Raw genomic sequence first — 288358 nt, 5'->3', positions numbered from 1 at the left:
TGGTGTCACATGAACAAAAAATTCCAGCAATTATAGGAGGCTTATTCAAACTTAATTGGGAAAGGGGCACCTGGGTGGCTCAGTCTGTCGAGCGTCCGACTTCGGCTCAGGTCATGATCTTGCAGTCTGTGAGTTCGAGCCTGGCATCGGGCTCTGTGCTGACAGCTCAGAGCCTGGAGCCTGCTTCGGATTCTGTGTCTCCCTCTCTCTCTGCCCCTTCCCCGTTCACGCTCTGTTTCTGTCTCTCAAAAATAAACGTTAAATATAACTAATAAGAATTTTTTAAAAACTTGATTGGGAACTACTATGCACCTCCAACATTCATGTAAAGTGAGCTCCAGCATGGCAGTCAGGAAGCCTGGCTTCTAGTCCATCTTCTAGTCTAGGTAGTTTTGTGACCTTGGGCAAGTCACCTGACACAAAGTTTCCTTGTGTACATAACAACAACAAAAAACAATTATAGCACTCATGGAGTCTTCTGTATAAAATAAAAGCAAATTTGAAATGGTTGGGAAAGTTCAAAATTCTACATGACTTTATAGGTTTCCCAATTAAGCTATCAAAATCCTTGGGCCATGAAAATGCCTATGGAAACCAGTTGTAACAAACAACGAATATGGCCTCTGTTTCAATTTGCTTTGTTTTTATTGTTCATTATGTCAATTTTCAAGCATACACAACACTAGAATAGTAGAATGGACCCCCCTGATCAGTTACCCGACTTTAATGAACATCAACTCTGCCTTGCTTTTTTTGATATAGCCTCCCAATATTTCATTCTTCTGTGGATTTTAAAGCCAAATCTAAGGCATATGATCATGGTCCATTTTTATGATGACAAAAAGAATGAGGGAATCTTATTTGATGTTCTCAAATCCTGAGGAAAAAGTTTATTTTCAAATCTGGCCAAGTCGAGGCTGGTGTTGACTTCACTTGGTCTTTCTGCTTTTAAAACGTCTCTGAAAATCAATCTCCAATCTAAATGCGTAACACATCACTTCCTCACTCCAGGCCAAGGGCTAGTGAATTGCAATCATCTACGGAAGACAAGCAAGTGGGGGGTTCCAGCTACTCTATGCAGAGGGCAGCACACTCATTTCTATAATCACAGTATTCATAACATCAAATGTTTAGCTGCTTTAGTATATTAAACCAGTCAGCCTTGAGGGTAATTCTGCCCAGAGATTCAACTATTCTTGACGAAGTGAGTGAAGGCAAGAAGACTAATTAAAATGAGCTCCTTCAAGAAATGTTTTAAAAAGAAATAAAGACAAGCTGCCTTGCCCGCTCAATAAAGAAGGCAGCAACCAATTTCTCCATAAACCTGAGTACTTGCGGGGCATCTGGGGGGTTCAGTCGGTTAAGCATCCAACTTCAGCTCAGGTCATGATCTCGCAGTTCACGAGTTTGAGGCCCGCGACGGGCTCTGTGCTGACAGCTTGGAGCCTGGAGCCTGCTTCGGATTCTGTGTCTCCCTCTCTCTCTGACCCTCCCCCGTTCATGCTCTGTCTCTCTCTGTCTCAAAAATAAATGAAACATTAAAAAAAAAAAAAACCTGAGTACTTGCAACGTTTCCCATGTGTCCAGTTTACAAAGCTCAGCGCCACTCACGACCCACAGCCGAATGACATACGTGGGGCTGGCATTCAGGAACCCATTTGTACAAGTGAGGAAGTGAGGCCTCCAGCGGTCACCTAGGTAGAGGTGACAAAGCTAGAGACCAGAGCCCAAGTCTCTTGTTTCTCATGTCAGGGCTGGTTCCCTGTGCAAACAAGTTCACCAAAAAACAACGAATTTCTTCACCTCCTATTTCCAATCTCCGGGGATTTAACAAAGCACCTGTACTTTGTAGCAGCTTAGGAAGTATTTCTTGCCTATGTGACAAATAATGGGGAAGAAAGAATAAATACAGGCAGAAAGAAAAAGGAGAAATTAGATAAACAAAGGAAGAAGAAATAATATTAATAACCTTAGCAAATAAAGTGGGGCGCCTGGGTGGCTCAGTCGGTGAAGCATCCGACTCCGGCTCAGGTCACGATCTCGCGGTTCGTGGGTTCGAGCCCCGCATCGGGCTCTGTGCTGACAGCTCGGAGCCTGGAGCCTGCTTCGGATTCTGGGTCTCCCTCTCTCTCCGCCCCTCCCTTGCTTGTGCTCTGTCTCTCTCTAAAATAAACATTTAAAAAACTTTAAAAAAGCAGCTTAGCAAATAAAGCATAATCTAGGAAAAAAACGGAAACGTGGAGAAAAACCTGTTAAACCACAATGAAGAGTCAGATGTCAGAAACAAAAGATTTAAATGCCATATACGAAGGAGCTGACAGCAGTGGATATGACAAGCCCAACTACTACCATTTCAATTGACTAGGCTGGTGCGGTAAGCCTATTAACCCTCTGAGGTAGGGAAGTAATATTATTGTCCCCATTTAACGGGTGAAGAAAGTGGGGCTCAGAGAGGTTAAGCCAGCCCAACTCAATTTTCATTTTTTATACTTTCTATACTTCGCAAATTTCCTACAACGAGCACGTCTTACCTTTATTTTTTAATCCTGTAGCATTCATCATGTATAGAAATAATTTTGTCATTACATCATTAAGTACAGTTAATTACTATTTCTATTCATCATTTGTATGTCACCTCAATTAGACTGTTAAGAGCCTGTGTCTAAGGGAGTGTCATGTTTTAATGCATATTATAGCTGCTCGATGAATACTTCTGGAATGAATGGACAATGGAGAGGAAAACGTGGGAGTGTGGAGGAAAACAAGCACCACAAAAAAAAAAAGGGGGGGATGGGGTTTAGAGAGGTGATGAAAGAGAGAGATGAGGAAGGGAAAAACAGGAACAGAAACATAACGATCAGGAACAGGTGATGGACGTGGGACACAGGTAGAAAGATGAACGCATAACATAAAGCAGGGCACACGGGAAACAAAGCTTGCCTCACGGAACCCTGTTTTCGTGAAACTGTAAACTAAAATTAACGCGAAAGTGCACTGACAAAGAGAAGCCAGTTACGGGCGAGAAAGGAGATTTTTAAGATACAGTACTTAAAAAAAATTTTAAATAGAAAAATTGTTGCAAAGTACCTTACGAGAGGGAGAAGTACTAAAATTGCTTTTCTGGCAAAGCCTGTCCCTTCATCCAACAATTATCCTAAGATACTTGAGACCTCATCTCCATAAATTCAATAGGCAATTGGGGCCACTTTCTCTTTTTGAGGCCAGATGCAGAAACAGAAATTACAGTCATTTCCTATATTGCAGAAATTAGCTGGCCAGTTGAAAGCCACCTGCACGCATAATTCACCTCATCAGAGGTTGGCATCTAGAAGGCTCAAGGCCCTGTCCTCTCTGCCACGTACTTCACCCACGCAGAAACTCAGCTCAGATAACCGGCGGTGAAGTTTTGGTTTGCAGTCCGCCCCTGTTCCCAGGGGGTGATCCCCTTGCGGTTCCTGATCTCTCGGGAACTAAGAAGAACAATTTGTTCTCATTGTAATACATACACATAGTTAAAACAATCCTGAGGCGCGGCTGATAGCAACCAGCTCCACCATCCCACATCACCCTCGCAAGACGCAACACTGTTCCACGGTCCTAAGTGTCTCTTCTGGCTTATATATTATCTACATGGTCTGCCTGAACAGCTGTGTATTTAACAACTGTAGATGCTATCGGTTGACTTTCTTCTACAATAGTTAAGAATTTAGCTGCTTTTTTTTTTTTCGATGTTTATTTCGAAAGAGAGAAAGAGCGCACGCGGGATAGGGGCAGAGAGAGAGAGAGAGAGAGAGAGAGAGAGAGAGAATCCCAAGTAGGCTCCGAGTTGTTAGCGCGGAGCCCAATGCAGGGTTCGAACTCACGAACCATGAGATCGTGACCTGAGCCGAGATCAAGAGTTGGAAGCTTTACCAACTGAGACACCCGGGCGCCCCAAGAATTGAGATTTCTTATACTTTCCCCACACAACACCACATCCTTCACTTCCCTCAATCTATCACAATTCTTGTTTAAATGACTAGCCAAGTTTATATGATTATGACTATGTAATTACTGGTCACTGCTAAGCAAAGTAGTATTTTTTTAATTTATTCTAAGGGGGGAGGGGCAGAAAGAAAGGGAGAGAGAATCCCAAGCAGGCTCTGTTCTGTCAGCACAGAGCCAGACTTGGGGCTCAAACTCATGAACCTGAGCCAAAATCAAGAGTCAGATGCTCAACCAACTGAGCCACCCAGGCGCCCCAGCAAAGCAGTATATTATTGTTAGTCTTTTAATTCTTTCCCCAAAGTTAATAACCACTTCAGTATCTCATTGTTTGAGATTTCTGCATTTCTAATGCTATGTTTATCCAAGTGTTCTAACAGTTCTTGAAAATACCTACCAATGATTTTTCCAAACAGTCCAACCCATCTAAACTCTGCTGGTTCCCTATTCCCTGTGAAGATTGCCCTCTCACAGCTTTCTGTTCTCTGGCTACAAACTAGGCCAGCGATCTTATGGCCTGGAACTCCGGGGCCTTTTCCTCACCACTCTCTGGAGTTGGGTTCTTGGTTTCCTAGATCGTATACTGTCTTCCTTTTTCTCGGTTTATCTCTCGTCACAGTGGAGGACAACCTCCCATAGCTTCCAGAGAAAGTGTTCACAGGAGGAATTTTTCAAGACCTTATATATTCTACTCTACTATTTAACATGAGTATAATTGGATTTTATATAATTTTACCATGAGAATCATATTCCATTAAAAAGTTAGACATTCATGGTCAATTGATTTTCATCAAAGGTGCCAAGACCCTTAAATGTGAAAAGAGTTGTGTTTTCAACAAGTGCTAGGACCAAGGGCATATGCACAAGCAGAATAATAAACTTGGACACTTAACTCATACCATACACATAAACTCAAAATGAATCAAAGACCTAAATATAAGAGCTAAAACTATTAAACTCTTAGGAGAAAAAATAGGTATGAATCTCCATGACCTTGGGTTAGGCAATGGTTTCATTTGCCCACACAACCAAAAACCAAATAGTTCCATGAAGTAAATGGAACTTCATGAAAATTTTAAGAAGTTTTTAAAAGTTTTTTTTTTTAAGTTTATTCATTTACTTTGAGAGAGAGCTGGCGTAGGGGTAGAGAGAAAGAAAGAGAGAATCACAAGCAGGCTCCACACTGCCAGCACAGAGCCTGATGTGGGGCTTGAACTCATGAATCATGAGATCATGACTTCAGCTGAAATCTAGAGTCTAATGCTAAACCGACTGAGCCACCCAGGCACCCCAAAAACTCTAGTGTTTTTAAGGACACTATCAACAAAGTGAAAGATAACACATAGAATGGGAGAAAATATTTGCAAATGTACCTAGAAAACATAAAGAATGCTTACAATTCAATCATGAAAAGACAAATTACCCAATTAAAAATGGGTAAATGATTTGAATAGACATTTCTCCAAAGAAGATACACAAATGGCCAATAAGCAGATGACGAAAAGCTCAACATCATTAGCTATCAGGGAAATCAAATCAAAACTACAATGAGATATTGCTTCACACCCACTAGGATGGCTATACCCCCCTAAATAAATAAATAAATAAATATAATAGTAATATAATAATAATAGCAAGTGTTGGCAAAGATGCATTAGAAACTAGAGTCTTCAGGGTGCCTGGGTGGCTCAGCCGGTTTATCATCCCACTTCAGCTCAGGTCATGATCTCATAGTCCATGAGTCTGAGCCCTGCATCAGGTTCTGTGCTGACGGCTTGGAGCCCTGAGCCTGCTTCAGATTCTGTGTCTCCCCCTCTTTCTGCCCTTCCCCCGCTCACACTCTGTCTCTCTCTCTCTCAAAATAATAAATAAACATTAAAAAATTTAAAAAACAGACTTCAAGATGTATTACAAAGCTGCAATCATCAAGACGGTATGGTACTGGCACAAAAACAGACAGATCAATGGAAGAGGATAGAGAACCCAGAAATGGACCCACATATGGCCAACTGATCTTTGACAAAGCAGGAAAGAACATCCAATGGAATAAGAAGTCTCTTCAGCAAATGGTGCTGGGAAAAATGGACAGCGACAATCAGAAAAATGAACCTCGACCACTTTCTTACACTATACAGAAAAATAAACTCAAAATGGATGAAAGACCTAAACATAAGACAGGAAGCCATCAAAATCCTCGAGGAGAAAGCAGGCAAAAACCTCTTTGACCTTGGCCGCAGCAACTTCTTACTCAACATGTCTCCAGAAGCGAGGGAAACAAAAGCAAAAATGAACTTTTGGGACCTCATCAAAATAAAAACCTTCTGCACAGCAAAGGAAACAATCATCAAAACTAAAAGGCAACCGACAGAATGGGAGAAGATATTTGCAAACGACATATCAGATAAAGCATTAGTATCCAAAATCTATAAAGAACTTACCAAACTCAAAACCCAAAAAACAATCCCGTGAAGAAATGGGCAAAAGACATGAATAGACACTTCTCCAAAAGACATCCAGATGGCTAACAGACACATGAAAAAATGCTCAACATCACTCATCATCAAGGAAATACAAATCAAAACCACATCGAGACACCACCTCACACCCGTCAGAATGGCTAACATTCACAACTCAGGCAACAACAGATGTTGGCGAGGATGCGGAGAAAGACGATCTCTTTTGCACTGCTGGTGGGAATGCAAGCTGGTGCAACCACTCTGGAAAACAGTATGGAGGTTCCTCAAAAAACTAAAAATAGAACTACCCTACGACCCAGCAATTGCACTACTAGGCATTCATCTAAGGGATACAGGTGTGCTGTTTCGAAGGGACACATGTACCCCCATGTTTATAGCAGCACTATTGATAATAGCCGAAGTATGGAAAGAGCCCAAATGTCCATTGATGGATGAATGGATAAAGAATAGATATATATATGATTATGGAGTATTACTTGGCAAACAAAAAGAATGAAATCTTGCCATGTGCAACTCCATGGATGGAAATAGAGGGTATTGTGTTATGCTAAATTAGTCTGTCAGAGAAAGACAAATATCATATGACTTCACTCATATGAGGAATTTAAGATACAAAACAGATGAACAGAAGGGAAGGGAAGCAAAAATAATATAAAAACAGAGAGGGGGACAAAACCTAAGAGACTCTTAACTATAGAGAACAAACAGGATTGCTGGAGGGGTTGTGGGGGGGCGGATGGGCTAAATGGGTCAGGGGCATTAAGGAATTTCTTTAAAAAAGAAATTAGAGTCCTCATACACTGCTGGTGGGAAGGAAAAATGGTACAGCTGCTGTGGAAAACAGCTGGGCATTTCTTGAATAAGTTAAAGCAGAATTACCCTATGACCCAGCAATTCTAATCCTAGGTATGTACCCAAGAGAATTAAAACATATGTCAACGCAAAAACATATACATTACTGTTCAAACAACACTATTCATAAGAGCCAACAAGTGGAAACAACCCAAATATCCACAAACTAATAAGTGGACAAATAAAGTAGGGCATATCCATACACTGGTATGTTATTCAGTCATAAAAAGGAATGAAGTAGTGGGGCTCCCGGGGGACTCAGTCAGTTAGGCCTGTGACTCTCAATTTCGGCTCAAGTCATGATCTCACAGTTCAGGAGTTCGAGCCTCGCATCGGGCTCTGTGCTGACGGCATAGAGCCTGCTTGCGATTCCCTGTCTTCGTCTCTCTCTGCCCCTCCCCCACTCACGCTCTCTTTCTCAAAAATAAATAAACATTTTTAAAAATGAAATTACAATTTAAAAAAGGAACAAAGTACCAGTACATGCTACAATGTGGATGAACCTACAAAACATTATGCTGAGAGAAAGAAGCCAGACAAAAAAGGTCACGGATCATGTGATGCCGTTTACAGGAAACGTTCAGAATAAGCAAATCGGTACAGGCAGAAAGCAGTTAGTGTTTGCCAGGGGCCGGAGGGAGGGGGACAGGGAAAATGGGAGTAACTGCTAAAGAGTGGACTTTGTTTTGGGGGTGATAAAAATGTTCTGGAAGCAAACGGTTGTGATGTTTGCACATCTCCGTGAACATGCTAAAAATCGTTGACTGGTGCAACTTTAAATGGGTAAATTTTACGGCATGCGAGTTATAGGTCATCGAAACTGTCTCCGGAAATGTAATACAATATGATACGGTACAGTACAGTGCAACGTAATACAGTGCAGTGCAGTACAATGCAACACGGCAAGTACAATATAATGCAATACGGCACAGGACGATACAGGGCAATACAACACAGTGCAGCACAATGCGATGCAATATGGTACGGTGTACGATACGTTGCAGTACAGTGTGCTACAATACAATACGGTATAGTGCGGTACAACACAAAACAAAACAATACAGTATAATACGACACAACACAGCACAGCACAGTACAATACAGCACAGTACGGTGCAGCACACTACAATGCGATAGAGTATAGTACAGTGCGGTGCGATACAGTATAGTGCAATAAATACAGTATAACACAAAGCAGTGTAGCAGTGCAGCACAGTACAACACCATACAGTACAGTGCAGTACGATACAGTGCAACACAATGCGGTGCAGTCCAATATGATACAGCACACTATAATACAATACGGTATAGCACAGTACAGTATGGTGCAGCACAACACAATACAGTTCCGTACAATACAATACAAAACAATACGGTATAATACGACACAACAGCACGGCACAGTATAATACAATAATACAGCATAGCGCGGTGCAGTATAGTACAATACGATACAATACAGTGCGGTGCAATACAATACACCACAATGCGGTATAATACAACACGGCACGGTACAATACAATATAATACGATACAATACAGCACAATACAGTGCAGTGCAATGTGATACGATACAATACAGTATACCACAGTGCAGTACAGCACAACAGAATGCAATGTGGTACGGTGCAGTATAGTACAGTGCAATACAATGTGACACAATACGCTACAGTATAGCACACTACAATACAGGACAGCACGGCACAATACAATACAGTGCGGTACAGTACGGTGCAGTATAGTGCAGTGCGCTACCGTACGGTGCAATGCAGTACAATACAACACAGTACAGTACAATACAATGCAACATAGTATAGTGCACTACGATACAATACAATATAGTACAGCACAGTACAGCACGATGCGGTATGGGACAGTAAATATAATACAGCGCAACACAATACAATATGGTACGGTACAGCACGGTACAATATAATACAGTGCAGTGCAGTGCAGGACAGTGTGATGCAATACAGTGTGGTACGATGCAATGCGATACAATATAGTACAGTACAGTGTAATACAATACAGTGCAGTGCAACAGAGTGTGGTGTGGTACAATCCAGTACAGTACAATACAATACGATACAACACAACATGGGCACATATGGTTAAATGTGATGATTCAACTACACTTCTCCTCTCCCCTTCCTCCCCCAAATGCCATAAACATGAAACTAAGAGGTTAAAAAAGACATTAACTATCTACCCTTCAAAAAGAGATCAGAAAACCACTGGGACCATTTGAGTTTTCACTGAAAGACAGAGGAAAGACTAACCTGAAGGGTTAGATTTGAAGGGATAAAATTCAAAATTAAAAAAAAAAATTAAAGCTGTTTCTGTAATTACAAATACACATACACACACAGATGGATAAACAGAATAGGAGAGGAAATGGCCAAAGAGAAGGTTTAAGAAAAATTGTGAAGACAAGGGCACCTGGGTGGCTCAGTCAGTTAAGCGTCCCACTCTTGATTTCGGGTCACGATCTCACAGTCCATGAGATGGAGTCCCACGGCCGAGCCGGGTATTGAGCCCCACATCGAGCCCTGCATCGGGCTCCACGCTGACAGCTCAGAACCTGCTTGGGATTCTCTCTCTCCCTTTCTCTCTGCCCCTCCCGTATGCTCGCGCACTGCTCCCTCTCTCGCAAAATAAACAAATAAACTTAAAAAAACTGTAAAGGTAGACTTTGGCCGGAGGAGAGGTACCTGACCTGGGGGCATGGAGGGCACTACAGCTGGAGCATCTGCAGAGGGGTCAAAGCAGAAGGTAAACTGTTCACCCTGTAGGATGTGAAGAGACTCAGGATATGGAGGCATGGAATACAGTGGAAAACAAGGATGAAGCACAGGGTTCAAACTAGTAAAGGACATTTAAGTGTCAGAATACAAATAGTGGAACCTGTAGGTCCCTTTCCCCAACTTCACAGCCTGGCCACACTATCCTTAGCCAATCTCCGCATCCAAGAAACCTGAAATTGATTTTCCGGTGACAAACAAGAAAAGCCACAGACTTGGTGTGCCTGGGTGGCTCAGTGGGTTGAGCATCTGGCTCTTGATTTCAGGTTCAGGTCATGATCTCATGGTTCCTGAGAGCAAGCCCCGAATCGGGCTCTTCACTGACAGCACGGAGCCACCTTGGGTTTTTCTGTCTCCCTCTCTCTCTCTGTCCTTCCCCTGTGCATGCTCTTTCTCTCTCAAAAATAAATAAATAAACATTTTTAAAAACCAATACCAATTTATTCTGGAAGAAAGAGAAAGAGAAAAAGAGAGGGGGGGGGAGGGAGGGAGGAAAGGAGGAAGGAAGGAAGGAAGGAAGGAAGGAAGGAAGGAAGGAAGAAAAGCAAAGCCAAGGAACAGACTTGAATAACAGCCCAAAGAAAGCTGGATCCCAGGCTTCAAAATGGAGGAAGGTGGGTAGGTGGACTAATTAGGACACACGGTCTCCTTTTTTCCCATTCTTCTCCCAGAATATCAGCACCCAGATATTTCTCCATCCCACCTTCTACCCCTAGGTGAGAGATTAGAAGTCTCTGGGAAAAAAGGAATGGGTCCAGATTAAAGATCCCAAGATCCTAACATTTGAAGCTCATATATAAGCTCATGGCCATCAGACATCTGAAGAAAAGTCCTAATGCTAGAGAGAGACCACCACAAACAGTAGAATCAAAGGGATTCTGAGGACCCAGACAATGAAGGCAGCAGAAGAAAACTTTAAAACATTACAACTGATAGCCTCATTAGAGATAAGAGAAGGTATTCTACTCATACCAAAAGTTTAGGATACTATATAGAAAAAGAATATTCTAGGACAAGAAAGTCTCTTAAAAATTAAAAATATGATAGCTGAAATAGAAGAGTTGGAAGACAAAGCTAGAAAACTTCCCCAGAAGGTAAAAAACAAAAAGATAGGAAGGAAGGAAAAACATACCAAAGAGATGGAAAATAAGAGGAAGAGATTATAAGAAGTTTAGGGGATCTTTCCAGGTTGAACATGGAACTAACAGAATAATAATAGCAAATGTTGTGCTGATTACTGCCAGAGGTGCTTTATATGGACTAACTCATTTAATCCTCTCAACAGCCCTATGAGGTGGATGATATTATTATCCACATTTTACTGATTTGGTGGGTGGGGGGTGCAGGGGGACACAGAAAGGCTAAGCAACTTGTACAAGGTGACATAGCTAGTTCGTACGTGGTAAATTCAGGATCCAAAACCTAGGCAGCCTGGCTTCAAAAACATTGCACTTGAACATTAATCATACTACCGCTCAGAGAAGTTCTCAAAAGAAAGGGTAGAGAAAATAAAAGGGAGGAAATCATCAAAGAAATCACGGAGAGCATTCCCCATAATTGAAAGATCTCATTCTCCATATTAAAAGGACCCACCAAGTGCTGTCCATCACAAAGAATGAATGAAAAAACACGTGAAGGCACATGAATGTGGAATTTCAGAACCTTGAAGATAAAGAGATAATTCCAAAAACTTGCAAAGAAAAAGCAAGTCGCTTTCAAACGGATCGAAATGAGAATGTATTGACAGTAAGCAATGACTAATTTTTTATTGCAATTTCATTCAGCTATAATTCACATGGTGTAAAATTCACCTATTTAAAGTATACAATTCAGTTATGTTTTTAATATATTCACAGTGTTGTGCAATACTCACAACCATCCACTGAGAACATTATTGTAACGCTCAAAATAAATCTGGTACCTTTCAGCCATTACTCTCCAATACCCCTATCCCCGCCAGCCCTTGGCAACCTTCAATTTACTTTCTGCCTCTACTGATCTGCGTACTATGGATATTTCATATATAAGGGAGTTATTCAACATGGGGCCTTTGGTGAATGGCTTCTTTTACTTAGCATAGTATTTTCAAGGTTCATCCACATCATTCCCTCTTATGACTAATATTCCATTGTATAGATTTATCACATTTATTTATCTGTTCTTTAGTTAGTAGACATTTGTGCTGTTTCCACTTTTTGGCTGTTATGAACATTTTTGTACCCTATACTACTTTTACAATCTAAAAAAAGTTTCTTAAAGTAAGAATTACAGAGGAAAAATTACATTAGAAACATTACTTCAGCATCCACTCATGATGAATAACGTGAAACATTCCCGTGGTTCCAAAAAACCAGAGCCGCATAAAAAGATACATTGTGACGTGTGTCACTCTCTTCCATCCTTAACACCTCATTTCCATCCCATTTCTTTCCACTCTGTTCCCACATAACCCTCCAGGTGACCAATCTCCTTCGTTTCTGGTCTATTCTTCCTGTTTTCCTTTTTTATAAATGAACACAAACATGTATTTTCTTATATCCTCTTTATAATATAAGGGTAGCATATAATAGATATTCTATTGAACTTTCTTTTCACTTAATAATATATCTTTGAGGGGAGCCTAGGTGGCTCAGTTGGTTAAGCGTCTGACTCTTGATTTCGACTCAGGTCACGATCTCACAGTTGGTGAGACTGAGCCCCACGTTGGGCTCTGTGTTGACAGCGCAAAGCCTGCTTAGGACTGTCTCCCTCTCTCTGCCCCTCCCCAGCTCGCATTCTCTCTCTCTCTCTCTCTCTCTCTCTCTCTCTCTGTCTCAAAATAAATAAACATTTAAAAATAATAATATATATTTGAGGGGCACCTCGTGGCTCAGTCAGTTAAGCATCTAACTCTTGATCTCCACTCAGGTTATGGTCTCATGGTTCGTGGGCTTGAGCCCTGTGTTGGGCTCTGTGTTGACAGCATGGAGCCTGCTTGGGATTCTCTCTTTCTCCATCTCTCTCTGCCCCTCCCCTGCTCATGTCTTTGATATCAATTCATAGCAGTTCACACAGAACTTCTTCATTGTTTTTTACAGGCACATAGTATTCCACTTTGTGGATATAACTAGTTTATTCAACCACTCTTTATTTGCAAGAATATTCTTTTCATATGTTTATTAGTCATCTGTATTACTTCTTGAGTAACATATCTGTTCGTCTCTTTTGCCCATTTTATGACTGAATTCTTTTTCCATTGAGTTTTGAAAGTTCTTTATGTATTCTAGTATTAAGACCCGTGTTGATACGTGTTTTGCAAATATTTTCTCACAGTTTGTAACTTTCCTTTTATCCTCATAACAGGATTTTATGCAGTGCCAATGTTTTTTAATTTTTATGCAGTCCAAGTTATTAATGTTTTATTTTACAGAATGTTCTTTTGGTGTTATGTCTAAGACTCTTCACGTAGCCCCATTTTCCAAAGACACTCTTCTATGTTTTCTGTAAAAATGTTTATAGTTTTATGTTTACATTCATTTATTCTTTTTAAGATTTTTTAACATTTATTCATTTTTGAGAGACAGAAAAGAGACAGAGCATGAGTGGGGGAGGGGAAGAAAGGGAGACACAGAATCCGAAGCAGGCTCCGGGCTCTGAGCTATTGGCACAGAGCCCGACGCGGGGCTCGAACTCACAGACTGCGAGATGATGACCTGAGCTGAATGAAGTTGGACACTTAACTGACTGAGCCACCCAGGCGCCTGCCTATGTTTACATTTAAACACACGATCCATTTTGAATTAGATTTTGTATATGGTGTGAGCTTCATATGGAGGCTCATGTCTTATTCCCTATGGTTGCCCAACAGTGCCCGTGCCATTTGATGAAATGAATGTCCTTCCTTCATTGAATTGATTTTGGTCCTTTATCAAAAATCAATTAGACTAGACAATGATTTATTTGATATGGCACCAAAACTGCAACAAAGAAAAGAAAAATACATAAGTTGGACTTCATCGAGATTAAAAATTTTGTGCTTCAAAGGACTCCATCAAGAAAGTAAAAAGTTCACAGAATGGAAGAAAATATTTGAAGACCATATACCTGATAAGGGAGATAAGGGACTTGTATCCAGAGCATACAAAGAACTCAGTAAGAAAAAGACAACCCAAGTGAAAAATGAGCAAAGGATTTGAGTAGACCTTTCTCCAAAGAAGATATACAAATGGGGGTGCCTGGGTGGCTCAGTCAGTTGAGCGCGGGACTTCAGCTCAGGTCATGATCTCACGGTTCGTGGGTTCGATCCCGCGTCGGGCTCTGTGCTGACAGCTCTGAGCCTGGAGCCTGCTTTGGATTCTGTGTCTCCTTCTCTCTCTGTTCCTCCCCCACTCATACTCTGTTTCTCTCTGTCTCTCAAAAATAAATAAACATAAAAAAAATTTTTTAAAGAAGATATACAAATGACCAATAAGCACATTAAAAAAAAAAAAACCCTCAATTTCATTAGTCATTAGGGAAATGGAAATGAAAACCCCGATGAGAGAACAGTTAATACCTCCTAGAATGCCTATAACCAAAAAGATGTTGCCTTTCTGGTTCTCCAGGGACCCAGCTGGGGAAGAAAGCGTAGACTCCTCCACCGGGGCTCGAGGAGCTGAGAACCATCCTCACCCTTGCAGGGAAGGAAGCTTCCGAAAGCTGTACACCACCAGAATGTACAGCATCAACTGAGGATGCGCTGGGGGCCAGGAAAGAGTGCCTCCAACACAAGAGCTAGACGGTGCGCATGGGGGAAGGGCGGAGAGACAGAGACACAGGGAGAGAGAATCCCAAGCGGGCTCCACGCTGTCAGCCCGGAGCCCAATACGGGGCTCCATCTCACAACTCTGAGATCAGGAATCCAACGCTTAGCTGGCCAAGCCACCCAGGGGCCCCTACGTTTTAAATAAACATACTAAGCCAGGGTCTTTTTTTTCATAGCTCTCCCTATTCACCTACATAAAGGTCACTGTGCTTGTCATGTGTCTTCAGAATGGACTCTAGACCATGTACTTAAAACCTTCTTAACTATTTTAAATTCATAAAATACAGCCCATCGCTAAATATTCATCACGAATTCACTCGGCTATGTATGAAAACCACCCATCTATTTGTTACAATACTTGGGGGTCTCCGCCTGATTCCAGAAGGTATTTGGAAACGCTAAATATGAATTCCAATAATTTGGTCTGACTGGGATGGGCAGCTGAACAGAAAAATGACCTACAGACTTGTGTGGACCTCTTTTCTTCCAAGGTGCTTAAAAAATTACAACCCCTAATAAGAGCAATTTCAGCATTCCATTCTCGAAAGGCTAAGGGACAACATTACATTTGAAAAGAGAACTGTGTTAAAGCTATGTTTGAATAGCAAATACAAGTGACCCTGGACAGCTGACCACTCCCGCCCCGTCAAAAATCAATGTATGATCTTTGACTCCACAGCAGCTTTAACTACAAATCCCCTACTGTTGACCGGAAGCCTTACCCGTAACATTAGCAGTTGAGTGACACATATTTTGTACGTTTTATGCGTTATACACTGTATTATCACAATAAAGTAAGCTATTCAAAATTAAAAAAAAAAGATGGACAATAACAAGTGTTGGCGAGGATGTGGAGAAACAAACACTCATACACTGCCGTTGGAAAGATAAATGCTATATAGGTGCTTTGGAAAACAGTTTGACAGTTCCTCAAAAAAGTCAGAGTTCCCATATGATGCAAGAATTCCACTCCTATACATATACCCTAGAGAATTCAAAATATAGGTGTCCACACAAAAACTTGCACACAAATGCACATAGCAGCATCGTCCATAATAGCCCCAAGTGGAAACAATGCAAATGCCCATCAACTGATAAAGGGATAAACAAAATGGAATACAGTGGAGTATTATTCAGCCATAAAAAGGAATGAAGTACTAATACAGGCTACAACATGGGTGAGCCTTGAAAACCTAATGCAAAGTGAAAGAAGCTAGACACAGAAGACACATACTGTAGGATTCCATTTATATGAAATGTCCAGAAGAAGCAAATCCCTAGAGACAGAATATAAATTAACCATTGCCAGAATCTGGGTGATGGGGGAAGGAGGGTATGAAGAGTAACTGCTAATGAGTACCAGGATTTCTTTGTAAGGTGATGAAAATGTTCTGGAATTAGATCATGGTAATGGTTGCACAACTCTGTAAATATACTAAAAACCACTGAATTTTAATTTTTTAAATTGACATCCAAATTAGTTAGCATCTAGTTCAACAATGATTTCAGGAGTAGATTCCTTAATGCCCCTGACCCATTTAGCCCACCCCCCTCCCACAACCCCTTCAGTAACCTTACGTTACTCTTATGTTTTGTCCCCCTCCCTGTTTTTATATTATTTTTGCTTCCCTTCCCTTATATGTTCATCTGTTCTGTGTCTTAAAGTCCCCATATGAGTGAAGTCATATGATATTTGTCTCTCTCTGACTGACTTATTTCACTTAGCATAATACCCTCTAGTTCTATCCACGTAGTTGCAAATGACAAAATTTCATTCTTTTTGATTGCCGAGTAATACTCCATTGTGTGTATGTATATGTGTGTGTGTATATATATGTGTGTGTATCTACACATATACATATACATACACACCACATCTTCTTTATCCATTCATCGATCAATGGACATTTGGGCTCTTTCCATACTTTGGCTATCGTCGATAGTGCTGCTATAAACATGGGAGTGCATGCGTCCCTTCGAAACAGCACACCTGTATCCCGTGGAGAAATGCCTAGTAGGGCAATTGCTGGGTCGTAGGGTAGTTCTATTTTTAGTTTTTTGAGGAACCTCCATACTGTTTTCCAGAGTGGCTGCACCAGCTTGCTCTCCCACCAACAATGCAAAAGGGATCCTCTTTCTCCGCATCCTCGCCAACATCTGTTGTTGCCCGAGTTGTGAATGTTAGCCATTCTGACAGGTGTAAGGTGGTATCTCATTGTAGTTTTGATTTGTATTTCCCTGATGACGAGTGGTGTTGGGCATTTTTTCATGTGTCAGTTGGCCATATGGATGTCTTCTTTGGAGAAGTGTCTATTCATGTCTTTTGCCCATTTCTTCACTGGATTATTTGTTGTCTGGGTGTTGAGTTTGATAAGTTCTTTTACAGATTTTGGATACTAACGCTTTATCTGGTATGTCGTTTGCAACTATCTTCTCCCATTCTGTTGGTTGCCTTTTAGTTTTGATGATTGTTTCCTTCGCTGTGCAGAAGGTTTTTATTTTGATGAGGTCCCAGTAGTTCATTTTTGCTTTTGTTTCCCTTGCCTCTGGAGGCGTGTTGAGTAAGAAGTTGCTGCGGCCGAGGTCAAAGAGGTTTTTGCCTGCTTTCTCCTTGAGGATTTTGATGGCTTCCTGTCTTACAGTTGAGGTCTTTCATCCATTTTGAGTTTATTTTTGTGTATGGTGTAAGAAAGTGGTCCAGGTTCATTCTTCTGCGTGTCGCTGTCCAGTTTTCCCAGCACCACTTGCTGAAGAGACTTTCTTTATTCCATTGGATATTCCTCCCTGCTTTGTCAAAGATTAGTTGGCCATATGTTTGTGGGTCCATTTCTGGGTTCTCTATTCTGTTCCCTTGATCTAAGTGTCTGTTCTTGTGCCAGTACCATACTATCTTGATGATTACAGCTTTGTAGTATAGCTTGAAGTCTGGGATTGTGATGCCTCCTGCTTTGAAAAAACACTGAATTTTAAATAAACATAAAAAATCTATTGGGAATATTTCTGTCGCACAATTTCTGGGATTTTCTATTCTATTACATTGACCTATGTATCTATTCCTAAGTCAATACCACACTGTCTTGCTTACTGTACCTATATAGTGCATCTTAAAAATAGGAATAGTGGGGGCGCCTGGGTGGCTCACTGGGTTAAGCATCTGACTTCAGCTCAGGTCATTATCTTGCAGTCCGTAAGTTTGAGCCCTGCATCAGTCTGTGCTGACAGCTCAGAGCCTGGAACCTGATTCAGATTCTGTGTCCTCCTCCCACTCTCTGCCCCTGTCCCCCTCACATTCTGTCTCTCTCTCAAAAATAAATATTAAAAATTTTTTTAAAAATAGGAATAGTGAATCCTCCCACTTTATTTTTTAGCCACTCTACTTCTCTTCCCTTTTCATAAAGTTTTAAAACTAAGCTTGATTATTTTTCAACAACATACAAAATATATTGTTGGGGTTTTGATAGGAATTACATTATACCTATGGATCAATTTGAGAGGAATTGATATTTCTACTATGTTGAGTCTTCTAATCCATGAACACATTATATCTCTCCATTTATTTAGTTGATTTTTTCATTTGTGTTTTAAAATTTTCAGCATATACCATACAGAATCTGTAATTGTTTTATTAGATTTATATCTAACTGTTCCAATATTTTGTAATGATCGAAAATGGTCTATATTTTGAATTTTTGTTTCCACAAGTTCTTTGCTGTATATAGGAATATGATCGACTTGTGTGTTTTGATCTTGTACACTGTGACCTTGCTGAACTCGCTCAATAATTCTATAAACTTTCTTTAAAAATCTTGGGGCGCCTGGGTGGCGCAGTCGGTTAAGCGTCCGACTTCAGCCAGGTCACGATCTCGCGGTCCGTGAGTTCGAGCCCCGCGTCAGGCTCTGGGCTAATGGCTCGGAGCCTGGAGCCTGTTTCCGATTCTGTGTCTCCCTCTCTCTCTGCCCCTCCCCCGTTCATGCTCTGTCTCTCTCTGTCCCAAAAATAAATTAAAAACGTTGAAAAAAAAATTAAAAAAAAAAATCTTCACTTGTTAGAAAGTGTATGTATTTATTTACTTAAGTAATCTCTACACCTAACGCGTGGCTCAAACTCATGGCCCCGGGATCAAGAGTCTCATGCTCTTCTGAGCCAGCCAGGTGCCCCTTCAAACTTTTTATAGATTCCTTTTTTATACAGATTATCAATCATGTAATCTAAAAACAGGGATAGTTTTATTTATTCCTTTCCAATATATATGCTTTTTATTTCCTTTTCTTGCCTTACTGAGCTGGCTAGGACTTCTGCTACTATGATGAATAAAAGCAGGGGAAGCAGACATCCTTGTCTTGTTCCTGATCTTGGGGAACTTTTGGTATTAAGTATCATAACTGCAAAATTTTTATAGATACTCCTTTATCAAGTTGAGAAAGTTCTTCTCTAATTTTCTAGGTTTTTTTATTCGTGAATGGGTGTCACATTTTGTCACGTGCATCTTCTGCAACAATTGATATGATCATGCGATTTTTCTCCTTTAGCCTGTCATAGGGAATTGCTTTGATTTTCCAATATTGACCCAGACTTGCATTCCTGGAATAAACCCCACTTCATCATGATGCATAATTCTTTTTTTATGTAAGAATTGCAGGGACGTCTGGGTGGTTCAGTCAGTTAAGCGTCCGACTTTGGCTCAGGTCATGATCTCGTGGTTTGAGCCCCATGTCAGGCTCTGTGCTGACAGCTCAGAGCCTGGAGACTGCTTCAGATCTGTGTCTCTTGTCTCTCTCTGCCCTCCCCTACTCGTGCTCTGTCTCTCTCTTTCTCTCAAGAATAAGTAAACATTAAAATAATATTTTTTTTAAGAATTGCAAAGATTTGTTGAGAAAATTTGCGTGTAAGATCATGAAATATACTGGTCTGTGTTTTTCCCTTTTTTGTACTGCCTTTGTCTGGTTTTGTTATTAGGGTAATATTGGCTTCACACAATGAGTTGGTGGATGTACTGTCCTCTGCTATTTTCTGAAAAAGACTGTGCAGAATTAATACTAATTTTTCTCAAGTGTTTGGGAGAATTCTCCAGTGAAATGATTAGGGTCAGATTTCTTTATGAAAGCTTTTAAATTACAAATTCAATTTTTAAAATAATTATAGGACTATTCATATTTTCTCTTTTGTATTGTGTGAGTTTAGGTAGCTTGTGTTTCTCAAGGAATTGGTCTGTTTCATCCATGTTTTTGAATTTATGTCGGTAGAGATGTTCGTAGTATTGCATTACTGTTCTTTAAGGCTGAAGGAGCGCTCGCTTCGGCAGCACATATACTAAAACTGGAATGATGCAGAGAAGATTAGCACGGCCCCTGTGCAAGGATGATACACAAATTCGTGAAGCTTCCATATTTATGTTAAGGGATAACAATATATTTGCTTTCATTACCATTATTTTATTTTTTTTCAACAACCGGTAAAATCAAATTTAATGCGTAATAAAATGATTTCATATGTTTTAAAAAAATTTTTAAAAATAAAGGCTGAAGGATCTGCAGTAATATCCCCTGTTTAATATCTGATATTGGTCATTTGTATCTTCTCTCTTTTTGTCTTTTTCAGTCTTGCTAGAGAGGATTGTCAATTTTATTGATAATTTCAAAGAACTAACTTTTTGTTTCATCGATGTTCTCTATTTTCTATTTTCAATTTCATTTCTTTCTGCTCTTTATTATTTCATTTCTTCTACTTGGGTTTATTTTATTCTTTCGTTTATTTGAGGTGGTCACTTAGATTGATTCGAGGTCCTTCCTCTTTCTGTTTTAAGCATTTAGTGCTATAAATTTTTCTCTCTTGGCAACAACTCTGTAGAGATATGCTAATCTTTTTATTGGTGTTCATCTGTTATACTGTGGTTTTTTTTCTGAGATTCCTACTTTAATGGCGCCCTCTTCTGTCAGCATAACAAAGTCCAGATACTTAATAAATTTGCGCTTCTGTTTGTGATACGAGAGAGTTCATGTGCTCTGATTTTGTGGTTCCCTGTCATCATGTTAGCTCTAAATTTTGCCCTTTGTCTTTCCCCCTTCACCACTCAATTGACAAAGAGTTCTCTGTCGCTTTTCACCTTTTTTTCTTTTCCAGAACCTATGTGTTCCAAGGACGTCCCCTTCAATCACATATGCTTGTTTCTTTCCTGTATTTATGCTCTGTTCCACCTAACCACTTGAAAACCTATAGGGTGAACTTGGTCTTTCTGGTGGTGGTTTTCATACAACTTTAGGCTTTTTTAGCTATCTTCCCTCTTCTTTTTTCCCCTCAGGTTTTCTCAACCAGCCTTGCTCACCACAAAACCTTGTAAGAGGGCAGGTGGAAGGGTGAGAAAACAACACACTGGGATTTGGTGTTCTCTCTCCTCTTACTACAGTTATGTTGAGGCTGAGATATTCTTTTTCTTCAAGTTATGGTGAGGGTATGGTTTGGGTAGTTTCATTTTTTTCTTCTTGTTGGTCTATATTGCTTTCGGATGAAATGGTGAAATACCGGGACATAGGCGGCTGCCATTGGTGTCTGTCACCCAGAAGTTCTCCATCATACGGAACTCTAATAATAGCTAGGTGTTCTTTGTGGTGACTATAAGTGTTTCTCAGTAGAAAGATATTTTAACCTGTGTAAAACTTGACAGCATACTAGGGAAGATGTGGGAAATAATGTCTAATTTCCCCAGGGCTAAAGTAATGTTTCTCTCTTTTATCCCGTTTTCAATCTCAGTGCTTTGTTTGGAATACAAATGCCTCCCATCTTTTCCCAACTACCGGAACCAAAGATGATTGGGAACCAAATATGAAACGCCAAGGTTCTAATACGTGATCATTTCCATTTTTATCTCTGGAATAGCAGGAATTCCAAGAGTAAACTGCAGTAGAGCCTGTCATCCTAGTTGAGAGTGTTTAGCCAGGTTAGAAGAGAGAAAATATCCAAGAGCTTGTTCAAAGATTCTTCTGTCTAGATCCCAATCTCTCATATTCCATGATTGCCTTTGGGGAGACCTTACTCGCTAAAGCTGTGACCGATAAAGCTAGATTTCCTTGTGATACCTGTTTTTAAGACACCATGCTTTCAAAATAAATGTTCGTAAATAACATTTCTAATTAAGGTTTAGTAGCCAAGTTCTCTCACGCGCCTTTTCCAGAAAGTATGACGTTGGAATCAATACAGCAGAGCGGTTGGGGCATGTGATTCTCAGAGCCAGAATGCCTGGATGAATATCCAAGTTCGGCCATTTTATACACGTGGTCACCAAATTACTAAACACCTTGGTACCTCCTGTTTTCTCACCTAGAAAATGAAGGTAGTAGCAGTACCTACATCACGGTGTAGTTGGGGGGATTGAATGAGTTAATACATATAAGGCACGTAAAACACTGCACAACATAGAAGCTCATGTAAGTGCAAAAGTTAGTATATAACTTAGTTCTGCCAATATTTTGAATGGCCACATTAATCTTCTGTCATTGCATAAAAACTGGTCACAGTATCATAGCTGAAAACAACACCCACATATTATCTCGGCATTTCTGTAGGTCAGGGGTACGGGCACTGCTCATCTGGGTCCCCTGCCTCAGAGTTCCACACGAGGCTACCATGAAAGTGCTCACCTGAGCTTGGGTTCCCTTCTGACGGATGACCGGGAAAGGATTTGCTCCAAATTCGTGACTGTTAGCAAGATTAACTTCTCTGTCATTGTCCGTGGGACCGAGGGCCTAATGTGTAGCTAGGCTGTCGGCCACAGGTCATCCTAAGCTCCTTACTACATGGGACTCCTCAAACGTGGCAACTGGCTTCATCAAAGCCATCAAGGTAGAGAGTTGGCCAGAAAGACAGAGGTCACGGTCTCTGGTAACCTAATCACACAAGTGATCTCTCATCACCTGTGTCATTTTCTCTTCGTTAGAAGGAAATCACTGAAGCCAGCTCACACAGAAGGGGGAGTGCATACCTGGACACGGGGATCACCTCGAGGCCATCTTAGAGCCTGTCGAGCACACATCTTAAAAAGAAAGTGCGGTACTTTTTTTAAAGGTTTTATTTTTAAGTAATCTCTACACCCGACATGGGGCTCGAACTCACAAGCCCGAGATCAGGAGCCACATGCTCCACTCACCAGCCAGGCAGGTGCCCCAAAAAGCAAGTGTGGCATAGTAGAGATGTTTCAGAACACCGATTCTGTAGTTGGCTTACCCAGATTTAAGTGCTGAGTGACCTTGGGCAGGTTACTTAATTAATCCCTGTGAGTCTCTCTTTCCTCATCTTTAACATGAAGTAATAATAGTACTCAGGAGATACTTTGGGAAGGATGAAATATGAGTATCTATATCTTCCTTTGAATTTATTGAGTGCTTAATAAATATCGTTAATGTTATTCCAAAGCTAACAGAATAGGTATTTGGTTTAACCAGCTAGTGTATTCTACACATTACTGCTAAACAGGTGATCAGATAGGACTTGAGGAAAATTAACAAAAACAAAAGATCAGACAAAATTGTTACTCTCCCCTGTTAATTATGATAATTTTGAAAACTGTCACCTCTGGGGGCGCCTGGGTGGCTCAGTCGGTTAAGCGTCCGATTTCGGCTCAGGTCATGATCTCGCGATCCGTGAGTTCAAGCCCCGCGTCAGGCTCTGTGCTGACAGCTCAGAGCCTGGAGCCTGTTTCAGATTCTGTGTCTCCCTCTCTTTCTGACCCTCCCCCGTTCATGCTCTGTCTCTCTCTGTCTCAAAAATAAATAAAAACGTTAAAAAAAAAAAAAAAAGAAAAGAAAACTGTCACCTCTGTATAGACCCTCCACTAGGTTATGCTTTATTTTAAAGGTGCTTCTATGCTCAGAACCAGATGAATAATAACGATTAGAACTCAACACCACACATCAGCTATATCTCAACTCCAATCCAGCCAAAGCATCTGTGACATAAGTATAAATTAAGACTTTTAATTACATTATTAGTACATTTTCTTTAATTAAGTAGATACACTTCAATATGCCATTATTAAGATCGTTCTATGGACCAATCCCTTTGCTGGACCCTTGAGGACACAGTTCCAAACATCAAGGAGTTCAGAGTCTCTTTGGAGAGAAAGAGAGGGGCATCTGGGGGGGCTCAGTCAGTTGAGTGTCTGACTTCAGCTCAGGTCATGATCTCGCGGTTCGTGGGTTCGAGCTCAACATCAGGCTCTGTGCTGACAGCTCGGACCCTGGAGCCTGCTTCAGATTCTGTCTGTCTGTCTCTCTCTCTGTCCCTCCCTTGTTCACACTCTGTCTCTCTCTGTCTCTCTCTCTCTGCCCCTCCCTTGTTCACACTCTGTCTCTCTCTCTCTCTGCCCCTCCCTTGTTCACGCTCTGTCTCTCTCTCTCAAAAATAAACATTTAAAACAAAGTTTAAAAAAAAAAGAAAGATAAACATGGGATAATAATTCAGTGTGATGCACACCGTGGCAGAGGTCGGCATAAGGTAATATGAGGACACGGAGGAAGAAGATTAACCTAAATCAGGTGAGTCAGGAAATGCTTCCTCAACAAGGTGATACCTGACCTGAGGCTTAAAGCGTGAGTAAGTAAGGATCATCTCAGCAGGGGATACAAGAGGCGAAACAGAAATATCCTTGCTCTCAGTTTCACAGTCCAGCGGGGGAGACGAAGTCACAAAAAGCTAGTAACACGGCCTGTGATGAAATGTTGCACGAGCACGGGAAAAGCCCATTCTGACCAGGACGAAGGGTGGCCACAGAAGGGTTCGTAGAGGAGGAGAGAGCTGAGCAGACTTTAAGGATGGAAAACTGTACTGGTGTTTGATCTTCTCCAAGGTTTCTCTATTGATACTTCCGGCATTGAGGGAAATATTCCAGGTTGGGACCATTTTATTGTTTTGTTAAGCACTCTTCTTTATCCACATGTGATTAAAGAAACAACTAAAGGAAATTAGAACATTAGGACTATGTAACTGCATTACACCGTGGCTGCCTCCCGACTTTAGCATTATCTTGTCAAGGCATGTCCATACATTGACTAAATAATGGTGGTATTCATATTAATAATAATAGCCTAACATTTGTATAATGCGTTCCAATTTAGAAACCACATTTTATAGAAATTACATTTACAAATGAATTATATTTCGGACATAGAGAAAAATACAAAAAATAATATAGACACCTATAATCACACCGCCTGATTAAGCGCATGTTACTGTTTTACCTTATTTGCTTTGGCTGTCTCTAAGAAATAGTGTAAAACAGACACATAAATCAGTGGAATAGAATAGAGAGCCAGAAAAAACCCAACCATACATAGTCAATTAATCTATGACAAAGGAGCCAAGAATGTATACAATGGGGGAAAGGCGGTCTCTTCAATGAATGGTGTTGGGAATACTGGACTATACATGCAAAAGAATGAAATCGGACCACTATTTTTACTGTGTAAAAACATAAATTCAAAATAGATTAAAGACTTGGACGTAAGACCTGGAACTATAAAGCTCCCAGAAGCAAACAAAGGCAGCGAGCTCTCTGACATCAGTCTCCGCAATATTTTTTGGACCAGGCTCCTCAGGCAAGGGTGACAAAGCTAAAATAAATGGGATTACATTAAACTTGAAAGCTTTTGCACAGCAAAAGAAACCATCGATGAAATGAACACACAACCTACTGAATGGGAGAAGATATTTGCAAACCATGCATTCAATAGCAGGTTAATATCTGGAGCGCCTGGGTGGTGCAGTCTGTTGAGTGTCCGACTCTTGATTTCGGCTCAGGTCGTGATCTCACAGTCACGAGACTGAGTCCCACGCCAGGCTCCACGCGGAGTGTGGAACCTGCTTGTGATTCTCTCTCTCCCTCTTCCTCTGCCCCTCCTCCCCCTTTCTCTCTCTCAAAAAAATAAAGTAAAATACATGAAGAACTTACACAACTTCACATCAAAAGAACAAGCCAGTTCAAAAATGGGCAGAGGACCTGAATAGACATTCTTCCAAAGAAGACACAGAGATGGCCACCAGGCACCTGAAAAGATGCTCCATACCACGACTTACCAGGGAACTCCAAACCAAAACCACAACGAGCTATCACCTCACACCTGTCAGATTGGCTCTTAGCAAAAATACAAAAAATGACGAGGGTTGGCGAGGCTGTGGAGAAAAGGAGACCCTCCCACACTGCTGGGGGGAATGTAAATTGATGCAGCCACTATGGAGAACAGTATGGCGCTCCCTCGACAAACTAAAAACAGAACTACAATGTGATCCAGCAATTTCACTTCTGGGTCTTCACCTGAGGAAAACAAAACCACCGATCTGAAGAGATGTATGGCCCCCTATGTTCACTGCAGCATCATTTACAATAGCCGAGATACGGAAGCAACCTCAATGTCTATCCACAGGCGAATGGATAAAGAAGACGTACACACGATGCAATATTCCTCAGCCCATAATAAAGACTGAAGTCCTGCCATTTGTGATAACACGGATGTGGACCTAGAGAATATTATGCCAAGTCAATAAGTCAAAGGAAGACAAATATTGCATGACTTCACCGAGATATGGAACTTATAAACAAAGCAAATGAACAAAACAGAAACAGACTCATAGACACAGGAAACACACTGTCGATTGCCAGAGTGAGGAGGGGGTTGGGGTGAGCAAAATAAGTGAAGGGCATTAAGGGGTACAAACTTCCAGATATAAAATAAGCAAATCATGGGAATGTAATGTACAGCACAGAGAACACAGCTGATTCTTGAATAACGAGGGTTTGAACTGCACGGGCCCACTTACACATAGATTTTTTTTGTTTCAATAAGTACACTGAAAAATTTGGGGGGCATTTGTGACAATTTGAAAAAACTTGCAGAAAATTTTAAAGAAAAGGTATGTCAGAGGGGAGGTCTGTGGGGGGATGAGTGAAAAAGATAAAGGGGACTAAGAGGACACTTATCTTGGAGGGGGGAGCCAAGACGGCAGAACAGCATGGAAGTTTTTGTGTGTCTCGCCTCCATGAAATACAGCCAGACCAACACTAAACCATCCTGCACACCTAGAAAACTGATCTGATGATTAACGCAACAATCGCACAACCTAAACCACAGGATTCAGGAGGTACGTGGGGTGGAGAGGTGAATTTGGGGAGCAAGAAGGCGCGGCGGGCGGAGAGAGGACGGAGACTGGGGAGGGGGGGAGAATACGGGAAAAGCACCCCTCCCCAAAAGCAGCTGGAGAGAAAGTGGCAAATTGGAAACAGCCGCAGGGACCGAGCTAAAAAGGGAGAAAGGAGAGGGTTTAAATCCCATCGAGACTTAAACAAGGGGAGCGCAAAGGCTGCAACTCCGCAGCTCCCTACCTGGCGGTGCTCTGCTGGGAAGGGCCACACGGAGAAAAGCGGTGCCACCGCCGGAAGGACATTTGGTAGAGACTGCTGAGGCCACCCGGTCCCGGCAGACCCCGCAAAACGGCCACATTCGCTGGTGCTGGAACAGGGTCGTTGAGGGGGACGCCTGGTGCCAGGTGTGCGTTGGGATTTCCCATCATCCCCGAGACGCCGCTGCTGCGCCGTCTCGCGGACTTTTTCTGGGGTGGGCTGGCACCTGGCCGCAGTCTCGGGGCTCCGGCAGCGGCGGGGTCCCGCCCGCGTTCCTGGGTGCAGCGGGCATCCGGCCGTCGCTCGGTGAGACCCTCCCGCAGAGGGGCGGGGCGGGTCAAGGCCGCAGTCCTTCGGAAGCAAGGGGCGGGGAAAACAGCCGCATCTGAGACAGGACTCGGGAGAGAGGTGCCGCCTGGGGCTCGGTCACGGACAGCGAAGAAGCGGGAAGTGGACGAAAGCTGAAGACAGAGGACGGGTGCGCGACCGCCGATCGGAGAGAAAAGTTCCCACGCTACAGACTGGGGAGCCGGAGGACGCCGTTTTCCCCGCTCCCGCGCACGCGCATAGGCACCTACGAGCGCGGCAGCGATCCACCCCAGTAGGCTAGCAGCGCCATCTAGTGGAGGACGGAGCCGTTACACTAAGCTCAGCCCAACGGGGCCAAACTCTGCAAGAACAGAAGTCTCACCGCCTGCTTAGTATATGGACTGTAAAGTGCTTCATAGCCTGACTTCTAGGGGAAAACGAAGTAATTTCAGTCCTATTTCAATCTGATAGCAGGTCCATCTATTCAATTTTCTTTCTTTTTTTTTTCTTTTTCTCTTTTACTCTTTTTTTCTTTCTTTCACTTTTTTTTTCTTTTTTCTCTTTTTCTCTTCTTTTCTTTTTCTTGAATACAAAAAGAGAAAAAATTCATTTTTACTTTCAATTTTTATTAAAAATATTTCTTTAAAAAATATTTAATTTTTTTACTATATTTTTTACTTTTGTGTAAATTTTCTCAAATTCTATCTTACTTCCATCATTTTATTTTAGTGTACTTCAGTGTATTCACCTTTTCAAATTTTCAAACGATTTCCTTTTTTCTTTTTTCTCTTTGTCGTTTTTCTTGAATGCAGAAAAAGAAAAACTTCGTTTTTACTTTCAATTTTATTAAAAATATTTTTCTTGAATTTTTTACTGTATTTTTTGCTTTTATGTAAATTTTTTCAAGTTTCTATTTAACTTCCATCATTTTATTTGAGTCTACTACAGTGTATTCACTTTTTAAAATTTTCAAACAATTTCTTTTTTTCTCTTTTTTCTCTTTTTCGTTTCTTTTTCTTGAAAACAGAAAGAGAAAAAATTCATATTTGTTTTTAATTTTTATTAAAAATATTTTTCTTTAATTTTTTCTACTATATTCTTTACTTTTGTGTAAATTTTTTTAAATTCCATTTTACTCCCATCATCTCATTTTAGTCTACTTCAGTGTACTCATTTTTTCAAATTCTCAAACGATTTCCTTCACCCCCCCCCTTTTTTTTCTCTAATCTGTCCAGCCACTTTCAACACCCAGACCAAAACACACCTAGGATTTAGCATCATTTATTAGATGTGTGTGTGTATTTAATTTTTTAATTTTAATATTTTTTTAATTTTAATTTTTCTACCTCATTAATTCCTTTTCTCCATTCAAAATGACAAAACGAAGGAATTCACCCCAAAAGAAAGAGCACGGAGAAACGACAGCCAGGGATTTAACCAACACAGATATAAGCAAGATGTCTGAACCAGAATTTAGAATCATGATAATAAGAATACTAGCTGGAGTCAAAAATAGATTAGAATCCCTTTCTCCAGAGATAAAAGAAGGAAAAAATAGCCAAAATGAAATTAAAAATGCTATAACTGAGCTGCAATCACGGATGGATGCAGCGGTGGCAAGGTTGGATGAGGCAGAACAGAGAATCACCGATATAGAGAACAAACGTATAGAGAATAACAAAGCAGAAAAAAAGAGGGAGATGAAGGCAAAAGAGCACGATTTAAGAATTAGAGAAATCAGTGACTCATTAAAAAGGAACAACATGAGAATCATAGGGGTCCCAGAAGAGGAAGAGAGAGAAATAGGGGTTGAAGGGTTATGTGAGCAAATCATAGCAGAAAACTTTCCTAACCTGGGGAAAGACACAGACATCAAAATCCAGGAAGCAAAGAGGACCCCCATTAGATTCAACAAAAACCAACCATCAACAAGGCATATCAGAGTCAAATTCACAAAAATGAAAGCAGCAAGGGAAAAAAAGTCCCTAACCTACAAGGGAAGACAGATCAGGTTTGCAGCAGACCGATCCACAGAAATTTGGCAGGCCAGAAAGGAGTGGCAGGATATATTCAATGTGCTGAATCAGGAAAACACGCAGCCAAGAATTCTTTATCCAGCAAGGTTGTCATTCAAAATAGAATGACAGATAAAAAATTTCTCAGACAAAAAAAAATTAAAGGAATTTGTGACCACTAAACTAGTCCTGCAAGAAATTTTAAGGGGGACTCTCTGAGGGGAGAAAAGATGGTAAAAAAATATATATATACAATTTTATAGAGAGAGAATTTTATAAATTCTATATATATATAAATATAGAGAGAATTTTATAAATTCTATATATATATAAATATAGAGAGAATTTTATAAATTCTATATATATATAAATATAGAGAGAATTTTATAAATTCTATATATATATAAATATAGAGAGAATTTTATAAATTCTATATATATATAAATATAGAGAGAATTTTATAAATTCTATATATATATAAATATAGAGAGAATTTTATAAATTCTATATATATATATAAATATAGAGAGAATTTTATATATTCCAGGAACTCCAACTCTACAAGCCACATAATGGCAATAAATTCATATCTTTCAGTACTCACTCTAAACGTCAATGGACTCAATGCTCCAATCAAAAGACATAGGGTAACAGAATGGATAAGAAAACAAGATCCATCTATATGCTGTTTACAAGAGACCCACTTTAGACCTAAAGACACCTTCAGATTGAAAATAAGGGGATGAAGAACCACCTATCATGCTAATGGTCAACAAAAGACAGCCAGAGTAGCCATACTTATATCACACAATCTAGACTTTAATATAAAGACTGTATCAACAGATGCAGAAGGGCATTATATCATAATCAAGGGGTCTATCCACCAAGAAGACCTAACAATTGTAAACATTTATGCGCCAAATGTGGCAGCACCCAAATATATAAACCAATTAATCACAAACATAAACTCATCGATAGTAATACCATAATAGTAGGAGATTTTAACACCCCACTCACAGCAATGGACAGATCATCTAATCAAAAAATCAACAAGGAAACAATTGCTTTTGAATGACACAGTGGACCAGATGGACTTAACAGATATATTCAGAACATTTCGTCCGAAAGCAGCAGAATATACATTCTTCTCCACTGCACATGGAACATTCTCCAGAATAGACCACATACTGGGACACAAATCAGCCCTCAGCAAGTACAAAAAGATCGAGATCATATCGTGCATAGTTTCAGGCCACAGTGCTATGAAACTCGAAATCAACCACAAGAAAAAAATTGGAAAGGTAACAAATACTTGGAGACTGAGGAACATCCTACTAAAGAATGAATGGGCTACCCAAGAAGTTAAAGAGGAAATTAAAAAGCACACGGAAGCCAATGAAAATGATAACACCACAACCCAAAACCTCTGGGATTCAGCAAAGGCGGTCATAAGAGGAAAGTATATAGCAATCCAGGCCTTCCTAAAGAAGGAAGAAAGATCTCAGATACACAACATAACCTTATGCCTTAAGGAGCTGGAAAAAGAACAGCAAATAAAACCCAAAACCAGCAGAAGACAGGAAGTATAAAGATTAGAGCAGAAATTAATGCTATCGAAACCATAAAAACAGTAGAACAGATTAATGAAACCGGAAGCTGGTTCTCTGAAAGAATTAACAAAATTGATAAACCACTAGCCAGTTTGATCAAAAAGAAAAAGGAAAGGACCCAAATAAATAAAATCAAGAATGAAAGAGGAGAGATCACAACCAACACAGCAGAAATAAAAACAATAATAAGAGAATATTATGAGCAATTATATGCCAATAAAATGGGCAAGCTGGAAGAAATGGACAAATTCCTAGAAACATATACACTATCAAAACTGAAACAGGAAGAAATAGAAAATTTGAACAGACCCACAACCAGTAAGGAAATCGAAATAGTAATCAAAAATCTGCCAAAAAACAAGAGTCCAGGGCCAGATGGCTTTCCAGGGGAATTCTACCAAACATTTAAAGAAGAGATAATATCTATTCTTTGAAGATGTTCCAAAAAATAGAAATGGAAGGAAAACTTCCAAACTCTTTCTGTGAAGCCAGCATTACCTTGATTCCAAAACCAGACAGAGACCCTACTAAAAAGGAGAACTATAGACCAATTTCCCTGATGAACATGATACAAAAATCCTCAACAAGATATTAGCCAACAGGATCCAACAATACATTACAAAAATCATTCACCACGACCAAGTGGGATTTATACCTGGGATGCAGGGCTGGTTCAATATCCGTAAAACAATTAATGTGATTCATCACATCAATAAAACAAAGGACAAGAACCATATGATCCTCTCAATAGATACAGAGAAAGCATTTGACAAAATACAGCATCCTTTCTTGATAAAAACTCAAGAAGGTAGGGATAGAAGGAGCATACCTCGAGATCATAAAAGCCATATATGAATGACCCAACGCTAATACCATATTCAATGGGGAAAAACTGAGAGCTTTCCCCCTAAGGTCAGGAACAAGACAGGGATGTCCACTCTCGCCACTGTTATTCAACATAGTATTGGAAGTCTTAGCCTCTGCAATCAGACAACACAAAGAAATAAAAGGCATCTAAATCGGCCAGGAAGAGGTCAAACTTTCACTCTTCACAGATGACATGATACTCTATGTGGAAAACCCAAAAGATTCCACCAAAAAACTGCTAGAACTGATTCTTGAATTCAGCAAAGTTGCAGGATATAAAATCAATGCACAGAAATCAGTTGCATTCCTATACACCAACAATAAAGCGACAGAAAGAGAAATCAAGGAATCGATCCCATTTACAGTTGCACCAAAAACCATAAAATACCTAAAAATAAATCTAACCAAAGAGGTGAAAAATCTACACACTGAAAACTATAGAAAGCTTATGAAAGAAATTGAGGAAGACACAAAAAAATGGAAAAAGATTCCATGCTCCTGGACAGGAAGAACAAATATTGTTAAAATGTTGATACTACCCAAAGCAATCTACATATTCAATGCAATCCCTATCAAAATAACACCAGCATTCTTCACAGAGCTAGAACAAATAATCCTAAAATGTGTATGGAACCAGAAAAGCCCCTGAATAGCCAAAGCAATCTGGAAAAAAAAAAAACCCAAGCAGAAGGCATCACATCATAATCCCAGACTTCAAGCTATACCACAAAGCTGTAATCATCAAGACAGTATGGTACTGGCACAAGAACAGACACTCAGATCAAGGGAACAGAATAGAGAACCCAGAAATGGACCCACAAACATATGGCCAACTAATCTTTGACAAAGCAGGGAAGACTATCCAATGGAATAAAGAAAGTCTCTTCAGCAAGTGGTGCTGGGAAAACTGGACAGCAACATGCAGAATGAACCCGGACCACTTTCTTACACCATACACCAAAATAAACTCAAAATGGATGAAAGACCTCAATGTAAGACAGGAAGCCATCAAAATCCTCAAGGAGAAAGCAGGCAAAAACCTCTTTGACCTCGGCCGCAGCAACTTCTTACTCAACACGTCTCCAGAGGCAAGGGAAACAAAAGCAAAAATGAACTACTGGGACCTCATCAAAATAAAAAGCTTCTGCACAGCAAAGGAAACAATCAGCAAAACTAAAAGGCAACCAACAGAATGGGAGAAGATAGTTGCAAATGACATATCAGATAAAGGGTTAGTATCCAAAATCTATAAAGAACTTATCAAACTCAACACCCAGACAACAAATAATCCAGTGAAGACATGGGCAAAAGACATGAATAGACACTTCTCCAAAGAAGACATCCAGATGGCCAACCGAGACATGAAAAAATGCTCCACATCACTCATCACCAGGGAAATACAAATCAAAACCACAATGAGATGCCACCTTACACCTGTCAGAATGGCTAACATTCACAACTCGGGCAACAACAGATGTTGGCGAGGATGCGGAGAAAGAGGATCTCTTTTGCATTGTTGGTGGGAATGCAAGCTGGTGCGGCCACTCTGGAAAACAGCATGGAGGTTCCTCAAAAAACTAAAAATAGAACTACCCTACGACCCAGCAATTGCACTACTAGGCATTCATCTAAGGGATACAGGTGTGCTGTTTCGAAGGGACACATGCACCCCCATGTTTCTAGCAGCACTGTCAACAATAGCCAAAGTATGGAAAGAGCCCAAATGTCCATCGATGGATGCATGGATAAATAAGATGTGGTATGTATATATATATATACATGTATATATATATATATATATATGTATATATATATATACTCACACACACACACACATACACACAATGGAGTATTACCCGGCAATCAAAAAGAATGAAATCTTGCCATTTTCAACTACATGGATGGAACTGGAGGGTATTATGCTAGGTGAAATTAGTCAGAGAAAGACAATAATCGTATGACTTCACTCATGTGAGGACTTTAAGAGACAAAACAGATGAACATAAGGGAAGGGAAACAAAAATAATATAAAAACAGGGAGGGGGACAAAACAGAAGAGATTCATAAATATGGAGAACAAACAGAGGGTTGCTGGAGGGGTTGTGGACGGGGGGATGGGCTAAGTGGGTAAGGGGCACTAAGGAATCTACTCCTGAAATCATTGTTGCACTAGATGCTAGCTAATTTGGATGTAAATTTTTAAAAATTAAAAATAAAATTAAAAAAAAAAAGACAAGGAACAACGAGTGTTGGGGAGGATGTGGAGAAAAAGGAACCCTCAGTCATGCACTGTTGGTGAGACTACAAAGTGGTACAGCCACTGTGGAAAACAGTATAAAGTTTTCTCCAAAAATTAAAAACTATGATCCAATAATTCCACTATTGGGTATTTACCCAGGGAAAATGAAAATATTAATTTGAAGATACCTGCACCCCTGGTTTATTTTTTTTTTACACTAGCCAAGTTTACATTTACACTAGCCATTTTTACACTAGCCAAGACATGGAAGCCACCCAAGTGTCCATCAATAGACGAATGGATAAAGAAAATGTGGTGTATATACACAATGGAATATTACACAGCCATAAAAAAGGATGCGATCATGCCACTTGAGACAACGTGGCTGAACATGGAGAGCATTATGCTAAGTGAAATAAGTGAGACTGAGAAAGACAAATGCCATATGCTTCCACTCATAATGGAATCTAAAAAATAAATGAATAAACCCACAAAAAGCAGAATCAGAGCCGTCAAACAGAACAAACTGATGATTGCCAGAGGGGAGGGGGGTGAGGGATGGGCAAAATGGGTGAAGAGGAGAAGATACAGGCCTCCAGTTACGGAATGAGTAAGTCGCAGGAACACAAAGCAGAGCACAAGGAGGACAGTCAACGATACTGTAATAGCAAATGTAATGGCACAGATTCTGGGTCTCCCTCTCTCTCTATCCCTCCCCCGCTTGTGCTCTCTATCTCTCAAAAATAAACAAACTTAAAAAATAATATTTACTTAATATCAAAGTAGTTCCCCACAATTACTTATTAATTACAAGGGGGAAACAGTAACTTGACCGTGGAGGAGCCTGGTGGTTACCACCTGTCTTAGTCCATTTGGGCTACTATAACAAAATACCATAAACTGGGTAGCTCACAAACAATAAACACTTATTTCTCACCGTTCTGGAGGCTGAGAAGTCTAAGTTCATGGCTCTGGCCGACTGGGTGTCTGGCGCGGGCCTGCTTCCTCCTAGATGGCCTTCTCACCGTAAACCCCCAGGGCAGAAAGGGCACGGGAGCTCTCTACGGCTTCTTTTACAAGGGCACTAATCCCAATCATGATGGCTCTACCCTCGTTACCTAATCACATCCCAAAGACCCTCCCTCCCGATACCATTACCTCAGGGGATAGGATTTCAACATATGGACTTGGGGGAGACACAGTCAGACCAGTAACACTACCTAAACCAAGAAATCAAGGCTGACAGAAGCAATATTGACACAAACTGACATCATGTACCTCTTGATATGACTTGTGTTATTCTTGCTGATGGAACCATTTGGAAATAGCAGAAAATGCAAATTTAGAGACAAAATGACAGGGCCATATTCTTCAAATATTCTGAAGTCCAAAAACAAAGGCAAAGAGAACCTGAGGAACTGTTCCAGACTAAAGGAGATTAAGGAGGCATGTCAACCGAATGCAATGTGTATCCTAGATTGGATCCAGGACCCAGAAAAAAGAAACTCTGAAGAACACTATTTGGGCAATTGAATTTGAATATAAACTGTAATTTAGATAATAGTATTTTTTTCAATGGTACATTTTCTGGTTTTGATAATCATACTGTGATTATGTATGGAATGTCCTTGTTCTTAGGAAATACAACCTGAAGTATTTAGGAGTAAATAAACATGATGTCCTCATTACTCTCAAATGGTTCATGGGAGAGAGACAGAACGATAAAGTAAATGTGCCTCACAGACTGCCTACATGAGGGAGCATCTCTGACCAAGCAGCGTACCTGGTCAACCAGTTTGTGTAGATGATGACGTGGCCTCAGGTGAAAATATGTATAGATTAAATTGGGCAGTGGTCAATGGGTAGCCATGTGTCAGGGACCTGGAAGGAAAAGGACTGGAAGATCAGGAATAAGTGGTTCTGTACCGAGGCACGTGGATGGATATACGGGGATGAGTACAAATGGGCAGCACAGAAGTGGCACTGAACAACTGAGTAGACAAGATAACCACCAGTGAACATTGGCCAGCCATTGTCACCACCCACTCCAGAACTTCCAAGATGGACATATGAATGGGATGGTCATAGTGGCAAAGACAGAAGGTATATATGAGCCCAGCAGCATGAACTCCTACTTAAGAAGTCCAATCTAGTATGGAACACCCAACTTATTTGCCATACAGACCAACGCTGTATGGCACAATTTCTTGAAGAGACCTAATGGCCACTTGGTGGCAAGTTGACTGTATTGGGCCCTCTCATCTTAGAAGGGCCAACAGTCCATCCTCACAGGGATAGGTACTTATGCAGACATGAGTTTGCCTTTCCTACTTGTGAAACTTCAGCCAGCACCACTATCTGTAGGCTTACGGAATTCCTGATCCACAGGCCTGATATCTACACGGCACAGCATCTGACCAGACTACCCCCTTATAGCAAAGGATGTGAAGGAATGGACCAATGACCATGGGATCCACCGGTCACTGACATACCATACCAGGCAGAGGTAGCCAGAACAGCCTTCTAAAGATGCAGCTGAAGTGTCAGCTTAGAAGAAACACTCTGAAAAGAGAGAGCAAACCTTGGTATAGTGTATTTGTTAAATCACAGACCTCTCTATGGTGCTTTACCCCAATATTAAAGATACGTGAATCCAGGAACCTAGAGTTGGAAGCAGAGTGGTCTCAATTACCTTTACTCCTAATGACCCGCTGAGGGACTTACGCTTTCTGGCCCCTCAACTCGGGGCTCTGTAAGGCTGGAGGCCCTGTTTTCCAAAGCGGGTACACTCTTTCCCAGGGACAGAGCAAGGTTCCCAGTGAAATACAAGTCAGTGCTGACTCCAGAGCACTTTGCATTCCTTGTGCCCAGGGACCAGAAAGTGAGAGGAAGAGTCACAATCCTGGCAAGGGTAATGGATCCCAGTGTTCTGGAGGAGGCAGGGTGGTTTTTACAAATGGTGGCAGGGAAGAATTACATGTGTATCCCAGGTGATCCACATGGGCACCTCCTATTACTCCCTTGCCCCATTGTAACTGTGGATGGAGAAATACAGAAATCCTAGAGAAAGTCTCATACCACTGAAGAACAAAGGTCTGGGAGCCAACCAGGTAAGGACCAAGAGCCTCAGATGAAACAACAGAGGGCCAGGTAAATTTAGAACGAGTAGTGCATGAGGGAGAGGATGAGTGCCAACTGTGTCCCGAAGACCAACTGATTGCAGTTGCAGTCCACCCCACTAACTACCTTCTTCTGAGCTCTCTCTCAGAAAGCAATGTCCATGGGAACGATGCAGAAGCTTCTCCACAAACCTGTGTGGAGACGTTTATCTGTGTGACCCCGAAGGTTGGGTCGTGGTGGCCATAAGAATATACCTCGCAGACCTCCTGCTACAGGGAACCTAATAAACCCAACTACTCAGCTGCTACGCTCTTAAATCTATGGGAGGTTGTTGCACCAAGGCCACGTCCCCTACTGGCCACTACCCAACAATGACTTATGGGAATGAGGGAGCAGAACTCCTTTGTCAACTGACTTTGGCTCAAAGACTCCCTGAAGGCAAGGAATTTCTCAGACCAGACAGCAACTCAAGCTTTTCTCCTTGTCTCCTTCATTCGGAGTCAGAATTGCATGGCAGTCCGATGACACTCTCAGACTCTCCAAGGTCCCTCCTTATTTCCTTTCATGCAGGCATTTCCCTTAATAAAATTCTTGCACATTTAATCCTTCATTGGCATCTGCTTTTCAGAGGATCTGGACTAACACGAGGGAGAATGTACGTAACTGGTAAGTCTTGGAAAAGGGTACATAGGAGTTCTTTTACTGTTATTGCAACCCTTCTCTAAGTTTGAAATTATATCAAAACAGAAAGTTAAAAACAACTGACCCCGTGTGTTTAAAGGCACTTAGAAGTTTTTAAAAGTCAATCAAATATGGACCCGTTGTTTGCTCATAGATGAGAAAAGTTCAAACATGACTACAATACTCATACCATAGAAACACATTTTGTCATTTTCCCCACCTGAATTTTAGAATTTGACTTCCGAGTACCCACCTTTATGTTACCGTCCTTAAATGAAAGGTTTCTATCTACCTTCTTCCTGCAGTTAAACCCATATGAGTTTCCCAGTGTCAGCACTGGGGCTGAAAGCCCGCACCCTCTTTCATACTACTGACAAAGAAGGCAGCTTTTACTCGGAATTTATCTAGCCACATGCCCAGACCCATAGCCCTCTTCTTTCTTCTGTGAGCAAATGCTTGCTGATGTTGACACACTGGTCCCCTTTCCCCTCTCTGCTGGTCGGTTCCTGCAGTGTTATCATTTCCAGTGGATATGTGCAATAAACAGAGGGCCCTATCGGCTGTTTCCTCCCACGAGGATATTTGCCTATTGTCAGCGCTGCCCTGGGATGGCTGTGTTGGCGGTAAGAAAGATGGGGTATTTGGGGGCACCAGGGTGGCTCAGTCGGTTAAGCGACTGACTCTTGATCTCAGCTCAGGTCACGATGTCACGGTTCGTGGGACTGACCCTGCATCGGGCTCTGTGCTGACAGCTCAGAGCCTGCTTGGGATTCTCTCTCTCTCTCTCTGTCTCTCTCTCTCTCTCTCTCTCAAATAAATAAATAAATAAACTTTTAAAAAAGAAAGATGGGGTTTATATTCCTGCTCCAACTCAAATAAAGAAAAAGTCTCACAGAGACAGTCTTTAAATTTATATGGACCTTTTACGGGCACCTGGCTGGCTCAGTTGGTAGACCATGTGAGTCTTGATGTTGGGATTGTAAGTTTGAGCCTCATGTTGGGTGTAGATATTACTTAAAAATAAAATCTTTAGGGGCGCCTGGGTGGCTCAGTCAGTTAAGCGTCCAACTCTTGATTTCGGCTCCGGTCATGATTTCACGGTTCATGGGATTGAGCTCCGTGGTGGGATTGAGCCCCGTGTAGGGCTCTGTGCTGACGGCTCAGAGCCTGCTTGGGATTCTCTCTCTCTGCACCCCCTCCACTCATGCTCTCTCTCTCAAAATAAATAAATATTTTTTTTAAATAAATAAATAAAAATAAAATATTTAAACATAAATAAAATAAAACCTTCAGTTCTTTGACTAATCATTAAACACGTGTACAGAAAAAGGGTCTGAGGGTCCCCTGGAGAGAAAAAGAGACCTCGGAGACCATCTTGCCCACTCTCTTCATTTTACCTACGGAGAAAGCGAGACACATTATGGGGATATCACTTGACCACGGGGGCAGAGCTGGGATTAAAATCCAGGTCCCCAGATTTCTCAAACTAGTCCTCATTCAAACTGCTTCATAATGTCTCCCTGCTGGCAACTTGTAAAACTTTAATTTGCAACAACAGTATCATCGTATCCTTATTAATGAAAGTAGGATGTACGTACATACGTACAAACAAACGTAGTTACTGACAAAAATGTTCTGCACTGAAAGAAAACTCAGAAAGCACGGGGGAAACAGAAACCCTAATGTCACTGTTCTATCTAACACAGCGTCTTGGTTTATGGTTTACAAGTGGCATCATTTCAACTACCACAAGTATTTTACTGGCACATTCCCCATTCTTACGCTCTCTTTCTCTTAAAGATTTTATTTTTAAGTAATTTTTACACCCAACGTGGGGCTCGAACTCATGACCCCGAGAGCAAGAGTCACATGCTCCACCGACGGAGCCAGCCAGGCAACCACACAGTCTCTTTTTCTTAAAGTAGTTCATTCTGTCTGCCTTCATTACCAGTTTAAGCCCACACCGTCAGACGTTTTGAACATACCTGCATTGTAACTCATTATATTTTTTAATGGATCATTTAAAATCCATGCCTTCACGGTGTAAGCAAACTTCAAAGTTTGGTGAAGACAGATACGGAAGGACATATATTATTAAAACGCAGTTATAAAAGACCACAGGTCCACATCCTAACCCTTTAGACAACGATGTTCATCTACTTTCTCGCTATTGAAAGTGAGACTTCGGACCCAGCTGTTATCATCGCTGGAAGGATAGATTTTGTTCTGATGCTTTGAGGATTCAATTTAAGACTTCGGAAATATATGTCATTCAGATAGGGATGAAATCATTTTCTTTTCCTCAAATGTATTTATTTTTCAATTTTAAAATCAGCTCCCAGTTTAAGCAAACTCAAATCAAAAGCTGAACTTGCACAGCAGTACATGTGAACGGTCTGAGTTGCAAAGCATGACATTTTTACGTGGTACGTGAGAGCTGTGTGTGAAAGTCAACCTCAACTGGAGGAAAACTGCGACTTGTTTTAGAAGCAAACCGTATTCAGAAGGAAAAGAAACTTTAGACAGAAGCCTCCGCACCTTTGTCTCCACAAAGCTGGAAGGAACCTGAGGAGACCACAGAGTGAGGCCGCCTCTTGGCCTCCCCACCGAGGCTCCCGTTCTAATCCCCACTAAGGCACCTGTTTTGTCACACGGGCTCCAGTCGATAATGAAAACATGTCAGGCACTTGACACGCGATGAGAAAGAGCTTTCTGGACAAGAAAGCCTTCCGGGTGCCCCTTACACCACACAGTTTTGGTCCTTCCCACTTTCTTTGCTGTTACCCATCGACGAATTTCTGTGTTTGTTTGAGCTTCGAGACTTGCTGAGCATGGTCAGGATTTGGAAAGGCACTTTGAGATGTCTGACACAATTTATAAGTTACCTGGAATCATTCACAGGCCGTTCTACACTATTTCAAAATAGCTATTTCAGTAAGACTTGTGTAAAGCTTCAAGGTCATCTCAAATTGCATTAGGCTGTGCTTAGGAAACCAGGCAGCAGCAATCAACTTGCAGTGTTTTTCATTGCCTGACAATTCAGCTTTGGTTGTTTGTTTATTGATTTGTAGGTAGGGTAACTGGCCGTTGTTGAGCATGAAATTAAAAACATGTTACAAAGCAATCAGGCCTATTTCACTCGTTAGCACTATGTCTGACCTTCCGATCCACATTCCTAATAAAAAAAAAGTGAGCCAGAAAAAAAAAGATCTAACCAGTTTCTCAAAAGCTGTTTTGAATGAATGGATCATATTAGGGCTTAATTAAAGTGTGTTAACCAAATCCCCTCCTGCCCCCCCAATTTCTAGCCGATTTCTCTATTTTTTTTCTCTCTCTTTAAAAAAAATTTTTTTTTAATGTTTATTTATTTTTGAGACAGACAGAGTGTGAGCCGGGGAGGGACGGAGAGAGAGGGAGACACAGAGAGGGAGGCACAGGGTCCAACGCGGGCCTCAAACCCACCAACCACGAGATCATGACCTGAACCAAAGTCAGATGTCCAACCGACTGAGACACCCGGGTGCCTCTCTCTCTCTCTCTCTCTCTCTCTCTCTCTTTTTTTAAGAGTTTGTTTTTAAGTAATCTCTACACCCAACGTGTAGCTTGAACCCACAACCCCAAGATCGAGAGTTGCACACTCTACCGACTGAGCCAGCCAGGCACCTCTCTGGCTGATTTCTCTTCAGCATACTTAACAGGAAAAGAGAAATATATTTTAAGGAAAAGATATTCAATTAAAGCACAAAGTTAGCAGACCTCCAATGATGGACAGCACAGTGAAGTGAGAGCAAAATTCTCTCTAGTCTATGCAGCAGAAGTCTGCAGTCTCCAACCTGGTTCTGCCCTGCCTTGGTCAAATCATTTCCAATCTCTGGGTCTGTTTTCTCTTCCTAATCCCTTTCATCTTCAAAAGTCTAGGGGTGCCTGGGTGGCTCAGTCGGTTGAGCGTCCGACTTCAGCCCAGGTCATGATCTCGTGGTCCGTGGGTTCGAGCCCCGCATCGGGCTCTGTGCTGACAGCTTGGAGCCCGGAGCCTGTTTCAGATTCTGTGTCTCCCTCTCTCTCTGACCCTCCCTGTTCATGCTCTGTCTCTCTCTGTCTCAAAAATAAATAAACATTAGAAAATTTTTTTAAAAAAGTCTATGTGCTGATTGATGTTAAAGGAAAAACTATTCTTTACTTTTTTTAATATTTATTTATTTTTGAGAGACAGAAGGAGAGAGAGAATCCTAAGCAGGATCCCTGCTGTCAGTGCAGAGCCCAACACAGGACTCGGTCTCACAAACCGTGAGATGGTGACCTGAGCCAAAGTCGGACGCTTAACCGACTGAGCCACCCAGGCACCCCGGGAAAACTATTTTTTAAATTTCCAACTTCTAGGATACCAGATGTATTAAAAATATATATAAAATTTTCAAAACCAGGGTTGGTATTCATCTTAAATGTAAAATTCGGCTATCTCTAGGTGGTGTTGCTCGGCGATATTGTTTGTTCGTGTTTCCAATTTTCTAAACGGCGGACATACACAGCGAAGGAAACTATCAACAAAATGAAAAGGCAACCTACCAACCTAGCAAATGGAAAAAGATATTTGTAAATGACATACCCAATAAGGGGTTAATATCCAAAATACATAAAGAACTCACAACAAGTCGACACCGAAAAAACAATCTGATGAATATGTCACGGGAATAAAGGGCACAGCATGGGGAATACAGTCGATGATATCGTAATAGTGTTTTATGGTGGCAGATGGTAGCTTATGGTAAGCACAGCGTAACATAAAGAAGTTGAATCTCTGTGGTGTACACCCGGAAGTAATGTAGGATTATGTGTCCACTATACTCGAATAAAAAAAATTTAATGGGCAGAGGCCCTGAATACACACTTTTCCAAAAAATACACATAGATGGCCAACAGACACAGGAAAAGAGGCTCAACATCACTAACCTGAGGGAAATGCGAATCAAAACCACAATGCGATAACACCGCACACAAGTCAGAATGGCTAGCCCCAAAAGGACAAGGAATAACAAGTATGGGCAAAGATGTGGAGAAAAAGGAACCCTAATGCACTGTTGGTGAGGATGCAAACTGGTGCAGCCACTGCGGAAAACAGTATGATGTTTCCTCCGAAAATTAAAAAGAGACATACCATATGATCCAGTAATCCTGCTTCTGAGTATTTACCTGAAGAAAACAAAAACACTAATTCAAAAGGATGTATTTACCCCTGTGTTTATTACAGCATTATTTTTTTTTTAATTTTTTTAATGTTTATTTTTGAGAGAAAGACAGAGTGTGAGTGAGGGAGGGGCAGAGAGAGGAGACACAGAATCCAAAGCAGGCTCCAGGCTCTGAGCTGTCAGCACAGAGCCCAACGTGCGGCTCAAACTCACGAACTTCGAGATCATGACCTGAGCCGAAGTCGGACGCCCCACCAACTGAGTCACCCTGGAGGCCCTGTTATGGCATTATTTTTTTTTTTTAAACGTTTATTTATTTTTGGGACAGAGAGAGACAGAGCATGAACGGGGGAGGGGCAGAGAGAGAGGGAGACACAGAATCGGAAGCAGGCTCCAGGCTCTGAGCCATCAGCCCAGAGCCCGACGCGGGGCTCGAACTCACGGATCGCGAGATCGTGACCTGAGCCGAAGTCGGACCCTTAACCGACCGAGCCACCCAGGCGCCCCGTATCACGGCATTATTTATAACAGCCAAGATATGGGAGCGACCCAAGCTTCCAATGATAGTAGGATGGATAAAAAAAGATGTGGTATAGGGGTGCCTGGAGAGCTCAGTCTGTTGAGTGTCTGACCGGATTTTGGTTCCAGTCATGATCCCAGGGTCATGGGATCGAGCCCCCATCAGGCTCTGTGCTGACCGTGGAGCCTGCTTAAGATTCTCTCTCTCTCCCTCTGCCCCTCTCCCCCACTCATGCTCTCTCTCTCTCTAAAATAAAAAAAAAAAATGTAAGATGTGGTATATATATAATGGAATCTTAGCCATAAGAAAGAATGAGATCTTACATTTGCAATAATACGGGTGGACCTAGAGGGTATTATGCTAAATGAAATAAATCAGAGAAAGACAAATACCATGTGATTTCACTTTATATGTGGAATCTAAAAAAGAAAACAAAACAAACAGACTCATAAATGAAAAACAAACCTATGGTTGCCAGAAGGGAAGGGTAGGGGGGTGGGCAAAAGAGGTAAAGGGGATTAGAGGAACAAACTTCCAGTTATAAACTAAATAAATCATGGAGGTGTATAAAGGACAGCATAGGGAATATAGTCAGTGACACTGTAATAGGTGACACGTGGTAAGTGTGCTTATTTTATCATTATGAGTATTTTGTATGTATATACATGTCAAATCACTATGTTGTGCACCCGAGGCTGATATAATATTGCATGTCAACTCTTCTTCAATTAAAAGTTAAATAAATTGTTTTGGGGGCGTCGGGGTGGCTCAGTCTGTTGAGCATTGGACACTCGATTTCAGCTCGGGTCATGATCTCACGGTTCACAAGATCGAGCCGCACATCCCACCCCACGCTGACAGCAGGAAGCCTGCTTGGGATTCTCTCTCTCCCTCTCTCTTTCTGCCGCTCCCCTGCTCTCCCACACACGCTTGTGCTTTCTCTCAAAATAAATAAACATGAAAACTAACGTTTTAATTAAATACATTGTTGAAAACTTAAATTAAAAATTAAAACAGAACTAACTCAGCGCCGTCCCTATCAAGGAGAAAATGATTTTCTTAATTTGAGGGATAAGAACCATGCAGCACCATTAAGCAAATTCTTTCGGAAGTAAATAAGATAAAATAAGACACAATAAAATAGTGAACACGCGTTCTTTGTTTTAAAAAATAAACATTTTGGGGCGCCTGTGTAGCTCAGTCGGTTGAGCAACTGACTTTGGCTCAGGTCATGATCTCGCGGTTTGTGAGTTCAAGCCCCACGTCGGGCTCTGTGCCGACAGCTCGGAGCCGGGAGCCTGCTGCGGATTTTATGTCTCCCTCTCACTCTGCCCCTCCCCCACTCATGCTCTGTCTCAGAAATAAATAAACATTAAAATTTTTTTTTAAAAAATAAAATAAAATAAAAAATAAAAAATAAACATTTTTTAAACTTCCAGCCTAACCATAATGAATCAGAAACTTGGCATTATCTGAGAGCGCAACATTAAGTTTGCTTCTCATGAGAGTTTGAGAGCCTTTATCTTGATAATCCCCAGAGCATCCCTGTGAGGTTGGTAAGATGGTGTCTGATTTCTGTGACTCAACATTTTGCAACCGGAATTCTGCAAGGAAACTAAGCCCTGATCCCTAAGACATCCACTCTGTGTAATGGATTCACTTTTCTCCTATGTATCTTTTGTGGTATTGGTCATTTCTCCCTGGGGGAAATTGAGGAAATAGTCACCCAAAGATTTCTGTGTTCAGTGGTTCAGCTGAGGAACCCCAGCTGAAAACATACGCAGCAGGCAAACAAACCCACACCTAATCAGTTGATTACTCAAGTCTTAAATTACACTGAGTCATAAGTTAGTAAAATATTTTGAATGAATTAAAAAAATTTTTTTAATGTTTATTTTATTTTTAATCTTAAATTACACTGAGTCATAAGTTAGTAAAATATTTTGAATGAATTAAAAAAAAAATTTTTAATGTTTATTTTATTTTTAAGAGAGAGAGAGGAGAAGTATGAGTGGGGGAGGGCCAGAGAGAGAGCGAGACACAGAATCCGAAGCAGGCTCCAGACCCTGAGCTGTCAGCACAGAGCCCGATGTGGGGCTCGAACTCGTGAACCGCGAGACCGTGACTTGAGCCGAAGTCGGACGCTTAACCGACTGAGCCACCCAGGCGCCCCTTGAATGAATTTTAATTACTGCCCTGGTTCCAGGAATGTACATGGAATGCTTTAAAGCTTGTTTTCCCCGGCTACCCTGAATCATTGAGATTTCCAGTTGTTTAAACGGCAAACCTTTCTATCAGCGCAATTTATTGACAAGCACTTAGTCAGGCTTTTAATGCACGAGGCACCAGGAAGCGCTCTCTAGTGCGCAGGAAACCTTTTTAGACAGAAAGGGGAGACTGAGACCAGAGTCCAATGGGAGTAAGTTGCCCAAATGAAACAGCTCCTAAAGTAGCTGATCATGAATCCCATGGTTCCTTCCCACTTGCATCCAGACCTTCATTTGTTATCCAAGTCTGAAGTCCAAACACTGATGATTTTGACGCTGATCACGATGATGATAATGACAGCAGCTAAGAACTTCCAACCCCCCCACCATTTTACAAAGAAACCACTACTTAGACACTTTAGTTAACTTCTTGAAGGCTTCACCCTAATAATTGGTAGAGCTTTGGTCGTCTGTGTTTTTCTAAGTTGTTGCACTTACGGACATACATTTGTTTATCATATTTCCTTATTATCCTTTTAGTACCTGTGGACTTTGTAGTGATACAACTTTTCTCATTCCCGCTATTGATCATTTGTGCTATTACTGCCATACTTCTACGTAGATTATAAATCCACGGAAAGTCCGCCCGCCTCTCCCTGGGGTCCCCCCTCTGCGCCCTGTGGCCTGGAAACTGCCTCAAGGTAGTAGGATGGGACACTGTAGCATTTACCTTGTTTCCCATCTCGGAATCTTTGAGACTGTTTGTGGCCTAACGTCTTATGTCTTGAGACCACTGTTTCATGTCTTTTTTTTCACTGTTTCACATCTGAGTGTAAATCCAGCCCCTATTGACTCCATCTTGATTGGAACTCCGGAAGGAGCTTTCTGGGTCCAGTTGGGGAGCCTGCTCTGTCTCAGAACAGCAACCGGGGAGTTCCTTGAAGATTGACAAATACAGAAAAAAAAAAAAAAAAAAGAGTCTCAGCTAGTGACAGAGGAGTGACCAGGCGTATGCAAAACTTGAGGGCAATGGCCTGCAGCTGAATGTGAAGCAGGTCCCCAGATGACAGTCAGTCTCTGAGGCAAGGAGACAAGCCAAAGACTGTAGGAGATAGGTCAATGACGGTAACACGAGCTAACGGTCACTCTTCAGACCATAACCTGCTTGTTGCGGGTGGACAGTATTAGCCAGCATTCTTGCAGATTGTACGTAAACTGGGATTCAGAGAGAGAGAGTAGGTTGACTAATTTTCAGCTTTCGCAAGAGGCTAATTTGGCTCATTGCTGATTATCTAATAAAAACGAATCCCTATAGCTTTTGTGGCTTTTTAAAAACGACACGTATTCCCTATAGCTTTAAAGTAATCGGGATGTTAATGGTTATTTTATCCAGATGACAAACCTGGGAGAGGATAGGTACAATTTCCCGCTGATGAAGGAACTTTGTATATGAGGACCCACAGAATGGAGGCTGCCCCAGTGGCCTGGCCCCCGTCACAAGTCTAAACCTAAGTCAGCCCGCACTTACGGGGAATGCCTCATTGTCCGGGAAACCTAACGTATGCCACTCGTGGCCCTCCAAACTAGCTTTAGCTAGTTTACCTTTACCTGCTTACAGGTTCACCTTACAGGACCTGCTAACCTTACCGGGAAATCCCAAGCCAACTGTGCTGTCTCCACATTGCCTCTTGCCACATTCCCTAAGACTCACTCCTGCCCGAAATCCCTCAAGAGGGCCCCGCTGCCCATGAGGCACTCTACTCCCCCAACCCATGAACTGTCTTCCCTTAAGTAACTTCAGCCTCATTGCCGAACTGCATTATTTTGGTATTTGGCACCCCATTTGACAGATTAACAAATTAAGCTCACGAGATGCTTAAATGACCCACCCAAGTCTACAACGAAGCAGGAATTCGCTGCGAGGGCCGTCTGACTCCACAGCCAAAACCCCAAGGCTATCTGTTGCACCGCCAAAGCCTTTACTTTCTAGTATCTGGAATTATCAAATTGTGTTTCTATGGTATTGTTTGATTTTTCATTTATTTTATTTTTCATTTTTATTCATTTATTTTTATATACTTACTTTTTTATTTTCTCCAGAGGTACTTTGTGGCCGTGGGTCCTATATATATATATATATATATATATGGCAGCTTCCGGTCATTTTGTGCAGAGCACAATGAAAGCCAGAAGCCAGAAGAGGAGTTTCAGCGACCTATTTTGCATGACAAGCGGCCCTAACACTTCAGGGCTTAGAACAGCAACTATCTTATTAGGTCACATGTTCTATGAGTGAACTGGGCTCAGCTGCCCATTTCTTTTGCCGGTCTCACTTGGGGTTTCTGACTTGCTTGCACTTACATAGCAAGATAACTTCCATCAACGGAAGGCCAGGCTGGAAGGCTTGGGCCTCATTCCCTGTCCTTGTCGCTCAAGTCCTCTCCGCTCCAGGTGGCCTTTCCAGCAGGGCAGACCTCTTACATCTTGGCCAAGAAACCCCAGACAGGAACGTTTCCTTCAGCCTTCATGACCAGTTTCTCCAAGGCCATTTCAACTCCCGCTTGCGGCCACATGTTTTGGATTCTTGTTACAACAGCAACTGGATTTATGTTAATGAGTTGACTTTTGGACAGTACTTAAGGATTGGGACTGGTTGCCCAGAGGAACTAACTAAGTGATTAAAGGGTCAGAAGTTTCAGTCTTGTCGGGGCGCCCGGGTGGCTCAGTCGGTTAAGTGTCCGACTTCAGCTCAGGTCACGATCTCAGAGCTCCTGGGTTCAAGCCCCGCGTCGGGCTCTGTGCTGACAGCTCAGAGCCTGGAGCCTGCTTCAGGTTCTGTGTCTCGCTCTCTCTCTGCCCCCTCCCCCGCTCATGCTCTGTGTCTCTCTCTTTCTCTCTCAAAAATAAATAAACATTAAAAAAATTTTTAAAAGGGGCATCTGGGTGGCTCAGCTGGTTGAGTGTCCGACTTCGGTTCAGATCATGATCTCACTGTTCATGGGTTCAAGCCCCATGTCGGGCTCTGTGCTGACAGCTGGGAGCCTGGATCCTGCTTCGGATTCTGTGTGTGTGTCTCTCTCTGCTCCTCCCCTGCTTGCACTCTGTCTCTCTCTCTCTCTCTCAAAAATAAATAAACATTAAAAAAAGATTTTTTTTTAAATAAACTGGTGATCTTGGGGCATCTGGTTGGCTCAGTCAGTAGAGCATGCAACTCTCGATCTCAAGGTCATGAGTTCAACCCAATATTGGGCATGGAGTCTACCTAAAAAATAAATAAATAAACTAAAATAAACTAGTGATCTACTAAGTTAAATGTCTGCCTGAGTTCTAGGAGGCACTCTAGCAAATTAATCAAACCCAAGGAAGGGGCCGTGGAAACCTCTGATTTATAGCCAGTCAGTCAGAAGTACAGGTGTACTTGTGACTACGTCACCAGCTAGACCCCAAGACCTGACCTCTACTGCTCACCTGCTGGTACCTACTGACCTTTGTCCCACATTTTTCCTTAGACTCTTCTTTTCAGCTTATCTCTTAACTCAGACAAAAGACCCGATAGGCATAGCACCCCAAAATGGAAACTGAAACTGCCCGGCAAGCAATAATGACTATGCTGATGAAGGACTCCAGCGAGGGGCATCTGAGTGGCTCTGTTCAGTTAAGCATCTGACTCTTGACTTTGGCTCGCGTGGGTTTGAGCCCCACATCGGGTTCTGTGCTGGCAGTGCGGAGTCTGCTTGGGATTCTCTCTCTGCCCCGTCCCTACTCACGCTATCTCTCGCTTTCTCTCTCTCTCAAAATAAATACATAAACTTAAAAAAAAAAAAGAAAAAAAAGAATTCTAGCCAGCCCGGAACACCCAGACCAGTTTGAACTTAACCTTCAACTCACGCCTGCACAGATGAACCATGGAGTGGCCCATGGAGTGACTGACAGTTACCTTTACCTCATTATGATACTAAAATCATTACAGTGAAGCCTCATTTACATAACATGCAACGTATGTGTAGGCATGTTTCCTTAAGGCAAATGTGCCACCTTGTATCTATTTCTACATACAATGACAAGGCTCCCCAATCTAAATATTCATCCTAACCCTAAATGAAAGAAACCTACTCACCCTTGCTGAGTCATGGGTGTGCAAGTTATTCCCTGTGATCTTATTTGCTGCAAATAAAGTTTCCCCTGTGAGACCACTCCACCTGGTGTAGTTTCTATCTGTGACTCACCAAGGAGTGAGCTCACGTTCGTTCAGTTACAACTGGTGGTTGGGGGGCAGTCTTGCAGGACTGAATCCCTAACCTGGGGAATCTGATGCTCTCTCTGGGTAATCTCAGAATTGTGTTGAATTATAGGATACCCAACTGGTCCCCAAGAATTGCTTGGTGATGTGGGAACCCTCTGGCCCCTCTGACCAACGCACACACATTGGAATTGGGTCCAGACTTTTACATTCCGACGCTATTTTGGTTGATACAACAAACTGCCCAAAAACTCAGTAGCTCTAAATAATCACCATTCTATTATGTACCATGGTTCCATGGGTTTATAAAGCTCAGCCGTGAACTTCTGCTAGTCTCACTTTGGAGTTCTCACGCGGCCGCAGTTACATAATGACTAGGGTTGAAGTCATCTGGAGGCTTGACTAGGGCACTGATACAACCGGACTTCTCTGTCTTTCCATTTGATCTTAGGGCCTCTCCCCTCCACATGACCTCCTCACGTGGTCTCTACAGAAAGGTAGATATTTTACATGTTGGCTTTGGGTTCCCAGAACTGAGCATTACAAAAGACGGGAGGCAGAAACTGCCAGTCCTTTTTTTTTTTTTTAATGTTTATTTATTTTTGAGAGACAGAGAGTGCACCCAAAGGGCAGAGAGAGAGAGAGAGAAACAGAGGATCTGATGTGGGCTCTACACTGACAGCAGAGAGCCCAACATGGGGCTTGAAGTCACAAACCATGAGATCATGACCTGAGCAGAAGTCAGACGCTCAACTGACTGAGCCACCCAGGAGCCCAAAACTGCCAGTCCTCTTAAACGCTGGGTCTGAAAGCAGGAAAGAATATCCAGCGGGAAAAAAAAGACAGCCTCTTCAACAAATGGTGTTGGGAAAACTGGACAGCAACATGCAGAAGAATGAACCTAGACCACTTTCTTACACCAGACACACAAATAAACTCAAAATGGATCAAAGACCTAAATGTGAGACAGGGCACCATCAAAATCCTACAGGAAAACACAGGCAGCAACCTCTCTGACCTTGGCCAGAGCAACTTCTTACTGGATGTGCCTCTGGAGGCAAGGGAAACAAAAGCAAAAATGAACTACTGGCACCAAATCAAGATAAAAAGCTTGTGCGCAGCGAAGGAACCAATAGACAAACTAAAAGGCAACCAACCGATGGACTGGGAGAAGATGTCAGCAAATGACATATTGGCTAACGGGTTTGTATCCCAAATCTATAAAGAACTTACCAAACTCACCACCCAAAAAATAAATAATCCAGTTAAGAAATAGGCAGAAGACATGAGCAGACATTTTTCCAAAGAAGATATCCAAATGGCCAACTGACACAATAAAAGATGTTCAACATCATTCACCATCAGGGAAATACAAATCAAAACCATGATGAGCTATCACCTCACACCAGTCAGAATGGCTAAAATTAACCACAAAGGAAACAACAGATGTTGGCAAGGATGCAAAGATAAGGGAACCCTCTTACACTGTCGGTGGGAAGGCAAACTGGTGCAGCCACTCTAGAAAACAGTATGGAGCTTCCTCAGAAAGTTAAAAATAGAACTACTCTACGACTTGGCAATTGCATCACTAGGTATTTACCCAAAGGACACAAAAATACTGATTCGAAGACACATGCACCCTGATTCTTATAGCAGCATTATCAACAATAGGCAAATTATGGAAAGAGCCCAAATGTCCATCGACAGATGAGTGGATAAAGAAGATGTGGTATATATATATATATATATATATATATATATATATATATATATATAATGGAATATTACACAGTCATCAAAGAGAGTGAAATCTTGCCATTTGCAATGACATAGACGGAGCTAGAGAGTATTATGCTAAGCAAAATAAGTCAGAGAAAGACAAATACCACATAATTTCACTCATATGTGGAACTTAAGAAACAAAACAGATGAACATAGGGGAAGGGAAAAAAAGAGAGGGAAGCAAACCATGAGAGACTCAACTATAGAGAATAAACTGAGGGCTGATGAAGGGAGGTGGGTGGGAGATGGGCTAAATGGGCAATGGGTATTAAGGAGGGCACTTGTGATGAGCACTGGCTGTTATATGTAAGTAATGAACCACCTAATTCTACACCTGAAACCGGTTTTACCATATATGTTAACTGACTAGAATTTAAGTAAAAATTGTAATAAAAGAAAAAAGCTGGGTCTGTCCCCTATTTTACACCACTCACAAAAACTAACTGGAAATGGGGGCGCCTGGGTGGCTCAGTCAAACGTCTGACTCTTGATTTCAGCTGAGGTCATAATCTCACAGTTCATGAGACTGAGTCTCTGTGGTGACTGTGTGGAGCCTACTCGGGATTCTCTTTCTCCTTCTCTCTCTCTGCCCCTCCTCTGCTCACTCATGCGCGCTCTCTCTCTCTCTCTCTCTCTCAAAAGTAAGTAAGCATTAAAAAAATTAACTGGAAATGGGTTAAAGACTTACTAAATGTAAGACCTGAAACATGAACTCCTAGGAGAAGTTGGTCTTGGTAATGATTTTCTGGATATGTCACCAAAAGCACAAGCAACAAAAGCAAAGTCACCACGTGAGACAACATCAAACTAAAATAACAATCAGCAAAATTAGCAATCAGCAAAAGAAGCAATCAACAAAATGAAAAGGCAACCTAAGGAATGGGAGAAAATGCTTGCAGACTCTATTATCTGATAAGGGGTTAATACGCAAAATACATAAGGAACTCACACAACTAACGAGCAAAAAATAATCACGCTTAAAAATGGGCAAAGAAGCTGAATAGACATGTTTTCAAAGAAGATATACAAACGGCCAACGGGTACGTGAAAACACCATCAATATCACTAAACAGCAGGGAAATGCAAATCAGAACTACCATGAGGTCTCATCTCACACCCGTCAGAATGCCTAGTATCAAAAAGCCAAGAGACAACGAGCGCTGGGAAGGCTGTTGCAGCGAAGGGAGCCCTCCCGCACTGTTGGTGGGAATGTAAATCGATACAGCCACCGTGGCAAACCATATGGAGGTTCTTCCAAAAAATTAAAAACCGAACTACCATATATTCCAGCAGTCCCACTTCCGGGTATAGATCCAAAGGAAAGGAAATTACCGCCTCAAAGAAATATCTGTCCTCCCATAGTGATTGCAGTGTTATTTACATTAGTCAAGACACGGAGGCAATCGAAGTGTCCATGGACAGGCCAATGGGTGAAGAAAGTGGAGGGGGCGCGGAAATATTATCCAGCCATAAAAAAAGGGAAATTCTGTCATTTGTGACATCACAGATGGACCTTGAGGGGATTATGATAAATGAAATAAGTCAGACAGACAAGGAAACATACCATACGCTCCCACTTACGTGAGGAATTAAAAAAAAATTTTCATAGAAACAGAGTAGACTGGTATTTGCCAGGGGCGAAGGGGGAGCGGGAACGAGTGAATGTGGTCAAAGAGCACAAACTTCCAGGTATAAGATGACTCAGTTCTGGAGTTCTAAGGTATAACACGGTGACTACAGTTAACAATACTGTACTGTATACTAGAAAGTTACTAAGAGAGCAAATCTTAAAAGTTCTCACTGCACACACACACACACACACACACACACACACACACAAAAGGTAACTATGTGAAGCGACAGCTGTGTTAGCTAACCTTACTCTGCAGTAATCATTTCACAACATACGCATTTATCATATCATCACACAATAAAGCTGGAAAAGAGTGTTGAATAGAAAAAAAAAAAAAGACTGGGTCTGGAACCAACATAGCATCCTTTCCACAGTATTCTACCGGTTAGCACCAGCCACGGGCCAATGCGGCAGGGATCGTACAAGGACACGATTACCAGATAGTGTGGTTCACTGATGGCCATTGTCAGAATCTAGCCACCATAGAGAGCCATAGGGAAACGACACTTAGTTCATGATTATTAAAATCGTGGGGGCGCCTGGGAGACTCAGCCGGTTGAGCGTCTGACTCTTGATTTGGGCTCAGGTCATGATTCACGGTTTGTGTATTCGAGCCCCGCATCGGGCTCTGCGCTGATGGTGTGGAGCCTGCTTGGGATTCTCTCTCTCCCTCTCTCTCTCTCTGCCCTCTCTCTCTCTCTCTTTCTCAGAATAAATAAACAAACTTGAAAAAAACTTTTTAATCCTTATCTTGGGTTTTGGTTTTTACGTGTATATGTTGCAATGCAATGGGCAAAACCTGAGGCAGCCCCTCAAACTCACTCAACCAGCGTCTAAATCTCCCAAAGAACAAAGACAACCATAATTCACCGCTGCTGGGTTTACAGGGTTTCTCCCTGTCCTAGGCCAAAGAAATGAAAGATAGTTTTTAGTTCTAAAATAAATTCCTGAAAATGCATTCTCACACATCCTTCAGAACTCTATGTGAGAGTCCACCTGCATTTCAAAAGCCAACTTGAAAGTTGCTTGATAATCAAAGAAGAATTGGCAATGACCTAGTGATGGAATGATAGGAAAGATATTTTGAAATAAACTTCTAGAAGTTCATCCAAATGTTAAAGCTATCTGACAAAAGATAAGAAGCATAAGACCTCGCTTGAATCAGCTTGGTTAAAGTTAAAACGCAATTTCACCATATTCAATGATGCAACAATTGAGAGCTGGTCAGAAGGGATCAGGAGTGGTAGGTGGGTTCTGGCAGATTCCACAAGTCAACTCAGGCAAGATGTAAGGTACTGAGAAGTTAGCTAACGAGGTAGAGCCGTACTCATTATTGTCCATCTGTAGTGACTTTTTTTTCTATTCTATAAATGTACCAACCTCTTCCCCCAGGACGCCCCGTGCTAAATGATCTAAATGTTTCTTTTCCCCCAAATTCATCTGCTGAAATCAACACCCAATATGATGGTGTTAGGAGGTGGGACCTTTGGGAAGTGATTCGGTGATGATGGGATTAATGCCCTGATAGAAGAGGCTCCAGAGAGCCCTAGTTCCTTCTGCCATGTGAGGATACAATGAGAAGTCTTTGACCTGGGAGAGGGCCCTCACCCAACCATGGTGATCCTCTGATCTTGGACTTCCAGCCCACATGATTGCGAGAAATAAATTTCTTTTTTTTTTTTTTTAATTTTTTTTTTTAACGTTTATTTATTTTTGAGACAGAGAGAGACAGAGCATGAATGGGGGAGGGTCAGAGAGAGGGAGACACAGAATCTGAAACAGGCTCCAGGCTCTGAGCTGTCAGCACAGAGCCCGACCCGACGCGGGGCTTGAACTCACGGACCGCGAGATCATGACCTGAGCCGAAGTCGGCGGCTTAACCGACTGAGCCACCCAGGCGCCCCATAAATTTCTTTTTTTAAAAAGCCATCCAGTCTTTGGTATTTTGTTATATCAACTTGAATAGACAGAGACACTTGCCCAGGTGTCCCCTCTGTTTACAGTGCTGCCTCTTTTCCTCATCCAGTGATCCAGCTTCGTGCCACTGAACTTGAAAACATACAAGTTTTACAAACTCCTAGCAATCACACTGGCATACCATTTTGAACCCACTAATTTGGTCAAAACTTAAAGCTCTGGCGACTTCAAACGATAGCAAAGATTTGCACCAATGGACACTTTCATACACTCTCGTGGGAATGTAATTAATACGACCGCTTTAGGGAAGAATATGAGATTATCGTGTAAAAGTTGAATATTTATATTCCCTGTCATGCAGCCATTCCCTTCCAGGCATATTGCCCAGAGGACCTCTTACACACATGCACCGAGAGGCAGGTACACGGACATTTACGGCCACTTTGGGTGTCACACAGGAAAGCTGGAAACAGTGGAATGCCCATTAACAAGAGAATGGATGCATACATTCTGGCACACTCATTTAACAGAGCCCAAAACATCAGTGAAAAAAGGAACCGCAAATACATACAGCAACATAGATGGAAGTCAGAAGCAACTGTGAGCGACTAAAGGAAGTCACAGAGGAAACGTAATCTGTCCTTCTATTTTTACAGATTTCAGAATGAAGCAAAACAAGCGGCACGTACTTCTGGAAAGAAGACATTAACGAAATCTAAGGAAACGAAAACAAGTTCAGGATCTCAGGGCAGGAGATCCTGCATAAGGCCGCACAGGAAAACGCAATGGCACTGATAGTGTTCTTTTCTCGAGTTAGTCGGGGGACTCATGAGCATTCGTTTCATTATTTAGCTTCATAATCTATATACACATCACCTATATTCCTTTGTACGTCAGACCCTAAGAAAAATTTTTCCTTTTATATTTACCCTCTATCCTCCCAGTTTATTTTCAAAACATCCTGGTCTGCTACTTACTAGCTTTGGGAACTCGGGCACACAACTTAGCCATTCGAAGCCTCACTAGGCTCATCTGAAAGTGAAAATAATGCAGTGATCATGCCTATGCAGCTGGCCACTGGGAAGACTACTGTATGAATCCGGTGCCTGGCACCTGGTGGCCCTAAGTGCTAGCTCCCCAGAGGGACACTCCTGCCAAAGAGCAGACCCTGCAGCCCGAGCCGGTTGTACTGCTTTAGTGAAAGCAGTCCATCTTCCGTGATTTGGGACTCAGCCTTTCTCCCAGTGTCCTCCCCCCTCCTCCACCACCCCCAGAAGGAAAAATATCTCTAATCATGAGATCTCTTGTCAAATGAGGGGCGCCTGGGCGGCGTCGAGTGTCCGACTTCGGCTCACGTCACGATCTCACGGTCCGTGGGTTCGAGCCCCATGTCGGGCCCTGTGCTGACAGCTCAGAGCCCGGAGCCTGCTTCGGATGTGTGTCTCCCTCTCTCTCTCTGCCCCTCCTCTGCTTGTGTTCTCTCTCTCTCAAAAATAAGTAAATAAACATTAAAAAAAAAAAAGAAACCTTTTCAAATGAAAGTTGGATTATTATCTCCATAGCATTGGTGTCCCTTTGTCCACATGATGACAGAACAGGCAAAGAACAGTTAAATGGATACAGGACTGTCAAGATCTTTTGAGGATGTTCAACACCTTCTAGAAAGCAACCTATTGCAATCTCGTCAATGTCTGTGACTGAATAAATTGAGACTGGACAGGCAGTTGAGATCAAAATTGCCTTTCACCCTCGGGGCGCCTGGGTGGCTCAGTCAGTTGTGCATCTTACTCTTGGTTTCGGCTCAGCTCATGATCTCATGGTCTGTGGGTTCAAGCCCTGCATCGGGCTCTGTGCAGTGCGGATTGCTTGGGATTCTGTCTCCCTCTCTCTCTGCCCCTCCCCTGCTTGCTCTCTACCTCTCTCTTTCAAAAACAAACGAATAAACACTTGACAAAAATTGCTTTCCACCCCTTCTGTGGTAATAACTCGAGCACATTAACAGGCATATGAGATCAAAACATAAACAAAACATAATTGCTAGGCCTACGGATGCTTTCCTACAAGTTGTCGCCTGAGGTGTCTGTGTTTGTGTTTGTGTTGAGATGTCTGTGTTTGTGAAGGCACTTGAGGTACACATGTGGACACACGTTGTGAGTGTGTGTAGGCGAGAACACATTTGCACAAGCAGGGAAGCCTTGTTGGCAAGCACGGGGCGTAAGGAAAGAGAGCCGAGAATCGCCTTCTCTTCCGAAAAGCTCAAGCCTGCAAAGAGGAAGCGTGCCGCTAAGTGCCGGTAGGAGGAATTAAAATTCCAGTGAACGCTGGCCTCGGTCTCGTTCTACCTCCGCAGCCTGTGCTGTGCTCCAGAGGTGTGGTGCCGGGCTACTGTCCTGAGACCCGGCATGTTGGGTCTGCCTTTGACCCAGGGACCTGAATTTATAGCTCAGGGACGCCTCTGGTATTATCCTATTGCTTACATGCACCCGACAATTTATACTGGTTCAAAGTCCTGTGGTTGCAAGTGGCTAAGCCCGATTCCAATGAGCAAGATAAAAGAGGGACTATACGGATACATGTAATCAAAGCACCAAAAGGGCGGGGATGCGGTGGCCTCAGGAACAACTGGAATTGGGACTCTCCTTGGAAAACTCTCTCCATCGTTCGTGTTTATGTGTCTCTTTATGTCAGTTTCAATCTTTCGAATTAGCTGACTCCCGCCAACGGGGGCCGTGGCACAGGCAATTCTGAATTCACGTCCTTGCCAGGTTTACCGCCAGGGGCGGTAACGGAACTTCTTAGTCCAAATTGTTTGAAAAAACTAGGTGAAGACCTCTGGTTGGCCTCTCCTGGGTCATATGACCAACCGTAAGCCAGCCTCTATGGCCAGAGAGAGAAAACTATTACCGGCCCCGCCTGAACACATGCCCACCCTCTTGGCTTGGAGGGAGGAATTTTAAGATTGCTGGACCTTATCAGGACCAGGATGAGGCATGGAGAAGTGCTTTCCCAAAATAATGGATTCTCTGTTCCAGGAAGATTAAAAAATAATAAGTCATCATGCTTGTGAGAAAAAAGAGGGGGTGCAAAGTTCCCTATACGTGTGTAAGATCGATTCTACGTTGTTCACGTCCTCCACCCTTATTAATTCTGTGTCTATTCGATTTGTCTTGTAATGAGAGTAGTGTATTAAAGTCTCCTTTAGCACCGTGCTTCAATGTCTGTTTCCTTGCATTCCCTCTACTTTTTGTTTCCATAAAGGCGAACGCCACATTTGATTGCCAGCCACTCACGTTTGCTTCTTGGGGTCTTCTGCTGTTCTTTGTGTTCTTTCCCCATCCTCAAATTCCTTCCAGTCCCTGCTTTCTGCTTTTAATGCCACACGTCTTATCTGCTATACATGTATCATTTTTTAAAGTTTATTTAATTTGAAAGAGAGAGAGAGAGCGCGCGTGTGCACATGAGCAGGAGAGGGGCAGAGAGGAAGAGAGAGAGAATCCCAAGCAGGCTCCGCCCCGACATGGGGCTCGAACCCACAAACCGTGAGCTCACGACCTGAGCTGAAACCAAGAGTTGGACGCTTAGCCGAGCGAGGCACCCAGGTGCCCCGTTATATGTATCATTTAACTTCATCCTCAGCGTAGCCTCCATTCGAAAGCCCTTATCTACCCAGTCTGGCTCCAGACCTCCGCTCCGTAACATCCGTAAATGCCAGAAAAAGGAACTCAAAGGCCACACACCAGACCGAAAGCCATTACCTCGGGAGAGCCTGTGAGTATTCGCCGTGCAACGTTTTTCTATTTTTTACCGCAGTAAAACACACATCACATGCAATTTACCACCGTAACCCTCTTGAGTGTACAACCTAGTGGCATTAAATACATTCGCACTGTCGTGCAGCGATCACAGAGCTTTTCTGTCACCCCAAACCGTCTGTACCCATTAAAAAATAGCTTTGCGTGCCTCCCTCTGCCCAGCCCCCGCTAACCACCCTTGGACCTTCCGTTCCTATGAACCTGCCTACTCTAGGTCCCTCACAGTAGAATCACACAGGATTGGGCCTTTGACGACTGGCTCCTTTCATCGCAGAATGACTTCAAGATTCCTTCATGTTGTCGCAGGTCTCAGAATCGACTTCCGTTTTAAGGGCGCATCTACTCATCTGTTGGTGAACATTTGGCTTGTTTCCACCTTTTGGTGGCGTGAACAATGCTGCCGTGGAACGCACGGGTGTGCAAACCGTTGTGTACTTTTTCAAACCCCGAGAAGCAAGACTTACAAAATGATCCCCTTTGGGTTTAGTATGTGTGCGTGCATCGTGTACGTGATGTGCACGTCAACGTGTAGACAAAGATCCGAGAGGCGCACACGAAACTTGGAGTCGTTTCCTCCAGAAGGGGGAAAGAGTGGGATAGTAAAGGAAAGGGCTCTATAATTTTGTATTCTGCATATTTCTGTATTTTTTATTTTTCATAATGAGAATGGATTAATATAGTCCTCATGCAATTTTAAAATGCAATTACAAATAAAGATGAAGATTTCAGTCATCTTGGCAGGCCATGAGTAAGGAATATTCAGAGCAATTTTCAAGGGGTCGGAAGAACCGAAGGGATAGGAGAACGCTGAAATACATCTGTGTAGCTTGAAAATTTTATAAGGCGCATAAATTATGTTTTTAATTAAAAAAATCTAATGGGGGGGGGATTGAAAGCCCGAGGAAGGATTGCGCTGGCAACTGAGGCCCAGAGGAGGGCAGTAGAGAGCCGTGAGGTGGAAACCACAGAAAGGTTGTTCCCTCTGTCTCACAGGAAAAGGGCAGAGGATTCTTCAAACTTGCCTTGTGGGAGCCAGGACAAGCTTGGGTACTACTGATTCCAATGGGACCAATGCTAGTCAGACTTTGAGAGCAAGACAATCAGATAAAAGGGGGGAAATCAGGAAAGTGGCAAGGCTTTGGCCATGGAGAGCCAAGCAGAAAGAAAGTAGGAAGAGGCATTCTTTTTTTAATGTTCATTTATTTTTCAGAGACAGAGACAGAGAGAGAAAGACAGAGCATGAGCGGGGGAGGGGCAGAGAGAGGGAGACCCAAAATCGGAAGCAGGCTCCAGGCTCAGAGCTGTCAGCACAGAGCCCCACGCGGGGCTCGAACTCACGAACCGTGAAATCGTGGCCGGAGCTGAAGTCAGAAGCTTAACTGACTGAGTCCCCCAGGCGCCCCAGGAAGAGGTATTCTTTACAGAGAATCATCAAATAGGAGCCCAGGAGCAGAGCCCTAGGGCAGATGACCTAGAGAGATTTCTAAGGGTCTTGAGAAGGCAGCCTTCCCTGGTTGAAAGCCCCGGCTGAGTCCTTGGACCCTGCCTCTCTGCCTTTTGACGCAGACAAGGATTTTTTTTTTTTTAATATTGCTAAAGTGGACAAGGATAGGGACAGCCCTGAAGGATGAAGATGCAGAGACAGGATTTGGGGGCAAGTTCAGGGTCAGCTCCTATCTCTGCTTAAAATGTTTGATATTTTGTACATCATGGATTTCTTGCATTAATTTTGATTTTTTAAATTTTTTTAATGTCTTATTTTATATGTGAAAGAGAGACACAGACACACAGAGAGCAAGCAGGGGAGGAGCAGAGAGACAGAGACAGAATCCGAAGCAGGCTCCAGGCTCCGAGCTGTGCGCACAGAGCCAGACGTTGGGCTCAAACTCACGAACTGTGACATCAAGACCTGAGCCGGAGTCGGAGGCTTAACCCACTGAGCCACCCAGAAGCCCCTTGATTTTTAAAATATTGCATTGAAATATTAATCTTGATTACTGAGCGTTTGAGCACCCCTTAAATTTTGTGCCAGAGGCAAGTGCTTCACTTCACGAGGCATCAGCCTTGTTCTGGCAGCAATAATAATAATAACAAATCCGAAGCAACAAATGAGGTTTTAAAGTATATCTATTGGGGTGCCCGGCTGGCTCAGCCAAAAGAGCGAGCGACTCTTGATCTCAGGGTCGTGAGTTCAAGCCCACACTGGGTGTAGAGACTATTTAAATAAATTTTTTTTTAAAGTACATCTATTATGCACAATTTTAATCAAAATTCTACCCCAGAATTTCTAAGCGAAATGACTTTCTCTAACATGCCGGTCAGGTAAACAAACCTACAAATAAAATCATATATATCCATGCTAAAGCAAAAAACAGACAAGTGCTTCTGCATCCATTGATACAGAATGGATATGATGTTAATATTCAAATTACTTTGGAAGCTATTTCTGAAATACTGCTTTAAGGTACTGCCTATTGAAGACTGAAATAATATCAAGTATCTTTTCTGACCACAATGGCATAAAACTAGAAATCAATTATGAGAAACAAACACTAGAAAGGAACACAAACACGTGAAAGCTAAACAACATGTTACTAAACAACCAATAGGTCAACGAACAAATCAAAAGGGAAATCGAAAAATGCACGGAGAAAAATGAAAATGAAAACACAATGATCCAAAATCTTTGGAACGTAGCAAAAGCAGTTATTTTTTCTTTGTTTGTAGTAGGCTCCACGCCCAATGTGGGGCTTGAACTCATGACCCTGAGATCAAGAGTTGCAGGCTCTACCGACTGAGCCAGCCGGGCACCCCAATAAAAGTAGTTACAAAAGAAAAGTTTATAGCAATACGAGCCTATCTCAAGAAACAAGAAAAATCTCAAATAAGCGATCTAATCTTATGCTAAAAGTACTAGAAAAAGAAGAACAAACAAAGCCCGAAGTCAGTAGAAAAAAGGAAATCAAGATTAAAGTGGAAATAAATTAAATAGAAACTAAAAACATAAGGGCACCTGGATGGCTCAGTCGGTTAAGCGACTTGGGCCTAGGTCATGATCTCCCCTTTCATGGGTTCAAACCTCACGTCAGGCTCTGTGCTGACAGCCAGAGCCTGGAGCCTTTTTCGGATTCTGTGTCTCTCTCTCTGTCCCTCTCTCACTTGCTCTCTGTCTCTCTCTCTCTCAAAAATAAGTATTAAAAAAAATTTTTTAAGTAAGTATCTAGAATATCATTTTTAAAAAAGAAACTAAAAACACAAGAGAAAAGATCAGTGAAACCAAGAGCTGCTTCTTTGAAAAGATAAAGAAATTGATAAACCTTCAATTGATAAAGACTCATCAAGAAAAAAAAAAAAGAGGACTCAAATAAATAAAATCAGAAATTAAAGAGGAAAAATAACAACCAACACCACAGAAATACAAAGAATTATACGAAGATACTATGAAAAATTGTATGCCAACAAATTGGACAACGTAGGAGAAATGGATAAACTCCTAGAAACAATCTTCCAAAAGTGAGTCAGAAAGAAATAGAAAATTTTAACAGACCGATTATAAATAATGAAATTGAATCAGTCATCAAGATTCTCCCAGCAAACAGAAGTCCAGGACCTGATGGCTTCACAGGTAAATGCTCTGGAACATTTAAGAGTTAATATCTATTCTTCTCAAACTATTCCAAAAAGTAAAAGAGTAAGAAAAGCTTCCAAATTCATTCTACAAGACCAGCATTACTCTGATACCAAAATGAGACAAAGACAAAAAAGAGAAAACTATAGGCCGACATCACTGGTGAACATAGATACAAAAATCCCCAACAAAATATTAGCAAACCAAATTCAGCAATACATTAAAAGGATCACTGGGGCGCCTGGGTGGCTCAGTCAGTTTAGCGTCCAACTCTTGATTTCGGCTCAGGTCTTGATCCAGGGTCCTGAGATCAAGCCCCATGTCATGCTCTGCACTGAGTGTGGGGCCTGCTCAAGATTCTCCCTCTCTCTCTCTCTCTCTCTCTCTCTTTCTGCCCCTCTCTCCCACTCACATGCTCTCTCTCTCTCTCTCTAAAATATAAATAAATAAATAAATAAATAAATAAATAAATAAATAAATGGATCATTCGCCACGATCAACTAGGATTTATTCCAAGGATGGTTCAATATTCACAAATCGATCAATCTGACACATCATATTAACAAGAGGAAGAAGAAAAACCATACAATCATCGCAGGAGATGCAGAAAAGGCACTCCACGGAATACACAATCTGTTCATGATAAAAAGTCTCAACGTAGTGGGTTTAGAGGGAACATACCTTCACACAATAAACGCCACATATAAAAATCCCACAGCGGACATCACACTCGATGGAGAAAACCTGAATTTTTTTCCTCTAAGATCAAGAACAAGACAAGGATGTCCATTCTCTCCACTTTTATTGAACGTAGTACTGCAAAGCCTAGTTGCAGCAATCAGACAAGAAAAAGAAAGAAAAGGCATCCAAATTGGTAAGGAAGAAGTGAAATGGTCACTATTTGCTGACGACGTGATGTTATATATCGAAAACCTTAAAGACGCCACCAAAAAAATGAGACTAAATGAATTCCATAAGGTAGCAGGATACAAAAGTAGTACACAAAAATCTGTTCTGCTTCCATACACTAGTAATCAAGTAGCAGAAAGAGAAATTAAGGAAACAATCCAATTCATAATTACACCCAAAAGAATAAAATACCTAAGACTAAATTTAACCAAGGAGGTGAATGACCTATATTCTGAAAACTATAAGACACTGGTGACTGAAACTGAAGACAACACAAACAAATGGAAAGATACGCCAAGCTCTTGGACTGGAAGAATTAATATTGTTAAAATGTCCATCGTTCCCAAAGCTATCTATAGATTCCATGCAATCCCTATCAAAACACCAATAGTATTTTTTCACAGAGCTAAAACAAATAATCCTAAAATTTATAAGAACCACAGAAGACCCTAATAGCCAAAGCAATTTGGGGGCAGAAAAACAAAGGCGGAGGTATCACAATCCCAGATCTCAGTATCCTACAAAGCTACAGTAATCAAAACGGTACGGCACTGGCACAAAAATAAACACATAGCTCAACAGAACAGGACAAAGAGCCCGGAAATAAACCCACACTTATATGGTAAATTAATTTATGACAAAGGAGGCGAGAATATATAATGGAGAAAAGACGATCTTTTCAATGAATGGTGCTGGGAAAACTGGACGGCCACATGCAAAAGAATGAAACTGGACTACCTTCTAACCCCACACACAAAAATAAACTCCAAATGGATTAAAGACCTACCTGTGAGACCTGAAACCATAAAACCCCTGAAAGAAAACATAGGCAGTAATCTCCTGGATGTCAGCCTCAGCAACATATTTATGGATATTCCCCCTCAGAAAGTCGAATGCTACGTTTTGTAGCAGCCCTTGTTAACATTTACGTTCCAAGTAGTATTCATTATGCTGATTAATTTTTTTTTTAATATTTACTTTTGAGAGAGACAGAGGGAGAGAATCCCAAGCAGGCTCCGTACTGACAGCGCAGAGCCCGGCCCGGGGCTCAATCCCACAAACCATGAAATCATGACCTGAGCTGAAATCAAGAGTCAGAGGCTCAACCAACTGGGCCACCCAGTCACCCCAATGCTGAATAATTTTTTAGCTTAATAAACACATCAACTACCATAGAAATAACTTCATCATTAAAGGCAAACATATTTTTCTCATAACCCAGAGAAAGGGTTATGGCAAAATTCCCAACTATGTCACATCAGGTAGTTTCTTTGGTCTTTCTGTTCTCCACAGCATCTATTCAGAACTTTCCCCAGTCCTCAAACCTCTGCCCCTTCCCCTTTCAAAGGGTGAGTTCTCTTGGCATTTACCAGGAAAATGGAAGCCATCAGATAGAAATTCTTCAAATTCCTCCCTCCAGCCCCTTATTCCCACCCCTACTCCTATCTGCAATGGCTCTGTATCAGATTACAACTTTTTGATCTGCAATTCTGTCCACTGGAAGCAGAGAAGCTCTGACTATCACATTCTATACTGTCCCTAAAAAGCCTGGATCTATCTCCCACCTTCGATGGCTTCAACATCTTCCCCTATGCTAGCTTTCCCATCAGATTTTGATTGAGCTGGGCTTTTCCACTTTACAAAATGTCCTCCTTAGGGCTACCATACCCCTCTGGCAACCACCCTATCTTCCCCCTTTGCAGTCAAACTTGAAAGAATGGTCTCCAACACTGGACTTCCCTTACTCAGCTCTCAATTACCCTTCAACCCACTGAAATCTGGCCTCTGGCTCTACCTTTCCACTGAAAGAGTGATCTTGCCTAGATCACCAGTGACCTTTTTGTTATCAAATCCATTTTGACTTCTTTCCAGACATTTGGCAATTATTTTTCATTGTTGACTGCTCCCTATACCTTAAAAAAAAACTCTCCTCCATGGTTTCTAGGACCTTATACTTTCTTTGTTTTCCTCCCTACCTCTCTGCCACTTTTTTTTTTTAAGTTTTTATTTAAATTCCAGTTAGTTAACACACAGTGTTATATTAGTTTCAGGTGTACAATATAGTGATTCATCACTTCCATACATCACCTGGCACTCATCCCAACTGCACTCCTTAATCGCCATCACCTCTTTTTTTATATTCAATATAATTTATCGTCAAACTGGTTTCCATACAACACCCAGTGCTCATCCCAACAGGCGCCCTCCTCCATGCCCATCACCCACTTTCCCCTCTCCCCCAGCCCCCATCAACCCTCAGTCTGTTCTCAGTATTTAAGAGTCTCTTATGGTTTGCCTCCCTCCCTCTCTGTTTGTAACTTTTTTTTCCCCCTTCCCCTCCCCCATGGTCTTCTGTTCAGTTTCTCAAGATCCACCTATGAGTGAAAACATATGGTGTCTTTCTCTGCCTGACTTATTTCACTTAGCGTAATACCCTCCAGTTCCATCCACGTTGCTGCAAATGGCCAGATTTCATTCTTTTCCATTGCCAAGTAGTATTCCATTGTATGTATAACCCACATCTTCTTTATCCATTCCTCAGCTGACGCCATCACCTATTTAACCCATCCCCCACCCCCTCCCTCTGGCAACCATCAGTTCGTTCTTTGTAATTAAGAGTCTGTTTCTTGGTTTGCCCCTCTCGTTCCCTTTTTTTCCCCTTTTTGCTCCTTTGTTTTGTTTCTTAAATTCCACATATGAGTAAAATCATACGGCATTTCTTGACTTTCTTTGCTACATCAGCCTCCTTTATTCAATTTCTAAATGTTGAGGTTCCTCAGGGTTTGGTACTGGGCACTTTTCTCTCTGTGCCCTCTCTCCTTAGGTTGATCATATCCATTCCCATGGGCTTCGGTTAGCTTCTGGACTGGGTTTCTGACTTGGGTACATGAATCAAATCCAGACAATTTGTAAACTTGAACAGGTAAAAACAGATTTTTATTGCCACCAATCTCTAATGAAAATTTAGCATTTCTCCCAATTATGAATGTAGGCAACAAACCACAGTAGTATAACCAGTGTGACTTTGCCATTATTAGAAATCATATATAGTTTAATGTATTATACTTGTTGGAAATATCTCAAAATACTGTTTATGCTTATCATTATTTCAGTTTACAGTAGTTATTAGATCCCCGCTAGATCTCTTTAATGAGTCAATAAATGCATGTATTACTACAACACAAGTTTTGTATTAGATAACTATTTCGGTATAATTCACTGCCTTTATAATTCTATGCATTTCATTTTGTACATTTATTTTTTTAATTTTTTTTAATCTTTATTTATTTTTGAGAGAGAGAGAGACAGAGTGCCAGCAGGGGAGGAACAGAGAGAGGGAGACACAGAATCCGAAGCAGGCTCCAGGCTCCGAGCTGTCAGCACAGGGCCCAATGCGGGACTCGAACTCACAAACCGTGAGATCATGACCCGAGCTGAAGTCGGACGCTTAACCGACTGAGCCACTCCACACTATCTTGTAATTACTTGTATTCCCTACTTGAATAGAAGTTCCAGGGATACGGGAATTTTTATCTTGCCTATTTGGGGATCTGCAGCATTAACCATGGTATCTGGCATTAGAGGAGCACTCCATAAATGTTTGTTGAAGAAATGGATGATTGCACTGAGCTTCAGCCTGCTGGTTCACAGCAGGTCAATAAAAAGGTTAAGGGACGATTCAAATCTTAATTTTTTTCTGACATAAATAAGATTACCAAAAGGTAAGGCAGGAAAAGTTAATTTATTTTTTATTTTTTATTTTTTTTGGAGAGAGAGCAAGTAGAGGAGGGACACGGAGAGGGAGACAGAGGATCTGAAGCAGGCTCTGCGCTGACAGCAGACGTGGGGTTTGAACTCACGAACCAGGAGATCACGCCTGAGCCAAAGTTGGACGCTTAACCGACAGAGCCACCCAGGCGCCCCAAAAGTTCATTTTAGTTATTTCATCTGAGAACTTAAATTTTGTGAGTAGGAAGTGTGGCTTAGGAAAATTGACAAGACTCATTCCTTCTGTAATATTCATCTGTTTGCCAAAATATTAAATTGCCTATTAAATAGTGTGTTTAGGGACTTGCACACTGGAAAATACAGATGGCCACCCTGGGGGGAGGGTTATGCTTGCCCCTAAAGTTTTAGTCCTGTACAGAGTCGGGTTTTGTTCTGGACGCTCGTGGCAGCAGCTTTGGTTGCTTTGTGCGAGAATCACAGGGAACGAAGGCACCTCTCTGATTTACCTGGTGTTCATTCTGTCAATTGGTAGATTGAATAAACAGAGAGAGGACAGGTCATGGATCCAAGGTAGGAAGAGCACCATAACAATATGCAAATAGCACTTGAAAATTAACAATACAGGCGTCGAACACAGACAGCTCCTAATCAGCATCCAAAAATTGAACATTTTAAGGGAGCAATACACACAGGTGTGCTCGGTGCGGCCGTCAAGTTAACCAAAAGGATGCGTTCCAGCTTTTCAAAATTAATTTCAAAGCGTTACGAACACTCAAGGTCTAGGGGTGCCTGGCTGGCTCAGTTGGAAGGGAATGGGACTCTTGATCTCGGGGTTGTGGGTTTCAGCCCCGTGTTGGGTGTAGAGATTACTTAAAAATAAAATCTTAAAAAAACCAACAACACCGAGTTCTAATCTTTACAGCCTTATGTTAACTACATTAACCATTATAATTTATCTTGAAGCAAAATAACAGTTATTGTATTATAAAAGAATAGTTTGGGGCACTCTGAAACTTAACAGTTCACAAGGAAAAGATGAGATTCTGTGCATCATACCAAACCTCGATTTGAATTTTCATTGTAAATTTCTTTTCATCCTTTTTTATCATTTTTTTTCACCATGATAAATGTGCTCTTTAATCCCCATCCCTCCACCTACCCCCCCTACCGGTGACCACCATTTGTTCTCTATAATTCAGAGTATGGTTTTTAGGTTGCCTCTTTTTTTCTTTGCTCATTTGTTTTGTTTCTTAAATTCCACATATGAGTGAAATCATATGGTATTTGTCTTTCTTTGATTGACTTATTTGGCTTAGCATAATACACTCTAGTTCCATCCATGTCGTTGCAAACAGCAAGACATCATTCTTTTGACAGCTGAGTAATATTCCACTGGATATATACATACACCACCTCTACTTCATCCATTCAGCAGCCGATGGACATTTGGGCTCTCTCTGTACTTTCTAGGTAGTTGATAATGCTGCTATAGACATAGGGGTTCATGATCCCTTTGAATTCGTGTTTTTTTTGGGGGTGGGGCAGTGATAAATACCCAGTAGCGCAATGACTGCATCCTAGGGTAAATCTATTCTTAATTTTTTGAGTAACCTCCACACTGTTTTCCACCGTGGCTGCACCAGTTTGCATTCCCACCAACAGTGCAAAGGGTTCCTCTTTCTCCACATCTTCACCAACATTGGTTGTTTCTTGTGTTTTTTATTTTAGCCATTCTGACAGGTATGAGGTGATATCTCATTGTAGTTTTTTTTTTTTTTTAACATTTTTTCATTTTCGAGAGACACAGCCAGAGTATTAAGCAGGAGCGGGGGCAGGGGGGGGAGCAGAGAGAAAGGGAGACACAGAATCCAAGGTAGGCTCCAGGCTCTAGGCTGTCAGCACAGAGCCTGACGCGGGGCTCAAACCCATGAACCGTGAGATCATGACCTGAGCCAAAGTGAGACCTCAGCTGAATAAGCCACCCAGGCGCCCGCCATTGTAGTTTTGATCTGCAGTTTCCGGGTGACGAGTGATCTTGAGTATCTTTTCATGGGTGTGTTGGCCATCTGGATGTCTTCTTTGGAGACATCTCTGTTCATGTCTTCTGCCCATGATTTAATTGCATTATTTGTATCTCGGGTATTCAGCTGTACCAGTTCTGTATATATTTTGGATACGGGCCCCTTGGCGGATCTGTCATTTGCAAATATCTTCTCCCATTCAGTAGGTTGACTTTTTAGTTGTGTTGATTGTGTCCTTCACTGTGCAGAAGCCTCTTATTCTGATGTAGTCTCAATAGCTCATTTGTGCTTTTATTTCCTTTGCATCAGGAGACAGATCTAGAAAAAGGTTGCTATGGCCCATGTCAGAGGGATTATTGCCTGTGCCCTCCTCAAGGATTCTTAGGATTTCAGGTCTCACATTTAGGTCTTTAAAGCATTTCGAGTCTGTTTTGGGGTATGGTGTAAAAAAGTGGTCCGGTTTCATTCTTTTGCATGTGTCTGTCCAGTTCTCCCACACCATTTGTTGAAGAGACTATCCTTTACCCATTGTCTGTCCGTTCCTCCTTGTCAAAGATTAATTGACCATCTAATTGGGGGGGTTACCACTGGGTTTTCTGCTCTAGTCCACTGATCTGTGTGTCTCTTTTCATGCCAGTACCACACTAGTTTCATTACCACCGCTTGGTGGTATCTTCATTTTTTATTAAGAAGAAGATTCTATAGACTTATGCCCAGGATGATTTAACTCATCTATAACACTTTAAGAACTACTGTGGCAAGGCTGCAAATGGCCTCCTTACCATTTCAGAAGTCAGAATAGTTCTTCAATATCTAAGGCAAAATCCCCTTTTCACTCTCTTCTCTAAATACCTCCCTCTGTGGGGTTTTGTTTTTTTTTTTTTTAACGTTTATTTATTTTTGAGACAGAGAGAGACAGAGCATGAACGGGGGAGGGTCAGAGAGAGGGAGACACAGAATCTGAAACAGGCTCCAGGCTCTGAGCTGTCGGCACAGAGCCCGGCGAGGGGCTTGAACTCACTGACCGTGAGATCATGACCTGAGCCGAAGTCGGCCGCTTAACCGACTGAGCCACCCAGGCGCCCCCCTCCCTCTGTGTTTTTAATAATGCCCCAACCTTTTTGATTTGAGTTTGATAGACTATTTGATGGGAAGGAGAAACAAGTTGTTAAAAAAATCATTTGATAATATTTATACACACGAGCTTATCCTTCTCCATGGTGAGAGTATGTTGTCAGAACATGTCACAAATGGTGATGATGTCATAAACTCCTACAGCAGGCTGAGCCGTCTCAAATACAGGAGTTTCCTTGGTAGAAGAAACATTTGAACAAAGCCCTGGACATGAATCTTTTTATTTATGTCCTGCTTTTGGTTATTTGGACAAACAGTTGTTTAGATACGAACCAAAGTTATGGATCTCCTACCACAGGTAAGTGCCTAACCTGAAAATTTAGAAATTAGGCTCTATTATGTTATACACTCGAGCACTTAATTAGACAAGCTAGCCGTGTTTAAGAAATCTGCTGTCTGTTGGGTGTTACCAGGAAAATACCTGAGGGTTTTAGTTCTGTGTGAAAAACCCAAGGAACACAGAAGCAGAAAGAGTACAGACATATTGTCCCCCTTCACTCCCCTTCCCCACCCAATCCACCAACCTCTGCCCTCAATCTGCCCTCAATCTGCCCTCGGTCTGGCATGGTACTTAACACATAGCAGGCTTCAACAAGAGTTTTTCTTGTCCCGACCCTTCTCCACCATACCCATTCACACACAAACATTAACACTCAAGTACATTCATACGTGCAAGACATACACACACTCAAAAACCTAGGTAATGAATGGGATGAGCAAGCCACGATGCAGGGATAACCCAGGGAATGTACTGATGAGCCAGAGATGCCTCCCAGATTTGGCTTCTAGACTGTGGCTGGGGATGGGGTAGAGGGAGGAAACTGACAAGGGAACGCTTGCCATGCTTTAACAAAATCACCGCGGAAAAGGTGTGATTTTGACCCTGAGTGGCAAACTGCTATCAAATGGAAGAAAACTGGATTATCTAACACATTTTCTGGGGATATAATCTCTTTGACAGGAGCCAAACACGTCGAATCAATGGACGCCAAACTGGACAGCTTCAGGAGACGTCTACTGGTTATCGTAATTGGTATTATGATTATATCTTTCGTATTCACCTGTTTTTGTTTCATCCATTACAACTGTCTGAGCGACGACGCGCCCAAGGCAGAAACGTAAGTTTTGCACCTTTAAATTGAGAATGCGAGACGTGTGTGTACGCATCGCGGAGGCTTCGTGGGTGCTGTGGTTACGTCACGTGAACCCCAGACTTCTAAAGAGCTCATCTCGTGGGTGGATACTCCACTTCAATAATATCAGCTCTGAAACATTCTCAAGTACGTTAGCAATGTTAGCCTGTTGTAAAGCTATGTCCCATCGAGGGTTCAGCCGAGCCCCAGGCTATTCATTTCATTGTAAACTGAGTCTAGGAAAAGAGGGCCTGACTATCTGACCAAGACAGGGAGAAGGAAGAAGCGGGAGTGACAGGGAGTGGGGTCTTTGCATTCCCAAAACAATGAAACCTCTTGGACGGTCACCATTTTAAGACCTAATGGCATGAAACATCATTCACCGTTGTTGTTCTCATAATCTCAGTCCCTGCCTTTCATATAGGAGGGTCAGGCTGGCCCTGATACAGTAGTTCCCTAAAAATCTCCCAATACCAGGACTGAGGACGAACATATAGCCAGTGCCCTACCCCTGTAGTGTTCGAGGGATGTCGTGAATGTAAATCTGCGTGGATAGATAACGCGATGGCGTAGAGATGACAGGAAAGTGACTCCGGTCTAAAGAGTTTATTTGTTTCGTATGACACGTTGTGACAGCTGTGTAGAAGTTGCTGCTCAACTTGCGGCCTTTTTTGTTTTCAAGTTGAATTCTCAGAATAAGTGAAATTCCCTCTGTCCTCCTCAACGGTAGACTGGAAACCGCTCTGTGTCTTTCCCTATGCAGGCTACGTGGTGAAGTAATGTGGATGAAAGAGTGAAATACTCTTAAGAGAAATAAAAAGCATTCAGCATGAAGTCGTATCTGTAACCTGAGTCGTGGCTTTCACCACACTCCAATTCTTCCTGTGTTTGCTTTTCCTACTAGAAGCAAAAAAAAAAAAAAGACCAAAGTCTAAGTTGACATAGTAGCCTGTGTCTTCTGGTGATAGCGATAGCATTTCTGTTTTAAGTTGTCGTATTCTAAGTTTTCTATGTTTCCAGGCTCAAGAAAGAAGGTGTGCCAGCCAAGTCGTCCACACCACCATCCAAAATGTCATTCAGCGAATCCAAGACAGCCAGCCCATGCAGTCTAGAAAAGCAATCCCTGCCGTCTGCTATAGACAAGTTATCTAGGGTCTCATGTCCGGAAAAGTCCTCCATACCATCCAGTGCAAAAAAGTTCATCGGGCCCTCGAGTCTAGAAAAGCTGTGTGTGTCCTCTAGTACACAAAAGTTCAACAAGCCGTCAAGTCAAGGGAAGAAAAGGCCACCGTGCTCAGTAAAAAAATTCAAGTCATCGCACCTGGAGAAGCCATATCGAACACGCAATCTGGGAAAGCCATATAAGCCAGCTCGTGCCCATAAGCTAGTTGGTCAGGCCACTTCATCTTACCCAAATAAGGCAGCGAGGCCACCCCGGCCGGCCGGTCTGCAATACGCAGTCGGGCCGACCAAGCCACTCTGTCCACCCCACCCGCAAAGTCGCATCTCGACACCCAAGCGATCCAGTGTGCGGAAACTAACCAAGTCCCCTAGACATCGTAAACTCAAAAGGTCAGTTTGTGCCCGTAGCGCAGACATGTTATTGAGGCCTCAGTTAATCAAGCCTTGCCGGCGCTATAAGGAAAGATGTCTCGTCTGCCGAAGTTCTGAGCCTTTGATCAGTAATATTTCTGAGGCACAGAATAGAAATGCTCAAAACCCACTTGGTCCAAGTGAAGCGAAGCCTTGCGCCCAGTCCTTTCTTAAGGCAGATTACAGAGACAACGTATTCCGTGGCAACGTGAGCTACAGTGATACTACGACATATGACAGTAATGACAGTGATAGGGAGGTAACCATTATTTGCAACGTGAAACACGAGGCCACCCCTGAACGCATCCAAGATAATTAAGGACTCAGTGAAAAGAAAAACCACCTGTGAAGAAGCAAACTTACACCAACTCTTTCATGCTCACTGTCTTCTAACACACTGATAGTGGGAAATCTATTTGCAATCGTCATCGAGATTACTCCTATCCATCTGGGAAGCAAGTGATTTAAAAAATGATAAATAAACGCATGATGTGACAAATGCTTTTGTTGTAATTATTATTGCATTTTAGAGGCATGAGGCTCTTTCGATGTATCTGACTTGGATCTGCTCACTGGAATGGGAACCAGGAGCATACAGGCACACGCCAATCCAAAACAGGTATTGCAAACTACATGGATGGACCTGGAGGGTGTTATGCGAAGCGAAATTAGTCCGTCAGAGAAAGATAACTATCACACGACTTCACTCATAGGAGGACCTTAAGAGACAAAACAGATGAACAGAAGGGAAGGGAAGCAAAAAGAATATAAAAGCAGGGAGGGGGACCAAACAGAAGAGACTCACAAACACGGAGAACAAACAGAGGGTCCCTGGAGGGGCTGTGGGAGGGGCGATGGGCTAAATGGGGAAGGGGCATTAAGGAATCTACCCCTGAAATCATTGTTGCACTAGATGCTAACTAACTTGGAGGGAAATTAAAAAATAAAGCAATCAGTTAATTAAAAAATAAATAAATAAAAACTAAAAATCTGACAGAAAAATACATACATACAAGTTCCAATACCACTGTCTTATTGGGGTGGCCATTTCCTAATGGATGTAAATATGGGAGCAGTATGTTGTACAGCCGACACTAATACAATGCTGTATGTCAATGACTCTTCAATTTAAAGGAAAATGTTGAATTCAACAAAATCAGGTCACAGTAACCAAAAGAAAATACATAAAAATAAATAAGTAAAAAACGCCGTGGCAGCTACAGACTTGATTTCCTACTGGCATTACCCTTTTTTAAAAGACAAACTCCGGGGGGTGCCTGGGTGGCTCAGTCGGTTAAGAGGCCGACCTCGGCTCAGGTCATGATCTCGCGGTCCGTGAGTTCGAGCCCTGCCTCGGGCTCTGTGGTGACAGCTCACAGCCTGGAGCCTGTTTCAGATTCTGTGTCTCCCTCTCTCTGACCCTCCCCCGTTCATGCTCTGTCTCTCTCTGTCTCAAAAATAAATAAACGTTAAAAAAAAAAATTTTTTTTAAAAAGACAAACTCCGGGGGCCCCTGGGAGGCTCGGTTGGTTAAGCTCTTGATTTCCGCTCAGGTCATGATCTCACAGTTCCTGAGTTCGAGCCCCACGTCAGGCTCTCTCTCGGCCTCAAAATAAACGTTAAAAAAAAAAAAGGGACCATAAGGTGTCCCTGCGTGCATGTTATTTTGAAAGTCATCTTTTAGATACATGGGAAGGGGAATGGATAAGAATATAAAATGAAATAAGATGGCCATGTAATGATAATTGTTGAATCTGAACACTACTTATGTGGGCGTTCTTTACACTACTTGCTATCTACTTTTGTATATGTTTGAACTGTTTTTCGTAGTAAATAGTTTAAAATTTTAATAGTAACTTTAACTTGTATTTGTAAATTTAGAAGACTAGGCTTTTCTAACCCACAAAAATCCTAACTCTTTACAGTTTTTCTTTCAAAAAAAAATTTTTAACCATTATTTTGAGAGAAAGAGAGAGAGAGAGAGCACGTGTGTGCACAAGCCAGGGGCGGCGGGGGGGTGGGGGCAGGGCAGAGAGAGAGAGAGAGGGAGAGAATCCCAAGCTGACTCTGTGATGTCAGCCCAAAGCCCGACTTGGGGCAGGCCCCCACAAACCATGAGATCATGACCTGAGCCCAAATCAAAAGTCGGACCCTCAACCAACTCAGCCACCCAGGCACCCAGAGCATGATACTCTTCATCTTGGGGTTGTGAGTTTGAGCCCCACATCAGGCATAGAGATTATTTTTAAAAATATATATGCCCCAATACCATTGTCTTACCAAAAAATTAACAATAATTCCTTAATGACAATTGTCTAGACAGTATTCAAATTTCCTCATCTATCTCCTAATTTTTTTTTTATGGCTGCTTTGTTCAGATCATGTTCATCAGCATTTGCCAGCATCTAAGACTAAAATTAAAATTTTACTGGCTAATTTGGCTTCATACTGTACAGCGATTTTAGAGTTAATCCGAACTGTTAGTAGACTAGAAAACAGTAAAAGTTGAAATTGTATGGCTTTCAGTTTAAATTCCACCAATGCCTTACTAGGCAAAACCAATCTAAGCTCTATTCCCTTTCTCATTTTGAAGACTAGAGATTTGTAATACTTTAAAAGCTCTGAATATTAATATCTAATTAAAATGACTAACTGCCAGTGACAACCAATGATAATGACATCTTAAGAACAAGTTATCTGCATGACTACCCATGTTCCTTTCTCAACCACACTTAATTATAGAGTAGGAATCTGGAGAATATTTGAAGCTTATTCAATATATAATATCCTAATGCATTAATGGGGGCTTCACACATAAAGCCAGTATAGAATAAGTGATAAAAATATGGACCATGAGGGGCGCCTGGGTGGCTCAGTCGGTTGAGCATCCGACTTTGGCTCAGGTCATGATCTCGCGGTCAGTGGGTTCGAGCCCCGCGTCAGGCTCTGTGCTGACAGCTCGGAGCCCGGAGCCTGTTTCGGATTCTGTGTCTCCTTCTCTCTCTGACCCTTCCCCATTCATGCTCTGTCTCTCTCTGTCTCAAAAATAAACGTTAAAAATATATATATATATATGGACCATGAGTCAGAGAAGAACTTTAGCCAAAAAATAAAAAATAAAAAAATTTACCAGTGGAAACTTGCCCAGGCTAATAATTAAAATAATGAAGTCCTGGGGTGCTGGGTGGCTCAGTCAGTTAAGTGTCAGACTCTTGGTCAGTTCATGGTCTCAAGGTTTGTGAGATTGAGCCACCCATTGGGCTCTGTGCTGACAGCACAGAGCCTGCTTGGGATTCTCTCTCTCCCTCTCTCTGCCGCTCCCCCACTCTCTCTCTCTCTCTCAAAATAAATAAAACAACATTTAAAAAATCTTTAAAAAATAAAAGAACTAAGTCCTATCAGTACAATAGATAGTCTTTAGCACTTCTTGGAAATGTCCTGATTTAAGTAAGAGAGTCCCAAATTTCTATTTCCTGCCTTTCCTGCAGCCTTGCCTCATCTCTCCTGGCACCTTACTCCTTCCTTCTCTCTCACTCTTTTTCCTTTTCCTCTGTTCAGCAAGTCAGGAGCATAGGCTCGGTGGGCTCACGGCTCCCTTGCATTTCCGTTCTCCAGAAGGCACCGTGGAGCCAGTTTCAAGCACGGCCCCTCGCTCTCAGACCATCCCCGTTCTCTTTCTGTTGAATCCACCTTCCTTACACTCATCTCCAAACCTCCTACCTCACTCCTGGCTATGGGACTGAAATGAATCATATTTTGCTCCTTCTATTTAGTAAAGCTCTTTCTAAAAACCCATCATTGGGGCGCCTGGGTGGCTCAGTAGGTTAAGCAGCTGACTCCTGGTTTCGGCTCCGGTCGTGGGTCTCACGGATCCTGAGTTCGAGTCCCGCCTGCAGAGCCCGCTTGGGATTCTCTCTTTGTCCCTCTCTCTCTGCCCCTCCCCTACTCTGTCTCTCTCTCAAACATAAATAAATAAAAACTTTTAAAAACTTAAAACGAAGCAAAACCCATCAGTTAAAAAAAAGGTGTGAAAAGGTCAGATTTCCAACATTTCTCGCATATATTTTCTACATGGAACTATACCATCATGGAGCTGAAAGGATGCTTAGAGATCCTCTCTTCTACCCTCCTGTGGGGAGGAGGAGCTGGGAAGAGCTGAAGAAATGCTCCTTCAGCAAAAGGCCACTTTTTACCAGAGGTGGGAGGCCAGCTGAGCAGGGCTGGGGATTACAGATCTTTTAAGCAGCCACAAAGAAGTGACACACGGGGGGGTGGGGGAGATGTTTATGGTGGTGTTAAGCAGGGACTTAGTAAAAGTCTTCAGCTTGATCGATTCCCCAAATCCTGCAGTCCCTGCCATACTGTGTGCAATCCCTAAAAATTAAAAGCAGCAAAAGAAGGAAAATAGAAGTCAGAAAAAGCTACGTTGGAGGTTTGGCCAAGTCTCTCCTTAATGGTAACTCATATACAACCCTCAATTATCCCGGTGCTGCTGCGACCTTAGAAAACAAGGGTTAAGCATGATTAATTAGTTTTGCAATTATTTATACCATGCATGGAAAGGGCCATTTTTGAAATAAGCAAGGGCTAATTATAACTTACGTCTGAGAACTTTCAGATAGCTCTCCTTGTTTAAATTATCCCATGTGCCTGAATCAAAATAACACGCTGCAAAGACGGCTGCAGGAGAAAAAATAAATTGCCATAAATGTTATATATTAAGTATTTTACTTAAAAAAATAGAATATAGACACAATATAGCCATTTTTCTCTGAATAGTAGAAATTTGCTGATAATGAAAAAAATTCATGTATATCCTCCATCATCAAGCCCTTCCCTTAGTCACCTACTTTCCCAGTAACATACACTATTTTTTAAAAGTTTATTTTATTTACTTTGAGAGAGAGGGCACGCACAAATACGAGTTGGAGAGGGGCAGAGAGAGAGAGATTCCCACGTCGGCTCCAGGCTGCCAGCACAGAGCCAGACATGGGGCTCGATCCCACAAACCATGAGATCATGACCCAAGTCAAAATCAAGAGTCAGATGCTCAACCGACTGAGCTACCCAGGTGCCCCTATTTTTTAATATATTTTTTTCAATGTTTACTCATTTATTTTGAGAGAGAGTGAGAGAGAGCAGGGAAGGGGAGAGAGAGGGAGAAAGAAAATACCAAGCAGGAGCCACTCAGCACAGAGCCCAACATGGGGCTCGAGCCCACAAACCATGAGATCATGACCAGAGCCAAAATCAAGAGTCAGATGCTTAAAAGATTTTTTTAATGTTTATTTATTTTTGAGAGAGAGAGACAGAGACAGAGTGCGAGCAGGGGAGGGGCAGAGAGGGAGGGAGACACAGAATCCGAAGCAGGTTCCAGGCTCTGAGCTATCAGCACAGAGCCCGAGGTGGGGCTTGAACCAAAGAACCGTGAGATCATGGCTTGAGGTGAAGTCAGACGCTTAACTGACTGAGCCACCCAGGTGCCCCAAGAGTGAGATGCTTAATAGACTGCCACCCAGGTGCCCCCCTAGTTTTCAATATCTTATTGAAACGACCAAAGACGGGTAACTGCAAAGAGTAAAAGAAGAAACGAAAGCCTATGATAACGAATGGCTGGAAAGTCCTGGAAATATTAAGAGTGGATTGTATCTATCATATCTAGACTTTCTCTGCCATTTTGCAAAATAAGAAAATCCAGGGACGCCTGGCTGGCTCAGCCAGTAATGCAACTTTTGATCTCAGGGTTGTGAGTTCGAGCCCCACGTTGGATATGGAGATTATGTAAAAAAAAAAAGTTTAACTCTTAAAAAATAGATAAGTAAAATAAGAAAATCAACGTCAAATTGCTTGATTGCTTGGCTACAAACTGGAACACAAGAATGTGACTGAGCTTCTCACCTTTCATTTCTACATGTTAGTCTAGAGAAGTAGAAAGGCAGTCACGGCAAAGTTAAAGAAAATTCTAATGTACTACAAAACCAACAGTAGATATTATAGATTATTCGCAATTAGGGCAGTCAGCTTCTGAAAGTGACACTTGTTGGCAACAGGAATATATCTCTGTCGTGAACAAGTCTCTTTAATAGACCTTAGTTTCGTTGAAAGCACAGCACCGACAGAGTGAAGCTGTTGGAAATAAAGCTTTCTGTGCTGATCTCTCGAGGTTACTATAGGACATAATGAGAACACATTACATACCCACTAAAAATATTGAAGTGATGGGGGGTAAGCTGTTTCAGGACCCATATGACAATTGCTAGAGTGGTAGATAGTCAGCAAACCGGTCTGGACTACCATTCTCTAATTCGACCCACTTTTCTTGTTTCATTTCCTGTTACCATGCACTAAACTCTACATGTCTAAAATAGAGTTTTAGGTTACTCTAGAGCTTTAAGCCGCTTTTATGTTGTAGCCAATTTTCCAAAGAACATCTCCCCTATTCATTGAGTAGGTACTTGAGGCCGAACGGGATGGAAAAAGCATTTTTGTGTGACCATGACATCCCGGGGGTCCCGCATATATGCCACATGTTGTTAGTTTCCTTTTCTTTTTTTCCTTGGTGTTTATGAAGACATTTTTTTTGGATGTTTTTCTTTATTTTTGAGAGAGAGCATGTACATGCGTGGAAGCAGGGGAAGGGCAGGCAGAGGGGCACAGAAGATCTGAAGCAGGCTCTGCTCAGACAGCAGGGAGCCCGACGGGGCGGTGGGGGGGCCCAAACTCATGAACTGAACTGTGAGATCATGACCTGAGCCGAAATCAAGAGTCGGACGCTTAACCGACCGAGCCACCCAGGCGCCCCCTTAGTTTCCTTTTCTAAAACTCACGTTTTGTTGTATCCCTCCGTTGTACTACCGCAGGTAATATGGATCAAGTTTTTAAATTTTTTTTTTTTTCAACGTTTTTTATTTATTTTTGGGACAGAGAGAGACAGAGCATGAACGGGGGAGGGGCAGAGAGAGAGGGAGACACAGAATCGGAAACAGGCTCCAGGCTCCGAGCCATCCGCCCAGAGCCTGACGCGGGGCTCGAACTCACGGACCGCGAGATCGTGACCTGGCTGAAGTCGGACGCTTAACCGACTGCGCCACCCAGGCGCCCCAATATGGATCAAGTTTTATTCAGACTTGTAAGGCCTCAGCCGGTCTACCACACAAACATCCACAGTGAAACATTCTGTAAGAAGTACTCAGATAAGAGGAGAAACAAATCCAGGAGATGTTGCAAGAGATACACAGTTTATGAATGATGGAATACCTTCCTTTACAGGTTGAATCGTGCCTCTCCACCAAATCTATATGGTGAGCCCCCAGTACCTCGGAATGTGGCTTTATTTGGAAATCAGGTCATTGCAGGTATAATTAAAGATGAGGTCACAGCATAGTAGAGTCCAATATTACTTGTATTATTAAAAAATGGGGAAAGTTGGACCCAGATGTACAAACAGAGAGAATGCCATGTGAAGTTTGGAGTCAGGCCCCTATAAGCCAAGAAACTACCAGAGGCTGGGAGAGAGGACTGGACAAGATCCTTCCCTAGCGCCTTCAGGGGGTGGGGCATGACCTTACTGATACCTTGATTCTCAGACCTGTAGCCTCCAGAGCTGTAAGATAATAAATATCCGTTGTTTCAGCCACCCAGTTTGTGGTACTTTGCTATGGCAGCCTAGGAAACTAATCTACTTGGTGAAGATTGCTACTGCCTAAAAAATAGTCAAGATCAAATAATAGACAACTCTGAGGGGGTGCTAGGGAAGGAGGGTCTTTTACACCCCATCATTTGTGCTGACTCCTTCCTCCCCAGGAAAAGGAGTGGCTAATCTGACTGTAAAGAGTTTAACACGCATTAGGTCACTCATACCCAGTAGATAAGGTCACTCCCTTGAAGGGTGACCCGTCCTTGCCATGCTATCTGCATAACCTGTGACTGGGTACATGACACAAGTTGACACTCTCTCCATACATGAATAGGCAGGCTGATCCCAAGATTACAATTCCAGTGGAAAGTTGGGGGCTCTGTTTTGAAGTGGAAAGGGTAACAGTGGCATCTACAATCGATCTCGAAAGAGCACTCTGTTGGGTTACTGGGTCTTGGCCAGCCACTGATAAATAAATCAGTCCTCTGTAGTCAGTACATTGTTTTCGATTTGGTTACTGAAGAGGAATGAGTAGGGCTGAAAATCCTAAACAAATCCTCCCCAAGAGCCACAAGCCCTGGTCAATACCACTTCAACTTCTTTTAAGAAACTCTTACAGGAGGGGCGCCTGGGTGGGTCAGGTAAGCGTCCCACTCTGGATTTCAGCTCAGGTCACGATCTTGAGGCTCATGACATCAAGCCCCTCGTCAGGCTCCGTGCTGACAGCACGGAACCTTGGGATTCTATCTCTCCCTCTCTCTCTCTCTCTCTGTCCCAACTCTGCTCATGTTCTCTCCCTCTCGAAATAAATAAATAAACTTAAGAAAAAAAAGAAACTCTTACAGGAAAGTTATTTTTTGAAATTGTGACATTTGTTATATATTCGTGGTGCTCCGAACACTGTTGAGTGAGGTACACAGACATAACATCAGTCAGACTCTATCTCCAAACAGCTTCTATTCTGTGAATGAGATAGCCCCACCCCCCCCCAAAAAACTATACAAAGTCAGCCTGAAAGAAAATAGCAAGCCTTCAAAAATAGAGCCAATAATAGTGAAACATGCAATATTCTAAACTTGCACTACTCCTGTGGCTACACTGAACCTCTAATCGAGATAGTTTAGTGTAGGATTTTTACCCACACTGTAAGGGTAACAGCTATTGACTTACTAGAAAAAAAATATCACTGGACCAGCTCAAGGGGTGAGTCCAAAGGAAGTCTCAGGGGGGATAGGGTCACCAGAAGTAGCAAATAAAAATATACGATGCCCAGTCAAGTGGAATTTCATATAAACAATGAACAATTTTTTTCGGATGCATCTGTCAAAGAATATTCATAATTTATGGGAAATTCAAATTTAATTGGGCATCCTCTATTGCATCTGGCAATTCTACTCAAGGAGGATAAAGAGAAGAACATACGTGAGCAGAGTAGATAATCTGTTAGCCAGCCTCTTCAGGTTTAACCTGGCGTATTCATGGCTCTGAGAGGGACAGCCCTTCCTACGGCGTGATTCTACTCCCCTGGGCCATCAGATTTTGTTTCTTGAGAATTTCCAATAAGAGACACAGAGACTCTAGTGAGAGAACTATATGGATGCTTGAATTAAATAACATGTAGAGTAGGGCTGGGAAGGCATGTTAGGTGGAAAGTAGATGACAGTCAAAAGGGAGACACAAGCGTAGAACAGAGACACTATGTGGTCACTGAGGGAAAAAACAAGCAACCTGTTTCTGCCAATTCCAGTCTTAATTACACTATTGCCTGGCTGTGCTTCATAGCCCAAACCTTTGTGATATTGTCTGTTGTATTTTTTTTTGACTGATAAAGTTTTATTATGAATGCAAGACTGTTTTCTGAACGTGGTAACTTCGATTTTCCTTTAGTTTCTTTTTTTTTAATTTTTTTTAAAACTTTTAAAAAATGTACACCCTAGTTAGTTAGCAAATAGTGCAACAATGATTTCAGGAGTAGATTCCTTCGTGCCCCTTCCCCATTTAGCCCACCCCCCCTCCCACAACCCCTCCAGGAACCCTCAGTTTGTTCTCCATATTTGTGAGTCTCTTCTGTTTTGTCCCCCTCCCTGTTTTTATATTATTTTTGCTTCCCTTCCCTTCTGTTCATCTGTTTTGTCTCTTAAAGTCCTCCTATGAGTGAAGTCATATGATTTTTGTCTTTCTCTGACAGACTAACTTCGCTTAGCGTAATACCCTCCAGTTCCATCCACGTAGTTGCAAATGGCAAGATTTCCTTCATTTTGATTGCCGACTAATACTCCATTGTATATATATACCACACCTTCTTTATCCATTCATCCATCGATGGACATTTGGGCTCTTTCCAGACTTTGGCTATTGTGGACAGTGCTGTTATAAACATGCGGGTGCATGTGTCCCTTCGAAAGAGCACACCTGTATCCCGTGGATAAATGCCTAGTAGGGCAATTGCTGGGTCGTAGGGTAGTTCTATTTGTAGTTTTTTGAGGAACCTCCATACTGTTTTCCAGAGAGGCTGCACCAGCTTGCATGCCCAATTGTCTGTTGTATTCTTATAATAAGTTCCCCTTTCTTATACTGGTTTGAATGAGTAGCGACTCCTTGTCGCCACTGATCCTCGACTAAGACGCGGTGAGAACGCTTAAGGTTAGAACCAGAATGGCAAATGACTTCCATCTCGGGTGATCGCTGAGCTATTCACATAGCTGTGTAGAGGGCTGGATTGCAAACGATTATGGGATTGCTTCCAAATTCAGTGACAAAGAGTGCCAAGATTGACTAGCACCGTCTGCTATGAACTTGGAAGTGGGGAGTGGCAACATATGTGCCATAGATTTGCCATCCCTGCGATTGAGGAAGAAATGGAAATAAGCATGCGTCTTCCTTTAAAATACGCCAAAGGTCATGGTGTAACTACATTAAGGAAATATAAGGCGCACAGAAAAACTCAAAATATATGTAATTCTATCACCCATAATCACAGCAGTTTGTTGAACTTTTGACTGTTTCTATCTGTTCTTTATAGTTACACAATCCTTAATTTCTTTCTATGGAAGGTCACCAACAGAAATGAATATACATCATTTATTTCCCTGGCAGGCTTCGTTTGAACTATGTTGATATTTAAACAGTTCATGGAAAAGTATGTCAAGGCTATAAATAAATTCTCTGTACATTCGACATCATGAATATTGTTTATGATCTGGGCCAAGAACAAAAGCCGATTAGGGAAACTACCATATATTCCCGAGACAGCTTTGGTTTAAACCAAAGAAGACACTGATTTTTCCAACTAAATAATAATAATTGATAATAAAAACAAATATTAATATGATAGAGTGGGCAGTTAGATACGAGCAGAGAACAAATGCTTTCCGACTGATAAAAAGGGAGGGAACCGGGGCGCCTGGGAGGCTCAGTCGGTTAAGCGTCCGACTTCAGCTCAGGTCACGATCTCTGCAGTTTGTGAGTTCGAGCCCCATGTGGGGCTCTGTGCTGACAGCTCAGAGCCTGGAGCTTGCTTTGGATTCTGTGTCTCCCACTCTCTGGCCCTTCCCCCACTCAGATTCTGTCTCTCTCTGTCTCTCTCTCAAAAATAAATAAAACTTTTTAAAAAGGTGGGGGAGAGGAAACCAATTTCCAAACAGCAGGGAAAGACCTCCGGGATATGAATGTGTTGTTCTCTATAACCACCACCCTACAGTAACCTACAGAGCTTCATTATAATACATTGACATTGAAGTGTTGACACCCCTCTCTCCTCACCGCTCCCACACCCCCCATGGCTGCCATGACAGTTCGGACAAGGACCATATAGGGCCAAAAACTCCCCCTCCCCAACCAGAAGGTGGAGTCCTTTAGATGATTGGAAGCAACCTCAGTCAGAGACCACTCTAGTTATGACCCACAACCTCCGCAAACATAAAAAGAAAAGACTTCCCTGACCGCCTCCCCACCTTCCCCTGCAGTCGCCGCCCCTGGGCCTGCTCACTCTCCTATCTCAAAAGTGAACTTGCTCTTTCACTGCTGTCAAACTCTTGCTTACTGGAGAGTTTGGCTCTGAATTCCTCCTTGGCGCAACTCAAGAACTGAGGTCAGCGTGGAAGCAGAAAAGGGACTCATGGACAAATATAGCACTTTACAGACTGCCAAAAAGTGAAGTAATCTCATATCCCTCTGTCAAACACAAAATTGCTGATGTCGGGGACTCTGGACGTATTACAAATGCACCATCCAGGAAGCACCATCCCTAAATTGGAGCGAAACAGGGCAGCTATCAAGAGTCCTGTACTTTACGGGATACCAAACTTGTGGGAGACTGAGCCCAAAGAGAGGAGCAGCCCAAAGGAGATCATGATCTAGTGAGTGCCTAAAAAGAAAAACCGTTGCCTGACAAAGTATACACCAACATTTGGTCCATTGGTCTACCAACCCTTTTGCAGTGTTTCTACTCCTCGAACCGAATTTCACTGGATAATCATGTTGGGATGGGGAGGAGAGTGCATCTGATGGCACCTCACGGTGCTTAGATCGGGCTGAAACTTCCTACGGAAGCCCGAGGGTCAGAAACTATGCCTGCCCCATGGGAGGGTAAAGCAGTCATTAATGATAGGAGATCTGCCAATAGTCGTGAAATGACAGTTACCAGAGAAATAGACTGATTATTGATTACGACTTTATAGCCGAGCAGGAGTTGAGACATTACCAATCACAGTCTAAGAAGTGTTCTGTAGGGGAGGAGCTAATTAACTTCTTGTGAACAATGACGAGACCATTGTTTATTTGAAGTCCATATTCTATCTGGTTGCCTGGTGATTCCGGATCCTCTTTATGTGTGTCCACACATAGGGAAGGAAGCAGCTTTATCTGAATGTTAATGAAATGTACAGCGTAAGTACTTAATTTATTTGGTGGGTTTAGTCTTTTTTTTTTTTTTTTTTTTTTTAATCGTTGGGTATTCTCTGTTCAACCCGGGATCGATTAGGAAGATTCTCATAAACCACAGGTATGGTAGTGTGGTACAAGGAGGGTGGAGGAAGAATGAGGTAATGAATGTCGAAAGGCAGGTCGATTGGGGCGGAGAGAACACTTAGCTCTCCCCGCAGCTATAAAGCAGAGGGTACTGTGCAGAGTAGCTGGCGGTCACAAGGTGTGATCTGAAAGGCAGAGAGTGAGTGAGACCTCACTACACGCCCAAATAGCTTATCTATTGGCAATGAAATCCCATCACCATAGACTCATTGCTTTGGTTCAGCATTGCTCACTTCCTGTGGTTCTTTATAAACACCTAAATACTTTGAAAAGTCTCCAAATTCTTAGATTGAAGAGGTTTATCTCATTCCTCTAGTCATCTTCTGCAATCCTCCCTTCTGACTAGGGGAATGAGATAAACGTCTTCAATCTAACAATTTGGCAGGGGCTCGGCAAAGGCAGTGGGGAAATGAGGGGCAGGGGAGTTTGAGAAGGTGTAGGAGACACCTGTCGGGATGTCTGTCTTGCTCACCTCCATTGCTTTCCTATTTTGCCAGGAGCCCTCCTTTTGAGAGCAATCTCCTGATTTGCAGTTAGTTTTCTGGGGGAGACTAAAATGCCTGACTAGGTGAGGATAAAGTTCCCCTGCCCATGAAGTCTGGTGTGCTGAGAACTAATTCCATCCTCTTATGGAAGGTGTGTGTATAAGTGGGAAGGACTTGGGGAAGGTGTGTATGTGGGACAGAGCTGTAACCCGACTAATGTAAATTTGCTCCTTGGTGAGTCACAGACAGAAACTACCCCAGGTAGAGTGGCAACACAAGGGAAACTTCATTTGCAGCAAATAAGGAGATCACAGGGAATAACTTCCACAGCCGTGACTCCCTGAGCAAGGGTGAATGGGTTCCTTTTATTTAGTGCTAGGATGAATTTTTCTTAATGTTTATTTATTTTTGAGAGAGAGACAGTGTGAGCAGGGGAGGGGCAAAGAGAGAGGGAGACACAGAATCCGAAGCAGGCTCCAGGCTCCGAGCTGTCAGCACACAGCCTGACCCGGGGCTCGAACCCATGAGCTATGAGATCATGACCCGAGCCAAACGCAAGAGTCAGACGCTGAACCGACTGAGCCACCCAGATGCCCCCTAGGATGAATATTTAGAGCGGGAGCCTTGTCATTGGAGGTAGAGGCAGGCATAAGGTTGTGCATGCGCCTTAAGGAAGCATGCTTATACATACATCGCACGTTATGTAAATGGAGCTTCCGCTCCTCCTTGCGCAGAGATTTTTAGTAGAATAACAACGTCAAGATAACCGCCAGTCACTCCATGGTCCATCTGTGCAGGTGCGAGTTGGGGCTTAAGTTCAAACTGGTCTGGGTGTTCTGAGCTGGCCGGAACTCTTTGGGCAGTTGCTGTTGCTTGAGGGGTAGTTTTGGTTTCCATCACAGGATGCTATGCCCTTCAGGTCTGCTGTTAAGAGGTAAGCTGGAAGGGCGCCTGGGTGGCTCAGTCGGTTAAGCGTCTGACTTCAGCTCAGGTCATGATCTCGCACTTCGTGGGTTCAAGCCCCGCGTCGGGCTCTGTGCTGACAGCTCAGGCCTCGAGCCTGCTCGGATTCTGTCTTCCTCTCTCTCTGCCCCTCCCCTGATTGTGCTCTGTCTGTCTCTCTCTCTCAAAAATAAATAAATAAATATTAAAAAACTTAAAAAAAAAAGAGAGATAAGCTGGAAAGCAGAGCTGAAGGAAAAATACGGAACGAAGGTCAGTGGGTGTAAGAAGGTGAGCAGTAGGGGTCAGGTCTTGGGGTCTGGCTGGTGACAGAGTCTGAGCGGGCCCTGAAGGCATAGGTTAGTCTCATGCACAGGTGGCCCAGTCTCCCACGGCACCTCCTCCTGCCACACTGCTGCCCCTTCCTCAGTCCACACCTGTGGCCTCGTGGTTGGTCACCTACGACCAAATGACTTAAGATAAAAAAGAAATACGTGAGCGTGGTTTACACATAACTGGGCCTAGTTAAGACCTGGCACCATGTGAAAGTTGCTGACTGCAGCACTACAACCCCACCAGGGGAGACCCCGAAAAGACACTAGGCAAGGGACAGGGCTTTGAGTAGCACATCTGATTGTCTGGCATGTCTAGGAGGAATGACCTGAAGTGCAGGTCTACTCTGGGTCACAGGCAGTGACCAATGGCTTAGCCAGGGACTTAGAACAAGTTTCAAACAGCAGTCCAAATATCGCCCCTTGGAAACCTGAAATTTTATCTGCTTAAAAATGGCATGTAAAATTCGTGAGTCAGAAGTAATTTCATAAATTATCTAGTCCCCTCGTCTTCCCATGGAGAAAATAAGGTCCAGAGAATGTATGTGATGGGCCCAAGAGGAACTTTAGATAACAGTCAGAATGGACATCTCCTGGGTCCCGGTTTTGGGCTCTCCCCATAACGGCACAGAGATGATCATTCCTTTGTCAGTATTTCTCGAGCTTCCACAACGTGTCATGTTCTTCCCTGGGCAATAGGGATACAGATAAATAAGGCCTGGTCCTGCCCTCAAGAAGCTCTGGTGTCCGTTAGGTGTTTTGTGCGTGTCGGCTTATCATAATTACATCCTGGGACGAGAATTAAGTGACACCAAAATGGCAAATACTTTTCCAAGCGGGACAGACGAAATACTTGCCGAAGAGTGCCAAGTGAAACTTAAAATGCTAGAAAGTGAGCCAGTGAGAACTATATGACTTAAAACAGACGCCAACAGAGATATTAATTAATTCAAGGTTGGATTTGATTGCTAAGGGGAGTTTGCATCACTGTCCCTGCTGGGAAGAGAGCCATTTTGAATGGATTTTGATGGCATCCTGCCTAAGTCTTAGTACCTAAATGTTAGCCTGGATGAGATAAAATGTGAATTAATTGGTCAGGAAGACTGAAGGATGGGGCAATCTGCGATAATTTTCAACAGTAGAAAGCCCTGAAATACGACTGTCGGGCCCCCAAAAGCCTTGTTAATCTTCAGATCTGAACTTCAAATTCTATTCTTGGATTCCGTCGGAAGTTCCATCTCCTTTCCCAACTGACCTTTGTCACAAAAACGAAGCCCCGCTCAAAAACGGACTGCTCACTTCCGTGCATCGTCTTCCCCGAAAACCATTCGATTCGCTCTCTCCCCTCTCAGCTTTCTTTCCTGCCTTAGAGGAAAAAGGGCCCCTCCTTACCCCTCAAACCTGAGCCTCCTGTTCTCCAGCTCATCCCTTCTCCCCTGGTTTCACACCCGGCTTCCTCAATTATCTTCCCTTTCTGAAAGTTTTGCTCCTCCTTTCCACGGAATCCTTCCCTCTCTGCTTTTACACACGTATAGGTCTCCTCTAGTTTGGAAAAAAAAAAGTTGCTGATCCCGATGGCCCTCCTAGCTATCGTACAATCTCTGTTTCTTCTTCCACCATCAAGCTTCGAGAATGAACGGTTTCCACCTATAAACTACAATCTGGCTTCCAGCCCAGCTACCATTGAAAGTGCACTCGGAAATCTCATGCAGGATCTCTGAAGCGTTAAATGAAACAGCTTTTCTTAGTTCTGATTTCCCTTGACCAGGGATAGATTTTTGAGGTTTAGAGCATCTCGTATCAAGCTCTAATACCACATTCTCCATGCACACTGGGCATTTTTGAGCCTTCTATTGTTATTTCAACGCAGCTAACACTGAATTCCCAATTTCCTCCACTGAAGTTCCCACAAGTGATTCTCCTACGTATGACTGCTGGCAAGCTCTCCGAGACAGGGATCGCATCGCTCACATTCATTACTAAAGCTGCGTCACGCTGCTCAGATGTAGTCAATTGTTAAAATGAATAAACATCGCTCTCCCACTCACAGAGCCTTAATTCCTTAGAGTCATTTTGAATTCACCTCTCTCCTTTGTCCCATAAATGAAATCAGCGATCAAATGTCAATTATACCTTCAGAACATGGTGGCTAAGGGTATGGATTTGCAGGGGCGCCTGGGTGGCTCAACCTATTAAGCGTCCAACTCTTGGCTCAGGTCATGATCTCACGGTTTGTGGGTTTGAGCCCCAAGTGAAGCCCCGCGTCGTGCTCCGTGCTGACAGTGCAGAGCCTGCTTGGGATCCTCTCTCTCTGCCCTTCCCCGACTCGTACTTTCTCTCTCTCTCTCTCAAAAAAACAAATAGACAAACTTCTTTTTTTTTTTTAAGTTTATTTTTGAGAGAGCACAAGCTGGGGAGGGGCAGAGAGAGGGGGGGAATCCAAAGCAGGTGCTCGAACTCAGGAACCGTGAGCTCATGACCTGAGCCAAAGTCGAATGTTTAACCGACTGAGCCACCTAGGCACCCCTGGAAATAAACTTTTTTTTAAAAAGGGGGGATGGATGTGCAATCTCGCAGATCTGTTTGACTCTGCTATTTTCTAGCTGTGACTTTGGGCAAGTTCCCTAACTTCTCAGTTCCTTCGCCTATAAAATGAGGATAATAGTGGTACCATATGGGGTTAGTGAGAATAAATGAGATAATGTATATATAAAGCGCTTAACACAGCAAGCGCTCAATAAATGATAGCTATTAAAATTATCTTTCACTGTTTCCCAGTGTGAACCCACACTCCCCTAAGGAGGTCTACTTACTACTTCATATCTTTGCTCTTTCTCTTGGCTGGAACTCTCTCCTTCCTTTCTGCCCATTCAAAATGCTTTTTACTTTTTTTATTAAATTAATTTTTATGTTTTGAAACGGATGCATATTCATAAAGTTAAATAGATTAATAAGACTTGTAAAGAAAAAAAGCAGACCCCTACTCCATTTCTCCCAACTTCTAACCTATACTACTAAAGCAACCACTTCTAATGATCTTAGCTGTTTCTTCTAGTATTTACTTCCTTATTTCTTTTTTTTAAATTTTTTTTTTAACGTTTATTTATTTTTGAGACCGAGAGAGACAGAGCGTGAATGGGGGAAGGGCGGGCAGAGAGAGAGGGAGACACAGAATCCGACGCAGGCTCCAGGCTCTGAGCCATCAGCACAGAGCCCAATGCAGGGCTCGAACCCACAAGCTGTGAAATCATGACCTGGGCGGAAGTCGGACGCTCAACCGACTGAGCCACCCGGGCGCCCCTTTACTTCCTTATTTCTATATGAAGTACTTAGACTCACGTTTCTTGATCTTTCAATGTTTAGATGGTACTTACTGCATCCTCATTATGGAAGATACAGATTTAGACCTCTTACAAGACCGTCCTTTCCAATTTGTTTTCCCTTTGTCCTACAACTGGTTGCTTTCTAGGCTTGCCACACAGCTGTCTACCGTCTACCTCAAACTTTCTTTCATTATCACATGGGGGATTCCCTTCACTTCTCTTTTACGTTTATCCCATTTTCTGGGTCTCAGGTCTTCCTCTTTCTTGGTTTCCTTTCTCATACGAAGGAATGTATATTCTAGTGCCTTCCTGAGAAGAGACGTTTACATTTTATATCATTTACTACTCCTCAACCTGGATCCATTGCTCCTGTAGGCAGGTCCGCTTACAATTTACTGGAATATTTTTACCTCCCCATCTTTGCCATTTATCTTGGTTAGAATGTTCTCTTACTTCTTGTCTGCATGTCCAAATGCTATTTGTATTTTCAAACTTTTTTTTTTTTTAATTTTAGAGTGAGAACACATGAGTGGGGGAGAGGGGCAGAGAGAGAGAGACAGACAGAGACAGAGAGAGACAGAGAGAGAGAGGATCCCAAGCAGGCTCCATGCTTAGTGCAGAGCCCAATCCCACGACCCTGGGATCATGACCTGAGCTTAAATCAAGAGTGGGATGCTCAACTGACTGAGCCACCTAGGAGCCCCTCAAACTTATTTTTATTTTTATGAAAATAATGCATGCTCATAGTTTAAAAGTTTTAAGACTTATACAGAGAAAATAGAGACGTCCCTTATCCCATTCTTTTCCATTCTCAATCTATGCCCCTAGAGTCAAGTACTTTTCATTACTTTAGCTATTTCTTCTGATATTTACCTCCTTATTTCTAAATAGTATAACTATACTGATATATTTTGATATAATGACTTCTTATTATGGAAGATAAAGATTTACTGTTCGTATGCCATATCCTCTTCTCTGTCTCTAACCTCTTCTCTGTCTATCCTCACAGTATAGTTTGGGAGGATGCAGAATTCTGAATTAGAGATCATTTTCTCAGAACCTTGAAGGCCAAACTGTATCTCAGTGAATTCACTGTGGTTCCTAGAGACTGCCTCTTCTCTTCCACTATAGTAAAATACTCCATCCTGGGGCACCTGGGTGGCTCAGTTGGTTAAGCGTCTGACTTTGGCTGAGGTGGTGATCTCACAGTTTGTGGGTTCCAGCCCCGCGTCGGGCTCGGTGCTGACTGCTCAGATCCTGGAGCCTGCTTCGGATTCTGTGTCTCCCTCTCTCTCTGCCCCTTCCCTGCTGATGCTGTCTCTCTCTCTCTCTCAAAAACAAATAAACATTAAAAAAAAAAAACTTTTTAAAAATACCCCATCCTTTTTTATAGTCAATTCTAGCTTGTATGCCTTTGGTATCATGATTATAAGAATACACCTACTTCCCCATTTTGAAAAACAAAACACTATGAGATCATCCACAATCCCTTTGGACTTCTGCTGTTCTCCACGATTACTAACCTCATTTGTCAGTGCCCTCGATGTAATTAATAAGGGCTATTTGGCACATTAAAACAGGGAGCTCCGATTTTATCTGACAAAGTGACATTTAAGTTGAGATCTGAAAGATAAATAGCAAAGTTCATGAAAGCATCCCAGTGGAGATGATCGCGTGTGCAAAAGCTGTCCGGGGAACAGAAGCTTTGGGAACTCCAGGGATGAAAGGTGGCCAGTGAGGTGGACTTTGGTGACTGAGAGGGAGAGCAGGCCCCCCTTTATGCTAGGGCAGAAGGCAGGGGTCAGAGAATTCGGGGCCTTGTAGGTGATGTTAAGGCAAGATTGGGGACTTACGCTAAGAGTGATGAGAAGCTACTGAAAAGTCATTAAGTAGGGGAGTGATTTGATCTGCCTTCCGAAGATTTCTGGGGTTGCAGTGTGCAGAATGAATTGGAGAGAGCCAACAATTAAGACGACATGGATAAAATCTGCCTTAAATAAATGTTAAGGCCAGACTTGGAAGGGAGGAATTTCCAGTGGGCCGAAGGTAGCCTTATGAAGTGTGTTTGAAAGCTCAGCAGAGACAGGTTAAATTTCTTCAACTTGCTGATGGCGGTGATTTAGATGCTGATATAACAGCTTCTCTTTCTCTCTCTCTCTCTCTCTTTTTTTTTTTTTTTCATTTTTAAGCATTAGATGGAAAAAGTGTCTCCTTCTCACCATTCCCTTCCTGCTGGATCCATGAATTGCTGACCAACTGATCCCAGGAGCACTGTGCTCCCTTCCTCCCCAAAGGTGGACGGCCTCCTGTGCCCTACTGGCTGTCCTGCCCAGTTGCCATAGTGAGATTTCTGAGGGCTTGAGGTAAAAGGTGGGAAAGAATAGGGGAAGCGAGAGAGAAGGGCTTCTGGAGGGGCTTGCGTAGAACGGGGCAGCAGAACTGAAATGGTGGAGGGAGACCCCTTCCCCTTTTTCTGACCGTAAGCATTCTGTGTCGTCAAGATGGTAATAAGGACAGAAGACTGCTTCCTCAGAATTCCTGCCAGGGGACCGGGGCTTCTTCCGCAGTCAGCTGATACACCACAAGGGTTGGTGTTCTAGACCACGGGTTCTGACAGCTTTGGCAGGAGGAAGTTCGGATTTGCAGTTCTGTTTATGCAGTGGGCCAAATGAGAATGCTGGCTGATGGTTTGCTTTTCATAGTCATTGACAACAGCTTTCCTTGACACCTAGGTTTTCTTTGGGAACTGTGAAGAGCTACTGAAAAGAAGAAAAATAATTTCTTCTTGCCTTAAAGAAGCTCACAAAGAAAAGTAATTCTAAAGGGCGCTTGGGAGACTAACTCCAATTTCAGGTTGGGTTTGGATACGGAAAAAAATTACCTTGCATAGATTTCGTGTTTCGCTGAGCGTATTTTGATTTGTGTGGATTGACTGCATTGTTACAGTCAAGCAAATGAGTCCGGACTCGTGAGTACAGGTGCCGTGATGAAATAGCTAGGACACCGAGATCGCAAAATTGCAATAACAAATGAAAATTTGACCCACAATACTGCTATATCCTGGGGGCTCCTAAATGCCTTGCTCTTAAGCTGGACACCATGGCAATAATGGCATGTGAGATGATACACAACGGTGTGTGAGAGGATACCACGAAATGGTGTCTAGTTCTCTAATTGTATCTAATTTAAATTTTTTTCCCTTTTTTTAAGTGATCTCTTACACCCAACGTGGGGTGTGAACTCACAATGCTGAGATCAAGTCACAAGCTCTTCCGATTGAGCCAACCAGGTGCCCCTCAAACAGATCAACTTAAACTCCCCCCCTCAAACAAAAAAAAAAAAACCCGAGAGATCTCGGGGTACCTGGTTGGCTCAGTCAGCACAGCATGTGACTCTTGATTTCGGCACTGTGAGTTCACACCCCACGTTGGGTGTAGAGATAACTTTAAAAAAGGAAAAATCTTGTATTAAAAGTTGATCTGTTTGAATCTACAAGTACATTTTTTCCCATTTGTTCAACAAGATTGTATACAGAAAGATATTACTTATTACTTACTAGTACGTATTTGCATCGCCAAACATCTAAATTCATTTTCTATTCCCTATTTCACTGCTTAGGATGTATTTTATTGATAAGAATTCTAGACTTATTCCCAGAACAAATGATAATAACCTCTTCCACCTCCAAATTCCAGTGTCTAGAACAGTGCCTGCCACATAGTAGGTGTTCAACATATAATTAGTGAGTTAAATCATATTAGTTGCCAGAAAATAAAATCTACTTGAAAACAAATCTTTGAGGGGCGCCTGGGTGGCTCAATCTGTTAAGTGTCTGACATCGGCTCAGGTCATGATCTCACAGTTACTGAGTTCGAGCCCCGCGTGGGGTCCTGTGCTGACAGCTCAGAGCCTGCAGCCTGCTTTGGATTGTTTCCCTCCCTCTCTGCCCCTTCCCTTTTCATGCTCTCCTTCTCTCTCTCTCAAAAATAAATAAAACATTTTTAAAAATTAAAAGAAAAGGAAAAAGAAAATAAATCTTTGAAATAGCAAAACCTTAGATCCACGTTGCCAATAAAATATCTTAATATCTGATTAATATACGTTTAACATAAACCTTAAAAATCGTTAGATATAGCCTCAAGCGTGAACAAACAGAAGACACCATAATGAGGAAAGAATTGGAAACATACCGTTTTCCTTCTCGGCGATTAGGACAGTTTGGGAACATACCTTAATTCTCCTGCATTTGCACTTCATGGAGGATGGGCTACTCATTGCTCACAGAATCAAGTTCAAACTTCAAGGGGTGTTTCTGAAGATCCTTTTGGGTTGTGGTGTTGTTTGGGCCGCCCCACCCACACATCCTGGGCGTCTGCCCCCAGGGCCTGTTCTTTTTCTTAGCTTGTCCTGCGCCCTCTCGCCGACCTCTCCCTCCGCCTGGACTCTGCCCACTGGGCTCCTTCCGTCCCTTCCTCTGAAACCTTCCCACATTTCAAGGTCCAGTTCAATCTCCAAGGCCTTCGGGAAAGCTTCCCCAGCCCCCTTTCAGATGCATTAGCTCTTGGCGCCTGACGTCTAGCAGCCATCACTTTCTAAGGGGGGTTTTCCATGTCGCTATCCCCCGACTGGATCGCGACCGCCCTGTCGGGAAGGTCTTTCCAGAAGCCGCCGTGTCCAGCCCCTCGCACAGTGCCTGGTACAAAGAAAATGCCCAGGGGAGATTTGTTAAAATGAGTCTGAACCCCAGAGGGGAAAAGGAGAAGCGGCCGTGCCCAGTAGCAAAGGCCCTTCACGACCTCGGGGGAGGCCGGCGGTGTAGCTGGACCCGGTCCCCAGCTCTACACTGGCAGGAGAATGTGGCGCGGCAGGAGGCTCCGTCAATGTTTCTCAACCTCCACTCATTTCCTCTACTTTCGCAGAGGAATCTGAAATTTCTTCTCCATCAGCCTCGGGGCAAGCCAAAAGGGCGGTGCAGACGGGGGTGGGGGTGGGGGTGGGGGAGGGGTAGGTGGGGGTTGGGATGCCCGGTCTCGTGGCAATTCTAGGTTCAGATTTTATACTGAATGTTTCAAGTTTCACAAATCCCAGTTCTAAACTAGGAGTCGAGGGTGTAGAGGGTTTCCTGGAGCATAGATTTTCCGTCCTAGGGAAGGCTCCCAGCATTCGGGGCTTTGCCTCATTTATCCTTCTCACGTTTTTCACCGCGGGGGCAATCTACCGGGCGCTCCTGGCCCCCTCATCCTGCCGGTGCCGAGAACCGCGGTTCCGCCCAGCGATCTTAGCCGCTTCCTCTTTCAACCCTCTGGGCAAACCCCGTCCGGGCGAGTGGGGGAGCTCCCGGCCCGCAGTACGAGGCTGAAAGGGGGCACGGTTGGACTACAACTCCCAGGATGCTCTGGGAGACGCGCCGAGGAGGGGGCCAGGGGGAGGGGCTTGGGGTGGGGGGGTGGCAGGGAAATCCCGCCCCGCTGCGCAGCAGCAGCGACACAAAGCCTGACTTTACAACCTCATAGAGAAAGTGGAAGTAAGACGGCTTAGGTGGGGAGGCAGGACGCGAGAAAAGAACTGGAGGAGGGAAAGCCGCGTAGGTGGGAGCGGAGCGAAGCGAGGGTAGTGGGGAGACCCGCGCCTTTGCAGATGAGGAGGGGGCGGTTTTCATAACTAATCCCCCCCCCCCCCGCCCTGCCCCGCCCGCCCGGGGTCTCCACGGTGCCCTGCCTGTCCCCACTCCTCGCTGCGAGCCCGGCTCCTCCCCGCCGCGAAGCGGGGAGCCAGGCTGCCTCGCGTGCTCGGGGCGGGCCGGCGGACTGCGCGGTGGTTCCCCAGCCCGGGTGCGGGACGAAAGCGCGGGGCGGAGCGGCTGCCGCGGACCGAGGAGGGGCTGCGAGCGAAGCGGCGCCGCGGACGAGTTAGGGCCGGGGCAGGGGAGTAGTGTGGGGCCGAGGCGAGGTGAGGCGCGGGGTGCCCCGGGAGGGTCCCCCGTGCCCCGAGTGGCGCGGAAGCACGCGGGCTGGCCGCCGAGGCCGGCGGGGAGGGCGGGCGGTGGCGCGGCGCCGGGCAAGAGTGCAGACAGCGGGGTGCCGAGCCCGGCGCGGGCGGAGAGATCGGGGCGCCCCCCTCCCCGCGGGAGGAGCCTAGCGCTCCTCCGCCGTCCCTCCCCCGCGCGCCGGGCTCGCCTTCTCGGCGGGCTGCTGCGGGAGCGGCGGGGCCGGGGCCAGAGCAGGGCGAGCGGCGGGGCCGCCGCCCCCGGGACGGGCGGGCCGGGGGCGGGCCGTGAGCGAGGCGGGGCGGGGGCGGGGGGCCGCGGGCGCGAGGGCGCGAGGGCGCGAGGGCGCGGGCGGCGGGGCGGGGGGAAGCGCGGAGAGCCTAGGAGGGCAGGCGGTGGTGGGGCTGCCCGCCTCGCCGTCCGCTTCACGCCGCCGGCCCACGCCGCAGTGTGTTTTGTGGACGGCGCCTTCCCAGACAGCCCGGTAGAGCCCAGCTCGGCGCCCGGCAGCCTTCGTCGCGATGTTCCGCCGGAGCTTTAATCGTTTTGTAAGTACACTCGCTGCGGCTCCCCGCGTGCGGTTTGCTTGCTCGCCCGCCCTGCGCCGGGTCCCTCGGAACAATTTTCTGAGGGGGGGAATTGCATCTCTGGGAGGCGCCGCCGCCACCCCCTTTTAGATTTTAACTGAACCGCGTTGCCCGGGCGGCCGGGGTGGGGAGGCAGGTAGGGCTCCCGGAGTCCCCCTCCCCCCTGGACCGTTGAACCGGGGCTGTTGCAAACTCTGTCTCCGACGGGGGGCCGCCCTCGGGCCGGATGGCGGGGGGATCGGCGGGGGGACCGGTCCAGGGGCCCCTCGGTTTGCCAATTAGTCGAAGATGGCGTTTGATTATCAGGGAGGTTGCTTTCTTTTGTTTCCTCTGCCACGAGCACATGGAGGTAAACCCAGACCTGTCACTGTGTCCCAAAAAAAGACCCGGGAGCTGGAGGCGAGGGCAGGACTCAGCCTTGCCCGGGGATCGGCCGGGCGCGGAGGCGGGGGTGGGGGTGGGGGGTGCTGCTGACCAGAGGCCGGGCGAACTTTGGAGCCCCAGCCTAAGCCGCTCACCTTGAGGGTGTAATGAAAGCGAAGGCGATTGTCAGGGTGGGCTGGGTGGATGTGGAGCCGCCAGGAGGCTGCTCCGCCGCTCACGGGCGCCGGGTCTGGAGCCTCGCCGCGCCCTGAACGCCCCAGATCCCGAGCCGGTGAGCGAAGGCAGGCTCCGGCTGGACTCCACCGTCCACGTTTAGCCCTCGCCGATCCCCAGAAAAGGGAACTGCGTTTCCGTGGGACTTTGGCATTAGGGGAGAGCGATTTCTGGCTGCTGACTTTTTTGAGTAACCTGTTTACTCCTGGAGAGTACATTCAGCACGGAGCAAAGCAGGGACCATTGACTTCTATGCTGCTATTTGTAGCAACTTCCTTAATTGCAAGATGAGGTGGCGGGAATAGGATTTTATTTCTGCCAACGATGTGAAAGAAAGGGCTTCTCTGTAGATGTTGGTTTTTCAGTCGTTGAGAAAAATGGTTCGGTGCTGTGCGCTCCCACCCTAACCCACGGAAATAGGTGTTTGGAGAACTTGTCGATTCGGCCCTTTTCATGTGATTATTGCAAATCAAAGCATTGCTAACAGTTCTCAGGCGTCGGATGGATTTGCTCTCGTTTTTCTGCGTTTGAAAGTTTCACAAATGTACCCTGGCTAAAAGAAAGAATCGCGGCTCCCTTTTGAGGATATTATCACAGCAGTGCTATATTACTGTTTTTGAAATGTTTACCTCATCCAGAAACATGTCTTTTGAAATTGGATCAGATTACCTGTGGCACAGAGCAGTAGAGGTTGTACATACCAAAGATCTTGAAATCTATAGGAATCGGCTTGTGCTGGATGCTTTGCTAAAGCAAGAGGCTAAAATTGGTCTCTCACACTGAGCCCGAGAAGGTACAAAAAGCACTGTACTTCATAGTTCTATTTCACATAGATTCCCGTGATCTTGGAGTGTTGTTTGGGGCCGCCAAAAAGGGAAAGGTGACAGAGAGCTAATTGTGATCTTTGGGAAAGGGTAATCTTTTCACATGGCACTTGTCTGGTGGAAAACAACCGGACCCTGGCTCATAATAAATTCATTAGCTTAAAATTGAGATGTCGACGTGCCCCGTTTGTTACAGGATTTGACCATTTGAAACCGTACGTGGTCGGAAAGCCCCCTTTGCTTTTCTGGTGCTCAGAGTGAACGATCTGCATTGTATGGGAGTCTGGTAATTAAGCAGTGCTGGCCCAGGAAGCTAGGGCATGCAGTAGAATTCGCAGCAGTCGTGCAGTGCCAGCCTGCAGGTTTGAGGCTAGTACTTTGCATCCCCGACCAAGATCTCTGCAGAGAATCACTTACGTTCGCTCACACTGAAATGAGCTTTGACCTCACTGTTCGCCTGAAATAACCCGACTGCTCGCATTTTCCTGCGCAACCATGACTATGGTAAGTCTCGGGAATTTGTACCAGTGCAATAAGCTGGAAGGTTCTCAGGAGTTGTACCTGAGCCTTAGGCCTAGGGCAAGGAATTCATCTGCAAGCCATTGGACCGAATGTGAAATATGCTGCTGAATACTCATTACTAAAGAATGACTTCAGAATTGAGGGGGCAAATTTTGTCCTCCCTAGATCAGTGAGTCTGCCGTCCTCATCTTTTGCCTGGTAGAGATTATTTGAAGAGCACTCCCATTTAAATCACTAGAAGGCTACAGTTAAAGATTTAGGTTGGACTTGAAGACTTGCACAGCATCGTAGGTATAGTGCAAGTTGTGTGCTGTCTTAGGATCGCTTTTGTATTTCAGAGGTGGGGCTCTGAATTCCTTTAAAAATCAAGTGGTATTTTTTGTGTGTACCTATACGTATCTAAAATTGACTTTGAATAGGACATAAATTACAGTGGTGTTGATTGTAGTTGTTGGTCACTGAAAATTAGATACGTGTCATGGCTGGGCTTTCCATTTTCAACTTGACACGGGGAGTGAATGTTTCTTGGGCGTAGCATCATCTTCTGTGGCTCAGCACTCTTTGCTGAATCGTCTTAAAAATGCCATTTATTTCCCCAGGTTCTCTAGTTTCAAGCTAAAGGAAATCGTACTTTATTGTATTTCTTAAAGACATGGCCTTGACTTCCTTGCCATTAATAATCGACTTATTTTTTTCTGATGAATTATGACTTTCCTTTTGACAGTTTTGAGGTAGAAAGAAATTGGTGGATTTGGTGTAGGATTTGAGGGTTTAGGCATGTAGGGGGTGACTTCAGAGATCTAAGAGTTGGATGTCTGAGTATAATAAAAGCACCACCTGTTCCCAGTGCGACATCTCCATTTTCCAGAAATACAGTAAATAAAAGATTACTAGCTTTGTCTATACAGTTTATTTCCTTTAATGGTATGTTCAGTTGGAAGTCTGGACTAGTTGATATTTAGGGGTCAGGGACTTTTATGTTATCCTTCTGTCCTTCATAAATTCCGAGTGATTACCATAGCATTTTCACACGGGTTTAAAGGTCTAATGACAGTCCAAACAACAAGAATTCCCCCCCGCCCCTTTTTAAAATATTTTATTTTTAAGTAATCTCCACACCCAACATGGGGCTTAAACTCACAACCCCAACCAAGATCAAGAGCCGTGTCCTTCATGAGAGAGCCAGCCAGGTGCCCCCCGCCACCACTTTTTTGATACTATTTCATGTTCAAGATTCAAAATAAGACATTGCTTGATGAAGTAGATCCAGGGAGGTTGGCCAAGTAGAGGCTGTCAATTTAGCTTGTCAGAGCAATATTAAACAGGCCTGAATTTCTAGGTCATTGATAAATGAAAGCTTAAATTGTGAGTGTGAAATACTGGAAAAAATTTGTCTCTGATTCCAGAAGCTCTCAAACTGCTCTGGTTCCAGGAAGCATGCAGCATATAGTAATATATCACACAGAAAATGTCGTCGAATCAGTCAAAGAGGCCCAGGACTGGGAAGAAATTAGACTGAATAAGGTAGAATGAAAAATCAAAGACCAAAAGTATTGAAAATAATTAATGACATCGGTAGCTAACTTATTATTTTGAGTCCAAGGCAAGGCCAGGCTAGTCAGGCAATATTGGAAGCATTTAATCAATTAATAAAATAATTCAGGTAATTGCTGGTTTTCTTCTCCTCCTTCTTTTTCTTCTTTTTTTTTTTTTTAGCGAGAAAGTTCTCGGTTTCCTTCTTGAATTATCAGAGTACTAAGCTTTTCTTCCCCCGTTTCACTTTGCTAACAACCTTGGCCTGACATTACTGAGCATGGAAAATAGTGATGAGTTCATTTTATTATGTTTAGAAATTTACCCAAATATGTGTGTTGCAGTATTTTTGCATTCACACCAGCCTTACAAGTAGTCTGTACATCTTGGCCCCTACCAGGTAGTTCCTACAAGGCTGGGTTGTTTTTAATTCCAGTGTAGTTAACATACAGTGTTATATTAGTTTCAGGTGTACAATATAGTGATTCAACTCTTCTAGACATTACTCAGTGCTCATCAAGATAAGGGTATTCTTAATCCCCTTCACCCATTTCACCTATCCTTCCTCCCCCCCCCCCCCCCCAACCCATACACAGCTGGGTTTAACGGTTGAATTTGACCTTACTAAAAGCAACCTTTTTAATCTTACAATAATTTCCTTTTAACTTGTTTGGCACCCTGGATCAGTTTTTTAAGAATTAAGCCCTCAAGCCCTAGGGCATCCATTGTGTGTAATAAATTATCTCCTTTGCATGCATTTGGAGATGAGCAATCCCAAAGGAGAAAGGCTGCCTTAACCCAAAAGCTCCTGGGGGTGGGGGGAGGAACAGTTGGCAGTGTGCCAGGTGCCTAGTAGGTGTTTGATAAATATTTTTTGAATGAACAGTTTTTATGTGTTTTGCATAAATAATAACTTACTTATAGACAGTGATATTTATAGCAAATTCCTCCCTGTGAAGAGTGATTAAAGTTTCTGGCAACGAGCTCCTAAAATCCTTGGAATTTCCTGTGAGGAAAGCAATCAAAGGTATCTTTTGTTATGTTAATGAGGCAACTTCTGGAAAGCACCTCGGGTAGGGGGCCGGTTGCCAGGGGATCCAACCTTGTGATTAGAGGGTCGGAGCGTTCAGTCCCACTCCCAAGAGGGGAGGGAAGAGGGTCTGAAGAGTTCTATCACCACTGGCCAATGGGTTAATGTAGTCCTGCCTCTGTAAAGAAGGCTCCGTAAAAACCCAAAAGGACAGGGTTTGGAGACCTTCCGAGTAAGTGAGCATGGGGACAGTGGCTCAGCTGGAGAAGACATGGAAACTCTGCACCCTTTCCCGCAGACCTTGCCCTGTGCTTCTCTTCCCTCCGGCTCTTCCTGAGTTACGGGCTTTTATAATGTCCCACAAATCTAGTAAGTCAGCGGTTTCTCCGGGTCCTGTGAGTGGCTCTAGCAAATTAACAGAACCTGAGGATCAAGTTGTGGACTTGTGCCTGGTGTCCCGAGACCCAAGGTGAGCCTCCTTGGAACCTCCAGTTTGCACTTGGTTGGTCAGAAGCACAGATGATAATGTGGACTTGAGGTTGGCATCGGAAGTAGGGGGAAGTGTGGGCAAGTCTTAGAGGACCGAGCCCTTAAGTGGGGCGACCCGATGTTACCTCTGGGTAGATACTGCCAGAATTGAGTTGAATTGTAAGACAATCTGAGAATTGCTTGTTGGTGTGGAGGACCCCCCCCCCCATTGGAATTGAGTGATCAGAGCCCACACTTTGGGGTATACCATATACTGATTACCAATTTTCTAAGTATTAGTATAAATACATCAAATGCCTAAACTATGCAGACCATAGTATAATCTTTCTTAGATGATTATGTCATCTATGATCTTGCAGAGCGTTATTTCATTCAACAGATACTCACTGAGCACCTACTATGTGTAGGGCACTATGATAGACCCTGTGCACACATGGGTGAGCTATAGATAACAGAGGACGAGGTGACTGCCCTATCTCTAACACAGTTGCGACATGCCACAAAACTTGCTTCTCACGAATAAGTTACTGTTGTATGCTTTTATTTGTCTTTCCACCATAAATAGAGGGTACAATTGCAGTTATTTTCTGGTGGTTTAGATTTCAGACAGAAAGGAATTTGTTGCATTCGACCCTTCAGTATGACCTATGCATGGCAAACTGCTCTTTTGCAAATAGATGCTAGTCTGATTCTGTGTAAGGTGGGAAACCTATTTGGGGATGATTCACTATGACTTGAAATAAATACTGTTTATTTATTTGCTATGATTTATTAAATAGCCTGAAAACAAATTTTGTGCTTTTTTTCCCCTGGTCTTTTTATTATTATTATTATTATTATTATTGATTAAACAACATAAAACTCTGAAAGTCTTCTAAATACCTTCTGTAAAGGTTTACTGTTCCTGTTGACGACGGCTCCTAATTCAACCCTTGAGTAGGTGATATTGAGTACCTACATATCAGATGGTTTCCAGTGCTCTTAATGGACTTTGAGCAGAGGTGAGATTTGGGTAGGGGAAGCTGGCCATTTTCATATTGAAAATGAGCTTCTTTCCTCACCCAGGCTACCAGTGAACCACCAGCTGGGCAGTGGATTCTGGGAGGTAAAGGGTAGCCAGTGGCCCCCCTGGAAGAGCCGTAACTAAATTCCCCCGTCCGAGTGATACGCAGAGAACTAGGCAATGAGTCAATTCGTATACTGGTTTGTGGGGAAAATCATCAAGGCTGATTGCTTGTCTAACATGGACTGTCAGTTCTCCCCAAAGAGGGTGAAAGCATGGGACACAAAATAAAAATACTATTTTTTTCCGTTAGGGAGAAGGGTTTCCTGTACATCTGTAGTGCTTTATCTAGATTAATCTTTTGGATGTGGACTTTTGGAGATGGAGAGGAATTTTCTGAGTGGAGGGAGTTTCTGGGCTTCCACAAGTGAATCAGGTGCTGTTTTCAAGTTTACTTCTGTTCACTTAACACTTCACCTTCTTGGCTTGGCGTAAGGGTGGATCAGTGGTGATTGTAAAACAAACATTAGCATGACTGCAGCATCTGTTAAACCACTGCAGTTTAGTGACGAATGAGCACTCAGCACTGCAGGTATGGGTGTGGGGTGCCCTATGCCAGCACATTGGCAGACAGCCCCTCAATTACCGCAGTGTATGGATGGATTGCTGCTTTGGCTGACTTCTTGATTATCTGGTTTATAGATAATGTTGGACCATGGGCATCCACATTTAGGAGGTTCATCGGTATTTCTGAAGTACAGATTGTCATTGATTTTTGCCCCATCTTTAATAGACTACAGAAGGATTAGCGAGGCCCATCCTGTTCAAGCAGATATTTGTTTTTGTAGGCTCCTTTATTATATGTTGTCTTAAAGTATTACGGTGGCTGTATTTTTCTCGTCTCTTCTTCGCCAAGTAAAATCAAAAATCCTGGAAAAATCAAAACCGTTTTCTTGATAATGATCTTGCAGCTAGCATAGCATCAAGTAAACAGTAGATGCTCAATAAATACTGGCTGAATTGTTTTGAACTGCAGACACAGCCTTGCCTCTGTAATGACAGGTGAAAATGATCAGAAAAAAGTAACACTCTCCTACCTGCTTGAAAAGTAATCAGAAAAACTTGAGCGTTTACATGAGGCTCTTTTCTTCATTCAAAAGATTATGTTTAGCACCTTCCCCTTCCTTGGCCATACATAAACAACTAAAATTCTGTACTGTCCTCAGCTTCTAAAATTATGAGTAAATTTATATCCTTTTTGTTAAATGCCGTTCACAAGCTTATATTTTCTGTTGCCACCAGCACATCAAATCTTTTTTGAAAAACAAAGCTGTAGTGTTAACCCTCCAAGAGCTGTAGATCTCTTGCCGTTCCCTGGTACACGTGCATTACTTGAACTCAGGATCTCACTTAGTATTTGGTGCTGGGAATGGAAGATACTTTCCTGTTTGCACCTCGTTGCCATTAGTTGGATGGATACCTGTAGCGAGAAGGCAGAGCACACCAGAGGAACTGTAGAGTTTGAGGAATTTGGAAGCAGTTTTGCTGTGAAAAGAGCCTCAGCCTTGTTAAAAGGGTGGGTGTGAGTCTTAGTTCCGCCCTTTACTGCCCAGCTTGGGAAATTGGGCACCGTGCTTCATATACCTCAAAATGTTTATCAAGGTGTAGTCTTTGGACTCCTTGCATCAGAATCATCTGGGCTACTCGGGCACCTGGGTGGCTCAGTCCGTTAAGCCTCCGACTTCGGCTCAGGTCATGATCGATCTCACAGTCCTTGAGTTCGAGCCCCGCATCGGGCTGTGTGCTGACGGCTCAGAGCCCGGAGCCTGCTTCGGATTCTGTGTCTCCCTCTCTCTCTGCCCCTCCCCCACGCGCTCTGTCTCTTTCTCTCTCTCTCTCTCTCTCTCTCTCTCTCTCAAAAATAAATAAACATAAAAAGAATCATCTGGGCTACTTATTATAAATGGATTCCTAGGACTCAAGCCTATTGAATCCGAGTCTCAGGTCCTACAAAACTGCATTTTTAGCAAGCACTCCAGATGGTTCTGAAATTCACTAAAATGTAAGAGCACTCATGTCATAAACACTGAAATGTGTACATTCTCTCTGTTCACCTGTCTGAACTTGACTTTTCCTCATCTATAGAATGAACGTAATAATACCTATTTCACAAGGTTGTTGGAAAAATGTTTGGTGCACGATTCCACACTGTACCAATTGTGTCAGAGGTCCCCAAAACCACTCCCAGGTTTGATGGTTTACTGGCAGAACTCACAGGACTTTGCATATAGTTGTGCTCACAGCTCTGATTTATTAGAGCAAAAGGATACAAAGCAAAGTCAGCAGAGGAAAAAGATGCATGGGGCCAAGTCTGGAGGAAACCAGGCACGGCTTCCAGCAGTCCTCTCCGCACTGTGGTCACACGGGCGTGCAATGGTAACTCTGCTACACATTTATGTTACGAAATGCTGGTAGTTTTCAGTGAAGGCAGATGACTTGACCACGGCCATTAAGCTAATCAGCAGCAGAATTGAGACCATCTGAGACTCCGGCCGTCGCTACCACCTTTTCTCTGCTGCACACAGCCATGCTCCTGGATTATGGGTCATTCTTTTTCACGCTGTTGGTCGCATCCACTTTTTGTCACTTGCAGCAGAAGAGCCGCCTGCCGCTGGTAAATTGATGCGCCCAGTGGGGGAGCCAGGAAGTATTGATGTTTCTGCCAGTTTAGCGTCAACACTTGCTGGTTTCCTCTCTGGAGCATCTCCGAGTTCGTGGATTTTCAGTTTTTCCCGACTTTTGGATTTTTGTTACTACCCACTCCCCTCCTCGTCCCATTCACTTACCCATAGTCTCCACATTCATTTGCATCATGACTTCATCGCATTCTGTACATGGCCAGCTGTTAGCTCATGGGCAGCTGGGAGGCTGGGGGGGGGGGTAACAATTCCAAAGTGCAGGCATACTGAAGAGTATTTAGTCAAGAATGACCATACAGGAAAAAATGCCAAAAGAAAACAAAAGAGTAACATTCTTGGGTTGATGAATGGATTTTATGGCAATATGTATAAATATTGTTTCATTGCAGGGGTGTTTTTTGAGTTTTACAGTCCTGAAAAACCCCAGGGATATCTCTGGTCATTGTTAAGTTTCAGTCTTTTTTTGCCGTTATCAAAAAAGAAAATTAATAATTCTTTTATGATTTGGGCAAAGAATAAATCAGGAACTCCTACTGAAAAATGTAGTAATCCTACAGATCAACAGGGAGCAGAAGCTAGGAGGGAACTGTCACAAATAAGTAACAGCTGGGTAGAGCAGATTATGTAAGCTACACCTGTTGCGGAAGCAGTGGGAATGTTCTTTAAGCTTCACAATTAACGTAGTTTGCAATAATATGGATTAAGGTGTCTATGGTATAGTGCACAATTTACTTCGGCTTCTTTTCTGAAAATGTTGCCGTGAATCACAGGCTTCCTTTGAACCCTCCTACCCTGCTTGTGCTGTAGAAGTATGTGAGGCACAAGCCCTGCCCTCCGGGAGTTTGCAGTCTGTTAGAAGACGGCTTACGAGACCAGCCTCCTTACGAGGCATTTGGTCATTCATCAGTGCTGTCCTTTTTAAGAGGCACACACAGTAAGTGCAGCCGACCTTCGGAGGAGAGCGCTGAATTTCACTCTGGCTGCTGTGGCTGGAGGAGGGATTTATAGAGGAGGTGGCATGTGAACTGGGTGGTAAGGGACCCAAAGGATTGAAGTTCATGGGACTTTAGGGACGGGCAACCTCATTACAGGAAGAGGCAATCATCGGAGCAGTTGGGCCAAGTTACTGCTCATGGTACCTGGGGCAGCCGAGCCAGTCAGCGCAGAAGGCACAGGTTCCAGCTCCAAATGCTGGAGAAAGACCGAAACCTGGGTTTTTAATGCCTTATGTTTGCTGTGCTGAAATTTAAACTTTAAAAAAGGGAAACCTAAAACTGGACATCAGGCAGCTTTCGGTTGTCAGAGCAGTAGCTCTAGGAATCTTCCTGTAGACTCTTCTGAAATCCATGACTCCAATGACGGTGGTCATCCGTCTTCTGATCTGGTGCAGGAGCAATAAGGTAGGAGCTGGGATGGAAGCATTTGGGGTAATGCTTCAAGACACTGCTTCGTATAGTATATAATTGGTTATTTGTCTTGCTTACATCGTGGGTGCACACTTTCAGAAACTTCCTATGTGGAGACATTGCAGTAGGTAGTTTTTATCTTGAGTACTGGTGGTCATATATAGGCATACCTTGTTTCCTTGTGCTTCATTTTACTGTGCTTTCCAGATACCGGGGTGTGTGTGTGTGTGTGTGTGTGTGTGTGTGTGTGTGTGTGTGTGTGTGTTTGTGTGTGTGTGTGTGTTTTAACAAATGTTTGTTGCAACCCTGTGTTGAGCAGGTCTATCAGCACCGCTTTTCCAACAGCATTTGCCCATTTTGTGTCTCTGTGTCACAGTTTGGTAATTCTCACAATATTTCAAACTTTTTCATTATTTTTATATTTGTTATGGTGATCTGTGAAGTGATTATGACTGGCTGAAGGCTGAAACGATGGTTAGCGTTTTTTTTTCGCAATAAGGTTTTTTAGCAGTAAAATTTTAAAACGAGGGTAGATGCGTTATTTTTTTTAGACAGTGCTATTGCACACATAACAGACTGCAGTATTTTGTAAACATAACTTTTTAAAAAGATTTTTATTTTGAAGTAATCTGTGTACCCAACGCGGGGCGTGAACTCACAACTCTGAGATCAAGAGTCATATGCTGTACTGACTGGGCCAGCCAGGCGCCCCAGTAAACATAACTTTTATATTCACTAGGAAACCAAAAAATTCACGTGACTCACTTTATTGTGCTATTCACTTTATTGTAGTTGTCTGGCACCGACCCTGCAATATTTCCGAGGTATGACTGTATTTAAAAAGCTGGGGATCAGGCCTTGGTCCAGAAGCACATTCCTTACGGTAACACTTCTATTTCACTGCCACTAGACAACATGACTCTTCATAGACCTTCAATCTTGACTATATCGTCATGCCTTAATCAGAACATGAATTACATCTTATCTCCTCACAACCAGTGTATCACTACGTGATGTTTTGGGTTTTGTTTGTTTGTGTTTTTTTTTTAATGTCTGCTTATTTGAGAGAGAAAGAGCACGAGCTGGAGAGGGGCAGAGAGAGAGGGAGAGAGACAGTCCCCAGCAGGCACCGTGCCACCAGCGAGTGCAGAGCCGGGTGTAGGGCTCGATCTCACAAACTGCGATCGTGACCTGAGCCAAAATCGGGAGTCGGATGCTTGACCGACCGAGCGACCCAGGCACGCCTCACCCCCGGGTGTCGATGCCGCTTTTCTTTTTACCGTCACGACTGCCACGCTAGCCCAAGTCGTCAGCATCTCTCCTCTTTCGTATTTGTTCTTCCTCCGGTCTTCCCCCTTTCAGCAAATGGCCTCATCCCCGGTCCATTCGCTCTCGGGAGAAACCTGGCGGTCATCCTTGATCCGCCTTTCCCTGGATCTCCCACATCTAGCAGCGAATCCAGAATTCTGTTTCTCAGAGGACTCTGAAGTCTGTCCACTTCTCCGCACGTCCACCTCTGCTGCCATCCAGGTCCAGGCTGCCGCTGTCACTTGCCTGGACCGTTGCAATAGATGATCTCATCCACCCCTGCCCTCTCCAGTGTATTCTCCACGCGGCACCAGACAGCTCTTTCACAGATGCGTGTCGGAAAGCCTTCAGTGACTTTCCTGTGTCCTCTGGATAAAAATCTGACCAGTATCAGCTTGTACTCTTCTGCACTTTTTTTGTTGTTGTTCGTGTTCACTTTTAGACATTGAGGTATTATAGGGGCGCCTGGGTGGCTCAGTCGGTTGGGCGACTGACTTCGGCTCGGGTCATGATCTCACGGTTCGTGGGTTCGAGCCCCACATCGGGCTCTGTGCTGACGGCTCAGAGCCTGGAGCCTGCTTCCGATTCTGTGTCTCCCTCTCTCTGCACCTCCCCTGCTCGTGCTCTCTTTCTGACTCAAAAATAAATAAATGTTAATAAAAAATTTTTTAAAAAATAAATAAGTAAATAAAAATTGAGAGATTATTCCCATAGCCAAAAATTCACCATTTTAAAGTGTACACTTAAGTGGGTTTTTTTTTGTGTGGGTTTTTTTTTTCCCTTCACGTTATTATTTAAGTCCCAGGTAGTTAACATAGAGTGTAATATTAGTTTCAAGTATGGGATTGAGTGATTCATCATTAAATGGTTTTTAGTATATTAACTATTTGGCACAACCATTACTACAGTCTAATTTCAGAACATTTTTATCACCCCAACAAGAAACCACGTACCTATTAGTGCTTAGTCCCAGTCTCTCCCTGCAGGCCCCGGCAACCCTCGCATTTACTTAATCATCACCGGGGATTTGCCTTTTCTGGACATTTCACGTAAATGGACTCACAGTATTTGCTCTTTTGTGATTGACTTCTCTCCTTTAGCGTGATGTTCTCAAGGCTTTTAAATCCACGTTGTAGCCTGTATCAGTACTTCATTCTTTTTTCTTTTTTTTTACGTTTATTTCTTTTTGGGACAGAGAGAGACAGAGCATGAACGGGGGAGGGGCAGAGAGAGAGGGAGACACAGAATCGGAAGCAGGCTCCAGGCTCTGAGCCATCAGCCCAGAGCCCGACGCGGGGCTCGAACTCACGGACCGCGAGATCGTGACCTGAGCTGAAGTCGGACGCTCAACCGACTGAGCCACCCAGGCACCCCTCTTTTTTCTTTTTTTAAAAAAATATTCCCAAGTTACCTAACAGGCGGTTGTAGTCTTGGCTTCCAGAGTAGATTCCCGTGATTCATCACTAACCTACAACACCCAGTGCTCGTCCCAACAAGTGCCCTCCTCAGTGCCCATCACCCGTTTTCCCCTCTCCCATCAACTCTCAGTTTGTTCCCTGTATTTAAGACCCTCTTACGGGTTGCCTACTACTTCATTCTTTTTTATGGCTCAGTGATAGTCCATCGAATGGATGTACCACATTTTGTTTTATCCATTGATCAGGTGATGGACGTTTGGATTATTTACACTTTTTGGTTATTGTGAATAATGCTGTGTTGAACATTTTTGTATATGCTTTTGTGTGGGCATATGTTTTCAATTCTCTTGGGTATATACCTAGGAATAGAATTGCTTTGTTATATGGTAATTCTGTGTATAACTTTTTTGAGAAACTGCTGAACTTTCCCACAGCCTTCCTCACTTCTTTTTTTTTAAAGAGAAATTATTCTTAAGTTTGTTTGTTTGTTTATTTATAATCTCTACACCCAGCGCGAGGCTTGAACTCACAACCCCGAAGTCAGTAGTCGCGTGTTCTTCCAACTAGGCCAGCCAGACGCCCCTTCAAAGAGAATTTTGAATTGTGGTGAAAAGCACATAACATAAAATTTAACATCCTAAAGATTTTTTTAAGTGTGTAGTTCAGTCGTGTTAAGTATAATCACGTTGTTTTGCAACTGGTCTACAGAACTTTTTCATCTTGCAAAACTGAAACTCTGTGCCCATTAAACAGCGACTCTTCCGTTCCCCTCACTCTTCTCTCCCCCCAAGCCCCTGGCAACCACCATTCTACTTCCTGTTTTATGAATTCAACTACTTTAGATGCCTTTTATAAATGGAGTCATCCTGTATTTTTCTTTTTGTGATTGGCTAATTTCACTTTGCCTAATGTCCCCGAGGTTCATCCATGTCGTAGCATGTGATAGGACTTCTTTTTTAAGGCTCTCTCTATATACCACACTTTGTTCACCCATCCATCCATCCACTGATGGATGTTTGGGTCGCTTCCACCTTTTGACTATTGTGAATAACGTGGCTGTTAACAAAGGTGTGCAAATATCTCTTCCAGATGATGATTTTAAATAGAAGAAAGAAACAAATAGAATTGCTGGATCATATGGTGGTTTCATGTTTAATTTTTTGAGGCACCTCTGAACAGTTTTCCATAGTAGCTGAAGGATTCCAACTTCTCCCCTTCCTAGCCAACGCTGTTTTGTTATAGGAGCCAGCCATTTTCATTGGCGTGTGGTGATAGTTCATTGTGGTTTAGATTTGCATTTCTCAGATGATGAGTCAAGTGAAGCATCTTTTCACATGCTTTCGGCCATTTGTATATCACTGGAGAAATGTCTATTCCAAGTGGTTTGCCAATTTTTTATTGAGTTATTTGGGTTTTTGTTGTTCGGTTGTAGCAGTTCTTTATATATTCTAGATACTAACCCTTTATCCGGTACGTGGTTTCCAAATACGTTCTTTTATTCCATAGATTGCCTTTTTACTTTGTTGATTGTTTCCTTTGAGGCATAGAAGTTTTTAAACTTGATACCCCCGTTGTCTTTTGGCTTTTGTTTCTTGTGCTTTTTAGCGATATATCTAAGAAGTAATTACCAAATCCAGTGGGTCATGAAGCTTTTCCCCTGTTTTCTTCTAGGATTTTTATCGTTTCAGGTCTTACATTTAGGTTTTTGATCCAGTTTACATTGGCTTTTGTATATGGTGTAAGGGAAGGATCCAATTTCATTCTTTTGCATGTGGACATCCAGTTTTTCCAGTGCCCTTTGTTGAAAAGACTGTCTTTTCCTCATTGAGAGGCCTTGGCATCTTTCTTGCAGATTTTTTTTTTTTTTTTTTTTTTTTTTAAGATTTTATTTTCAAGTAACCTCTGTACCCAGTGTGGGGATCAAATCCACAACTCCAAGATCAAGAGTTGCATGCTCTTCTGACTGAGCCAGCCAGGTGCCCCTTGAAGATCATTTGACCATATACATGAGGGTTTATTTCTGGACTCTCTTCTATTCTCTTGGCCTGTATGTCTGTCTCTATACCTGTACTACCCTGTTTTGATTACTGTAGCTTTGTAGTATGTCTTGAAATCACAAAATACGAGACCTCCTCCAACCGTCTTCTTTTTCAAGATTGTTTTGGCTATCCAGGGCCCCTTGAGGTCCTGTATGGATCTCAGGATGGATTTTTCGATTTCTTCACAAAATAGTCCTCATTTTTTGTGTTCTGTCTGCCCCAGGATCCTGTCTGGTAAACTGCTCTGTGGCAGTCATTTGCCTCCATTCTTAATTCCTCTCCCAGAGCTCAGCTTAATCATCACTTCCCCAAGGAAGCCGCCCCTGTCCTTCCCTCAGACAACGCCTGCTTTCTGGGTTCAGAGCATTATGAGCCTTTCCTTTATACTCTTGTCACAGTTGACTTTACATTTGCGTATTAAACTCATTGGCTCACTTACATAGTATCGACCTTCCCTCTACAAAGGAAATTTCCTGAAGGTGAGAACTGTGACCGTCTTCGCTTATTGCTGTGTCACTAATGCCTCAGTGCCTGGTTTAAGCCCTTAATACGCGAGGATGGGAGTAACCTTATCATATTTATATGGATCAAAATTTGAAATGGGTTTTCTTCATAATTTTTTTTTTGTATTTTTCATTTTACCTTTAGTATAGGCATTTGTGTTCTGTTAGGCTGTGTGCAGAGATAATTATTCAGGTCAGTGCCTTGAATTACTGATCCTTGGCTTCATATATGTTGCGGGTTTGTGGAAGTTAGTTGTAAGTTGTCTGTGTCTTCTTATTATAATAACAGCTAAAAACAGAGTGCTAAGTTCCTGGCATTGTTTTAAGTGCTTTACAAGCATTAGTTCGTTATATGCATTTGCTTACCGTGGATAGGGTTTTCCAGAATCAATAGGCTCTGTGTATGTATTTACATATATGTAAATACCTATGTATTTAATGTTCACTGTTATGTATGTTTGTAAATAAGCTTCCTCGTGTATGTGTGTGTGTAAAACTTCATGTATGTGTGTGTATATATATACATATAAACTTATTTGAAGGAAATGACTCATGATTATGGAGGTTGACAAATCCTGAGACCTGCAGTTAGCAAGCTGGAGACCCAAGAGAGCCAAATGGCGTAGTTAAAGTGCAAGAGGGAAGGCCTGAGAACCAGGAGAGCTGATGATGTAAGTTCCAATCCAAGAGCCAGCATTTCAGTTCGAGTCCAAAGGCAGGTGAAATCAATGCCCCAGCTCCAAGGGCTATGAGACAGGAGTTCCCCTTGACTGGAGGAAAGTCAGTCTTTTTTGTTGTCTTCAGGCTTTCAGCTGGTTGGATGAAGTCCGCTAGCCTTACGGAGGACAGTCTGCTTTACTCTGTCTGCCAATGCGGATGTTCATCCCGTCCGGAAATACCCTCACGGACACACCTAGAATAATGTTTGACCAAATATCGGGGCCCTGCGTGGCCCGGTCAAGAGAAGGCATTAAAATTAACCGTCACACTTACTTCCTAGGATCATGTGCAGATGAATGAACAATCCAAAGTGTACAGAGATCAGGAATAGAAGACCTTACTGTAAGTAACTAGTTGGCTAGGCTTTGTCTCTAAAATGAGGGGCTTGGACTGCTACACGGTCTGTAAAGGCTCAGCGAGTCCTAGAGACCCTCCAGTTCTCCAGCCTCTTCATTTTACAGCGGAGGAAATGGACAGAGAGGGCAAATGGCTTGTCCGAGACTATTCAGTGAATGGGAGTTCAGAGATAGGGAATCCTACGCTCAGCTCTGTTACGTACGTCCTCCGTTTCCTCTTCTGTGAATTGTGAGGGCTCTTGGGTCATCTATATTTAAGTTCTCTTCTATAATTTTGTAGTATTTGTTTTAGGCTTCACAGTCAAGCAGTGGAATGTTTTTTACTGTTTACTATTGGGCTGTTTATCAGCGTTACTCCTCGGGTCTCCATCTCTTGGTTGCTCATTTGACTGTACTCTACCCCAAACTTGGGTCTCTTTAATGAGTGCAGGCTAAATTGTCTATACTTTGAATAGGCACAATGACAACCTTTAGGCTGTTCATGCTGTTCATCGTCTTTTAACAGTGGTTGTACTTTTTAGTTTTACACCGACCCGAATGATGGAGGGTCACGTGTAGACCTGTGCCTGTGCTAGTATTATGTTCTAGAACTCAACTCAACTCTGATTACGTTGACCTCTTAGCTGACAGTTCTAATGGAGGAGAGCATTTTTGGTGATGCTAAAATATGATGGGTAAGCTTCCTGGGGAGCACCACCCCTGTTTTCTTTGCCAGTGGCCTCCTGGCATTATTTCCCGGAGACCCTCTTACTCCTCTGTACTTACGAACACAATTAGCTGCACCATGGTAGATAGAGAGGCAGCCCTTGGATTGCCTGAGTGACAGCAGCTGGGAGACAATAGGAGGCAATGGGTAGACATTTCATAGGTATAAATTTTAGAACCAGTAGTGTGATGGAGTAGAATTCGGTGCTTGCTCTGTTTTTTATAGCCAGTGATTCAACCAGAGGATAATACCAATAGCAAGGGAGCGGTTTCATGAAATGGAATTCTGTAAATCTATTTTAAGAGTCATAATCACTTGTTAATTTAGGTCAGACCCTAGACATTGATGGAAAGTATCAGTAGAATATATATATCCGTTTTGAAATACAAGGCAGTATGATTAAACTCTTCTTGTGCAAAAGTAGACATATTACACGTGACCTAACCAAAGATACAAGTGAAAGCCGTGTAATCATTATAAAATCAAATGAAATCAATCAAAAGACGTTAAGAGATTTATAGGATACATGTTTGGAAGTAATTATTTAAGTCATGAAATTCATGATGCATCAACAATTGTTCCCAATAGACGCCTAGTATGGTGGAAGTCGTTTCCAGTCTCATGCTGGGAACGTTTCTGTTACGGTGCCTCCACTCACCAGCTTCATAGCTTTAGGAAAATCACTTCGATGCTACAGAAATCATCTTCGTAAAGTGGAGTATTTAGTGCATACAGAATATAAAACATATGCATAAGAGTAAGATGAATACCTATGCACCTACCACCTCGCTTGAGAATTAAATCACAACCAGTATAATTCTGCCTGGGTTACTCTCCTGTCTCATCCCTCTGCCTCCCCTCCGCTCTGCAACAATTAACTTTAGTTCTGGGTCATTCCATTGCTTTAAAAAACAGTTTTAACACAAACATATACAAACCTAGATAATCCATTATTTTTGTTTTCTTATTTTGAGCTTTACGTAAACAGTATGCTGGGTTTTTTTCTTAATATTGTATTGCTAAGATTCCTTATAAGGTTTTATTTAGCTATAGTTCATTCATTGTCGCTGCAGAATAATACTCATTTGGAAATATACCAGAATTTATTCATTCTTTTGTCAGTGGACCTTTAGGTTGTTTGTAGGTGTTGGGTTTTTTTGTTTTTTTTGTTTTTTCCTGTTATGATGAGAAAATACGTGTCTTGGGGCACCTGGGTGGCTCATTTGGTTAAGTGCCCAACCGTGATCTCACGGTTCATGAGTTCAAGCCCCACGCCGGGCTCCATGCTGATGATGTGGAACCTGCTTGGGATTCTCTCACTCTTCCTCTCTCTCTCTCTGCCCCTCCCCTGTGCGTTCTCTCTCAAAATAAATAAAGGAAAAAAAAGAAAATATGTGTCTTTTGGTGTATATTTATGATGGGATTTTCCCCTGTGAGTCCGTATGTGTATGTATAGGCTTCACACATACGGGTGCAAACACATGGGCATAAATATAGGACATACACTATTAATGACAGTCTTGAAATGTGCAGCTGTACAAGAAGAGGTGAAATTGTCCTCCAAAGTGGTTTAGCCAATATGCACTCTCATTAGCAATGTGTGAATTCCTGTTGCTTCATATTTTTCAATACTTGGTATTGTCTGACTCCTTTTGGCCAAGTCTTTGATTGCTAATGAAGTCGAGCATCTTTGCATATGTTTAAGGGCCATTTAATGTTTCCCTTAATACTTATTTATGTCTTTTGACTGTTTTCTCTTGCGTTGTTCATCTTTCTTCAGACCGATTTAGAATTATGAGTCCTTTTGACATCCAGGGCATTAATCCTTTGTTGGTTATATTTATTGCAGATACCATCTCGGTGACTTGTCCTTTTGCCATTTTGTTTGGTGTCTTTTTGATAAACAAGTTCCTAATTTTAATGTAGTTAAAATTTCAGTCTCTTTCTTTCCAGTTAGTGCTGTATGTATCTTGTTTAAGCAATCCTTGGCTACGCCAAAGTTGGAAAGCTAGTCTCTCCCTTTTTGTAAAAGTTTGAAAACTTGGCAGATTATTATTGTGAATGTCCTTTTTCAGATCTTTAAAATGCAGGGGCCTGAACTAGGTTTTCTGTAACAACCTTTTACTCCTTGACACTGTGACCTAAAGTAGATTGTGCGGCCATGTACTTGTATTTTCAGAGATTGCAGTGTGTGTGATGTAGTAATCTTTCCCACTCTGAAGTTTCATGTTCAGTCCTACTTCTCTTTCTCTCATTTCCCCAGCCTCTTCCTTCCTGTTTTCTTCAGACATGTAACCAGTTGAATTCTGCAGCATCCTAGAGTTTCTATGTTGAAGCGGCATTTTACAAGTGAAATGGTCTTAAATGTTTATTTTGAGAGAGAGAATGGGAGCAGGGAAGAGGGGCAGGTGAGAGAGCGAGAGAGAGAGAGAATGAGAATCTCAAGCAGGCTCCGTGCCCAGCACAGAGTCTGACGTGGGGCTCGATCTCAGGACCATGAGATCATGACCCGAGCTGAAATCAGGAGTTGGACACTTAACTGACTGTGCCGCCCGGGCGCCCTAGAACTGACGTGTGTATTGAGAAAATTGCAGCTATGTGTGCAGTTGTGAGAAATAACAGAGCGCTCCTGTGTGCCCTTCACCCACTTTCTCCCCAGGGTAACGTCTTTCAAAACTAGTATAGTGTCGAAACTACCAATCTTAATCAGATTTCTCAAGTTATCCTTGTATTCGTGTGTGTGGGTGTGTGTGTGGGTGGTGGGTGGGTCTGTACAGCTTTATCCCACGTATAGGTTTGCAGATCCACACCACCGACAAGATACAGAGGGAAACAGTGCCTCCATAGTGCCCAGTTTGGCTGGTGCTCCTACAGTTCTGGAGGGCCACCTCTGGTTACGTAGTCCAGAAGCAAATTGATGAGCTGAAACGACCTGAAATATTAGAGGAACTTTGGTCCTTGGGACTGAGGTCCTGAGAGACCAGTTGACACGCTCCCAAAATATAATCATTTATTTTGAATTGTGTAGGTCCGTGCGAACCTGCATTTGACATCCTGGTAAGAGCTGCTCTTGGTCCGTCAAACAGCACGAGTCCCTTCAAATTCTACCTGGTCGATAGCAACTAAAAACTTGTCGTGGAAAGGAGGAGTGATGATCCTTCTAACACTCAAAAGCATGCCAGAATGTGCACTGGTTTATATCCCCATAAATAGAAACTTGGGTTATTGTCAGGCTAGTAGTCAAGGACATTTGAAGACCACCTTTATGGAGAGTTTTTAACTCCTGTCTACCTCAAAATATTTAAAGCCACTCAGTATCTTCAGTGCATTCATTCATTCACCCTTCCATTGACTTCTTATGGCCGGCCGGGCACCATGCTAAACAGGAACTGAGTGGTGAGTGAAAACAAGCGGTTCATGTCCTTATGGAGCTTATAATCTAAGTTACAATTTAAAAAGAAGCCAACAAATATTATACTGACTCATTGTCGTAAGTTATGAGTAAAATGAATAGAAACAGATGACAGAAACGGGGTCTGTTTTCGATAAGAGTAGCCAGCAAGTTCCGTCTGAGGAGACAGCATTTGCACAGACAACTGGAGGAATGAGGGACTCTTTCTACAAAGGGGCTTGGGAGTAGGTCTTAGAACCAGCTTGTTCAAAGGCCCTGAGGCGGGCGAGGGCCAGGCACGTTGGGAAACTGAAAGGAGGCTCATGGGGGTACAGGGCGCACCCAGTGGAGGAGTGGGGTGATGGGAGTGAGTGGGGTATAGAGGAACTTCCGGGTCACTGTCTTGGGAGCAATTTGAATCTTGTAATCTGAACTTCTTGAAGCCGTGAAGGTGACTGGGAGATGTGGAAGGGTGGTGATGATAGAGTTGTCTGTTTAATCAGCTATAGATATTTCCTGAGGACTCTACCAAGTGTCCGGTACTGTTCTAGCTAGTAATGAACTGGTGAGCAAAACAGACAAAAACATCCGCCCCTCCCCTCCGCCACGGGGCTTACGTTTTATTATTTTTTAAAGATTTTATTTTATTTTTTATGTAATCTCTACCCCCAGTATGGGGCTCGAACTCATGACCCCAAGATCAAGAGTCGCGTGTTCTACCGACTGAGCCAGCCAGGCACCTCTGACCTTCCTTACATTTTAATGTGGGAGGGTGTTCTTAGGGCAAAGGGTAAACTGATGTAACAGCTCCAAACTACAGTGGCCAGAAAAGGCAAGTGTTTGTTTCTCTGGCACGTAATAGCCCGGAGCAAAGAGCCTCTGTTCTGGGAGGGAATGGGGAAATGGTTTTGCCTTCCTCCGCAGTGGATTTTCAAGTTCCAGCCAGCTAGAAGGCAAGAGGGGGTTCAGTGCAAGTTTCTGTAGGAAAATGACCAAGAAGTTTCACACGTCACTATTGCACACATACCTTTGGAGAAATCTTTTTCGTACGGTCCTCCCTAGCCACAAGGGAGACAGGGAAATGCCGTTTCTAGCTGAAAACGTAGGTGCTCAGGAAGACAGCCGAGAGGATAACCAGTAGACAGGGAAACAGACCATGAACAAACAAGATAAATAATTGTAACGTCGTGTATGCTCGTGATGGGTGGTAAAGGGGAAATAAAGCAGGGAAGGGATGGGGAGTATCGGGGTAGAGGTGGCGATTTTTCAGAGGGTGACAAAGGAAAGCCTCACCGAAAAGGTGCCATTTGAATAAAGCCCTGACTGACGCCCGTGAGCAAGAAATTACCATTCTGTGTTGTTACCAGGCCTACTGTGCGGGAGGGCTGGTTTTAACGTGTTTGAATCTCAGACCTTATCTGAAAGTAGTTAGTAGAAAGGCACCGTCCTACCACAGTTGACTTAGAGCAAGCAGTGCAAGGAGGCCCTCACCAATGAACGCTGGATGGGTGGGTTCTAATGCTAGGGCCTGGACCCAGGCATTTGTCACAGATTTGGGACTGCGGGATTTTGTCTTGGCTCTTCGAAAGATGCTAAGCTTAGCTCCCTAAGAGAGAAGGTACTAAGGTCCCTCCCTTTGCAACACTCCCTTTAAGAGTGTTGCACATACTTGTTTTATAGGCTTTTGGGGGGGGGGGGTGATTTTCTTTCTAACAGAATTATGTATGATCTCTGTGAGTCTGCTATAGAACTCTCGTTCATTTTAGTCAGCTGTTGTCAAGTGTAGTTTTAAGGATATGGTGACATTAAGGGGCGCCTGGGTGGCTCGGTCGGTTGAGCGTCCGACTTCGGCTCAGGTCATGATCTCGCGGTTTGTGGGTTCGAGCCCGGCGTCGGGCTCTGTGCTGACAGCTCGGAGCCTGGAGCCTGCTTCGGATCCTGTGTCTCTTTCTCTCTCTGCCCCTCCCCCGCTGTGCTCTCTCTCTGTCTCTCAAAAATAAATAAATGTAAAAAAAAAATTAAGGATATGGTGACATTAAAAACAATGGAGGGGCGCCTGGGTTGGCTTAGTTGGTTAAGTATCTGACTTCGGCTTAGGTCATGATCTCACAGTTTGTGAGTTCGAGCCCCACATCAGGCTCTCCGCTCTCAGTGCAGAGCCTACCTCAGATCCTCTGTCCTCCTCTCTCTCTGCCCCTCCCCTGCTTTCACACATGCGCGTGCGCGCTCTCTCTCTCTCTGTCAAAAATAAACATTAAAAACATTTTAAAAGGAATATTTTCATGTTCACCATTGGTCATCCAAATATTGCTTAGTTTTCTTCTAGTTATAGAAAGCAATACTTTACAACCCTTCACTATTTTAATTCTATTCCACTACTGATTTAAGTATATTTCAATGTAAAATACACAGTGAACACCTTTTTCTATTCCTCTGCACCATTTTTTAAAGGGCAACCCATTTGGTCAATGGGACAAAAGAAAAGGATTTTCTGCCTGTTTTTTCTCTACTCCCCTTCCCACCTCCAGCACCCCTACATTTCAGTACATAGATGCCTCTAAGATTTCTTATTGTTGTAGTAATTATCGTTCATTAGGGAACTTCGAGTTTAGAAAAAGAGAATGAGGTACATAGAAGATGTGACGAAAATACCAGGCAGAAAGTGATAAATGCCATGCGAAAGCTAAAAATTAGATGCTCTTCCAAATGAGATAAGTAATTCTGTCAGTCTTTGCTTCCACAACAGTGAAAGGAGACAGTAAGGTTACTTTGAGCTTCATATATAACGCTCTCAAAGGAAATTTTTCCTTCTTGGAAAAGAGAAGCATCTGACCTGTCATCCTGTTTATTTTCGTGAGTCTTTTCCTACGCACAGAGAAAACCTCAAGTCAGACTGGAAAAGCACCGCTAACAACTGCACTGCATTTTACAGTCTTAGAAGCTACCCTGGATTCTTCCCTTCCCCCCCTCGTGCCATCTTGCACGGTCCGTCACCAAGTTCCAGGCAGCCCGCCTCCTGAATATCTTTTGGGTCCACCCTGGCCCCTCTTCATCCATCTCTGCAAAGCAGTGAGACCCGATTTTGTAAAAACTTACACTAAAGTCCTTTTCACGCTGACTCCTTGTGGCTCCCCCCTGCCTGCCTGTGCGACCACATCTCTGACCCCTGACCCTTCCCTTGTGTTTCGCAGTCCCACCGGCCAGCCCTCGGGGCTCTACCCTGGCCCACCGCACGCCGCCGCTCCCACCGTGTGGGATCCTCTTCCCGGAGACCCCATTTCTAGTCCCCCTTCCAGAACGAAGCTCGAGCAGCACTTCCTTCAGGAAGCCTTCCCTTACCCCCCACCCTGGGGTCAGGCCCCCCAGTCTCACAGGGCCGCATGGCCCCTTGTGCTGCTGTAAAGCAGGTCTTTCCGCAGTTGTAACTCACAATGGATCTTGGAACTGATGATTAGCCGCCTCCCCCGCCCGTAGAACAAGACCCAAGAGGGCGTGTGTGCTTATTCGCTGCGCTGTATCTAGAGTCGGGGTCTGCTGTAGTGCTGGGAACTGCAAGAAATGCTCAGAAAATATTTGTTGCTGGAGAAAAAGAGCAGAACATTCCCAGATCCTTTCAGTTTTGCCTTGGGTTTTATTTAGGATCGTAAGTTTTCTAACGGTGGGATGTTGACCCAAGACGGGCACCAGCATCCCCTGGGAACTGTTGGGAATGCAGCTTCGGGGCCTCTGGTTCAGACCCGCTGCACCGGAACCTCGGGGGGGGGGGGGGGGGAGGCGGCCTGGCCACCTGTGGCTCCCGGGCCCTCCAGGTGATGCTGACAGGCAATCGGGTTTGAGACCCGTGTTCCGCAAATACACGGACTGAAACGGACTCCGGCTAAGTAAAATAGGAAGTACTATGTAAACCAACTTTGAAATGAAGTTACACCGCTGCTCACTAACAGTGGGTAATAAACTGCATTTCAGCCACCGCGCCCCCTCCCCCCTGCCATTTTATCAGTTGATGTCTTCAGAGGTCCACTGAAATGTCAACAAGGGCGACTTGACCAGTCAACCCACACCCGGACTTTAAAAATTACGTAGTATTTTCCAACCTTCACCTCTCTGAATCTAACTTTTTGTCTAGTGCCTTCCAAATCTGAGAAATGGTTGTAAAACTGACAATGTCCATAATTCCAGTGTTGGAGGTCTGTTTTTTAAATCATTTTAGGGGTGCCTGGGTGGCTTAGCTTAGTCCGTTAAGCATCTCTTTTTTTCTTTAAAAATTTTTTTAATGTTTATTTATTTTTGAGAGATAGAGACAGCATGAGCAGGGGAGGGACAGAGAGAGAGGGAGACACAGAATCCGAAGCAGGCTCCAGGCTCCGAGCTGCCAGCACAGAGCCCGATGTGGGGCTCGAACCCACGAACCTCAAGACTTCTTCTGACTCTTGATTTCGGCTCTGGTCCTGACTTCAGGGTTCGTGAGTTGGAGCCCCCGTTGAGCTCTGCGCTGAGAGTGTGGAGCCTGCTTGGGATTCTCTCCCACCCTCCCTCTCTCTCTCTGTCTCTCTCACCCTCCCCACGCGTGCTCTCGCCTTCTCTAAATAAACTTAAAAATATTGTTTTAACGTTTATTGTACAGGGTCAAAACAATTTTTTGCTAAAGCTTAGGTTGTCGTAGTTTCTAGATTTATATCTAAAGCATTTTAAAGCATTAGCAAGGTTCAGATGTGCATATTCTTGGCTGTGTTTAGATTCTGGGGCTGTGCTACGCCATCAAACTGCTGATGGATTGACTGCATTGTCAAAGGTCACTCATCCTCGATTTTGCCTTTGACTTTAAATTTGCTCCTTGTTTGACTCAAGGACTGTTTTAACAAAACCATTCCCATCTGGTGACTATCAGGCGAGCCACAAAATTAATTGCGTTTTTATTCTCACACAACAGGTGCACAAGGCTCATTGATTCTCTTTCCGATAATTGGTTAGAAGCACAAAATTTGAACAGGGAAGGGAGATAGCCAAGGAAAGATTTGTAAAATATTTTGGAAAACTTTTAATTTTAGAGGAGTTGTAGATTTGCAGAAAAGTTGCTTAGAGAGTAGAGTTTTCCTATATCCCGCATGCATTCCCGTATTACTAACATCTTGCACTACTAGTAACGTGTATTTGTCACAATTACTGGACTAGTATTGATACGTTATTGTTAACTGAGGTCCATACTTTATTTCCTCAGTTTTCCATTAATATCATTTTTCTGTCCCAGGATCCCATCCAGAATATGCCGTGTCATGTTTAGTTACCGTGTCTCCTTAGGCTCCTGGTGGCTGGGACAGCTTCTCAGACTTCCCTTGGTTTAGATGGCGTTGATCGTTTTGAGCAGTACTGGTCAGGTGTTTTATACTATGTCCATCAATTGGGATTTGGCTGTTTTTCGTTTTTGTTTTTAAGTTTTAGTTCACATGCAGTGCAGTACTGGTTTCGGGAGTAGAATACAGTGGTTCATCACTTACAACACCCAGTGCTCATCACAAGTACCCTCCTTAGTACCCATCTAAGCCATCTCCCACCTACCTTCTTCCATCAACCCATAGTTTGTTCTCTATAGCTAAGAGTCTCTTGTGGTTTGTTTCAATAGATTGTTTTTAAACGTGAGTTTCCAGATAACATCTTTCTTGCTGAGTGGGACCTTTTAAATTTTACTGTAATCAGGAGACAGGTATATGCAACTGACATGTTTCAAATGCTTACTTAAATTGTGAAGTGTGTTTAGCTGGTGAAGGGATTTGAAATTAATGAATATTCTCACGAATATTTGTTCTGGGGGCAGTTAGGGGAAGCTAATGTGTTTTGCAAGTGTTCTCGTGTCCAGCTTGCCCACATCCACTCTCGTTCCTCAACCTCCAAGCCTCTGTTTGCCTGTAGCTGTTCCTAGAATTCAATTGCCTGCCAGCTAAAACCACCGTAAAAACATTTAGGTAGATAAAGTGGCCCAAGATTCTTTTTGCTTGGCAAGAACTCACTTGCTAAAATGGCTTTTAATATGTTTGTGCCTCTCTGCTATGCTGCTTTTGCCAGAATAGATGGCAAGTCTGAAGATTTGCTTGTCTTCCTAACTCCTTTTTTAATATCTCATAGCAGTGACTGAGCTATTGATCTGAAGGGATAATAACAACCCTGCATGTGCTTTCTGCAAGTTCCGATATTTTAAGAACTGAGAGCTTTGAAAAAGAACATTGCTTTACTTCGCATAAACACAGAGCTGCTTCAAACCAAATCATATACAGCATGTGTCATAAACAAAGTTGGTTCCTTGAAATCACCAGATTCAGAGGGAGCAAAGGATGATAGAGAAGGAATGAAAGCAAATAATAGTACTTGCCCAAAGACTGATGACCAGGGTCAGCTACCCGGGAATATGGTCCCCAGCAGCCCCACTCACTCCTTACCCTCCCCCGCCCCCCATCCCTACTTCAGGCTCTTGGCTTCTGACATAAACTTAGAGCACTTCTCAGAAAGATTGTTCCGGAGGGAAAGGCACACAGAAAGTAAACAAGTAGCTTTTTGCTGAAATTAACCTTTAGTACGTTATTAATAGTTTTGGGGTTCTAGTTTGACTCCTCAGTAGAGAAAATAATGAGCAGCATGCCTCGTTATGATTAGATATATTTCAAATAACTGAAAACAATACATTTGCCATAAGGCAGATAGAGAAAATTGGGGATTTTTTTTTTGCTGCATATGTTTTTTTTCTTTTAATAATTCGGTACTTTCTTTTTCCAAAAAAAATTTTTTAATGTTTATTTTTGAGAGAGACACAGTGAAAGCGGGGGAGGGGCAGAGAGAGGGAGACACAGAATGTGAAACAGGCTCCAGGCTCTGAGCTGCCAGCACAGAGCCCGATGCAGGGCTTGAACCCACGGACCATGAGATCATGACCTGAGCCGACGCTTAACCAACTGAGCCACCCAGGCGCCCCTGCTGCATATATTTTTTAATGGAAGTTCTGGCTAATAGGGTCTAAGAGGACTCCCTGATTTTGAGAGATACGCCAAAAAGGTAGAGCTAAAGAATATTTAGATTTATATTCTTAATTTCTCAATATTATGTCTTATATATCTGTTCACCACATGGAAGAATCCAGCACCCATTTTCAAACTTTGGTTTTAACTTTTGCTAGTAAACTGGCTGGGGTAGTATTTGTCAGGTTTCTTCACTGTAAAGTTACTCTTTTTTAAAATAGAGATTTTTTTATTGATTTGCTTACCTCTGTGATTCTGGAGATGAATATGGTTCATTTCATTTATTCAACAGAAGTTATTGTGAATTAAAGAAAATGTGGTTTTAGGAAATTTTTTTTTTTTTTTTTTTTAACTCAAGGCCCACTAATTGGAAGAATAAACCATACTTAAAGGAGCAGCCCATACTTTGTAGGTGACAAAGGTTGGCCAAAGTCAGGTTTTTGGTGTATAATATATATGTGTTTAGCTTTTCTAAATATACTGAGCTTATTCTATATGATTACAGAGGGATATTGTTAAGTAATTTCAATCACGTTCTTCACATGTTACAGCAGTTCATTTATTCAGTTATTAGCAATTCATTTATTCAGTTAATACCAGTTATTAGACTTTCTCACCTTCTCTTTCCATTTATTTTATACTCAGAAGTAACAGTGGAAAGCATTTCCATAAATGAGACCCTTTCTCTCTTCCCAGCTTTCGTAGAAGTACAAAGGGGGCTACAGATATTAGGGCTCAAGCAACCGCCTGCTTTGCATTTCTTCAAATGCTAGTCATAGTAACAGATGACAATGAGAAAGTACGAGGGAAAGAAGTCACCAGCACTTCTTGTGTTGAAATTTGTTAGGGAGTTTCCATATCAAGCAATGAGCGTGTCACGCAGCAGATGAGCCTCTAGGATGAATCTGATTCATTCTCCAAAGCAGCAGAATCTCATCATCAGATGGTGTTGCTTGAGGTTTTCTCTTGCTTTCGAGTTGGATGATCTAAACGGCGTAACCTCTGGTGGGTTTCCATCCTGTCACGTATCAGAGAACGTCTGTGCAGACGGAAAGAGATTTTCTGTTGGGCTCTGCGTGCGCTCCGGGGGAAGGGTTAAAAATCAGGAGCGAATGTGTTTAGCTCCATTATACTTTTGAATGACTGGCATCTCTCCCAGATTTGTTGACACTACAAACATGGAAGGAGCAAAGACATCAGGGATTTATTGCTGGCTCTGCCGCTAGTTTCTTGTGTAATTTTGGAGGGTGTTTTTTTTTTTTTTTTTTTATGTAACTTTCCTCAGTGTTCCTCAGACTTCCGTCTGTACAGTGAGAGTGGATAGTCCAGAGCGTTGTTTAAACCCCTTAGGAACATAGAAGTCTGTGGTTCAGAATGGGAAATACGAAAAGCAATATGGGCTGCCCCCTCCATTACGTGTTTATGATCATACATGATCGTGATATGGTACCTTAGGAAAAAAATGTACTGGGAATCTGATCTTCCCACCAAAGGTTGTATACGTAGTTGGGGACATGGCTCTTGACCAAGGGACTGATGCCTACTAATTATTTTTTCTAGGTATGGCCACACATATAAAAATGAGTGGATTTCTGGGTAATACCTGTGGGCCATAGAGCTTTTTAAGAAACGTATTCTGGAGTAGGGAAGTGTGGTGGTGGGTGGGGAAAGTGGACAGAGAAGAGATCTCTGTAAGCAGAATTCTGTATTACTCTTCCCTGGCCCTTCCCATGTGACAGACTGTCTGTCTGTCTCTCTCTCTCTCTCTCTCTCTCTCTCTCTCTCATTGGTATTCTTTCCTGCTCATGGTCTTGCCTCATGCTTCTGATGTTGGGAGGGCTCTGAGGGCCTGCTGACTTCCATGTCTTAACAGTGGACAGAGCTGGGGCAGGTCAACCATGAACCCGGCTTTGGGCCCCAGCCTGTTCTAAGTTGGGGAGAATTTCAGGAACCTTAAGCTGCGTAGGTCAGCATGTCTGCTAGTCTCATTCTGACGTCATGTGCTTAGGTTTTTTGTGAGGCTCCTCTTGCTTAGTTCCTTGTGATTGAGGCTGGCCTTGTATTTCTGTGCCAGAAACTGGGCCCTGTTCTGTTTCTCCACTGTGAAGTCCTTAATCTGGTACAGTGGTTGATACCCCAATTTCCCCAAGGTTAGGAAGGATGCTTTCTTTTAGCCAGGCCTCCTGGGAACTTGAGCTTTGCCTAGACCCGTGCCTGTCGTTGGGACTTTGCTGGCTATTGGTGATGTTGGTGCTTACTGACTGACTGCTTTTTACCAGATTCTTCCCGTTCTGATCTTCTGTCTGCTTTCTCCTCGCTCAGTACCCTGGTGCTCACCGCTCACCCACGTGGACCTCTGCCTGTTGCCGCCTACTCTCCTTTTCTAATTATGCACTCTTGCCTACTTGCATTTCTTCTAGACCTTGCTTCTGGGTCTACCTCCAACCACCTGATATTCCTTCCCTCTAACATGGAGGCTCCTGATGTGTACCACACTGCCTGCCTTCAGAAGCTTAGTTATGACGATCGGTTGTTTCCTTTTTCTAGGGCCTTTATTTAAAAAATCTGTCAACTTTTAGCTGTCTTTGTTTGTTTTTTCCTGGTATGGCAAACTCACCCCTTGACATTTTTAATGGGATCAGTTTTTTTGGCTTTCTTTAGAACATCTCACATAGCCCCTTTCCTGCCACTACTTAACTTTCACGGGGGAGCGGCCTTGCATCATAAAATCTTCACGTTGGAAGAGATTTCCAAAGATACCCAGTTCAACTTTGTGTGTAACGAGTAGCTTATCAACTTCCAAAACCAATGGCATTTTTACAACGGTTCTCTACTGGTTTCTTGGGCCCAAAATGTGAATGCATTCATTTATTTATTGTGCTCATTCAGTCAGTCAGTCCACACAGTTACTGAACATCTACCGTCAGCCAGGCAGTGTGTGTGTGTGTGTGTGTGTGTGTGTGTGTGTGTGTGTGTGTGTGTGTGATCTCTTCTGCATGGCTGAGGGTTTGGTTTGCGAAAGGGCTCTTTCTGCTGCCTCAGTTGACATCATCTTTCTGGTCCACCACCAGTTTTTCAATCACCCAGAAAAGAAAGGGGGAACTCCTCTGCCTCTGCTTTCTGCCTGTCGATCCCTGACTTGCCCTTGGAATATCATCTTTCTAAATGCAGTCTTGGTTTGTTACTCCTCTGTTAACAGGCTTCACATTGTCTCCCCCTCAAACTGACATCTAACTCTGAGACACAACTTACGAGAGCCCTCAACCTTTCTGCTTCATGCCTACCTCTCTGGTCTTCTACACCATTTTCGCCAGGCCCTCTGCCCCAGAACTTGGTGCATTTTCCTGGCTGTATCACGCTTACTCACATTTCTGTTGTATATGCTGCTCCTGCTACCTGGAATGACTGTCAGTTTTGTCTTCTTGGTGAACTCGGGGGCACCGAGAGCGGATAGAAAATGGTGCACAAGGAGGAGTAAATCAAAACTCTTCCTCTTCCATTAAGGGGCACTCTGGGCCGTTGGCTGCTACTGAGCCCTTCATACGCCCCTACCACTGCCCACCAGCAGGGCTGTAAGCTACTCAAGACCCGGAATTTCTCTCCATCTTCAGCCTTACCAGAGCCCATCCCGAAATGGGCAGACAATAAGATATTTGTTAGACGAACAAGCGAGTGAACAAATGAAGGCAAGTCATTATCTTCTTTTTTTTTCTTGTAAGATTTTGTTTCATGTTTACTTTTGAGAGAGAGGGGGAGACACAGAATCCGAAGCAGGCTCCAGGCTCGGAGCTGTCCGCACAGAACCTGACGTGGGGCTCGAACCCATGAGTTGTGGGATCACGACCTGAGCCGAAGTCGGACGCTTAACCGACTGAGCCACCCAGGCGCTCCTGAAGGCAAGTCTTCTGTAGTTTACTTTTCACTTCGGGTCTCCCTTGGGCGCTGAGACTGCCACTTAAAAGACTCCTACCGCTGCGCTGACAGTAGGCTCCCTGCAAACCCAGGACCGTGCACACTAGTTAATACGCTATTAGACACCTGCCTGTGACGGTCCCCAAATAGCCTGCCAAACAGGGAGAAGGGCCCTTTGGGGGTTTTGAGCACCTTTTCACCTTCTTGCACCCCACAGACTCTGCTGCCAAGATAAGCTTCTACTGTGTGTGTAAAAAACTCCAATCAAGACAAATTGCATAGAAGGAAAATGCCTCTTCCCTGCTCTTGTCAATTGGAAGAGTTGTAAAGTGAAGAAAATGAGTACTTTTAACATTCCTGTCTCCTCAGGCCGTTGTTTTAAATGAGTCATCTACAAACTCAAGCAGTTGGTAAGGACAGTCAGTGGCCATTTATCATTTTAACGTGATTTATTTCAAATAAATAGCAAATGGGGTATTTTGGTCCTAAATTATGCATTTATCACTTTCTTACCGGAGCCCTTTTTTATACAACTGTATCAGTGAGCAGTGAAAGACACACAGACAAAACTGTCGTGAACTTTGTCAGTCTTCCCTGTCTTTCTTCTGCCCTTTAACTTATGATGTCCATTAAACTTATGATCAAAACTCAGCACTTTCCATTCTGATTAGTTGTAGATCTCTGCCTAAAATAGATGGCCATTTCTGAGGCGGTATGCATTTTTGTTTTTGTTTTTCTGGTATATTGAGGTGTAATTGACATACAGTAAAATTCACCCTTTTTAGCTATTTACAGATCTGTGAATTTTGACAATTTTATATTTGTGTCACCACTGAAGTCAAGATAATAGAATTGTCTGTCACCCAGAATAGTCCTCATGCTCCTTTGTAATCAGTCCCCTCCCTATATGACCAACCCCTGGCAGCCACTCTTATTTCTGTCTCTATAATAGTTCTGTAGAATTTCATATAAACGCAATCATAACATGTGGTCTTTTGAGTTTGGCTTATTTCGCTTAACATAATGCTTTTGAGTCATCCATGTTGTTGCATTTATCCATAGGTTGCTACCTTTTATTGTCGAGTAGAATTCTATTATACGAACGTGCCAAAATTTGTCCATTCACCGTGATGGACATTTGGGTCATTTAAGTTTTCATGATTATGAATAAAGTTGCCATAGGCATTTATATTCGAGTTTTTGTGTGGATATCTAGCCCTATTTCTCTTAAGTAAATAACGGAGGAGTGGGATCCCTGAGTTTGCTAATAAGTGTGTATTTAACTCTATAACAGATTGTCAAACTGTACTGTTTTTGATTCCTGCTGGCAGTACAAGGTTCATGAAGATTTACTCCTATTTTTTTCTAGAAGTTTTTTAGCTTTAGGGTTTACAATTTCAGTCTGTGATGAATTTCAAGTTATATGTTTCGAGAGAGGTTTGAGTTGAGGTTCACTGAAATATAAATATGCCCCATCATTCCATTGTCATTTATTGAAAGACTAAAAGACTATCCTCTGTCAATCGAATTAAATTGGCATTTTTGTCAGAAATCAATTGACTGTATTATGTGTGGATCAATTTCTGGACTGTCCACTCTGCTCCATTGATCTGTGTGTTTATTCTTTTGCCAATATCTCACTGTTTTGAGAAGTTTGTAGCTTTATAGTAAGTCCTGAAATTAGTGGGCTTGAGCCCTCCAGATTTTTCTTTTTCAAATTGCTTTGGTTGTCCTAGATTATTTGTTTTTCCATATAACTTTTAGATCACCTTGTAAGTTTCTTTTTTTTTTTTTTTTCTTCCACCTTGTAAATCTCTTAAAAAGGAATCTTGCTCAGATTTTATTGAGCATTGAATTGAATACTGAATTGGGGTTGAAATGAATCTATTGATGAATTTGGGAGAGAATTGCAATATTGATGATATTGAGTCCTCTGATCCATGAGTACATATCTCTAATTATTTATATCCTTGATTTCTTTCACCAGTGTTTTCTGTAGTTTTCAACATAATAAATCTTAAAGTACTTTGTTACATCGATCCCAGAGTATTGCATATTTTATTGGTGCTATACAGCAGATGGTGCTTAAAAATTTCACTCCCCAGTTATTCACTGTTGTATATAAAAACAAAATTCAGTTTTGTATACTGATCGTCTGTTTTCCAACCTTGCTAAAGTTACTAGATCTGGTAGTTGTTTATAGATTCTTTTGGATTTTCTACTTAGATTATTATGTTTTCTGTGAATAAAGACAGTTTTATTTCTCCTCTCCAAGTTTATCTACCTTTAATTTTTTTCTGTGCCTTACGGCATTAGTTAGAACTTCTGTCCAGTATGGTGTTGAGTACACGTGGTCAGTGTGGTTCCCCTGCATTATTCCTGATCTCGGCGGGGGGAAACCATTCGGTCTTTCCACCATTAAGTATGAGTTAGCTATAGGTGTTTTTCGTAGATGCTCTCCGTCAGGCCGAGGAAGTTCCCCTTTTTTATTTCTAGTTCATTGAATATTTAAAAAAATCATGAATGGCTGTTGAGCAAATGTCATACTTTTTCTGAGTCTATATAGCTGTATGGATTTTCTTCCTTTGTTGATATTATCGCTGGCATTGCTTGAGTTCTGAATGTTGAACTTGCATTCCTAGACTAACTCCCATGTGACCGTTGTATACTATTCTCTTATATTTTATAGATAAAAACCGTGGTCAGGTGCCATGAAGTTGTTGGCAATTCCTTAATCATATGTGTGTTTTAAGGGTCACCAGAATCACTTCCATCTTTATTAAGGGAAATTAAAACAAATAGAGGGAGTGTCTTTGTACTAAGCAGTGCGTACATTTATTTAATCCTCTTTAATGGGAAATTGAGGTCTAGGAAATAATTTGCACCATTGAAGTCTTGCAGCTAGTAAATGACATGGTCAGAACTTAAATGCAGGTTTGTTTGGTGAAACCCATATCAGCCCACTAGATTGTATTGCTTCTCTCTGGTAGTGCATGCGTGTGTGGGAGGTGTTGGGGGCAGGAGGGGGCGGACAGGGATGAGGGAGTGTGAGAGAGAGAGATTGATTGAGATTAGGAAAGGGAGAAATGTTCTTATTTACTTATTTATGTTAAGTAAGCCCTACACCCAACGAGTGGGGCTCGAACTCATGACCCGGGGATCAAGAGTTACAGGCTCTTGTGACTGAGCCAGGAGCCCCAGGGAGAAATGTCCTACCGCCTTTTATTGCCGTTTGAAGATCTGGGCTTTTAGATATCTTAGTTTATATCTCAGCTCTGCCATTTGCTTGATTCGTGGCACATATATCTCTCTGAGACTCATTTTTTAAGCCTGAAATATAGACTTAGCACAGGTTGTTGTGAGGAATACAGATGATTTTCGTAAAGTGCCTCGCACATAGCACGTGCTCGATACAGTGGTGTCCATTACTGTCATTATTATTGATTTTTTTTTTTTAACCATGAAATACACTTTATACCTGGAGATAATTGATTTGGGTTTGGAAAATGCCAGATAAGACTTAGGATGATTTTGTAGTTTAGTTGTTTTACCAAAATAGCCTAGAGCAAGTTCCTTTCTATAAAAACGGACCTGATTTCCTCTACTTTTTACCCACCTCCTTCCTAAATCCAAACAATACCAACTTACTGAATCATCTTGCAAATTTGGAAGGCTTAAAAGATACTGCTGAATGCTTTGGGCTCTGGAAATGAGTGCGTGCACGCTTCTGTGTCTATCCTCGTGTGGTCTAGAAGTGGTGGTCTCGGCCAGCAGGACTGGAGATGCCATTTTCTCATTTTACATGGGCAGCCGGCCACTGATAGCTAGCTTTAGAGCCCTGGCTCATGCAGATATGACAGTTTCTGAGTCACTGAAACTCACTTCCCTAACTTCCAGAAAGCATTTCAGACTGTTCGAAGGTAATGATTCCTTTTTCAGTAAGGTGGTTTTGATTATCCCAAGTAGGGCCGGAGAGGGTTGTGTTTTCATCAGTCAAGTCAGGGAGGCAGCAATGAGAAAAACGGCTGAGTCTGAGAAAGGGCGTCAGGCCATCATCAAAGGACCTTTCAGTGCCCAGGACCTCAGGAAGGCTGTTGGCTCCAGCAGTCCATCGCTTCTGGGAACTGATTCTCATTATTATTTGATTTCCTAGCAGTACCCTTCCAACTAAAAGTGCTGTGTGACAGATGAAAGTAAAGGAAAATCTGTTGTATTTTGAGAATTTTTGGAGAATATCACAGCACTGCTTGGTGGTGTTGTAAATCAGAATTGGTAATCACTAGTCTTTTTTAAACAGGTTTACTGAAGTGCGATTGTTAACAAAATACTGTATATATTGCATGTCTCCAGTTTGAGGAGTTCTGAACATACGCATACACTATCCCTGAAGTCATCGCCACGGTCAGGGTAATGTGCATATTCACCGTCTCCAACAGACTGCTCCTGCCCTTAGATTTGTTTGGGGCGTGGGGGAGTAAGAACTCACTTGAGATCTACTGTCCTAACAAATTAAGTGACAGTACAGTATTCCAGAGCACACTGACCACATCTTCTGGTTCAGTTTTCCCCTTACCAACTAAGGTAGGTCTTCTTTCTACTTTATGATGTAAGAAATAGAACCTTAGCAATGTGTTTCCCCAAAGATCACCATTAGATAATTGCACCAGTGTCCAGAACCCACTTCTGATTTTTGTTCCGTGTTCTTTGCATAAGACCTCTGGGCCTTGAGCCTGTTGTGACTCTAAACTTCATTGACCTGGTAAACATTCCGAAACTAAATACCTAATGACCTTCGTCCTTACAATTAGTATCAACAAATGTGATTAGATTCCCAGCTTCAAAGAGAGCTCGCGAGCTAACTAATTAGCGGAAGATACAGTTTGGGGAGTAACGTCTACCGTTCTTCACGCCGTTCTTCACGCCTGTAACTTTCTTTTTCTAGACTGGCTAGACAGAGTTCCAGTGCCTGAGCAGGAATGTTCAGAGGCTGGTCACCGAACTTTTGGAAGGTGGTTGAATTGGAAATGTTGGGCGGTGAGGTGAGGCCAAGCCTGATAGCTTCGGTGTAGGGCCTCTTGAGTAGCTACTTTGTGCTAAACAGTAGTCTGGTCATTACAGGGGCACAGAGATGAACACAGGCCGTATGATTCTACTCAGAAGGACCTCACAAGCTGGCCGACCGGATGGACGTGTATGCGGAGGTGCCTCCATATTATGGCTACCCCAGTCCGTCCTCCGGGCTGCCAGGAGAACAGTCTTTAGAAAACACGTACCCTTTCCCCGATTGAAACTTGCTGGTGGTTGCCTGTCTCTCCGAGGACCCCGTCCAAGGTTCTTCTCAGACCTACAAGGCCTTCTCTGATTTGGCCCAGGTTCTCCTCCCCCTGTACCCACACCTCCACGGCGAGCTCCGGGCACACACCGGTCCTTGCAGTGCTCAGAACGCGCCACGGTTTTTCTGGCCTCTGAGTGTTTTACTCCTGCCGGGCCCTCCGGAGAATGCTGTGTTAGTGTGGGTCCTCTGAGAAGCAGGGACTTAGGATGAAACTGGCAAGGATCTTATTAAGGGAAACCACCGCCCGGTGAGAGACGATGGGGAGGCGGGAGGGATGGGAGTGCCATTAGTCCATGATGCAAGTCTGACCCCTAGTGAAGAGAAGAGCAGCTTAGGCAGAGAAGCTTTCTAGGCGGCCGCGCAGTAGAAGGAAGGTTCGGGAAAGCCTTTGGGTAATCCAGGTCTGTGGAGCCCTGTCCCTGCTGCACTCACTCGTTGGTCAGGTGCAGCCCCGGGGGAAATAGGGCCTCAAGGCAAACATTAGAATGGATTTCTGAGGCAGCCGCTCAGTCGGAGGCCTTCCTCTTGGCCTCCGTTAATGCCTTTCTTCTTCCGTCAATGCCTTTCTTCTTCCGTTGACTTCCTCCTACTTGTCCCGAAAAGGCCAGCTTTAAATGTTCCCTCCTCTTTCTGGGAAACTTGGTGAAGGAAATTTTCAGCATGTCACGTGATGGTCCCACGGCCTACAATGACCGTCCCCTAACTTCCGCCCACTTAATTCCTAATACGCTTATTGGAATCCCTGCCATCTATTACAGGACCAAAAAAACCCCAGGTGCTCAGGAAGTATTTGTTGAATGAATGGCTGAATTGGTAGCACTTGGCTACGCAGATCAAAGGAGAAGCTCTTTGAAGCTCGTCCAGGCAGAGTGAACTGCTTGAGCAAAGCCATATTGGGGAAAGAACGAAGACCCTATTCTGTTTGTCTTGTTTTTGCAAATATCTTGTCCAAAGCCCGTCATTGGGGGGAGAGTATATTATGATGCAAGACAGTGGGGGAAGGAGTGTCTTCCCGGCACTTGAAAATGATTCATATTTGAGAACTTTGTTGAGAACAATGTTTTGAATATTTCCTGAGAGACTTCTTTCCTGAGAGGAAACGGAGTTGATGGAAATGGAATTTTACTGCTGCCAGGAAAAGTGCGATAAAGATCAAGTCTCCTACAACCACTACCAGAATAGAAATTTCCACCGAGCAGAGGGATTTCAAAGTCCCACCTAATGGCTCCTGTGTATTTAGTATTCGGTGCAGCTGAACTGTAATTCTGGAACGGAATTGGACCGGCTCTGACACTCCGGTCCGTGATGTATGGATTCGCGGAGACTCTTGCCGCTTGCCGACTGCCAGATGCTGGTCATATTTTCGACGGAAAGAAACAGAGCGCTGGCCAGGATTCCAAATCTCAGTACCGCTGCCTGCCTGCCGCCGGCACGTGTCGCTGGAGGACAGAGACGTGCTGATGACAGGGTCCGACGGAGTCACTGTGGCAGCGGCTAGAGATTTAGCCCCTTATCCCTGCGTCGTCTTCTACCCGTGACCTGAGGCGCGACCACGTACGAAGCAGGTGCCCCTCTTCGCCCAGGTCCACGTCTGTCCTGTGCAGTGTCCCTCCTGTCCTGTTTCTCCGGAGTTCCCACCTGGAGGGAGGCAGGCTGCTTCTTCTTGAGGTGGGAATGAATAATGGTGCCTCCACCATGGGCCTGCTGTTAGGGTTCCCCCAGGTAATTCATGCTAAGGGCTTAGACGGTGCTTGACACAGAGTATTTATCCCGCAAGTGGTAGCTAGGTTTTATCATCCTTCTGCAGTAGAAGCAGGGGTCTGAGGGTAAAGGGGTACTGTTTTTCTGTGCGGATTCTGCAAGTTGGTTCTTCCTGCATTTGGTGAGTGCCTGTTCTGTGATAGGGCGGCCTGGGGCTCTAGGGACCTGGGCTGTTACGCTCGTTCTGTAACGAATCAAACACCGTTGCCAAACACCGTTGCCGATACTCAGCTCTTGTCTCACGCGGAGACGGTTCATTTTGGCTTATGCACCTGCAAACCCACTTGCTCTTCAACTGTGCTCTGACCTGGTGTGGAATACCTTCTTCTCTTTGTCATCGACCCGTCTCTGTCACCTTCAAACTTCGATTCTAATTCTTCAGGGAACGTATAACTAACGAGACCCAGACATGTGAAAACACGATGGTTGCATGATGCGTTCCTTTCCCTGATGTTTGGTGGTCGGGTTGGGAGGCTTTGACCTCATAGCCTTTGCCTTACGTATCTTTTCCATGTTAGTGGAAGAGTTCGCTTGCGACGTTATCCGTGTACCTCTTTCACTAACAGTTTTTAATTTCACCAGCGAGCTTCCCCTTTCTGTGTGCTTATACACATCTCTCTTGACCATCTTCCTCCTTTCTTCCAAGTCTTGACATTACATCGAGAACCACTCCCGTCTTCTCTACTTGAAAGCCAAAAATGGGACTTGAACTGAATTAGGAGTGACAGGGAATAGAATATTACTATCGATAAATGCACCAAGGCAAAGGAAAGCCATAAATTTAAAAAGAGGGAAAGTAGTATTTGAAGTCTCAAAGGTATCAGTATGTTCCAATCTGAACTCACTTAGCTCTTCTCCTCTAAGCCTCTGGCAGTCAGCTGGTAAGATGTTTCTCGAACGGGTTTATCTCCTTCTCACTCCCAATGTCCTTGCCCTGGCCCTCATCGTCTTTTCTTGAGAGGCAAGAACTTCTTTCCTGATCTTCCTTCCAGTTCCCTCTTTTCCCCAGTCTGACCACAGTGTCACAAGAGGGTGTTTTCTTTTTCAGCTTTTTTTTTATTATAAAATTCCGCAAGGATTCAAAACACCAAACAAAAAATATGTAGCTTACTATAGTATTTCAAGGCAAGCATACTTACAATCTCCATCCAGATCAAAAAACAGGACATTGAGAGCCACCCCAGAAGTCCCTCCAGGTGCCTTATCCCGATCATCAACCTGCCCTCATCCAGAATAACTCCTACCCTGACTTTCAGGGTAGTTATTTTTTTTTTTTGCGGTTCTGTATCACGAGGGTGCCTTTTCAAAACATCAGTCTTGCCCTATTCACTTACCTCTGTGCTAAAGCCCGAGGGAGCTGAAACTCCCTCATGTTTTCTTGAGCTTAGCATGGAGCCTCCTGTCCACAACTGGTGCTTTCCTCAGTACCCTAGTCCGGCCATACTGGATTCTTCGCCGGCTCCCAGGTAACTCAGATGCCTCTAGGTAGTTGCCGGATACCTGCAGGCATTTGCTCCTGCTCTTCCCCCTTTCTGGAGTTGCCTTTTCCCTATTCCCTGAGGAAGTACTGGGCCTAACTCACACGTCATTTCTTGCATGAAGCCGTCCTGGGTCTCCCGTCTCTGACATACCTGGGACAGAATGAATCTCTTCCAGCCCTGTGCTCTACCCACTGCAGCATTTTACACACGCGTCTGTTTTTAGCACTCACCGTAGTCTCTGGTCCCTCACTTTGCTCGATATATATAGTAAATGCTCAATAAATGTTTGTTGAATGACTGAACCTATGCAGTCGACCTTTGAAGCTCTTTCAGGGTGTCAGGGTTTCTTGAGAATTGACACAGAAATCATACACTTTATTGTGATCAAGCTTGCTCTTCCTTAAGTATCCCTGTTTCACACACATTTTGTTTAAAGTGGATTTTATTTTGTTAGTAACTAATATTTCCAGTATCTGGTTTTACTGGGGTTTTTTTCTCTCCCCTCTATTAACGTTTGCTCTTCTGCCCGCATTATTGGTCAAACAGGCCTTTGTGGGCTCTTCTGGCAACCTACACGCCATTTTTATGGTTTTTGTGGTAACGACTAGTAATTATTGAGTGTCCACTGTGTGCCTTGTGCTAAGGCCTGTCCGTGCATTATTTCCTGACCCCTCCATGTTTTCACCAGAAGCTGAAATTTAGAGAAGTTAAACAAGTTCAAGTCATAAAGCCTTAACCCCAGGTGGAGCTTAGGGTTTGGACCCAAGGAGCCCAACTGGAAACGTAACACTCTTGTTCCGGTTACCATTCTGCGTCCCCTCTCGTTAAGAAAACATACGTGTCCCCGGCTGCAACACAGTGGGTTTTTGCAAAGGCATCTGCGGCGTATGGATTATTTGTGGAAGCGTGTTACTCAAGGCCTCCCTGGATTCTAGTCAGCTCTTTGACTCTATTCCTCCTTTCCCAGATCGCTCCCGTCCAGGGCCCGGTGGGTTCTCCGGCCGGCAGGGACGTGTATCTCGTGGCTAATGGGCGGCGGCCTGGTCAGTGCCGCTCGCTGAGCCACCAGGAAGGAGATGGCTCTCGTGTTGCCCCATGGGTCGTCTCGGCCACATGTATTATTTAGCCCGTGGCTGCCGCCTCAGAGGTTGCTAAGATGAGGTTGCCGAGATCCAAGGATGACGCAGCCTGTGCTTGGCCAGGTGAGACACTGTGCCTTTTTAGGATGATGTCCGTCATTAACGTTAATTGCTATTTCTTAACTTCCCTTTGAGGCGCTAAAAGGAAATCCAAGCGTGAACAATTAAGGAAGCGATGACGGGGAAGAGTGCCTTCCGGCGCAGGAATGGTTCGGTAGTTGATAGCACACTCGAGCCACCCAGACCAGGGAGCCTGGAGGGATCGGGTCCGGGACAGCAGCCGTGGCACCTCAGCCCTCGCTGGGCACTGGCGGGTGGGCAGAGACAAACACAGATGCGCGCCGCCTGGTCCCATGTGGCATGTGTATGGGAGCGTCAGTGTTTTATCTTTCTTCCTCTTGTTCGTATGGCCACAGATGGGTCAGTGCTCACCTGCTGGCACTTCTTGTGCATTTTGAAGAGCTCTCTTACTGCATTTTGGCTTTTAAAGTCACCCTTCCATCCCAGTAAATCACCAGGCCGCATCCGGAAGGAGTGGCTGTGCCAGACTTCTATTGCGTGTCACTTTCGCTTAAAGCTGACACCAGTAACGGCGGCTGACTTTTTTTTAGTTCTCCTAGCAAGTGCCAGGGGCTGTTGAAAGTGCTCCGCACACGGTTACCTCCTGGAGCCCTCTCCCAGACCCTTGGAAGTAGGTAGTGTTACTGTTCCTGCCGGAAAGCTCGGGATGCCAGTGTGTTACCGCTCGCAGCTTTAGGTTTCTCCTTCGGAAGAAATCCGTGGTGTTAGGCACCGGAACTACGCTCTCTGCCTCACGTACTGCTTCGTTGGGAAGGAGAACTTGAACACCTCGGTGTGGCCCGGAGCCTGCTTCTGGAGATCACGGTTTTCCCTCGGATCACTTACATGTAGCCATTTGAGGAAAACGACCCACCGCTTTGGTTGGTGTTCTTCTCGTTAGAAAAGCGACTGTGGCATTTTCTTCCGGTTGATACTTTATCAAAACTTTTTCTAGCAAGCTGGGCATGGGAGTTCAAGGTTACGTGCTGTTGCTGTTGTTTGTTTTCTCAGACTACCCTACTTGCTGTTAGAGCCCAAGCACTAGAGGAGGATTTCGTGGCCGATGGGGAGAGTTTGGCTCGGTTCCTGATACTGTGGATGAAACACGGTGTTTTCTTGTCAGGGAAAATGTGTGAGGCTGCAGGTCACCCGGACGGGAAGAATGAGCTAGAAGCACTTCTCCGAGAAGGGCGTTTCAGAGCCAACCTGTGACCTTTCCTTTTTCATTTTACAGCCTTGTCCTCCTGCCTCCTAAGAAAATTCCACACTTCCCCAAAGGCCGGGGCGCTCTTCACCTTAATACTCCTCCAGGATTATTGTCATTGTTCGCAAAAGAATCCCCGGGCTGTTATCTTGTTTACCCTGAGGAAGGTCCTTCAAAGGTCCTTTTCTTTCCTTGGCTAAAGAGCATGAGAAGAGCAATAAATACCAGAACTCTCGTGGCCAGACGAGAAGCGAGGCAGATCCTAGAGATGGACAGACGTTCTAGTCACCTAAGTCTGTGCGATTTTATTCTGAGGACGTGACATTTGGTAATGAAAGTGATATGATAGCGAGAGGATTGAGTCCTAAATTTGGCTGGTATGCTTTTCCATCAAAGAACGAGATGAGGAGGAGGAGGAGGAGGAGGAAGAAAAATTAAATTAGACAAGACGTTTGGCTGGTCATGGAAATAGATGTCAAGATCCATGTACCATCTGCTAGTAAAGTTAATCGGAGCGGGAGAAATGAGGAAGCCTTACTGCAGAGCCAGACCCCCTTTGGTTTCCCCTTCCCCTCATTTAGTCCGATTAGAGACGGGGATGGTTGTGATTCCCAGGCCTCATCCCCAGAGATTGGGATTCACTGGGTTTTTGGCTCGGGACAGAGAGCTCTGCATTTCGACCAGGTTCCCCGGGGAGTCTCTTGCTGACCGTCTCAGAAGCGTCCTTTGAGAAAACCTGGATTCAGCCTAGAGCCCCCAGATCCCTGTAATCGGTCAGCCACTGGGGAGAAGGCCTGGAATCGGCCCTGAGCGGCGACATACAGTGACACACATCCGCTTGTCCTCTTAACACCGTTGCCAAGACGGGCACGAATGCCTCTCCCTTCATTTGGGGGAAATCAACCGAGCGTCGTGGGTGCTCCACCGGGATTCTCTCAGTAAATCTTCAGAAACACCTGGTGAGGTTGAAGTACTGTCATTTTCCATATTTTACAGGCAAGGAAACTGAAGGACAGAGTTCAAACGACTCGTCCAAGTCGGTAGTTTGGAGCAGAGCTGGGAGTTCTTGCACACAGCTGCTGCCGTCAGCTCTGTATTTCTGATCTTCCTGGTCCTCGGGCTCGAGGAATTGGAATCGTGGTTCAGGACTCATGGGGTGGGGGGCGGGCGGCACTCTAACCCCAGTGTCCTTGGAGACAGTCGACTTTTTTTGGTAATGATGCTTCCGAAAGGCAGTTTAGTTTTGTAAAACCACTTTTAACTGTGGTACACATAACAGACAAAAAGTACCATGTTAACTACTGTTTAATGTTTATTTTTGAGGGAGATCATGAACAGAGGAGGGGTACAGAGAGAGGGAGACACAGACTCCGCAGCAGGCTCCAGGCTCGGAGCTGTCAACACAGAGCCCGACGTGGGGCTCGAACCCACGGACCGCGAGAGCGTGACCGGAGCCGAAGTCGGACGCTCAACCGACTGAGCCACCCAGGCGCCCCTTAACTACTTGTACGTGTACAGTTTTGTGGCATTAAGTGCGTTCGTCCTGTTTTGCAACAGTCGCCACCATCCATTTTCAGAAGTCTTTTCATCTTGCAAAACTGTACTAATTAAATAATAATCCACCATTCTCCCTTTCCTCTAACTCCTATCAGCCACCGCTCTACTTTCTGTCTTTATGATGGAGCCAGTCAACTTTTATGTTAATCTCTATAGTCATGCTAGTGATGTTTTTAGGAAGAAAAAAAAATTACTCCTCAAACCCAGATTTACAAACATGTACTCGGTGTTGAAATAAAAAGCCATAGACATTTTAAAAAGAATTTCGCATGCCTTAAACAACGTGTGACCATATCTCTTAAAGCACTTGAGGTCCGCTCCACTATATAAAACTAGACAGAGATTAATATTTGGCAACTTGGAGATGAGAAAGCTGTGTTGAAAAGAAAAACAGGCCCTCTGGCTGGGTGGTTTCCTTTCCTCTTGGGAGGTCATTTTCTTTGGAAAATAAACACATTTCTGGTCACATGAATTCATGCAAATTGCCGCATCAGACTAAAAAATCCATTATGCTCAGTAACTTTAAATAATTAGATTGTATATCTGGGGATGCTTTGGACAAGGCAAAGCATTCTGTGCTAAAAGTGCTGATTCTGAAGCTCAAGCCCCACTTTTTTACGGCAGCCCCACGTCACTGTGTCCCCCCATCAGTTTCTTAAGTGAATTGTCCAGAAGTAACTACTACGTAGAAGACTGAATTGTGTGCTTACAGGGGGTATAATACCTCATTTCAAGCATTGGAAGACAACAGTTACCCCACCCCACCCTCTCTTCCTTGTCTTTTGTGGGAAAATCCTGAAAGTACAAATTTCTTTGAAAATTGTAGAGCAGATCGGCGGGCAGTACGATAGAACCGCGTGAAGGACGCCTGGGTGGCTCAGTCAGTTGACCATCAGACTCGTGGTTCAGCTCAGGTCATGATCTTACGGCTTCATGGGTGCGAGCCCCGCGTCAGGCTCTACACTGGCAGGGCAGAGCCTGCTTGGGATTCTCTGTCTCTCTGTCTCTCTCTGCCCCTCCCCTGCTTGCGCGGTCACGGTCTCTCTCAGAATAAGTAAATAAACTTTTTAAAAAGTTAAAGAAAAAAAAGAACCACGCGAAACCTACGAGGCGGGGGGGGTGGGGGGGCGGTATTTGGTAGATTATAGGAACTGTTATAAAGTTGGATTTTTACCCGGTGTTTTGGTGAGTCTTCGTTTACATCAAGTTTACCGTTGCTCATTTCAGATGCAGTTGTTGTTTCGAAAGTTATTGTGGACAAAATCCATTTTTAGTTGTTTAAAGATGTCACACCTGGATTTTAATTCCTTGGATTGTCTTAAAGTACTCAAGTTGTGTCAGCCAAGCAGGGACTAAAGTGTACTTTATTAATAACACAAAATTTAGATCAATTTTTATCCTAAAAATGAGTAACAGTGATTTCATCTAGGGTCTGTCTCTTTCATATGTATTTTATATAACTAGGATAGATGTGATTGAGACAACATTGATTGGCAGTCAATAATCAGTGTTGTTGTTAATTGCAAAGTATTATATGTGGTTAAGCATTTTAAAAATATTTATTCATTTTGAGAGAGAGAGAAAGAGCGTGAGCAGGGTAGGGACAGAGAGAGAGGGAGAGAGAATCCCAAGCAGACTCCTCGTCAGCGCAGAGCCCGACGTGGGGCTCAGTCTCACAGACTGGGAGATCGTGACCTGAACCAAAATCAAGTCAAAGGCTTAACCGACTGAGCCACCCAGGCGCCCCGTGGTTAAACATTTTTAAATTTTTTTCAAATGTTTTTGTTTATTTTTGAGACAGAGAGAGGCAGAGCATGAGCAGAGGAGGGCCAGAGAGAGAGGGAGACACAGAATCCGAAGCAGGCTCCAGGCTCTGAGCTGTCAGCACAGAGCCTGACGCAGGGCTCGAACCCACAGACCGTGAGATCATGGCCTGAGCCGAAGTCGGGACGCCTAACCGAATGAGCCACCCAGGCGCCCCAAAACATTTTTAAAACTAGAAGGTATAAAAAGCGTGGCATCACTGCTTCATTTGTAGCCCTTTTCCCCAGAGGTAACCACTGTTAGATTTCTTGTCTAGGTGTTCAGATTGTTTTCATGTTTGCGTGAGCATAAACACACACATGCACGTGACATAGATTTTTTTTTTATGTACGGTTGGTATCATTCAAGGTATCATATTTTTCGATTTGCTTTTTCACCTGATACACGTCAGAGATGATTTCATATTGGTACATATCAGGCCACTCCTGTATTTTAACAGTTGCACAGTAGTCCATTATTTGGATATTCCGTAGTTAGTTTAAACAGTACTTTCCTGGGCGGCACTTGGATTCATTTAGTTAATGTTTTTACTGTTATAAACAATGCTATCAAACATCCTTTTGCATTTTTATTTACTTTTTTTTTTAACGTTTATACATTTTTGAGAGAGAAAGCATGGACGGGGGAGGGGCAGGGAGAGAGGGAGACAGAGGATCCAAAGAGGGCTCCGTGCTGACAGCAGAGAGCCCAATGCGAGGCTCAAACCCACGAACTGTGAGATCATTACCTGAACTGAATTTGGACGCTTAAGCCAACTGAGCCACCCAGACAGCCCTACGTTTTTCTTTACTCTTGTTTGTAGAATCACACAAGCTATTTTTAAAAGTTGGACTAATGATGTTATTAAAAGTTTACATTTTGATAGTTCTATTTGAGAGTTCATAATTTTGAAATCAGTGTAAAAAGAACTTTCAGAACGGTAAGAATGAAGACCATCACGCACTTGAACATAGGTATCTAAAAATGCGTTTAAATACTCTTTTGAACAATAATAGCTGTCATTTAATGATCACTAACATTGTCATATACATTCCTCACAACGCTATGGGATCAGTATAAATTGCTCCCAATTTACAGATGAGGTAACAGATTAGGAAAAGGTTAAATGACTTGTGCAAGGTCCCACAGGTAGTAAGCATCAGAGTGAAGCCTCCAGAACAGTGTGTGTTCGACAACAAAAAGACAGTCCAATCGGAAACTGCGCAAAGGATTTTAATAGACATTTCTCCAAAGAGGATCTACGACTGGGCAGCGAACACGAGAAGGTGCTCAACATCGTTAGTTGTTCAGGAAGTGCACATCAAAACGAGACGCTGTTTCATGCCCACTAGGATTACCGTTTAGAAGAAAAAAAGGGAAAGAAGTAATGCTGGTGAAGACGTGTAGACATTGGAACCCACCTACATCGTTATTTGGAATGCAAAATGGTGTAACCGTTGCGGAAAATGGTCCGCTCGTTCCTTAAAAAGGTTAATCGTGATGGGGCACCTAGGTGGCCCAGTTGGTTAAGCATTTCACTCTTGGTTTCAGCTCAGGTCATGATCTCACAGTTCATGGGATCGAGTCCTGTGTCAGGCTCTGTGCTGACAACAAGGAGCCTGACTGGGATTCTCTGCCCCCCCCCCTCCCCCCGCCCCGCACCCCCCGCCTCCACAATAAACATTTTGAAAAATGTTTTTAGGGGCACCTGGGTGGCTCAGCCGGTTGTGTCTGACTCTTGGTTTCGGCTCAGGTCATGATCTCACAGTTCGTGAGTTCAAGCCCCGCATTGGGCTCCATGCTGACAGCATGGAGCCTGCCTGGGATTCTCTCTCTCCCTCTCTTTCTGCCCCTCCTCTGCTCTCTCTGTCTCTCAAAAGAAATAAACTTAAAAAAAAAATGTTTTTAATAAAAAAAAGTTAATCATGAAATTACCCTATGACCCAGCTGTTCTACTCCTGGGTGTAAGCCCAAGAGAAGTGAAAACCTGTCCATACAAAAACTGGTACACAGATGTTCATAGCAGAATTATTCATAGTAGCCAAAAGGTGAAAACAACCTAAATGTCCACCAACCCATGAATGCATACCTAAAGAAAATGTGGTACATCCATACAATGGGTACTGTACATCCATAGAAAGGAACAAAGTATTGATACATGCCACAACATGGATGGACCTTGAAAACATTACACTAAGTGAAAGAAGTCAGACACAAAAGACCACACAGTGTATGATTCCATTTATACAAAAGGCTCAGAATAGGCAGAAAGTAAATTATTATTTTTTTTTAACGTTTATTTTTGAGACAGAGAGAGACAGAGCGTGAACAGGGGAGGGGCAGAGAGAGAGGGAGACACAGAATCTGAAACAGGCTCCAGGCTCTGAGCCATCAGCACAGAGCCCGACGCGGGGCTCGAACTCGTCAACTGCGAGATCATGACCTGAGCCGAAGTCAGACGCTTAACCGACCAAGCCACCCAGGCGCCCCAGAAAGTAAATTATTGATTCGCTGGGGTTTTAGGGGGTCAGTGGCGGGGAGTGAGTGTAGTGGTTTACAGAGGTTTATTATAGGGCATGAAAATGTTATGAAACTGAATCATGGTGATGGTTGCCCGACTTTGAACATACTATAGACCATTGAATTATATACATCTTAAATGTGTAGGTTGTTTATATTGTCCAGGTTATAAAACCATAGAAGGCCCTTAAAATATTGTTCCTTCAAGGTCTGTCCTTAGGTATTATGCTGAGTGAAATAAGTCAGAGAAAGGCAGATATCCTATGTTTTCACTCGTATGTGGATCTTGAGAAGCTTAACAGAAGACCATGGAGGAGGGGAAGGGGAAAAAATATAATCACAGCGAGGGAGGGAGGGAGGGAGGCAAACCATCAGAGACTCTTAAATACAGAGAACAATCTAAGGGTTGATGGAGGGTGGGGGAGAGGGGGAAAGTGGGTGATGGGCATTGAGGAGGGCGCCTGTGGGGATGAGCACTGGGTGTTGTATCTAAGGGATGAACCACAGGAATCTACCCCCAAAACCAAGAGCGCACTTTACACACTGTATGTTAGCCAATTTGACAATAATATTATTAGAAGAAAAAAAAAAAAAAAAGGTCTGTCCTTGACTCTCTTTTTGTGGGGCGATCTGCAAAGTCATGCCCTCAGTTGCTAAATGTAAGCAGATGAAGAATACATCGACCTTATCACCGCTCCAGTCCTCCCCTAAGCCCTGGACCGGTATTTGGGGCTGCCTACTGAAGAGGTCCCTTGGGCTTTCCCATAGGCTCCCCAGAAGCAGCGCTACGTCCAGAACGGCTCATCACCTCCGTTCCCAGCTCTGGTCTTCCTGCCTTCCCTGGTTGAGTGGATGGTATCCTCATTTACTGTCTTCTCAGCACTAGACCTCCAAGTCCTGTCTGTGCTTTGCTCCAATAACTCACGTTTACTCTCCCATGCTCGCAGCGGCAGCCTGTGGTCCAGACCTTCAGCGGTACCTGCTGGAGGGGAACGCGTGCCACCGTCCGCACTGCAGACTGCTTGGTCCCTGTCCTGCCTTGCCTCTTGCCATTCTCCTTATACATTTTCCTTCAGCAACAGGACAACTCCTGTAGATCCCTCAATCATTCCATGCCATCTCCTGCCCCTGGGCCTTTGCACGTGCCACATCCTCTGCTAGATCTTCCCTCTTCTCAGTCTAAACCCTTGCTCATCTTTGTACGACTTGCTTCGGGCATCACCTTCAGGAAGTTGTTGCCTACCCCTAATTGGGTTTGAGTCAGGCACCCTTTTTGCCCCCTCTTCCCTGTAGCTCTTCATTATTAATTCACATTCATCACCGGATTATAATGATCTATGTGAGTGCCTGTCTTCACTACTGCCTCTTGACTTTTTAGAGACTATCGCCACGGAGGACGTCTTCATTTGGTTTCTTCGTGTCTGTGTGTGAGCAAGGTGGGGAGTCCCTCCTTGAGTCATGATGTCTGTCTCCTCAGGGAGGCCGCCTTCGAAATTGTGACCGCCCCCAACACTTTTCTTCTTTGATTTACTGCTCTCCTTAGCGCTATTACTATATATTTTCCTTCTCTTGTTTATTGTCTGTCTGCTCGCACTAGAACAGCAGCTCCACGAGGGAAGTTCTACTCGTGACTTTTTATCTGTGTAACTGCAGACAGGTTACTTGATCACTCTGTGCCTCGGTCTCCTTTTCTGTACAACGGGGCTAATAGTCATTTTTACTACAAAGCTGTCATGAAGATTAAATAGGTCTGTATAGCATCTCACAAGAGAACCTGGTAGATAGTCAGTGCTCAGTAAGCATTCGCTATCGTTACTCCTCTCTCAGGGTGCTGGCCTTCCCGATACTTAGTACAGCTGCACGTGTGTCTTTGCGTTTCCAAAGCTTGGCCTGGTGTTGTACACTTGAAGGTATCGGGTCGTTCCTTGTGAAATAAACGTTTGAGTGGCATTTAAACAGACTTATCAAACTCTCTTATCTTCCGCATATTAGTGTTTGGGATTTCTAATAATTACTGTCGCAGTTTGTGCTTCACTTAGATGTGCGACTACCTCCAGGAATACCGTGAACATTTTAGGCAAAAAGGGGAACCGTCGAACTTTGACTTTCATTAGAATAGTAAGCCCACTCAGAGTCTGAGATTAGGAGCCCTTTCAGTTTTGGAGGAATACTGACGCTGTCATGGTATTCCGGGCTGGCTCTGGGCTGGTGGCTCTGTTCCGTTAGAGACCCTTTTTAACCCCTTGCTTTATTCTCACCAACTTCAGAGCAGGTAGGAAAGAAACTGTTCCAGGCTGGTAAAGACTGGCATGTGCCCAGGATGGCCAAACACTCTTTTTCCTGAAACCCGAAGCTGAAAAGGCAGAAAACTATTCATCTTGGTATTTGGGAAAGTGGAACTGTGTGTGTACTAAGCTCCATCTGGCAAAAGTAGTATTTAATTTTTTTCTCCCCAGAAAATGGAGACGTGGGTGGTGGTGATAGAAATGAACACTTACTGAGTGCCAACTACGTATGGGTCAGGCACTGTATGTGTGTTATTTTGTTTAATCCTTTTAGGAATACAGTCCAGCTCCAATTTACATAGAGGAAAACAGATACAGAGTGGTTAAGTAGCTTGCCAAAATATGACATACCTTGCTAATTAGAGGCAGAGCTACGGTTGTGGCCCAAGGTGTTTTTGACCCCCCAGCGTCTGTATCCTGTGACATACTCCCGGTAAGAAATCATACCATTGTTGTTCATCCCAAAGGTTGCTAATTTGTCCTGAATGGCAAGTTTTGGCTACTTGTCAAAAATTGGCACGAACTAAAAACAACCTTGCTATTTTTGTTTTTTTGAGTTTTTATTTAGTTAGCTATTGGGGTGGGGGGGGCAGAGAGAGAGAGAATCCCAAGCAGGCTCCATGCTGCCAGCGTAGAGCCCGAAGTGGGGCTCAAACCCACGAACCATGAGATCATGACCTGAGCTGAAACCAGGAGTCAGATGGTTAACCGACTGAGCCACCCAGGTGCTCCCCCCCTCCAACCTTGCGTTTCTTAAAGTTAAAAAACTTGGAACCCTATTTGTAAGAAGTTAAATCCTAAAAACATACTGGAAAGTATGTTCGATGTGTACAGTAAAAATTAATAGGTCTAAAACTATACTTTAGTATTTATATCACACATACACTGTGATTCATTTTATGTAATATAACTACAGAATTATTTTAGATATGCAAAGAATCCTCAACTTGGTTACATATGTTTTAGTTATTCTAAAATACTTTTTTTGCTAATACTTTTTCTTTAAGAATATGTTGAGGAATTTTTTCTTGTGGTTTCAACAATTTTTGGAAACATTGCATTTTCCATTAATAAAATCTTCCTAGTGGGGCGCCTGGGTGGCTCCGTCGGTTAAGTGTCTGACTTCGGCTCAGGTCATGATCGCCCAGCTTGTGGGTTCGAGCCCCGCGTCGAGCTCTGTGCGGACAGCTCAGAGCCTGGAGCCTGCTTCGGATTCTGTGTCTCCCTCTCTCTCGGCCCCTCCCCCACTCACACTCTGGATCCGTCTCTCTCTCTCTCTCTCTCTCTCTCTCTCTCTCTCTCTCTCTCTCTCAAAAACAAATAAACATCAAAAAAAAGTTTTCAGTAATAATAAAAATAAATAAATAAAATAAAACCTTCCTAGCATGTTTTTTTACATGCTTCCCGGGAATGATGCGAACAAATCTGTTTTCCTAAGTGGTAGAATTCATAGGTAAAATCACTTTGAAATTAAAGTCCCCAGGTAACTTAGAAGCCTCGTCCCTGAACAAGCGGCCGCACGGCACACAGCGTAACCGCGGCAGACCCAAGCACACTGCCAACTACATCGGAATGTCAACCCTTCGGCCTGTCTTCTACCCCCCCTCCCCGGGGGGTGTCTGTTCTTATCAGAGCAAATCAAAGTGCAGGGTGTATTGCTCGTCCTGGAGAATGACTAGTTTCTGTGGAAGCTGTTTAATGCAGACCCGGAGGCTGCACCAGGTACTCCCCAAGGTACTGTGTGCCCGAGGCATTTGTAAAACTAGTATGTTTTCAGGATCACGCTGTTCCTCTGGAAGAACGGTCTGTGTGGTGGTTTACTTTTCCAGCGTGGTTAGAGCTGGCGTCTCTAACGCTGAAAGAGATTTAGGGCCAATTTGAATCTGTACTGTGGCTCTGCTACGTGGCCGGAAGACTTGGGGTGATTTAGTGATCTTCTCTGCCCCTCAGTTTCCTCCTTTCTGAATTGGGGCTGATGAAACCTACTTTATAGCTCTGTGGCGATGCTGATGATCCAGGATATACAGGATCTTGACTTAGGCATTTGTTGAAGACAGCGTGGTATTGGGGTTAAGGTTGTAAGCTTGAGTCAGTTTGTCATCGTGCACATCTTGGCTCTGTTCCTCTCTAGCCGACCCGGCTGAGGATAAGTCACAGCCAGTAAAACCTTGGATTGCGAGTAACTTGTTCTGCGAGGGTTCCACAAGACGAGCAAACATCTCTAATAAATTTCAACTTGATAAACGAGCGATGTCTTACAATAACGAGTAGTGCATGACACTGGATGTCACATGATCACAACTGAGCCAACGGTTCTCTCTCTGTCTGTGTGTGTGTGTCTCTCTCTCTCTGTGGGATTGTGGGTGATTGTCTCCCATGCTCAGATGCTTGGTCTCAGGTGCAGTGTTTGGCAGAGATCCGTGATTTTTCAGAACGTTGGAAGGTGCCCACAGCTGGCCCTGGTGTATCTTTTGTCCCTTCAAAGCACCTATGGACAGTCCTTTGCTTTTCCAGACAAGAGTAAGCTTAGGATGCTTTGCTTCTTTCGAGGTCAGGCTGCCTGCAGAGAGAGACCCTTTCCTCTGCTGCCTTATCGCCACGTACATTAAATACGGTATAAGACCAGAGTTTATTAATACTCTACTGTAGGCAACATCCATTCGTGATAGTGGAAGTCGTCCTACACGATAACCCTCCTCTCTCTGGTCTCCCTCACACCAGCCACGAAAGTTTTCAAAGGGAAGTGCAGGTTAACTTGTATTTTCTTTGTTATTTTGTATTCTGTGACAGGATTGTAATCATTTTCATATGACTATTTTTAGGTTGTGGAACGAATCATCTGAGTTTCCGTTATTTCTTATGGGGAAATTCGCTTTGATAGACGAGTGCTTTGGATGACAAGTATGTTTCCGGAACGAATTATGCTCCCAAACAGAGGTTTTACTGTAACCTCTTTGTGCTTCAGTTGCCTCGTCTATAAAATGGGGGAACTAACAGCTACCTCCATCATAGGTTTGTCAGAAGGAGTAAATTAGTTAATAGAATGAAATACACGGGACAGTACCTGGCACACGTGAGATCTTTACTAGATGCTAAATATGGTCGTCATCATCATTACCTCCATTTGTCAGCCTGCAGTATCACTGTTTCCTGTGCTCACTAAATCGAGACTGCCTTGGAAGATTAGACAGCATCTCATTCTTCTTTATATCTTCTGAACCTGCCAGATAGCAGGTACTTAATCTTCAGCTATCTGGAATGGTTGAATTAGTGAGTGAAGGAATACCATCATGCTTTCTCAGATTTACCCTTTCCCCCCTCTCAATTTCCTCTGGAACAGTCTCTTTCTGCCGTGACTCACATGGCTTTTGCAGCTGGGTTCACCGTGTTTTTTAGAACAAAATTTGGGGTCGAAACTTGGTCTAAAAACAGAGCAGTCTTGTTAAATCGATGCTGTGCTACTTATAATCTGATATTCTGCCTCCCTTAGATATATGTCTCCTCCCCTACTTACCTGTGAGGTAAGGGATTCTGTCGTCTTCCTCTCTAGTCTCCAGCACTCAGTGTGGAAACTAGGACATAGTAGGTGCTCAGTTAATGATTGTTAAATTGAACAACATGTCTACAGGTCTCTGATAGATGAGTTCATCCTTATCATACTTCATCCCAGATGGGAATAAAGAGCTACCCTTTTACACCAATGATAGTTTCAAGATCATTAGGAGCTGTGGGATCTGAATCTGATTAACTTTAAAGTGATGCATTTTGAACCTCAAATGAGGCACAGTCTATATGAAAGGGAAGAACGCGAAACAAGACGTTTGAAAGAATTGTTCCATAAAATTAGATGCTGCTGCTTTTCTTTAGTGGTTGTTCTTTCCTCCTATCGCTTAAAAACTACATGCCTATCTTATTTTTCTTTCTTGGTCTCTCCCGAGTCTTCAAATGGCACGTTAGATCGGAAATAACGCATTCGTGCTCTGCAGTCCCTGGGCAAGGAGCGTCAGCAGGGCGGTTTTACTCATGTTGTATCTTTCCACCTGGAACAGCATGGAAATACATTCTCTAATTACACTCATTAGAAGGCTGATGAACGTCTCCGTTTGGAAAAAGCCTTTTTCATTTTATTCTCTTAAGCAGTTTCTTTTCATTTGTGTCATGTATGCGGTTGATAATTGCCATTTACAGACTCCCTGGCTTTAAACAATCGGTTTCATTTTTCATGTACCTAGACACGTGTCGTGTAAAATTGTGTCTGTAAGGAGAGGTCATTTTTCAGTCTACTAAAGATACTCTCCTTTTTACTGTTATTCCTGTGAGGATTGAGTGTGCCTGCCTCCCGGTGGCACATAAGGCTGCAATATTTGTCTAGTTTTAGGAATATGTAGCTCTTTCTTCTTTGAGTTTGGTGTAGCATACACGTAAATCGAATCCTGGTAGAAAGCTCCCTTGTAAACACATAAAAATAATCTTTATTATTGTGACAGCTGATATATGTACATTAAAACAATTTTTTTTAATGTTTATTTTTGAGAGAGAGAGAGACAGACAGAGCGCAAGCAGGGGAGGGGCAGAGAGAGAGGGAGACACAGAATCCGAAGCAGGCTCCAGGCTCCGAGCCATCAGCCCAGAGCCCCATGCAGGGCTCGGACTCACGAACCGTGAGATCATGACCTGAGCCGAAGTCTGACGCTCAACCGACTGAGCCACCCGGGGCGCCCCAGAAAGAGCACGCAACTCTTGATCTCGGAGTGCTGAGTTCGAGCCATGTTGGGTGTAGAGATTACTTTTTTTAAAAAGTACTCGTGTCAGTGACTACTAATGAAAGGGTACCAGGTTTCTTTTTAGGGTGATGAAAATGGCCTAAAATTAGATTGTGAGGATGGTTGCACATTGTGAACGTACTGAAAACTATTGCATCATTAAACAAATGAATTCTATGATACGTGAATTATACCCATAAAGCTGTTGTTTTAAAAAGTACCCATGGTCCTCTTTTTACCAGCTCCACCGCTTGCTAGCTGGCTATGTGACCTTGAGCAAGTTGCTTTCCGTTCTCTGCCTTGACTCCCTCACCTTTACGTGGTGAGTAAGTACATAGGAAGCAGCTTAGAATTGTGCTTTGGAATGTAAGCCCTCAAAAATGCCAGTGCTGGGGCGCCTGGGTGGCTCAGTCGGTTAAGCGTCCGACTTCGGCTCAGGTCATGATCTCATGGTTGTGAGATCGAGCCCCACATTGGGCTCGGCACCAACAGTGCAGAGCCTGCTTGGGATTCTGTCTGTCTCCCTCTGTCTCCTCCTGCCTCTCTCTCTCTCTCTCTCTCTCTCTCAAAAATAAATAAATATCAACATTTTTAAAAATGCCAGTGGTTGTCATTGTTTTCCTATGTCTGTAGAGCTCAGAAGAGAAGTCCGGAGTAAAGATAGACAGCTTGTTTGGTGCTAGCATGTAGATGATAGTTAAAGCCACTCATGTGGATTAGGTTACTTAGCAAGAGCACACAGAGGAGTGAAAGACAGAGCTGAGGACTGAATCCAGGGAAACACCAGCCTGTGGTCATTTAGTGTGGGGGCCGGACAAGCAGATTTGGCAAGGGAGACTTAAAAGGAATGTCTAGAGAGGTAAGAGAAGGTGCGATGTTCTGGAAGCAAAGGAGAAAGCACTAAGAAGGAGATGACAGTTTACTAGTGTCAGTATTAGAAAGCTTAAATACGGACGTGTCCGTTCAATCTGGCAAGTAAGTTAGAGCTGTGGGAGTCTGGGGGCAGGAAGCAGCTTCCGGACAGCAGGCTGAGAGAAGGAAGAGAAGGTGAGAGAAAGCGTCATTCAATGATTACTTGAGCTCCTACCATGTGCCAGTGATCAAAACAAACCCCAAATCCCTGCCTTAAAGGAGCTCTACTTTTTTTTTTGTTTTTTTTAGAGAGAGAGAGAGAGAGAGAAAGCACGAGCTGGGGAGAGGGGGGACAAAGAAAGAGAAAAAGAGAGAGAATCTCAAGCAGGCTCTGTGCTCAGTGCGGAGCCTGACATGGGTGGAGTTCAATCCCATAACCCTGGGATCATGACCTGAGCCCAAATCAAGAGTCAGACCCTCCGGGCGCCTGGCCGGCTCAGTAGGTTACGTGTCCGATTTCAGGTCAGGTCGTGATGTCACGGTTTGTGGGTTCAAGCCCCACGTGGAGCTCTGTGGTGACAGCTCAGAGCCTGGAGCCTGCGTTGAATTCTGGGTCTCTCTCTGCCCCTCCCCCACGCTCATTTTCTCTCTCTCTCTCTCTCTCTCTCTCTCTCTCTCTCTCTCTCTCTCAAAAACAAAACATTAAAAAAAAAAAAAAAAAGTTGAGGGCTCCACTGACCAAGCCACCCAGGTTTGAAAGGAGCTTTACTTTGAATACTGGGCCTTTGTAGGGCGGGAGTGAGGTAAGGGTGAAAGCGGGTTCTCTATCAAGGAAAGTGTGTTTGTGTTTGAGAAAAATAAGGACCTTAAGTTAAGGAACCAGGGGGAGATAGAGTGGATGTGAAGCAGCTGGCAACATAGGGGAGATGGGATCATCATTGGTGCCAAAAGATGGGAACATGGAGATCAGGAACATAGGGGGAAGCTCATTAGCGGTGTTGAACAGGCGAAGAGGTCCTGTCTTCTGCAACGAGGGAAACAGTTGATGTGCACGCACAAGGAAATGTGAAGAAAGGCCCACCGGTTGACCGTGAGTTTTTTAAGGGATATAGAAGCAAGCTCACCCACGTAGAGAGGAGTGTGGCAGGGGGCTTGAGGAGTCACGGAGCTTTGGGTGTCGGGCGTGAGTGGAGAGTTTGTGGAGTGACCCCGAGGAATTCGTAAGGGCGTTATTCTTCACGTTAGTGTGGTTTCATCAAACCTGTTCTCTGCTTCCTTCTTGCAGGAGTAGAGAAAGCAGTTTCTGAGATTGGTCCTAGATGTGGGGCCTTGTAGGTCAATTATGGCAGAAGGCCACTTTGGGAAAGAATTGAGGGAGCTAGTGAGAGAATAGGTTCCACGAGTCAGCACGATGTTCAGACTTCATAGGGAAGTGAAAGGAAGGAGTTTGAGAAACAGGGAGGGATCAAGAGACTAGAGGTTTTTAAAGAGTTTTTGTAGTGCGAGTGAAAGAGCTGAAAAGCTGAGAGGGGGGAGAGGAGGAGAGAGAGCGAGAGAGAGCTGCTGTTCTTTGAGGCGTCAGAGGTGAGACAGTAGGTGATAACAAATCCTAGTCCGTCACCAAAGCATAGTTGGCTGAAGTAGAGCAAAGATCCTCGGAGCACAAGCGTGGGACTTGAAAATCTAGGTTTCTGGGTGAGTTGTCCACGTGAACTATGGAATTTCTAAGGGTGTGGCAAGAGTTGGCCTAGAGGATAAGGACTGAAGGCTAACTTTCAAAGTCTCCAGTCGATATCACTGTGTGACCAGATCTGACGACCAGAGATGATAGATAGAAATGAAGGTCACTAGAGATAAGGAAGTCCAAGAACTATGAAAGGAATATGGAGCACATTGTTCACACGAACATTAAAAGTTCATAGCATGATGGCAGGAGATGGGATGGAAAGGTTGCCAGTGAGCCAGACGAAGGCAAACGTCCGGGAGACGTGATACCCATAACAAGGAGAGACGAAAGCTTGTATCTCCACGTGGCGTGAGCCCAAAGGGAGGACTTTTCATGAGGTTGGATTAATGGCCTGTTTAAGCCACAGGAGGCGAGAGAGGTTGACTCATACCCCTCTGGGAAAGAGTCTTCAGAAGAGAGCCAGGTGTCCCAAAATGCAGCGGGCCACGTGCCCACTGAGCAGCACCTCAGCCATTGCTGAGGCCTGGGTTCCCCTGAACTACAAGCTTGACTTTAACGTATGCCAGGCGTGCCTTTGTTCACTGCAGTGTGGACGAGGGCGTGGAGGAAGGAGAGTTTTCTGAGGCCCGTGAGGACCTGGCTGCCCTTGAGAAGGATTAGGAGAGGGTTGGAGCGGATCGTGCTGAGAGAGAGGGTGAGGAGGAATATTTAACCTGGCTGCCGCAAGTTTACGCTCCATCGCCTTGGGACGGTCTTCTTTCTGTTCTGGAAGCTGTCCGTCGTGGCCCGAACTTGTCAATAAAACATGGTTCTATTCAAAAGAGAAAGCAAGCCAAGTCTTAGGGAAGGCAAGTATTTGTAGGGAAGGTTTCCTGATGTCAAGGGTGTAGACTGTGATTAACCACGATGGCGGAGTGGGTAGCCCTCAGTTTAATCAGTGGGTTAGGAGAGAGGGAAGGAAGGGGAACAGTGGACTTGGGGGCAGGAGGTGGAGAAAAGGGCCAAGTAGTAGCAGCATGAGGATGGGCAGTTGGGTGGGAGAGCTGGGTTGAACTAATTGGTTTGGAGGTTGCCAAGTTTTGGGGGATAAAGACATCTGCGGGAAATGCCAGGCGAGTAGCCCAGAGTGCCAAGGGAGGACCTCCCACCAGTCCTTAACCTCGGCAGTTGGCGTCTGGGTCTGAGCCTGACTAGAGTTCGAGTTGATGTGTTTCTTGCCCCAAACCCTGACGTTCATTTTATTTAACTAACGTTCATTTTATTTAACTAACGTGAGTCTGCTTTGTTCGAATTACAAATTGTAACGATAAACATGTTGTTTTAGAAGTGTAGCCAAAATCTTTAGTTTTGGTATACTTTGTGTTACTTTCACATTTAATTTTTTCCCCCACTGTATTGAAATTCGGTTGGCATATAACATTGTGTAAATTGAAGGCTTACAACATGATGATTAAAAAAGATATATACATATATATACGTATACACATATACATACATATATATACATATACATGATTACACATATACACATATGTATGCACATATACATACATATATATATACATATATACATATATATATACATACATGATTACCACAATAAGATTCGCTGACATATCCATCACCTCGCAGTGACATTTTTTTTTTTTTAAACAAGCTTTAAATGTTTATTCCTGGGAGTAAATGAAGAAGTCTCTTCATAGTGTTTTATGGTCACCCTCCGAGCCCAAATCCTGTTTTCAGTATAGCAGTTGGGTGGTTGGGTGTTTATTCATCTGAATAAATATCCATTTATCTATTTATAAAGAAAACAGAAAGAATGATGGCAAAAGTAAATCTTACGAGTTACCTGGTGGATTGCATTATGCCACAGACATTTACTGAACTCAACTTTACTTCAACATTTACAAAGCCAGTTTTGATTAGCTCTTTAATCCTAATTATCAGGTAGACTTCAGTCTACTAACCCAGGTCCAGTGGTGATTATTAGGGAGATTTATAGCCACGGATACCACAAAATTGTACAATGTAGCTGTTTAGGAATTCTTGGGGGTGGGGGGTATTATTTAAGAAGGTAAATCTTTCTCCTGTTTGTCATATAATATACCAGGTAACAGCTAGAGGCTGAGGTCAAGCGATGTACAGTCCTTTACTATAAACCTTTAAGTATAAATATATAAGATAATCTTACTTTTGGAAGAGCACATTAAAATTAGAAGGTTCGTAGTGACGTTTATATGATAGAGATTATCACACGGCCTGAGCAATCCGGAGTGGCCTACAACTTTCCTCTTGCTGTCGGAGTTTCTTTCTTGAACTTAATTATTCCCAAAGCAAATCCATTCACACATATCAAAGATGAATGGGACTGCCTGCTTGGCAAGCATAAGCATGTTTTAAAAGCGATTCCAAAGATTCGCAAAGATCAACTGTTAAACACATTAACGGGAAAGCAGAACTATTTCTGGCGGTTTCTCTAAATCTAAGCTCTGGAGGGATTCCTGATTGCATTGTGCCCCGTAGTGCCCCCCCTACCCCGTTCGCCGGGAGCCACATTTTGTGAATGGGAGAACAGGGCGAAGCATGAGGCTTCTGTTGAAAAAGCCTCCATGTTTAGCCTAGGAATGATGGTCATCACTGTGCTCTCAGCTCTTCTGACGCTCTTTAAATATTTGTTTCACTTCTAGAAAAGGACAGGGCTTTGGTTTTGGGGGGTCTTCCCTCTGCACATATTAATTGACCTGGTTTGATAGGACAGTAGAAGGTGAATGTCAGAGGCCGGCTGTTTCCAGGCCTAACCTTGTGGCCCTGTCTGTGTCCCCAACAGCTCACTGCTTCTGAGGACCTTCTTCCCGGGATGGGACGTTTTCTCACCCTGTCTGCCTGCATATGTGCTTTCCTGTCACTCTCAGCACCCAGCCTTGCGCTGTTTCGTCGTTGTGGACATTTGATTACACTTGCTGTTTATTTCTGCTTTCAACCTACTGCCTCAGCCAGAGCCCTCCCACTCTCTGATACTCCCTGAATTCCAACCCTAAGCTGAGTCATTTATCATAACCTTTGAGGAGCCTTTTGAAATTGGCTTTAGTTCTTTTTGCAAGCATCTTGAATGACGTATAGGTCTTCTCGTTCCACTGAAATCCTGAGTAAAGTCATAACGTACTGTTCTGTTTTATGCTCCTGTGCTAATTAAGTACTATCTGGTCAGTGTGGCATAGGTCATTTAAGGAAATATTCGTGATCATTTTGATTTTATAAGCATGCTTTTTTCCCTCTGCCTCCATTTTACAAAGATTGTATCTCTGTTTTTATTCTGGTTGCGCAAATGTTCACATTGAATTCATCTGTGCCACCGTATTGCAAGTATAATAACCCCGAAGATATATTTCAGTTATCTGTTTTAGGATTACATTTTTTTATGTGGACATTTTTTTTTTTATCTGTGTTGGAAGCAACTGGTTAGTGGCAGCAAAGAATTTCCTATTCCCCTGTGCTATATAACAGCAGCTAACATTTGAGTATTTAGTGTTTGAAGGCACTGCCTCTTAACTGTCTCGTAAGTTATCAACATCGTCCTCATTTATATAGATAGGGAAACCGAGACATGATGTGGTTAAGGAATTTGCCCAAGGTCACTTTGTAAATAAGTGGCGGAACCAGAATTTGAACTCATGTATCTGGCTCCAGAACCCACATGCCCAGCCAGCATGCTCCTCTTCCTTCCCCATCTCTTTGGAATATGTATATTTTTTAACGTTTATTTATTTTTGAGACAGAGCGCGTGTGCGCGCACAAGTGGGGGAGGGGCAGAGAGAGAGAGGGAGACACAGAATCCGAAGCGGGCTCCAGGCTCCAAGCTGTCAGTACAGAGCCCAATGTGAGGGTCGAACCCACGAACCGTGAGATCATGACGTGAGCCGAAGTCAGACGCTCAACCGACTGAGCCACCCCAGCGCCCCTGTGTAACCACTTTGAAACCACTTGGTAATTTCCAGGCTCTCTGAAAGAAGGTAATTAGAATGAAAAGGTCAGAATGCCTCTGATTTTTGAACATCAAAAGTACACCCATTAGAAGATATTTATGACACGGTTAAACTTTGAGACTCTAGTCGTGATCAAATCATATCCTCATCTCAGCTCATAGCTTGATGATCCTTGGTGATCTCAAATGCCTCTAAATGGTATAGTGATTGTGGGGCCAGGCTGTTTAGTCAAATGATGAGCCATATTGATTTGTCTGTACTCCTGTCACTCTGTCCATCTATTTTTCTATCCATCTACAGAAGTCTTCATCTCTTTATAACACACACTCAGGTGTGGCTTATCCTATTAATTTTTTTTTAATGTTTATTTACTTTTGAGAGAGAGAGGGAGGCACAGAATCCGAAGCAGGCTCCAGCCTCTGAGCTGTCCACACTGAGCCCGACGCGGGGCTCGAACTCACAGACTGTGAGATCATGACCTGAGCCGAAGTCGGACGCTCAACCGACTGAGCCACCCAGGCGCCCCTAGGTGTGGCTTATCCTTATTGAGGAAGCAAATCACGAACGCATACTCAAAGTATCAGACACAGAGGTCTAAGAATCAATGGCTAATCACCTCGAGGGGGAAGCCAATATGTAAAGGGTTGCCAGTTTTATGTATCTACAGCCCTCTGAATGTTACAGGGTCTCTTGATGAGACGGCTGAATTTGGCATAGTTGAACCTTCAGTTTACTTTCACGGGGACTCGTGCAGGTAATTTCAGTCCAGGAGAACAGCAGTTGGGAATAAACTGAGATGCGTAGAAAATGAGGAGGGAGACCAGTTTGGTGGGAGCGGAGCCTTCTCGCCGGGAATGACTAGTAGAAAATGTAGTTGGAGTGACTAGGAAAGGTCAGGCTGTGTTAGAGAAGCCCTGAAACCAAGCACGGTACATGACTACAAGTAAAATCCTGTCACTGTATCCAGATTCCGGTTTGGGAGCACGGCACGTGTGAAATATATAATCGACGTGGAAATGAATTTGATCATAGTACGGATTAAAAGAGGCCAGAGTTACCCAAGGCTCTGACGTGCATCAATCTGGAAATCTTCCCAGACCGACTCTCTCTGGCCCTAGTCAGCCTCTGCATTTCAGCAGCCCCCCTTCTTCCTTCCTGCTTCCGTGGTCACGTAGTGTGCCCCGCATGGCTTTGAACGCTCCCTTCGCTTACGTCCTTCCCGTGTTCTCCTGTCAACCCCGTGAGATGAGACGCCCGCATTGGGGTGCGACCCCAGCTCAGAGACCAGTGGGAGGTAGCATGCAGAGGACCAAGGAGCTAAGTGATTGGGGTGTCCTCCAGTCTGCCCCTGCTTGCTGACTAGAGACCTGCCATGGTGGTGACTGGTGAAAGAGTGAGATGAGGGCGAAAGCCTCTGACTGGCAGGGGGGTGGGGTGGGGATCGGTAGCCTTGGAGGGGGGCAGGTGGAGGCAATGGCATTTCAAATGTGCTCATGTACTCTGGGGCAAGGCCAGGTGTGGGGGGGCCGACAGAGCCAGGGGCTTATCTTCTTTGCGTGATAACCAGAGATTTCTCAGTCTCGGGAACATGGTTAGCCAGGGGAAATAGGAAGAAAGGAGGATTTTTCCTAGGGAAATTACCACTTAAAAAAAAAAAAATCCATTATTTGTCAGCTCCAGAGCATTTAACCTGTTCGTTCGCTCTTTCTTTCTTTCTTTCTTTCTTTCTTTCTTCCTACTTTTCTCGTTTCTACTTTTCTAGTTTCTACTTTCATACTATCAGAATGGCTAAAAATTTTGGTAAGTCGATTTTCGTGGCTGAAATAGACCACTTGTTATGTGTTTGAGTTGTTTCCCACAAAAGATCCACTGTAGTCTCAGCCTTGGGGTAGCAAAAACTGAAGGGAGGAAATTCACTGGGATGGGTTTTGAGCATTGATGAAGGAGAGGTTTTCCTTACAGCTGTGCTGCTCTTCAGTGTTAGGTTTTAATCTTCTTATTTGAAGTTTCATTTGAACAAATAGCTTTCTTTCCCAGCCCGTTGTACCAACAGGCATATCAACCTGAAAACTGCTGAAAGAACTTACTAGTCTTGTTTTCCACTCAGAGGAGGGTATCCGGATTTGGGGTTGATTTCTCGATAGCGTTCTTACAGACTGGAAGCTGCGAGCTGAGAATTAGTGGTGCCGGTTACATGCTGCTGTTGATTCACTTACGAGTAAACCCTTTGTGCAAGCTTCATTACAAATTGTTCTCCCAAAGACTATACAAAAAATATCTGTTAATCACTGGGATGTTATTTTCAAAAATGCAGTTTATTTTCTGGGGCGCCTGGGTAGCTCGGCTGGTTAAGCGTCTGACTTCGGCTCAGCTCACGATCTCGCGGTCTGGGAGTTCGAGCCCCGCGTCGGGTTCTGTGCTGACAGCTCGGAGCCTGGAGCCTGCTTCTGATTCTGTGTCCCCCCCTCTCTCTCTGCCCCACCCCTGCTTGTGCTCTGTCTCTCTCTGTCTTTCAAAAAGGAACAAACGTTAAAAAAAATAAAAGTAAAAAAAAAAAAAATGCAGTGTATTTTCACTTCCAAGAAGCACAGGGATAATCTTAATATTGTATAAACGTCCTTTGACAACTTCAGCAGTCTTTTGTGGGGGGGGACTTTCTATATGTCAGTGATATTTCTCTCTGCTCTGCTTGCAGAGAAATCAATGTTGCAAAAAATACCCTGCCCCAGTTTATGATTATTAAATGAGGTAGACTGGGAAAGAGCCCAGCACATGGCTGGCTGACTGGAATTGTGTTTGCCTTGGACCTGGCCTCTGTGCCATAGTGCATACTAGCTGGGTGACGGGCCCTCCTGAAGACCTTCTATACCTTGTCCTTGTACGTTATGGCAGGTTATGTCCATGGAAGTCAAAGTAATAGAAGTGTAATCTGATTTTCTTCACAGAAACAATATTACATTGAGGATTATATTGCTGGCCTGATGCCTGACTTTTTTTTTTTTTTTTTTTTTTGCCAGAAATGACCATAACCACCATGTTTAATCAACTGTTTAATCAACTGGAAATGATGAATCTGAATACTGCTCTGCATAAAATTGTCTGAAGTGTATATAGATCAGCTAACAAGGCATCACAATAACCAGTCAGATTAAATTAGTGTTTAATGAGCTTGTCTACCGACAAAGTGCTTATTGTCAACAATCACGGCCTTGTTTTTTATTGAAACTAACCAGAAGGTTTTTAAAAAAACACACTTTCTGCAAAGTCAAGGAATTCATAAAGGGTTTCTTGGGCAGAATGTTGGAGGAGAATTTAGGGGACACTTGGAGTTACGGCTTTTTGAAAAGCTGAGTTGAGATTTTCTTTTTGCTTTGTTCATTGTAAATTCTGTGTAGCAGACATAGATTTTGGAGAAAAGGTCATTGGGCTCTCTTCATTTGAGTTGCCATCAGGGAAGGCTTTCAGGCGAAAGTGACAGCTGAGAGATCTGAAGGGTGATTACAGGTTAAGACGGTCAAGGTCTCCGAGGGGGGATAGTATTCGGTGTGGAGTGAAGCGGGGGCGGGGCCCGGGGCTCACCTAGAATGGAAGGAAGGCCAATGGGCTCTAACGGAGAAAACAAGGAGGAGAGGCCGGGGGCGCTACAAGGCTGGAGGAGCCGGAGGAAGAGACCTGACTGTGCCAGACCTTGCAGGTCAGAGTAAAGTTTTTAATTTTCGGTTTTAAGATCAGTGGGAAACTATGAAAGCAGGGGACTGGAGGAGTGATCTGATCAGGCTTGCGTTGTTGTGTGGTTGTGAATGTGGTCCTGGCCGGGTCAGCTCTCAGGACACTGCACGGCCATCATTCGTGGTACTCAGCTGATTTGTAGAAGTATTTGTTTCCTATCTGCTCTCCGTCACTACACTCCGAGCTCCTTGAAGGCAGAGACAGCGTCACGTTTTTATTCATCACTATATCTGCGGTGTCTTGCATAGCAGGGACTCAGTAAACATTGGTTGAATGGATGCATCAGCCATATTAACAGCTTTGCCCCTTGACCTGCTATAAGGCAAGAGTGTTAACTTTTTTTTTTTTTTTTATTGCGGTGAGGTTCACATAACAAAATTAGTAATTTTACAGTGAATGATTCGGTGGCATCTCATACATTCACATGTGAAGCCACCAAATCCATCGTGCTCTGTAGCATTTTCATCATCTCAAAAGGAAACTTCATAACCATTGAAGTAGTCACTCCCCAGTCTCCCCTCCTTCCAGCTCCTGACAGCCACCAACTTGCTTTCTGTCTTTATGGCCTTACCAATTCTGAATATTTTATATACATGGAATCACGCAATATGTGACCTTTTGTTGTCTTCTCTCGCTTAGCATAATGTTTGTAAGGTTCATTCATGTTGTGTAGCACGCATTGGTACTTCATTCCTTTTTATGCCTGAATAATATTCCATTCTATGGATATACCATATTTTGTTTATCTGTTGATGGTATTTGAGTGGTTTCCGGTTTTTGGCTCCTGTAAATAAATCACGTTGCTCGGAACATCAGCGTACACGTTTTTGTTTGAACACCTGCTTTCAATTCTTTTGGGATATAGACATAGGAGTAAAATTGCTGACTCATGATAATTCCTTGTTTAGCTTCTTTTTTTTTTTTTTTAAAGTTTATTTACTTATAATCTTCACACCCAGCGTGGGGCTTAAGCTCATGATCCTGAGATCAAGAGTTGTATGCTCTACTGACTGAGCCAGCCCGGTGCCCCCCCACCCCCCTTGTTTAGCGTTTTGATGACCCACCAAACGGTTTTCCACCTTTAAAATGCATGAGTGAACCTCCCCTTTATTTGCACTGACTATTTCATATTTTGGTACCTCGTCACATTGTTGCTCAATATTATGAAAAGTTACAGTGAAGCTCAAAGGCAACACTGGACTGAATTGGATTCTAAATCCATAAAATCAGTGTCCAGCATCATTCCAAGAAAGGCTTGGAACTATTAGGAGAACCCCACCTTTTCCCGTTGCCCACATTTTTAGGATCGAAGATGAGGTCTAAAATCCTGACATCTAAAAAAATGTCTTCCTTCTGAACGTATGTGTTGCTTAGAAACTCTTCTCTTTGGGAGGTGTCTTTTGAGAGTTGCGCCGAGAATGATCAGGAAGCCCCATGCAGTCTTACAGCAGAATGTTCTCATCACAGATAATTTTCTTTTGGTTTGACACATTTGTCTTTCTGCCTTTTCCTTTCTGTTTCCCTTTATTCCTCTTTTTTAATTTTTTGAAGCGAACTGTGCCCAGCACCCAGGGAAGAAATGTACCTGCTTGCTTTTGGTCTCGGGCAGAGACTGTAGCAAATGTCGGGGAACCAAACAGGGACACAAGTAGGCCATCTTAGGATATTCAGATACCCTGTAATATTATTCCTGCCCATCCACAGTCATCAGTCCACAGTCCACCCATAATTGGCCTCCATTAATTAATAACAGTTGAAATCTGCAGGTGCACTTTCATTTCTGACCTTTGGGAATCATCTGTGTTCTGTCGGGTTCTGCCATTTTTTTCTACCCTTAACTAATGCTGTCATTGTTTTCTTTGTTAGTGTTTAAAAAGTTTTACATCATATTAGAGTTTACAGAGTAGAGTAAGAATAGACTTAGAAATGTATTAACACATTTGGATACACATATGCCCTTTATAATGTGAAGTAGAGTGAAATGCATTGTAGTCGGGAGAATTCTTTGTGCGCATTTAATTATCGAGTATTCGTCATGACTAATCTGCCGTGTTCCACTGGGCAACAAACACTTAATGCTATAACCACTGTGTTGTTCCATGATTTAGCTAAAAGTGTTTTTCCTGTTCAAAGCTTGCCAGGTATTTTGAATGTTGGCTGTAAATTCTTACGATTGTTCTAAATACCCCCTGTGTGTGCTTTGGAAATATCTCATTGCTATTTTCAATCATGTACTTGAACAGAACCTGAAACTACTGCTTGTCCTGTTTGGTAAAAAACACACAAAAAATGTTTGGTCTGGGGGTGGTATGACCTTTAATGTTGAGTAGTGCTTGTTTTTGAGAAGTCCTAGATTCTGAATGTGTCTGCTCTAATACAAATTCTTTCCAGTGGATTTATATCTGGGTGTGTGTTTCATTGTATAGTAAAAACGCTTTGTAAAGGTAAAATTTGTAATTCTAAGTGGTTCATTAATTTTTCTAATTGTGCTTATGATGGTTAATCCTAACCTGTTCTAATTTGAAGTTGTTTACACCCTGGATGCCGGGACATGAAGTCCAGCCTATTTTGTCAGAAGAACAAACTGTCTCCCTTGGGTAACAGGCACATTTGAGGAGGAATCTGTTTTTTCACATGTAAAGGTTACCATTAAAAGCAGGTGACACTGTGGTGCTTTAAATGGGCATCCTTAAAGCCCCCAAAAGCTAATGTACTTTTTAGCGTACCAAAATTAGCACCCTTAGGACACACGCGTCTTTCCCTGGTCTTTGTGACTTTTCATGTTTCCTTTATTTTTCTCTCCTCTTCTACTTTGAAGCTCACAAATACATTTCATCCTGAATACATTATCTTCTCAAGTGTATTGGTTTGTAAATTACTCTTTATCCTCGAGCGGATAATCTCTTTCCCACCCTTGAACCATTTTTTTGGTTTGTTTTGGCCCATGCCGAAGCCAGGTGGCAAATGGTAACAACATCCAAAACCACATTTCATGTTTTATTGCTAGAAATCTGGCCCCAACTCCCGTGTGTCCTTTTAGATTATTTAGCCAAGCTCTCCTTGCGTTACCTGGGAAGAAACCGATTCTGGGACTTCCCCAAGACACACACAGACTAATCGGGAGAAGGCAATTAGAACCAAGATCTCCTGGTTTCTTGCCTCTCATAATTAAGCCTCAGAAGCAGAAGCACCCACTTGGGATCATAGCCAAACACTTAATTTTCCTTATCTATTTTTGGCATACTCGGAGAGAAATTGTCACAAATTTAATAGTTATCTCACCTCATACTCTTGAGTGCTTTGCCGATATTCCTGATTGTGAAGAAGTAGGAAATAGAATAGCATTGCCCAGGAGGGGGGATTATACAAGCAGCCTTTCTCCTTCTCCGAGGAACCTCGTTATTGTCCCACGTAATGCAGTTTGGGAAACGTAGCGTGATGTAGTCTCATAGTCTTCCCAGTCCATCTTACGGTGGCATTTCTAGTTGGCACCGCTTGAAGGCATATTAAAGTTTCACAAATCCATTTTTATGGTACACAAGTAATAATCCACACAAATAACACAATGAAGCCATAAAGCCATATTTATTTGATGTGGTCTTTCTTCCATACATACACTGAAAGGTTACATTATGTTTCAAACATATTGCTAATTTCTAGTCTTTTAAGCATGCTTTAGGAATAATTACAGGTCACCTGTTAAATTTATAGCAGCACCCAGATCCAAAGCTTTTGGGGGGAGAGAAGGGAGATTTCGAGACCATATCAATAGTGTCAGTGCAGCCTCCCAGTGACCATGTGCTCTGCCACAGAGGGAGGGGTGATTTGCTGATTTTACATCCATGGGGTCAGATCAGCAGTTCCAAAGGACGAATGGCTTCTGTTATTGACAGCAGCCTCCAGGGGCCTCCTGGAGTGCCCTCACTTGTGGTCCGAGTGCCACCTGCCCTCTCCCTGACCAACTGTAGTCCTCTTTGTGCAGACGAAGGAACAGTGTTTTCAGCACCGAGCACTGTCTGCTAATGGGCCATAATTCACCATGCCGCACTGTGGAGGGGTGACATCAGAATTGCCTGGGCCCCTGCTGTAGAGCCAGAAGCCTTCTTGCTATAAATAACGCATTTACACCCGAATTACGTTGAAGCCGTTGCCTGGTTGTGTGCTAACCCGGTTCCTGGAATTTCAGTCTTCACGTAGTTGGTTAGTATCTGCAAGCTTCATCCTCTTCTCAAGGAAATAGGCTTTCCGATCCTTTAAAGTGAACCCTGGGTGTCTTGCTAATCCTACAGCAAGCCGTCTTTTAAGTTACGTGAACCTATTTTACTGTTAAAGGAAGCGGGGGCTCCCCTAACTAAGCCATAGGTGTGTGTATAATGTCGCTAAGCATAGGTATCGACAATACTTCCCAGGGCCACGTCTTTATTGCTTCTTCTGTTCCCTCCAAACCTTGCCTTAAAAGCCATTGCCTATAGGGAAGGTGCTGTTTTCAAAGCACAGACTTCTTTAAGACGCTGTCATGTTTTTTTTTTTTCCCTTAATGTTTATTTTTGAGCCAGCGAGCCAGAGCCAGAGCACGAGCGGGGGGAGGGGCAGAGAGAGGGACACCCAGAATCCGAAGCAGGCTCCTGGCTCCGAGCTGTCAGCACAGAGCCCGATGTGAGCCTCGAACTCACGAACTGCGAAATCGTGACCTCTGAGCCAAGGTCGGACGCTGAACTGACTAAGCCACCCAGGCGCCCCTAAGACACTGTAATTCGAGCCAAGAAGTTGCCGCGAGAACATGGTTGAATGGAAGGCTAGAAATACTTCAGTGAACAAGTGGCTACCTTCTGCGAGTCTTGAGTCACAGCTCAGAGCCCCCCCCCCCCCCCCCCCCAGGTTATTTTCTTGGTTGTTCAGCTCAGCCATCCTCCATAATGGAATTTTGGGTTTTACCTGCCTCTTTTGTTGGGTATGTTAAAACAACAGCTATAGCCTGGATGTGCTGTTTAATTAATTACATTTACAACCTGGCCTTTTTTTTTTTTTTTCTGGCTAGTTTGCTTTCTGTCTGATATTTAACAATACCAGAGGGAAAAATGCATTCACTGGTTTCACTGGACATACTCCAGCATATATTTGAACTGTTAGACCTTTCTAGGAAACTTATTCTCACTTTAAAAAATAATGGTGCTATCATTGAAATGGGAGATAAAGCCCTGTTCAGGACTTCAGGTACCTCTTCTACAATATATTTTTTTGCTCCAGCCAGGGTTTATTTTCTCTCTCCTTACACTGTAATGAGAATTCTTCTCTGGTGACCTAGAAAGTGATATTTGGATGAGAATTTGTCTCTTCTAGGTAGTGATATTGGTAAAGGCATTTTTCTCCCTAATATCCATCCAGGGGTTCTTTTCCTTGCTATTGTTAGGTGTTAGGTATTACTGTTTGCTGCTGAGATAAAACTTCCTTCCCTGTGAGATCTCTAAAACGTGAAGAAAATCTTCCAGCCTTGAGGGGCTTCTCCACAAAAACCATCTGCTAAGGCCATATATATATTTGGGTACACATTTCTGAAGCATTTCCGTCTCTCATGGTAGGGTATCCTAGAGAATATCTGCATTGTATCTCTTCCTCTTATACTGTTTACCTGCCTAGAACCCAAAGTTCAATTGACCTTTTGTCAAAAGTTTGGTTTTTAATTCCGCTTCTTGTCTTGGTCGGTCTGTCGTACGCATGGGTTAGAAAAGAACTCTACAATATGAGAAAAATACTGTGTGGTACAAGGGACTCATGTTTTTAAAGGATACTTTAAAGGCAAAAGCTCCAGAGGCAAATCAAATGTTGGGAGAAGAGTAACAAGAAGATGTCCAATGGTGTGAAACAGAGGCCACGCCACCAGAACGCTGCTTCAGAGTCTTAAGGAACAAAGCAATCTCCTAGAACTTGCTTGGCCGCCTCCCTTGGAGGTACAGAAACTTGCAAGCCACAGTTGGCTGTCTTCCCAAACTCTGGGAAACTTTACAAGGATCACAGGGGGTGGGTACGAGTTGCTTGATAATCTGCAGCGTTTTCTCTGGGACTTAGCTGCCATTGTGCTAGCAGATTGTCGCGTGTCACAATGCAGATGGTCCCATCTTTCCCTCCTGCCTCTGAGGTTTGTGATCTATATTTTTACTCTGATCTCTTTGCAGCCAGGTCGGGCTTAGCAAGGTGATCAGCCAGCCTCACCGTTCCTATCCGTGGAAGTCCTATACCTCTCTATTTAGAGTTTGTAGGTTTAAGTGTTTGGAATGCAAGGTGATGTGAAAGTGAAAAGTAGCTTCTCAGGCCTTACCGACCTGTGTGCTCAGTTCATCTCTCGTTAAGTTTGTGTGCATATTGTCAGGCCCTAGTGTTAAGAGAAAGTCTGTCAACAAGGAAAGTGGAGTTGCTGATCCCCAGCCAGAACTTTAAGAACCTCATTGACTCTCTGTAAATGGAAGAATCTGAATCATGAAGAAAATTCTGTTAGAATCCTGAGTCACTAAATGCTTAGGGCATTTTGATCTATCAATTATTAGCCATCCCGTAAGACAGCCGGATTTCCTCTTTAGAGCCGCATTTCTGTAGCCCTGAGGTCCTTGAAGTGAGGGCATGGTGGGAAGGGGGACCAGATGGAGAACACTTAGAATTGATTGCCCCTGATGACATTAAGCTGCTCAGTGGATCACATTTGGATAATCAAAGTCTAACTCTTGAGTTTCCCAAAAGGCTTTTTATGGAGGTCCTGAGGATTGTGGTTGCTGATTGAGGTTTTTGTTTTTGTGGGGTTTAATATCCGTTTCCTATAGCACATTCTGTTCACTTAAGTGTGCCGCCATCGGGTAATGCCTGACTAGAGACCATCTTTGTGACTAGGGATGTGCTGTAAATATTCAGTTGTCTTTTGGTCAGGTATTTGAGAGTTTGGGTTGATATGACCATCATTAAGCTTTAACGGCAAGAAGACATAAAATGTCTTGTCTTGGTCTGGCTTCACTACCTTTGGCAAAGGAGGGAGACAGCTTAATCACTTAAGAAGATGCAGTGAAAGCAAAATCTGAAAAGTGTGATTTTCAGGCTCCTTTTAGAGTTATGACTATAAATTACACATCGAGATTATTCTTCTTGGCTTGTTACAATGGAGTGGGCTTGGAAACCTCAGCAACGTGACCACTGAATACATTGTAGCAATTTTAACCTAGAGGCTTAATACGCTGGAAATGTTCCCTGGCAGCGTGGTGACCCCATCCCGGCACCTCCCCCCTCCAGCCCTAGAACAGAAACACTGACTTTTAGGAGCATTTTAATAGATGCCTGAAATGTTGCTGAAACGCTAGTTCGTTCTTTCAATTTTGAGTTCATTTGGCCTTTTTAAGACTGATTATGCCGTTCAAAAATACTAGTGCTTCAGAAAGGAAAATAGCTTTGGGGCCGGGGTGCCGAGAACAGTTTTAAATCATTGCCAGGTTTTCAGAATTTTAATAATTCGTTTTTGTTCATTTGTGCGCAGCTACTTAACATTCGCTTTAGTAACTCACAAAGAGCAGTCTGATGACCAATAAAAATAATGGTGTAATTGCAAGGGACGATCTAAATAATTGATGGGAGATTAACCACATGCCAAATAAGTATTGAAGGAGAATCTCATTTTGTGAGCAGCTTAAACTGATTGGAGGGGGGGGGCACTATTTGAGGGTTATTTGTATTCTTACCCTCTGGAAAGCAAATTGTTTAAATTATTATAATTACTTTAAAAACGTCGGGGCGCCTGGGTGGCTCAGTTGGTTAAGCATCCGACTTTAGCTCAGGTCGTGATCTCAGGGTCGCTGGTTCCAGCCCCGCCCTGCCTGGGACACAGAGCTTGCTTCAGATCCTCTGGCCCCGCCCATCCACCTCCCCCTACCCCTGGCCCCGCCCCCCGCCCCCAATCGCCCCCAATCGCCCCCAATCACGCCTGCTGGCAAGTGCATACTCACTCTCAAAAATAAATAAACTTTTTTTTTTTTTTTAATGTAGGGTTATGGCTGGTGTCCTAAAAACTTGTAGACTCTTAGTTAAGAGCGATCACTAATTCAAAGAGAAAGAGTCTGTAGCAGTTTTCACAGGCATGGGCTGCAAATTAGAGTTGCCACCTAGGGAGCTTCCCAAAAAATTAAATATTAAATAAAAGACCCAGGCATCGGTGTTGCGTCTAAAGCCAACGTGTGGCCAGAATTAAGAACCACTGATCTGTGACTTCGTGAAAAATTTTAAGTCTGCAAACACCTGGAAAGGCCGGGGACATGAGCTGTTTTAGATTCTGTGCCAGGTTTTATAGTGACAGTCTTGTATCGAGGTCTCTATTTTCTCTCAGTTCTTATTGAGTAACTGGTCTAGAGGCAATCAAGACACAGATTATACTTTCAACAGCTTTCTATGTTTTATGAGTAGCAAAGGCATGGATTTTAAGATGGTACTAGTTGAATAACAGTGTCATTTAACTCTGATTTTTATTGAGACACGATGTTTTGGTATAAATTACTTACCTTTGTTTTTCCCTATAATATTCAGTTCATCCTATGGAGCTATAAATCAAGGGTACAAAAGGGTGGCGCTTTTATCTTGAGGAAAAGAATTGAATTGCTTTCTCTATCAGCCCATGTATTATTGATGCGCTTTTTAATATTTTTCCTTACTTTTTATTGTAGTGTATGATGTGTCATTAGAATAGAATCCGTGCCAGCACATTTCAGTTTTTTAAAATGCCATTTCTAAGGACATTTGGATGGGAAGCACTTCAACACAGGATGGACTGTTAATGAATTAAAATTCATCATGAGGTGGCGGGAATCATATCCTCCCACTCCACACTACATCGTGTGCCATCCCGAAGGGAGATTTTTTTTTTTTTTTTTTTTTAATGATTCCTACTTGGAGTTTCTCTGCCCTCGCTAAGGCACCTACCTTATTCACAGTCACAGGAACTAAAACCACTACATTGGCAGCAAGCGGAAAATTACAGTGAATTTACACATGAGTTCAGCGCTGCCATTTTTATGCAAACTAAACAGCATTATAAGCTAGAGCAAATTCCACCAGAAATTGCAGGTTCTTCAGATTTGAGGGTGAAGCAGGCCTGGAAAAGTCCTATTTCAGCTCCAGCCCCAGTCCCAGGCAGCTGCAAACCCAAACCTGCCGGGGCTGAGGAGACTTTGCCCTTTTTTAAAAAACCCTCAGTAGACGTTATACAATTCCTCTCGGGCCCCGTTTTCATCATCTAACGATGATCACTGCCAGGACCACCCCGCCTCCCCCGCCCTCCCAAACCTACACAGCAGTTTCAATCCATTTTCTCCCAACTTCATAGACATAGAAGTCACGTAGGCCTTATTTGAAAGTGATCAGAGAGATAATGCATGGGGAAAGCTCTTAGTAAAACCGAAAATGCCACTCACATGTAGGGAATTCATAAAAATATGACAGACCTCAGAAATTGTGTTATGCTTGTCCCTGCCTTTTGTTCTCTGGAATGCTATTAACTGCCAGAGAAGAAAGGTGAAGACCATTCAGAAGTGGGGAAGTACTAGTTTATTTTTGTTTTAAGTTAATAAGTGGCCACTGTTAACCAAGGGGAACAATGTATGTTGGCAGTGCAGGAGACATCCTGCTTCACTGACCCTCTGCCTTTCCTTTTTCCTCTTCCTCCTTTCCCATTGGTAGAATGGTCGGAAAACTGGCATAAAAGGTAACTCTTCTTATTTACTCTACCGTCGTGTCTTGGTTGCATGAAAAACTAACCAACCAGACAAATATTAAAGGTCGTAAATTGCAGTGTGTATATGTACTTGACAATTTCTGTAATTCAAATAAGTCTGTACATTATAAGGTTCGGGTCTGTTGTAGAGACTGAGCGAAGACTAACTTACAATGGAAGGTGAGGGTAAGGGTGAATCAGAATGAGCTAGACTTCAGCAAGGTGTACTCGCTCTTTTTTTTTTTTTTTAATGTTTATTCATTTTTTGACAGAGAGCGAGCACAAGTTGGGGAAGGGCAGAGAGAGAGAGAGAGAGAGGGAGACACAGAATCTGAAACAGGCTCCAGGCTCTGAGCTGTCAGCACAGAGCCCCACATGGGGCTCGAACCCACGAAGGGTGAGATCATGGTGAGATCATGACCTGAGCCACCCAGGCGCCCTGTGGTGTACTCCCTTTCTGTTTACAATTTGCAAAATGGATATTATGGAAAATTTAGTGCTCTTCTCAGTAGTCTGTGTCAGACCCTGTATATTACAGTTGCAAACAAAGAAGTCAGTCCCTGAATCAAAATGTATATAGCTCCCATTCTGATAAAGGTATTGTTTACCGTCTTCCAGGAACTGTTGGGTCTTATAATGCCCTGTCTTTGGGCAAGTGGGTAAGTGGCTATGCTGCCTAGCATGGATACTGACTGACTTTTTCCAGATTGCCATGGGTAGAGATTCTGTTAGCCCATGCCAGGGTAGATTTCCAGAAGTTGCCCTGTTTATATACAGCTTAAATCTCTCCTACTTCAATTTATCCCAATACTTTTTGATTGATTCCCTACAGAGTTTGAAAGCAGTATCCCACTAAATAATTATTTAATAAGCTAAAATGAAAATAATGAGTCAAGAGGTCTTACTTATACTTTGGGGTGATCTTTACTTTAAAAACATTTTTTTAGTGTTTATTTTTGAGAGAGAGAGAGAGAGAGAGAGAGACAGAGCATGAGCAGGGGAGGGACACAGAGACAGAATCTAAAGCAGACTCCAGGCCCTGAGCTGTCAGCACAGAGCCCAACGCGTGGCTCGATCCCATGAACCGCGAGATCATGACCTGAGCTGAAGTGAGATGCATAGCCGACTGAGCCACATAGGGGCCCCGATTTTTACTTTTTTAATTGAAAAAAATAATAATTTTCCCTATAATATCAATATAAGATACAAAAATTCAGATCGAAATGCATCCTTTGGGTGACATTTGGAGAACTTTGCAAGCTCTAAGTAATCTTGCTTTAAAATGATTATTTTGGGGGTCAAGGATAGGAAGGGGAATCTTTGTGCCTACCTACTTTGAGTGCTGGGTGTTGTATTATGTAAGTGACGAATCACTAAATTATGCTCTTGAAACCAGTATTACACTTTATGTTAACTAACTAGAATGTAAATAAAAATTTGAGACAAAAAAATATAATGGAAATACATACGTGGATATTGGTTCCTGTCTTTTTTTTGACTTAAAGATATGGTTGTCTCAAACACGATAATATAGTACCATCAAAGGAGACTATCCCCAATTTGTATAAGAAAATGTATTACCCTGATTTAAGATAAGAAGCCAGGAGCCAGTAGCGGCCTGGCAGTTCGACTGGGGAGCAGTGGGGGCTGCTGGGAAAGATGGTGCCGGAGGGCGTGGCCCACATCGCCAAGGCATCGTGCAGGTGCAGCTTCCACCATATCGAAAGTGGCTCCCTGGCCTGAGAACATTACCAGGATCACCCAGCTCGCTGTTGCAGTTCTTGCCTTTCCTTAGTGTACTTTTCACCACTTGGCTACGTTGCAATTGGTCCATTCCTCCCGGAGGATAAAAACGACGGAAGGATAGCTTGATTAATCTTAAAATACAAAAGGAAAATCCCAAAGTGGTGAATGAAATAAACATTGAAGATTTGTGTCCTACTAAAGCAGCTTACCATAGGCGATGGCGTTCTAAACCTTTCCTGCCTGTGATGGTTCACATAAGAAACAATGAAGTGACAGGAGGTAATGTGGGTCCGCTGATACTGAAGAAGAAAGAAGTATAAGAGGAATGAATTAGGATTGGATTCAGTTGTGCGCTGTTGTAAAGTCTTCTAACAGTAATATTTTTTTCATTCTTTGTACATAGAAGATCTTTGAAATGGTGGTCTTAATCATTGCTCTTGGTTGAGTATTTCTGCCAATTTATCTTGTGCTTCTGTTCGATACTTTGTATATTCAAACAGTCATTTATATAGAAATTAAATTGTACAATCCTTTCGTTCTTACTTCAGTGTATCTTCCTAAATAAAACCACCACTCTTGGTTTTAATTAACTAAGAAAAATCTAAGTTTTTGGCAATGGGTCCAAAGCGATTCCTTTGAATATCAATATTTTTAATAGCATCTATCCGTGAAATTTTTCTCCCTACACTGTTAAATGTATTCTTTTTCAGTCCTCTTCTGTTTTGACCATTTGAAGTGATTTTTCCTCTTTGACCTTCCACACTCCTTTCTTTTCCAATCAATAAGAAAAACATTGTTCTAAAGAATTACTTGAGTTTGCAAAGAGATAAACGCTTTGCTTTATAAAGATTGTGTCTGAGAACTAGGAATATCCCAGTTTCAAAAAAGACATGAACTAGATATAGAAAGTTCCAAAAAGGAACCGTTATGTACCTTACAAAAGATTTGTTTACTTTACAGAAGGCCTGTGTGTGTGTGTTCCCGGGTGTGTTTTGTATGTGTATCTTCTTCAACTCTTTGACTCAGTGACGTGGGATGGGCTAAACTCATGAGCTGCTGCATTTGAAGGTCAATTAAAAGTAAACATACAAAATGATAAATCGTTCAGTGTTCAAAACAGTATACATTTTTCTCTTTATAACAGTGTAAGCCAATAAAACCTGAAATGCAAAAGGTTTGCAAAATAAACTTCCTGGAGAATCTTTAAAAAAAAAAAAAAACCAACAGAGTAAAGCCTCAGTGAAAGAAAAGGGTGAGGTAAAATGGAGCTCAACCTTAGAACTTCTAGATTCAGCAAATCTACTTCTAAAAAACATAGAAGCGGCATTAGAGACATATCGTGTGAAATGGGACTTTTTGACAGTAGGCTCTGAGAAATCACAAAGGATGTCTTTCCTGTAAAGCCAAAGAAGTAACAACTTCTCTTTGTAGAAGTCGTTGGTCATCATTTAAGACAGCCATTCTGTTTCTCTATACTTACAAGTAATTATTTTGTGTTTAGAAGTGATTTGCCCTCTGCTTTGGACTCTCTGATACGAAATTGACAAGATTGCCCTCAGTCATTGTATGATAAATATTCCCAGTCTGACCTGTTCTAAGTGAGTGCGTTGCTTTAATGGTGATGGTTGAGATTCTATGGAAGAAAGAAAAATGGCAGGAAAAATACTGTTCCTCTGGAATTTAGAAAAATTTAAACATTTTCGAATTGCCGTGTTGGCCTCAGAACTGCTGTCTCAAGCAGCACTCGTACTAATCTTCACTAAGTCAGCGACTCAGCCTAGTGGACTTTGAGTAGCCTAACAAGGTTTTTTCCCCTCTTTAGTACTTGGTCTCTCTAGCTTGTGATGAAGCGTGCCTAGGCAAGAATTCTGAGCTCTATAGAAGCATGGAGAAATGTGATAAGAAACTGACTTTTCCCCCCCTTTCTCTTGGTCAGTGTGCTGGAGAAGAGAAAAGAGTTGGTACACGCACAGTGTTTGTTGGCAATCATCCAGTTTCAGAAACAGAAGCTTACATTGCACAGAGATTTTGTGATAATAGAATAGTCTCATCTAAGGTAAGTTGTTTTTTTAATTCAATAGATATATATAGTGATTCATATAGTGAGCCAGATCATGCACTTACTTATGCCTCCAAGGAAGCCGGTGTATGTATTTATATATGCATACGTGGATGTGCACTTAAACACCGTCTAGCAACCACCCAAAGGCTGGTTTTGTTTGGGGTTTTTTTAAAGCATCATTTTGTCTTGTTACAGCTGACATATTATTCACTAGCCTTCCATTATTATTCATAGTGCCTGTTGATTCTGCATATTAAAACTTTAAGCCTTAAAGGGTGCTAAAAGTGGGAATTATTTACTTGCCCAAAGCTTCCTGAATTGCTCTTAAAGTGGATGGAAGAGGCTATAAATAATTTACGTTCTTTTGGAGGGTGCTATCCTGGAATGACATTTATATTTCTCTGTTCCACTGCCAAGCTCCTCGAGTACGCTCCTGGGTCCTAAAGGGTATGTTCTGCTCAGCACATTGCTGGAACAGTTAAGAGTTCAGTCACTGTAGCTATGTCACCATTTGAATAATCATCTTCCTTCAGCATCGTCTAGTGCTAAGAGCTGTGACCTGCAAGTCTTAAAGACATGTTTAAATTCCGGCCTGACCATTTACTAGCTGTGTGACCTTGGCCAAATTAATCTCTTGAGTCTAAATGTCCTCATCCATGAAATGGAGCTAATGCTCCATATGTGAAAGCCCCCTTTATACTTCCTAGTACGCAGTTGTCCTCATTCTACTAATATTAGTTCGCTAATCTTGACCTTGGGAACCAGGTTAGGTACTAGGTGCTAGATGGCAGATAATTGATAGATTCACAGTTGAGAATCTTCCCTACTTCTTTGTGTAGCCTGGCAAGGCAGTTCTAAAATGTTAGTGACAGTTGGATCGCTGCAAGTTTGCCAACACCTAGGACCTGAAACAAAATTATGCCCTTTCTTTAAAAAGGTGACATTTAGGGGCACCTGGGTGGCTCAGTCGGTTGAGCTCAGGTCATGATCTCGCAGTTCGTGGGTTCGAGCCCCACGTGGGGCTTCTGCGCTGACCGAACAGAGCCTGCTTGGGACATCCTCTGTTTCCCTCTCTTTCTGCTCCTTCCTTGCTCACGCACACGTGCTCGCTCTCTCTTTCTCAAAAATGGATAAACGTTTAAAAAAAATGAACATTTAGTTTTCAAATACACGTGATTTTTCTTTACGTGGTGATGCAGTACAGATTATGCTTTTTTTTTTGTTTTTTAAGTTTACATATTTATTTTGAGGCGGAGAGAGGGAGAGAGAGAAGCCCAAGGAGGCTCCACGCCATCAGCCCAGAGCCCGACACGGGGCTCAAACTCATGAACCGTGAGATCATGCATGACCTGAGCTGTGAGCAAGAGACACTTAACCGACGGCCACCCAGGCGCCCCCGTAGTATTATACTTAGATTATACTTACATAGGGGATTAACATGTAAAATGTGTACAGAATGAGTGAAAACTGTGTTGGCCTAATGAGCCTGTATCTACTAGCCTATAGAACATTCTGAGTATATTTGGATAAAATGTCTTTCCTGTTCATCTTTAACCTTAGGGCAGAAAATTTATCCTCAGCCAGAAGTTTTCATACCTGCGCAGGATAGGGAACAGTCCTTTGACTGAAAATTGTATCTCACCCTATAGTATCCAAGATAACAGTAGTAGTCCTTTGACTCAGACTCCTAGGCTTCTAAAACTGAAAGATCCTGAGAGATTATCTGTTCACCTTGCTGACTTTACAGACAAAGAAAACAAATGCAGAGAAATTAAGTTAGTGCCATGGTCACCAAGCAGAGTTAGGCGAAAGGCAGGAGCAGACCTGCTTTGTAAGGACTGGTCGCTCTGAGTGAAGAGCCCTTTTCACATCATTGTACCACGGGGGCTCCTTTCTCGGTTTTCTCTCTTATTGTTTTTTTGTTTTGTTTTTTTTTTTATAAATTTTTTTAATGTTTGTATTTATTTTTGAGACAGAGAGAGACAGAGTATGAGCGGGGAGGGGCAGAGAGAGAGGGAGACACAGAATCCAAAACAGGCCCTGGGCTCTAGGCTCTGAGCCGTCAGCACAGAGCCGGACGCGCGGGGCTCGACCTCGCCAACTGCGAGATCATGACCTGAGCCAAAGTTGGACGCTCGACCGACTGAGCCACCCAGGTGCCCCGTCTATTTTTTCTCTCTTATTACACATCAAGTAAAATATGAAATAGTTTCTAGGAAATTATTTTTCATAGTGTTTAATGTGGAAGATGCTAATGTAACACACTGATGGTAAAGTCACCTTCATTAAACGAGCGATAACCATTTTGGTGTAGTATACTTGTGATTTCACATTCTAAAAGAACTATAAGACTCCCATCTAATTGTCAAATCTTTTTGTATTTACTATAATATTTTTCATATTTTATCTAGCTTCAGTTTTGCCAGTTGGCAAAACAATGCATTAGGATTTTTTTTTTTTTTTTAATTTTTAACGTTTGTTTATTTTTGAAAGAGAGAGACAGATAGTAGGGGAGGGTCACAGAGAGAGGGAGACACAGAATCCAAGCAGGCTCCAGGCTCGGAGCTGTCAGCACAGAGCCCAACGCGGGGCTTGAACTCACGAACCACGGGATCATGACCTGAGCCGAAGTCAAACCGACTGAGCCACCCAGGCACCCCAGGATATTTTTTTTAAATAGTCAAGAGCTCATGGGGCAAATAAAGATTGTTTCTGAACAGGTTTGCATATATATCTCTGTAGTGTACATATGTATTAGAAATCAGAGTAAAGAAGTGAACATTTCTGCATTGAAACACAACCCAGCTCTCTTTTCTCTGTAAATATTACGTGTTTGCAATCTTTCTAGATTGCTGATCATTATAACTGATGTGCTTTTTTTTTTTTATAAAAGCTCCAGAGCAGAAAAAGAGGAGTTGACAGTATACTAACTTCAGAAAAAGAATGACATCTTTTTTTTTATCATTTTATTCATTCATTCATTCATTCATTCATTTTTAATTTTTTTTTTTTAACGTTTATTTATTTTTGAGACAGAGAGAGACAGAGCATGAACAGGGGAGGGGCAGAGAGAGAGGGAGACACAGAATCTGAAACAGGCTCCAGGCTCTGAGCTGTCAGCACAGAGCCCGACGCGGGGCTCGAACTCACGGACCGTGAGATCATGACCTGAGCCGAAGTTGGATGCTTAACCGACCAAGCCACCCAGGCGCCCCCATTCATTCATTTTTAATTGACATCCAAGTTAGTTAGCATACAGTGCAATAATGATTTCAGGAGTAGATTCCAGTGATTCATCCCCTACATATAATACCCAGTGCTCATCCCAACAAGTGTCTTCCTTAATGTCCCTTCCCCATTTAGCCCATCCCCCCACCCACAGCCCCTCCAGGAACCCTCATTTGTTCTCCATATTTATGAGTCTCTTCTGTTTTGTCCCCCTCCCTGTTTGGATATGATTTTTTGCTTCCCTTCCCTTATGTTCATCTGTTTTGTATCTTAAATTTCACATATGAGTGAGGTCGCATGATACTTGTCTTCTGACTGACTTATTTCGCTTAGTATAATACCCTCTAGTTCCATCCATTTTGTTGCAGACGGCAAGATTTCATTCTTTTTCAATCAGAAAGGTTTAGAAGATTAAGATTTCATTCTTAATACAATGAATAATTATAAGAGAATAGCTTACGGTGTAGTGGTGAAGAACTTCGTCCTTATAGACAGAAGGCCTGGGTTTGAAGTTAAAGGAAGTCATCGAACTTTTCTGTGTCTCAGTTTTCTTATCTATCAAATGGAGATATTAACGGTAGTTACCGCAGAGGATTGTGGCGAGGATGAGAGAAAGGAATCCACAGAAAGCCCTTAAGCCCCGCGCTTGGCCTATGGTAACACAGTAACTCAGTCTCCATAACTCAGACTCAGTAGATGGTAGCTGGTATTGTTATTCATGTTTCTGTGATGAGTATTACTGCATTCCCGAGAAGTACTAGTGATTTCCTCACTCTCATGGGTTTTGCTTGTGTGGCGTGCTCTCTCGTTAGAAGAGGCCTTTCGGTCCATTCTGGAGAGAACACTATTTTCACAATGTGAACTTTTCCTTCTTCACGTGCCTTTTGGCTGCTTATATGTTTCACCAGAATCTTTTAGTTGAAGAAATGTACAATTTGTAGAATACATTACCTGCCTTCCAGCTTTGTAGCAAGCGTTGATTTCCTTCTTGAACCTTTCGGTAATAAGAATAACTTTGTCCTAATGGGTGCTTTTTGTTTGTTAACAAATGACACCAGTAATGTCAGTGTAACACCGGGAATAAGTCTTATTAACACAGGAACACTGAAGAGAAACTTTGACCTGGTTTAAATTTTTTACTAATAAAGTTAGTGTTCCTTTCTTCTTCGGGGAACACAATACTTTTCTTTAGAAAAACCTGTTCTCTGCAGCCTTCCTACTTGATTTTAATACAATCAGCAAGAACCTTTGGGAATCACCAGAATTTTGTAGCTGGGATGAAATTTGGAAATCCCCTTCTGTAGCAAAAGGAGCATTGATTGCATCCTGCTAGGATCTTTAGAATCTTTAGTTTTCACTATATTTTTCCATCATACTTTTTTTTTTTTTTTTCCTTTAAAAACCCTGAGCTTTGATCTTGGAGGCACTTCAGTGGGTTAAGAATCAGTGAGCTCGGGGTGCCTGGATGGCTTAGTTGGTTAAGTGTCAGACTCTTGGTTTTGGCTCAGGTCACGATCTCACGGTTTTGGGAGTTCGAGCCCCTTGATCTTGGAGGCACTTCAGTGGGTTAAGAATCAGTGAGCTCGGGGTGCCTGGATGGCTTAGTTGGTTAAGTGTCAGACTCTTGGTTTTGGCTCAGGTCACGATCTCACGGTTTTGGGAGTTCGAGCCCCACATCGGGCTCTATGCTGGCAGTGTGGAGCTTGCTTGGAATTCTCTCTCTCTCTCTCTCTCTCTCTCTCTCTCTCTGCCCCTCCCCCACTCGCACTGCCTCTGTCTCTCTCAAAAATTAAAAAATTTAAAAGATCATTGAGCTCTTTGTAGGCTAAATGGCTGATGGGCATTAAGGAGGGCGCTTATTGGGATGAGCGCTGGGTGTCAAATGTAGGTGATGAATCACTGGGTTCTACTCCCGAAACCAAAACTATACTGTATGTTAACGAACTTGAATTTAAATAAATACATTTTTTTTTAAAAAAAGAAAGAAAGGAAAAAAAAGAATCAGTGAGCTCCACGTAACTCTTTGAAGGCATGCCCAAGGTTAAATTTAGAACTCCTGTGTGAAAGACTCTTGGATTAAAGTTTCAAGCCTAAAATTACACTAGCACTCTCCCTTATTTTAAAACTCAGAATCAGTAGAATTTATTAGACATCTCTTTGAATCTTTTCAGACTCCCTGGACAGTGCCTTTTTAGCTAAAGTTATTAAATCCTGGGGCACCTGGGTGGCTCAGTCAGTGAAGCGTCCAACTTCGGCTCAGGTCACGATCTCACGGTCCGTGAGTTCAAGCCCGGCGTCAGGCTCTGTGCTGACAGCTCAGAGCCTGGAGCCTGCTTCAGATTCTGTGTCTCCCTCTCTCTCTATTCCTCCCCTGCTCGCACTCTGTCTCTCTCTCTCTCTCTCTGTCTCTCTCAAAAATAAAGATTAAAACATGTTTTAAAGAAAAAACAGAGTTCCTATGCTCTCAATACTGTTTTAAAAATAAACAATGAGGGGCGCCTGGGTGGCTTAGTCAGTTAAGTGTCTGACTTCAGCTCAGGTCATGATCTTACGGTTCATGGATTCAAGCCCTAAGTTAGGCTTTGTGCTGACCATGCACAGCCTGTTTGGGATTATCTCTCCCCCCCTCCCCTCCCCTCCCCTCCCCCATTTGCGCGCGCTCTCTCTCTCTCTCTCTCTCTCTCTCTCTCAGAGTGAATAAATAAACCAAAAAATTAAATAAATAAAGTGAAAGCCCTCTATGCCTCAGGGTTATGTGTATACCTCGGCTGTCATGGAGGTTGGGAGGTACTGATAGGGACAGAGTTTACATTGGTGACAATGGTCCAGACTCCAGTCGTTAGCTGAGCCAGAGCAATTAATTTGTTCATTCATTCATTCATTCATTCAGCTAATTTATTTAGTGTCTACCTTGTGTCTGTAGGTGTCGGGGGAAAAAGTAATAAAAAGACAAATGAAAAGCCTGTCCTTATAGAACTCATTGCCTACTGAGGGAGAAACTTTAATAATAAATGCACGCATATATACTTATTCATTGTAACGAGTTTTTATCGAGGAAGTATAGGATGATATGAGAGCACCTAACGAGGAGCCTAATGTAGATCAGGTCAGGGAAGGCTGAGGTTGGAGACTAGATGGCCCAGTTGTAACGCTCAAAGTGAAAACTTCACTTCTCCTGTATGCCTCTAAGTGTATGCTTCTTTGTATGTGTGAGGTTTGGGTTTTAAATGTGCTTTCAAAGTGTCTTGATAATCTGACCCCTATGAGTCATTATTAGGGTTTTTCAAGTTTCCTTTCTAATCATACTCTTTTTATTTTTACTCCCATACAGTATACACTTTGGAACTTCCTCCCAAAGAATCTGTTTGAACAGTTTAGAAGAATTGCAAATTTCTATTTTCTCATCATTTTCCTTGTACAGGTAAGAGCTCCTCTCTTAGAAACTTAATCACTTCAAACAGATTCTCAATCCATTTGTAATTTTCAAATGTCCCGTGACCAAAGGATGTTTCAGGGTTTGTTTTAATAAGATACTTTAGGGGCTCCTGGGTGGCTCCGTCTATTAAGGATCTGACTCTTGATGTCAGTGCAGGTCATGGGATCGAGCCCCACGTCAGGTGTTGTGCCTGCTTGGGATTCTTTCTCTCTACCTCTCTCTCTGCCCCTCCCCTACTCACGCTCTCTGACTCTCAAATAAATAAATTTAAAACTAAGACTTTTTAAAATACTAATATTACATTTCAAGATTAATATGATTTTATATATTTCTAAAGTAGCATTTTTACTTAGAAAACCTGTTAAAAAAAAAAAAAAGAAAGAAAACCTGTTGAGAATTTGTTACTTTCTTTAAAAGCTTTCATTGATTTCCTATCTTTGTTCATCCTAGAAGGACATATATTGTGTGCCGTTAATTTCAGTGCCATATGCCAAAATCAAAACTGTTCAAATTAATAGTTTTACTTTGTTGAGCACCAGCTTCAGCTTAATTGGAAGTTTATCCTTTTTTCTTTGTGATTATCAGGTTTGCTCTTCCTCATTCATTTACTTTTAAGTGTGAAAGCCTGGCAGACTTGATCTTCTCTGTGTTCCTGCTAATGTTTTATGTTTAAAATTTTAGACCTCTTACGTTGCATTCTCCATCTTTAAGTCTATGAGCTATCAAAAGTTTTCCCTCGCCAAGATTACCCCCAGGAAATTTTATTACAGTAAGGGAATTTTTTTTTTCCTCATTTCATTTTTCAAACGAAGCAGAAACATCCCAGTGAAATCGCTCAAATGCCTTGTTAATGGAAAATGCTTCTGTTTATCCACTTTGAGGCTTTGAGTAAATGGTACTGTAATTTAATTTAGCTCTGCTACTTAAAACTAATCTGGGTTATGCTATGGGAAAGAGCTAATTTCAGCCTTAAATGATGGGGCATTTGAAAAGGAGCTCCTTTAGATCCACAGTAAGATATCTTACAGGACAGCATGAAATCAACGGCAGAAAAAGCTTGAAGAATCCTTCCACGTGGTACACAGCACAGTTCTGTTGGATTCGGTGGATGCGTACCAAGCACCTACCGTGCGCCTCGCAGTGATTCTAGCAAATAGATGCAAATCAAGATAGGACTTTTCTATCCTTAAGGAATTTTCGTTACAGCCAAGAAGACAGTCCTGTATTCCTCTAATTTAATGCAGTACAAGTCATAAAAGTAGCCTGGGCAACATCTTACAGGGATACGTTGGAAGTTAATATGTCTTTCTGACCAAAAGGAGCTTAAGAAGGCTTCAGTGCGTGGATGATATCTGAACTAAGCCTTGAAAGACGAGAGCGAGTTTACCTGGTGAAGAATGCCAGACTGGTATCTCAGGGTGGGCCTGAGGGCACAGAGCCACATGAAAGCCTATGGCTCTGACTCAGGGTATGTGGCAGAGACAAGCCCGTGGTGGGGATCAGAGATGAGATTGGGGGGCAGATTAGAGATGGTGGGGGGCAGAATGAACTCCTGGTCCTCTGTCCCTCAGATCTAGTTGGCTTTCAGTATTCCTTTGTTTCGGTGAATGACGACAGCATCTACCCAGCCATGTTAACCAGAAACTTGGAAGATCTCTTTAATCGCCCCTGACAAGAAATTCTTCGTTAATCCCTAAATACCTCTGGAGGTTCGTTCCACGTGTACCTTCGGCCACCCTTATCCAGGCCAACATCTTTTACTTGGATTATGGCAGCAGCCTGCTAAGTGGATTCCCTGCCTTCTCTCCTGTTCCCTTCCGTTCCGCTTGCCTCAAATGAGGGAGAATGGTCTCTCCAAAATGTAGTTCTGTTCACGGGACCTCTCCTTGCCTAAAAGCTTCCGTTATTTCCCAGTGTGGGGTAAAGCATGAACTCTAGCCTAGAGGGCCCCTCCTGGTCTTGCCTCTGTCTCCCTCTGCAGCGGCCATCTCACACCACATTCTTGCCGCTGGCTTCCTTACACTCCCTCCGACCACGGAGCCTTTGCATATGCTGTTCACTGTGCCTGAAAGCCCATCCTTCATCTAGTTCGTTTCCGCTTACTCTTTAGGTCTCGGCGTCTCGCTTGTTTCAACGTCTGGTTTTCCTGTCAGCTGCCACCTTTAGGAGGGCAGGGACTGTTCTCTATCTTATTAAAAGCGACATCTGTATGTAGAGCGTAGCCCCTTAGAGCCCAGGGGCTGAAAGGAGGGTGCTTAGCAAATGGATGGTGAATGATTGGTTGTATTTCACTGAAGGAGTTAATCTAAGGTGGACTGAAAGCGAAGCCTGAATTTAGAACTGTTATCTTCAACTAACTGCTGTGCGGATTGCTTTTGTTTTGATGAGCGTTAATACTCACCCTGCTGCCGGAATGTGTCTTGTCTGTCCTTTTTGCCTGAAATGGATGCAGCAGGTACGTCCCGCGTGCACGCAAATGGCCTGTTTTCATTTCACGTCCAACTGAATTTCTTTCCCTAGGTCACGGTAGACACGCCAACGAGCCCCGTTACCAGTGGACTTCCGCTTTTCTTTGTTATAACTGTTACAGCCATCAAGCAGGTAAATTTCTCATTCACAATTACGTGTGCATTTCACTCCTGTCTGGTGTGCATTTTCTTGTCAAAGTTCCTTTTTCATATTTATCTGGAGTGGGCAGTATCCTTGATGGATTCAGTTTATATTTGGTCCCTGTCGAAACCATGAAAATGACCGGAAGGTACGTCTTTAATTTCGTTTGCCCATTTGCTCCTGAGTATTCGTGTGGGGGGTTGTAACCCGAAAAGAAAGTCGGGAGAAGGTACAGCTCAGTCAGGAAATGAGAGACGAATTTTTCCAGTGTGGTATATCTTTATCCGAAAAATTCCCATTCTAGTGAATTTTTTGCTGTCGTCGCCTAAAGCAGAGAACTCGATAACACAAATGTTTTATATGTGTTATGTTCCCCGATGCTGCCGAAGTGGGTGGTGGGAGAGGAGACTTTTATTCTTGTTTGTCATCAAAGCCGACGATTGCCATGGTTTCTGATGCTGATGTCTTTGAAGTATTTTGAGCATTTTGTACGATTGTCCCTTTGAAAACTTCCACATGAAATTGAAAGTGGAAATGGGAAACTGGAGGTGAAGAGTGGGGTGGCAGTGTTTATCAGGCCCTGGGACAGTCCAGAGGACCTGGCTAATTGCACACATACTTCTAGACAGTACTTATCAAAGAGCTCTAAAACTTACCCTAAAGAACTTCAGAAATGAAGGTCTGCTTAATGGTATTTGGAACAAGGTTACCGGTCCTCTTAGGGGTTATCTGGCCTTTTATCTTCCCTACCAGGAACTGCAAGAATATTTTATCAAGTGTTTGGTTGCTAAATAAAGACATTTGGAATGTTCTTTCCCTTAGGCTGTTAGGATTATTTTCTTTAACATCACAGAATTGCCAGTTCCAAGAATAACTTGCACGGTTTACAAAAGCTCTTACTGATTCATTTTACTCCCTATACTAGTTCATGTTAGGGCCTTTCTTTCCTCACTGACATCACAGAAGGTACCGTCGGAAGTGATAGCCTAGCATTGTCATAAAGAGGGACAGAACAGGAATGAATATAGCGCTGGGGAAAAAAGGGAAGGCGATCAAGAGATTTTTTTTTTTTCAGTTATATTTGAAAAGGTACAGACATTATTATAAAGAAAAAAAGGAGAAGAGGTCATGCTCCAACAAATGCACATCCTCTTTCCTTAGTTCTTTTGGCTTAAATTTACTTCATACAAAAACCCAACGAAAAATGAGCCATTAGACCTTTCCCTGATTACTTTTAACTCTAAAAGATGAACACCAATTTATAGTTTCCTTTACCACCAAGTCAGTGGAGAGGTTTAACTGTTGAAGTTCAAACCTTATCATAGATTCTCTGCCAAAATAATCCGATCTTGCCTTTTCTATTCTCTATCCCTGGGAAAGAATTCTATTTCCTCAGAGATGGTCGCTCCCAACAATCTACTGTAGAGGGATATATTTAAGCGATTAGGTCTGTAAGAAAATAAAACCCAGGGGGGAAGATTGTCAAATTAAAAAGTAAGGAAATTGGGGCACCTGGGTGGCTCAGTCGGTTAAGTGTCCAGTTTTGGCTCAGGTCATGATCTCACAGTCGTGAGATCGAGCCCCGTGTCAGGCTCCAATATGAGCGTGGAGCTGGCTTGGGATTCTCTCTCTCTCTCCCTCTCTGTCCGCCCCCCCACCCCACCAAATAAATAAACATTTTTTAGAAAAGGTAGAGAAATTAGCACTAACTTGAATAAGAGTAGAATCAGAAGAATAAGTCATAGTCCTTCACATATTACGGTTCTGATGCCTGTGTTTTCACGGATACTCATCTATGGAATGGCGAAACCTTTTAACACAGTAAAGCTATTTACCGAAGGGGTGTTTTGAAAGCGTATCTTAGTTTTGCTGTAAAAATATACAGTGTTGTCTCTTTAGCAGAGATTAGCAGAGATCTGAGTTGAGATTAATATTATAATCTCAACTGGTGATTCAGGGAAGGGGGTTATAGAAATTTATTAAGAATTTCTATGAGGGGCGCCTGGGTGGCTCAGTCAGTTAAGCATCTGACTTCGGCTCAGGTCATGATCACACACTCTGTGAGTTCGAGCCCCGCGTCGGGCTCTGTGCTGACAGCTCAGAGCCTGGAGCCTGCTTCAGATTCTGTGTCTCCCTCTCTCTGACCCTCCCCCGTTCATGCTCTGTCTCTCTCTGTGTCAAAAATAAATAAAAATTAAAAAAAAAAAAAAGAATTTCTCTGTGAGCTTGACTATAGTTATTTTTATCCCCTTAGGGATATGAGGATTGGCTGAGACACAGAGCTGACAATGAAGTCAACAAAAGCACTGTTTACATTATTGAAAATGCAAAGCGAGTGAGAAAAGAGAGTGAAAAAATCAAGGTACGTTTGTAGTTCGTTCTTCTTCTTCTTTTTTTTTTTTTTTTTTTTTTTAGTCACGGTAAAAACACAGCATTTTAAAATGTACAATTTAGCAACATGTAGTACATTCACACCGTTGCGCAGCCGTCCACACTATCTAGTTCCACATCCTTTTCATCGCCCTAAAAGGTCGCCCCCATCGGCAATGCGTAGTTATGCCACATGTCCTCCCTCTCCCAGGCCCTGGCCACCACTAATCTTCTTTCTGTCTCTATGGATGTATCTATATCCATGGATGGATGGATGGATATGGATGTATTTACATTTCCTATAAATGGAATCATACACCGTGTGGCCTTTTGTGTCTGGCTTCTCTCACTTCATGTAATGTTCTCGAGCTCTATTCTTGTTGTAGCATATATTAGTAATTCTGATTTTTATGGCTAATATTCCATCACACGGCTCTACTCTCTTTTCTTTACCCGTTCGCCAGTTGATGGACATTTGGGGTTCTTTCCACCTGTTCGCTATCATGAACATTGCCGGTGTGAGCGTTCGCGGACAAGTTTTTGTTTGAACACCTGTTGTCAGTTCTCTGGGGTATTGACCTGTTGTCAATTCTCTGTCAATTCTCTACCTAGGAGTAGAATTGCCAGGTGACAGGGTAGGTCCGTGTTCAACTTTTTCGTGAACCACCAAGCTGTTTTGCACAGCAGCTGTACCGTTTTGCATCCCGCCAGCGATGTACGAGAGTTCCATGGTATTATTTTTATCACCTAATGAGACCCCTGTCAGGAAGATTTTAGACTCCCCCACATCGAAGAGTATTTTTTGTTCCCAGCAGATTTTATTTCAGTTAATAATAAACATTACTTTTGAGAGTTTTAGGTTCGCAGCAAAATCGGGCGGGAAGCACAGAGTTCACGTACACGCCGTTTTCCCACACGTGCGCCACGTCCCTCGCCATCAGTACTCCATAGCGGCATACGTGTTGCAGTCCATGAACTTACACCGGCACATCATTATCACCCGAAGCCCACAGTTTATGTTAGAGTCCGCTCTTGTTCGACATGGCGTGACCTCAGACGAATGCCTGATGACAAGTACCCACCATCGTGATATCATACAGAATCGTTTCACTGCCCTCAACATCCTTTGTGCTTTGCCTCTTTATCCCTTCATCCCTCCCACGCCAGGTCTCCACTAGCCTTTTTACTCTCTCCGTAGTTTTGCCTTTTCCATAATATTAACACTGTTAGAATCACACACGGTATGTGTAGCCTTGTCAGATTGGCTTCCTTTACTTAACGAGACGCGTTTAAGTTCATGCCCTGTCTTTTCGTGTCTCGATACGTCCTTCCTTGTTAGCACTGAATGATACGCCATTGTCTGGAGGTACCAGTTTCCCAACCATTCACCTTCTGAACGACACCTTCGTTGCTTCCGAGTCATGGCAATTATGAATCAGGCTGCTATAAACATTTATGTGCAGGTTTTTGCATGGACCTGAGATTTTCATTTATTTGGGTAAATATCAAGGAGCGCGCCTACTGGATTTTATGGTAAAAGCATGTTTTGTAAGAAACTGCCAAGCTGTCCCCAAAGACGCTGTGCATGTTGCGTTCCCATCGGCAGTGAACGAGAGGTCCTGCTTGTCTGCATCCCGGCCAACGTTTGTCGTCAGTGTTTTGGATTTTGGCAGTTCTAATAGGTGTTTAGTGGCATCTCGTTTTTGTTTGAATTTGCATTTCCCGAATGATGTATGGTGTTCAACATGTCTTAATGTGTCCATGCCCTCTCGATATCTTCTTTCGTGAGGTTGTCTATGCAGGTCTTCTGTCCACTGTTTTATGGAGTGATCATTTTCTTATTGTTGACTTTTAAGGTTTTTTAAAAAATATTTTGGGGCTGTCTCGGTGGCCCAGGTGGTTAAGTGCTGACTGTTGGTTTCGGCTCAGGTCATGGTTTGTGAGTTCGAGCCTCGTGTTGGGCTCCACGCTGACAGTGTAGAGCCTGCTTGGGATTCTCCCTCTCTCCCTCTCTCTCTGCCCCTCCCCTGCTCATGCTCGTGCTCTCTCTCTCTCTCTCTCTCCATAAATAAACTTCAAAAAAGAAAAAGAATACTCTATAGAAAAGTAAATAAAATACCCTAGATAATAGTCTTTTATCAGATATGTCTTTTACAAATATTTTATCCCAATCTCAAAGTATTATTTATTTTTTATTTCATTCTGTTATTGTGATTTAAAAAGCACATAACATTAAGTTGACCTTCTTAAGCATTTTTTTGAAGTGTAATCTCCATTTTATTTTTTTTCCAGAGAACAGTTTTTCTTCAGTCCTCAAAGACTCAGCTCCTTACATGGGCTTTGGTGGAGGTCGTGGGGCAGCACCCACGGGTCTAGATCAGGGTGGGGGTGTTTGGGCCTTCGGAGCCTCACGAGAGCGATCCCGGACTACCTTGCCGTGAATGGCAGAGCTCACACAGTAATGTAGTTGGACGTAAAGCTTGAGAAGCACATAGGCCTTAAAGACCCTTGCTTCAGAAATGTCCCTGACGGCAACGGCCTCTACTGCGTTGCACATAACGAACTTCGTAATGGCGTTGTCCTTGGGCACGCAATGAGTGCAGCGGCTTGTGGCCCTTTGCAGCGTTACCGTAATTCCTTCCTTTCTTGGTCATCTCGGAAGCAAGGACCCAAGAGAGCCATCCTAACCATTTTCTTTTTTAAGATTTTATTTTTTTAAATAATCTCTACACCCAGCGTGGGGCTTGAACTCACAGCTCTAAGATCAAGAATCACATGTTCCCTTGACTGAGCCAGCTTAACCATTTTTAAGTGCACACTTGCAATAGTGTTAAGTATATTCACGTTGTTGTACAACAAACCTCTAGAATCTTTTCACCTTGTAACGCTAAAACTTTATAACCACTAAACACTACCCCCTGCCTCCACCCCTTGCTAAACACCTTTCTACTTTCTGTTTCTATGACTTCGACTACTTTAGAGAAAGACTTCCCATGACTGAGTTCATACAGTATTTGTCCTTTTGGGACTGGCTTATTTGACTGGCATAATGTCTTCAAGGTTCATCCATGTTGGAACATATGACAGAAATCCGCCCCCCCCCTTTTTTTAAATAACTGATAATCAATTTATTAAAAAGGTTGATTTAAGCATCTGCAATGGTGACTTGCACCTCAACTCCTGGTTCAATACTAAGACTACATAATATTCCATTTTGTGCATATATTATATTTTCTTCTTCTTTTTTTTTTTTAAATATTTGTTTGAGAGAGAGAGAGAGAGACAGAGAGTGTGGGGAAGTGGCCAGAGAGAGAGAAAGAGAGAATCCCAAGCAGGGAGCCCATCGTGGGGCTCTGTCCCATGAACTGTGAGATCATGACCTGAGCTGAAATCAAGAGCCAGACCCTTAACCAACTGAGCCACCCAGGCGCCCCTGCATTTTCTTCCACCTCTTAGCTATGTGAATAATGCTAGGACAAACACAAGTGTACAAATACACTTGAGATCCTGCTTTGAATTATGTTCGATATATACCCAGAGCAAAATACCCAGAAGCAAAATGTCTTAATCATGTGGTAATTCTAGTTTTAATTTTTTGAGGAACCTGCGTTCTGTTTTCCATAACAGATGTATCATTTGACCTTTGCACTTAGAGCGTACAAGGGTTTCAGCGTCTCTGCCTCTCCGGCACTTGTTAATTTCTGTTCTTTTGATAGTGGCCATCCTAACGTGTGTGAAATCTCTCATTGTGGTTTCCATTTGTACTTCCCAAATGATTAGAGATGTGGAACACTCTTCATGTGCTTTTTGGCCACTTGTGTATCTTTTTGGGGGAAAGTCTATTCAAATCCTTTGCCCATTTTTTAACCAGGGTATTTGCATATTTGTTGTTGAGTTGTAGAAGTCCCTTATATTTTCTGGATATTAGCTCTTTATCAGATACATGATTGCAAGTGTTTTCTCCCATTCCATAGGTTACCTTTTCCTTGTGTGATTGTTTCCTTTGGTACAGTTTTTAAGTTTGACGTATTCCCATTTCTAACGTATGTCCAAGAAATCATTGCCAAACCCAGTGTCCTGAAGCTTTTTCCTGATGTTCTTGTAGGAGTCAAAGAAGTTTACGTCTTACATTTAGGTCTGTGATTCATTTTGAATAATTGTTGTATATGGTGTAAGGTAAGAGTCAAACCTCATTGTTTTGCATGCAGGAACAGCATTTATTGGAGAGATTGTCCTTCCCTTGCATAGTCTTGGCACCCTCGTTGAAAATCACTTGGCCATATGTGCAAAGGTTTATTTGTGGGCTCTCTCTTCATTGGTCCATATATTTGTCTTTACACCAGTACCATACTGTCTTAATTATTGTTGCTTTGTAGTATGTTTTGAAATCTGGGATTGTGAGGACTCCCCAAGTTTGTTTTTCCTTTTCAACAGTGTTTTGCCTATTTGGGGTCCTTTGAGATTCCATATGATTTTAGGATTTTTTTTTCCATGTCTGCAAAAAAATGTCTTGGCATATTGATACGAATTCCATTGAGCCTGTCATTGCTTGAATAATGCAAGCATTTGAACAAGCTTAAATCTTCTAATTCATGAACATGAAATGTCTTTCCACTTATTTTTATTATCTCTGATTTCTTTTAGCAATGCTTTGTAGCTTTCCTTGCGCAGGCCTTTAACTCTTTGGTTAAATTTATTTCTAAATATCTTCTCTTTTTTTCTTAAATTTTTATTTAAATTCCAGTTAGTTAACATACAGTGACTATTTTATCTTTTTTGATGCTATTGAAAATGAGATTGCTTTCTTAATTTCCTTTTTGGATTGGTCATTGTTAGTGTATAGAAGTACAACTGATTTTGAGTGTTGGTTTTATATCCTGCAACTTTGCTGAATTCACTTACTAATTCTAACAGGTTTTTGTATGTGGAATCTAGGGGTTTTTACGTATAATATCATGCCATCTGCAAATCAGGATAATTTTACTGCTTTTCCAATTTTCTTGCCTTTTATTTCTCTCTCTCTTCCCTCCCGCCCCCCCTTTTTTTTCCGTCTAATTGCTCTGGCTGGAACTTCCAGTACAATGTAGAATCGTCATACTGAGAGTGGACATCCTTGCTTTGTTCCTGATATTAGAGGAAAAGCTTTCACTCTTTCCTCACTGACTATGATGTTAGCTGTGGGCTTTTCATACATGGATTTTATTATGTCGAGGTCATTTTTTTCTCTTCTGTTTATTGAGTGTTTTTATCATGAAAGAGTGTTGAATTGTGCCAAATACTTTTTCTGCATCGATTGAAATGACCATATAGCTTTCGTCTGTTGTTGCTCTTGTATGTTACATTATACTGATTGACTTTTGTATGTATCCTTTCATTCCCAAGGATAAACCCCATTTGGTCATGGTGTACGATCATTTTAATGTGCTGTTGGATTTGGTTTGGTAGAATTTTGTTCAGGATTTTGTCATCAGTATTCATTGAGGCTGTTGGTGTGTATTTTCTCTTCTCTGTCTTTTCCTGGTAAAACGGTATCAGTAATTCTGGCCTTATAGAATAAGTTTGGGAGTGTTCCCTCTTTGATTCTTCAGAAGAATTTGAGAAGAATTGTTTTTATTACTTGTTTCAGTGTGTGACATAGAAAGGCCCCCCGTCTTCCTCCTTTTGTTCCTCGGGCTTCTTTCTTTGCCTGGAGGCCGATCTCAGCCAGGTATAATCTTAATTAAATCAGTTTATGCTATTGTGTGAAATGCTATTTGATTCGGCCCTTTCTGGAATATTTGTGTGTGGCAAGAAATGCTTATAAAGCAAAAGTATCTAAATGTTTGATTGCTTGCCTGGGAGTGGGTAGACTCTTGTCGAGTAAGAGAGTAACTTGGTGTGTACCCTCAGCGCAGTGGGAATTTTTTGAAGGGTTTTAAAGCCAGGAGTCACTTGCAAAAGAGGATAAGAGCCTGTATCAGGGTGATACTGGTAGAGATAACGATAAGAAAAATAGTAGTTAACATTTATATATAACGTAAATATGCCAGGTGTTCCCTGTCACATTGTATCAACTGATTTAATGCTTGCTTTAGGGGCTCCCGGGAGGCTTAGTCAGTTGAGTGTTCAGCTCTTGATTTCAGCCCAGGCCAACGATCTCACGATTCGTGGGATCAAGCCCCGCGTTAGGCTCTGCGCTGACAGAATGGAGCCTGCTTGCGATTCTCTCTCCCTCTCTGCCCCTCCCCTGCTCGCATGCTCTTGCTTGCTCTCTGTTTAGAGATAAATAAACATTAAAAAAAAAAAAAAATCCTTAACTTTATAACAGTCCTGTGAAGTAGGTACTTGTACTATTCCCTTTTACAAATGATTAAAACTGAGGCTCAGGGAGGTTAAGAAACTTGTCCGTGATTAGTCAGTGGAAAGCCTGGGATTTGAAACAAGTTTGGGTGTAGAGTCCATGCTTATGACCACAACTTTGTACCACCTGCCTTGTGATTAAGATAAATGGATCTATTTGGAATATATTTTGGAGGGAGAATCATCAGGATTTAGTGATGTATTGGATGCAGGGAGGGAGAAAAAGAGCAAAAAAGAATCAAGGTAGCCTTCTTGGTTTTGGCTTGACGAGATGGGTGAATTAAATTGAGCTATTTAAACCAAATGCCGGTGCCATTAAATAAGATGGAGATTCGGGGAGAAGAATGGGTTTTGTGACAGATGTGGGAGTAGAGGGGAAATCAAGAATTCCATTTTAGCCGTGTTAATTTTGAGATACCTATTAGACATCCAGATGGAATTGTCCAGGCTGGAACGGAGACCTATTTGAGCTGTCAGTTGAGATTTGGATTTCATCAACGTGTAGATGGTACATGAAGCCATGGGCCTAGATGGAATCTTAGAAGACAGATGAGAGCCTACAGACAGGACTTGAGGATTCCCAAGGTGAAAGGAGCTCACGGTTCTCTGTAAGGAAGAGTATGGGTGTTGGTGTTGGAAATACAGAAGCGTTTCTTCAGGTTCCCTGATTATTTCCCTTTTTGTATCCAGTCTGCTGACTGAGCCACCCAGGCGCCCCTTAATCATAGTTATTTTTATTTCTACATGCCTGTCTTATAATCCAACATCTCAACATTTCGGGAACTGGTCCTGTTGATTCCTTTCTCTCTTCGTGTTAGGTCATCTTTGTCTTGTGTTTTATGTGTCTTGTGTTTTTGTATTGAATTTTGGACCTCGTACGTAAACCAAAGCTAGAGACCCAGGTCAGTCGTATTTATGTTCTGAAGTGGGCACACCTCTTCCGTCTGCCCATCCGTGTGAAGGGTAAGCGAGTCTAGTGGGGACTTGAGCCGGCTTTGGTTTTTGCTGTATAGCTCTTGCTACTTTCATTCAGTACCTCGCTGGAAATTCCAGCTCCGGAAGTGCTGGATTGCCATTGCCCTGTGCTTTGTGCGGGGCCCGGGGTACCAGAGGGCCTTCGTCAGTGTTCCTGTTCCACCCTCCGCTTGCGGCAGGTCCTTAAGGCCCTGACACCCCGAGTGCCCGTCTGTGCCTTTTCTCCTCCCCCCCGCGATAGATTGCTATTTCTTACTGTTATTCGTTGCGGCTCCTGGTGAGAACAGAATGATTTCTTCTTGGTTCTCCTGCTCCCGTATTCAGCAGGGCTTGGGCACCTTCGCCTCGGTACTGAATGCCTTGACGCCATCCTTCCACCCTTCCTCCAACGGCGGTTGAACTCTGCCTTTTATTAGCGCTAGGACCCCGGTATCAGCGGCTTTTCTGCCCCATCCCCAGCAGCAAATGGTGTCTGCTTCTTCCTCTCCTCTAGCAGCGGTCACGTTTCCTGAGACTGTGCCAGGGAAGGCTTCTTGCCTGTCCCCTAGACCTAGATGGCTTCTGCCTCCCGTGAGAGCAGGGTCCACGATTCTGGATGCTGGCATATTTTGCACCTGTCTCCGCACAGCCATCAGTCGCACCCTGTATGCCTGTACCAGTGAGGGAAGGCTCTTTTCGGCCTCCTGCCCTGGTGTTTTCTCAGGGGCACCCGATGGATGCCTGTAAAGAAGAAATGATGGGTGGTTATGATCCCATCTTCTCTGTCAGGTTCGCAGAGATTTGAAACTGTCACGTTAGCTCCCATCAAGCCTTGAAGAATTGCTACAGAATCTGGTTGTTTTCTTCTGCTGCCCTTTTATGGCTGTCATCTCGTGCTCCTGTGCCTTGTGAATTGTGAAACAGTTCGTCTCTCCTGTCTCTCCTCACCAGGACTTTTCAACCCTTTGAAATTCAGTTTACGTGGTTGCCTCGCAACCTCAGCTCTCTGATGAACTAAAAAAAAAAAAATCATACTTTTGCAGATGATCTCGCTTTTTCTGATATTTATCACAAGGGATGGTGATGTTCTCTTAATGCTTTTAACTAACGCTAAATGGAAGTAGAACCTGAGTTGAATGCTTCAGGGGACCGTGTTGTTCCTTTTCCTTAAAAGCCCCTTCCTCCTTCCCCCTTGCCTTCAGGGTAAGGCCTAGCCTCTTCCCAGCCCTCTGAGATCTGGCCTCTGACCATCTCACCAGCCTCAGCTTGCACTCCAGGTACAGGGACCTTTATAGTTCACATCTAAGCAAATCGTAAATGGCGTAGGGGCGCCTGGGTGGCTCAGCCGGTGAAGCGTCCGACTTCCGCTCAGGTCATGATCTTCGGTTCGAGAGTTCGAGCCCCGCATCGGGCTCTGGGCTGACAGCTCGGAGCCTGGAGCCTGCTTCGGATACCGTGTCCTCCTCTCTCACTGCTCCACCCCTGCTTGTGCTCTGTCTCTGTGTTTCAAAAATGAATAAACGTTAAAAAAAAAATTTTTTTTTTTAATCATAAATGGCGTAGAAGAAATTGTGGCCTCAGATGATTGAGGATTTTGTTTGTTGTTTCTCGTCTGTGCATTTAATCATAGATTGTAGTTTTATGTAAGCAACATAAGTGTTTATGTAAGGGAGGAAGGAAAGAGCCAACAAAATATTATTTACAAATTAGTTCAGTTATTGATGCTGTTTCTCTTGGCTACTGATTAAGATTGGCAAGAAAATAAAATGGTTCCTGAATAGGTCTCGGAATCCTCATCTCTGTCTGCCAAATCGTGTAGCAAATAGAAGACAGGTGTGTCATTTATTCGACATTTCACAACCAGTGCGTCCGGGTTGGTGTGCTAGATATTGACACACACACGCCCCAAAGTGGGTTGTGTTCTGCCACAAGCAGCTTCCTCCATTTACCTGAGGGGCTGTACCAAACTGACGCCTAACATTTTCTGTCTGTGCCACGGTACGGAAAAGGTTGGGAAGCACCGAACTTTCCATTCCTTCCATCCTTCCCCAACATCTTACGACTGTTCATAGGCTGGAGGTAAAGTAGTTGCAGGGTGTTCGCAAGAATCATCGGATGGTGAATATGTGCCAGGTACTTCGCTAACCGCTTTACCTGTGTCCTCACGTCACGCTCAGACCGATCCTGTGACGTGGTTGCAACCATCTAAGGCCCTTGCCCAAGCTCATAGGGAAGTGGCAGAGCCGAGATGTAACGTCAGGTTCAAAAGTCCTACCTTTTAGGGGCGCCTGGGGGGCTCAGTCAGTCACGCGTCCGACTCTTGGTTTCGGCTCAGGTCATGATGTCGCAGTTTGCGAGTTTGAGCCCCGCATCGGGTTCAGCACTAACAGTGTGGGACCTGCTTGGGATTCTCTCTCTCTCCCTCTCTCCCTCTTTCTCTGCCCCTCCCCTGCTCCTCGTGCTCTTTCTCTCTCTCAAAATAAATAAACTGTAAAAAAACCAGTCCTACCTTTTAGCCATTATGATTTATTCCCTACATTATTAAATTCTCTGCAATAGAAATAGTTCATGATTTCTTCTCTCCTGTTTTTCCTACACTTGAGCTTTGGGGACTTGCTGATAGGAAATGGTTTCTCATGGCTGTATTTAATGGATTGTTCTGGTAGCAAATGAATTATTGGAAAGCGACCTATTTGAAAATTATGTTTTTGTCCCAACGTCATGGGAAAAATAGATGCCTCTCTGATTAAGTTTTTCCGAGCACCGAAGAGGTAACTGGTGCCCCACAGTAACAGCTGTGAGCGCACGGAAGGCAAAAGCGTATTGAAATATGCACGATGCCCAGTGTCCGGGAAGTGCTCAAGTTGAGACACTTAGATTTTCTAGATTCCTTCATGAAGTGATGATACTCTGCGTCTTATTGAACAGCAGTGCCCAAAACATCAGAGGGCAAATGGGTCCCTGGGTACCAAAATTGTTTCTTTGACATTCAAGTTCAACAGTAAGGACATCTGGCTGCATCCTTAAGTCCTTGTGACCTTAAGGGGGATTCTGAATGTTGAACAGCAATGCTCTCTCATTATCTTTCACATGGCCTAGGACACAGACACTCTTCTAAGAGCAGAACAGATCTCTTGCTACTGTTTTGGCTTTAGTTTGAGATCTAATGAATGCTTTGTTTGGAATTAAGAACATTTCTTTTTCTCCGTATACTAGGTCGGTGATGTAGTAGAAGTCCAGGCAGATGAAACCTTCCCCTGTGATCTTATTCTTCTGTCATCCTGTACCAGTGATGGGACCTGCTACGTTACTACGGCCAGTCTTGACGGGGAATCCAATTGCAAGGTAATGGAAAGGAAACCTTGCCTAAACGGAGCTCAGGACAGTTCATCATCTAGCACTCCTTCCCACTGCCCTCCCCCCCCCCCAATCTTTTCTTTTTTTCTGTTTGTGTAAGTTTTGTATTCAATCGTCTTTGAATTTCTAAGCAAATACACAGCTTGAGGGAAAAGGGTGGAGTTCAGTGAGGAAAATACACGCCCCAGATAAAAGCCACTACCTTTTTTGTAGCAGCACTGCTTGCATTTAATATTGACCTCTCCCATTCAGTGTTTTATTTGGGCTTTTTAAAATGAATGTCATCAGAGGCTTAAACTATGTAACTACAAAAATAACTTCATATACTCTAACCTTGGATCTATTTTTATTTTTAAAAGGAATGAATATTTTCTTTAAACAATGCTTACTCATGGCTTATAGAAACTCTAACTTGCAGTAATTTGATTGCTTTCTTTAAAAAAATACCTTAGGGTTTTGTTTGGCGAATGTCTGTTTTATTGCAACTAGGAAGGATTATAAATGTGTTAAAATAAGTTTGCTCAAACTGGAAGATCACTTACTTCCGTGGTACTTTCTGGCAGTCAGTTCTTGGCCGTTGTCCAGAGCTCCACAGGGCACGAAGATGCATCCTCTATATGCTGCCTTTACAGAAGGGCACTGATGTGCTCACCTCTGTGTGTACCCTTGAGGCCTCTCTCTGCTTGCTTATTCCATCTGGAGTCAAGAACCAGGGCTCAGTATGTGAAACAGGAACTGAAACGCCTGTTAGATGATGAATTCTGTACTTCAAGGGCACGGTGATGAACTCGTCCGTTGAAACCGTTCAAAAACAGTTGAATTTGAGGGAGGGAATGTCCAGATAAAAATCGAGAAATGTACCTAAAGATTCCCTAATAGGGGAAAAAGTTGCCTCGAGACAGAAAACTTTCTGCTCAAGTTGAGACATTTAGAGGGCTTTCTTCTTTCCGTTAAGTTGATCTGATCAAATCAGCTCAAAGTACACGGGTTTCAAAATCAGGTGACAGTTTTAAATAGAGCTCTAGCACTTCTGTCATATTCCCAGAAGACTGTGCGACAGCTTTCCCTTGTGCATAAGTGGTTGCAGTCTTTCGGTCTGTGTTAGCCCTCCTTTGATGATTTATAGATGGGCTTATTGGAGCCTGCCTGGAGTTCTGGGTAAATCAAGTGCATAGTATACACTAGTAAAATATTCTGTCTGGCTAGAGCAAGACGCATCATATCCCTGCTCCTCGTATAAAATGTAGCTTCTTTGAACATTTTCTTTCTTTCTTTTTTTTTTTTTTTTTTAATGTTTATTTATTTTTTAGAGAGAGAGAGACAGTGAGAGCCAGGGAGGGGCAGAGAGCGGGGCCGGGGCACAGAATCCGAAACAGGCTCCAGGCTCTGAGCTGTCAGCACACAGCCCGATGGCGGGGCTCAAACTGACGAACCGTGAGATCATGACCTGAGCTGAAGTCGGAGGCTTCACCGACTGAGCCACCCAGGCACCCCTGAACGTTTTCAAGATCATTAATTATGCTATTTGTGTAATGTATCTATTAATGAATTTTTTCTTTCTTATTGGCAAAATGTCAGCCTTCTTATGACCAAAAGGGTTATTGATGTTCAACTCATATGTATATATTTATATCACTGTACTCTATGGTGAGCAAAGTAATAGATCTCAGGTCTATAACTAGGAGAAAAAAAAACAAACGGATTGCTGTTCTTCATTGGGTTTTCAGTTAAGGATATACATGCTACCCATGGAATTCTCCCTGCTGTCACTATCAGGAAAAGCTTTTCGTCTTTATTATCTTTTAAATCCCTTTGCAGCAGGGTTATTTTTCTAATTGTTTGTAACGTATTTGGAGAATAATACCATAAAATTTAGTTAGTGGGAAAGGTGCATCAATATTTGTATTATCCTGGCAAAGCCTCTTACGAAAACATCCTGTGTTCCTGGAATAAGGTGGGTATACGGTTCTGAAAAGAAGCACTTGTTTGTTTGTGCTTTTTCTTCTGCTTTCATCTAGACACATTATGCAGTGCGTGATACCATTGCGCTATGTACAGCCGAATCCATTGATACCCTCCGAGCAGCGATTGAATGTGAACAGCCTCAACCTGACCTCTACAAGTAAGGATCACCTGGTTTCACTTTACAGCTGTCGGCCGACTCTGCTTCCCTTTGCTGCCGGCGTTGCAAAGAAAACACCCGCCCCTTAACCAGCCTTCCTTCATTTATGTTTTTATGAGCCTTTCTTTCCTTCTGGCAGGGAAATGAATCAGACACTACCGGCCTGAGATACATCATTGTGGGCCCAGAGACCTTCCTTGGGATTTTTCTTTTATTTCTGGTACTTGTAAACATGACCATCTATCACATTTTAAGATTACGTTATCCCAGAAAGCTGATCTGTCAGATTCGTGCATTAATCAGAGTTAAGTAAAACAAAAACAGACCCCCGTTATGTGTCATTCAACATTACAGAGAGGAAGGGGACGTGGAGCCATGCGCTCTATCCATTTTTGTGACGATCACGATGAACTGAGTATTGCAGATAGGGCTGTTTCTTGTCCTCAGTAAACAGCTAAGTTGCATCGTTTCCTCTCTTTTACTCTGCTTAGGCCTTCTGGAGCAGAGTTGCTGATTAACCGTCATTGTCCTCATGGGGGGACCAAATGGTTGGATGTGGCTTAACACCAATGCACAGTAGTGGAAAAACAAAGTGTTCATCTTACTACAAGAACAGTGCCTTCCCTCCTTCCCATCATTCCTTCTTTCCTCTTTCCCTTCTTCTGTATCCACCTTGATAGTAGGAACCGGGACCACAAAACAAACCAGCTGTTCCCTGCCTTCAAGGAGCTCACGGTTTGCAAGGCAGATAAAATATTGAAGCTAAGCATACAGTACAGTGACGTAATAGAAGGGAGGAGAAGGTCCATGGAATCACAGGAAATGAAGTGACGACTTCTGCCTGTGTTAGAGAATAATACACATTTTTGCATGTTTATATGGCAACTCCTAAATTTTTCACTTACCCTAAATAGGAAGGAGAGTTTTAGGGCGGGGAAGATTTCTCTAGACCAGATCGAATTCCTTTGCTGTGTGACTTCAGAATGCCTGCCCTGGTACCACCCTAGTGGTCACCATTTCCATCGTAATTGCCTGTTTACTTGTTTCTCTTTTGTGCAAGGAACACGTCCTTCTTATTAGTGTCTCTCCAGCACCCGCCACGGCACTGGCACAAGTAACATGTGGCGAATGAATGAGCAGACCATCGTACTTTACATACATGGAATAATAGTTCAGTGTTCCTGAAAAAAATTATAACGCCAGTTACCAAATACTCGTAACTCTCTCGTGAAGGAGAGTTCGACCTTTTTACCCCATTGTTGAGAAACGCAGATTACCAGGCAGCCGTATTAAGTGATCAGATCGGGCTCAGTACTGGTCAGCCGAGAGACACAGGTTGGAAATTTCCAAGATGGTAACCAAATGTTTGCTGTCTGAGACTAACGCAAGTGCTTCTCAAAGGGTGATCTTGGGCCAGCAGCGGCCGCACCTGGGAACTTGTGGGAAGTGCAGATTCTCACCTGAATCATAAGCTTGGGGATGGGGCCCAGAGATCTACGGTTTAGTAAGCATTTCAGTGATTGTGATGTGTGTGCAAGTCAGACAGCTCCCGGACTGATGGTTTTCAGAGTTGCATTTTAGCACCGGAAACCTTGCTTCACGTAAATCTAAAATAGAGATCAATTATTTATATAACGTGTAAATGAGCAGAGGTGTCATGTGCATACACAATGCCAAGTAGATTGTGAAAATCGATTTAGAATCTTGGTTTGCATTCTTCTAATCCGTAATACTATTTTTAAAATTAGATGACAGTGTTATACACCTTGTTGGTTCCACATAACTTTTTTATGGTTATAGAATGGGTTTTTGTTGTTCATGCAGTCTTACCTCGTTTGTATTATTTGTATCTCGATCCCTTCCCGTTTTTGTGACGTATAGATTTTCATGTCGACAGAGAAGATACATTTGCCATTATGTTCTTTTCGCAGGTTTGTTGGGCGGATCAATATCTATAGTAATAGCCTTGAGGCGGTCGCCAGGTTAGTTTGTCGTTCCTTTGATCGGTCCTTTTTGGGTGGTGGTGGGTATATTTCTCTTGAAAGCCCATTAAAATAGCCAAATCCTTTTCTTTATAGAAAGGGACGTAAAGGTGACTAAAGCTGGATCAACTAGCCAGTGTCCCGGTAGTAGGTCTTAAGTAACGGGATTGGTAGGGTTGTGGTGGCGGGAGCTCTCCCAGTGTGTGTGGAAGGGGTGGTGTCGGAAGTGACCCTGAGGGCGTCCAAAATCTCAGAGCTCCAGGCACTTGGACTCAGCTCCCCAAATCTGTTCGGGGCTCTGTACGTTTTGTTCTTGGCTGTGCGGAACCGTGCTTAAGGGAGAGTAACTGAGGGATGAGGGGGACAGTTCAAAAGCTGAGAGAATTACCCCGACTGAAATAAAACGGAAGGCTAATCATTTATAATGAAGCAATCTCTGTAAAAAGGGAGGTTTTCTTCCCCCTTCTGTCCTCCAACTTTCCCGCTTGGTCTTTATAGCCACGCCCACAAGGAATTTCCACGCCAGGTGCCCCGCGATGGCCCCAGAGGCGGGTTGGCTCTTCTATAAATATGTCCGTGTGTCTTTCCCACCTTGCCAGCTACTTTCCCGGTCTTTTCGTTTGTCACCTTTTCTTTCTCCCTCTTGCTGTCTCTGCCTCCTCATCCCTTTCTTCTCTCTCTCTGCGTCTGTCCACCTCTGTGTGTTGCTGGCTACATCTGTGCCGTGCTTCCGTCTGCGGGGGGCCGTCCCCTCGACGAGCTTCACACGGAAGGATCTTGCAGCTCATCCCGGGGAGGAAGCATAAGACATAAGCGCAAAGACACACTCTCAACCCCTCGGAGATAGATGTGTGTTAGGGCCGATCACGTCCCCAGGGTTGATGCTGATGGGTGTATCGGGCTGTTTGGATAAGCTGTGTTCATTTTTCATTTAGGTCTTTGGGACCAGAAAATCTCTTGTTGAAAGGAGCTACACTAAAAAACACCAAGAAGATATATGGTGAGCAATTTTTTAAGATCTGCTTATCAGAAATATGCTTTGTCAAGCCCATGCCTAAATGGTGCATGTTAAAAATGAAACGTTGCGGATAACTGCCACTCAACCTACGCCCGTTTTTAGGGGCTGGGAACTTATAAGATGGTAAACTAACTTGAAGTATGAGAAATAAAGCGGGTAGAGTTAAAATTATATTATAAACGCCATGTCAGCTGGTGACTAGACTAAGGCTTAGAATCCTGCCTTTTGTAGATGGAAAAAAATTGATAGCTCCCACTTGGTGAGGAGTTGGTTGGCAGTCGCACTGGCAACCTAGTTTTCATTATATTCTTTTATTCCTTAGGAGTTGCTGTTTACACTGGGATGGAAACCAAAATGGCTTTGAACTACCAAGGGAAATCTCAGAAACGTTCTGCTGTGGAAAAGTTAGTGCACACCGCAATTTCTTTGTAGTGATTGAACTGTGAAAGAGATACTTCTCAGTAATTCCAAATACCAACCATAACAAAAAAACAACATCCATTATAATAGCAGCTACCATACCGGGCGTACTGACCTGTGCTCAGTGATTTGTATGTCTGATTGAGTCTAATCCTCCGAGCAGCTCTACGGAGCAATTCCTATCAGCCTGTCTGCTTTGCAGATGAAGAAATGGGCTCCGAGATGATAAGTGACTTACCTAAGCAACGTTGAGTTGAAATATAGATGTATTCCGTTTTGCTGCTAGACAATTGGCTTGGGTTCCTCTACTGGCTGTACATGGGGAAGTTCAGCAACATAGAGAACGGTGTCCTGGCGACTACTGACGTGGTACTTCCTAGATCTTCAAGCCAGTTGCTACAGCATTGGACCTCACTGTGTCGTTGCCATGGATACCCAGTACATCAGTGGCACCCTCTCCATAGCTCTACTTCCAGATTAAAAGAATCCGTCCTCGGTTTGAGGATTTCACATTTGCTCCCCCACTCTCTACCGCCAACCGTTAGGATTTAGGGAAACGGAAACGACCTAGTCTTTCTATAAGGGTTGAGTAGGTGATGTGCATGCATGTGTGCCTCCTGTCGCTATTGGATCCTGATCATGGGTGTGTTAAGCCAGTTAGCCACTGTATTTTGGGGGAGCAGTGGTGACCAACGAACAGGTCGGGTCTGGCCTTTCCACGTTACCACCTGAGAATAATGCTTCCACGGTGATAACCGAGGTTTGTACGTACCGGCTTGTGCTACGGTTACACACTGCACATGGGAGGAGCTTTAGGAAACGGAACAGTTACACGTACATGTGGTTGATATCGTCAAGAACGCTGTGGTTTCTAAATCCATCACCTCTTATTTTTCAGATCCATTAACGCCTTCCTGATTGTGTATTTATTCATCTTACTGGCCAAAGCTGCAGTGTGCACGACTCTAAAGTACGTTTGGCAAAGTACCCCATATAATGACGAACCTTGGTATAACCAAAAGACTCAGAAAGAGCGGGAGACTTTGAAGGTAACCTGTGTTATGCCGCAACTTTTAACTCTTGCTAGACGTTTTAACCCTAGCACTTTCTGACCAGGCCGCCGTTTATTGAAATGTTGCTCAGATAATGATACCTTTTGTTAGCTTCTGAGTTTTCTCCCCGTCGTCTGGCAGCCCTAAGCTATTAGATATTGAAGAAGTTTTATAGTTTTTTTTTTAACTTTAGACATCTGTGCTAGTTTCTGGCCGTTTAGTTTAGAGTTTTAAACAGCTGAACAAGAAATCCCTGGCTTGTGATAATGGTAGGAACATAATCGACACATACATAGAAACTTTGATCCTACATTCTTATTGGGGGGAGGGCAGAGAATTTAAGGAAGTGAAAAAACATGAAGTCAAAAGGGACACTTACTGAAAAATAATGATAAAATTGAGGGTGTTTTCAAATTTTTATTTAAGTTTATTGATTTATTTATTTATTTGGAGAGAGAGAACGAGCATGGGAGGGGCAGAGAGAATGGGAGAGAGAGGATCCCAAGCAGGCGCCACACTGTCAGCACAGAGAGCCCAACGTGGGGCTCGAACTCCCGAACCATGAGACCATGACCTGAGCTGAAACCAAGAGTCAGACGCTTAACCGAGCGAGCCACCCAGGCGCCCCAAAATTGGGGGTATTCTTAAATGTTGATTTTACATGCTGTGATAAGAATTTTGGCCACTGACCTAGTATTGGTAGGAAGTTTTTTTTTTTTATAGCAAGAGCAGTGCTTTCAGCATTGAAATAAAAAGAAAGCTGGTTGTCTCGTACTTGTCTGATGGAACCGTGTGTCTAATCAGCATGAACTATTTCCTTTGTTTTAGGTTTTGAAAATGTTCACTGACTTCCTGTCATTCATGGTTCTATTCAACTTCATCATTCCTGTCTCCATGTATGTCACAGTAGAAATGCAGAAATTCTTGGGCTCTTTCTTCATTTCATGGGATAAGGATTTCTATGATGAAGAAATTAATGAAGGAGCCCTGGTCAACACATCAGACCTTAATGAAGAACTTGGGCAGGTTAGAACGTGTTTGTACTTACAAGAAGTTAACATATTGAAAATATCTTTTCTTAGACCCTCGATCACCAATCACCAATGTACGTGACCCTTTCACATTTGGAAATGTGATTCGAATATTCCTTTATACGGGCATATCATGAAGGCAAACACTGTTTTCGTGGCTATAACGTTATTTTGTTGGCATTTTTGAGGAGTATCCCGGTTTATATGTTAAATTTGAATGTTAGAGAAATTTGCCTATCACTTCTCCTGGTGATGTGGTTAGAGTATGGGTTATTGCTTTGGAACAGACAGTAGTCCCCGGCTGTTGTCATTTGGGGATAGACTCTAGGGTAGTAAACAAAGCTATTTTGCAAATGCATTTTGTTCCATAAACAGAATTGACCGGTGTTGTCCTGCTGACATTTGCTCGGTGTGTTTCTGATCAGACGAATACATGCCTAGCAAGCAGGCTTGTTTATTCCAGTGCAAGAATTTAAATGGAGGCAAAATGTGAGGGCACGCACTCCTCAAAATGCTTTTTGCTTCATATACCAGTGCAGCCCAGGCCGTGGCCTCATTCGTTCTCCAAGCCGGTGCAGGCTAGCTGTCATTCTTCAAAGGATGACTTCTTAGGTGCTTCTCTTATCAATATTGAGAAAGTTTTTCCCTTTGTCTGAATTTACCGTGTGCCGTGTAATGATCTTCACAAGCTGTGGGATTTTTTTTGGCTTTCATTTCATTCTCATGATATTTAGAATGTCAAGGCTGCGGAAATGTCATTTCTATGACTGCGTGATGCAAATTCAGTGCGTGGAGCCACGCGGCTGGAACAGGGCCTCACTCTGGTTTTAAATGGTGCCGACTTACATCTGCACCTCAAAACTCTCTTCCTGAATTTAGTCCCCCCTCTGCCTCTGCCCTTTCTGTTCTTTAGCCAGCCTCTGCCTAAACCCAAGGACGGTCTTAACAACTACAGTCCCAAGGGTGAAAGGACACTCCAGATAACATCTTGTTGAGACCTGACTGCACGGCTCCAGAACCCCCGACTGTGGGACGTGCATCCCACAGAGATACTGAGTCACCAAGGAGAGAACCAGAAACGAATGAACAAATGCTTTTCCCTTAGATATTGTTCCCGAAAGACTCTTTTGAAGGTGACTTCAGCTGCCACGGCTGACCTTACTTAACCTTTTTAAACCAGAAGTTTTCATCCCGGGGACAGAGCTGTCTGAATAGAACTACGTTAGTCCCAATAAAAAGCATCACTCCACGGCAGCATTGCATGCAAAAAAAAAAAAAAAATGAGTTATAAGCCACCTCTGGTGAACTTGCCGGGACAGGTGCTTTAGTTGAGCAGATCTGCCTATTCCAGATCCAGGACCTGGACGTGGGGATTAACCTCCCTAAGGATGAACACGGCGATAGCCCCAGGGTACTGCGAACAGAACAGCCACCATTCTGCGTGTGACTCCCCAAGCGCGCCAGGGACAGGCAGGGTGTCCAGGCCGGGTCCGCCAAATGGGACTCTTCCTCTTTCTTTCAGATCTCCACCTCAGCAGATCCACATTGCCTATGGGAATGTAATCTTGTTCCTATCATTCAGGCCGTAGTCACGCTGCAGAGAGTCAAGTAGAGCTTTGGGTAACGATCTGGTAAATTTGATCAGTGAAAAGAAACCACAGTTTTCATTTCGGCCACCATGTTGTTCCCCCACCCAAACCTGCCTTTCTCGGTGTGATGGTCCTTTAGTCAAATCACTAAGTTAATAGCCAGATCACTACTTCCGTTTATACGGTGTAACAACAACTTGCCTTCATTACCAGCCTAGCTGTGTGGAAACTACCTGAATGAAAATGCAAAGAAGTCTTGAAATCGTTTCCCAGGCCATTTAGCATTCAGTGGACCAGTACGCACAAAATTAAGTGTAACCCGTTTCCTCTTTGGTGAGTCATAATTTCAGATCCGTAGGACTTAATGTTACAAAAAAGCAGTGCCCGCTAGTTCCCATCGATACCATTGCAGACCCTTGCTTCACACTCTTTAAAAATGACCCACGTTGATGTTTTACAAATAGCCCCTTCAGGTCTTCCAGCTGTGCCGAATGGCGTGTCTGCGTAGACACTCTGATTCCGGTAATTCCGCCCAGTTGTTAGCTATTGAACGTCCACTGCATATCAAGAATATGTTGCTGGTACTGAGGTCGCTGTCACAGAGTAAACAAGGAACCCTCGAGTTGTTCACCATCTAGTTAGGGAAACACACGTATCATACTTAACTACAGCGATGTGATAAGTGATCAGAACAACAAGGCCTCCGGGATGATGGAAAGAGTCAGATGCTGTGCGATTTGGGTCAGGTCAGCAGCAGCGACGATCAGCATCTTTATAACACCTTACAGTTTATAAGCATTTATTATCGTACTTTATTTTCCCGTCTTTTTTTTTTTTTTTTTTTTTTTTTAAGTTCATTTATTTTGAGAGAGCGAGCACGAGCACAGGAGGGGCAGAGAGAGAGGGGGAGCGAATCCCAAGCAGGCTTTGCGCTGTGGGCGCAGAGCCCGACGCGGGGCTTGATCCCACAAAGCAGGAGATCGTGACCTGAGCTGAAATCAACAGTGGGACACTTGACCAACTGAGCCACCCAGCCGCCCCTATTTTCTTAACTTTACAGGCTTGTGCAGCAGGCTGGGTTATTTAAGGTTAATATTTAAACCTCACAGGGATGAAGGGTTTTTTCCAAGGTCACGAAGTTCGTAGGGGTGGAGCCATTAGGTTGAACAATAATGAAAATTTGTTTACCTACAAAATAGATGTTTCAACGTGTTCACGAACCTTTAGCTCAGGGCCTTTTCTACCCCAGAACAGCTGTCTCACTTCAGGCTTCGCATCCATAAAATGGTGGGTTGGACTAGAAAGGAGGAGACTGTTGAAGTCGGGCAAGCAGTAGGCTCTCTGGCTCATGAAACGTGATAATACTTTTGGGGCGCCCGCCGGGTGGCTCAACCGGTTGAGCGTCCGACTTCGGCTCAGGTCATGATCTTGCGGTTCGCGGGTTCGAGCCCCGCGTCGGGCTCTGAGCTGACAGCTCGGAGCCTGGAGCCTGCTTCGGATTCTGTGGCTCCCTCTCTCTCTGCCCCTCCCCAACTTGTTCTCTCTCTCTCAAAAATAAATACATAAACATTGAAAAAACTAGATAGGGAAATGTGAGAATATTAGTACAGCTGATCCTGTCCTCCCCCCTTTCCTGAGTATAGGGTACGTAATAAGTAGAGCAGTGGTTCTCAAAGCAGAATCCCTGGACCAGCAGCATCAGTGTCACCTAGGAACTTACTAGAAATGCGCATTCCCGGGGGCACCTGGGTGGCTCAGTGTGTTAAGCATCCAGACTTGATTTTGGCTCAGGCGATGATCTCACGGTTTGTGAGCTCGAGCCCCGCATAGGGCTTTGTGCTGGCGATACCGAACCTACTTGGGATTTTCTCTCCCTCCCTCCCTCCCTCCCTCTCTCTCCCTTTCTCTCAAAATAAAGAAATAAACTTAAAAAAAAAAAAAAAGAATTCATATTACCTAGCCTTGCCTCAGAACTGCTGAATCAGAAACCGGGGAATAGAGACCAACACTCCCGAGTTTTAACAAGCCCTGTAAGTGAGTGTGATAGGTGGTACTATTTGATAATTATTATATTAGGGTGTCGTTTGTTGGCCTGTACCTGTGAGATTAATTGTATATAGATCCGTGCTGCACAAAATGTTATATTGTAGGGAAACAATTACATTCTCTCTATATATATTCTTTTAAGTTTATTTATTTATTTTGAGAGAGGGAGAAACAGAGCCTACGAAGAAGGAAGGGGCAGAGAGAGAGAATCCCAAGCAGGCTCTGCGCTGTCAGCCCAGAACCTGTTGTGGGGCTCAAACCCATGAACAGTGAGATGACCTGAGCCAAAGTCAGACACTTAACCAACTGAGCCACCCAGGTTCCCCTGCACTGCAGTTTTTTGTTTTTTTTTTTAACATTTTCTGCACTATAGATTTTTCTAAAGGTTTTTTTTTTTTTAAGTTTATTCATTCTGAGAGAGAGAGAGAGCAGGACAGGGGCAAAAAGAGAGGGAGACAGAGAATCCCAGGCAGGCTCCAAGCCATCAGCACAGAGCCCGATGTGGGGTTCGAACCCAGGAGCGGTGAGACCACAACCCGAGCCAAAGTCTGACGCTTAACTGCCTGAGCCACCCAGGCACCCCTGCACTATATATCTTTGAAACCACCACCTCTGACACTCTTAAAAGATTTCTAAATGGGTTAATGCCCATCCACGTGCAATAACCCAGGACAACCTTCAGGGGAATACGAAGGGAAATAATTCGGATCAGGAAAAAAGCCCCAAGGAATTTTCTTTTAACTGGAAAAATCTAGATGATACAGGAATAATACCACTTGGATTAATTTAAAGAGAGAATTCAAACTTGGCTGGCTAACAGAGCAAAAAAAAAAAAAAAAAAAAGGAAGATTGGAATGCTATATTTGTGCCAGTGCTGCTGCCGTGAAAGGCTTTGAAAAATAATTAGAAAGCAACTACTGCTGGAGTTCGTCTCTTTCTCCCTTACATAATGAAAACCTTAATCTTGTGCTTATGCTTGGTCCTGTCAGCCCGTCATTTTAACTATTTAAGCATAAATTGCCAAAAAGGAGGATAAAATTGTGGGTTTCCAAAAAGCCAGATGTTATAAATAGAAGAGATAAAAATTGAGATAAAATGGAAGTGCTCAAAACGGTTTATTTTGCCCGGAAAGTTTATTTCCTGGCTTATTTTTTTCCCCATTATTTATGAAAGTATGCTAATACTTTTTTTGCTTATATTCTACTTTAACCTAGTATTATAAACTCCACTGTTTTTTTTTTAACTTAGAAAATGTGTTCAGTAGTATCTAAAAATATTCATGGTGTGTGGAAAGAAATTTCATTTATGCTTTTGAACATTATAGACTTACTATGTCTCCTCATTAACTCTTAACATTATTATTTTCCCTGACCGTCTATATTGTCTGACTCAATCTGCATTGTATAACAGTGCATTTTACTTCAATCCAGTATATTCATAGTAAATTTTCCTTTTCAAGGAAAAGTTTTGTTACATCCTAATTAATTTAGGTTCCTCTCAAGTATTGTGTGTGCGTGCGCACGCGCGCGTGTGTGTGTGTAATAAGTGGTCAGTATATTCTTATTTCTACCTTGGACATGTGATACTGTTTCAGTGTCTTTAAAAGTACTTGTTCATTTCCCACTCTTTTCATACTGCCGCTTTTGTAAATTACCTGACATTTGACCAGAAGTCTTATAAAAACGTGCTTTGCTATGGATATGAAAACAGGCCTGCCTGAGAGCTTCACTCAAAACTAATCCCACTGAAGAAGGTAAAACTGCCTATGTGTGTGTCCTTGTCTTTAGGTGGATTATATATTTACAGACAAGACTGGAACGCTCACGGAAAATAGCATGGAATTCATCGAGTGCTGCATAGACGGCCACAAGTATAAAGGCGTAGCTCCGGAGACTGATGGACTCTCTCAAACTGACGGGCCCTTAACGTATTTTGACAAAGCGGATAAGGTGGCGTTCTCTGCGTTGTCACTTTAGCGTGCAAAGTCAATCTAAGTGTTGTTTTGTTGTTTTGACTGCAACTTTCTTGTTTCACTAACGCCCCCGGAAATTGCAAGCCAGGAGCATTTATAAACAGAATTGTGGAAAATGGCGGTTGGGGAGAAGTTTCCCTTGTCCGTCTGTCCGGGCAGAATCCTTTGTGCTTTGTCTTTAAAAATATGAGCTGCTCCAAGGATAATGTCTTGTCAAATCATTCAGGTCCCAGGAGCGTCGAGACATTAAATGAACCCAAGTCTCCCTGCACCTGAGTTGTTGCCAGATTGTGAATTCGATGCCGAATGAGCTCTTTGAGGCCATAAAGAATCTGCCGATTTAGCATTAGGTGGCACGATTTAGCATTAGGTGGCACGGTGGTAGCCTGAAGGAGTTAACGCAGCCCCGGGGGTATTTTCCTTGAGAACCGGGGATGCTGTTAGGTACGAGGGAGGACAGCCAGCTCATTTGAGTATTAGAGATTTAGAACTTTCAGTTTGCTGGAGGTGGTAACATTTTCTCACATTGGTACCTTTTCTCTGTTCACCGACTACCAAGTGATCCAAGGGAAGATCATAGAGTCGTTTTTCTGTTCCTGATCCACAGAACCGAGAAGAGCTCTTTCTGCGTGCCTTGTGTTTATGTCATACTGTAGAAGTTAAAGCAAGTGATGCTGTGGATGGGCCTCCCGAATCAGCGGAATTGACGTATATGTCCTCTTCGCCAGATGAAATCGCTTTGGTGAAAGGAGCAAAAAAGTAAGCGTTTCTGTTACGCTAGACTTAAACCAGTAAGTTCTAGAGATCGAGAGATCTGCTGCCCAGCACTGTACGTGTGGCTGACGTACACACGCACTCCGCACTTCAGAATCTGTTAAGAGGGGAGGTCCGCTAAGGGTCGTGGACCACAGACAACACAACACCAGTGGGTCACAAGGCGATTTTGAGACGTGTCGGATATGCCTCTTAGCCTGCTTGTGGCGATGATACTGTGGCTATTTTCGTGCGTTCGGACTTCTCAGGTTGCACGCGTTAAGTATGTATTGTGCTTTGCGTATCGGTCAGACCTCAGTAAAGCTGGTTTAAAAACCCCGAGATAAGTTGTAGAGAGATACATTAGCATTTTTGAAGACCAAAAAAAAAAAAGAGTAAGCACTTCTTGTACTGCTCCGGAGAAAGTGAAATCACAGGAGGACCAGAGTGGTTTTTCCTGTTTGCTTCAATAACCTTATCTTATAAATATTCTTTACCAAAAACCCGAACTGCTTTATCTGAACGTGTGTGAAAAATTCCCCAAACCTAGCCAATTAAGACCAGAAAGGAAATAGCGATGCCTAGCTGTAACTTCCATTACTATTTATGCATGCCGGCCAGAAGTCCAAATGTTCATATTATATTCTGCGAATTACATAACAGTGGCCACTTTCTGTACCACACATGTTATTTCTGAAGTGTTCGCAGCAACTTTGACGTCACTCTGTAACTGACAGCCCCGTTTTACCCTTGAGGCCTGAGATCATTAAGTGGTTAAAAGGTCACCCGATGTGTTAGCTACAGAACTGGAATTACAAATTGCCTCTTCCTATGGTTACAATTCATGACTGGGCTTTGACTTCCTCGGTGTTTTCATCTCAGCTGGTGCAGAGAAGTCTGGTTACGGACTGAGATTTTTCACGTGAAAGAGAAGAAAATACTAAACAAGTATGAGTAACCCCAGCGCAAGGGACAACTAATCGCTCTTTAGAGATACACAGAGGTCTCTTTGTGTGTTTTGACAGGTACGGGTTCACGTTTGTAGGAATTCGGAATGGCCATATGAGAGTAGAGAACCAAAGAAAAGAAATAGAAGTGTAAGTAGCCCTGCGTGTTCGATGTTTATCACTTCTTAACCCCACGGTCCCCCGTGCGACAAAGGAATCTTACTCGATGAAGGCATAAGATGCCGCTGTCCCAGCTCAGAGTTTTATGTAAGTGTAGTTGGAAAGAAGACATTTCTCATAGGATGCTAGAAACTGGGACTTGAGGTGGAAATTATCCCCATTTGGCTCACATATGGGTCCAGTAGCCTGAATGAGAGTCTGCCTGGACTTTGTTTCTGAAATTTAGATGCCAATTTTAGGCCTCCAACACATGCTGTAAGAAAAATCCATGAACATGTAGGAAACCTGCTTTCCGGAACCCAGCCACTCTGGGGTGGCAGGCCAGCCAATCATGGCAGCTTTGATGTCAAAAACTTTGTCTCCTTCTAGGTGCCCAAGTGTGAGCCCCGGGGCGGGTACCCCGAGGCAGCAGTGTGGCTTTGTTTGTTCTTCTCTACAGAGATCCCAGTGAACAAAACCGCCTTGGCTTAATGGCAGATTTTAATTAGGCTCTGTGATTAATCTGAATTCCTTCTTCTGAACTTGAAATGTAATTAGCTTACGTCATTTCCATTCTGGCCCCTAGCATCTCGTGAGACCCATCTCGGAAACCTGTAGTAGGTACGGATGTGTTTGGGGAATGTGCCCCGTGGGGAAGCGATGCGTAGAAGCCGGAGGAAGGTGCTTTGGCCTGACTGCCAGGAGCCCGGAGTCATTATTAGAGTCCAGATTCTAGCCAGTTCAGAGCAGTGCCCCTATCTGGTCCACACCGAATTAATACTCTACGTGTAGGTATCCCGTTCATACACCCCATCCCAGAACCAGTGACCCGCTCGCTCCCATCAGGAAACAGCCTTCATAGTAACTATTGGTAGGTGAAATACTTGCATCCAAGTTGTTTCTCTTCAAAAAATATTCCCCCATGTTTTTGCAAGTAAGTCTTATTTTTACTTTTCTGCATTCTCTCCTCTCCTTAATAGCACAGATCTGATCGTGTCATTCTACTGTTTTAAACCCTTCAGTGGATTCCTGGCGCTCTTAGGATCAAATTCCAAATCTCTGAAATGGCCCACAGTGTTCTCATTTCCCAGCCCTTGCTCACCCCTCTTTCTGTTCCCCTATCGACTAGATTTCAAGCTTTAGTGAACTCCTTCATGTCCCCCTACCCCTTTGCACATGCCCTTTCCTCTACTCCGAATGCCATGACACCCTACCTTCATCATGTCACTCCTGCAGAACACAGCCCAGGCACTGCCTCTTCCAGGAAGCCTTCCTGCAGATGTCTTCCTTCTGTGCTTTCCCATCTCCCCTGTGACTCCCTTCACTACATCATATGGCAGGTGGAGAGGTAATCACCTCATGACCCTCTGCTTCCTTTCTCATACGGTGAGCCTCTCGAGGGAAGAGACTCAGGCAGATTCTTGTCTGTTTTCCAGTCCCTCACATTGTGCTCGACACACAGGAGGCACCCATAGATGATTAAGATAATTGGCAGAGCGGGACTATTCCCAGACCCCTCCAGAAATGGCTTGGTCGGGCAACTCTTTGCGCCCCATTCCTACATGGTCGCTCGCTCCTTACCATTTTAAGTCACGTAATGAGAGGATACAGATATCCCTTAACTAACACCTGTAGCCTCTGACCCCATGTTCCAAGCGCAGAAAAATTTCAAAGACAAAATGGAAAACACCAGCTGTGCACCCAACCAGCAGCCCTTACCAAAAGGGGAAAGTCTATTCAAGACGTTCCTGTTGTGTTTTATTTTCCCCATGTGATCTAGGTGTTTTCTTCTTCTCATTTGTCTTCTCATAAAGGTACGAACTCCTTCACACCTTAAACTTCGATTCTGTCCGCCGTCGTATGAGTGTAATTGTGAAAACTCAAGCAGGTACACATTTTAAAGACTTGGCTTTTTTTCTCTTTTGCCGTTTGTAGCGTTGTATGTTGAATGAGGTGTTTTAAGAAAGGAAAACATTTTACATAGTGTGTGATTGCCTAAACTCCTGCAAAGCAGGAATTTCTGTATATGCCTTAATGTATTTATTTTTATAACGTTTATTTTTAGGAGAGAGACAGAGCTCGAGTGGGGGGGAGGGGGAGGCAGAGAGAGGGAGGGAGACCCAGAATCCGAAGCAGGCTCCAGGCTCTGAGCTGGCAGCACAGGGCCAGACCCGGGGCTCGAACCCATGAACCGCGAGATCATGACCTGAGCCAAAGCCGGACGCTTAACTGACTGAGCCATCCAGGCACCCCATTAGCAGTAGAATTCTTGAGTGTAGAGAGTTGTTGGCTCTCCCTGCCTGATCTTCCTCATTTCCCACTGCTTCATACTTCCTGGGAACAGGCAGGCTAGGGATGACCCAGGTCCAGACTGCTGGGAAAGGGTTTGTGGCTTCACTGCAGCTCGCTGGGCTCTCTGACAGAGTGCGGAGGCTTGCCCTTTTTGCTTTGGAACCGGTACCATCATTCCAGGAGTCCCCATGTCTTCTGCAGGAGCCATGGTGGCCGAGATACCTTCTGCTCCGGTTGAACGAGAGCCATGGAGGAGCACTCCTGCCTCATTTGCGGGCCCTCAGATGCGTGCGTGCGTGCGTGCGTGCGTGCGTGCGAGAGAGAGAGACTGTGTCTGTCTGTCTCTGGGTAGTTTTTCAAATTTCCCTTGATTTCTATCCTAGTAATTTACTTTTCGGTGTTCAATCTGCCCCACATCCCTTGGTGGGAGAATGGGAAGATAGAGACAGACCCTTGAGGGAACATTTCCCACTTTATTCATACTTTGTGGTGTGACTGCCAGGTCATGAAATCGATTTCATTATGCGAGTGCAGGATCTGCTCTGTGACTTTTAAACCCACTGTGGATGTGTGAGGGGAAATGTTTTTAAAAGCCGCTGAACGTTTGAAATACTTGGTATCCTTACCGGTAATATATACGTGCACGCACGCGTTCTACCGCAGATGGCGTGGTGGCCGGGGGGAATGGTCTGCCAAGGGTCTAGACCTCAGAGCTGCACTTCCTTTGAACTTGTTGAACTCAGCACTTTGCCTTATAAGGGTGAAGTGTCTTTCTTCATGCTCACCCTTGCCTACCTTGCCGGATGCGTGGGTGATCTCAAGCCACACTCGTACTTGCACTCTACAGGGCTGTTTTCCAGTTTCCATTAGAAAAGGTCAAGCCACGGTTTTTAACTTTTTTTAACGTTTATTTATTTTTGAGAGAGAGAAGGGGGGGTGGGCAGAGAGAGAGAGAGACAGAATCCGAAACCGGATCCAGGCTCTGAGCTGTCAGCACAGAGCCCGACGCGGGGCTGAAACCCACGAACCGCAAGATCATGACCTGAGCCGAAGCCGGACGCTCAACCGACTGAGCCACCCAGGCGCCCCCAGCCACCGTTTTTAAATCAACCTCTAGTGTTTTCAAAGTGATTTTATCTTATTTGCACTTGGATTTAGCCCTTGACACCTGTAGAGGCCGTCCGTGTGGGCACTTTAGACCAGGCTTGACCACGTTGTCAAAGAGAATTCAGAGGCAGCTTCTTTTTTTTTTTTTTTTTTTTTTTAAACGTTTATTTATTTTTGGGACAGAGAGAGACAGAGCACGAATGGGGGGGGGGGGGCAGAGAGAGAGGGAGACACAGGATCGGAAGCAGGCTCCAGGCTCCGAGCCATCAGCCCAGAGCCCGACGCGGGGCTCGAACTCACGGACCGCGAGATCGTGACCTGAGCTGAAGTCGGACGCTCGGGACCTGAGCTGAAGTCGGACGCTTAACCGACTGAGCCACCCAGGCGCCCCCAGAGGCAGCTTCTTGACACGAGCACGCTCTTCCATGATTCACCGAAAGGAAGTATATTTTAACAGAGCTACTTGCGTACTCGGAGTTATTATTTGTGTACATATTAGTCTTAAGAGGTAGTGGGCATTGTCCTGAGAGGTTAGAGGTCAAGATGCCTCATTCCATTGGGGTGAGCCTTGCTGGGCAGACCCGGGGTCCACCGTAGCTGGGTGGGAGGGGCCGCCAGGAAGGTATCTGTTCTTCAAATCCCAGTGCCAGTCTGACGATTCTAAGTTGAGTATTTTGGTGTTTTATTTTAGGAGACATACTTCTCTTTTGTAAAGGAGCAGACTCTGCGGTTTTCCCCAGGGTGCAAAATCATGAAATTGAGTTAACTAAAGCCCATGTGGAACGTAATGCTATGGTGAGCCTACACTCCCCCACAAGTGCTAGAGGTGGCTGTTTTGTGGGATTGCTGCTTACACGTTTAAATGAATTTTAGCATGTTTATGGTCTATTTTTACATTTGGGGATTTAGTAATACTATTTTCCTTATTTTAACGGAAGACACTATCCTGGAGCAAGTATCCGTTCAGAATATGTAGACTTGGAGTCTTCTCAAGAATTTTTGGTTTGTGTTCTGCGCCCCCCCCCTTTGTTTTTTAACCCCAAGAGCTATTGTTTTGTTGTTCTGAACCTAATTTGAACGTTACCATTTTAGTTGCAATCTGTTAGTGTATGTGTTTTACTAAAAATATATCAAAATTTCTCTTCTGTACAGTGAAGCAAGGGTATTTAAAGAGGGTGTGGGGGTTTTTCCAATTATTTGGAAATAATTTGGGAAATAACTTCGCTTCTAGGACGGGTATCGGACACTTTGTGTAGCCTTCAAAGAAATCGCTCCAGATGATTATGAAAGAATTAACAGACAGCTCATTGAGGCGAAGATGGCCTTACAAGACAGAGAAGAAAAAATGGAAAAGGTTTTTGATGATATTGAGACAAATATGAATTTAATTGGAGCCACTGCAGTGGAAGACAAGTAACTACACAGTGATATTCCTGTTATTTTAATGACCGGTCATTTAGGGTGGTATCTGTCCACATTGGTAATTTATTCTCAAATTTTGAAATGTTTTATTCAGGTCTGTTGATATACCAGATTTTGAACTGTTTGTGGGAATAGGTTTGTTTGGAGAGGGAGGGAAGAAGGGGGGGGAGAAAGAGAGCGAGAAAGAGAGAAAGAGAACATGAGTGGGGGATGCGCGGCCGGTGGGGGGCGGGATGGCAGAGGATGCGAAGCGAAGCAGGCCCTGCGCTGACAGCAGAGAGCTTGATCCAGACACGGGGCTCGGACTCGCGAACCGTGAGATCACGGCCTGAGCTGAAGTCGACGCTAAACTGGCTGAGCCACCCAGGCCTGCTGGTGATGATTTTTGTTAAGTATTTATGGCTTAGAAGAATGAATCCGTCATCTCTAAGATCTTCTGAATGTTTGCAAAGCCATCCGTTTATTTATGCAAATATTTATGAAATAGTCTTGAGATGTCTAGAGAGCTTTGTGCTCGAGGCATCATTTGAGCTCGTGCCTGATAGAATTGGTAAGACTCTGACAGACAGAAATGAGCAGAAAGGAAATTCAAGTTAGAGCAAACAACATAGGAGCTCAGTCGAACCTGGTTTAACAGGCTAGAGCGTGTTTTTGCATACTTTCAAATAATTTGCTTTAACTCTACAGGCTGAGCTCCACTAGACATGATTGTAGGGCTCCAGCATTGATCTGTCTGAAAGAATAAGTTTTAGACTCTTAATATTTTAGGAGTTCTTCAGAAATTATAAATGCAAATTATGAGACTGAACCAAACAAAAATTTACACATGCATATGTATGTTTCAGCCACATTGGAAGATACTGAAATTTTAATGGGATTCATTTAGTCTAATTTCTTTGTCATTCTCTGGCCAAAGGCAACTCAAAGAAAGTACTCTTCTGTCCTTACCTTCCAGATTTATGCTTAAATTGTCTTTCTGGATGGTCGGCTTTGCTATTCTTAGAGCTCCTCAGCAACGGGGATTGGTTAACTTGCTTCAGTCTCTCGTTAGAATGTGTTTGGCCTTTTCTGTTTTAAACCATGTTAACTATTTGTTTTGGTGAGACATGAAATATAATGGAATACGTGAAAGTGGCAGTGAATAAGAATGTTTGGTGAGTTTATGAACATTTTAGCTAAGAGTGATGATTCTCAATTCCGCCATTGGATACCAGCTCCCTAAAGAGATGTCGTGAACTCTTTCAAACCTCACTGTTGGAAATTCGTTTTAGTAAGTAAAACTATGCCCGATGTATCAGAAAGAGTAGAAGATATATAAGAAAACCGACCGACAACATGTCAGGACTCCAGAATTGCTGTGAATCGTAAAGAGATTCTCTTTAGCAAGGCTTCTTGCAGAATCTGTGTCCGGTATTTTTGAGGATAACAAGGTTGCCTTTGTATTCCCAGGCTGCAAGATCAAGCAGCCGAGACCATTGAAGCTCTGCATGCAGCAGGTCTGAAAGTCTGGGTGCTTACCGGGGACAAGATGGAGACGGCCAAATCCACCTGCTATGCGTGCCGCCTTTTCCAAACCAGCACTGAGCTCTTGGAACTGACTACAAAAACCATCGAAGAAAGTGAAAGGAAGGAGGATCGATTACATGAATTGTTGATAGAATATCGGAAGAAGTTGCTGCATGATTTTCCTAAAAGTACTAGAAGCCTTAAAAAGTAAGGAACTGTGTCAGTTTCTTATATTTAGGCGTTAGCGTAAGGCACAGCCGTTTATGCAGAAGGCTCCATTTTCTATGATTTATCATTCTTTGTTTGCAGGTGTTTTATCCTTATATGTTAAAACCTTCCCTGAGGACTTGGCTAATGGCCCATTTGAGATCATGGCGCCTTCTGCCTCTCTTTTAATTTAATAGAAAATCCTGTATTTCTCAAGCTTTAGGAAAGTGGTTCAGTTTCTTAATGTTTAGGGTCTGGGTAGTTAGCCCTCAGCACTCCTAAGAAAAACTAGTCCTTCTCATGGTCTCTTAAATTAGATGCAATGAAACCAGCCTCTAGAACATTTTCTATGCAATTTGAGGTCCTAGAGCCATTTTCTGTGTGGATTTTCATGCCCCAGAACTCCGAAGGAAGCCAGATACCTGCTAATAACATGGCCACTTCACCTCTGCTTTCAACTAGCTGCTTAGGAAGAACTTGTAGAACTTAAGGGTCTCCAGGAAAGCCATCGATGCATAGTAATTCAGTGCCCAGAGGGACGCCTGGGTGACTCAGTCGGGTAAGCGTCCGACTCTTGATTTGGCTCAGATCGTGATTTTACGGTTTGTGAGTTCGAGCCCCGCATTGGGCTCTGCGCTGACGGTGTGGAACCTGCTTGGGATTCGTTCTCTCTTCCTGTCTGTCTCTGCCTCTCTCTGTCTCTCTTTCAAAATAAATAAATAAATAAACTTTTACAAAGGTAATAATTCATGAGGTGCCTGGGTGGCTCAGTCAGTTAAGCATCCGACTTCAGCTCAGGTCATGATCTCCTGGTCCGTGAGTTCGAGCCCTGCGTCAGGCTCTTTTGCTGACAGCTCAGAGGCTGGATCCTGCTTCGGATTCTGTGTCTCCCTCTCTCTCTTTGCCCCTCCCCGCTTGCCCTCTCTCCTTCTCTCTCTCAAAATAAATAAAACATTTACAGAGACAGGCTCAGAGAGATGCGGTAACTTACTCAAGATCACATAGCCAACACGGGGTGGAGCAAGTCTAGCCAAAGAGCCTAGGCTGTTTTAACGACTGTGCTGTGTCTGGATCCCCATCTCTAGCGTTTAAACAAGCTTTCAAAATGATCTCCCCGTATTCATGAGTCTGTGGCCAATTCTAAACCAGCTGTTGTTCTTCTGGTACTTGGGCATCAGTGAGAGTAAACGTGTTTTTATTAATTGCCTGTCATAAATGTTTCCTTCCTTTAGCCAAGTGGTACTTATAAAGGCAGTCCAAATTACATTTTCCTTGTCCATTTGTCTTAGTCTGCTCCGGCTAACGTAACAGAATGGCATAGACCAGGTAGCTTAAACAGTAGAAACTGATTTCTCCTATTTCTGGGGTCTAGAAGCGTGAGGTCAGGGTGCCGGCATGGCCGAGGTCTGGTGAGGTCCCTCTCTGGCTACCTTCCGCGGTATCCTTAACACGCCACAGAAAGAAGAAGTGCTGATGTCTCTTCTTACGAGGGTGCCGATCTCCTCATAAGGGCTCCACCGTCATGACTTCGTCAAAGCTAGTCACCTCCCAAAGGTCCCAGTTCCAAACGCGTCACATCGGGGGTTAGGACTTGCCGTGTGGCTTTTGGGGGCGTGGGGCATAATTCAATCCGTAGCGCCATTCCGCGGCTCTGGGGCACTTTTGGCAAAGCCAGGGCTTATGAAACATCTCAGAACATTCCCACTTGCGGTTCATGTTTTCGGAGCTGGGCACAGACCTCCCTCGAGTTACATAAGCATCGGACCCCCGGGATCACTTTCGCCAGCTTCTGCCTCTTTGTCGTTGTCCCCTTCCGCTTCAGATCAGCCACCAAGCCTCATTCAGGTTTCCATTCTCACTGTGAGTACTGCACATCAAATTCCTAGCAACCCATGCCTGGAAGCCCTTAAGTCCCTCTGCCAGACGAGTGGTTCTCCGTTTCCCGCAGAATGAGGTCGCAGCAGAGGCCTCAAGCGACCTTTTCAACTCGCTTTCCTAATGCACCCCAGCACGCATTTTCTCCCCTCACCTCATTCTGCCCCATCTTTCTATGACGCTGTTCTTTCCTGTCATTTATCGTCCCGGTCTCTGGATTAGCGGCCTTTCAGTGTCGTTTGCGTCTATTCCGTCACGTAGACTTCTGTCCCCTTAAGGAGGTTTTTCTCTTCTCCAAGGAAAGATGGGTTAATAATTCTCTCCATTCTTCTTATATGTCCTGCTTGCAGTTGATGTTTACAAATACTGCTTGATGGATTACCGAGCCACTGTTTCTTGCGCATTAAGTCAGCTCTGTGAGTAGGGAGGCGAAGGCGAACACATGATTGGTATCTCTTTAATTAGTGAATAAAACACGCTTCTAAAATTACGAAGCAGAGCGTGGACAAGTACAAACTACACTGTAGTATTGCGAGAAATACAGAATCTCCTGGCCCACCCCTACCCTAGTGAGTCAGAACCTAGCCTTTAAGAAAACTCCCAGGAATTTTACCAATAGTCCCTTAAACGGTAGCCTTCCGGACGCGTACAATTCGACAAACGAATCCATAGCGATGAGATCCTGCAGTACTTCCCAAATGGCATCCAAGGTTCCCTTGATTCATCACTGGTTTTTTTTTTTTCTTGATCACAAAAAAATGAAATGTTAATCGGTAGAATTTTCGCAGAAAATTTCGCAGATTTTCGTAGAGTATCTCTTAGTCGTCCCGGCTGTGCGTGAGAATCACCTACAGAGCTTTCTGGAACATCTACCCTTGAATAACCAAGCACTGCCCAAGACCTCATTTGTCTGGGAATAGACCTCCGGCGTGGGCAATTTTTTAAAGCTGACCAGATGATTCCAACGGGAAGGCTATGGTTAAAAGAACCACTAATCCAGTATAAAATGATACTTATTTAAGGAACATCTGTCATTACCTCAATACATTATCATGGTATTTTTTTTATGAACGCTATGTCTTTTAGGTTCTCCGTCATTTTTGAGAAGCCAGGTCCGTCGACGAGGCTTTGTCATTCAGGAAGAGAGGTCTTCTGTGGTTTCTGTGGCCAAAGCCATTTTGTCTTTTCCCTGTATTACTAACAAGTTTTCAGATGGACGATTTGTCTTCCTGTCAGAGTTTGACTGACTGATGTGTAATTTCCAAAATTCACCATGAGTTTCTAACACAGAGCCCGCCCGCTAAATGTCCAGTATTTTTATACCTTTTAGAACTTAATATCTATATGGGCATCTTGAGTCTCCAAAGATGTCACAGAGAACCTCTGTTGTGCCATTATGAGAGACATTTGCCTCTTTACAGGTCCAGGAACGTGATCGGTGGGGACTCTTATGTGGGGCCCTCCCCTTTGTGGTTCTTTAAAAAACTCCGGTTCCTGAATGGAAATGCATAAAAGATTCACTTACAGCCTTGTTTTTCTTTTCCAGAGCATGGACAGAACATCAGGAATACGGATTAATCATCGATGGCTCCACATTGTCGCTCATCCTCAATTCCAGCCAGGACTCCAGCTCTAACAACTACAAAAGCATTTTCTTACAGATCTGTATGAAGTGTACCGCAGTGCTCTGTTGCCGGATGGCCCCGCTGCAGAAAGCCCAGGTACCTGGACACTCGTTCATGTTCCATTCTGGGGGTTCCTGTACACGTACGGGCAAACAGATGTTCGCTTAACTTCTAACTTCTTCCTTCGCAGAGCCCCCTTTCCTTTATTACACCTGCGCAGGCTGCTTCTTTGCGGTCAAATGCAGGAGTCCGCCCGCCAATTTGAATGAACCCGGGCTTCTGGTCCCCTCAAGCCGGCCGTCCGGTTCCTTGCCTTCGAACCTTCTCTAACGAGCGCTCGGCGCCTGCCACCTCCGTCCCGCCGCTCCCGGCTCCCCTGTCACGTTGGCCCCGTGTGTTCTCTTCTCGTCCTATTCCACGGGATGGCCTAGGGGAGAGCGGTGACCTCCTCGCCAGATCCGTCCCGCGGTCTTCTGTGCACCGCCTCGTTTCCCTGCCGCGGTTCGCACTCTGCGCCGTATCCCCCTTACGACTTCCCTCCCCTGGTTTCTGTCTGTGGTCCACAATCTTGACTTTTTTTTTCCCCCTACTTGGCAACCTAGTGTCTTTTTATTTTGTTCCATCTTCTCACTTCTCTCTAATTATCATTTTTCTCTGGGGCTAAGTCTTCCTTCTGCTTTCTACTTCCAGCCTGTCTCTCTAAACACACCGGTTGGCATGACTCTCGTGGATAGGCTCTGGCCCTGAGTTTTCCTTCACGTCAAATCTCCTATTTCTAGCTGCCTGCTACACAGCTCCATGTGGAACCCACGCTGTCCTATTAAATGCTGGTGTCCAACACAGGTCTTCTGATTTCCTCCTGCAGGCCGGTTTGTTTTCTCCCTTGTCTTCGTCATTCTCGTTGCCACTGCTCCCCTTCTCTCGCGCCCTAAGTCACCAAACACCTGTGGCCCTTCTGTTCTCCTTCCCTCCCTCCCTCACTCTATATATGGTCACCTTGATCCCACCTTTGGCCATAGCTCTCATTTGGGTACCATCTTGTTAAAACGAGCCGCTTCTCCCGTCTCGTCTGCTCTGACTCAAGCACTTTCAGTAGGGATGAGGGGCAGGTGACTCTGTGGCACTCGGGTTCCCCCCTGTTGGCCCTTACTATGTCTGTACCTGCTCTGTGTCCACTGTCACTCCCGTGTCCAGCCCGAACCCTCTACTCCTGTTGGTCGTTCCTCCCGTTGTGTCCCTTCCCCATGCCGTGCTCGTGCCAGCCTCGAAAGCTTTCCTCATCTGGGATTTTCTCTGAATTCCTCTCGGCCCTAACAGAAATCTTACTCCTAATTAAACCCAGTTCAGGGGCCATTCCCCGAACGGTGTTTTCTCCAGCTCCTCTAAGCCCACGTTGATCTGTTTGCCCTTGCTTTTTTGTACTTACTGGGTCCAAAGAACCTTAGAGTCTCAGTTACACACTTTGCCGCTTCTGTATACGCTGTATTCTTTCGTGTGTGTTAACTTTGCTTCTTCACTTTATGCTGCTGCTTGCTCTAGACCCAGGGGATGGCAGTGTCTTTCGCTCACCCTTTACACAAGCCCTCCTCCCTACTTCACGCACACATACACAGCCCATCCTAATTGAGGGCATTGTCTCCGTCTACTTTCTTCTCGCTCTCCGTCCCCGCCACCATCAGATGCTTTTCTTTTTGTCTTCCGCCTTCAGAGCCTCAGTGACCCCAGGTGACGAAGTGGATCCTACCAGAACCATATCCATAGAAATCTGTCCCTTTGGTCAGAGGCAATATCTCTTTTTTTCCCCTACATTTACTGCCTTTTGTTCAAATCACTCACTAGGATCCTGCCTACTCCACTGCCCAGGAAGTGATGCTTCGGTAGAGTCACGTCTTCCAGGCTGTCACCTTCTCGTCTGTCATGTCCATATAGGTGACTTCCAGTCACTTCCCCAGTCCAGATACTCGGTTTCCACTTGATTTCTCCAGCTGCTTCCGGAACTCGTCTTCTTGGGTGTGTCCTTACCGTCTCATCCCAGCTTTAGAGCGGGCCGGGCCATCTTCCTGGTCTTCCGCATTAGTGACCGGCCTCACTGTACTTCCAGGTTTCTGGATTCAAAACCTTGAAATCTCTGTTGACCTCCCCCGTGCTTTACCCTTCCGTGTGGTCTCAGTCACCCAACTCTTCCATTTTCTGGGACATTGTCCTATTCATCTATTGAAAACTCACTGATGTGGTCAAGCCAGTCGGTTTTCTGAGCATGTATTCTATACACCTGGCTATGCGCCTTAGATCATTCCCACTCTCTGGAATACTCCTCCACGCCCCTTTTCCCCATCCCCACAAATTTTTTTTAATCTTTATTTATTTCTGAGAGAGAGACAAAAGTGTGAGCCGGGGAGGAGCAGAGAGAGAGAGGGAGACACAGAATCCGAAGCAGGCTCCAGGCTCTGAGCTGTCAGCACAGAGCCCGACGCCCGGCTCGAACTCCCGAACCGTGAGATCAACCTGAGCCGAAGTCGGACACTCAACCGACGGAGCCACCCGTGCGCCCCTGTCCCCACAAATCTCTAACCGTCTTTCGTGATTTCGATACAAGGACTCTTCCTTCTGTAAAATCATTCCTCGTTACTCTGGCATGCAGTGTCCTCTCCCTTCTCTGCCGTCATAGGCCTTTTCGTGCGGCCAACTTCGAGGACAGCGTTAGATCTTCTCTTGCACAGATACTTCACGTTATTAGCATTCCTTGTTAATCTGATGATCTGATATTCTCGTATTCATTCTTTATCTCTGCACTTCCATTATCTGTTGCTTCAGGTGTGTGCCCAGCCTGATATATTGTGTACAGTTGTAGTTGATCGATAAATAGTTTTTAGTAGATTGATTTCTTTTTCATGAAGCTATCCTAGAGATTGGAGGCAAGTTCTTAATCCAGGTGACCCGGGGCACAGTAAAAAAACACCACGTTTATCTGTCTAAATCTTTCGTGATTTGATTGTCCATGACTATATATCTTTTTATCGGTCCACAAGGACGACCCTTAATCTTCTTAATCTATTTTTATGCAGACGCTGTCACCCTTGATAATGTTATTGCTTTCCCTAGACCTTTCCTGGCTGCAGTTTTTCTTCCTTGAGGTGCGAATCATTACTGCACATCTGTCCCCGGTGCAATTGTAGCCCATCGAAATCAAATTCAGGGGGCGCCTGAGTGGCTCAGTCTGTTGAGTGTCCGACTTGGGCTCAGGTCACGGTCTCCCGGTTTGTGAGTTCGCGCCTCGCATCGACAGCGCAGAGAGCCCGCTCCAGGTCCTGTCTCCCACTCTCTCTCTGCCCTTCTGCTCGTGCATGCTCTCTCTCTCTCAAACATCAATAAGTAAACGTTTAAAAGAAGAATACGTTGGACTTTGCTAAGAAAAAACACACATTTAGTTTGGGTTCTTTAATTTCGTCTTTGACTTATTTACCGATTATTTCTCAGAGTCTTCTAAAACACTTTAAAGAGAACCAAGCTGATGGGTGGAAATAGGAGAAAGACGGCATTTCACGATAACATTTTTGTGTTAAATGGAATTGGATGTGGGTTTTTGTACGCCATTTCGTACAACCGAAACCTGACTGAATTTTGTTTAAAGAAAAGACTGTGGGGCGGCTTAACCGTGTGTAAATTATTTTTAATGGCTTAAGTCACAAATGGGTTTTATTTATGTTAACTGCTAAAAGCAATTCCGAGGACAGAATTTTTGCAAGGCATGAGTTATCTACTTCATTATGTAAGCTTTTTAAAAGCTGCCAGATTCTGGGGGCTTGGGGGGGGTGACACATAAAGCAGTCATTGTCTCAAACCCAGGGTGGGAGGGTAACTGCTTACCCGATCTACTCCTACAAGTCATTCCACCGGGGCAAGATGACTTTTATTTGCTGCCCACCCAACACAGCAGTGAGTGGCCCTGCGTCATTGACACATCGTTTTTGTTTTTAATTTTTTTTTTATGTTTTCATTTATTTTTGAGACAGAGAGAGACAGAGCGTGAGCAGGGGAGGGGCAGACAGAGAGGGAGACACAGAATCGGAAGCAGGCTCCGGGCTGAGCCGTCAGCCCAGAGCCCGACGCGGGGCTCGAACTCAGGGACCGTGAGATCGTGACCTGAGCTGAAGTCGGACGCTTAACCGACTGAGCCACCCAGGCGCCCCGTCATTGACACATCTTGAAGAGACACTCAGGGAACAGGGACAGGCTTCATAAACATATCTCAGGGAACTTTCTGCAAATCGCAGCCATCTTGAAGCTGTCCCCATCTACAAATGCAGCTGCCTGTAGCAGAGATTAAGTCATACCGGGCACTGGGAGGTCTAGTGAAGTTTAGTTGGCCGCTGGATGGGTATAAGAACTTAACATGAGGTAAGTCCCCGGGGATATGGGAATGCGCCGAAGGAAGTGGTTGTGTCCGCGGGGAGGAGAGATGGAGAGCTTCTAGAAGCGTTGTTCTCTCACTACCCACTCTTATTCCAGTAGCCCTATGCGTGTTGCCCCAAACCAGCTTTCTGGGTAACTCTGACTCTCACACTCAACACCTCATCTGAAAGGATGTGTGTGAAGCAGTGACAAAACAGGGACACGTTGCCCTCTCCTATAGGTAGGGGGCAAGGTTTTCTGACACCTAATACGTGCACGGAACCTTTAGAACCAAGTGGACACCGGTGTTACGGGGGAAGGCTGTGTTCTTTTGCCTCTGAGAATTGAAGCCTATTGTACGTCTATGCATCGACTCCCTTTCTGCTTGTTTCCAAGGCCTCCATTTACAGGTGTGAAGAAGGCATCTACCCCCAGTGTGGTATAGCCTCACGTTCTGCTCTGACCTTTTCTTTACCTCTTTCGCACTTAATGTCCAGATTGTCAGAATGGTGAAGAATTTGAAGGGCAGCCCGATAACACTGTCCATAGGCGACGGTGCCAACGATGTTAGTATGATCTTGGAATCCCACGTGGGAATAGGTAAGAAGCCCGTAACGAGATGGCATCCGTAAGGTATCCGCAGCGCTCGCAGGTAGATGAGGGAACGTTTTGGTTGCCCGTCTTGGATTTTAACTTGGGAATGATAATCACCAATTGAATGAAGGTCCTCGCCTGAGCGTGTCCACCCCAAAGCCCTACCCCCGGTGGGAACGCAGCAGCGTAAAGTTAGAGGACATCTTTATATCAGCCAAGTAGGCGGAATTTCCCCAACCCGCGGGCGGTACAGTCGATCCTTCAGCGCTCCCTTTGACGGCATGCGTGAAATTTTACTGATTCTCCGCCCCTGGCCACATCGCCTGCTTATGTTGCTGCACTGTATCTTCTGAGATTCTTAACCGCTTGGGACTAAGAGATGCTCATTGGTTGGCTGCTTTTCCACGCGGCAGCGTTTACGGGCGCTTTGGGCCATAGCGTTGAATTTATTTGTTGGCACGCAGCAACAGCTTTTTCTCCTGCCTGCACCGTTGTTCTCCATGCCAGGCTGCCGATAGGCAGCAATCCTCATAGCCCGGCAGGTTTTGGGGGGAGGGGGTTAAGAGAAGAAATCATCGAATTGAGTATCTTGGCGATTATCATCACCGCAGTTTGCCCTCCCAAACGCTTCCCGTTTGGAAGGCACCCTTTTCGGAGCCACTCTGTTTTACTCGTTGGTCATTCAGTGCGGACATGGCCTAAAGCTGCTTGAGCTCGATACTCCGTACTCGAGAGTTTCATTCAGCGAGAGGACTCCACCGTCCCACTGGAGCTCTTCAGTTTCGAGCTCCTAGACCACAAAGCCCAGGGCTCTCGTTGGTTCGCTACAGCCCCTTATCTGGTGGCATGGCCATTTAAGCACTTCCTAAGTGCCTCTCAAATCATTTTCAGATTTAATTTTCTCCTCAGGATAATTTTTGCCCAGTAATGATTACGGCAGCGATTCAGGTTCGTTGTTTTATATTGTGTTATAGTTAGGTGCTTACCAATTAAACTTCATTTTACTTCGTATTGATCAGTCTCACTGTTACAGCACCGTTTGGTTAAAAAAAAAAAAAAAACAAAGCTAAACGATACAAGTGAGCTATGTCATGTTAACAAGTTAAAAGTGTGCAGATAACAAATTAGGGGGCTGCCTATTTTATAAAATACTCATCCCATGGAGATTTTTCTTGTGTGTTTCGTTTTGTTTTTTAGGTATTAAAGGCAAAGAAGGTCGCCAAGCAGCCAGGAATAGCGATTATGCCGTTCCGAAGTTCAAACATTTAAAGAAACTGCTACTGGCTCACGGACATCTATATTACGTGAGAATAGCACACCTTGTACAGTATTTCTTCTACAAGGTGTGTATTAAAGTATTTCCAATTTGACGTATCACTGTTTAGCCCGGCATCGTCTTAGGGTTTTCCTCCATTTTACACATTTCTTCTGCTGTCCTAGCACTGAGATTTGTGGCCTACAAAACATACGTGATCTAACGAACCAGCAACTACGAATTCCTTCCCGTGCGAGAGCTTGGGGATGAAATGTTTAAGTCCGCCTTCTCGAAGTATAGTTTAACTACCACGAAACGTACCCAGTAAAAGCTTCCAGTTCTGTTTTGACAGATGTTTACAACCCATAGCCCCCACCCCAGGAAGTTCCCCTGTACGGTATATAATGCTGCTTCCAACCCGTATAAATTTAGAGATCACTTCTGCGGTTCTGCACGTGCGATTTGCCTGTTTTAGAAGAACTTCCTGTGAATAAAATCACGCCTGCTCGTTCATGCCTGTTCCGCTTAGCGTAGCGTTTTTGAGGTTCACCCATGTGTCCCGTATCAATGGTTGGTTCCCCTTTTATCCTCAACGGTATTCTGAACTGCCGTCGTTAGTAGCAGAGCCCTCTTTTCAGGTGAGATTGTACAGGCAAAGCAGACAGAAGCCGAATTGCACTCACTGAAGGATGCCGGGGCCGGGGCCGGGGCCGGGGCCGCGGCCTCGCGCCACCTCCTCGTCTTGCCCAGAGATTTCCTCAGAGCGCAATCTGGAGCGCATGAGCGTAGCTCAAGCCACTGGTTGTATGCGTGACGAACTTGGCGTGCGTGAAGGTGAAGTAACGTCTAAAGTATGAAAATCCTCGTCAGCGGACATGGGCCGGAGCTGGATCTCTTGTCCTGTGTTCTGTTCGGTATAGCTTTTAAGGGTTTTTGTTTTTTCACTTCCCACCTGGAAATAATTTCAGACTTTCCAAAAGTTGCAGAGTTACTGTTAACGCCTTGGATAACACACGACATAGTTTTGAAGATCCATAGTTATCACACCTCCGTAGTCTTCTTTAGTCTGGAGTATGTCCTGTCTTCTTTGTCTTCACGATCTCGGCATACTCGAAGAGTCCTGGCTGCTTTGTGGAACGCCCCTCAATTTGGGTTTCTCTAATGTTCGCTTATCATTAGATTCGGGTTACGTTTTGTTGGCACCAGTCCCCCGGAAGCAGTTTCTAACCTGCTCAGTGCATCATATCATGACGGAGGCACATGTTGTCCGTATGTCTCACTCATGACCGTGTTCGCTTTGACAGCTTAATTCAGATGGCGGTTTGGGAGTCTAAAGACCCTTCGACATCGGTCTGTGTAATTTCCTTGGAAAAGAGCATTCGGCCACTAAAACAGATACTTTCTTTTGTGAATGAAGAATCCATGACTATGGTTCTTTATTCTGTTACTTAGATTGTCACAGATGTAGCCTGTGTCCTTTCCACGTGTCCCCATCGTTTTTCATTTGTATTTGATTGGGATAAGAATGCTTAGCATGAGCAACTCCCCATTCCCTTCTCTGCCCCACCCCCAACCTTCCTCGAAGACCTACTTCCCGGTCTGCATGATATTCTAGGCGCATCTTACTTTTTTTCTTTTAATTTTTTTTTAACATTTATTATTAAGAGACAGAGAGACACACACAGAGCGTGAGCAGGAGAGGGGTAGAGAGAGGGGGAGACACAGAATCCGAAGCAGGCTCCAGGCTCCGACCTGTCAGCACAGAGCCCCACGCAGGGCACGAACTCACAAACTGCGAGATGGTGACCTGAGCCGAAGTGGGTCGCTTAACCAACTGAGCCAGCCAGGCGCCCCTCTGAGGTGCATCTTACATTTTTCATGCTCTAGTCCTGGATTCAGACATTCTCCAAGGAACACTGGTTCCTTTTATTTGAAAATGGCATTTAGGGGGCACCTGGGTGGCTCATTCAGTTAAGTGGCCGACTCTCGATTTTTGGCTCGGGTCATGATCTCAGTTCGCAGGATCAAGCCCCGCGTCATCGGGCTCTGCGCTCACAGCATGGAGCCCGCTTGGGCTTCTTTCTCTCCCTCTCTCTCTCTCTCTCTCTCTCTCTGCCCCTCCCCCACTCACACGTGTGCTCTCTCTCCCTCTCAAAATAGATAAATAAACTTAAAAAAAAAAAAAGATGGCATTTAGAAATCAAGATCTGTGTGCTAATTATGCTCATCGCTGCTGCTGCAGTTGGTTCTGGACCTTCTCGGTGGACAGAGCTAGGACGTGTGTGCACGCGTACCCGCGGGTCTGTATCTGCGTAGAGATGCGTGTGTACGTGCACACGACTAGGTCGGGCTGGAACCCAGAATGTGAACTCAGTCTCTCCTAACCCTTGGATCGCAGCCAACACCACGAGGTTTCCTTCTGCCCTTCCCCTTTCCTTGTCTAGGGCCTCCTTTCTCCAGTGGCGAGAACCCCACTTCTCCTGATGCTCAGTCCGTCCACTGATTTGCTCAGTCCTACGACACTCCTAAAGTCGTTTCAGAATTGCTGTGTCCTACCCCCGTGGGCAACCAAACTTAACTAACTTGAGTGATATATTTGTATGTACCTGTTTTTGTCTTTAGCCTTGGAGTGTATAGTCAAAATACTGTTTCCAGAGTTCCTTTTTTTCCTTTTCCACCATTTCAGCGTGGTTATATTCTTTATTTGTAATAGCGTGACGTTACATTTTTACTTGCGTGCCATTTTGGTCCTTCCTCTCTAATCTTGATTGATTTTAATTATTTTTTGACTATGTAAAACACTGGCATCATTCTCAAGACAGGGTTCTCTGAGAATGTGGCTTACTGAATTAATTCTCTAACCAAAAGGAGAATTCCGCAATGGTGACTTTTCTCAAATCGCTCATATATAGCTCTTTTTCCAAAATGAAGCTTTTGAAGTCACCTGTAATGATAATCATAGGCACAGAGAGAACCAATGGTAACATGTTATGTGACTTATTCTCTTGTCTGTGTAAATTATTGTGTGTCTATATTGTTTTTGGTGTTTTGTTTTGTTTTGTTTTGTTTTGTTTTGTTTTGTTTTGTTTTTCAAGTAAGCTCTACACCCAACCCGGGACGAGAACTCAGGACCCTGAGACCAAGGGTGAGACGCTGCACAAACTGAGCCAGCCAGGCGCCCCTATATTGGTTTTGTACACTACTGGGTTTTGTTTTGTTTTGTTTTTTGAAGTTTATTTATTTATTTTGAGAGAGAGAGAAACAGAGACGTGGGAGGGGCGGGGAGAGAGAGAATCCCAAGCAGGCTCCATGCTGTCAGTGCAGAGCCTGATGCGGGGCTCAAACTCCCGAACTGTGAGATATGACCTGAGCCAAAACCAAGAGTTGGACGCCTAACTGACTGAGCCACCCAGGTGCCCCTGATTCCAGAACACTTTTAAGCCATTCATTCATTCATTTTTTTTTATTTTAGAGAGAGAGAGGGCATGTGAGTGGAGGAGAAGGGCAGAGGGAGACAGGAAGAGAGAATCCTTTTTTTTTTTAATGTTAATTATTTTTGAGAGAGACCATGCGAGCAGGAGAGGGGCAGAGAGGGGGTGGGACAGAGCATCCTAAGCGGGCTCCACGCCGACAGTAGAGAGCCCAGGGCGGGGCTCAATGTCATGATTTCACAATCAGGAGATCATGACCTGAGCCAAAATCCAGAGTCAGTCACTTAACCCTCTGAGCCACCCAGGTGCCCCCTTTTTCCTTAAGTTTATTTATTTATTTATTTATTTTAGTTGTCTCTACAGCCAATGTGGGGCTCAAACTCACAACCCTGAAAGCAAGAGTCTCGTGCTTTTCCAACTGAGCCAGCCAAGCATCCCTAGTTCCAGAACATTTCCATCACCCCAATAAAAGCCCCCTACCTGCTAGCAGTCAGTCCCAAAACATATTGTTTTGTGCTTTGCCCTTTTCACTTCGTATGTTGTGAACAATTTTCTCACCCAGTTAAAATATTCACCTAAAATACGATCATGGCGCAGGATCCTGGACCCCCGTGATTGGACACTGAGGTCATTTCCCCAACAGTACTCTGGGTTTTCTTTTATCACCAAGCATTAGAGTTCATCTTAGACCGAGCCTGCCCATCCATTTCTGTCTACCAGGGGAAAGAATTTACCAAAGTTCTTTTGTTTTTTTAAGTTTATTTATTTTGAGAGAGGGAGAGCACACGAGTGAGGGAGGGGGAGAGAGAGAGAATCCTAGGGAGGCTCCGCACCACAGCACGGAGCCCAACACAGGGCTCTAACCCACAAACTGTGGGGTGTGGCGCCCCACCAGAATTCTTAATCAGATTCTGGTTTATAGGTATATTACCAAGTTCATGTGCAAGTTAATGACTCAAACCATTACGGTGTTTGGATTTCATGCGCTGTTTTTCGCAGAAGGGAAAGCATAGCAACTGCTTTCGTGTGTTGGTTTTTGGTGAGAAATCCCAGGTCGTACTAGCTGTGTGTTTTCTCAAAGATACACATAACTGTGAGGGGCGTCTGGCTGGCTCAGTACAGCGTGTGACTCTTGATCTCAGGGTTGTGAGTTCAAGGCACGGTGCCTTCTTTTTTTTTTTTTTTTTTTTTTTTTTTTTTTTTTTTTTTTTTAATTTTTTTTTAACGTTTTATTTATTTTGAGACAGAGAGAGAGCATGAACGGGGGAGGGGCAGAGAGAGAGGGAGACACAGAATCGGAAGCAGGCTCCAGGCTCTGAGCCATCATCCCAGAGCCCGACGCGGGGCTCGAACTCACGGACCGCGAGATCGTGACTTGAGCTGTAGTCGGACGCTTAACTGACTGAGCCACCCAGGCACCCCCACGGTGCCTTCTTAAAAAAAAATTGTAAAAGAAACACATCAGTGTGAACCCAGGTTTACAGATTTGCTAAGGCCGTGCCATCCAGTGTCAGCTGGTGTCCAGGCCGAACAGATGATGGTGATAGTGATGATTAAACCAATACATGTAAGGTACTTTGCTGATTGACAAAAGCCCTTTATTTTCTTAGTCCTCACGAATTTCCTGTGAGCAATTAGTATTATTTGTTTTCTTTTTTTTTAAGTTTTTTTTAACGTTTATTTTGAGAGACAGAGCGCAAGTGGGGGAGGGGCAGAGAGAGAGGGAGACACAGAATCCGAAGCGGGCTCCAGCGCAGAGCCCGACATGGGGCTCGAACTCACGAACCGTGAAATCAGGACCTGAGCCAAAGTCAGACGCTTAACCGACTGAGCCACCCAGGCGCCCCTCAATTAGTATTATTTCCATTTAAAATACGTGCAGGGGCGCCTGGATGCCTCAGTCGGCTCAGGTCATGATCTCACAGTTCGTGAGCTCGAGCCCCACGTTGGGCTCTGCCCCTGCTTGGGATTCTTCTCTCCCTTTCCCTCTGCCCCTCCAGCCTGCTCGTGCGCTTACACGCACACGCGCTCTCTCAAAATACATAAACATTTAAAACATAAAATAAAATATATGGAAAGCAGGGCCCAGAGTTTACGTAACTTGCCTTTCGCTCCCCAGCTCAGAAGTGACAGAGCTAGATTTCCACAATAGGTTTATTTACTCTCAGTCCAGGACTATTTGTACATCACGCTTGGGGACGGGTGGTCAAACGGGTGGTCATTCTCTGTCACTTTCGCCTAGTAGGAGAGCCCATGAAGATTTGCCGTTCGTATCTGCCTGGCCTTCTCCCATTCCTGGGGCTTCGTTTGCGTCTCTAAGATTTTGGCCTGCAATTCGGGCACCTGCCACCAGATGGAAGGAATGCTCTGTTAAGGAAGACAGAGCAGGCATTAAAATGGCTGTTTGTGGGGGCGCCTGGGTGGCTCAGTCCGTTGAGCGTCAGACTTGGGCTCAGGTCATGATCTCACAGTTTGCGAGTTCGAGCGCCGCGTCGGGCTCTGTGCTGACAGCTCGGAGCCTGGAGCCTGCTTCACATTCTGTGTCTTCCTGTCTCTCGGCCCCTCCCCTGCTCATGCTCTGTCTCTCTCTGTCTCTCAATAATAAATAAACGTTAAAAAAAAAAAATTTAAATGGCTGTTTGTGGTCAGTCATTAACTTATCCCTGTTCCCAGTTTAGGGGATTATTTGTATAGATAATGCCCTCTGTCTTCATTCGGATCTCTGCCCCCATTATCTTAGTGACTGACTTAGCAGGATTTCTTTTTTACTGCTGCCTTTTGTCCCAAGACGATTTGTCATACCTTCGGCCCTCTTTGGCTCAGCTGAAAAGCCTTCGTTCCTCTCACCTTGCTCTCGAATCTTCAAATAATTGCCCCTCTCCTGGAGTGCCTCGGGGACGGGTGTTCCTGCCTTCTGTTCCTCTGTTCAATCCACCCTGCATAATTCAGCCAAATTAATGTTTGGGAAATGCCACTTTTTCACTTGTCCTCCAGAAATTTCACTCTCCATTATCTAAGGATTCGTCTGGGGTTAAGGCACGCCACATTCTGACCCTGTCTTATCTTCTGTGTTTAAAATACATACACCTTGCCTTGGTTCCTGCTGTCGGTGTGTCCTATCCATCTTTAACACCTCCTTCAAATTCTAATTTCTTTATTCATTGCGTCAACAGATGTGTTTGGATGTGTTACCACGTGTCAAGCACTGTTTTAGGACCTAAGGATTCATAGTGGAATAAGGCAGGCAAAGTCTCTGTTCTCGTGGGACTTAAATTCTAGAGGGAGAGTCAGACGTCCCCTTCCCACAAAGCAGCCCCCTAATCCCCCCCCCCAAGTACTCCCTTCTTCAATCTCAGAACACTTTTTTTTTTTAATTTTAAAGTATGATATCGCATTCTACCCAAACTGATGCATACGTGTGAGTGTTGCTGTCCCGCGAGGTGCCTTTGGGAGCTGTGACGCTCTGATGCCACAGGACTTGTTCAGTACACGTAGAGCGCTTTTCTAAAGGAACACCATCCAGAGCCTGCAGTATATTCACCTAAGTATCCTCAGCTGTGACAGATGCTCACCCTTTGAGGATGCATTGGAGTTCTCAAAACAGCCTCGCGTCTCCTAGCCGGGTAAATTAGCTAAGAGACAGTGCGTGACACAGGGAAGGAGACTGGTTTTCTGACATAGCTCAAAACTGGGCTCTCGAAGGAGCTACCCAAAGAGGAATCCAGAAACATCAGAAGAAGTGACAGCAGCCCTGAAGTAAGGTCACATCCTACCTTGAAGGATAGCGCTCATTTGGAAATACCAGTTCTGGTCATTTTGCCGGAAGACATTAATTGCAGTATCTGTAGTCCTGCCTGGTGGCGTTTACCGCCTGATGAATTCTCAGCTTGCATTTTTGCTTGTTTGTTTTTCCTGTTCTCCCGATTAAACGATACGTCCCTTAGGAGTAAGAAGTTTGGTTCTGTTTTTCGTATCCCCCACAATACGATCTTTGCACATAATCGGTGATCGGTAATAATGTGTTGATTGTTTGATGAGACAGAAATACAGGTAGTAAAGCATTAGTTGATATTGTTAGTGTCAGTATCCACTGTAACAATATCCTGGCTGTTTACGATTTTGCAAATCAAGTTCACGTGTAGGGTGTAGGGGGTAGTACCATTCGGTGTTTTTATTGTATGCAAGAGGGTCTCCTAAGAGATCCTGTATGCAAGAGATCCTCTTTCTGCTTGTAAAGCTAACGTTGGTATTAATGTAAATGAAATCGTTTGCCTTTGATTTGTTTGCTTAAACCTCTAATGGAGATTGATTGTGTTACGATATTAGAAGGACTTAGGACTGACTCTAAACTATTTGGAGTATAGTATCCTGTGTTAGTTTAGAAAGTTCGGGAGGTGAAAACATTAACCCTTGTTTCCATTTCTTTCCAGAACCTTTGTTTCATTTTGCCACAATTTTTGTACCAGTTCTTCTGTGGATTCTCACAACAGGTTTGTTTCCCTAGTTATTTGTTATAATGTAGTTGACATTGGCTATTAATAAATTACCCTTTTATGTATTGGACTGTAGAGAGGTATGTTCAAAGTCAAATGATTTTTTTAATTTTTTTTATTCTTTGATTCAACCGTTGATCTTCTTGGCCTGGCTTTTGACAATAGCAAACGTTTATATCTTTGCTTTAGTGATGTTCTTATTATTAACTATCTTTTTGAAAGTTATTTGGTATGTCCTGTTGGAGTTGAGATAACCTTAAGAGTTTTCCTTTTATTTTATTTTTTTTAAGATTTTATTTGTAAGTCATCTCTATACCCCGTGTGTGGCTCGAACTCACAACCCCAAGATGAAGAGTCACATGCTTTTCTAACCGAGCCAGCCAAGCGCCCCGAGAGTATTTCTTTTAATCAGTATAAACCATGTTTTCCAATAATCCTAAAATAGTATAGTTTAATACTTTATCGAATAAAACCTCACCCCTTTGCAGCCTCTCAGATTGATTTTCTAGAAAAACGATCCTTAAACTGGCCAAGAAGCTGTGATCCCTGGATAAAGCCTTGGATTGCTTGAGCGTCTCTACATTTTTTGCCCTTTGTTCTTTGCCGAACGTCTGTTACATAAAGAATATGCTCTGTGTTATTTTGACCCGTAAGCGGCAGGATGGGCATGCACATTTGTAGCTTTAACCACCAAAATGGATTTTGTGTTGCTTCTCGTGGAAGTATAGCCAAACACAGGAGCTGTAATACTCACTGAGAAATTTTGTGGTTAATCTATAAGCCATTCCATGACTTGGCCAAGTTGAGCTGCTCCTAACATCACCACAGGTATTAGAGGACCAAGTTTCTAAATTTCAAGGCATGCTTCATTCCTCCTGGTAGGAAGCAATGTGGTTTTGGTTTGGGTTTTGTTTTTTTTTTTTTTTTTAATTTCTTGGCGGTATTTTAATTTTTTTTAATGCTTATTTTATTTTTGGGAGAGAGACAGAGCGTGAGCAGGGGAGGGGCAGAGAGAGAGAGGGAGACACAGAATCCGAAACAGACTCCGGACTCCGAGCCGTCAGCACAGAGCCCGACGTGGGGCTGGAACTCACAGACCGTGACCTGAGCCGAAGTCGGATGCTTAACCGACCGAGCCACCCGGGCACCGGGGCAGTATTTTTAAAACAGTGTATCCTTCTGAATAGGAAGTGACCAGCTCTCTTTCCCTAGAACTTGCCTCCTCTTCATTAGGTGACCTGTCTCTTGCATCAGCCTTCTTGTATCCAAGACTAACAGTATTAGTTACAGTTTTCTAAATTTCTGATGAAGCTGCTTTGTCTGAACATTCAGATCACTGCTGACCACATGTTTCTAATCCCTCGCGTCCTTGGATGAACGCAAGTGTTAAAAAGACATTTCAGATTTTGTAGCAAAGCCCTAAAGGGAAATCGGCTTAACCTGGTTAAAACGCTAGTGTTAATTTTTCAAACTCAAAGGGTGTTGCTTTGCCGTCCTTTGTTATCTCATGTACAAGTTGTGTGAAGGAAGGACTTCTTCCTTCCAAAGCCAGCTGAGATTCGGACCCTGGTCTGTCCGGGGTCTGCCTAGGTGACCTTAGCTCTTCAGCTCTCCACGGGAGGTGGCGTTTGGTTTCCTCAGTTGCTCAGATGGTAGGTTCGTTCGCTTGACGAACATCTCTTGAGTGTCTCCTGCGTGCCAGGCTGAGTGCTGGCGATACAACAGTGATCAAAACCAAGTCTTACCCCAGCAGAGCCTGCAGTGTAGCGTTAGGGGAGAGACTAAAGTCATCCAAGTATGTCAGGTACTGATAAAGACCCTGAAGGAAAAAGTAAAGCATTACGAATGGGCAGAGGATGACTGCAGAAGTCTGCTATTTCCGAGAAGATGATCTGGAAAGTTCTCTCTGAGGTGACATTTGGGTGGAGAGCTGAAGGAGCGGAGGGAGGGAGCTAGCAGACGTTTTAGAGAAGAAGGGGATCAGGTCAAAAGATCTCTCCAAGGTGGTGGCCTGTTTGCAATATCTTTATTTTTTACTTTGACCTTGTGCTAGTGCTGGATGTAGCAACCGTTATTGCAAATGTTATTTGGTTTTAAGTTTGTTTGTTTGTTTGTTTATTTATTTAGAGAGAAATAGAACTAGCAGGGAAGGCAGAGGGAGGGTGGGGGGGACAGAGGATCCAAGGCCAGCTCTGGATCACAGAGCCAGCTCAGAGCCCGAGGCAGGGCTTGAACTCGCACACTGTGAGGTCATGACCTGGGCCAAAACCAGGAGTCAGAAGCTTAACCAACTGTGCTGCCCAGGCGCCCTAATCGTACTTAGGTTTGGAGTGCCTACAGGTAGTAAGCCTTTTCCAACTCAGGTCCACATCCCATGTTCTCCACGACCCTAGAACTTGGAGAGCAGGGTATAGAGAATGTAGAAATGGGACCAGGATTCAGATTCTTCAAGCAAAAAGCAACCCTTTCTTTTATTTTTTTCTTAGCGTTTGTTTATTTTTGAGAGAGAGAAAGCACGTTCATGAAAGCAAAGGAGGGGCAGAGAGGGAGAGAGAGAATCCCAGGCAGGCTCTGCACTGACGGCAGAGAGCCAGACGTGGGGCTCCAACTCAGGAACCGCAAGATCGTGACCTGAGCCAAAGTCCGACACTTAACCGACCGAGCCACCCACGCGCCCCAAAAAGCAACTCTTTTCTTTAGCAAAGATAATCCTGGTCTTTTTCCTTTGTGAAAAGAAAACATTTATAAGAGGTTTAATAAGAAACTATTATCAACTAAACCTGTTGGGTTTTTTTAGGGCATTCTGTTTCCTAATTATCCATCTAAGAATTACCGTTACCTCTCAGGTAACATCGAAGTATCGTAGTGGAACAAAAAGAGGTTGATGCTTCTTTTGTTTGAGTGAAATTCAAGACCAAATTGCATACCAGGCCATCTTCCTGTTTGTTTGTTATCGTTGTTTTTAGTTTTCTCATTAGTGAAAATGGGGTGGTTTCCGATGAAAACATGGTATTGTGTCCCGACAAACTAATCCTCTCCCTTGAGAATTAAAAGGGACAAAAACACCTATTTGGAGGTACTTTTTAATTCGTTAGGTAATTTTCGCTGTGTTGAAACCTTCGTGTATTCTGTGTAGGAGCCGTATTTTTAATGTCGTTGAGAATGTTGCATGCGTTATCTTGCTTGGTCTCTACTGCGGGCCAGAGTTCAGGTCCCTTCCCCTGGGCCCCCTTAGTTCCTTGCACACTCACCACTCTGCCTCCCCCTCTAGAACTTGAGCTCCTTGGCAGGGAATACATGACTCTTCTCTATCCTCAGTACTTGTCACTTAGTAAGCACTCAGCAAGTGTTTTTGAAGTCCACTAATAAACGAACTAACCTTCTAGTCAAGTTGTTCCCAACCCTTTTGAATCAGCCGCCCCTGTTATGACAGTAATTGTATCTTTAGTAGCCGTTGATTGAAAAATGCCCAATTCTGTTAATTTGTGTCACTAACATTTAAACGCATTTTATTAATCACAAAACATTTATATGTGGGAACATACATATGAATATAGGATCTCACTTATTCGGGCCACATATAATGGTTATATGACAACATTTAGTACTTTGTAGAAACCTGTGGAACTCAATATAGTAAAGCGAGGGTCATGGCATACCTTAATTTTCTTTCCATTAAAAAAAAAAGATCCACGGTGTCAGATCAGTCCTTTATATATGTGTGTGTTGTAACTTCCAATCTCTCCTGCTTCGTTCATTTAATATTTATTGAATGTTTTCTGTACGCCAAGTTCTGTTCTAGGGGCTCAGTATTGTCAAGACCACCAGCCAAAGACCACCAGGAACACCCCTGTAGTTGATCATATTAGGTTTAGTGCTCCATGCCGAAGGAAGAGTGTGCACCGTGAAGGATGGTGGGGCCTCTCATCTCAGGAAGAGAATATTGGAAAAGGCTTAGAAGATTGGGGTTGGCGCATCCGGCTGGCTCAGTAGAGCACGTGCCTCTTGATCTTGAGGTCATGAGTTCGAGCCCCACGCTGGTTGCAGAGATTACTTAAAATCCTTAAAAAGGGGGGGGGGGTTGGGTTTGAATTAGGTCATTGGGGAAGGGTGTGGGTGGGGAGGCTTGCTCTAGATTGGGTGCTGTCACTAAGTGGGGGTAATTTTGTGACTAAGCATTTCAGTAAATCTTACCCAGGAGGTCAACTTTGTCATTTGGACAATATTCATATTCTGTGCTCGGTGTGACTACGGAGAGGTCGTGTTCTTGTCTTGAGCCATCGCGGTTGCAGAATAGCGAAATGCTGAGTCACAGAATTACCCCCACGCTAGAATTTAAGCTCTATGTGGGCAGGGATTTTTATTTACTTTATTGTCAGCTATAGCCTGAGAAAAGCCGGGCAGCCTTGTCTGGTGCTGCTGTTCTGTGAAGTTATTCATGCTCCTGGCACTATTCTGCGACCTGGCAGAATAGCCTTGTCTGGTGTCGTTGTTGTTGTTGTTATTGTTCCGGTGTTGTTGTTGTCCTGGCACTCGAGCTTCTGGATGGCAGGGGGCTGCCTAGTGTGATGACAGAGACAATAAAACTAACAAATTTATAACATCGGATAAAAGGCGATTAGTGCTATAGGAAAATAAAAAACAGGATAAAGGGGGAAATGCGTCCATGAGAAAGGGAATGACAGGGCAAGTCCAGATCGGCCTCTCTGAGAACGTGACATTTGAGCTGATCTTTGTGAGTGAGGGAGTCATCCGGGAGGCTGTCGGAAGGAAAAGTGTTCCGGGCAGGTGCAACAGTTCAAAGGAAGTCCAAAGTCGGGAGTGTGCCTGACATGTTGGAGGTAGAGTGACGGAGGCATTATTGGTGGAGTGGAGTGAGCAAGAACTGGGAGAAATACGACACGCAGCCAGACACGTAGAAGAAGCCAGAACAAGTGGGGACTGTATAGCCATCCCTTCGCAGGAACCCTCCCCCAACACACACCTTTTTTTTTTTTTAAAACTTTCAGAGATCAAGGAATCCACTGGAGAGTCTGAACAAAACAATGACTTGATTTGACTTATTTTCCTAACAGAACTACTCAGGCCATTGTGTTGAGAATAGACGGTAGGTCAAAGGCAAAGCAGGGGGCCATTTAGGAAGCTTGCAGGGTGGTAACTGTGGAGGTGCTGAGACGTGATCTGGTTCTGAACATATTTAAAGGCAGAGCCAGTAAACACTTCTTAGCTGATTCGATGTGGGCTGTGAAAAAGAGAAGGGTCGAGGATGAATCCGAGATTCTGGTTCTGATTAATACCCAAGGTGTAGTTGCCCTTTCCTGACATGAGGGAGACTTCAAGAGGGGCAGGTTTGAGGTGAGGGCAAGTCAGGAGTTCAGTTCAGGCGCTGTCAAGTGGGCAGCTGGATACATGGGGACTTGTCCGGGCCAAACATAAATATTCGGGAATGTTCGGTGAATGGATGGTATTAAAACCCCAGGGCTGATGGGATCGCCTAGAGAGTGAGTAGGAGGTTCCAAACAGTGAGTGCTGGAACACTCCCAACAGAGGGCTCGGGAAGAATAGGAGACAGAAAAAATGGCTGGGGCGCCTGGGTGGCTCCGTCGGTTGAGCGTCCGACTTCGGCTCAGGTCATGATCTCACAGTTCGTGTGTTTGAGCCCCGCGTCGGGCTCTGTGCTTACAACTCAGAGCCTGGAGCCTGCTTCCAATTCTGTGTCTCCCTCTCTCTCTCTGCCCCTCCCTAACTCGCGCTCTGTCTCTGTCACGCGCATTCTCAAAAATGAATAAACATTAAAAAGAAGAAGAAATGGCTATGGAGGTAGGAGAATCACTGATTTCAAAATATTTCTTGAGCACCTAGGCGGATACTAGGGTTGCAGATATTATGGGGGCTACTCACTGAGGTAGAGAACATAAGAGAAAGCAGATTTAAGGGGAAAGTTAATGAGTTTGGTTTTAGACATTATGAGTTGCAGGTGCCTATGGACAGCCAGCACAAAGTTGGAAATTTTGGTCTGGAGCCTGGGAAAGTCATGCCTGTATACACATATTTAGCTTTGTTTTTGCAAATACATTTAGAATCCATAGTAAATGGCCACATTCACTGTCATAAATATAGCCTGGAGAAGGTGATAGCGATCTTTGAAACCATGTAAAAACGGGTGCCTGGGTGGCTCAGTCAGTTAAGAATCTGACTTCGGCTCAGGTCCCGATCGCGCGGTTCGTGGGTTCGAGCCCCGCATCGGGCTTGCTGCTGTCAGTGCAGGGCCTGCTTGGGATCCTTTGTCCTCCTCCCTCTCTCTGCCCCTCCCCCATTCGCACGCGTGCTATCTCTCTCTCAAAAATAAATAAACATTCAAAAAATATATTTTTTTTAAATAAAACGTTGTAAAATATTAACGACAGAACCACTGTGACACAGGCTGGCCACTGCCTATGCTTAGTTTCCCGAGGGGCTCCAGGCTTATACTTAATTGGCCTTTGACAACGACAAATCTTCTCAAAATCTATTAGTAAATATCTGTTAGAAATAGAGCTGATGGGGGAGCCTGGGTGACTCAGTCGGTTAAGCGTCCAACTTCAGCTCAGGTCATGATCTCACGGTCTGTGAGTTTGAGCCCCGCGTTGGGCTCTGTGCTGACAGCTCAGAGCCTGGAGTCTGCTTCAGATTCTGTGTCTCCTTCTCTCTCTGCCCCTCCCCCACTTGTGCTCTGTCTCTCTCTCCTTGAAAATAAATAAACATTTAAAAAAAAAGGGGGGGGAGGTAGAGCCGATAGCATGGAAACATCCTGAATAAGATCCTTTGAAAAGGGAGGGTATATGAATATGAACTAGCACAGCATGTTTCTTTTCTGTAGTTATCAGAGAGACCTTATTTATGAACTTCCTTTACTATCACAAAAAAGAAAACGTGAAAGGATCCTCTCTCGTTTTCGCTTGTGATTTTTTTTTTTTCCCCAAACACCTACATTTCTTTTTCTTCTGTCGTTTGTCATCTCAGCCGCTGTACGATGCCGCTTACCTTACAATGTACAACATCTGCTTCACATCCTTGCCCATCCTGGCCTACAGCCTACTGGAACAGCACATCAACATTGACACCCTGGCCTCGGATCCCCGACTGTATATGTAAGTGGAACATAGAGTTAAAAACCACTTCAGGCCCTCAAAACCGTGGGTTTCCTTTCCTCTGCAGGTAGGAAGGACGCAGCGGCCCCCCCTGGTACCATTCAGCCGGGAGATAGATGGCCTGTGTCCTGGGTGTAGGTACCATCCCGGGATGCGTGTGAACCACTCAGTTTCATCTTCGGTAAAATACGGGTGACGGCAGCGTTTTTTGCGAGGAGTAAAGGAGGGACTGTGCATGTAAGACAGGTGCACACAGTGCCTGGCACACAGGAAGCTCTCGGGTGGATGGTAGCTATTAATCTGACTCTGACACCCTCCCCCACCATAGCTTCAGGCCTGTGCTGCGCGCTTTCATGCATTCAGAATGTTGAAAACCCGAAGGAAGCTGCTGAGTGAGTACAAGTTATTTTCGGGGTTTCCGTGGAGTTTCAGTGAGGGAACTGCAGGAGGATAGCCCGGGAGTTACTGCGCGGTTTCCCCTAGAGGCTACACTTGCTCACACCCGCGTGAGTGGGCTCCGTGCGTACCTGTGGCCCAGCACAAAATGCCGCCCTCCCCCTCGCCTGCCGTCACGAGACCCCGACCTCGGCCTGTGACTGTCGGTGCAGATCGCTCCGATCCTTCCTTCGGAACCGCGCGGCACGTTCCAGGTTTCACCCTCGGGGATGTAGTGACTCGGGGCACTTCCCAAACGCTGTGACCTGAAACGAGACATAGTGTGGCTAATTTCCGTGCGTTCAAGAGAAATTTAAATAGGAAACCGTAGGTCTGTAGAGGGAAGAGGGGCAGTACATCGGCCGCCTCCCGGCATGGCAGGTGCTCAGGCCTGAGCTGCTGGGCGGCTGCTCCCCAAATAAATCTCCGTTCTCTCTCATGTTCTCGTGCTTGTCGGCGATCGTGTTGGGAGTTTCCAGCAGCCTCGTCGTTCATCTGAGTGCAGCTGGAAGGCCTCGCCTATCCCCCAGCATACCATGATGCCCCTGCCCTTCTTCCCACGGGGCGTAATGTAGCTCCCGGAGACAGTCGAGAAGGACGGGATCCACTCTGACACTCGCAGAAGCCTCACTGGCTGGCACTTGCCGGGCACACGCTGCAGGCATCTTTAGGAAGGTGCCTTCCCTGTGGCTCCCAGTTGCCTTGAGAATGTGACTTGTTGTCTGTGCCGAGAGCTTGTTTCTAAGAAGCAGCCCCCTCTGTCCTCCTGCAGTTTTTCTAGGGCAAACAGCAACACGTTGCTCTATGCACCCCCCGAATTTCACATTCCTTCGTACACCTGGAAACGCTAGCAGGGAAAAAGGTGCACGACCGCGTGTTTTCGGGAAGCCCCTCGGTGCTCAGTACCAAGCGGACAAGGATCAGTTGTGTTTCCGTTATGAAGCTGTTCCTTATTCAAGACGGCCAGGTGACATTCTGGGTAGTATTGCAACAGGTGTGCTATTTGAGTGATTAGCTACCTTTTTGATAAATGTGAAGAGCAGTTTGAAATAGAAGCCAGAAGAATTCCATGCGTAAACCCATCCTCTTTCTGCAGCTCTGCTCCATGAGAATTAGTAGCCGTATTTGACGTTCTGACGTGTACTGAGAAGATTGTGTTATTTTTTTTAATTTTTTTTTTACATTTATTTATTTTTGAGAAACAAAGTGTGAGCGGGGGAGGGCAGAGAGAGAGGGAGACACAGAATCCGAAGCAGGCTCCAGGCTCCAAACTGTTAGCACAGAACTCGCCGCGGGGTTCGAACCCACGAACCGCAAGATCATGACCCGAGCCGAAGTCGGACGCTCAACCGACTGAGCCACCCAGGCGCCCCGAAGATTGTGTTATTTTAACAGATTTTAAGGTTTCGATCCACCTGCTGTTTATGAAACATTATTTGACTTGCGGCGCCTGGGTGGCTCAGTCGGTTAAGCGTCCGACTCTTGATTTCAGCTCGGGTCGTGATCTCATGGACGTCACATCGAGTCTGTATCGGGCCTCGCACTGGGCCCAGAGCCTTCTTGAGATCCTCTCTTGCTCTTCCCCTCCCTGCCCCCCTTCAAAAAAAAAACAAACAAAAACAAAAACCTTGTGTGACTCATTTGCAAAAAATATAAGGGGCACACCAAGACCTAAAAAGTTTAAATTCCCAAGAGGAAATCTTGATTAAAAGAAGTAACAATTGTCGTCGGAAAGCCACGGTAGCTTGGTTGAGAGCATATGCGCATGATTTAAGTCAAGTCAATCTATGATTATACACCCTTACTAACTGAGTGAACTCTGGCATGCTACTAATACTTTTAAACTTTACTGACATTGGAGTCGCCTGGGGCGCTTTAAAATTATCCTAATGCCCGGGTTACACCTCATGCCAGTGAAGCCAGGACGAGGGTGGGAGTGAGGCGTCAGTGTTTTTAAAGATCCCCACGTGATTCCAAGGTGCATCACCGTGGGGGAACCATTATGATACTCCTTTTGAGGCTCATCTGTGAATGAGACTGACAAAAATACCTATCCCGCGTGGTTTTTATGTGGATAAAAGATGGACAATGTAGGGGCACTTGGGCGGCTCGGTTGAGCGTCTGACTTCACCTCCGGTCATGATCTCGCGGTTGGTGAGTTCGAGCCCCGTGCCGGGCTTCGTGCTGACAGCGCAGAGTCTGTTTGGGTCTCCCTCTCCCGCTCCCACTCCCCTGCCCGTGCACGCGTGCTCTCTGGCTCAAAGATCAATAAACATTTTGTAAAAATGGACAATGTATGTAAAACTCTTAACCCAGCTTACTGACACGTAAGAAGTAGTCAGTGAACGGGACCTAATTATTATTGGTGAGGTTGTTGTTGTCAGTGGCCAGAATTTTAACTTGGCACTCTGTTTACTCGCTGCCTTAGTCAGGAGGCGATTGCAGGGAGGTAGACCTGTGGCTCCGCGTGGCCCTCCAGTCCTCCAGGGATAGCGCCCTGCATTACAACAGGGTCATCACACCTGTGTGCCTTTCGCTGTGGCCTTGAAGAGACAGCCTCCGGAGGTTCATTACCCTGTGCCTTTTCCCATTTGCCAACAGGAAAATCTCCGACAATGCCATGCTCCAGTTGGGGCCCTTCTTATATTGGACGTTTCTGGCTGCATTTGAAGGGACAGTGTTCTTCTTTGGGACCTACTTTCTCTTTCAGACTTCATCCCTGGAAGAAAATGCAAAGGTAAAAAAAATATATATATATGTTCCATCTGTTGGTATCGTAAGCATGGCTTATCTTTTGTCTATCGGCACTGGATTTCTCATACACGTAATCTAGCTCTAATCATTTTGCCAACTTTTTCTTAAGGTGTGGTCTTTAGTTCCCACAACTTTTTTAGAACGATAGAAGTGTTGAAGTAAGCCACCTCCTGTGCACATGGCTAACTAGAGAGCTTGTGTACAAACCTTCTAGAAGTTTAACTTGGCTGTAATTTTTAATAGCTGAACGGAGTTTTGAGTACTTCAGCATTTGGATCCCTCTACCTTTCCTGATGTTTTCTTTTTAAGTAAACTCAACCCCCAACGTGGGGCTCGAACTCAGGACCTCAAGACCAGGAGTCACATGGTCTACTGACTGAGCCAGCCAGAGGCCGCAAGACTTCGCAAAGCAGGGGCAAAGTCTGGCCCCACTCGGTTCTTGTTTATAGCGGCCTTTCGTGCTTAGAGTTGAAGGGGGGAGCCCCCGTATCTTTACAATATTCGCCCAACAGTTGAAGAGTGGGAATCCCTTTCTCTTCCTCCTTCCCTTCCGCACGGGAGCATAGTGTTTTCCAGAAAGGCTACACTAATCCTGCCAGTGCCTTCCTGGCAAGCGACTACATAAGTCAGCACCTGCGGGGGGGGTGATTTTTCCCTGGCTTGTGTTCTAGGAAAGAACTGCTGACGGGGTGAGGTCTTCTCACAGCCACACGGTGAATGTCGAGCCCAGCACTTCACATGTGCTTTCGCTACGTTCGTTCGATTTCTGGGCTTCCTCTTCAGTGGTCACTCATTCTTCATCATGTAAAGCGAAGCTAAGGTTCAAAATGAATTTACCGAGTACAGTGACTGTGTCCACAACCTGCACAGTCAGCATCTGTTAGGGAAGTCATGGGCTCGAGGAATTTGAATGATACTTTGAAGTTAGGTACTACATACACACAAAACCTTTCTGATTTGGACTAACAGAAGGCAGTTTAATAGGAGTCCCTTAAAATTATTGATCACTGGGAGCACCCGGTTGACTCAGTCAGTAGAGCATGGGACTCTCGGTCATGAGTTCGAGCCCCAGGTTGGACATAGAGATCGCTCTAGAAAAATGGTAAATCACCAAGTAACTGCTGGAGAAATAGAGATCTAGGACTTCAGAGTAGGCACACATAGCCCTTGTCAGGGAGAGTGCCTTCCTAAATCTCTGTAGGCCAATCCCTTGAGCTTTGCCCACCAGTAAGAAGGGATTACATCACACGATTTCTCGGTTCCCCGTAGCTTTACGGCTGCTTCTGTGACGTTCACATTGTATTTTAGTTTCATCTGGCACATAGATTCTAAAGAGCTGACTATTTCTGAAGAAGAGTTTGCCGCAAAGTAGGGGGGTACTCTTCCTGCGGTCCTGGTGCCGTGTTTCATTTGCTCAGCAGACTTTGGGTGGTGCGCAGGGAGCTTTGGCCCAGCGTGTGTCCCATTCATCACCCGTTTTGAGTTCATGAAGGCCAAACGAATTAGACTTTACTGCACATGTCGCCACCCTTCTAAATGTTTGCTAAAGTTACAGTAAGTGTAAGAACTTGTCAGCAATTAAACACGACACCACGTATGATTTGGTCAAATCCTTTTTTTTTTTTTTTTTTTTTTTTGCTTCTGTTAATCTGAATTTTTTATGATTTTTTAAAAAACGTTTTACATTTCATTTTCTGTTTTAATGCTGTGCATTCAGATCTTGACAGCATTTGGTAGGCATATGTGCCATTCATTGCCATAGTTAAGGATTTATACATGCTCTCTGCTTCCCTTCAATGTGCACCTGTTAACAGTTCTAATATTTACAGCCAGAAACTTAGGCTCTATCTTTAAGATGTGAGTCCATTTGTCTAGAGATTGGTCCTCCTTGGAGAGCTTTACTTCTGGATTACAGAGAAAGCCATATCAGACTCTTCAGAGACACGAATCATCCAAATGCCCTGTTTTGATGAACATGACCGTTAGTGGGAGAATAGGGGTGGGTTTTTTGTTTCTCTGCCTTTCTGACACCAGTGTGTTCCCTGTTCAGTACTACGTGAAGTAATGGAAATAAACCCCGTCAACCACAAGTGTGCTATAGCTGTCCGAGGAAATGTAGGGTCACAGTAAGATCCAACAGTTTGGCCTGATCACATGTTTCCCTAAACAGTTTCTACGGAAATCTTCAGCATTTACGCCAGAGATTAAAGTTGCCTTTTTATTTGCTTAAGTAGGCTCGTGTATTCATGGTGCGTGTAATTGTTAAATGTTTTTCAGGTATATGGAAACTGGACTTTTGGAACCATTGTTTTTACAGTCTTAGTATTCACTGTAACTCTGAAGGTTAGATTTTTTTATTTATTCAAATATACTTAATACCGTTTTTTGTAGTACTTTCTGATCTCCCACTGTCCTGTCTTTTTTGTCTTCTCTTTATTTTTTATTGCAGGTTGTTCATTCAAGTATGAATCTTTACCAAACTGTGTATGATATTAGATATTTAGACACTTGTATGCTATTTGTGAACCATTTTTCCAGTCTGTTAACGTGTTCTCTTTCATTTCATTCCGTAAAAATTCATACACCATAGTTATGTTCAAAATCTGTTGCTTCTCTCTCCAAGACACTGTAAGTGGTGTATAGACAGGCTGTGAGTGTGTGTGTGTGTGTGTGTGTGTGTGTTCATGTTAAAGAGTTGAATAGTTTTTAAAACTAGGTATCTGTTTGCCAACACCAGGCCTCAAAGCAGTTTGGGTACCTAAGACGATCGAATAGATGTCCGTGAGCGAGAAATGTGTGCAAAAGAGCTCAGTAGTGACAAAATTTTATATAATGTCTTTATCACTGACGTGTATCCATATTAGTGATGAAATGCATAAGAATGTACAGCAGGTAGCATACAGGAGTCATTGGCATTAACATGCAGCCACGTAGTATACTCTGAAGGCTTGCTGAATTCGACCCTTGAGACTTCCGATTTGGGACTCTCTTACCCTTGAAAGCATAATCAAATTCTTCTGATGATCGTTCCAGTAATGAACACCTCACGTGGGGTCCAAGAATGAGCATCTTTAAATGAATTCCAGTGGTCCAAACTAGAATTCCAGAAGAATGATTGACAAAGGACCTCTGATCATCTCCCCTCTAAGTTTTTATTCCCGATTCATTTCTCATACCAAACAGAGCCAACGTGCATTTGCATTTTTCATCGACTATTTCAGTAATATTTTAGGGCTGCAAAAGAAAATGCTACAATTTTATCTCGGTTTAGCCACTTACTAGCTGGTATTCTTGGGCAAGTGACTCCATTTCTCAGTACCTTCATTTCTTCTATAAAATGGAGATAAGCGTTATCGCTTAGGATTTTTGGTGGGATGTCTCTCAGTGAAGACACACAGAGCATTTAGAACGGTGTCTGGCACATAGAATGTGGTCAGAACGATAGATGCTAGTTGTTGCTATTTATTACGATGATTCACAGGATCATGATTTGAAATGAAGGCCCCCCCCACCTTTTTCTCACCTGCTCTTGCCTATGGCCCCAGGGCTTCCAAGTGCCCTTCGATGTCAGAGTTGGCCTTACCGTGCTGTCTTTCATGTGTCCCTCGAAAGACGTGCACTCTCTCATCTTTGGATGGGCATCATTGTGACCTTTTCCCGAGCAGCCCAGAGGTTTATGGATGAGAAACTATAACAGAGAGTGGAGGACCGGGGTGTCACAGCAAGTAACAAAATGGAGACACCACCTCCTCTTTTAAAAAGTTCAAAAACATCCCCAGATGTTAGTCCACGTGGCCCAGCGATTTTAAACAGGCAGAACAGACCATACTTTTTATTTTTAGATTGCACTTGAAAACCTCAGGTGCCACAATCCGAAGAGACAGTCGGCCCTGGCAGAAGCGTGGAGGGATTAACACCTAAGGCAACTGAAAGTGTTACTCGTGTAACGGACTAGACCTGGCTTTCACAATTGAAAGGCGCACTACCTGGTCAGGCCCGTGATTCATTGCTACATGGCGCCAGGCGTGTAGACCTAGTTCCCTTGGCATTTAATAATCCCCGGCTGTTGTGTTGGAGCTGCCTCCCTGTAGTTCGTCTCCTCTTCCTAACTGACCCTTCCATCTCCTGCTGCCTTTCTGTGTCCATCTAGTGCCAGCTCGGCCTTGTCCGTTTGTCGTCAGCTTCTTGGCCGCCACTCCCCGAGGACTTGGGGCTCCAGCCTCCTGGATATTCCCGTGACCCCGATGCCTGCCTCTCCTTCAGGAGTGCGGCATCTCCAGCCCCACACCCACCTGCTACTTGCTTGACACATCCCCCCCCCCCCCCCCAAGCCTATACTGTAGGATCTAGAGGCCTTGGGACAGAGCTTAGCCCTTTCTTGCCCTGGCTCTGTGAAAAGTCTGGATTCTGTTCTTCTTTTGGTTTCCCTCTCTTCTAGTTGCCTGGCCCAAGCTAGATCCTCCCGTAGGTATCCTAAGGTATTCAAGTTCTCGAGTGGCAGAGTGGACTTACTGCCCGGGGCAGTTTGTACCCATCACGACATCTCTTGTGTTGTGTCTTTTCAGCTCGCCTTGGATACTCGTTTCTGGACGTGGATAAATCACTTTGTGATTTGGGGTTCTTTAGCCTTTTATGTATTTTTCTCATTCTTCTGGGGAGGAATTATTTGGTAAGCAGCTGTACACGTGTGAGTAATGTGTAAATAACAAAGTAGATATGTGTATATGTACATTGTCTATGCAAACGTTAATTATACTTTCGAAGCGCCGATCAGGTAAAATGGCAGGTCTTCAATATTCATGGATTGGGAGTCACTTCAGCTACGAATGCTGCTCATTTCAGGTAAGATTTCGCAGGCAAGTAAATGGACTACACGAGTCACGCAGAAGTCCTCCCTTCTAATAGCCCCCGTCCAAATCTTTCACCTTGAAGGTGTGTAAGCCTCTCTCTGTGAAGTGAAACCGTAAGTTCTAGCAGGGACCTTCCATGTGATTTACGGTGGAAATACTCATCCTGTGACGTTTCTACGTGACACAGTGGCCAACAGATCCGTTATTACCCATTTGGACTCCCTTGTCTCTTTCTGGGCCGTTACTGTCAATCTTGTCCCTACAGGTCTGCTCAGGGTGTGGAATACATACCACTCAGTATCCAGAGGGTTGTATCTTAACCTCACCATCTCGCTGGCGGGGGCGGGGGGGGTGGTTAGAGGCAGACTGGACAGTGTGGCCTTCGAGTTCACTGAGTTCATCTTGATTCGGTAGACGTTCATTTGGGATCCCTTTTGTGTGAAGCACTCTGGGGGAGACGGAAAGGAGATCAGAATCTAGCGAGAGGGGCGTATAAGCTGTGATGGGGAGAGTTAGAAGGAATGAAAATAAGTTAGATTGTCCTCTCCTTTTCTTACTCCCAGAGGCCTAAATGTTGTGTAGCCGCTTTCATTAACCAGTGGCTTCTCTTGACACGGATGCAGAGAGCATGGCTAGAGGAAGCCATAGGGTGCAATTCTAGGAGGACATTCTTTGCACGGGTTTGGGCAAAATCACGCATACAAAATACTCCACGTTATCACGGAGATGTGAGGCTGTGTTTATCGTCCCTTGAGACTTCATTAGAAGAAACTCTTACTGCTTTTGAGACGCTGTTAAAACGAAGGCCTTAAGAAATAAAAATATGAAAAGCCTAATCGCGTAAGGAACTACCAGTTCCAAAAAGTGTAATCATGGCATATGTTGGGCACCTCCAAGAGGTAATTTCTGCAGCAGTGAAGCTGACGGAAGTCCCTGTTGTCTTTAATAATCCACAAATTAATCAAAGTTGGTTAATCAAATGTAATATACAATTGTAATTCTGCCCAGAGCACCATAATTCTATCTATGAATCCATGTAATCAGCTTCTGAACTAATGCAAAATTTCCACAAGAATAAAATGTTTCTGGCCAGCTAGTTTCTAACTCTGACCACAGACCGTCCCTTATTGATGAAAATAAATCCTTCAAAAGATTAAGACATTGTCACACCTGTTTTCATTCATTAGAGATACTTCCTGAAAACGTAATAGTGATAAATCTGTTTTTATTTTGTTGCCCATAGTGCTGTCCTTCAGTAGAGCTGAGTTGAGCCACTACATGAATATAAAACTTCTATTATAAAGCAACCAGCGAAATATGACCAGAAACTGTGAGAGACTTGAGCTGAATGCTCGTTCCAGCTACTATCTCTGGACACACTCAGCCCCGAGGCATGGTGACACATCCCTCTGTGGGGACTGGCAGTGAGAACGATGATTTCTGAGCCCCAAACCCAATCCAGGAATAATACCTTTTGCTTTTTGCTGTTCCCCTGTAAAGCTCCATAGGTATCCTCAAGACAAAGAAAATTCTAGAGCGGTGAATGACAGAGTATTGTGGGTAGTGTGTGGAATGCCCTGTGACCCCCTGTCACTTGTGTACTGGACGCTTATTAGGGTCCATTAACTGCCTAGAAAATGAGTTAGGGTGCCCTTCAGAGTTAGAGTGAGAGCTCTGCAGAATTCTTTCCTGGACGGTAGGGACCCTAGAAGACTTAGCCCAGACCTCCTGAATTTCTCCACCTGACTGTTCTGCTCACTTCCTCTGCCACACTCTAGTCCCCATGTACCTAGAGCCGCAAACTTGATTTTATTATGTTACATGAGAGGGAGGGCACAAACATCGATTTTTTTTTTTTTTTTTTTTTTTTTTTAATGAGGAACAAATTTATTTTCAGCGAGCCCTTTGCATCGTCTAATAAATGAGACAAGTGGTTATCTGCCCAGAGGCCCTAATCCGGGGAGAATCTGTTGTGTATCCCAACCCTGAACAGTTCCTCCTCCCCTGCTGCAAACAGCGTGTAGTCTGCTGAGGCTCTCCGTGCCTCGGCCTGGGGAAACTAGCTGTGCTTCTCTGTGGCCACCAAACAGCTCGGTGAATGACTTCAAATGAAATCCAGCATCCGGATGAAGGGTCCTAGATATCTGGCCCCCAAGACTGCGTGTCCCATTAGCAACATTCTCCTGTCCAGCCTGGTTGGCACACCCTGGGTACCCCGTCTGTATTCGGGGATGAGAACGGTGGAGAGAGAAACTCGACCCTCCCTTTTATATTGACGTAGGGGGGGGGGGGCGGGGCGGGCGGGGTGTAAAAACGTCTTTTACATTTCCGAATGTAGAGCACAGTCCATTCTCCTATGAACAAAACAGCTGAGGAAGTAAAATACCTTTTAGCATAAGAAGTAACCATTTCTTTTTGAGTATCTTGAAGCCCCAGTATTTTCTAATGCAAATACATACTCTGCACTTGACGGTTTTAAAGTTGATTGCTTAGTTGTTTTCAGGTCGCATGCACTTTATTGTCGTGTTTGCCCTTTAGTTATCCTTTCTTTTTCCTCCAAGCATTTAGTACGTGAAATCTGTGTAGTACTTTGGGGATATTCTCAAAGGAAATTATTTTTATTAAGGTGTGTAATTTAGAAGAGTCCCTTTAACTACAAAAGATAATGTCGATGACACCTCTGTTTGATATGACAGGACCTGATTTCTTTTTCCATTCTGTGTTTTCTTTCCACCCTAGGCCTTTTCTCAAACAACAGAGAATGTATTTCGTATTTGCTCAAATGCTATCTTCTGTGTCTACATGGTTGGCCATAGTTCTTCTAATATTTATCAGCCTTTTCCCTGAGATTCTCCTGATAGTCTTAAAGAATGTAAGAAGAAGAAGTGCCAGGGTAAGAACTAAATTTATGTTATCACTTGATTTTTGGAAGGGGCTTCAATATCTGCCATGAACTAAAAGCCTTATTTAGAGAACTGCATTAGTTACAGCATGTTAAACCCCTCCTTACAGGTGCATCACTTAATTTCCTCTTCTGCATAAAAAGTATAGTAAAAACTCCGTTACCCAATGCAGGTGGTAAGTAGACTCCTTAATAGTGTTCTATGTGACCTTTAGCAAAATCCATATGGAGCATCTCATATGCTCCATATGGAATTTTAAATGGAAAAAATGGTTGTTGTTTTTTTTTTTTTTTGGTTTTTTTTTTTTTTTTTTTTTTAGCCTAGAATTTTCACACCAGGAATTTCCACACCAACATTCCAGCTTTAACCTTAGAAATTTCCCTGCGGGTTGTTTGCAGAGGTTTTTTTGTTTTGTTTTTTGTTTCTTCAGTCGATACTCCCAATTTACTTCTTTCAAACCTCTCCCCCCCCTTCCTCTGATTATAGTGCTGCTTAATCTCTGTATCGCTTCTAGCCCTGTCTGTCCAGCAGTATATCTAAACCAGAGAGAACTCCCTGGATGTGATTTCTGCATCCTTACCTTCCTGAACACACTTGTAAAAATTCAGATTGTTTTATGAGTGTGTTTTTAGTTTTGCTGCTTAAATCGCCAAATTCTTGCAGGAGCGACAAGTTATTACCCTCTGCCAGCCTAATTGCTTGGCCCTGCATTGTCTGATAGCTTTCAAACATTTCCAAAAAGCCTTTCAAGTGAAAGGGTAGATTAGCCTGGAAAATAAAACTGGCACATTCTGACCAACAGGTTAATTTAATATGTCCTATTCCTGCCAACGCTAATTCATTTTGCCAAGCAAAACCCTATTTGTCTCATGATTCACAGCACCTCCATCTCACAGCCCCTCCAGTGCAATATTTTCAGGAAATGGTCTAACATATATCTACCTGACCTATCGGATCAAATTTGCCAACCAGCTGAGCCACAAAACTGGCTTGTCTGATGGGGGTTTTGGCCCACTGATTTGATAGAATGCGGCGGTTGGCATCGTGCAGTTGTAGGAGCTGAAACGATTACGAGAAAACCTTTCGCGACTAGACGCGTGAAAGAGGACCTTTCGTGATCAACAGGTTGGCATCGGCTCCAGTCGAAAGCAGTCGACTGTCAGCGGCATGAGCCACGTCGATTCTGGGTACACAGAGCCGGCCACTGTACAGTTAGGTGGCCGGAACTGGCCTTAACCCCCTGCCGCCGCGTGCCTTGCGGACGGCACTGAACACGGTACCATTACCCTGGTCCACTCTTTAATCCTTCCAGTAGACCCCTGACCGTCTCCCTCCAGCCTGGGATTTAGTCTTAGGATATGAAAGAGGCATTTGCTTGTCTGAGTATGCCTCCGTATCAGTTGACCAGGGGTAAAAACAGGTCGATACAACACGTTTTTCCCAGAATGGCTCGAGCAGCAACTTCCACCGAGCCCGATAAAAAACGGTCACTGTAAGAAATGGTTTGGTGCCTTGTCATAATAGAGAATTTGTCTGGGAAAGATCTCTGAGGTGCCCTCCCATTCTCCTTACTTGGGAGTACGCTTTGGGAATGCTCCTGAATGTTTTTCTTAGTTGGGTCGGTGGGGCTCCTGCTAACTGATGGCTCACACCCAACCTCCCACTCTCAAGAGGATACACACACCTCAGAAATCGAAACCTTCGAACACATCACCCCTGTCCTCTTCCTTAGACCCCTTCTTTTAAAATAAGTAAGTAAAATAAACATTTTAAAAAAGAAAATAAATAAAAGGGGGGCCACCCGGCGGGCTCAGTCGGTTAGGCGTCCGACTTCAGCTCGGGTCATGACCTCACGGTTCGTGGGCCCGAGCCCCGCACCGGGCTCCTTGCTGACAACTCGGAGCCTGGAGCCTGCTCTGGATTCTGTGTCTCTCCCTCTCTGTCTGCCCCCTTCCCGCTCGTCCTCTGTCTCTCTCAAAAAGAAATAAACATGAAAAAATTGTTGTTTTAAATTAAAAAATAAATAGACACAGGCTGAAGGTGACTTTTCTATAAATTCAGTGGCCATAAAATAGAGGGATGATACAAAGCAGTCCCAGATAAAGACGTAGAACGTTTTCTTTCCACGCAAACGGTAGAATCCGAACTTCTGCCGGAAGCATGCGGTTCGGCATGCAATTTGTTTGCCATGGGTTATGTCCACGATACGAGGATTTATAGTGCCTGTGCTATAGCTTGGCATGCTGGTGTGCTAGAATGACCGGGAAAACTCCCATGATCACCTTCATTCATCCAATCACTCATTCATCGATCCCTACCCTCATTGAACCAGAACATGTGTTGAACCGCCTACTGATGAACATCTCTCTTTACGTCCAGTGTCTGAAAGGCTAAATGGTTTTTCAGACTCTGTGGGATTTTGAGAGTTGCAGATGAGACGAAAAGTTGCGGGCACTCAGCAGCACTGCCTCTCCCACCCCCCACCCCCCCACCCCCCCCCACCCCCACCTTGTGAGGAAACGCAAGGGCAAAGTAGTGCGGATGAATGCATAAAGGCCAGCTGAAACAGCCATGGCTGTCCTGATAAGTCACGTCTGTTTCCGTGAGGCCCTGTTTGGCCGTTCAGAGAAGCAGAGGCCACTTGTAAGATAAAGGAGAAAGAGGATCTTCGTCGCCAGCCAGCCTGGCATCCTGGGTGACTTCCCACTTTGTGTAATATCCCTTGCTAAGGCATTGGCTTCACTTTAAAGAGCGGCCAAAGATTCTCTTACACTGGGTCAGCCTCCTGCCTGCCACGCTCCCTAAGGTGGTAAAGTGAGTGTCCCCGCCCAGACCTGGAAGATTCCCCCCCCGACTTCAGCCAGTAAGCGTGTTGGAGCCTTTGGACACATAGCCAGCGAGCGCCGTGCTCGTGTGGGTCTTGGCAGCCGTCTCCAGGAGGGAACGCGGCAGTGGGTGGTGAAAACGTCTCTGGCATTTGAGAAAGAAGCTAAGCCACGTACACGCCACAATTACAGAAGCGGCCTTCTGCTGGATTCCATTCAGTTCGACACACGTCGCGTGAGGGTCCGCTGTTAGCTAGCCACCGCACTAGGTGACAGTAATCCAGGGATGAGTCACGCGTGGCCCCAGCTCACGAGGAGCTGCCACCCCAGCGCAGTTCTAAAGAGGATTTTTACGCAACCCTTGGGGAGGCGGGCACGGAGCAGAATAGTAAGTAGACTCCGGGATGTGGCGCGTTGTAACACGTCTGAGCTATTCCAAGTCGCCACGTCCGGAAGCCGCCGGTGAAAAGGCTTGTGTGGCAGCCTCCAGCCCAGCCGGGTTCCGTCCCGACATCAGCACCGGAGAGGATCCCGCTGTCTTCGCAAACGGGTTCCCTCGGTCATTTAACTCCGGGTAGTTTCAGCTACCTGTTCCTCAGCTGTCTTTTCAGCAGTGTGGTTAGCTTTTGAGGCCCAGGTCCCATCATGAAGGATCAGAAAGCTTTTCTTTAGCTCCTACCCTGCCAGAGCTGCATCCCCGTCACGACGGGACGTGACGAAAGCACCCGTGAGCGCGGGACAACGGAACGGCGAGACGACCCCTCGGAGGAAGTTTCCGGTGTAGGAACCCCGGTGGGTGCGTCAACGGGTTGTGTCTCCCCTAAGCACAGTTGCTGGGCTCCGTGGTAGTCAGTGAGCTGACCCCTGCCCTTTCTGGCCAAGTGGTAGCTACCACTTGCCACTTCCGATGGAGGACTTGCCCACGTACCTTTAAGTAAGTTTGCCCGCGTAACCCACCGCTGTCAAGAGGGAGGCTTGACTTGGCCTGCTAGACCCTGGACTGCTGTCCTCTGATGGCAGTGGCCCTAGCCACGTGGCCATGCCTAGCATGGGATGTCCGCACGAACAGCAAGAAAGACTCTATTACGTAGGGAGCTCTGCCAGAGAGAGCGCCTTGCAAACTTTGGAGAATACGCTTTATCCTGTTAAAAACGGTGGTGCCGAGGCTGATTACTGTCGTGATTCTGACAGTGTCCCAGCCAACCTTGGCCTCTAAGGATAACAGTCCTGTTGACCCGATCAGGCAAAACGTTGAATCCTCACATTGTGGCTGTTGAGACGGACCTTTATGCATTGGCCTCTTTGACGCAGGTGACTGCGGAGGAATGTGGGAATGTCATACTCTTCTAGCTCATTCTCTCCCTTCCTTCCCCCTCCACCAGTCGCTGGCTATATCGGTTTTTGATTGCTTTAGATCTTCTTTCCATGCTCTCTCCTGCCTTCTCTACTTTCATATTCCCTTTCTCTTTCCTTTATAAAGCGGCCTAATCTATGAACCCCTGAAATTTCTGCTTCCTAGAAATACTTTTATCTCTGACGGTTGTATATAAGGTTTTGAGTGTACCAAACTGTGCTTAGGGTTGCAGTCTTAAATAAATAGGGTTGAATATTAAACGTGGGGGCGGGGGACTCGGTGTCGTGTTAATCTCACTATGAGAGTTTTGCCCGCAAAATGGAAGACAGGACAGTTTAAAATTTTTCTTCCCAGAAACAGCATATTTATTTCTCTAGCCTTATCCATTGGGGATTTGCATGCTGCCAACATGTCACCAACTTTATTTAAGGAAAATACGAACAGGAAAACAAATACAGCTGTGTTCAAACATCTGTGAATAAGTCAAAGTATTTGCCTGTAAGAGTTTTATTGTTTATTCGCTGCTATTAGATACATACGATACTTTAGCTGATATCTTTTTTTTAGACCTACTTTCCATTAGGCACTGAGTAGATAACATGGGTAATCTTGATTAGCAGAATTGCTCTCTCTAGGCGTTTTACAGGAGAAATTCCTAGCCCTTTAGCCTACCCTGCTGAAGAGGTCTCTGTAAGAAAAAAGAGAAAAACCGATCAAATGACATTAGGATAGGGGCGCCTGGCTGGCTCAGTCGGTAGAATGTGCTACTCCTGTTCTCGGGGTTGTGAGTTTGAGCCCCACGGCGGGTGTAGAGATTACTTAAAAATAAAATCTTTTTTGGAAAAACTACGTTAGAATAAGGGAAGTTCAACACTGGTCCGGCAGTAAATGGGAGCGAAGTGTGGTTTCACCAAACGTCTTCCCATTGCGTTAGTTTTGTTAGGTTTGTAACATGCCACGGCCCGACAGCAGTCAGTCCCTTCGTGTTGAATCTGTGCAGCTGGATAGGGGAGATAGTTACTTCAGGATAGATTGGTGATGGACCCTGGACATAGCTCTCTGACCCATGGATTTCGAGCCATGTAGGTTAGTGAGTTAACGATTAGAAACAAGCCATATTTTAGTGAGAGGCGTGTTTTAAAATGATTCAGAGTAGTCCGTCTTCCCATGAACAAAGCAACTTTAAATTGTTATACGGAGAAATAGTCATTTGCACATATAATGGACTGTTCCTAACTCTGACTCTATTACTTCAGAAAGCGATGCCTTCAAAACTAACGTGTCATTTCGACTTCGAATTCTCCAGGTTTCTTTTTAAATGTCTTACATTTCAGAGAATATTTACTTTTTTTTTTTTTTTTTTTTTTTTGGTTTCTGCATTTCTCTTTTCTCTACTGCAATTTTCCACCCTTTGTGCAATTGTGAACAAGGTAACGAAACGCCTCCCTTCCTCAGGAACATCTACTATCTTCATGCTTTCTCAAACTTCCAGCAATCACAGTTTCTCTTGGAGTGAATAAGGTGATTTCCTTTCTTAATGTACCGACTTGCCTGCGTTCTCATTTGCTTGACACCATTTTTCTGACTCTTTATGAACGATGACTTCTCAGTGCTCATTTCTCTACCTTCTGTTGATACTTAAGAGTATTTTGTCATTTTCCTTTAATCATTTGTTCACCTTCTCAAATGGTCACACTGGAGAGGAGGTGATGTTCAAACACTCGGACCGTAACTCTCTAGCCCCATTGATTCCCGGTGCACAGTGGAAGCCACGGCGCGCTAGAGCTAGGGTGTTCACGAAGACAGGAATGTTTTGCACAAATCTCTCTTTGCTCGATACACTCACAGCACCGGCCCAACTCTCAGAGGTGTTCACCAAAAGGATGGTAAGGTTTACTAATCCAACCATATTGACTCATCTCCCGCATAACCTACCAGTGTCATTTCAAAACGCCCAGTTTGCCTTATACTACTAATATCTGTATACTTATACCATGAAAACCGTTCAATTCGAGTTGGAGACTTCCTTAGGTCTTTAAGTGTATCCGTTGAAATGTGACACGTCTGCTGTAGCTTAATCGTTTGTACTTTTGGCCAAAAGAGTAGTCTGTAGGAAATGATTCTTTTTCTTCTACATTTTTATCACCAGGTAGGTTAACCAGTCTTCAAATGCTTTAAGTATCTTTACCTCACTATTACAGAGAAATCTGAGCTGTAAAAGGGCATCTGACTCATTATCCGCCAGACCTTCAGTCAGACCTCTTCTTTTACGAACATTCTCAGACGAATCTAATATATTGTAACAGGTACCTAGTGGTAAACGAGCGGGCTGGCTTTAAAGAAACAGATTAACAGCATTATAAAGACAAAAATGAAAATAGCACTCTAAATTTTCTCTGCTGTTGGTGTGGTGAACTTTATACTTACTCTTTACAAAAATATAAAGATGCATTCCTTGGAATATGGGGCAAATTGGTATTTTAAATTTGTTAAGCTCCCAAATGAAACTTTAGGCCTTTTGCAGAGCTGGAGGGTAAAAAAAACATATTTAATTTGCGAGGGGCGACTTGCGGCAGAGCCGTCCCGTGAAAGTGCTCGTTAATACCGATTAGGAAATAACAGTCTCGACTGTAAAAGATCATTCGGAAAACTGAAAACAAATATTCCAAAATTGCATCTGTATAACGTCAAGTAAATTTAGCATTGCATGTTCTTTTGGGAATTAGGTGCAAATAATCCAGTGTGTTTGTACCTCCGTGTGCTGTGTCTGTGTGTTTGCAGGTATACACTTAATGTACTCGTACATGTCTGCCCCCCCAAATTAATGACCCAACCTAATCACTTTTTTTCATGTCAAGTTTTATTCAAGCTAGATGTTTCGACTTGTCAGAGGTAAAAGCTCAAATCTTTCCCAGCCATTCAGGGGGATGCTAACCTAATTACGTGGAACGCTTCTTCGCAGTTCATTTTCCCAAAGACGACTAAATCCGTTTTATGGCCTGTTGTCTCATTTACCCCCAGAGACGAGTGGGGGGGAATTGCCGTGGCACGGGAGGTGTCCTCTCCTCTGCGTGTTTTCTCCCTCCCACTCACTGCGGCGGCCTCCGTCGTCCCAGACCTTTAGAGGCCTTTTCTCCTCCGCCCGTAGGAATTTAGAGTAATTCATGAATGAGGTTTCCGAGCCCATCAGCTTGGAAACAACTCCATACAGCTTAGGGCAGGGCCGTCTCTCCTGCGCACCGAAAAACTGACGGTCATCGGGGGCCTCTTGCCTTTGGAACTCCCGATCGATCGGGAGTCCTCCCCGTGGGCCCGTTTTTCTCCTCAGCTGTCAACTCCCCCCACCCGCCAGCGAAGAACAAAAAGGAGAGTAACGGAGCGCGTGCTCTGGTTCTCCTGTGCCCTACGGTTTTTGCCAGTCTGCGTCCCCAGTGTTGCTTCGGGCGCAGACTCCCTTGGCCCCGGCGCACCTCTCAGCCTTCCCCGTTGGGAGCGACTCGCCTGCTTCGATCTTCCTTCCCTCGGTACCGAATCTGCCTCCCAGTGGCTTTCAAAGCCTTGGGCCCTTTTGTCCCAGGTAGCCTTGTCCTAAGCTGTATGGTGCCTTTTAGCTCTCCTGTTCCCAGCTCATTCTGTATCCCCCTGGATCGCTTTCTTCAGCTCGGTCCGCGTTTGGGAGACCCGGCTGGCTGAGATGCTGCTTGTGCTTTTGGCCTCTCCAGGGCCTTAAGTCCTACAACGCCCGACACAGAAGTGGGGAAGTTTTCTCGTGAGGGGACAGTCGTCTCGCCCTCAACGTAGTCATTTCCTCCAGGAATTTATCTTCACGTGGCATTATTTCTCCTCCACGGAAAAAATTTGGCAATTGGCCTGGCCCCTGAGTTTGTCCCTCGATAAGGGAGCGGTGGGCGACTCCCTTTATAAGTTCTCGGCCTGAATGGCGACCTTATTTTTATTTTGGTTAGAGTCGGTCGCCGTGACGCTGCCACCTGAAAAAAAAACTGTTAGGAAAAAAAGGTTGGGTTGTAGAGTATAAGTCAGATATGTTGAGAGGCACGAGTCTTAGGTCTTGGGAGGGGGCCTCCAACCCAACCTTTTAAAACCCAACTGGGGGGGGGGGGCCGTCAGGTGTATCTTCTTCCCTGGGAGAGCACTGAATAAGGTTCAGGGGACAGAGAAGGATCCACAGATTTCTTAGGGCAGTTTCTGTGGTGGCCTTTCCAAAAAACAGGATGAATAAGAGAAACCGAAGCTTCGGTTGACTTACAGAGACATGATCTCCCAAAAAGAAAATTCACTTGAGCATTATGGGGAAGAAACCGGTTCCTTTCAGTAAAGGAAAGACAGTTTCACAGCAGTCTTTCGAAACGGAGTAGATAGATCTTCAGACTTCCTCTGTCAAAATGTACACACCCTGGAAAACAGTAATCCGTTCATTGGTTCACCACCCCTGAGTATCCGCTGTATGCGGGACACGGCGCTAGGTGCCGGAGATAGACCAATGAGACGACCCTATCTTCAGCTCCCAGGCTAGAGGGAGGGACCCTGCTGAGCTAAGCCACGGCTGTGCTAGGTGGTCCTGGTGGTAAGGATGACTGAGAGAGCCCTGGAGCAATCCAAAAGCAGAAAGCAAGTCTGAATCTACTCGGCCAACAATTGAAGCAAGGATGAAAACCTGGGTATCGTGTCGCCCTTTTTGTTTCCCTGCATGTGAATAAAACTTGGCACTTGAAGATAGCTCCTTTACTCTCATAACAAAATTTACTACTTGATTTATTTTGGAAAATGCTAAACAGATGGCTTCGCGCGATTGTTAAAATAAACCTTTTAACTCTGTATGTTTTAAATTTTTCAGAATCCGAATCTTGAACTGCCTATGTTATTGTCCTACAAGCATATTGACAGTGGTTACAGCTAAAAAAGAAAGCACGAAGACACAACTACGAAAAGTTGTCATCTCAGGATACGCAATATGCAACAAACTAAACCCCTCTCTCTTATGTCTAGGGTTCAGAATAAATGTCCATTACAATACCAAATGACTCTCTTAAGCATTTACAGTTATCGTAAGTAGCCGTCATGGCCAAAGCTCTAAGTTATGAATCCTATGAAAGTTGAAAGCAAGAAGAATAATTAGAATTTCTGGCTCTAGATAGACGACATAACTACCAAGTGGGTGCTCTCTTAACCCATGAACTCTGTGAATGGATTTAAATATAATCGTATAAAGTAGAAGTCCTACAATGGGAATGAATAGATTTTGCTAATACTACTTTTTTTTGCCTGGCAGAAGACATAGGCTGTTTGGATCACATTTCTTGTTCCTGCTGAGTGATAATCTTAAATTATTTTTTTTTTTTTTCAAACATACGAAAGGAATACTTGAAAATACAAGAAGACTAAGTGGTATCAGTGCATCAGAATAATTCGTCCTTTCTGTTCACCCACATGCTAATTCTGTCCTCATGGAATATCCTTGCCAAAAACTAACCTTGAACCCTTACGTGGAAAGAATGTTAATCCTGCATATTTTTGTGAGAATCAACAGAAATTACTTATTTTTGTTCTTCTGAATTAAACCCCACTTAATGGGTGGATGGCTACCAGATTATTTTCAAAATAAAGCATTTCCAGTCACTTAGTAAAGTAGCCCCTCGAAAGAGTTAAGATCTAACGGATATTTTCCAGTATTCATTTTCCTGGGATCCGAGGTGGGATAGGCAAAACCATAGTCCCATAAAACTAAAGCCATCTGAGCATCCGTGTTTTATCATTTTCTGTGGAGAGGTGAAAAAATAGCTTATTTCCAACTGTTAACGGTTATTTCTGGAAAGAGACTGCGTTTGTACATACGTGCAGCACTTTTGTTTTGAACTTGCCAATTTGGGAAGGAGGGATCCGTCCCAAGACCGCGATTCGGCCTGCACAGCCATGACTCTGAACTTGAATGTTTTCTCTTAGCAAACATGGTTGGGTGATGGTCTGACTCTCAACCGTGAGATTCACCTTGGTGAAGGCCTTGACTTCCTGGACCAGAAGGAGGCTTTAGCCTCCTACGGAGTTCACTGAACACATAAGAATAAATGTGAAATATCTTTATTAAATGTCAAAAGCAAACACATTTGGGGGATAAAAATGGCTACGTTTGACTACTAGCTTGAAATGGGCTCTTAAACAGTGTTTTCAGAAGCGCCTGGCTGGCTCGGTCGGTAGACCACGCGGCTCTTGGATCTTAGGGTCGTGCGTTGGAGCCCTGTGTCGGGCATAGAGATTACTTTTCTAAAAAAGTGTTTTCACACCAGTTTCCTTTTTTGGTTGTCTTTCTGGCATGCCTGTACTATTATTCGTGTTTCTGTTGTACCTTGCTTTAGGAAAGCGTTGGACCCAATCTATACCGGTGTGTTTATGTGGTCCGTGTGGCACATTTGATTCTTCCATATATAATTTGGGTCCGTATTTAGGTGTCATTTTTCTTGAATTCTAGGAAGGACATAATTCCGGTTGCCGGAAACCATTCCGTCATCGTGACCCTTTTACATTATTTCATTTGTTCTCGTCTGTCAGTATTATCTTTGAGTCTTTTGTCGGATGTCCTTCACAGCTTACCTAAGTGCGCTCGCTGTGTTCTGCCGGCCTGAGTTTGAGGTGATCTGCCGAAAACAAAGTCTGTACGTTCTTTGCCTATTCCAAAGAGCTAAAAAGTCAGACCCGGGAAAGCTTTTGACGTTTTTTGTTGTTCTTCTGCTTGTTCCGGCTGTCGCCGTGTTGTTGCCGTTGTCGTTTTACAGAAGTGCCGTATGGGATGTGAACACACGCGAGAGACCCGCAATGCAGAGAGAGGCCCGTTTAACGCCAACCACTGGAGAGTGGCCTCATCAGAATATGCAGGGTAGTGGACATGGAACTGGTGGCGTGGCGCATTCCTTGCCGCCAGGAGGGTGACCGAGGGGGACTTAAGGTCCTATCTCAGCCACGCGTTACACCGCAGCTCAGATGCACGATGGTGATCGTCGTGGCCTAGATCCTTGAGAGGGACCTGACTTTGCTTTTGTGGAAGGTATTTTAGTAACGAGCCAAGTAAGAACTGGTTAGCGGGGGATCAGGCGGATGGAACAACTCGAAGTAAGCCGTCCCCCGGAGTTCCTAGCGCGACAGTCTAACTACCTTGTTTTGTGACAGAGAAAGGGGGAGAATGTAATAGGCTCACATGTACCCATCATTGGAACCACTCTAAACTGTCAAGATGTCCTTGTGATTTTCACAACCGTCGTCCCTTGTTTGAAGGTGTAACCTACTGAGCGTAAACCATAAATTCCCTCTCTACAACATCTACACCAGCAGCAGTATAAATGTAAGCCAAAATTTGCAAGATCCATAATAATTTCGTGATGGAATTTTTTTAATAACATGCAGTATAGAAATGTGCAGATTTTATGCAAGTGTTAACCAAATCACTTTTCAGCTTGCAACATGGGACTGCAATACTACATTTTTCACTTAAGCAGTTTTTTACATCCACGTCGTTGCTTTCTATAATGACTGTGAATGCCATCTTTTATGAATGCAACTTGCCTTTTTCATTACAGAAATTTTTGTTTGATGTATCAATAAACTTTGGTATGATACGATTGCCATTTTAGCCTCTCTTTTGGAATGGTCTCGGTGTGCTTGAAATTTGGTCAAAGGTGTGTGTGTGTGTGTGTGTGTGTGTGTGTGTGTGTGTGCACCTGTCCCTCCCTCCCTCCCTTCCTCTCCCTGCCCCTCGCTGTCTCCCCTTCCCCCATTCCTCTGACATGGCTCGGCCTGCCTCTAAGACAAAAACCCCACTGTTACCGACTACTGAGAAAGTAAAGTTTTTCCACGGGAGCTGGTTGTGTTACATTTTTACACGGAAGTCTCTGTGTTTTTGTAGCCTTTTAATCACATTAAGCCCTTGACCTGCATTTAGTGAATTTCCTCTTTTTTATCTTTATCTTTTATTTTAATGCCAGTATGGCTCACCCGGGGCGTTCTGTCAGTTTCAGGCGTCTCTCTTGTATTTTCTGGGAAGTGGGGAGCAGGCCATGTTTGGAGGTGAGACTGGAGTGAAAGTTCCAGCTTTGCTCTTAGAGCCATTTTCCTGTCCACCCTCTCGTCACCTGCAAAATGGCGTCTTGGGGGGTGAGGGGTGGTCAGATGAGGCGAAGGATCAAAACTGCCTTGCGAGGCTCCATTTGTTATTCCGATGAAATCATCGCTACTTTTACATTAAGGGGATTTTTATCGCCCTGATCTTTTTAATGGGTAGTTGTCATGTACCGACTCTTCACAGATGGGACTGTGGTGGAATCTTTCAGTCTTCTTGGATGTGGTTGGTGCGGGCTTCCTTCCTTCCCTTCCCCCACCCAGCCCGGTGGGGAGCCGCCTCGCTGCCGAGCCTGCCCAGGACTGGCCAATAAAGTGAGTATTGTGAGAGTCGGAGTGGTCTGGCCCCTTCGACAAGAAGTGCACATACAAAGGTTAGGGGCTGAGGTTATCACTATGGTTATTCAGTGAATGTGTCCAGGGCCGAAGGGCCGGACGCATACTAATGAAGCTCGAAGGCCCGAGTGCCGGGAATCCTTGTCAGAAAAGCAGGGGCTCGATTATTGCACGACTTGCAAAATCCCTCTGACACGTTTTCCCAGCGACTCAAGGGCAAAGAAACAGGGGCTCAGATCCTCCTACGCGGACCTTACGTGCTGGAGAAACGCCGCTCTGCGGGTCAAGGAAGCCCTCTGACGGGGCTTACGAGCAAGTGCGGGGAGCCGGCCTCCGGATGAACGGAATGGGGCGCCTCTCGGTGGGCCAGAAGGTCTTTGACCCTGGCCCTTCGTGTGGGGAGGGCACAGGAGGTTCGTGCTTAAAACGCCTGCCGCTGCCGCTGCTTTGGTCTCTTCGTCAATCTGCCAGGACAGATCTCCCACCAGGAAAGCCACTAAAATCACAACTCCTCGTCTTAACACTTAAACAGCACTCACTCTGTGCCAGGCACCGTTCCCGCGTCTTACGTATACATTCGTGCCTTTAATAACCCAAACAGTCCTATGAAGTAGGTGCTAACATGTCTCCATTTGACAGATGAGGAATCCGAGTCACAGAGCAAGGTCACGCAGTCTGGCACAGCCGGATTTTTCTTTTTTTCTTTTTTTTTTTCCTCCAACATAAATCTATTCTCTTCTAATTCTGGAAGTCCTGAAAGCAAGATGTGTTTTTCCTGGAAGTCCCTAGGGGAGATCTGCTCCCTGGCCTTTTCCAGCTTTCAGAAGGGATGGGATTCTTTGTCCCGTGATCCCTTCCTGGGCCGTCCTCACAGTCCCTCTGCTCTGTTTCCGTGGTCACATCTTGTCTGAGCCTGACGCTCTTCCATTCCCTCCGAATACATTGAACCCATGTGGATAATCCAGGATAATCTCTCCATCTCGAGGCCTGTAAATCACATCTGCAACACCCCTTTTTCCACATTAAGGCAACATGTTTACGGGCTCCAGGAACTAGGAAGGGCACGGATACCTTCGGAGGCCTTAGCAGAGAACACCAACGCGGCGGGGAACTAAAAGGCCTTCCGGGCCATGGAACTTTCCAGTGCTGACACTAGGAAAGTTCCGGGCAAGCCCGGAAGGTCAGATGCCCTCAGCAAGGGGCCCTTGTTCCAGGAAGACCCTTCTACCGACTCTTGGGGAAGTGGAGAGGGAGGATGGACACAAGTGAGCTGCGAGGGGAACTTTTTCCAATAACGGGTCAAGGAGTCCCGCCCTGTGCTACCTGGTGGAGCCAGATTTTGTTGTCGATAAATTTTTTTTATGTTTATTTTTGAGAGACAGGAGACAGAGTGTGAGTGGGGAAGGGGCAGAGAAGGGGAGACACGGAATCCGAAGCAGGCTCCGGGCTCCGAGCTGTCAGCACGGAGCCCGACGCGGGGCTCGAGTGAGATCGTGACCTGAGCCAAAGTCAGACGCTTAACCGACTGAGCCACCCGGATCTTTTTTTTTTTTTTTTTTTTTTTACTCTCTGTGCCCGACATGGAGCTCGAACTCGCAACCCTGAGAGCAAGACTCACATGCTCCACCAAGTGAGCCAGTCAGGCATCCCTTTTAGAGCCAGATTTTGAACCTAGGTTTGCTGGGTAGGGTCCGTGCACTTAACTAGGACACTGTATTTCCACGATCACACCAGCCCTGGTGGCATAAATCAACATGAGCCACCACAAACTTAATGCAAATAATTACTAGCCATAAGAAAGCATGATAGGCCAAAACGGAGGTATAAATCTGCACAATATCTGACTAGTAATCTTCAAAATTATAAAGATCAGGAGGGCACCTGGCCGGTTCAGTTAGTAGAACATGCAACTTGATCTTGGGGGTCGTGAGTTCAAGCCCCACGCTGGGCATAGAACTTACTTAGAAAAACAAAAATTAAAAAAAAAAAAAAATGAGCAGCTTTTTAAAACGTGAAAGAAAAAAATGTATAAAGGCCATGAGAGACCCAAGACTAAGAAACACCCAGATAAAGGAAATGAAAATGACAACAACAAAGTACAGCATATGGCCCTCTGTTGGATCCTGGACCACAAATTGGACATTCCTAGGGTAACTGGGGAGTCTGACTATGATATAGAGGTTATATGTTCTCATATAGGTTATATCCGTATTAAATGATTCCTGAAATTGTGATGATGTATCCTATCTTGTGGAATCTGAGAGTATATGGGAATTTTCTGCACTATTTTCAACGTAAGTCTGAAATTATTTCTAATTTGAAAAATAAAAGAAGTTAAAACACAATAAAGCGGGGGCACCTGGCTGGCTCAATCAGCACATGAAACTCTTGATCTTGGGGTCGTGAGTTCAAGCCCCACATTTGGTGTAGAGTTTCCAAAAAACAAACAGTAAAGCATAAAAATATTAACGGGAGAGGATATTAAATTGAGCTGACTGTAGAATACTAAAATATAATCTGTTAGCTATTATCTGCATAACATTTCATAGAATGTTTCTACATGCCTCATTTAATCTCCACAAGAACCCTACGTAGAGATCGTTAAACTCCAGATTCTTACGGATAACCTGAGGCTCAGATGAGCTAAATTATCTTGCCCTGGTCCTTCAGGACTGAACTCAGGTCTGATCCAATGTGTTTCTCCCTACAACACACTGTGCAGTTTGTCCAGGACCCCAAAAGCATGTCCTGTAGAGTCTAGAATGATCGAAAAACCAGGCGCCTGGGTGGCTCGGTCAGTTGAGTGTCCAACTTCAGCTCAGGTCATGATCTCATGAGTTCGAGCCCCGCATTGGGCTCTGTGCTGACAGCTCGGAGCCTGGAGACTGCTTCGGATTCTCTCTCTCCCTCTCTCTCTGCCCCTCGCCCATTCACACGGTCTCTCTCTCAGTCTCAGAAATAAACATTAAAAAAAAAAAATTTAGAATGATCACAAAGCAAATCTTCCTGCAGTCATTTTCCTGTGGGCCAGATGTCATTTTACCCCAAATGAAACCATGAAGTGGGTGGCCTCAAAATGCCCCAGGCCCCGGGGCACCTGGCTGGCTCAGTTAGTGGAACGTGTGGCTCTTGATTTGGGGGTTGTTTGAGTTCTATGTTGGGTATGGAGATTACTTGAGAATAGAATCTTTAAAAAAAAAAAAAAAAATGCCCCAGTCCAGGGTTTTCCCTTTCATCAACTTTGATGGTGTGGAGAACAAACTGAGGGTTGGTGGGGGGTGGGGGAGAGGGGAAAGTGGGTGATGGGCATTAAGGAAGGCACCTGTTGGGATGAGCACTGGGTGCCGTATGGAAACCAATTTGACAACAGATGATAAAAAAAAATTTTTTTGATGGTGTTGAACTGGGTTTTTCTCCCGTACTACCTATTCCGGGATTTCCCGAGGTAAGTTTTATCCTCCTACCCCTGTTTCCTGCCATCTGGGTGAGAATACAATTTCAATAATGAGGCGTCAGGCTAGCCACCTACGCCTGGCACCTCAAGTGTGTACGTCGCTTAAACAAGAACGTGGGAATGTGGCCAGCACTATCGACCTGAAATGATTCTACCCCACTGCGTATCAAAAGCCTGGCTGAGATGATCGTGGTTCAGCATTTTCCCAGCTGGGTTATAGGAAACATTAGAGGCTTGGGGAATGTTACTAGGTGTTCCTTGAAAAGATAGACGGGTTCCCTGGTTAAGCAGCTTTGGGAAGTTCCACGTATGATTGCACCCTGTCAGACAAGACACAATACATACTAGGACATTAAAGTCTATGAAAGATCTAATATTAAAGAAACCTACTTGGCTGCTAGATCCACTATGTTCCAAGCCAAGGGTCACTTTTTGCACAGACCATCTAACAACAACTCTTTAGACAGCAGGCTTGCATGGAACACCTTTAAGAAATAAAGCGATAGCTGGGTTCTACGCTGAACGCACTCCTCCCCACTCACTTGATGGGACTAATCGTCATGATCTGAAGGTAGTTTTTCAAGCCAAAACCTGCAGTCAAGGTCCAACCTGGAAAACCGGCGATTAGGGGAGGAGGCCAGAAGCGCTCTGAGGCCTGAGGGGACAAAGAGAAGATCCTGGAGCCCTTTGGCCTAGTCATTTGGCAGAAATGAGAAACCTGGGGGGCCTGTCTGAAGCAGTTGGGACCACAGCACGGGTGTCGGACGCAGCCCAAGGTAGAAACCGCCTGGCTCCTCCCACCTGCCCCCCAACCCCCAGCTAGTGCCTTCCATTGGCTGGAAGCCAGTTACCATCGGAGCCTGGGGAACGGGTTGAGGGGGGGCGTTCCCTATCCTTCTAGTATGGAGCCCAGCAAGGAAGGGCCCTGACAGAAAACAGGCTCCGAGCTAGCACATCAAGGGCTCAAGGAGCCAGGTTCAAATTCCATATTCTAACTGGATGTAGAGAAACATAAAAGGTGACACTTTAAGGAGCTACATTCTAGCCACTTTGCTTCTTTTAACTTTATTTTTAAATATTTTCTTTAATGTTTGTTTTTGAGAAAGAGAATCCCAAGCAGGCTCCGCTCCGTCAGCTCTGGGCTCCGCGGAGCCCAATACGGGGCTCGATCTCCCAAACCACGAGGTGACCCGCGCCGAAGTCAAGAATCAGACGCAAATGAATGTGGAGAAAGTCATCTGAACCCACTCCTGTCATATACTTAGTGCGATCCACATAATGGTTTATGGATGCGTAGATTAATGGAAGTAGAAGGCCGTGGTGGAATAAAGCCTTCTCGATTAGTGACAATAGAGACCCTCTGGCGTTAGAAAAGCTAGAGCTAAATGAAGGAGTGAGCCTATCGAGATCAAGTCACCCACAGTTTATTTAAAATTCAAGATCAATTCGTGAGGGTCTGGACAGAAATCTGAAATTAATTGCCAAGTCATTTTCCCCTCTCCATGTACCTTCCTCCAGCGGCAAAATAGGAACCCGCGCTCTGTGAAGCGTGCAGAACAGGCTGTCTGCTCCTCTCTCCCCTGACCGGTAGCTAACTGGTGAGCCCGGAGAGGGGGGTGGGGTGTGTGTGTGTGTGTGTGTGTGTGTGTCTGTGTGTGTATGTGTGTGTGTGCAGCCCACGATAGCCCTTTCCCTTTCAGAGCGACCAGCTTGCAGGCTACTAGACGTTCTCCGTTCCTGCATCTTCCTCGCAGGAAGCCCGTTGGGGTTTCGGGGGTAGGGGACCAGATTGGCAGGCCGACCGGGTGGCTTCAGGCTTTCAGCCACTAAGTTTCTAACCGAATGGATACATTCAATTCAAGGAAGGTCATTTTGACCTCCAGCGAGGCCGTTGTTTGAAAATGTAACTTTGCAAAGAATAGCTGGCTATTGTGTCTGCTTTAGGCGCTGCTGTATTTTGTGCTGATCTAATACTTTTTTTAATCTCCGATTGACGCCTTCGCCCGTTTCTCAACCGGCTCTGAACTCAGAGGGAAGAGGTAATATGACAACAGGTGGGGAGAATGTTCTTCACATTTCCCCCTCTACCTTCCCCGGATTCACACAGCCAGCCAGCCCCAGCTCATTACCTTAAAAATACATAGCACCAGAGAGACAAAATTGCCTGCACAGCTCACCTCGTGGCTTTTGTGCTCCGAAGGCACATCATTAAGATTGTAGAAGGTTTTGGGGCGCCTGGGTGGCTCAGTCGGTTGAGTATCTGGCTTCAGCTCAGGTCATGATCTTGCAGTCCGTGAGTTCGAGCCCCGCATCCGGTTCTGTGCTGACAGCTCAGAGCCTGGAGCCTGCTTCGGATTCTGTGTCTCCCTCTCTCTCTCTCTGCCACCCCCCCCCCATGCTCTGTCTCTGTCAAAAATACATAAACATTAAAAAAAAAAAAAGAACGTAGAAGGTTTGCAGCGGAGAGAGAAAAGGGGATCATGGGCATAGAGTGCCTTGGAAAATGAATGATTACGGAAGCCTTTCCCCTGACTGTGGGTGGGAGAAATAAGAAAGCGGTCTTTGAGGGCAGAGTACAGGCAGGACCTTGGCTTTCAGGCTGAGCAGCACATTTGGGAAAACAGCAGAAACAGAGATCAACACAGGGTACCTCCAGGCTGACAGGATCCTGGCCACCCAGCCTCGGGAGACACTTCCAAGCCTCCATATGGCAGGAACCAGGAGATACCAGGTTGACTGGGACGATGGACCTCTTGGGTGGTAATCTGGGGGGAGGATGACTGAGGACATAGGTGCCCTTCTCGGCCTCCAAGAAGTGTAGAATATCCGTAAGGAGAGGGGAGCCCAAGGAAGAACGCTTTCCAGTCATTCATTCACCCAGTCTTTTATTGAGGCAGCCCAGGAGGATGGGGGCTAGGTGCGGTCAGAAATGTATTTTTACATATATTTGCTGCATTTCCTTAACAGCTGCCTTTCATATAATTTTTTTTTTCTAAGTGAGCTCTCCGCCCAACATGGGGCTCGAACTCACGAGCTGGCATCACGAGTCCCATGCTCTACCGACAGAGCCAGGCAGGCACCCCTCATGTTATCTTTTGTTTAACGTTTATTTATTTCTGAGAGAGAGGGAGAGACAGCGTGAACAGGGGAGGAGCAGAGAGGGAGACGGAATCAGAAGCTGCCCTAGGCTCTGAAGCAGCGGGTCCTGAGTTCAAGTTTCAGCTCAGCTACATACAGATCGTATGACCTTGGGCAAGTCACGATCTCCCAGTGATCTCATCTGTAAAATGGGGGTAACATACGTACCCCGCAGGGTGGAGAGGGTTCGATGAGATCATGCATGTGAAAACACCCAGCACAAATGCAGCCTTAGCACATACTAGGTACTAAGAAATTGTAAAACATCCATATCTTTATTAAACCTTAAAATGGGAGGTAACCACAAGCCAACTTTGGGAAAGCATCCAATTCAACCCCTTCATTTTACGTAGAAGAAAACCGAGGTCCAAAGAAGGGGAAATGATATGTCCAGAGTCCCACGAACCAGTTAACGGCAGAGGCAGAACCAGATGCCATACTTCTGGAATTACGAAGCCGATATTTTTCCCCTTTTCAAATACTTTCAGTGTCTTGAGTTTCTACAATCAGCGGTTGTTAGACGACTTCTCTTCCAGTTTTGCTTTCCACCTGATGGACGCAATGTCGCCTCCCGGAGCCTCACAAAGCAAGATGACTCCCTCTTTTCTTTTTTTTTAAATGTTTATTTATTTATTTTGAAAGGGGAGGTGCAGAGAGAGAGAGAGGGAGAGAGAGAATCCTGAGCAGGCTCCACACTGTCAGCACAGACCGCAACGCAGGGCTCGAACTCACAAGCTGTGAGATCATGACCCGAGCCAAAACCAAGAGTCCAACACTTAACCAACCGAGCCGTCCAGGTGCCCCGCAAATTTTTTAAATACACACGCACATATATTTATATATGTTCAGGACCTCTCAGAGCCTCAATCTCATGACCATGAGGTCACGACCAGAGCTGAAACCAGGATTCAGACACTTGACCGACTGAGCCACCCGGACGCCCCGCGATGACTCCCTCTTTGACGAGACAGCCTTTCCCATCTCCAATGCTGTCAACTCATCGTCTGTATGACAAGCCTTCCAGAACCATCGCCCTCCTGATTACTTGGCTCTGACTAGACTCCCCTTTATCAAGGTTCCTCCTAAAAGATGGTACTAAGGACAGAGTCCAATATCACAGCTGGATGGTAGAACACTTACTTTCCTTTCCGTCGCTGTGGCTGAGGACTGCACCCGCTTCATCAGCCACATCGTGCCATTGGCCCAGATATTTTCTGGAGGCTAGAAGTCTGCAACCAAGGTGTCAACAGAACAGCACTCACTCCGAAGGCTCCATAAGAATTCTTCCTTGGGGCGCCTGGGTGGCTCAGTCAGTTGAGCATCCAAGTCTTGATTTTAGCTCAGGTCATGATCCCAGGGTCGTGGGCATGGAGCCTGCTTGAGATTCTCTCTCTCTCTCTCTCTCTCTCTCTCTCCCCCTCTGCTCCCTCCCCTCCTGCTCTCTCTCTCTCTCTCTTTCTCTCTCTCTCACAAAAAAAAAAAAAATACTTCCTTGCCTCTTCCCGCTTTCAGTGGTTCCAGAAGTTCCTTGGTTTGTGGCTGCATTGCTCTAATCTCTGCCTCCGTTTTCACCTGGTCCTCTCGTCTCTTCTCCCTGTGTCTCACCTTTGTGTCTATCTTATAAGAAGACTTGTCATTGAATTGATGGCTCACAGGGATAATCCAGGGTGATCTCACCTTGACACCCTTAACTTAATTTCAGCTGCAAAAACTCTTTTACCAGCCCGTGGGCCTGATCCCTCGAGGGGCCTGAGCCAAAGGACAATCTGAGTGACAGAGACATTTGTTCCCTGACCTGGGTTAGGGGACGAGGCTCTCTGCTCCCATCACACTCTGTGTTTTCCTTTTCATGTCACTTGTTCAACATCTTCCTTCCATGCTGGGTCGCAGCCTCCATTGAGGGCAGGTGTTAAGTCAGTTCTGGGGGCACCTGGGTGGCTCAGTCTAGTTATGCGTCCGACTTCGGCTCAGGTCGTGATCTCACGGTTCATGGGTTCGAGCCTGATGTTGGGCTCGGTGCTGACAGCTCAGAGCCTGGAGCCTGCTTCTGATTCTGGGTCTCCCTTTCTCTCTCTGCCCCTCCCTGCTCATTCTGTCTGTCTGTCTGTCTGTCTGTCTCTCTCTCTCAAAAAATAAACATTAAAAAATCATTTAAAAAATCATTTAAAAAATCAGTTTTGCTCACCACTGTCTTTACTGAGTGAACACCTCCTGAAGGTTGTGGGACTCACTGTCTGTCACCCTTACCCACCCCTTGTCATCCTCAGTACAGCAGAAGAGTTCAGCGTGTGGACTCTGCCACTTACTGGCAGGGTCGCCTTGAGCCAGTCATTCAATATCCGTGGGCGTCAGGCTGCTCACGCATAGACTGGAGACGAGAAGAGTGCCCGCGGCTCATGTGACACACTTAGAAAGAGCCCTGGCACCGAGCAGGCCCCGCCCACGTGTGATCAAGTAATAGCATCCTCCTTGGTTTGCATATTTCCTCTCACCCTGTCGCTTTTACGGGACCCCTGCCTGGGTTTGCTCCCCACAGGCCCTCCGGTAGCTGGCCCGGCGTCTGGGAAATTACACGGGCTCCGTATTTGTGGAATGAATTAATAAATGAACTAGTGGGCCGACTGCACCCCAGGTCTTTCTCTCTTCTCCTGATCACGAGCCCGATTACTGTCCCTGTGCCTTGACACATCCCTTAAGTGACTTCCTTCCGGTGAGGCCCCGCAGGCCCTTTGTCTAGACGCCCAGCTACTCCGGTCGTCTTGCGGATCTAGATGCCCTCCCGTATGGACGAATCCTGAGGAAGACGCGCTTTGAGGTATGAGCTGCCGTCCTCGCTGTACTGGCTTTTAATCGAAGCCGGCCGAGATCTTTCGAATCTTCATTCTCTCATCTCTGGTAGTAATGTTACCCCCAAGCTCTGTGATACCTGCGAATTGGATAGGCATGCATTTTCAGACGGGACTCAAGTTATTGATTCCAAATAGCTGATTTGGCCGGGCGCCTGGCTGGCTCAGTCGGTAGAGCACGCAACTCTCCGTCTCGGGGTGGTGAGTTCGAGCCCCATGTTGTGCGTGGAGACTACCTTAACAAAATAACTAACTTTGCTTAACTGCAATCTGTTTCACAACTCTATACAGTGAAAACTATGTATAGGACAAATGTACACTCATGACAATGACAGGTGAACAATCACGAATGGGAAAATTCTAGAAGTAGTAACTGCCTTATGAATCTACGATACAGGGGCGGCAGGGTGGCTCTATCGGTTAAGTGTCCGACTTCGGCTCAGCTCATGATCTCACCGCTCTGTGAGTTCGAGCCCCGCGTCGGGCTCTGTGCTGACGGCTCGGAGCCTGGAGCCCGCTTCGGATTCTGTGTCTCCCTCTCTGTCTGCCCCTGACCCACTCGCATTCTGTCTCCGTCTCTCTCAAAAATAAGTAAACGTTAAAAGAAAAATTTCTGAAAAATGTATGATACAATGTATGCATGTATAAGGTGATTAGTGACCAGGCATTAGTGATTTGCACTACTAAAAATGGTGAACTCAAGAGTGTGATTTCCACTCAGAATTCTCCAATAATTAAACTCATGTGAGCCATCACAGGACAGATGGCTGTGCTATTTAAAACAAATTATAACCTTTAAGGATGAACATGTACTATTGAAATCTAAATATAAATTGGCTTTGAATTTTAATTGAATAGTACTATTGTTTAACAGGTAACACTGAAGTAAAGACTTCAGTGGGGTTTTTTTTTTTTTCCCATAGAGTAAGAATATATGTCAAATGACAAAAATATTAGTCAAGCAAAGGTTATTTATGCAATTTGTCAATATTTCTGGAAGCTTTTGAAAAGCCTTTTCCTGACATTTAAATTATCTGTTCTATTGAATAAGTTTGGAACTAGAAAGGGAAGACAGATTTTTATCTTGTTTTCTTTTCATGCCTTAAAATTGGCCTATATATAAAATTTAAATAGCAATTTTAACTTTCTTGTCAATCACTGAAATGTCATCAAAGGGTGTGAATAACATTTTGTTCACCGATAGCATATTTCATACTCGAGCCCCCAAAGACGTTCCTTTTGATTATAAGAAATCTTCTGACCATTTGATTGAAAGATACTGCCTAATCCAATGTTTGGGTTTCAGTGTCATATCTTTTTACCTTGATTATCCTTGTGGTATTGAAAATACAATTTTGGCTGGTTTCATATCGAAAGCCTAAACGTGTTTTTCTTCACACTTATTAAAATGCTATTGCCAGTGGGAAATGAGTCCACTTTAATACTTAGTGAAAAAAAGTATTCAAAATTATAAACAGTATGATCTCAAAAAGACTGGGGGGAAATGCCATAATATTAACCATGGCCAGTGAAAAACACAATTGAGGCTGGGTTCTTTTTCTTTTTTAAATGTTTATTTACTTTTGAGAGAGAGAGAGAGACAGAGAGAGAGACAGAGAGAGAGCCTGAGCGGGGAAGGGGCAGAGAGAGGGAGACACAGAATCTAAAGCAGGTTCCAGGCTCCGAGCTATCAGCACAGAGCCCGACGCGGGGCTCGAACCCACAAACCGTGAGATCATGACCTGAGCCGAAGTCCGAGTGCTTAACCAACTGAGCTACCAGGCGCCCCATGCTCTTCTGTTTCTTTACGCTCTTGCATAGTTTGCAAATCTTTTACAATGAGCATGTGTTAGTCTCATAATCAACAAAATGCAAACACAAAAAGCAAACAGTAATTCCCAAAGAATCAAAGTGTAATAAGTTTGCACAGTTTAGTATTTCTATCTCTTCTTAGGCCAAAGCTTTCGTCCGAGGTCCCGTTACAACTTTGTCAGTGAACGCTTTTGGTTTCAATTCCGAAATACACACTGTTGATCCGTGAGAGCTGCTCGTTTGTGGCAGACACGGTGCACGTAAATATCACCAGGGCTGTGATATTTCCGGTCATTTACACGTTCATTTTCAAATGTGGCAAGCTTGCACCACGGAGGAACTGAGAGCCGCTTGGCTGCAAAGGACAGAGAGTGACGTGAGCTCCCAGGGCACTTTCTGAGTGGGCACCTGGCGGGATGCCCTTTGCTGCCTCTGCGGCCCCCCTAGTTTCTCCTATACAGTAGTCAGTGTGCCGAGTTTCTTCCGGTTCTCTTCTCCATGCCCTGGGCTTAAGGATGTCACGGTCCCACGATGCCAGTGATCCTTCACGGAGAGTTTGAGACAGGGGTGGCCGAGATTAAACTCGGCGGCTCAGTCCAAAGTCATGATCAGGTCATGATCTCCTCATGTGAGTGGACCCCCGCGTCGAGCTGTCTGCTGTCAGCGTGGAGCCTGCTTTGCATCCTCTGTCCCTCCCCCTCTCTCCCCCTGCCCCACTTGCGCTCTTGCTTTCTCTCTCTCTCTCAAAAATAAACATTGAAAAAAGGTTAGAGGGGCGCCTGGGTGGCTCTGTCGGTTAGGTCTGGCTTCGACTCAGGTCATGATCTCACGGTTTGCGAGTTCGAGCCCCGCGTTGGTCTCTGTGCTGACAGCTCGGAGCCTGGAGCCTGCTTCGGATCTGTGTCTCCCTGCCTCTCTCTGCCCCTCCCCTGCTCACGCTCTGTGTCTGTCTCTCAAAAGATAAATAAATGTTAAAAAAAAAAATACAATCATAAGGAAGAGAAAATACATTTACAGTACTGTACTGTAAAAAATCTGTAGGTGCCTGGGTGGCGCTGTTGGTTAACCAGCTGACTCTCGATCTCGACTCTCGTCGCGATCTCAGGGTCGTGAGTTCAAGCCCTTCATTGGGCTCCACATTGGGTGTGACGCTTACTTACAAAGACCAAAAAATCTGCATATAAGTGGACCTGTGCAGTTCAAACCCGTGTTGTTCAGGATCAACTGTACAAGGACTATGTAACCATTCCCTAGCTGATGGCCATTGATGTCCTCCTCTTCCTCCTCCTCCTCCTGCTAATGTGAATGACATGGTAACGCGCTGTGTACAAAAATATTTGCACACGTCCCAGATTAGCTTCCGGTATAAAATCAAAGATGGAGAATTCCTGGGGCAAAGGAGGTGCACATTTAAAATTCCGATATGGGGCGCCTGGGTGGCTCAGCTGGTTAAGCTTCCGAGTCTTGGTTTTGACTCAGGTCATGATCTCAGGGTTCGAATGTTCAAGCCTTGCAACAGGCTCTGTGGTGACAGCTCAGAGCCATCAGAGCCTGGTTAGAACTCTCTCTCCTCTCTCTCTGCCCCTCCCCTGCTCATGTGCACACACTCTCTCTCCAAACAAGTAAATAAACATTTAAAGACACTGGAAAAAAATAAAGTAAAAAAAAAAAATGAAATTCTGATACAGGACGTCTGGCTGACTCATTTGGTAGAGCATGTGACTCTTATGTCAGGGTCGTGAGTTCGAGCCCCACATTGGGCTTCATGCTGACGGCTCAGAGCCCGCTTGGGATTCTCTCTCTCTCCCGCTCTCTCTCTCCCCCTTCCCCACTTGCTCTCTCTCTCTCAAAATAAATACATTTTTTAAAATTCCTATTTTTTGTTTATTAAAAAAAATTTTTTTTATGTTTTTATTTTATTTTTGAGAGCGACAGAGAGACAGAGTGCAGGCAGGGGAGGGGCAGAGAGAGAGAGGGAGACAGAATCCGAAGCAGGCTCCAGGCTCCGAGCTGTCCTCACAGAGCCCGACGTGGGGCTCGAACTCATGGACTATGAGATCATGACCTGAGCTGAAGTCGGACGCCTCACTGACTGAGCCGCCCAGGCGCCCCTAAAAAAAATGTAATAAATAAATAAATTAAATAAATAAATGGGGCGCCTGGGTGACTCAGCTGGTTAAGCGTCTGACTCTTGACTTTGGCTCAGGTCATGATCTCACAGTTCAAGGGTTCGAGCCCCATGTCGGGCTCTGTGCTCACAGCATGGAGCCTGCTGGGGATTCTCGCTCTCTCCCTCTTTCTCTGTTCCTCCCTGCCCATGCTCTGTCTCTCTCTCAAAATAGATGAAATAAACACTAAAATAAAAAATAAATAAATAAAAGCAAAAAGAAAATTCCAGTACATATTGACAAACTGTCCCTCAAAAGCTTCACCCATCTATATCCCCAACAATGAGCCCACTTACCCTCACCAGTAAGTATTACCTATCTTTTGTCATTCCGGGTAGGTTGGGGGTTGGCAAACTAAGACTCCCGGGCCAAATCCAGTCAGCCTATTTGCTTTTAAAGGGTTGTAAAAAAACGACAACGAAGAACGTGTGAGACAGACTGTATGTGGCCTACAAAATGGAAATGTCTACTGTCTAGATCTTTACAGAAAACGTTTACCAACCACTGATTTAGAGGAAAGGTAGTGTCTTGCTCTCGGTGGCGTTTGCTTTTCTTGGTTTCTTTGTAAATTTAAATATTTTAAACATGTAGGTGTTTGTATTTCTTCTTTTATCAGTTACATTTCCTTTGCCTGTTCTCCTAGTAGGCTGCTCCTCCTTAAAATACTTGCAAAATATATGGCAAAACGTACATATCAGGAAAATGCACATTAAACAAAAATTGTTTAATGTTTATTTTTGAGAGAGAGAGAGAGAGAGAGAGACAGAGAGAGAGTGCACGCAGAAGAGGGGCCGAGACAGAGGGAGACACAGAATGGAAGCAGGCTCCGGGCTCTGAGCTGTCGGCACAGAGCCGGACTTGGGGCTCGAACTCCTGGACCTCGAGATCATGACCTGGGCCAAAATCGGACGCTTAACTGACCGAGCCACCCGGGTGCCCTGAAAATATACATTTTTTACAAGGCTTTTATTTTTTTTTTTTTAACTAACCTCTACATCCAAGGCAGGCTTGAACTCACAACGTGAGCCCTTTGGATGAGGGGGAATTCTGACAGTGGGAACATCGAAGGCACAGACCCGGAGACAGGAGCTTGTATGGCTCACTGGAGGTACTATCAGGAACATGGTGTGAGGAAAACGCAGGGAGAGGGGTCAAGGTTGAAATGGGCGAGGTAGGGAAGGTTGGGATCACGTAGAAGCTCAGGAAGGACCTGATGAACACGCGCAGCGTTATGAACAGGTTGACGTGATCGGACTTAAGTTACGAAAAGATCACCGGAGCCTAATTTGGTTGTCTGTGTTTAAATACGTTTCGTGTTTTCTTATTATAAACTAAATCCTTGAGGGATATATATCTGTATATCTTAAGTTCAGGAGGCACGTTAAAGATCTTTTGCTCCAGCGGCACCTGGGTGGCTCAGTTCAGCATCTGTTCGCTGTCAGCGGAGCCTGCTTGGGATTCATTCTCTCTCTGTCCCCCTGTCTCTGCCCCTCCCCAGCTCGTGCTCGTGCTCGCTCTCAAAATAAATAATTAAAAAAAAAAAAAAAAAAGATCTTCTTCTCCAGCCCCTGGTACATTGTGAGCAAAACATATTTCCCTTTGGCCCTGGCGGGCTATCTCTTTTGAATGCAAGTTCCACTTCCCCAGTGTTGTCCTTGTAAATAAAACAATTACAAGTTCCCCTTCCTCTACTGTGATACAGTGTATGGGGGTTTATGAAATTGTTTTTTGAGTCCTCCTTCAAGGCTTCTCTACGTTTTTAGTTGCTGACAGCAGGCTGATTTTGAAACATTTTTCCAAATCTTCGAGTTTAGTTTGAAGTCAAGAGCAAGAATGGGTCTGCCCTCAGAGCATGTGACCGGATAGGCTGCGATGAACTGTGTTTCAAGGACAAACATTTGCGGTGAGGATTTCTTGGCCTTAGGCCGATATTAAAAAATGGATTGAGGGGCCCCTGGCTGGCTCAGCCGGAGGAGGAGCGTGGGACTCTTGACCTCGGGGTTGTGAGCTTGAGCCCCACACTGGGTGTACAGATTACTAAAAAATAAACTTAAAAAAAAAAAGGATTTAGGCAAGAATGGGTCAGTCCCGGAATATTCTATCCACCATAGGTAGAATTCTGGTCATTTCCATTTCTTACAGTCGTCTCCTTTCCCCCAGAATTCCACATTCTAGGGCCAACGATTTGTAGGACACACTACAATTCCTGTAAAGGTGTATCCGTACGTACAGGCTGTGATAACCGACTTCAAATTTCTGCTCTTCCGGTGCCTCCTAAAATAATTGGGGACCTAAAGGAAAGGTAGGCAGAGATTTCCCGATTCCGGATTAGGACTTCACCAGTAGTAAAGCTGGGGTTAACTGGTGCAACACATCCGGTCGGCTGGCTCTTGGCCGTGAGTGTCACTGAGCTTTACCACGGCGGGGTCGCTGTGGAATCCAAGCGTCTCAGACTCTGAGCCCAACGGTGATAACCTGAGAAACTGCCTCATGGGGCCTAAACTTATGCAAGATTGGCTCTACATCTGGACACCAAATTATTCATTTTCAGTGGGGAGAAAAAACTTTTTTTTTTGTTAATGTTTATTTACGTTGAGAGAGAGAGAGAGAGAGAGAGCGTGAGCAGGGGAGGGGCAGAGAGAGAGGAAGGCAGAATCCGAAGCAGGCTCCAGGCTCCGAGCTGTCAGCCCAGAGCCCGACGCGGGGCTCGAACTCACGGACCGCAAGATCATGACCGGAGCCGAAGTCGGACACTCAACCCACTGAGCCACCCGGGCACCCCAGGGAAAAAGCCTTTTCACTATTTGTGGCCAGTTCATTTTAAGCAAAACAGTTTTCTAGAACCAAAATGCCTGGAAACCACTTTGGTCCCTAGAAGGCTGGGAAGCATAGCCTTGGAAAGCGCAGAAAAATACAAGGTCTTGAGGACAGTTTTCTACAAGAATATGATGGCATTTGTCACGTTGTTTATGACACCATTGTTTTTATTTTTTGAATATTAAAGCCAGAACTACACAGTTCATTCCTAGCAGTATTTTCCTACAGTATTTGATGTCCCTAAAAATTAAAGTTCATGAAGAATATAACAGGGTAACTGTCCAAATAGAGATTTTCTTATTGAGGAAAAAAAAAAAAAAACAGATCATTTTTCACCCCTAACATGATGAAACCAAGACTTTTGACAGATTTGAGGGATTTACTCTATGGACCACATTGGACAGACAACTAGAATTTGCCTGGGGTTTTCTCTCTTCTATTTTATTTTATTTTATTTTATTTTATTTTATTTACTTATTTATTTTTGAGCAGAGTGTCTGGCGAGGCAAAGTTTTCCATTTTCTTTTTGCTCTCTGGTATTGATCGTGGAGGTACAAAGTTTCGGGGAAAGGAGCGGGTACATTTATGTAAGACACGGAGGTCTTCTAAGAATGAAGGGTTGGAACCTTCTTTCTCTGATAGACAAAGTTCTTAAAACCGGTTTGCATCAAAAAGGGCCAAGTAAGGCTCACGGAACTTGGTAGAAGGGGTGGAAAGGGACGGGAGCGTCTGAGCTGGCTGTCCTCCAGGCTCGCTGCACGTCTCTCCTTCTAGAATTCCCTTTGTCCGTCTCCTGGGTTGGATCACTATTTCCCGGATTCCTTGGCTTCCTCTTCACTGAGTTACTTCATTTTGGGGGCATACGCTCTCTAGCAACTTCCTAAGAAAGGTTTATGGAAGATGAGCTTTTTATGTGCTATTATTTAGATGTCTGAATGTGTCTGTAGTCTTTTTTTTTTTTTTTTAAAGATTATGATCTTCATTTTTTAAAACGTTTTATTTATTTATTTTGAGAGAGAGAGAGAGAGAGAGAGGGAGACAGAGGACCTCAGGCAGTCTCCGCGCTCAGCGTGGAGCCCCCACAAAGGGTTCCATTACACAACTGTGAGATCACGACCTGGGCCGAAATCAAGAGTCGGACGCTTAATCGACTGAGCCACCCAGGCGCCCCTGGAAAGGTCTTTAGTCTATCTTTGTATTTGTTCGAGACTTTGGCTAAGTAAAGAATTTTAAGGTGCAAAATATTTTCCTCATAATTTTGAGTGTATTTTAAGTAATGTCTACACCCAACACGGGACTTGAATCCACAACCCGAGATCAAGAGTCGCACGCTCCACCCGCTGAGCCAGCCAGGTGCCCCTCATCTCATTTTACTTTTGAGAAGCCCCTTTCATACAAATATTCATGTTCTTCCGTTCTAGAAAATTTTTCTTTTGTTTCTTCTGTTTCTCGAAATGTCCCTCCCCATTTCCCCTGGTTTTTCTTCCTTGGGTTCCTGTGTGATACTGGGACTCCAGAACTGAGTCTCCGTGTCTCTTCTCTCTCACCCAACGCTGTCAGGCAATCCCACTGTACTCTCTTAGAAAGCCAGTTTTCCAGTCTGAAATACCCATTTCACCTGTCCCTTCTCGCCTCAAAGTTCCTACAGCTGTTCCTCCTTCTCCTTGCTATCATTTGATGACTTCAATTCCCGCCTTCAGAAGGAAAATTAGATACAGGAGGAGGGGGGATGACTGGGCAGAGAAGCCACACTGTAAAGTCTTCTCATCCAACCCGACGGGAGGGAGGTTGGGGTCGTTGGTCAGGGCGGCCCCTGTTCGGGGCAAGGGAGCTGGACCTTAACACGCTGCGTTGTCCAGTCATTCAATATGGCTTGCCCTTGGCAGGACCTTGGCTTAGGTGGCTCTGTTCAGCTGGGGCAACCCCTGCACGAGGCTGGCAGCTGAAGACATTTATCTGGCTGCCTCGTCAACAGATGGGAGGACGCAGCCTTCGCTCCTGAAGGGAGAGCTGATTGGCACATCCCGGCCCCTGACACGTTCGCCCACCTGCACCCGGCAGCGGTTCACCGGAACCAGCATCGGTAACGTCGCGTCGGCCGCTGAAAATCAGCCGGGTCGTGGAAAGGTTTGCCGATCACTTTCAGCTCTACGAGCCCCCTTCCTTTTTCTTTAAGGGTTTTATCGATCAAAGTAAACAATTTTTTTTAAAGTAAAAATCGTTTAGTTCGGGGCACCTGGATGGCTCATCGGTTAAGTGGCTGACTTCCGCTCAGGTCTCGATCTTGCCGTTCCCAAGGTCGAGCCCCACGTGGGGCTCTGTGCTGCCAGCTCAGAGCCTGGAACCTGTTTCAGATTCTGTGTCTCCCTCTCTCTCTGACCCTCCCCTGCTCTCATTAAAATGTTTTTTTTTTTTTTATGTTTATTTGTTTTCAGAGAGAGAGAGAGAGAGAGAGAGAGAGAATCCCAAGCAGCTACGTGCTATCAGTAATTTCTGCATCCGGCATGGGGGCTGGAACTCACAAGCCCGAGATTAAGAGTCATTCACTCCTCAGACTGAGCCAGCCGGGCACCCCGAAGAGCTCTCTTTCTTGTTCTGTAATTATTCCCTTTTCATAACATTCCATTACTGTTTACATTTTCTCTTTGAAAACAATTTTTTTATGTTTATTTTTGAGAGAGAGACAGGCAGACAGAGGGAGCAGGGGAGGGGCCGAGAGAGAGGGAGGCACCGAATCCCAAGCGGGTTCCGAGCTGTCAGCACAGAGCCCGACACGGA

General features: G+C 44.1%; 2 protein-coding genes, 1 non-coding gene and 1 pseudogene across 8 annotated transcripts; 3 read left to right on the top strand and 1 right to left on the bottom strand.

Annotated features, from left to right (window-relative positions):
• Positions 1-20184: 20184 nt before the first annotated feature.
• LOC122235555 lies at positions 20185-20290 on the top strand. The gene has a single exon (XR_006213610.1). It is a non-coding gene; the product is annotated as a U6 spliceosomal RNA (small nuclear RNA).
• Positions 20291-71005: 50715 nt separating this feature from the next.
• On the top strand, positions 71006-74067 carry CXHXorf66 (chromosome X CXorf66 homolog). The gene is made up of 3 exons (XM_007098496.2): positions 71006-71140; positions 71804-71960; positions 72996-74067. Exons 1-3 carry the CDS (start codon positions 71053-71055, stop codon positions 73885-73887), a joined length of 1137 nt encoding a protein of 378 aa, XP_007098558.2. The 5' UTR covers positions 71006-71052; the 3' UTR covers positions 73888-74067.
• Positions 74068-97671: 23604 nt separating this feature from the next.
• On the top strand, positions 97672-268510 carry ATP11C (ATPase phospholipid transporting 11C). Of its 6 annotated transcripts, none has more exons than XM_042974883.1 (30): positions 97672-97848; positions 176925-177044; positions 183610-183699; positions 186235-186315; positions 188579-188686; positions 199204-199332; positions 201363-201466; positions 203398-203448; positions 204384-204448; positions 204789-204870; positions 205785-205935; positions 206767-206964; positions 212392-212553; positions 213184-213335; positions 214355-214426; positions 216250-216323; positions 218526-218629; positions 219066-219247; positions 220706-220969; positions 224391-224565; positions 229359-229461; positions 230653-230798; positions 238572-238631; positions 245637-245764; positions 248801-248936; positions 251231-251296; positions 253519-253622; positions 256543-256696; positions 256816-256881; positions 265741-268510. In XM_042974883.1, the coding sequence occupies exons 1-29, from the start codon at positions 97822-97824 to the stop codon at positions 256843-256845; spliced, it is 3318 nt and encodes a 1105-aa protein (XP_042830817.1). In that variant the 5' UTR covers positions 97672-97821; the 3' UTR covers positions 256846-256881; positions 265741-268510. The 6 variants fall into 6 exon arrangements, with proteins under 6 accessions (XP_042830817.1, XP_042830818.1, XP_042830816.1 ...); XM_042974884.1 differs by lacking the exon at positions 265741-268510 and adding an exon at positions 263087-263173; XM_042974882.1 differs by lacking the exon at positions 256816-256881.
• On the bottom strand, positions 132038-132137 carry LOC122235628 (annotated as a pseudogene).
• Positions 268511-288358: the final 19848 nt, after the last annotated feature.

This window comes from Panthera tigris, chromosome X (genome assembly GCF_018350195.1).
Source record: "Panthera tigris isolate Pti1 chromosome X, P.tigris_Pti1_mat1.1, whole genome shotgun sequence".
Taxonomy (NCBI): domain Eukaryota; kingdom Metazoa; phylum Chordata; class Mammalia; order Carnivora; family Felidae; genus Panthera; species Panthera tigris.
Note: the sequence above shows the minus strand (reverse complement) of the source record. Positions and strands in the feature narration are given on the sequence as shown.

Bases quoted from the DNA above. Each gene is read 5' to 3' on its own strand.
- CXHXorf66 (XM_007098496.2), top strand. From the start codon at position 71,053: ATGAATCTTTTTATTTATGTCCTGCTTTTGGTTATTTGGACAAACAGT. The intron at 71,141-71,803 runs GTAAGTGCCTAA...TCTCTTTGACAG, and splicing joins TTATGGATCTCCTACCACAG to GAGCCAAACACGTCGAATCA. The intron at 71,961-72,995 runs GTAAGTTTTGCA...CTATGTTTCCAG, and splicing joins GACGCGCCCAAGGCAGAAAC to GCTCAAGAAAGAAGGTGTGC.
- ATP11C (XM_042974882.1), top strand. From the start codon at position 97,822: ATGTTCCGCCGGAGCTTTAATCGTTTT. The intron at 177,045-183,609 runs GTAAGTTGTTTT...ACTCCCATACAG, and splicing joins ATAGAATAGTCTCATCTAAG to TATACACTTTGGAACTTCCT. The intron at 212,554-213,183 runs GTGGCGTTCTCT...CCTGATCCACAG, and splicing joins ATTTTGACAAAGCGGATAAG to AACCGAGAAGAGCTCTTTCT.